General features: G+C 42.9%; 3 protein-coding genes, 1 long non-coding RNA gene and 1 other non-coding gene across 8 annotated transcripts; 4 read left to right on the forward strand and 1 right to left on the reverse strand.

Annotated features, from left to right (window-relative positions):
• Nucleotides 1-51,325: 51,325 nt before the first annotated feature.
• Nucleotides 51,326-51,429, forward strand: LOC132534134 (U6 spliceosomal RNA). The gene has a single exon (XR_009545810.1). It is a non-coding gene; the product is annotated as a U6 spliceosomal RNA (small nuclear RNA).
• A 6,118-nt stretch (nt 51,430-57,547) lies between these two features.
• LOC132534072 (uncharacterized) lies at nt 57,548-166,807 on the reverse strand. 3 transcript variants are annotated; one of them, XR_009545774.1, is made up of 5 exons: nt 166,686-166,807; nt 156,124-156,235; nt 151,849-151,908; nt 60,241-60,345; nt 57,548-57,980 (listed from the first exon to the last, which is right to left on the reverse strand). It is a non-coding gene; the product is annotated as an uncharacterized LOC132534072 (long non-coding RNA). The 3 variants fall into 3 exon arrangements; XR_009545775.1 differs by lacking the exon at nt 151,849-151,908 and having other exon boundaries at nt 57,550-57,980; XR_009545773.1 differs by lacking the exon at nt 156,124-156,235 and having other exon boundaries at nt 57,551-57,980; nt 166,686-166,791.
• Nucleotides 72,748-76,045, forward strand: LIPT2 (lipoyl(octanoyl) transferase 2). Its single transcript, XM_007520241.3, has 2 exons — nt 72,748-73,216; nt 75,387-76,045. The coding sequence occupies exons 1-2, from the start codon at nt 72,769-72,771 to the stop codon at nt 75,614-75,616; spliced, it is 678 nt and encodes a 225-aa protein (XP_007520303.1). The 5' UTR covers nt 72,748-72,768; the 3' UTR covers nt 75,617-76,045.
• KCNE3 (potassium voltage-gated channel subfamily E regulatory subunit 3) lies at nt 87,834-100,658 on the forward strand. Of its 2 annotated transcripts, none has more exons than XM_016186905.2 (2): nt 87,834-87,938; nt 97,741-100,658. In XM_016186905.2, the coding sequence occupies exon 2, from the start codon at nt 97,757-97,759 to the stop codon at nt 98,066-98,068; it is 312 nt and encodes a 103-aa protein (XP_016042391.2). In that variant the 5' UTR covers nt 87,834-87,938; nt 97,741-97,756; the 3' UTR covers nt 98,069-100,658. The 2 variants fall into 2 exon arrangements, with proteins under 2 accessions (XP_016042391.2, XP_016042392.2); XM_016186906.2 differs by lacking the exon at nt 87,834-87,938 and adding an exon at nt 89,596-89,677.
• A 14,675-nt stretch (nt 166,808-181,482) lies between the features above and the next one.
• PGM2L1 (phosphoglucomutase 2 like 1) lies at nt 181,483-237,131 on the forward strand. Its single transcript, XM_007520243.3, has 14 exons — nt 181,483-181,883; nt 207,298-207,465; nt 209,607-209,713; nt 211,063-211,147; nt 213,122-213,205; nt 215,289-215,482; nt 216,662-216,851; nt 218,840-218,937; nt 220,729-220,909; nt 223,539-223,632; nt 223,958-224,087; nt 224,281-224,470; nt 229,853-229,986; nt 231,940-237,131. Exons 1-14 carry the CDS (start codon nt 181,773-181,775, stop codon nt 232,040-232,042), a joined length of 1,869 nt encoding a protein of 622 aa, XP_007520305.1. The 5' UTR covers nt 181,483-181,772; the 3' UTR covers nt 232,043-237,131.
• The last annotated feature ends 14,397 nt before the right edge of the window (nt 237,132-251,528 follow it).

The following is a 251,528-nucleotide window of genomic DNA, read 5'->3' on the forward strand; positions in this document are numbered from 1 at the left end:
TGAGGTCTTAGGTTTGTTGTATGCTTTACATTGGATTCTAGTTCTCCCCCGCCAAGAGAATTAGATCAGTCCAGTTAATTTCGCGGCCCACTTGACCCCGCCCCGAAGGAACCCCGAGAGAGTTCCCGAGTTCGAGAGTGACAGAGTTCCAGAGTTGGAGGGTTCCTGAGTTCGAGAGTAAGAGAGAGTGCTTGCGCCGCCCCAAAGAGACAGCCGAGTTCTGTTTGGTGATTAGTTTGTCTTAGTTTATGAATCGTTGTTCCTGAATAAAGAAATACAGCTTCCCTGCCCAGCCATATGTCTCTGGTCGTCTCTGTTACCCGCCCGTGAAGCTAGCCCTGCTGGCAAGAGCCTTCCGAAATTTTAACAACAAGGTTTGATCCCCAGCATATGCCAGAGTGATGCTCTATTTCTCTCTCCTCTCTTATTAATAAGTAAATATCTGGGGCTGGGGGTGGCACACCTGGTTGAGCGCATGTACTACAATGCACGGGGAATGGGGGTTCGAGCCCCTGGTCGCCACCTGCAGGAGGAAAGCTTCATGAGTGGTGAAGCAGGGCTGCAGGTGTCTCTCTGTCTCTCTCCCTCTCTGTCACCCCCTTCCCTCTTGATTTCTGGCTGTGTCTATCCAATAAATAAAGATAATAAAAATTATTAACAATTAAAAATAGAACAAATAAAATATGTTAATAAGTAAATATCTTTAAATATTTAAAGAAAGATTTTGTTTAACCATCAAAGCAATCCTCAAGATGGATTATGTTTATCCATATTTTACAGGTGACAGTGCAAGGCCTCACTGTCTATCTCAAGTGAAATAAGATAAATCTTTTTTTTTTTCCTCCAGGGTTATTGCTGGGCTCGGTGCCTGCACCATGAATCCACCGCTCCTGGAGGCCATTTTTCCCCCCTTTTGTTGCCCTTGTTGTTGTAGCCTCGTTGTGGTTATTATTATTGCCATCGTTGATGTCGTCCATTGTTGGATAGGACAGAGAGAAATGGAGAGAGGAGGGGAAGACAGAGAGGGGGAAAGAAAGACACCTGTAGACCTGCTTCACCGCCTGTGAAGCGACTCTCCTGCAGGTGGGGAGACTGGGGCTCGAACCGGGATCCTTACACCGGTCCTTGTGCTTTGCGCCACATGCGCTCAACCCACTGCGCCACCGCCCACCCCCTAAATAAGATAAATCTTATAAAATAATTATTAAAAGTCTGTATTGGGTGGGGGCCAGGTAGTAGTGCAGCAGGTTAAATGCACAAGGTGCAGCACAAATAGCACAAAGCACAAGGACCAGCTCAAGCATCGGCGTAAGGATCCCAGTTGGAGCTCCCACTCCCCGTCTGCAGAGGGGTTGCTTCACGGGCGGTGAAGCAGGTCTGCAGGTGTCTATCTTTCTCTCCCGCTCTCTGTCTTCCCCTCCTCTCTCCATTCCTCTCTGTCCTTTCCGGCAACAATATTAACAACAACAAGGGCAACAAAAATGTGGAAAAGAGCCTCCAGGAGCAGTGGATTCGTAGTCTATGCACTGAGCCCCAGCAATAACCAGGGGGAAAAAAATCTGTCTTGGGAAAATGCCTTAAATAAAATTTAATACAAAACAGTATGATAAATATTATAAATTTGTGTTTTAAAACAGAAAAGCTAGTTCGTGTTTTTGCAGTGAGTTTGTTTTTAGCAGTATTTAAATTGACTACCACATACCCATTACTTCTTTAGGTAAAAATAGCTTTCAAAGAACAAGTACGGATGTGCTGCTGAGAATAAAAAATATATATTGTCGTGGGGGGTGCAGGGCTCTGTGTATGCAGTTTCAGCACTCTGACCGTTTTTCATTAGACAGAGACAGTGAGAATGAGAGGATGAAAGACACTATATAGCACTCCTTCCTGTGATGTTGGGGCTGGAACCTGGGTCATATACATGGCAAGACACTTGTCCTGCCCAGTGAGTAGTTTTCTGTGTATGTGTTTGCATGAATTAAAAGTTTAAGAAAAGTAACTATATGGGAGGATTTTTCTTTTAAAAAATATTAATTAATTAAATTAAATAAAATAATTAAATAAAATAATTTATTTATTCCCTTTAGTTGCCCTTGTTTTTTATTGTTGTGGTTATTATTGTTGTTGTTATTGATGTCGTCATTGTTGGATAGGACAGGGAGAAATGGAGAGAGGAGGGGAAGACAGAGGAGGGGAGAGAAAGATAGGCACCTGCAGACCTGCTTCACTGCCTGTGAAGGGACCCACTGTAGGTGGGGAGCCGCGGGCTCAAACCAGGAAGGAGGATTTTTTTTTCCTAGAACACTGCTTTGAACCTATGGTCTAGAGAGTCTTTTAGGCTATCTTCCCCACCCTATCAAAAGAATTTTTTAAATATTTATTTATTCCTTTTGTTGTCCTTATTGTTTTTATTGTTGTAGTTATTGTTGTTGTTGATGTCATTGTTGGATAGGGCAGAGAGAAATGAGAGGAAGGGAAGACAGAGAGAAGGAAAGACAGACACCTGCAGACCTGCTTCACCGCCTGTGAAGTGACTCCCCTGCAGCTTGGGGAGCCGGGGGCTGGAACCGGGATCCTTATGCTAGTCCTTGCGATTTGCGCCACCTGCGCTTAACTGGCTGCGCTACCGCCCGACTCCCAAAAGAATCTTTTTTTTTAAGTTATTATTTTTATTTATATATTGGATGGAGATAGCCAGAAATTGAGAGGAAGGGGGAGATAGGGAGAGAGACAAAGAGAAACCTGCAGCCCTGCCTCACCACTCACAAAGCTTTCTCACCATAAATCAGGGCTGAGCAGTGCTCTCATAGGAAAAAATAACGTCCACAGGCAAGATAGCTGTAGGATTATCCGCTGAAGATAAGTAATCTATTACATCTCCAGCGCTGGGACTAGAAAGGAAAGAAAGCCACTGGGCCCAGGAAACAGTGAGCCTGCAGCAGGGAGGAAGGGGTCTGGGTGTGAGGCCTATTCAACCAGCACATTCTGCCACAGGGGAAGCGGCTGAATGGACAGCATGTGGACTTGGGAAATATATTTCTCTTTGAAAAAGGAAGCGAATAAACACAAACCTCGGCTCAAGTCGCAGTTTTGCCACTTCCTTGATGATGGGTTTAGGCAAGTCATTTAACCTCTTTAGTCCTCAATTTCATCTTCCTTAAGGAAAGGACAGTGCTATACATGTTTAACAGCCAGTTTGCGCAATGTAAAAGACCTCTATTTGTGTTGTCTTCAACTTCTTGTGTTGTGACTGCTCCCACCACTGTAGACTTCAAGCTCTGGATGTTGATGTCACAGAATTATTTCTTTCTTTTTAAAAAATATTTATTTATTTATCCATTCCCTTTTATTGCCCTTGTTTTTTTATTGTTGCGGTTATTATTGTTTTTACTGGTGTCGTTGTTGAATAGGACAGAGAGAAACGGAGACAGGAGGTGAAGACAGAGAGGGGGAGAGAAAGATAGACACCTGCAGACCTGCTTCACCGCCTGTGAAGCGACTCCCCTGCAGGTGGGGAGCTGGGAGCTAGAACCAGGATCCTTACGCTGGTTCTTGCACTTTGCACTACCGCCCAACTCCCACGAAATTATTTCTTCCACACAGGTACAAAAGACAGATAACCTTTAAAGCATAAAGTTTTTTTTATTAGATAGTATTTTCTTTTTTAAAAAATATTTTATTTATTTATGAGAAAGATATGGGGAGAGAGAAAGAACCAGACATCACTCTGGCACATGTGCTGCTGGGGATCAAACTCGAGACCTCATGCTTGAGAGTCCGAAGCTTTACCACTGCACCACCTCCCGGACCACAAGCATAAAGTTTTAAATGTGTTATATTTGGGGAAAAATGGTTTTTAATTAAATATTTTAAAATGTAAATATATATACTTTTTTTTAAGTATTGGCTGTTTAATAACTTACTTTCAAACTTTCTGAGACTTTATCGTTCAGTTTTCATAAGCAAGTACAATTTACCTTACATGGTTGAGGGCACTGAAAGTGACATGTTTAGGATGGATTAAATGGCTCACCTGGACAGTGCATTACTTTGCCATGTGCACAACCAGGTTTGAGCCTGGCCCCACTGCACTGAAGGAAGCTTTGGTCTCTTTCACTACCTCTGCCTTTCTACTGCTTTGAATCAAAAAAAAAAAAAAAAAAAAAAGATGAAGGAAGGAGGAAAAGAAATATTAAAGCTTGTTCTCAGTCCAGGAAGTGGTGCTATAGATGAAGCGCTAGACTTCCATAGGTCCCTTCTGGTATTGCATGTGCCTGTTTCTCTCTCTCTCTCTCTCTCATTAATTAATTGATTAGTTAATTAATCTTTTTGAAGTGGCATGTTCTCTGCCTGGCAGATAACTACAATAATGTAACTGATCGCACACCACTAACAACATGCCAGACTCTATTCCAAGTATTTTACAAATATTAACCCACTGAATTTTCATAAGGACTCAGAAAGTAAGGAGTATTATTTCTCCCTTACTTTAGGGCAAAGCATTTTACAATATGGTCTATAATCCGTCCCTTTAAGACTTGCGAAGTAAACTGGTCAGTAAACACAGAGAAGTTGAATAACTCCCCCCAAGTCGAGAAAGTCTAACTAGTAGAGCTGGAATTGTAGCACAGCTTAAGCATTCGGTCTTGTTGCTTCATTATTAGTTTTACAACTGGATACAGGAAAAAGCAGTAAGTGCAGCAAACTCTAACACATGTTACTGTAGAGTTTGGGGATCCCTGTGCACATTAGTCAAGTCAGAACTGCTGTCAGTGGGAAGTAAGTAACAATCAGAGTCTGTGGGCCACTACTGGGGGAGGGTAAGAAAGAAGAGGGACTGGGTCTTGGATTTCCTTAGAGAGGGAGACACAGCCAGGCGGGCTGGTCAAGGAACATCGGACTGCATCTGACAGATTTGTGTACCTAGGATCGTGCCCAAGAGACTCGTGGACTTTTCCTAGCTAATGTCTGAAAGGTCTAAGGTCGAAAGTAATCCATCTGGGCCAGCTGGTGACATACTGAGTTGAGAACACGTACTCACAAAGACCTGGGTTCAAGCCCCTGCTCTCCACCTACAGGGAGCAAGCTTCACAAGTGGTAAAGCAGTGCTGCAGGTCTGTTACTCTCCCTCTCTTATTCCCCTCCCTCTCAATTCCCCTCTGCCCTATCAAACTGACCAAGTAAGTATTAAGGAAAAAAGTAATCCAAAGAGAGAGGGCCCGTGGGAGGAAAACTGGATTTGGGCATCCAGAACTAGAAGGTACATTATCACTCCTTCCTACTTTAGATAAAATATGTAAGAAAATCAGAATGTTGGGAGACGGAGGGGCAGTGAACCAAGCAAAGTGCACATAGTACTAAGCGACAATGACCTGCACAAGGACCCAGGTTCGAGCCCCTGCTCCCCACCTGCAGGGGGAAAGCTTCACAAGTGGTGAAGCAGTCTGCAGGTGTCTGTCCTTCTCTCTCCCTCTCTCCCTTACCCTTCTTTCTCTATTTCTCTTTCCTAGCCAATAAAATGGGGAAAAAAAGGGCCACCAGGAGCAGTGGATTTGTAGTGCTAGCACGGAGCCCCAGTGACAACCCTGGAGCCAAAAAAAAAAAAAAAAAAAAGTTATAATGTTGTAATTGCCAGAACTTTTCACAACAAGCTGTGTTTCCTCTTTTTAAAGTAAAAGGCTATTTCTACAAGAATAGTGGGAATTCACAAGCCAGAGTGAGAACTGAGCCCATTGGAGTGGACAGATGAACTAGGCACAGAGTTGAAGGCAGAGCCTCAGGGAACATCAACAATTAAGGGACATGCAAAGAAGGAATAGTCTACAAAGAGAACTGAAAGAGAGGAGGGTACAGTCTGGAACAAAGGAGAAGTGTGTCTGAAGGGGAATGTTTGTGAGCTGAGTGTCGGATGGTGTTGGCGTTCCTCCTGCCTTTCCTGTAAGACCAACACTCTTCACCCTGCCTCCCACCCCTGCTACCTGGTCAGACGTGAAGTCATGACCATGCTCTCCCCACCCACCTCCCACTCTCTAGAAGTGAAGTGACCAGAGTTCTCTTGAACTCCTCTGTGTTTAGGCCCTTTTCTCATTCTTCCTCACTCCTTAACTCACTGCAGCTTGGTCTTCGTGAATTCACTCCCCTCGTTTCCTAGTCGCCAAATCCAGGGAAAAGCCCAGAAAGTCTGAGGTGGGTGGGAAGAGCATAGTCATGATTTCAAGTCTAACCAGGCAGCAGGGATGGGAGGTGGGGGTGGGGGGTGTTGGTCTTACAGGAAAGGATGAGAGCCATTCTGGCTACAATGTCCTCTCAAGGATGCCTCAGTGCTGCAGGCAGAGTCTGCAGAAGGATAACAGTGGGAATTCAGTTCCCATCATGCAACAGGAATCCTTCAAAGGTCCCTTCCCCCAGCCTTCCCAGCATCCAGCATGCTCAGCTGCCGTGGGCTGGGCCCTTAGCAAATATTTGTTGGTTGATACTGAATGGTCAAATGAATAGATGGATAAATGAATGGATGATGAAGTTGAATGAAATACTGTTCTGTTCTATAATCCTTTCTGACAATCTACAGACTATTGTTTGTGGAAGGTGTTGTCTGCTGTTTCTTCTACCACTGATGTTGTTACATGGTCTGTTATCAGGCCAAGCACTGCCAGAAACCCGTTGGGGAAACCCAGCTTCCTACAATGGCCTGGTGACCAGAAATGGGGGTGAGGACATGATGTTAGGATTTTTTTTTAATCTTGCCACCAAGGTTATCACTGGACTTTCGTGCGTGCAGTATGAACCCACTACTCCTGATGGCCTATATTTATGTATTTATGCATTTTTGTATCTATATATTTTGATAGAGACAGAAACTGAGCAGGGAAGGGCAGATAGACAGATAGCACTGCTTCACCACTAATAAAGCTTCCCTTCCCCACCCCATCCCCAGCCCCCGCAGGTGGGGACCAGGGACTTGAACCTGGTTCTTTGTACATTGTAATGTGTGTGCTTTACTGGGGGTGACACTGTCCAGTCCCAAAGTTAGGACTTTTATGGACAAAAGCTAGGACCAAGCGCAGATCCTAAGCATGAAAGCCTTCTGCATAACCATTATGTTGTCTCCCCAGGCTGACTTCATAGCCTTTAAAGACATAGCGTTTTATCTAGTTAAGCATGCCATACATTTTGGGTTGGTTAGTTTTGACTAGCTTGCTTTTCAATATTTTTATCACTACTCTAGGGTTAGAGTCTGATGGTAAACGTTCCCCAAACTACCTCTCTTCATTTCCAACTTTGCCCCAGTGGTAGACGCCTCCAAGGTAACCTCTGAGCTCCGTCCTGTCCTGTTTCAGCTCTTCCTTATCACCAGTTGTTTTCTTCAGGGAAAGGCGGGACAGTGTTGTAGTTGTCTTTCCCTCTCTCTCTGTCTCCCCCTCCCCTGTCTCTTTCCAAAAAATAAATAAACAATATACTAAAAATAAAAGAAAATACAATCTAGAGAGGGAGAGACAGCATAACGGTTATGCAAAACAGACTTTAATGCTTGAGGCACAGAAGGTCCCAGATTCAATCCCCAGCACCACCACAAACCAGACGGGTCACCTCCTCTACCAAACTCACCAACCTCCCCCACCATGCCATGAGAGAAGACCTTCAAGCCGTGTCTTTCACCTTTGAACAAACAGTAGAAGACATTCAGCTTATCTGAGAGCAGGACCCCACCAATATCCGGGTGATAAGTGCAGGTTACAAGGGTGAGAAGCAGTTTCCTCACCTGGGTAAAACCAAGTTTCTTGTACTTGATCATGTCAACATGAGTGAAGGCATCAAGATGATTAGGGGCACTAACAGCTCAGTGTTGGAAAGTGGGTCCACTGTCTGGGAAGTTCAGGTTGTTTCCATGACATATGAGTGGGTAGACCCCAGGCTCTCCCCCCTCTGGGTCGAGAAAATGGCAGGTTCCCCCTGACCTCGTGAACTAATGACGGATGGCTTCTCCAGACAGGGGATACCTTTCTGCATATGTCCCTCCTCTCCCCTTAAAACAAAGGCCATGAATTACTGTATATTTTATGGCCAAACTTGAAAACCACTGCAGATGTCCTGTTACTCAACTGCCCCATCCTCTCCCTGCCCTGATGTGCCTGTAATTTACCCCTGGGGAAAATTGCATTGTGAGCTTGTGATCAAACCTTGTATGGTAACTTTTCACTTGTGATCAAATAGTTTGTAGGTCAAAATGTGACTATGCGTTATATTGCTCTGTGTTTGGGTTAATGATCACTTCGACCTTCTCCCTGAGCTATGGGTATATCTGCTTGCCTTTATCCCCCCAATAAACGAGATGACCCTCTGCGGCTCTCCCGGAGCTGGCCGCCTTGTCTCTCTACACACTTTGCCCTCGTCATGCAGAGCCACCCCAGGACTCCAAAGGGGCCGCTTTGACTTCTGTCACCCAATAACCAGGAAGGCGTTGGACCCAGAGTGAGAGCCCACAGCTCAAGACTAATGAAGCTGTCTTCTTGTTAGGCAGTGGACACATGATAGTGTGAGTCCACAACAATTTCTAAAGTGTGTGAAATGAGAAAGGTGAAGATGGATTCCTGTATATGGTACATGCCTGTCAAGAGACATATGGGAAGAAGCTGTTAGGTTAAGATTAGAAAAATATACGCTGGGCCTAATCCAGCTTTTTAGTCCTATTCTTAATCCTGACACCATCTTCCCAGACAATATTTTTAGTCTACCTGCATGCTGCCTATCAGACTTGGGCAAAAATTACTAATCATGGGCCACTTGGAACATACCTAAAATATACTCCCTAGCATCTTCCCACCCAAAGACCCTACTTTCATTTGCTCTATTCCTACTTTTGGGTTCCTGTTTATTAAAATTTGTTCTGCTTTACATCTTGCTGCCTTTCAGCCCCCAACTTGCAGACACTACTATGATTCCATCCTGACTTCCTGGGCAGATGACCTTGCCAATGTGTCCCGAAATCTCATATCTTCAGAGCTTTGCCCTAGTAGGGAAAGATAGAAACAGGCTGGGGGTATGGAACAACCTGCCAACATCCTGTCCAGCCGAGAAGCAATTACAAAGGCCAGACCTTCCACCTTATGCTCCCCATAAGGAATTTTGGTCCATATTCCCACAGGGATAAAGAATAAGGAAGCTTCTAATGGAAGGGCTGGGACATAGAACTCTGGCAGTGGGACCTGTATGAAATTATACCCTTGCTATCTTGTGGTCTTGTTAATCATTATTAAATCACTAATAAACATTTAAAAAGATTATACATATATATGGAAAACATAATGGGAAAGCAATATGACTGCATCTGGACCCTGAGTTCCCCAGTATTCCATCAACTACTTCTCTTGCTGCATCTATTACAGGGCTAACTTCTACTATGTATATTTTTATGTTATATATATTACTGATTAGTAAGTCTTGTTTAGATTGTGTAAGTTAGATATAACATCCTTAAATGCTTCCTTCTTCCAGAGTATCCTCTCCAGCAGCTTCTTTTAATTTTTAAGAAGGTTTTACTTATTTATTAATAAGAAAGATAGAAGAGAAAGGTCCAGACATCACTCCAGTACCTGTGATACCAGAGATCAAACTCGGGACCTCATGCTTGTAAGTCCAGTGTGCCACCTCCCGGACTACTTCTTTTGCCTTTAAGGAGGCAGATGCCTACTCTGACTCCCAGGATGGATCCTTGGGGGTACCTTCTCTTTGCTCTCATAACCCTTGCACTTCTAGCCAACTCAACTGCAGTGTCAGTTTAACGATTTGTTTTCGTGAGTAGTAAACTCTCTACGGAAAGGGATAGTTTGTCATTTGTTTATATATTTCCAGAATCCAAGGAAGGCCTGTGACATGACTGGTCCTGGACAAGTGTGCTTAGAGAGTGAGTAAGGTGATCCGGGAGGTGGCGCAGTGGGTAAAGCATTAGACTCTCAATCATGAGGTCCTGAGTTCAATCCCTGGCAGCACATGTGCCAGAGTGATGTCTGGTTCTCTCTCTCTCTCCTCCTACTCTCTAATTAATAAATAAATAAAATATATATAGAGAGAGAGCAAGTGGTTCTGTCATTTGATGAGTCTGTGCCAAGTGCCTATCCTGTGCCTAACGCATGTGTAGATATGTCTGGCCCGCAGATGATATATGGTCTATGAAAGCAAAATGACAAATGACAGATGAATGACTAAGAAAGTTGTAGTACAGGGCCCAGGTGATGGATGGCACACCTGATTGAGTGCACACATTGAGTGCACCATGCACAGGGACTTGGGTTTAAACAACCCCACCCATCCCCACCTGCAAGGGGGAAGATTCATTAGCAGTGAAGTAGTGTGCAGGTGTCCCTATCTATCTATCTATCTATCTATCTATCTCTCCCCCTCTCAATTTCTCTCTGTTGTAGCAAAGAAAAATTAATAAATATTAAAAATAAATTTAAAAATTAAAAAAGAAGGTTGTAGTGTATACATACACAATGGAATACTAATCAGCTGTTAAACATAATGAAGTCATCTCCTTTGCCTCATCTTGGATGGGACTGGAAGGCATCATGTTAAGTGAAATAAGCCTAAAAGAGTAGGGCAAATATTAGATGATCTCACAGCTTGAAACAAGGACAGACAAAGAAAACAGAAAATGAAGCTTGGGCTGGTGGGCTGTACAGCACCAAAGCCAAAGAGTGGGGAAGAAGGGATGGGGTGTGTGTGTGTGTGTGTGTGTGTGTGTGTGTGTGTGTGTGTGTGTGTGTGTGAAGCATCCTGAGGTCTTGATGTACCCGTGTGTCAACACCATGCTGTGAACCATTACTCCTTCAATGAAATGAAACAGAGAAAGATAATTTCAGTAAATTTATGAGCTTCTTATACAGCAACACTAAGCTCTAATTTCTAAATTGATATTTTATTTGTTATTTTATTAATTTTAATATTTTACATTTTATTTTATATTTTATTAATTATTTTATTTTATTTTATTTTATTTTACCAGAGCACTGTTCAGCTCTGGCTTATGGTGGTATGGAGGACTAAACCTGGGGCCTCAGAACCTCAGGCATGAGCCTGTTTGCATAACCATTATGCTATCTCCCCCCTCCTAGCTGATCATTTTGTATGGCCTGAGAATGACGTTATAAGTATCCAAATGGCCCTTGACAAAAAAAAAGGTTCCCCACCCTGGTCTAGCAAAATTGCAAACCACCTCAAAGGCCACAGAAAAGTAAAGGATATGGATGCAGTCATTATGGAATTTTCAATCTGTCAAAAACAGGACCATCTCAGGAAAATTGATTAGAGGACATAGTAATAAAGAAATAAATTGCTGGTGGGCCGGGAGGTGGTGCAGTAGATAAAGCACTGGACTCTCAAGTATGACGTCTTGAGTTCGATTCCCAGTAGCACATGTACCAGAGTGATGTCTGGTTCTTTCTCTCTCCCTGTATCTTTCTCATCAATCAATAAATAAAATTTTAAAAAGGAAAGAAGTTGCTTAAAAACACTGGGCTTCCAGTTTCCTTTGTGTCTCCCAACCTTTGTGCTCTCTACACATGCTCTGTGCCTGTACCTCCATGCAGCTCACCAGAGGGCAGATTTGCTTGTGGGCTTCACTCTGCAGCTGGCCAAATGCTCGATGGAGAGAGAGCCATATATGCAAGAGCCCTATAGGCTTCAGACACCCCTGGGTAAAAGGAGAGGCCCACGCCAAGGCCTTCCAAACCCAACCCTTTCTGAGAGTGGCTCCTTGATCTCATTATTTAGAGCTGGTGGGGCTAGTGAGTGTGGTATCAAAATTGACCAGCAGATGGCAGCGTCACCTTCCTTTTGTCATCTTCCATCAAAAGCTGCTGAGAAACAGAATAACTGCTATGCAAAAGACTTTCATGCCTGAGGTTCTAATCGCCCAGGTTCAGCACCAAGCACCACCACAAGCCAGATATGCACAGTGCTCTGGTGTTTCTGTGTCTTTCTCTGATAAATAAAAATAAAATAAAATGACACCCCAAGAGCAAATTTTCAATTAAATTATTTGCTGTATTTACAGGTCAGACGACTTCAAATTAAATAAGATTTCAGACTTAATTTATGAATCCCAATATCCTATGTTGGGATATCAAAAAAAAAAAAAAAAAAAGGACATATTATTTAAAATAGAGCCAGCAGAGGGAGCTCTCCACACGCCCTCTCAAAGTCCAGTAGACACCAACTGGGAGAATTGCAGACACTGACAGGAAGAGAAATTGCAGAACAGGAGCAAGAGATGTTTTGTCCCAGCAACTCAGCAAGTGAGAGACTGTCCCCACCCTTAGCTCTCTCTACTTATCAGTGGATTTTCGTTTCAAAACAGCCCCTCCCAACTTTCTCCTTTTTCTCTGTAAAGTAACATTTCTTTCTGCTGTTGAGTCCACCTATCTCTATTATTATTATTTTCCCCTTTTGTTGCCCTTGTTGTTATTGTTGGATAGGACAGAGAAAAATGGAGAGAGGAGGGGAAGACTGAGATGGGGAGAGAAGATAGACACCTGCAGACCTGCTTTACTGCCTGTGAAGCAACTCCCCTGCAGGTGGGGAACTGGGGGCTCAAACTGGGATCCTTACATAGGTCCTTGCGCTTTGCACCATGTGCTCTTAACCCGCTGTGCTATCGCCTGACCCCCTCTATTATTTGTTAACATGGGTTCCAAATTGTAATTCCTGTGTGATTTCTAAGCAAATCCATTTGGCTGGTGTGTTAACTGGCTGATTTTATTTTATTTTTTAAATCAATTCTGCCATCTTGTGCCCCTATCTGGGGCTCAAGTCCTTATCTCTCTCCCTATAGAAACTTAGGTCAGGTGTTTTTGACATTGGTCAAAATACTGATAAACTTGTTTTTCATAAACCTTTTTTCCTGTAAGTATAATATTTCTTGGCCATGTCTTTAAAGAAAATAAGCTATATTAAGAGGGTCATACACTGGAAAAAGAAGAGAGGAAAGAGGATGAGGGGGAAATGGTGAGGTAAAAAGGCAACAAAGTGGAAGGCAGAACTTAAATGTTTCTGCTGTCACTATAGTAAAGAGTGAGCTGGTCTGAGAATGTGGACTCTTATGAAACAGTTTAACTGTACAGTTAACAGCACAGTGGATAAGGCTTTGGACTTGCAACCAAGAAGTCCTGAGTTTGATCCCTGCCATCACAGGTACCACAGCGGTGCTCTGGCTCTCTCTCTCATAAATAAATATTTTTTAAGAACTGTAAGTGAATGAACTATAATTGACTAAATGAAATAGCAGCAGGCTCTGGGGGCTGTTGCAGGCATTTGAGACTGTTCCCTCTAATCCCACCTCCACCTTCAAGCCTCTGCTTTGATGGATGGAACAGGTGGGACACAGAGACACTAGCTCATTCAAGGTTATAAAGCCAGGAGATAGCAAAGCCAGGAATCCTTGGACTCCATATCCTCTATTTCTTCCATATATCCTTTAGCTGCAGGGCTTGACAACTACCTGCTGAGTTGACAAAGTGATTCTAGTATATAAGGAAGAAAACTAAGTTGGGATGGAAGTCCCATAGTGGAGTCACAACTGTATCACTGGTTAACGGTGTGTCTTGGGCGAGTCACTTTCCCTCACCGGACTTCATTATTTATATCAAACAGTGAAGAGAGCCAACCTCCAGACTTTGAAAGGTTATTTGGGAGGTGTATCCAGTTAGCCCATTACAGTTCTTTTTTTCCTGGAGCTCAGAACTTGGCCTCAAAATAAAGCAGTGGCGGCCTCATTGGTATAAAAAATAGATATGAACTCTGAATGATTGATATGAATAAGAAAGGTGTTAAGAGGGAGTCGGGCGGTAGCGCAGCGGGTTAAGTGCAGGTGGCGCCAAGCGCAAGGACCGGCATAAGGATCCCGGTTTGAGCCCCCGGCTCCCCACCTGGAGGGGAATCGCTGCACAGGCGGTTAAGCAGGTCTGCAGGTGTCTATCTTTCTCTCCCCCTCTCTGTCTTCCCCTCTTCTCTCCATTTCTCTCTGTCCTATCCAACAACAATGACATCGATAATAACTACAACAATAAAACAACAAGGGCAACAAAAGGGAATAAAAAAATAAATAAAAATAAAATAAAAATAAGAAAATTTAAAAAAAATGTTAAAAAAAAAAAAGAAAGGTGTTAAGAGAATTCTTTCTTGATTGCATGGAGTCACCAGGACTTGGACACTAAAAATGGGCATAAAATTAAGGCCTATATTCACACAGACACTTGTAAATGAATATTTATAGCAATACTGTCCACAGTCGTCAAAACATGGAAAAGGCTCACATGCTCATCAGCAGACAAATGGGTAAACAAAATCTGGTCTGTAAGGGAGTATTAGTCACAGAAGGAGCGAAGTGTTGACAATTGCTACAGCATAGATCAAACTTGAAGACATTATGCTAAATGAAACAAAACAGCCATCAATGATAACACACTGTGTGAACCCAGACGTGTGGAAGTCCACAATAAGGAAATCCAGAGTCAGAAAGTAGCTGAGTAATTGCTCAGGACTGAGAAGGAGCTGAGCGGCAGGACACAGGGAACTAGCCGTCCCTGGGCCTCCAGAGCTTTCGGAGGCGGCAAAAGTGTTCCAGCGCCAGCAAGATAGCTCACCTGGGGGAGTGCCTGCTTCATCATGTGCTCAGCCCAGATTTGAGGTTGGCTCCCACCACCTGGGGTATGCCTGGGTTCTATGCTCTCAATCTCAGTATCTCTCTCTCTCTCTCTCTCTCTCTCTCTCTCTCTCCCTTTCTGAAAAGGCCAGCTGAGGGTGGTGAAACCCAGGCAATGACAAACAAAAAGTTCCCCAGCTGCCTCTGGTGATGACTGCATATTTGTATGAACACACTAGTAGGTGAGACATCTGCTGTGAAGCAGATGGAGTGTACACTGTGTGAATCATATCTTAGTAAAGCTGACTTTTAAATCGGCCACTTGGTGAAAGCCGAAAGGCCAACACCTAGGGAACTTCATGGATGGTGGGGCAGTGCTGCGGTGTCTCTCCTTTCTGTCTCTTCATCTCTTCTCATTCAAGAAAATAAAGAATAAAAAGTTGGGATGGGCAGCTACTTAGCAGTATCACACACATATGAGGACCTGGATTCATTCCCTTGGCTTTTTTTTTTTAAAAAAATATTTATTTAGTTATTTTGGATAGAAACAGAGATTGAGAAAGGGGGTGATAAGAGGTGTGTGTGTGTATGTGTGTGTGTGTGTGTGTGTGTGTGTGTGTGTGTGTGTGTGTGTGTGTGTGTAGGGAAAGAGAGAGCACTGCTTCACTGCTTATCAAGACCCAGCCCTGTAGGTAGGGAACAGGGCCTTGAACTGGGTCCTTGTGCACTGTAATATGTACACTCAACCACCTGGCCCCTTGTTCCCTTGTGCTACATAAAAACATACTAAAATCTTCATTGTTGTGTGTATGTATAATTCCAGCTAACATGTCAGTATTTCAGATTAGGGGCTGGGCAGTGGCATACCCAGTTAAGCATATATATTACCAGGAGCAAGGACCCAGGTTCAAGCCCAAGTCTCCATTTGCAGGGGGCGGTGGGAAGTTTCACAAATGGTGAAGCAGTGTTGCAGATATCTCTCTGTCTCTCTCTCCCCCCCTGCTTAATTTCTGTTTCTATCAAATAAATAAAAGCATTTAAAATCCATTAAAATGCAAATATTTCAGACTAACCAGTCTTTTAAATTTTTTAAATTTATTTTCCCTTTTGTTGCCCTTGTTCTTTATTGTTGTTGTAGTTATTATTGTTGTGGTTATTGATGTCGTTATTGGATAGGAAAGAGAGAAATGGAGAGAGGATGGGAAGACAGAGATGGGGAGAGAAAGATAGACACCTGCAGACCTGCTTCACCACCTATGAAGTAACTACCCTGTAGGTGGGAAGCCAGGGGCTCGAATCGGGATCCTTAAGCCGGTCCTTGCACTTCGCGCCACGTGCCATGTGCACTTAACCCGCTGTGCTACCCTCAGACTAACCGTTCTTTAAACATTTATTCACGTATATCTGTACTCATCATGTTTACTAAATATCTAAAAAGTCTTTGCCTGCAGTACACGAAGCTCTACAGAATCAGAAGCAAATAACTGCCCGTCAGGTGCTCAAAGTGAAAAAGAGAAAAGAAAGGTGGGGTGTTCTGAACCCAACCCACAAATGAAAGGCGGTTGGTGAGACCACCACCCAGTAGTGTGCACAGCCACGCTCAAATACCTGGCACCACACGAGAGCACTGGGCACACAGCAATCAGAGAAGCTATGTGAATGTTAGAGTGATGGCTCTCCTTGTATTTCTGTCTCTCTCTGGCTGAAATTGAAAGGAAAAAAGAAAGGTGGTTTGAGAGGTGGCACAGTAGCCATCACTCTGGCACATGTGCTGCTGGGGATTGAACTCAGGACCTCATGCTTGAGGGTCCAGGGCCTTAGCCACTGCGCCACCTCCCAGACCACTAAGCTCTTAATCTTTACCACAGATCTACCATGAAGATTTTAGAGCTTAGACTTTAAGATCCATAGTTTAGACAAAGCCTTTCTTAGACTCTCAAGCATGAGGTCCTGAGTTCAATCCCCGGCAGCAGATATACCAGAATGATGTCTGGTTCTTTCTTTCTCTCCTCCTACCCCTCTCGTGTGTGTGTGTGTGTGTGTGTGTGTGTGTGTGTGTGTACATTTTTTTTAAGTCCACCAGAAGTTGTGGAATCATGCAGGCACAAAGCTCCAATGTGTGTGGGGATATATACACATTTAGTGAGTGGCTGGGATGGCTCAGCAGTAGAGTGAAGGACTTGTTTGAATGCTGTCCTGAGTTTGCTCCCCAGCACTTCACATGCTGGAGTGATGCTCTGGTTCTCTCTCAATAAATACTTGAGCTGTATCTTTTTTATTCAAGTTTTTTTTTCTTTCTGGGGCTTGGTGCCTGCACCATGAACCCACTGTTTCTGGAGGCTATTTTTTCCCTTTTGTTGCCCTTGTTGTTTATCATTGTTATTGTTGTTGTTATTATTATTGTTATTACTGTCATTGTTGCAGGATAGGACAGAGAGAAATCAAGAGAGGAGGGGAAGACAAGAGAGGGGGAGAAAAAGAAAGACACCTGCAGACCTGCTTCACTACCTGTGAAGAGACCCCCCCCTGCAGGTGGGGAGCCAGAGGCTTGAACTGGGATCCTTACGCTGGTACGTGTGTTTTGCAGCATGTGCGCTTAAACCGCTGCACTACTGCCCAGCCCCCGAGCTGTATCTTTTTAAGATAGCATAAGATGTAAGACAGGGCTATGAAGGAGGGGCTGATCAGTTACTGCTGTGCTCACTGGACCAGTTCTCTCTCTCTTTTCTTTAAATTATTTTTATTTATTGGATAGAGACAGCCAGAAATTGAGAAGGAAGGGGGAGACAGAAAGGGAGAGAGACAGAGAGATACCTGCAGCAATGCTTCACCACTTGTAAAGCTTCCTCCCTGCAGGTGGGGACTGAGGGCTCGAACCTGGGTCCTTGAGCACTGTAACATGTGTACTCAAACAGGTGCACCACCATCCTGGGCCAGTTCTATGTGGTAAATGTGAGAGTTGATCCTGGGGAAGGCTTGAGGCTGGTTCTCTGCTCCTCCAGGAGGTTCTGTGTGCATCTTTAAAAATATATATTTAGGGGGCTGGGCGGTAGCACAGAGGATTAAGTGCACATGGTGCAAAGCGCAAGGACCAGCGTAAGGATCCCAGTTAGAGCCCCCAGCTCCCCACCTGCAAGGGGGTTGTTTCACAAACGGTGAAGCAGGTCTGCAGGTATCTATCTTTCTCTCCCCCTCTCTGTCTTCCCCTCCTCTCTCCATTTCTCTCTGTCCTATCCACCAACAACGACAGCAATAACAACAACAACGATAAACAAGGGCAACAAAAGAGGAAAAATAGCCTCTAGGAGCAGTGGATTTGTAGTGCAGGTACTGAGCCCCAGCAATAACCCCGGAGGATATATAGATAAGTATGTATGTGTGTGTGTGTGTGTGTGTGTGTGTATTTATTTTTTTAATTGTAAAGGACAGAGAGAAATTAAGAGAAGGGAAGATGGGAAGGAAGAAAGCGACAAACCCGCAGCCCTATTCCTCTGCTCATGAAGCCTCCTCACCCCCCAACCTTATGTGGGGACCTAGGGCTTAAATTCCTTGTGCCTGGTAGTGTACACTTAGCCTTCTGTCAGCATATTAATACCCTTTCAGTAGTTCTTGGTCAGTCTCCCTAAGCCCTGACCTATGTCCTATGTTTGCAGTAAGAAGCACTGCTCCATGCAGGTAGGAAGGAGCTAGCAGCAGCTTGGAAGGAGACAAGCATAAGGGGGACAATGGGGAGCCCTACACTCTGGCTCCAGGGATACTTCTCTCCCAGCCTTTCACCTGGGTCTCCGTGCTGGCCACTGTTACACAACACTGCCAGACTGACTGACCTAAACAACAGGCACTCATTTTTAATATTGTGGAGCTGTGAGGGCAAGAGCAGAGACGCAGCGGGTCTGGTGTGGGAGGGGGTTCCTTCCTGGCTTGCAGGCCTTCACCTTCTTGCTGAGCTCTCACACAGGGCGTGGGGAGAGGGTCAGTTCTGGTCTCTTCTCTTAGAAGAGACCAGAATGGACTTCTCTTCGAAGAGACCAGAGCTGACAGGACCTCCACCCTAATAACCTCATCTAAACTGGAGTAGCTCCCAGATTCACCTCCAGATATCATCACAGTGGGCATCAGGACTGCAACATTGTAAGTTATGGGGTAGGGGGAGCACAAGAGTTTAATTCACAGAAGCCTGTTAGCCAAATAACCAGGAAAAGGTAATTTTTATAATGTGACCTCAAGGCTTCATACATGATCAATTCATAGATACCACATTCACCAGTCTTCCCTGAACCGATTCCCTTTCCTTTTCTCCCCCTCCTCTTCCTCCTTTTTAAAAATTTTTACCAGAGCACTGCTTATGGTTGTGTGGGATATTGAAACTTGAATTTTGGAGCCTCAGACATGAGAGTCTCTTTGCATAACTGTTATGCTATCTCCACCACTCATTTTTCTATTTGCGTCTCTTTTTTTCTCTCTGGTTAAAAAAAAAAAAAGAAATGTGATAATATATATAGAAATAAATGAGCTTTACCAATGTTTGCAATTGATCCTAGCCATACCTGACATCAGGTGTGGCAGACAGAGGTGCTCCTTACATGTCTGAAAAAGTATGGATGGGAGTCGGGTGGTGGCGCAGCAGGTTAAGCGCACGTGGCGCAAAGTGCAAGGACCGGCTTAAGGATTCCGGTTCGAGTCCCCGGCTCCCCACCTGCAGGGGAGTCGCTTCACAGGTGGTGAAGCAGATCTGCAGGTGTCTTTCTTTCTCTCCCCCTCTGTCTTTCCCTCCTCTCTCCATTTCTCTCTGTCCTATCCAACAACAACGACATCAATACTACAACGTTAAGTAACAAGGGCAACAAAAGGGAAAATTAAAAAAAAAAACAGAAAAGTATGGATGATAACAATCCTTTTAGTGCAATTACTATCAGCCATGAGAAGAATGCTTCACCCAGAATTTGACTGAGTTTGGAGTATTGCACCAAAGTAAATAACTGGGGGAGGGTAGATGTTCAGCTGCACTATAGGGGGTGGGGCTAGGGACACAGACCTTTGGTGGCAGGAATGGTGTTAATATACACTCCTGTTATAGTCTTATAAATCACTAATCAATATGAGAGGGGAAAATAGAAAATCTCAAACTTTTTGATGCATAGACCCCAGTTCTGAGTGTATGTTCCTTAAATCTAAGCACCAAAGGTTTCAAATTGGTGGCCTGATTGAATTTTAACAGTGGATTTAAATTGATATTACATTTCTAATAATGACCTTTTTTTTTGAAATATTAAATCACCTATAATCTTAGATGAGTGAGACCAGAAGCAACTGGTCTTGTCAGTATATAAGGTAGTTATCTGTAAATAGTATTAAATGACATAAATCATGGTAAGGACTTACATGGCAGAGTAAATCCTAACCATGGGATTTTCAAAGTAAACCAAATTTCCAAATAACTTGGTAATAACAATAATGATCTATTGCCTTCTTAAACTCTAAGACGGCAAGGAATCTTCCCCATTCTCTATAAAACCCATATTTCTCCCAGTCCTGGAACCTCTGGGGCTTGCATCTGCTGGCCTCAACCAGATCAATGCAACCAGTGCCACCTCAACATGTTTCAATTTGGACAGTGTCTCAGATATCAGCCCTTCAGTTCCATTACTCTGGTGAGTCCATTCCTAGCCCATAGGACTCCTTGATTCCATTTGGGTAACACACTTCCTAACAAAGCCACAGAACCTAGACTGGACCAGGGCCTGTGAAATAGAGCACGTGTGCACATGTATCCACGGGGGAAATACACGCCTTAATGTAAAAGTGCACAACAGTCTGCAGTGACTCAGTAAGAGCAGCAAGCAAGTAGACACCATAAAGACACCATAAGGTACTTAATCAAGTAGTTTCTACTTAGACCTAGATGCCCTCCTCACCTACTTCCTAATTCACTTCCCTCAATCACTACAAGGCTAACCTTGTCAGACAAAGTAAGGACTACAAAAGCTGAATACAGGCAAGAGACTGGCATACTTTTATGATGGCTCTTTTGGCCACTACCAGGCCACCCCATCACCTGGGGTCCTAGTCAAAGAAGCCTGGTAGACAACCTTCTTGATAGCCTGGGACCCTCTGGGTTTAGCACTGAAAGTTCCACATCTCAGAACATGCCAGCCTTGCAATGCCTGTTTCATAGAGGAAGACACTAAGAATTAGTGAGATTATGTAACCTGCTTAAAATCCCTCAGATACATCAAGGATACATGGTAAGAGAACAGTCTATAGGTTGCGTCATGGAAAGTATGATCACCCCACTTTTCTAGCCACCTGGCTCTAATTTGGTTTCGGGGAGCTGGTTTGGGAGATAGTCCAGCAAAAGCCAAAAGCTGGACCCAGCTCCAGACCACTTGCTCCTCTGGGCCAGTTCCTGGCAGATTCTGGTGCTCTGTTTTGTTTTCACTTCATAGAAACTCTCTTGTTCTACAGAGTAATTAAATCCTCATGCCTCACACTGTTTATATTTTGCCTTTGTGTTTTGCTTTAAGAATGAAAGGGTGACTCAGTCTTGCTGATTCAAACAACTGGACTCCATAAAGAAAGTGTTTTGGAGTCTTAAACAATAGTGTGACTATAAGAACTCAGATGACAGTGGTAGGATTTTGTGCCCAGTTTGGTGTCTCAGATGCTGGTGGTTCTGTTTGGCTTGGAGTGCAGAGGAAGGCTGGTCATGACACAAGGAATGTCTGCTTACCCTCAGGAGCAAGCTTCCTTTCTGCTCACATATGCCTGTGTTCATCCCATCTCACCTGTCAACTTCTCTTAGCACTTGACTATGGAACTGAGAGCCAGAGCTGGGGGTGAGGTGGGGGTGAGATGACAAATGGCCCCAGCTCTGCCGGTGGGTAGGTGTGTGGCCCAGGCAAGTCTCTTCCCTCTCCGAGACTTGTATTGCTCATTTGTCAGACAGAGGAGTCAGATGGCCAGGTCAGGAGCTTCCCTGGGTTCTCTGTATGTTGACACTAAAGGCACTGTGATGACACATAGAATGGGGCTGCTTCTTGGATGGGCTCTGTGTCAGATGGGTGTGTTCGTGTGTGTGCATGTGTGTGTGTTTGTGCGTGTGTGTGTGTGTGTGTGCATGTGTGTGTGTTTGTGCGTGTGTGTGTGTGTGTGTGTGTGTGCATGTGTGTGTCCATGGAGGTCACTCTTAGACCTCTTAGACCAGCTTGAAGCTGACGGCCTCTATCCATCCCCACTTGACTTTCCTGAATTACTTTCCAGACTCAGCTCCCCACAGAGCAGGAAGCCCTCACTTAAGGTCATCAATAGGTCCTTGGAAATAGCATTTTTAAGCAAAAAGACTATAATAAAATCAATTTTACCACAGGTTAACTGATAACAGGAAGTTATATTCCTGTGGCATATTCTGGGTCAATGAAACATCATTAAAATTCTAAATAAAGTCCTGAAACACAGGGGCCAGGTAGCAGCACACCCAGTTAAGCACACATATTATCATGCACAAGGACCCAGGTTCAAGCCCCAACTCCCCACCTGCAAGGGGTAGGCTTCACAAGCGGTGAAGCAAATATTGCAGGTGTCTATCTTTCTCTCTCCTTTCCCTTGTTTTCCCTCTCAACTTCTTTCTGTTCTATCACAAAAAAGAAAGAAAAGAAAAAGAACAAAAATGGCCACTGGGAGCACTGGATTCATAGTGGCAATAAAAATAAAATAAAATAAAGCTGGATAAGAGACTGGCTCACTTTAATGATGATCCTTTTAGTCAATACTAGGCCATCCCATCATCTATAGCTCTAATGAGGGAAGCTTGGATTCCTACATAGATATGATGGGCCTAGACTTCTAATAGATCCCTCTCTCCACCACTGCTGGTCACTTCCACCAGGAACATCCTCATAAACCCTCCTGTGGGCCTCTTCAGGACCTCGCCCTCACTATAGAGTAGCAATGGTAGAGACTGCCCCACTCTCCAAAGGGAGGCTGGGTCAGCCTACTCTACCATTCAAGGAAGACTAGTCATGAAATGAGTGCAGCCTAGAATGTTCCCAGCTATGATCACGGACAGTGAACACAGACTGACAGGGACTCAGAGGTTACACAGGCTCCTGTGCCAAATATGAATACATATGAGCTTTGGGTCAGATCAATAGGATAAACAGTAAATGGTATTTTTATATTTTCCTTATTTTGGGGAGCTACTCTCAGATCTAATCCAGCTTTCTAGTCCTAGTCTCAACTCTGACAACACCTTCCAGACAATATTTTTAGTCAACCTGCATGTTACTTATCAGACTCGGGCAAAAATTACTAGTCATAGGCCCCTTGGAACATACCTAAAATAAGCTCCCTAGCATCTTCCCATCCAAAGACCCCTACTTTCATTTGTTTTATTCCTACCTTTGGGTTCCTGCTTATTAAACAATTTGTTCTGTTTTATATCTTGCTGCCTTTCAGCCCCAAGACACTACTATGATTCCATCCTGACTTCCCTGGGCAGAAGACCTTGTCAACGTGTTCCCAAGTCTCACCTCTCCAGGGCCCTATCCCACTAGGGCAAGATAGAAACAGGCTAGAGGTATGGAACAGCCTGCCAACACCCATGTCCAGAGAAGAAACAATTACAGAAACAAGACCTTCCACCTTCTGCATCCTATAAAGAATTTTGGGGGAGCTGGTAATGCAGTGGGTTAAACACACATAGCTCAAAGTGCAAGGACCATTGTAAGGATCTCCCTTCAAGCCGCCAGCTCCCCACCTGCAGGGGAGTTGCTTCACAAGTGGTGAAGCAGGTCTGCAGGTGTCTATCTTTCTCTCCTCTTCTCTGTCTTCCCCTCCTCTCTCCACTTCTCTCTCCACTTCCAACAACAACAATTATGACAACAATAGCAATAACAACTACAACAAGCACAACAAGGGCAACAAAATGGGAAAAATGGCCTCCAGGAGCAATGGATTATCCAGCGATAACCCTGGAGACAAAAAAAGGGGGAGGGGAGTCGGGCGGTAGCGCAGCAGGTTAAGCGCAAGGATTCCAGTTAGAGCCCCCAGCTCCCCACCTGCAGGGGTGTCACTTCACAGGCGGTGAAGCAGGTCTGCAGGTGTCTGTCTTTCTCTCCACCTCTGTTTTCCCCTCCTCTCTCCATTTCTCTCTGTCCTATCTAAAAACGATGACATCAATAACAACAACAATATAAAACAACAAGGGCAACAAAAGGGAAAATAAATAAATATAAAAAAATTTTAAAAAGAATTTTGGTCCATACTTCCAGAGGGATATAGAATAGCAAAGTTTCCAATCGAAGAGCTGAGACATGTATATTCATGAGACATGGCATATTCATGAGGGGGGAAGCATGCTCGACAGAAGAATATACTATGAGCATGCAGTGCTGTGCAGTGCAGTGCTGTGCAGTGCAGTGCTGTGCTGTGCTGTGCTGTGCTGTGCTGTGCTGTGCTGTGCTGTGCTGTGTGGAACTGGCAGAGAAAGCCCACTGCGGCCTCTGCAGGAGCTCAGAGAAGCCTCCACCGACCAACTCTACATGACTGGGGTATCTGTGAACTTCACCAGCACTGCTTTTTCTTGGTTCGAAGTCACAAGAATCTAACACTATGCTGTTCTCATGGGCGGGGGCTGTCACACACACACCCCTGCAATGACCTCATTATACTGGCAATAAGGAGGGGTACAAAGTAGCAAAAGGTTTGGGTTCTGTGATTGTACTTCTAAGATCCTGGGGGAAATGATACTCAGGGAGGCGGCAGGGAGGGGCCAGGCCCTTTGTGATTTCCACTGGCTTTGCAGCCCATCCTTGTATTTATTTATTTGTTTGTTTGTTTGTTTGTTTATTTATATAAAAAGGAAACACTAGGGACTTGGGTGGTAGCAAGGCAGGTTAAGCGCAGGCGAAGCACAAGGACCGGCATAAGGATCCTGGTTCAAGCCTCCAGCTCCCCACCTGTGGGGGAGTTGCTTCACAGGTGATGAAGCAGGTCTGCAGGTGTCTACCTTTCTCTGTCCCTATCTTCCCCTTCTCTCTCCATTTCTCTCTGTCCTATCTAACAACGATGACATCAATAACAACAACAATAAAAAACAAGGGCAACAAAAGGGGGAAAATATATATATATATATATATGACACACTGAAAAAAAAACATAGATGGGAGGGGTACAACTCCACACAATTCCCACCACCAGAACTCCATAGCCCATCCCTTCCCCTGATAGTTTTCCTATTCTTTATCCCTCTGGGATTATGGACCCAGGGTCATTATGAGGTGCAGAAGGTGGAAAGGTCTGGTTTCTGTAATTGCTTCCCCACTGAACATGGGCATTGACAGATTGATCTATACTCCCAGCGTGTATCTCTCTTTCTCTAGTGAGGTGGGTCTCTGGGGAAGCGGGGCTCCTGGACACATTGGTGGGGTCATCTGCTAGAGTTGTCTGTTTGGCATCATGGTAGCATCTGGAACCTGGTGGCTGAAAAAGAGTCAACATATAAAACCAAACAAATTGTTGATTAATCATGAACCTAGAGGCTGGAATGGTTCAGATGATGAGTTGGGGGGGGGGAGGTTCTGTTTTGTAGGCAGTTAGTAGGCCTATTTAGTAGTTATATTCCAAAGGGCTCATGACTATACTAGTTTTTTTGTTTGTTTGTTTGTTTCTTTCTTTTTTGAGTCTGACATCTGATATGCAGGTGGATCCAAGTTATTGTCTGGGGAGATGATGCAAAAGTGCACAATAGTCTGTAGTGAATCAGCATATGCAGCAAGCAAGTAGAAAGACCTAAAGACACCATAAAGTTCCTAATGAAATAGTGTCTACTTAGACTTAGATACCCTCCTCACCTACTTCCTATTATACTTCCCTCATTCACTCCAAAGCTACCCTTATCGCACTAAGGACTGCAAAAGCTGGATAAGGGCAGGAGACTGGCAGACTTTAACAATCACTCTTTGGTCACTATCAGGCCACCCCATCAGCTGGGGCCCGAGTCGGGGAGTCCAGAGATTCCCAAACAGACATGATGGGCCTAGACCTCAAATAAATCCCTTTCTCCATTGTTACCAGTCATCTCTATCAGAAACAACACAATAGACCCCTTTGTGGGCTCCCATAGGAACTTGCCCTCAACTTGGATCAACAATGACAGAGAATGTTCCATCCTCTGAAGGGAAGCTGGACAATATACTCTATGCTACACCTGAGGAAGATGGGTTGATATTGGGGCAGCTTGGAACATTCCTACTCATGACCACAGAATGTGAGCTCAGATCCACAGGGATGCTGAGGTCACATAGGCTCCTAAGCTGAATATGGGCCCCAGATCACACCAAATCGATGGGGTTTACAAGTCAACAATATTTATACTCCTTTCCCATATCTGGGAGCTGTCCTTTTTCCAGCCATGACATTATCTCCCCAGACAATAACTTACAGCCCATCCTTTTAGATGGCAGTTGGGGAGCTGCACCGCTCAGTCGACAGATAGTCATGTCCGAGAGCTCTGTGCCAGGTCCCGCACTGGGCACCAACTTTCATTCTTTTCCATCTACTTGGGGTGGGGTGGGGAGTAGAACTTAGACTTCAGACTTGAGAAGGTCCAGGGCAGTATCCATGGGCCAGCTCCTCTTCACCACCATTTCTTTTCATTTTTCTTTCTTTTTTTTTTTTTTTTTGCCTCCAGAGTTACCACTGGTGCTTGGTTCCCACACTATGAGTCCACTGCTCCTGGAGGCAATTTTTTCCCATTTTGTTGCTCTTGTTGCTCTTGTTCTTGTTGCCATTGCTGCTGGACAGGACAGAGAGAAATTGAGAGAGGAGGGGAAGACAGAGAGCGGGAGAAAAAGACAGACACCTGAAGACCTGCTTCACCACTTAGTGCGCACACACACACACACACACACACACACACACACACACACACACACACACACCGTTGATAGGGAGCCCCGGGCTAAAACCAGGATCCTTTTCCGGTCCTTGCACTTCATGCCATGTGTGCTTCACCTACTGTGCTACTGCCCAGTCCCCGCACCACCGTGTCTTACAGGCAGCTTAGCTGAGGTGCGACAAGAAGAGCAGGGGGGGGCTCAGAAAATGATGCAGTGGCTACAGTGCTGGGCCTAGGAGCTGGAGGTCTTGAGTGATGCTCTGCTTCTCATTCTCATGCTCTCATTAATACATAAATAAATATTTTCTCTCTTTCTTCCTTCCTTTCTTTCTTTCTGAAAAGCAGTAGATGGAGGGAGAGGGTATAATAGAAAACGGTCCCCAATAGCTCAACAAGCTAAACTCACAGCTTGGCAGTCTCTCCCATGGACACTGGCTCCCTAAAGCCAGCCTGGCCATGGGGGACCCAGATGAAGGGCAGGACAGCTGAATCACAGGCTTCCTTAAGCACTGAGGATACTTGTCCACCCTCTGAATTCCACTCCCAGATGTGGAGAGTCAGATATCGTGCATCCTTTCCCAGAGAGTCAATCTGCATTTCTTCCACCTCTTTTGCGTCACCTAAGTCCTTCTGGATCCTCCGGAGAGGAACTAAGGGCCTGGGGCCCAAAGAACAAAAAGGGAGTTGGTGAGGGAGGTCACTGTCCTCTGAGCAGAAGGGACCAGGGTACTGCGGACTCCTCCTCGGGAGCTGGGAAGTCGGCCAGCGTTTCATCTTCTGTTTTTTCCTCCTGAGGCTTCCTGTCCCAGAAGTGGATGGAAACAGGTCATGGAGACTTCCTGACCTCTCCAAATAAACTTTTCCGTTGTCGTTAGCTGGATACTGCTTCCAAGACAGACAAACTAGTCTGGTGAGCAGCAGCAGAGTGATGCTGCCTGTAGCAGAAACCCAGTTCCCCTGAAGTGCCAATGTGGGAAGGCCATGCACTGCCCAGTGAGCGAGGCCAGGAACCAATCCTCCCTGTGGGGGTGGGGCAGGCCAAGTGAGAACTGACCGAGGGAGAAGCATCAGGCTGTGAGGGCTAGAAGGGACCCCACAGATCACCTCTTCAGTTGTTCATTGATTTCTCAGTGACCAGAAAAACTCTTGGCACATAATATTAGCTCAACAAACATGTACTGAATGAGTTAACTAGTCCACTAGTTCCACTTACTGAGCCAGGGATGCAAGGTCCAGAATGGAAAAGAAAGTTTCCCATGGCATCAAGGCCCAGGAAATAGCACAGCTTGGAGGGTACTGGTCTCAAATGCCTGACGCTCTTCATTCAATCCCTGGTGTCACATTTTGGTATTCTGGCTTCTCACACTCTTTTTTCCTCACTCTCTTATGTGAAACTCTCTCATATCTCATATGCAATAAGTCACTGGTCAGAGAGATATCTCACCTACTAGGGAAAGACAGAAACAGGCTGGAGGTATGGACTGACTTTCCAAAGCCCATGTCCAGTAGAGAAGCAATTACAGAAGCCAGACAGAACTCCCACCTTCTGCACTCCTTAAAGAATTTTGGTCCATACTCCCAGAGGTGGAGAAATGTTTGGGGAAGATGACTAGAGTGCTATGAATCCCAATGCCATCAGGACCCAGATAGAGGAGAGAGGGAAAAAAGAAAAGATATTTGGAAGTAATACTAGGTATAGGTGTGACTTAGAAATGAAGAGGGATGCATTGGATCGACCTTCTCGTGGTGCATCCCGTGAGTACCCATTCATTGGGGAAACTGACGATCCTTCCTAGCCGACTGAATCCACATGGATCCCAGTCACTTTCAAAGCCAGCAACAAGCAGCTCCTGACAGCTTTCAACCTGACGCTGTTGACTGGCTACGGAAGAAGGGCAAACGCTAGAAGAAGAAGAAGAAGAAATGAAGAGAAGGGGAGACAGGCGGTAGTGTAGCAGGTTAAGCACAGGTGGTGCAAAGCACAAGATCCAGCATAAGGATCCCGGTTCAAGCCCCCGGCTCCCCACCTGCAGGGGAGTCACTTCACAAGCGGTGAAGCAGGTCTGCAGGTGTCTATCTTTCTCTCCGCCTCTCTGTCTTCCCCATCTCTCTCCATTTCTCTCTGTCTCATCCAACAACGACATCAATAACAACAAGGGCAACAAAAGGGAATAAATAAATATTTTTTAAAAAGATTATATGGAAAACTGGGCATGTACAAACTATTGTATTTACTGTCAAATGTAAAACATTAATTCCCCAATAAAGAAATAAAAATTTTAAAAAAAGAAATGAAGAGAAGACATGATCATAGAAAAAAAATGGGCAAATAGATAGATAGATCAATAGATGTAGAAATAATAGTCAACCCATATCTGTGGCCTTGGGAGAACGACTGCAGTTTCTAATGGAAGGAATGAAGACACAGAACTTTGGTGGTAGGAACAGTGTGGAATTGTATCCCTGTCATTTTGTAATTTTGTAAATCACTAACTAAAAAATGAAAAAATACAAAAAAGGATCTCTCACTGGGTAGGATGCATGTGTGCAGCCCAGGCTTGAGTGGGAGGTGCCATGTCAATGGAGAGGGCTGAAACTGCACATGATTAAGATACACACACACACACACACACACACACACACACACACACACACACACACGGTTTCCCAAGGAAACACAACAACTAAGCATCAGAATCCAGACTAGAGCTCAGGCTTCCTGAATCTCGTGCCAATATTCTTTTTACTTTGGGTGACAATCAGTGCATAAGAGAGGGGGATGTGTGAGTCGGGCGGTAGCGCAGCAGGTTAAGCACAGGTGGCACAAAGTGCAAGAACTGGTGTTAGGATCCCAGTTTGAGTGCCCAGCTCCCCACCTGCAGGGGAATTGCTTCACAAGTGGTGAAGCAGGTCTGCAGGTGTCTATCTTTCTCTCCCCTTCTGTCTTCTCCTCCTCTCTCCATTTCCCTTTGTCCTATCCAACAACAATGACATCAATAACAATAATAACTACAACAATAAAACAAGGGCAACAAAAGGGAATAAATAAATATTTAAAGAGAGAGGGGGGTATGTACTCCTCCTTCCTTATTCCAAGAGAAGCAAGGGACTTTAGGAAACCATGAGGAGACAGAGGAGGAGTGCAGAGAGGAAGTGCGGAGGGTGAAGAGAGGGTGCAGAGATGAGGGGTGCAGAGGGATTTGTAGGGCAAGGAGAGCAGTAAATTGTGATGAAAGCGAACTACTCTCTTACTGGCCATGGGGTAAAATTAGGTGTCCTCCAAGGACTGATGTGGATCTACAAGGAGGAAATCAGCGGAGGTTTTAAAATCCATCTGTCCTCAAAAGAGTCCCATGGGTGGTATTGAGACTCCACAAAGAGAACAAACTACTAGAAATTCAGGAGCTAACCCAGAGAGGAAAGGTCCTACCTTGTCAAGGGAAGTGCAGGTGGAGGCTCCAAGACAGACTTTCTTTTTTTTTTTTTCCTCCTCCAGGGTCATTGCTGGGCTCGGTGCCTGCACCATGAATCCACCGCTCCTGGAGGCCATTTTTCCCCCCTTTTGTTGCCCTTGTTGTAGCTTCGTTGTGGTTATTATTATTGCCCTTGTTGACGCAATTCGTTGTTGGATAGGACAGAGAGAAATGGAGAGAGGAGGGGAAGACAGAGAAGGGGAGAGAAAGACAGACACCTGCAGACCTGCTTCACCGCCTGTGAAGCGACTCCCCTGCAGGTGGGGAGCCGGGGGCTCGAACCGGGATCCTTACGCCAGTTCCTGCGCTTTGCGCCACATGCGCTTAACCCACTGCGCCACCGCCCGACCCCCCAAGACAGACTTTCTGAAGGACCCACCAAAGCCTTCCGAAGGTAAACAACAAGCTGTGCTACCTGCCCCACCCCAGGCAGTAGGATCATTAAGCAATTGATGCCCTGGGTCCTTCCCACTCTCAGAGGCAGAGCTGCTGTCGTGGCTACAGCTCTAAGGTCTTGAGGTTGATCCCTGCACCAGATCACCAGATCACCAGATCACCTGAGGTGCCAGAGTAATGATCTGGATCTCTCTCTTATAATCAATGAATATTTTAAAAATAAAAAAACATCATAAAACTTACACTCTTAATCTCATCAAAGCAAGGACTGCAAAAGCTGAATAAGGGCAAGAGACTGGCAGACTTTAACAATCACTCTAGTCACTATCAGGCCACCCCATCACCTGGGGCCCTAGTCAGGGAGTCCTGAGATTCCCAAACAGACATGATGGGCCAAGACCTCAAATAAATCCCTCTCTCCATTGTTACTGGTCATTCCTATCAGGAACAAGACAATAGACCCCTTTGTGGGCCCCCATAGGAACTCGCCCTCAACTTGGATCAACAATGGTAGAGAATGTTCCATCCTCTGAAGGGCGGCTGGACAATATACTCTATGCTACACCTGAGGAAGATGGGTCCTGATATTGGGGCAGCTTGGAACATTCCTACTCATGACCACAGAATGTGAGCTCAGATCCACAGGGATGCAAAGCTCACATCTCCTAAGCTGAATAAGGACCCCAGATCATACCAAATTGATGGGGTTTACAAGTCAACAATATTTATTTCCCTTTCCCATATTAGGGAGCTACTCTATTCCCTGATCCAGCTTTCTGGTCCTTCTGCCAGCCATAACATCATCTCCTCAGACAATAATTAGGATCCACCTGCATATAAGATTTCAGGCCTAGGCAAAAACAAACAAACAAAACAAACAAACAAAAAAACAAAAAAAACTACTAGTATAGCCACAGGCCCGTTGGAATATAACTAAAATATGCCTACTAGCTATCTAAAAAATGGAGGGCCCCCAAATCTTCATCTGCACTATTCCAGCCTTTAAGTCCATGATTGGTCAGCAATTTGTTTGGCTTTGTATGTTAACTCTCTTTTCAACTTCCAGGTTCCAGATGCTAGCAGGATGCCGACCAGACTTCCCTGGACAGACAACCCCACCTATGTGTCCTGGAGTTCCACTTCCCCAGAGCCCTTCCCCACTAGGGAAAGAGAAAGACAGGCTGGGAGTATGGATCGACATACTCATGTTGATCATGTTCTGCAGGGAAGCAATTACAGAAGTCAGACCTTAAACCTTCTGCATCCCACAATGATCTTGGGTCCATACTCCTAGCGGGTTAAAGACTAGGAAAGCAAGGGAGTCGGGTAGTAGCGCAGTGGGTTTAGCGCATGTGGCGCAAAGTGCAAGGACCTGTGTAAGGATCCCGGTTCGAGCCCCCGGCTCCCCACCTGCAGGGGAGTCGCTTCACAGGCGGTGAAGCAGGTCTGCAGGTGTCTGTCGTTCTCTCCCCCTCTCTGTCTTCCCCTCCTCTCTCCATTTCTCTCTGTCCTAATAACAACGACATCAGTAACAACAATAATAACTACTACAACAAGGGCAACAAAAGGGAAAATAAATAAATAAAATTAAAAAAATTTAAAAACAACTAAAAAATAAATAAAGGATAGAAAAGCTATCAGGAGAGGGGATGGGATACAGAGTTCTGGTGGTGGGAATTGTGTGAAGTTGTACCCCTCTAATCCTATGGGTTAGTCAATGTTTCCTTTTTATAAATAAAAAGGAAAATTAAATTAAAAAAACAAAAACAAACAAAATATTAGAAAACTTACATTCAGGGATCCTTGCTTACATAGGCATATGCCCCTTTAGACCCATAAATTTCTCTCTCCTTCCTGTCATCCTTCCTCTTTCCTTTCTCCCCTTCCTTTCTTTTTCTTTATTGGGGAATTCGTGGTTTACAGTCAACAGTAAGATACAGCAGTTTGTACATGGGTAACATTTCTCAGTTTTCCACATGACAATTCAGCCACTCTAGGTCCTCCTCTGCCATCATGTTCCAGGACCTGAGCCCTCCCCTCACCCCAGAGTCTTTTACTTTGGTCCAATACACCAAACCCAGTCCAAGTTCTGCTTTTCATTTTCTTATTTTTCAACTTCTGTTATTATTATTATTATAATTATTATTATGACGATGATGATTGTTATTGGTGATTTAGTAATGATCAAAGAGATTGTGGGATAAGAGGGGTACAATTCATACACTTCCCACCACCATCCCCTCCACTGGAAACTTCCCTATTCTTTATCCCTCTGGGAGTATGGACCAAAGATCTCTATGGGGTACAGAAGGTCTGAGGTCTGGCTTCTGTAATTGCTTCTCTGCTGAACATGGGCATTGGCAGGTGGATCCACACCCCCAGCCTGTCTCTACCTTTACCTAGAGGAGTAGGGTTCTGGGGAGGCGGGGTTCCAGGACACAGGTTGATGTCACGGTAGTATTTTTCAACTTCTGTCTATGAGTGAGATCATCCCATGTCCATCCTTCTCTTTCTGACTTAACTCACTTAACGTGATTCTTTCAAGCTCCATCCAAGATGAGGTGAAGAAAGTGAAATCACCTTCTTAATAGCTGAGTATATAACTTACATTCAAGGATCCTTGCTTACACTGGCATATGCCCCTGTAGGCCCATAAATTTCTCTCTCCTTCCTGTCATCCTTCTTTCCTTGCTTTTTTTTTTTTTTGTTTGTTTGTTTTTTGTTTTGGGGTTTTTTTTTGTTGTTGTTTTACCAGAGAACTGCTCAGTTCTGGCTTATGGTGGTACAGGAGATTGAACCTGGGACTTCAGGGCCTCAGGTATGAGAGTCTGTTTGTGTAACCAATATGCTATCTCCCTCATCCTAAATTTTATATTTATAATGTATATTTATTTTTAAAGTTTTTTGTTTTCTACTGATGTATAACAAATCATCACAAATTTAGCAACTGAAGCTAACACAAAGTTGTTATCTCAGTTTTTGAATTCTGAAGTCTAGGTGTATTGTGATCTGCTTTGAGGTCTTACCTAGATGAATTCAAGGCATTGGTCAAGCCTGGGACTCAGGGCCCTTTCTTAATCCTGCTGATTATGCCAGTTGACTAAATGTACAGATACAGACCCTGCCAATATGGATGGATAATGAACCATAAGTTATATCTGGATTTTCAACTGCTCAGTGTCAGTGTTTCTGGTCCCAGTTTGTCCAGTGACCAGCTGTAGATTCCCAAACACCATAAGGAACATAAATATTATAAAACAAACACACAGCAGGTCAGCAAGAGAGCTCAGCTGAGAGGGTGTCTGCATTACCATGTGGGTGATCCTGTTTTAAGCCCCTGGTGGCCCTTGGGGGCAAGACAACACTGGGAGAAGTTTTAATGCTATGGTGTCTCACCCTCTGTCATTATATCCATGATTTTTTAAATTTATTTTTATTAGTCACTTAATAATATCTTATAAGATCATAAGATTACAGTCAAACAGTTCCACCCACCACTGTACCCACCACCATAGTTCTATTCCCTTCCCATCTCCCTCACTACCTCCCCCAAACCAAGGATAACCACCATAGCTTTCAGAAAATCTTAATGATTGTTTGACTACTTTTTTTTTCTTTTTAACAATTTCATGTGTTTCAACCCTCTTTTTTAAATTTGGACATAGAAAAATTGAGAGAGAAAGAGGATATAGAAAGGGAGAAAGACATCTACAGAGCTGATTCACCATTCATGAAGCTTCCCCACTGCAGGTAAGGACTGGGGGCTTGAACATGGGCCACTGCACCTAGTAATGTATGTGCTTAATTGGGTACACCACCACCCAGCCCCTGTTTCAGTTCTTTGTATAATACATATGAATGAAACCATCTGGTAGTTGTCCTTCAGAAAAATGCAGGTTTTGTAGTAACAGATATCAGCTATACCAACAATAATCCTTGAACACAAACACCAAGTTAAAGAACTTCAAGGTGGGGACTGGGCGGTAGAGTACCAGGTTAAGTGCACATGGTGCAGGCGCTAGCATAAGGATCCCAGTTGGAGCCCCCAGCTCCCCACTTGCAGGGGTGGGAGGTCGCTTCACAAGCAGTGAAGCAGGTCTTCAGGCGTCTATCTTTCTCTCCCCCGTCTTTCCCTCCTCTCTCAATTTCTCTCTGTCAACCAACAACAACAGTAACAATAACAGCAATAACAACAAAATGGAAAAAATGGCCTCCAGGAGCAGTGGATTTGTAGTGCAGGCACTATGCCCCATTGATAACCCTGGAGGCAAAAAAAAAGGTTCAAGGTATTATATAAGATAAGAAGGACGAGAAAAAAAAAATGGGGGGAGGGCGGAGCCAAGATGGCAATTTGGAGACAGCTGCTGGCATGAGCTCTGACAACAACTGCTGGAAAGGGTAGGATACCTGGCTGTCAGCAGGACGGTGAATAAAAGGTCCTAAGTGTGACACCAAGGAGGTGACTATAGCTCAGTTTGGGTTAGAAAACAGAGAAAAAAGAAAGGAAAATTTTTTATTATTTCTGAAGCACATCCTTTTCCCCCACCCTATAACCAGACCCCTGGGGCTGGAGAGCTGCTACTAGCAGGGTCCCCGCTGAGCTTTTTTCTTTACCAAAATTCCTGGCTCACCAGGGATGTGATTCCAATCCTTTTCCTTTCTGATTCCCTTTGCTCTCTTTTTTTCTTTTAAGTGGCTCAAGCTCAGTTGGAGTGACAATATATCTGACCAATCAGAGCCTCATCCTGACTGGGCAAGACTACCGGGAGGGTTTTTTTTTTTTATTTTTAATAATTGGCTGCCTTTGGTCAGGCTGCCTGAGCCAATCGGGAGCCATAAAAGCTTCAGACTGACTGTTAGGATTTTTTACTCTGTTCTATTTTATTATTATTATTATATATACGTGTGTCCCTTCCCCCAGCTTCAGGTTGATCAAAATTAAGTTTTAGTGTAGGTGACTGGGAGTCCTATCCATTGTGAGAGGAACTTGTTTCACCCTACCTACCTCCTCTATCCACTCTCCCCCTTCTCCCTCCTCCTAGCTAATTAAATTAAAAAGAAAAAACTCTTTCCTTTCACTGATCTTTTTTTTTCATTTTTTATATTTATTTATTCCTTTTGTTGTCCTTGTTGTTTTATTGTTGTAGTTACTATTGATGTTGTTGTTGGCTAGGACAGAGAGAAATGAAGAGAGGAGGAGAAGACAGAGAGGGGGAGAGAAAGATAGACACCTGCAGACCTGCTTCACCGCCTGTGAAGCGACTCCCCTGCAGGTGGGGAGCAGGGGCTTGAACCGGGATCCTTACGCAGGTCCTTGCACTTTGTGCCATATGCGCTTAACCCGCTGCACTACTGCCCGACTCCCTCACTGCTCTTTTTCTTCTCTTTTTTTCTGTTTTTTTTTTCTTGTCTTCCTTTCTTCCTTTCTCCTTCTGCTTTCTGAATTCACTGATACTTGTTTGTGAATTATTTTAGGGAAGAAATCTGACTCAGAGTGGACTCTTTTTGTGTGTGCCTCTTCTCTACTTCTCTTTCTCCTCTTGCTACCCCTAGAATTTACAGTGGACAGTAGATTTGCATAATTATATATTATTGATATCCCTTTTTTCCTTTCTCTTTTACATTTGGATTTGATGGCTACTTTTTCTTGGACTGGAGGCATTGTTCGGCTAACTGGTATTGGTTAATCTGCTTCAATACTTGCTTCAGTTACTATTGTAATTTCCAAGGTTGGTGATTGCATTTGTCATAAAGGTATTTAGTATAGCGTGGCTTGTACTCAAAACACAACAACTGAGGAACAACAGAACATAAAAATAAAAAACACATCAATTTAAAAAAATGGTTAAACCAAGAGCAAATAAAACTGCTACTACAATGAATGAAAACAAGAACCCAGAAGAAACTACAAATCAGTCAAAAGTAACCATAGATAAGAAAACTATGCAAGCAGTAGTAAACTTAATAATCACAGAAATGAAGACAACTATGGAGGAAAGGTATAGCAGAATTAGGGAAACAACAGATGAGACCCTCGAGGAAAATACTAGCTACCTCTAAGTAATTAGAGAACTGAAAGCTGAAATAGCTGAACTGAAGAAAGAAGCTGAGGGAAGGGAAAGCAGACTAACAGAAGCAGAAAACAGAATTAGCCAGACAGAGGATGAGCTAGAGAAAACTAAGAAAGAGGTAAAGAAGCTCAAAAAGAGATAGAAAACAACAACAGAGACATATGGGATGATCTCAAAAGAAGTAACATTCGTATAATTGGCCTGCCAGAGGAAGAAAGAGAGGAAGGGGAAGTAAGCATTCTAGAGGAAATTATAAAAGAAAACTTCCCAGACCTGAACAACATAAATGACATTAAGATTCAAGAGGCCCAGAGATTCCCAAACAGAATCAATCCAGACCTGAAGACACCAAGACACATCATAGTTACAATGAAAAGAAGTAAGGATAAAAAAAGGATCCTAAAGACTGCAAGAGAAAAACAAAAAGTCACATACAGAGGAAAACCCATAAGACTATCAGCAGACTTCCCCACTCAAACTCTAAAGCCAGAAGAGAATGGCAAGATATCTATCGAACCCTGAATGAAAAAGGGTTTCAACCAAGGATAATATATCCTGCTAGACTTTCATTCAAACTAGATGGAGAGATCAAAACCTTCTCAGACAGAAAACAGTTAAAGGAGGCAACCATCACCAAGCCTGCCCTAAAAGAGGTTCTAAAAGACCTTTTATAGGGAGTCGGGCTGTAGCGCAGCGGGTTAAGTGCAGGTGGCGCAAAGCACAAGGACCGGCATAAGGATCCCGGTTCGAACCCCAGCTCCCCACCTGCAGGGGAGTCTCTTCACAGGCGGTGAAGCAGGTCTGCAGGTGTCTATCTTTCTCTCCTCCTCTCTGTCTTCCCCTCCTCTCTCCATTTCTCTCTGTCCTATCCAACAACGACAACAACAATAATAACTACAACAATAAAACATCAAGGGCAACAAAAGGGAATAAATAAAATAAATATTTTTTTAAAAAAAGACCTTTTATAAACAAAACATCACTATAATACTTGAAATATATCAGAGCAAATAAAAAATTGTTGAATAATGGCACTACAATACATTAAATCCATAATATTAATAAATGTCAATGGCTTAAACTCACCCATCAAAAGGCACAGAGTGGGAGGATGGATCAGAAAACATAACCCAACCATATGCTGCTTGCAAGAATCTCATCTGACCCAACAAGATAAACACAGACTTAAAGTGAAAGAATGGAAAACTATCATACAGACTAATGGACCACAAAACAAAACAAAAAAAAGGCAGGAACAGCCATTTTCATATCTGACACAATAGATTTTAAATTAAATAAAGTAATAAAAGATAAGCAAGGCCATTACATAATGATTAGAGGATCAATCAGCCAAGAAGACTTAACAATTATTAACATCTATGCACCCAATGAGGGACAATCTAAATACATCAAACACCTACTGAAAGAACTACAAAAATACATTAATAGTAATACAATAATAGTGGGAGACTTTAACACCCCACTCTTACACTTACACAGATCAACAAAGCAGAGAATCAACAAAGAAACAAGAGAATTAAATGAAGAGATGGACAGACTAGACCTCCTGGACATTTTCAGAGTTCTTCACCCCAAAAAATTCAAATACACATTCTTTTCAAATCCACACAACACATACTCAAGGATAGACCACATGTTAGGCCACAAAGACAGCATTAATACATTCAAGAGCATTGAAATCATCCCAAATATCTTCTCAGACCACAGTGGAGTAAAGCTAACATTTAACAACAAACAGAAAATTACTAAAAGACACAGAATTTGGAAACTAAACAACATACTGCTTAAGAACCACTGGGTCAGAGAGACAGTCAAGCAAGAAATTCAAATGTTCCTAGAAACAAATGAGAGGGAAAAATTGATTGTATGTCTCAAACTTTTTAAATCACAGACTGAGTCTTTTTAATATATAGGCTGAGTCTTTGATATGTTGACTCTCTCAAAAGCCTAGACCAGGGAGAACAGAAGTGACACAGCTATATACAAGATGTTGGGTACTATACAGCAAATCCTAATAAAGGGACTTTTCAAAGTTAACCCAATTACCAAATAATGTGATGATAACAATAACTATCCATTGTCTTCTTGAACCCTAAGACAGCAGGAACCCCACATTTCCACTACAGAGCCTATATTTCCCCCAGTCCTGGAACCTTAGGGTGGGTACATTTTCCTGCATATTTCTCTCAATTCATATCAAATAATATTGAATCCACCGATCATAACCTAATTAATGCAACGCGTGCCACCTCAGCATGCTTCACTTCAGACTGTGTCCAGAGACTTCAGGTGTGGAATGTCAACCCTTCAGCTTCATTACTCGGGTGAGACCTTTCCTTTCATAGTATTCTCTAATTCCATTCCAGGTGGTTCACTTCCTAACAAAGTCCCAAAATCTAGATATAGATCAGGTCTTCTGAGTTAGAGCATATGTTCACACGTATCCATAAACTAGGGCAAAATATATACCTGAAAGCAAAAGTACACAACAGTCTGAAATGAGTACCCCCCCCCCCAACACTTCATCTGCACTATTCCAACCTTTAGGTCCATAATTGTTCAACAATTTGTTTGGCTTTGTATGTTAACTCTCTTTTCAGCCACCAGGTTCCAGATGTCAACATGATGCTGACCAGACTTCCTTGGACAGATGACCCCACCAATGTGTCCTGGAGCTCTGCTTCCCCAGAGACTCACCCTACTAGGGAAAGAGAGAGGCAGACTGGGAGTATGGACTGACCACTCAATGCCCATGTTCATCGGGGAAGCAATTACAGAAGCCAGACCTTCCACCTTCTGCATCCCACAATGACCTTGGGTCCATACTCCCAGAGGGATAAAGAATGGGAAAGCTATCAGGGGAGAGGATGGGATATAGAGATCTGGTGGTCGGAATTGTGTGGAGTTGTACCCCTCCTATCCTACGGTTTTATTAATGTCTCCTTTTTTAAATAAATAAATAAACAAACAAATTTAAAAAAATTATGTAGGGAAGGTTAAAAACTACTAGAGGAATGACATTTAAAGTCACAGATGACAATATGCACTTAAACGTTATACATAAAAGTATATAGACAATTTATATATAAATATTTTACAATGATATATCTGTAAAAAAAAAAAAAAGGTGTGTTTTACTAGATAGGTTCAATCCCCCGGTCCCCACCTGCAGGAGGAAAGCTTTGCCTGTGGTGAAACAGTGCTGCAGGTGTCTCTCTGTCTCTCTATCCCCAGCTCCCCACCTGCAGGGAAGTCACTTCACAAGTGGTAAAGCAGGTCTGCAGGTGTCTGTCTTTCTCTCTCCCTATCTTCCCCTCCCCTTTCAATTTCTCTCTCTCTATCCAATAATAAATAAATAAATAAATAAATAAATAAAATTTTAAAAAGACATTGCTTCTTAAAACCCTGTGGTGAAGGGGAGGATGGCCATTGGGCTTCCTGGCACGGTGGGGGGTGGGAGGGCCGGGGTGGGTGGTGGGGATGGGACACAGTCTTTTGGTAGTGGGAGTGGTGTTTATGTACAATCCTATTAAAGTGTAAACATATAAACCACTATTTAATTAATATGAGAGGCAAAAAACTGATGATATGTCTAGAACTTCTTAAAACACAGACTGAGTCTTTTTAATACATAGGCTGTCTTTGATATGTTGTCTCTCCCAAAAGCCTAGACCAGGGAGAACAGAAGCAACCAGTAGCACAGCTATATACAAGATGCTGGGTACTATACCCCAAACCCTATCAAAGGGACTTTCCAAAGTTAACCCTATCACCAAATAATGTGATGATAGCAATAACTATCCATTGTCTTCTTGAACCCTAAGACAGCAGGAACCCCACATTTCCACTATAGAGCCTATATTTCCCCCAGTCCTGGAACCTTAGGGTGGGGCCCACTTTTCTGCATGCTGCTCTCAATTCAAATCAAATAATATTGCATCCGCGGATCGCAACCTAATCAACGCAACGAGTGCCACCCCAGCATGCCTCACTTCAGACTGTGACCAGAGACTTCAGGTGTGGAATGACAACCCTTCAGCTTCATCACTCGGGTGAGACCTTTCCTTTCATAGTATTCTCTAATTCCATTCCAGGTGTTCCACTCCCCAATAAAGTCCCCAAACCTAGGTATAGTCCAGGTCCCTTGAGATAGAGCATAGGTTCACCCGTGCCCATAAACTAGGAGAAAAAATATATATATGAAAGCAGAAGTACACAAGAGCATGCAGGGAGTACCCCCAACACTTCCTCTGCACTATTCCAGTCTTTAGACCCATGATTGTTCAACAATTTGTTTGGCTTTGTATATTAACTCTCTTTTCAGTCACCAGGTTCCGGATGCCAGCAAGATGCTGACCAGACTTCCCTGGACAGACGACCCCATCAATGTGTCCTGGAGCTCCACTTCCTCAAAGCCCCACCCTACTAGGGAAAGAGAGAGGCAGACTGGGAGTATGGATCGACCAGTCAATGCCCATGTTCAGCGGTGAAGCAATTACAAAAGCCAGATCTTCTACCCTCTGCAACCCACAACGACTCTGGATCCATACTCCCAGAGAGACAGAGAATGGGAAGGCTATCAGGGGAGGGGATGGGATATGGAGATCGGGTTATGGGAATTGTACCCCTCTCATTCTATGGTTTTGTTAATGTCTCCTTTCTTAAATAAAAATTAAAAAAAAAGTTTTGGGTAGCTGCTTAGCTGGCCCACCTCTTATTATGGTCCAGTCCCCTGCAGGTCACTTTACATTTTTGGTCTCTGTTTTCCTCTCATATAAAATAAGAGTATTATAGACTAAGAGATAGTTCAATCTGTAGAGTGCAGGCCTTCCCTGTATGAGGCCATGGGTTTGAGCCCTGGTACCACATGTGGGCACCATGGATGGTACAGTAGACACTCCATCGACAGTGGAGAGTTGTTATAATGTCTCTCCTTTCTCTTTGTCTTTCTCTTCCCCCCCCCCTCCTCCTTTCTAAAGAAAGAATGAAAAAGTGAGGCAGGATGGCCACTTAGCTAAAGTCTGGTCACAGGTAAGATTCTGAGTTCATTCCTCAGTGCCACAAAGGAATGAGGGAGGGAGGAAGGAATGGAAAGAGAGAATTTTAAGCTACAGTATCCCTAAAATGACTCACAACTGCAGTGTTCTGTTAAAACATCTGTAAACAGTTCAAGAAACTAGTCTGAAACCACCCTCCTCCTTGGACAAGTCCATGAGTCAGGATGCCGCCGGTCTGTCCTGTGAAGAAGCCATACCCGAACATGTCACACTCTCTGCTAGGAGACCAGGGAGGAAAGCATAAACAACCTAAGGTCCTGTTCAAGATCAACCGTCAAGGATACACAAAAAGCCCAGAAGAATGGGTCAGCAGGGTAGATTAAAAAAAAAAAAAAGACCTCACTTGGTTGACTCAACATATAAATAACAAGAGGCGGGGAGGCAGAGCTACAAGCAGCAGATCACTTTCTCTCCTCTCCTCTCCTCTCCTCTCCTCTCCTGGATCAACTAGGAATACCAAAGGAGACCACCCGGACCTAAACAAGACAGGACTAGAATGACCACAGGAAGCCAGTAAATCACCCGTGAGTACAAACACGCGTGGCTGGTGACAGAGAGGAGAGGGGCCTAAGGAGAGATTAAGTGGCTGCTAACAGTTCAACAGTTTATCAGTGGAGACACCACCTCCAGTCTGCTCCACAACAAGGGGACAGCTGAAGGGAGGAAAGGACTCCCCAGAGACTCACTAAGTGCAACTCTGAGTCTCCATTGCTACTACCCTCAGAATCTGGAGCAGCAACAGGGAGGGACACCAGGGGACAGAGAGCTAACCGGGAAACTCAGGAGAAGACCTATACCTCGGTGGCATAGCTGTGGGGCTGTGAAAGTCTCTTTGCATAACCACTAGATTATCTCTGCCACACCCTGCTTTATCTCTAGGTCAGGAGTCAGTGATTAAACAAAGAAGCCTATTGATAGTTTAAAAAACCCTCAGGCTCCCATAGCCTACAGGGAAGAAAAAAAAAAGGGGCTTTTACACCACTGAGCTCCAACTCAGGAATTAAAAAAACTGTTAACATATATAAAATGGTTAAAACAACAAGAAAAAATATTGGAGACTCGAACCAGGACAAGAGTCCAGCTAAAAGTCCTCCAGAGGGTGAAACACAAAACAACGAGTTCAACATCCAAACATTAGCTAAGGAAATAATAACAGGAGTGAGTAAAGAATTTGAAAAAATTGTAATCAGAACTGCAGGAACAACAAATGAGAATATGGAAGAAAATTCTAATAATCTCATGGTTATTAGAGAGCTGAAAGCTGAAATTGCTGAGCTAAGAAGGCAACTAGCTGAACAAGCTAAAACAGTATCAGAGCAGGGCAACAAAATAGATGAACTCCAGAAAGCAGTAGAGGGCAGAGAGAATAGAATCTATGAGGCTGAAAACAGAATTAGCAAGATTGAGGATGAATTAGAGACAACTAAAAAAGAAGTAAGAGATCTCAAAAAAGATTAAGAGATGCTGAAAACAACAGAGTCCTATGGGATGACTTCAAAAGAAACAATATACGCATTATTGGCTTACCAGAGGAAGAAAGAGAAGGAGAGGAAGAAAGCATTCTCCAGGCCATAATAGCTGAAAATTTCTCTAGTCTAGACAACACCAAAGACATAAAGATTCAAGAAGCCCAGAGGGTCCCAAACAGAATTAACCCAGACCTAAAGACACCAAGACATGTCATACTTAGAATGGAAAGGAATAAGGATAAAGAAAGTATCCTCAAGGCTGCAAGAGAAAAACAAAGAGTCACCTACAAAGGAAAACCCATAAGATTAGCAGCAGACTTCTCCATACAAACACTACAGGCCAGAAGAGAATGGCAAGATATCTATCAAGTGCTCAATGAGAAAGGCTTTCAGCCAAGAATACTATATCCTGCTAGACTGTCATTCAGACTAGATGGAAGCATCAAAACCTTCTCAGACAAGCAACAGTTGAAGGAAGCAACCATCACCAAGCCTGCCCTGAAAGAAGTTCTGAAAGGTCTCCTATAAACAACCAGACCACCACAAATAGGACATATATCAAAACACTCTAAAACTCTACAAGAATGGCATTAAAATATCTTCAATCTTTGATATCAATAAATGTCAATGGCCTGAATTCACCTATTAAAAGACACAGAGTAGGAAGATGGATCAGAAAACACAACCCAACAATATGTTGTCTACAGGAAACTCACCTAACTCAACAAGACAAACACAGACTTAAAGTGAAAGGATGGAAAGCTATCATACAAGCCAATGGCCCACAAAAAAGGGCAGGAACAGCTATTCTCATATCTGACATGATAGACTTTAAAATAGATAAGATTAAAAAAGATAGGAATGGACACTACTTAATGCTCAGAGGATCAGTCAATCAAGAGGACTTAACTATTATTAACATCTATGCACCCAATGAGAAGCCATCTAAATACATCAAACTTCTACTGAAAGAGCTACAGCAATATATGAACAGTAACACAATCATAGTAGGGGACTTCAACACCCCACTCTCTCAACTTGACAGATCATCCAGGAAGAAAATCAGTAAAGACATAAGGGAGCTAAATGAAGAGATAGATAAACTAGAACTATTGGACATTTTCGGAGTCATTCATCCCAAGAAACTGGAATACACATTTTACTCAAATCCACATGGATCATTCTCAAGGATAGACCATATGTTAGGCCACAAAGACAGCATCAGCCTATTCAAGAGCACTGAAATCATCCCAAGCATCTTCTCAGACCACAGTGGAATTAAACTAACACTTAACAATCAACAAAAGATTAGTAACAGTCCCAAAATGTGGAAGCTCAACAGTACACTTCTTAACAACTTCTGGGTCAAAGAGGAAATCAAGGAAGAAATCAAAATGTTTCGAGAGTTCAATGAAAATGAAGACACAAGCTATCAAAATATTTGGGAAACAGCTAAAGCAGTCCTAAGAGGGAAGTTCATAGCTATACAAGCACACATTAGGAAACAAGAAAAGGCACAAATAAACAGCCTGATTGCACATCTTAAAGACCTAGAAGAAGAACAACAAAGGAATCCTAAAGCAACCAGAAGGACAGAAATCACTAAAGTTAGGGCAGAAATAAATAACATTGAGAATAGGAAAACCATACAAAAGATCAATGAAAGTAAATGTTGGTTCTTCGAAAGAGTAAACAAAATCAACAAACCTTTAGCCAGACTCACAAAACAAAAAAGGGAGAGGACCCAAATAAATTGGATAGTAAATGAAAGAGGAGATATCACAACAGACACTGCAGAAATTCAACATATCATGCGAGGCTTCTATGAACAACTATATGCCACCAAGCTAGAGAACCTGGAAGAAATGAATGATTTCCTAGATACCTACCAACTTCCAAAACTAAGTAAAGAGGAAGTGGATAACATGAACAGGCCCATCACAGCTAATGAAATTGAAACAGTTATCAAAAATCTTCCCAAAAATAAAAGTCCTGGACCAGATGGTTTTACAAATGAATTCTACAAAACCTTCAAAGAAGAACTAATACCTCTACTTTTCAAAGTCTTCCAGAAGATTGAAGACACTGGAATACTCCCTACCAGCTTCTATGAAGCCAACATCACCCTGATACCAAAAGCAGACAGGGACACAACCAAAAAAGAAAACTACAGACCAATATCTCTGATGAACATAGATGCAAAAATATTGAACAAAATTCTAGCCAACCGGATACAGCAGTATATCAAAAATATTGTTCATCATGACCAAGTGGGGTTTATCCCAGGCATGCAAGGTTGGTTTAATATACGTAAATCAATCAATGTGATCCACCACATCAACAAAAGCAAGACCAAAAATCACATGATCATATCAATAGATGCAGAGAAAGCCTTTGACAAAATACAACATCCCTTTATGATCAAAACAATACAAAAAATGGGAATAGATGGAAAATTCCTCAAGATAGTGGAGTCTATATATAGCAAACCTACAGCCAACATCATACTCAATGGTGAAAAACTGGAAGCATTTCCCCTCAGATCAGGTACTAGACAGGGCTGCCCACTATCACCATTACTATTCAACATAGTGTTGGAAGTTCTTGCCATAGCAATCAGGCAGGAGCAAGGAATTAAAGGCATACAGATTGGAAGAGAAGAAGTCAAACTCTCCTTATTTGCAGATGACATGATAGTATACATGGAAAAACCTAAGGAATCCAGCAAGAAGCTTTTGGAAATCATCAGGCAATACAGTAATGTGTCAGGCTATAAAATTAACATTCAAAAGTCAGTGGCATTCCTCTATGCAAACACTAAACTAGAAAAAATTGAAATCCAGAAATCAGTTCCTTATTCTATAGCAACAAAAACAATAAAATATCTAGGAGTAAACCTAACCAAAGAAGTGAAAGACTTGTATACTGAAAATTATGAGTTACTACTCAAAGAAATTGAAAAAGACACAAAGAAGTGGAAAGATATTCCATGTTCATGGGTTGGAAGAATTAACATCATCAAAATGAATATATTACCCAGAGCCATCTACAAATTTAATGCCATCCCCATCAAGATCCCAAGCACATTTTTTAGGAGAATAGAAAAAATGCTACAAATGTTTATCTGGAACCAGAAAAGACCTAGAATTGCCAAAACAATCTTGAGGAAAAAGAACAGAACCGGAGGCATCACACTGCCAGATCTCAAACTGTATTATAGGGCCATTGTCATCAAAACTGCTTGGTACTGGAACGTGAACAGACACACTGACCAGTGGAATAGAATTGAGAGCCCAGAAATGAGGCCCCACACGTATGGACATCTAATCTTTGACAAAGGGGCCCAGACTATTACATGGGGAAAGCAGAGTCTCTTCAACAAATGGTGTTGGAAACAATGGGTTGAAACATGCAGAAGAATGAAACTGAATCACTGTATTTCACCAAATACAAAAGTAAATTCCAAGTGGATCAAGGACTTGGATGTTAGACCACAAACTATCAGATACTTAGAGGAAAATATTGGCAGAACTTTTTTCCGCATAAATTTTAAAAACATTTTCAATGAAACGAGTCCAATTACAAGGAAGACTAAGACAAGTATAAACCTATGGTACTACATCAAATTAAAAAGCTTCTTCACAGCAAAAGAAACCACTACCCAAACCAAGAGACCACTCACAGAATGGGAGAAGATCTTTACATGCCATACATCAGATAAGAGTTTAATAACCAATATATATAAAGAGCTTGCCAGACTCAACAACAAGACAACAAATAACCCCATCCAAAAATGGGGGGAGGACATGGACAGAATATTCACCACAGAAGAGATCCAAAAGGCCTAGAAACACATGAAAAAATGCTCCAAGTCTCTGATTGTCAGAGAAATGCAAATCAAGACAACAATGAGATATCACTTCACTCCTGTGAGAATGTCATACATCAGAAAAGGTAACAGCAGCAAATGCTGGAGAGGGTGTGGGGTCAAAGGAACCCTCCTGCACTGCTGGTGGGAATGTCAATTGGTCCAACTTCTGTGGAGAACAGTCTGGAGAACTCTCAGAAGGCTAGAAATGGACCTACCCTATGACCCTGCAATTCCCCTCCTGGGGATATATCCTAAGGAACCCAACACACCCATCCAAAAAGATCTGCGTACACATATGTTCTTGGCAGCACAATTTGTAATAGCCAAAACCTGGAAGCAACCCAGGTGTCCAACAACAGATGAGTGGCTGAGCAAGTTGTGGTATATATACACAATGGAATACTACTCAGCTGTAAAAAAATGGTGACTTCACCGTTTTCAGCCCATCTTGGATGGACCTTGAAAAAATCATGTTGAGTGAAATAAGTCAGAAACAGAAGGATGAATATGAGATGATCTCACTCTCAGGCCGTAGTTGAAAAACAAGATTAGAAAAGAAAACACAAGTCGAACCTGAAATGGAATTGGAGTATTACACCAAAGTAAAAGACTCTGGGGTGGGTGGGTGGGTGGGGAGAATACAGGTCCATGAAAAATGATGAATAAAATAGTGGGGGTTGTATTGTTAAATGGGAATCTGGGGAATGTTATGCATGTACAAACTATTGTATTTACTGTTGAATGTAAAACATTAATTCCCCAATAAAGAAATAAATTATTAAAAAATAATAATAATAAATAAATAAAATAACAAGAGTCTGGCACGGAGGTTGCCTACTGTGTCTGCTTTGTAGAATTCCTAAAAATATCTGTTATAACCTCCCTCTTGTGGACGAAAAATATACACAGTCTCTACAGAAGGACCCAGACCTTGAACCAGTTTATTCAGAGAAATCGAAGGACTGTTTCCAGGTTCAAGTCCTTCTTGGGCTCAAGTCCTCCCTTTGACTCATTAATAAATTCACATAAAAGTCTAATTTTGTTTTCAGTGATCAGTTTTACAATTTTGTCTGTAGTGTTTTAAATACCCAAAAACCAGTCACATTAATTCTAAAGCATGAATTGTCTTTATTAAACAACGTGAATTGAATAGCACCTATCTGTTGAGTAGAAAAGTGCTGTAGGGGGCCAGGCAGAGATGCACCCGGTTAACATAGTACTAAGTGCAAGGACCTGCGCAAGGATCTGGGTTCAAGTCCTTGCTTCCCACCTGCATGGGGGATACTTCACAAGCGGTGAAGCAGGTCTGCAGGTCTCTCTCTGTCTCTCTCTCTTTATTAGCAATTTAATAATTGATTTACAAAATTATAAGATAACGGGTACAACTCTGCACCATTCCTACCACCAGAATTCTGGATCCCCAGTCCCTCCATTGTAAGTTACAGCAAAGTCACAGATTGGGTCAACTATTATTTATGTAACCATTTGTCTACATTTGTATATATTCGGCCTCTTTTCCGGTGGGATGGGGTGTTCCATCTTCTCTTTCTTTCCAAGTCACACATACACCTACTATTACTTCCAAATGTCCCTCCCTTTTCCCTTCTCTCTCTCCGGTTCCTGATGAAGTTGGAGTTCAGAGCCCTCTGGTCATCTTCCCCCTATAGTTTCTCCTCCATTGGGAGTATGGATCAAAATGGTTTTTTGGGTGCATAAGGTGGGAATTCTGACTTCAGTTAAGTGTTTCTCTGCTGGACATGGGTGTTGGCAGGTCAATCTATCTGTACTCCCTGGTTTCTATCTTTCCCTAGTGGGGCAGGGCTCTGAAACAGTCTCTCCCTCCCTCTCTACCTTCCTCTCCTCTCTCAATTTCTCTCTGTTCGATCTAATAAAATGGAAAAAGTGGCCTCAAGGAGCAGTGGATTTGTAGTACCAGCAATAACCCTGGTGGAGGGGGAGAAAAAAAAACTGCTGCAAAATGTTATACAAAATGGAGGGGGTTTTTGCATCTGGGAAAAGTGCTCAGTGGGTAGAGTGCAGGACTTGCATGCCTGAGGATCTCAGCTCCATTCCCCATCCCTTGTGCCACATGTACCAGAGTGATGCTTTCCTTCTCTTTATTTCTCTTTTCTGTGAAACTCTATACATATTTCATATGGAGTAAATAAAATACATATTTTTTCAAATGGAGGTTCTAATCCCTGGCACTACCACATGTCAGAGCTAAGTACTGCTCTGGTCTATACATCCCTGTCTCCCACATGAAAATGAATTTAAAAAATTTTAAGGATTTAAAAATCAAGAAAAGTTAAGTGAAGGGCTTCTTTATAGACAAAGAGAGGAAAGGGTAATGTATTTAGCAAAACAGAATAATTACATTCATGAAAGACATTCATGCCTGAGGCCCCAAGCTCCCAGGTTCAGTCCCCAGTACCACCTTAAGCTAGAACTGAGCAGTGAGTGCTCTGGATAAAAGAAACAGAAAAAGAATTCCTTAAGCAATGACCTTTCTTTAGGGGAAGACTAGAGAGGTTTGCTATCTGAGTTGCAGCCTTTACCAGAAGTGGAACTTTAGACTCACCTACTAGAGAAGTTCCACTTCTGGTAAAGGCTGCAACTCAGATAGCAAATGTCAGCTTACATTAACTAAAGATCCTTTCCCTGATTCTGCCTGCAGAATTGTGGTTGATTGAATAAATGCTATTTTAAGGCATCAAGTTTGGTAATTTGTTACAGGAGTAATAGGAAACTAATATGACCCCATTGAGACTTAACCACAGCAACTATTAGTACTAGAGTACTCAAACCTCATGACAGAGGAGTTGGCACTGTTTACCTGGGAGAAATCACTATCAGCAGTGAGACAAGAACCAATATTTCTACTACCTTGTTACATATTTCTTTCTGCTCTGTTTGCCACCAGAGTGAGGTCCCAGTACCTGCCTGCCCTCCTTTATTCCTTTTTCTTCTCTTTCTCCTTCTCCTCCTCTTCCTTCACCTCCTCCTTTGCTTTTTTTTTTTTTTTTTGCCACTAGGCTTATTGCTGGGGCTCAGTTCCTAAACAATTAATTCATTGCTCCCAGTAGCCATTTTTTTCTTTTCTTTTCTTTTTTTAAATTTCTTTATTGGGGAATTAATGTTTTACATTTGACAGTAAACACAATAGTTTGTACATGCATAAAATTTCTCAGTTTTCCATATAACAACACAACCCCCACTAGGTCCTCTGTCATTCTTCTTGGACCTGTACTCCCTCCCACCCCCACTCCAGAGTCTTTTACTTTGGTGCAATATGCCAATTCCAGTGCAGATTCTACTTGTGTTTTCTTTTCTGATCTTGTTTTTCAACTTCTGCCTGAGAGTGAGATCATCCCATATTCATCCTTCTCTTCCTGACTTACTTCACTTAACATGAATTTTTCAAGGCCTATCCAAGATTGGCTGAAAACAGTGAAGTCATCATTTTTTATAGCTGAGTAATATATATATATATATATATATATATCACAAGTTGTTCAGCCACTCATCTGTTGTTGGACACCTGGGTTGCTTCCAGGTTTTGGCTATTACAAATTGTGCTGCTAAGAACATATGTGTACACAGATCTTTTTGGATGGGTGTGTTGGGTTCCTTAGGATATATTCCCAGGAGAGGAATTGCAGGGTCATAGGGTAGGTCCATTTCTAGCCTTCTGAGAGTTCTCCAGACTGCTCTCCACAGAGGTTGGACCAATTGACATTCCCACCAGCAGTGCAGGAGGGTTCCTTTGATCCCACACCCTCTCCAGCATTTGCTGCTGTTACCTTTTCTGATGTATGACATTCTCACAGGAGTGAAGTGGTATCTCTTTGTTATCTTTATTTGCATTTCTCTGACAATCAGAGACTTGGAGCATTTTTTCATGTGTTTCTCGGCCTTTTGGATCTCTTCTGTGGTGAATATTCTGTCCATGTCCTCCCCCCACTTTTGGATGGGGTTATTTGTTGTCTTGTTGTTGAGTTTGACAAGCTCTTTATATATTCTGGTTATTAGCCTCTTGTCTGATGTACGGCATGTAAAGATCTTCTCCCATTCTGTGAGTGGTCTCTTGGTTTGGGTAGTGGTTTCTTTTGCTGTGCAGAAGCTTTTTAATTTGATGAAGTCCCATAGGTTTATGCTTTCCTCAGTCTTCTTTGTAATGGGATTCATTTCATTTGTTTCATTTTTCTTTAAAAATTATTTATTTATTGGATGGAGACAGAAACCGAAATGAGGAGATAAGGGAATGAGAGAAAAGGGCACCTGCAGCACTGCTGCACTGCTTGTGAAGCTTCTCCCACACCCCCTGGGGACAGGGACTTGAACCCAGGTCCTTATACTTGGTAACATGAATGTTCCGCCAGGTGTGCCATGAACCAGCCCCAAGAAATCTAGCTTTAAAATCCCATCTTGCTGTTCTCACTTCGGTAGCCCATATATTAAAATTGGAACTATACAGAGATTAGCATGACCCCTGTGCAAAGATGACATGAAAATTCATAAAGCGTTCCATATATTTTTTTTTTTAAAAAATCCTATATTGCCAGTTTGTTTTTATTCACTCCTAATACCAATTTCCACAGAATAAGGTCTCCAGATGCAGGTACTGATATCTGCAGGAGTATGGGCTACAGAATTTTTATCAATGATTTGCATCTGTGGAAGAGAGGGGAGGTGAGAGAGAGAGAGACAGAGAGAGAGAGGAATTCCAAACGCAGGTATGATAAGGCATCAGCCCACCAATGGAGACCTCTAGAACAGGTATAACCTATTCGAGTTTTCCATAGTGGGCTAAAATGGTTCAGAATGGTTTTGGGGGTTTTAGTTCGTTGCTATTCGTTGTTATTGGGACTTTACCACTCCAGGCTGCCTTTTTCAGATAGGAAAAGACAGACAGGGGGAGAGAGGAAAAGATATCACAGCACTGAAGTTTCCTCCAGTGTTGTGTGGGCTGGAGATCATGTGCACGGCCAAGCAGGTGCATTACCTGTGAAGCCACCTTGCAGACCCAAGCAGCCCAAGCCTCTACCTGCCTGCCTCACTCAGTCAGGTTACCCAGAAAGTGCAAGGCCTTGAATGATTTAGCTCTTTATAACTGAGATAAATCCTGAAGGAGCTGATAGGAAGTGTCTACTGACAGTTCTTCTAACAGTGGCAACAAGTTCTCCTTGAAGTGAGTAATGTTAAATTAGACTGTGGAGCAATTTCTGTCCCCCTAATCATTGAAAACAAGAGTAAAGGCAGGACTTGAAGACATAACACACAGGACTTTCATATAAGATCTTTGGTTTGATTCCTGGCCCTTCCAACAGCCAGAACTGAGCAGTACACTTGAAAAAAAAGAAGATGAGGAAGACAGAGGAGGCGAGGGAAAAGAATAGTATAATCAGGCAGTTATAAATGGGGCCTACCATCTTGGTGTGATACTACATGAGGCAGACCACTAAACAGAAAGCTCAAGAAGACAGCCCTGTTGAGATCTCTGTCATCCTAAGATAACTGTGTCCCCTAAGGAATGGCATTGCACTGTGGGGGACATAGATTCAACACAATAGTCCACATAAGCCAATAAACAAATGACAAAAATTCATCTCAGAGGAAAGAAAAAAAAATCTGTATCTAGGGGGCCGGGCCGTAGCACAGCGATTAAGCGCACGTAGTGCAAAGTGGAAGAGCCGGTGTAAGGAACCCAGTTCGAGCCCCCGGCTCTCCACCTTCAAGGGAGTCACTTCACAAGCTGTGAAGCAGGTCTGCAGGTATCTATCTTTCTCTCCCCCTCTCTGTCTTCCCCTCCTCTCTCCATTTCTCTCTGTCCTATCCAACAACAATGACAGCAATAGTAACAACAACAATGATAAACAACAAGGGCAACAAAATGGGAAAAATGGCCTCCAGAAGCAGGCACCAACCCCCAGAGATAACCCTGGAGGCAAAAAAAGAGAAAGAAAGAAAAAAAAACAAAGAAAAAAAAATAAAATCTGTATCCAAAGCAATTACAAATATGTTACCCAAAGTGTCTGGTTTTCATTAAAAAAAAAAAAAAAAAAAGAGGAGGAAGGACTGGGTGGTGGCTTAACTGGTAAGCACAGGCTACCACGCTCAAGGACCTGGGTTCAAGCCTGTCTCTTTCCCTCTCTATCTCTCCCTCGCCTCTCAATTTCTCTCTCTCCCATTAAATAAGAGAAAAAGAAAAAGGAAATGAAATATACAAAGAAAGAGGAAAGTGTGACCCACACTGGCAAAAACAAACAAGAACTACACAGGCAATAGATTGCCTATGAAGAAGCTTAGATATTAAAATGTTAACAGAATCTTCAAGGCAATTATTATCTTCATGTAGTCAATATTCAAAGGACTTTAAAGGAGTGAAGGAAAATATGACAATGTCTAATGAAATTGAGAATGTTGGCAAATAAAAGAAAAATTAAGGGGATCTAGTGGGATTGTACTGCTATATGGAAAACTGAAAAATGTTAGGCATTTACAAACTATTGTATTTACTGTCGAATGTAAAACACTAATTCCCCAATAAAGAAATTTTAAAAAGAGAGAGAAATTAAAGTAATAATAATAACAACAACTAGGCCTGGGGAAATAGCATAATGGTTATGCAAAAAGGTCCCCAGCACCACCATAAGCCAGAGCTGAGCAGTGCTCTGAAAAAAAAATCCTAAAATTTAAAAGTATAGTAGCTGAAATGAAAAATTCACTAGTTTCTTAATAAGTAATTTTAACCAGCAGAAAAGTCACTAAATATAATGATAGATAACAAGAGATTATGCAATTTGAAGGCCATAGTCAAAGAATAAGGAAACAGTGAACAGGACTTCAGAGAAATACGCCAACATGCATGTAATGGGAATACAAGAAGGTGAGGGGAAAGGGAAAAACAGCAGATTTTAATTTCTTTAGTGGCTGGAACATGGCAAATTTGATGAAAAACACTGATCTACACATCTGAACAGCTGAATAAACTTCTAGTAGGATAAATACAAAAAGATCCTCACCAAGACATACAGAAAAGTGCTAAAAAGCAAAAACAGAGAAAGGAAACTTAAAATATTAAGAACAAACAGCTTGTCATATAAAGATCACTCTACTAATAGTTGACTCCTTATAGGAAATAATGGAAATCAGAAGACAGTGATCACATATCCAAAGTGCAGAGAATAAAAAATGTAAAAAGTTAACCTAGGAGCTTGTATCTAGCCCAAATAGCTTTTAAAAAATATTTATTTATTTATTTCCTTTTGTTGCCCTTGTTTTATTGTTATAATTATTGTTGTTGTTGTTATTGATGTTGTCATTGTTGGATAGGACAGAGAGAAATGGGGAGAGAAAGATAGACACCTGCAGACCTGCTTCACCGCTTGTGAAGTGACTCTCCTGCAGGTGGGGAGCCGGGGGTTCAAACCGAGATCCTTACGTTGGTCCTTGCGCTTTGCACCACCTGTGCTTAACCCATGGCGTTTAACCTGCTGCACTACCGCCTGACTTCCACCAAAGAATCTTTTAAAAATGAAGAAGATGAAGTAAAGGTATTCCTAAATAAACAAAAACTGAGAACTTTCCACTAGCCTACTTGTCTTAGTAGAAATACTAATATATATTTTAAAAAGCTCTTCAGCATGAAAGAAACTCATTGCAGGGTCAGCAAGGTAGCTCCCCTGGACAGTGCACCTGTTCTAGCACATGCATGACCACTGCATTGGAGGAAAGATAGCACCACTGCGGTGCTATCTTTCCCTCTCTCCCTCTGTCTCTATCTATCTGAAAAACTCAGAATGGTGAAAAGGTGACCAAAAATGGGGGGCGGGGGACCAACCTATTCCAGAACACTGGTAAAGGTGATCACATCAATTAGAAAGGACAATATAAATGCATATTTCTTCTCCTTTATTTTGTCAACTGATTTTAAAAATAGTTTTTTGCGGGAGCTGGGCAGTAGCGCAGTGGGTTGAGTGCATATGGCCCAAAGTGCAAGGACAGGGTAAGGATCCTGGTTCAAGTGCCCAGCTTCCCACCTGCAGGGGGTGGATTCGCAAGTGGTGAAGCAGGTCTGCAGGTGTCTATCTTTCTCTCCTCCTCTCTGTCTTCCCCTCCTCTGTCGATTTCTCTCTGTCCTATCCAACAACAATGACAACAGCTATGACAATAATATCTACAACAAGAGCAACAACAAGGGCAAGAAAATGGGAAAAAAAAGGTTTCCAGGAGCAGTGGATTCATAGTGCAGGACACCGAGCCCCAGTAATAACCCTGGAGGCAAAAAAATATATGTATTTTTTTTTTTTTACCAGAGCACTGCTCAGCTCTGGCTTTATGGTGCTGTGGGGGATTGAACCCGGAACTTAAGATGCTCAGGCATGGAAATCTTTCACATAACTGTTATGCCGTCTTCCCTTCTCTCTCGATTTATTAATGTGTGAGAGAAGCAGCATGTGGCACTAGGGACTGAGCTCAGGACCTCACACTTTTAAGTCCTGTACTCTACACCATTGCTTGGGCTGCAATATTTCTTAGATGTGACATAAAAAGCTAATGCAATGAAAGGTAAAGTAGATGGCCCAGACATCATCACAATTTAAAACAATTGTGTTTCAAAAGACACCAGCAGGAAGTTAACACAGCTCACAAGAACTGAGGCATTAAATAATTCTTTCCACTCTTAAAATTTGTAGTTTTTTTTTTCAGATGTACTTATGAATGAGTCTTGACTCCTCCCTTCAAGGGCAGGAAGTTCTTTTATTATAACTCAGTGGTTATATTGATAAATTACTTGTCAGTGATGATGATCTGAACACACCACCACAGGAAAATGGAGGGGAGTGGTTAAAAATGAGCTTGGTGGAATACATCTGGGCATTTGCCAACCCCATTGTAACCTCCTGTGGGATCCAGACGGGAGGTGCCCTACAGCCAGCTATGATTCCATCAGTGTTAATGGGTTATTTAAAAAGAAAACAATCTCATAGGCTAAGGAAGCTTTCTTTCCCGATAGCAATCTGTCTACTTTCCTTCCTGATAAAATGCTCTGCAAAGCTCAGATAGAAACGAGGGCACTCGCATTAGGTTCCAAGAGTATCTGACAAACTCTACCAACGCCTAGCCCAAACACAGCACACAAAAGAATGACAATGCAAGGGGAGATCATTCAAAACCAGGAGCTGCAACAGAATTTTATATTAGAAATTCAGCCCATAGGAGAGACTGTCAGGAGACACAGTCGTCATCTTCAAATCTTTACGACCTGTGTTGGAGGTGACGATACATGTTTAACCAATCTCTAAGGAACAAAAGGAGAAAGAAGAGAAATAAACAAAAACCTAAATTTTGTTTGTGGGTTGTCTCATTTCCATGGTGCAAATAGTCCTGCAATAACCATTTCAAACTTAAAATGTGCACAGTTCTGACAACCAGTTCGCTATTGTCTAGAGCATAAAGCATGTCAACAAGAACACGTGTATAGTTACATGTCTTTAGATTTATCTACTTATTTTTTAAAATTCTTTGTTGGGGAATTAATAGTTTACAATTAACAGTAAAATAAAATATAATAGTTTGTACATGTGTAACATTTCTCAGTTTTCCACGTAACAATTCAACCCCCACTAGGTCCTTCTCCTGCCTTCCAGGACCTGAAACCCCTCCCCTGTTCTTTTACTTTGGTGCAATACACCAACTCCAACCAAAGTTCTGCTTTGTGTTTTCCCTTCTGTTCTTATTTTTTTAAATGTTTATTTGTTTATTCTTTTTTGTTGCCCTTATTGCTTTACTGTTGTAATTATTATTGTTGTTGTTATTGATGTTGTTAGATAGGACAGAGAGAAATGGAGAGAGGAGGGGAAGACAGAGAGAGGCAGAGAAAGATAGACACCGGCAGACCTGCTTCACCTCCTTGTGAAGTGACTCCCCTGCAGGTGGGGAACCGGGGGCACGAACAGGGATCCTTATAACGGTCCTTGCGCTTTGCACCAAGTGCGCTAACCCTAGCCCTCTGTTCTTCTTAATTTGTAAAAAGATTTTATTTATTTATTAATGAGAAAGATAGGAGAGAGAGAAAGAACCAGACATCACACTGGTACATGTGCTGCCAGGGATTGAACTCAGGACCTCATGCTTGAGAGTCCAGTGCCTTAGCCACTGTGTCACCTCCCTGACCACTCTTATTTTTCAACTTCTGTCTATGAGTGAGATCATCCCATAGTCTTCCTTCTCTTTCTGGTTGATCTCACTTAATATGATTCATGCAAGCTTCATTCAAGATGAGGTGAAGAAGGTGAATTCACCAATTTTAATAGCTAAGTGTTATTCCATTGTGTATATAGACCACAACTTACTCAGCCACTCATCTGTTGTTGGACACCTAGGCTGCTTCCAGGTTTTGGCTATTACAAATTGTGCTGCTATGAACATAGGCATACACAAATGTTTTTGGATGGATGTGTTGGGTTCTTTAGGATATATCCCCAGGAGAGGAATTACAAGGTCATAGGGTAGGTCCATTACTAGCCTTCTGAGAGTTCTCCAGACTGTTCTCCACAGGGATTGGACTAATTTACATTCCCACCAGCAGTGCAGGAGGGTTCCTTTGACCCCACACCCTCTCCAGCATTTGCTGCTGTTACCCTTTCTGATGCATGACATTCTCACAGGAGTGAAGTGGTATCTCACTGTTGTCTGTATTTGCATTTCTCTGACAATCAACGAGTTAGAGCATTTTTCATGTTTGTTGGCCTTTTTATCTCTTCTTCAATTTTTAAGGAACAATGAAAACCTTTATTACATGAACCAAGAGAAGACAGTTTCTTTGCCTTTATGAGTCTTGATTTTCCTCAGGTAAAACTCTAGCTCCTTGTTCTCTAGCACAGAACCATCTGCTCGGCCACACTAGCCTGGTCTTGAAGCGATGCAAGCAAGAAGCTTGCTCTGCTGGACCTGCTCTTCAAGAAGACTGCTGATTTTGGCATTCATTTTTCCTTTCATCACATTTCTTCTCAATTTTCTTTGACTGCTTTTTGTTTAGGATCTCTTCCTCCTCAGGAGTCAGTTTGGAGTGCTTCTTTCGACCTAGGAGCAGGGCATAGTGGGACCCATACCACAGCCCGTACGGTCTGCTGTCAACAAGCACAACGCGGGTCTTCACCAGGGTCTCGGTTCAGACCTGCTCATTGTTGGGTGCACTGTAGACAACACCAGTGATCCTTGTTTTTGTGTCTTGAGTCCAATTTTTATCCACTGTGCCACCTCCCAGGCCACAATCACATATTGCCAGAGCACTGCTCAGCTCTGGCTTATGTTGGTGCTGGGAACTGAACCTGGGACTTCAGAGCTTCAGGTGTGAAAGTGTTTTCCATAATGATTATGCTACCTCCCATGCCCTCCACGTTTCCTAGACATATTTCCACATACCCTAGACTTTCTCACTAACTGTACTTTAAACTTTATGATCCCTTTAGACTCAGTCCCTTCACCCCAGCACTTAACTTGCCATGTTTTTAAAGACTCAATTCAGGGATCACCCTTTATAAGAAGTTATGGCCTAAGTACTCCAACTAGACTAGCCTTTGCATTCTCACAATTTCTTGCTGTTCCCTTTGTTCCAACACTCATCACACACCTAATACCTTTGCTTGTCTCCCTCTCTTGTCTGTCTCCATGTAGTCATAGTGGGAGACCAGAATATATAAAGAATTCTCAAATTCAATAAGAAAACAAAAAACGAACTCACTTTAAAAAAAAAAAAAAAAAAAAGGCAAAAATCCCCAGCATTGTTTCTGCCAGAGTGATAGATACCCTGGTTATCTCTCCTCCTCACTAATAATAATTAAAAATTTTAATCATTTTTGTCATGTCATATACAAGGGAAATTCTGAGCACTCCCCAAAATCTCCAAGGTTCGGAGGTGGAGTTTTATCTTCTTTCTAATCAGGCTGCAGTGAGCTGTTACAACAATTCTGCTGTGTCCTGCTTCTGGTCATCACTCTTGACCCTTGTTGCACTCTGACACCCCCCCACCTCCTTGTCCCACACTGGGTACCAGACCCCTTCCCATGCCCTGGAATGACATCAATACACGACAACTCACTGAAAAGTTACATGTAATGGAGAGTAATGACATCACAGAGAAGAGAAATGTCAAATGTTACTTCCTTGAAGACTTAGTAGCCATCCCCAACCACATGGATTTTCCCACTGATTTTCCCTTTTTTTTTTTTCTAGTCCCTTTTCCCTCTTAAAGCTCACATATTTTTTCCCTGACTGTGTGTTTGTTTTTGTTTTTACCAATGTACTTCTTATCTCTGGTTTATGGAGATACTGGGGATTGAACCTGTGACCTTGGAACTTCAGGCATGAAAGGGATTTGTTCTCTCTCTCTCTTTCTCTCTCTGTCTTTTGCATAATCACTATGCTATCTCCCTAGCCCACCTTTCTGTGTTCTTAAGCTTACTTTCTAGTCTCTCGACTTGCCTATAACAACAGCTACAACTCTCTTTTATTTTTATTTATATATTTATTTTTGCCACCAGGGTTATTGCTAGGGCTCAGTGCCAGCACTATGAATCCTCTGCTCCTGCAATCATTTTTTTTTAACTAGACAGGACAGAGAGAAATTGAGCGAGGACAGAAAGATACAGAAGGAGAGAAAGACACCTGCAGACCTGCTTCATCGTTGGAGAAGCAGACCCCTCTGCAGGTGGGGAGCAGGGGCTCAAACCCAGGTCCTTGTTCTTGGTAATATGTGCCCTTAACTGGGTGCACTACTGCCAGGCCCCCCCTCATTGTTTTCTTAGGGAGTATAATCTGTCCCTTTCTTGGCTTTGCCCTCCTCCTTCCACATCACACCCTACTCAAGGAGCAAGGATGAAAATCTCACAATTCCGTTTGAAAAAGGCTGGTCAAGGAGCCAGGCAATGGTGTACCTGGTTAAATGCTCACATTGCAGTGTGCAAGGACCCAGGTTCACGAGTAGTGAAGCAGGTCCGCAGGTGTCTATCTCTATCCCTCTCTACCTCCCCCTCTCCTCTCAACTTTTCTCTGTTTCTATCCAATAATTAATAAATAAAAAATAAAAAATTAATTTAAGAAAAGGCTGGTCATGAGCATAGCATTCCATGGAAAGCAAATATGACTGTGGTAATTTTTATTTTCCATACCAATACTCCCTTTCTTGCTATTGCTACAATTAGTGAGAACATACTACAATAGATATAGTCTCCTCCAAGAAGTTTAACATGGCCACAGACCTCATGTCAACACTCTGGATAGGATTTGAGAAGCATAGGATGTTAAAGACAGGTGAAAGGTACTCAAGCCTCCTTCTGCTTACACACGGTCATGGTCTATTGCAGGTGAGAGTCAGAGAGTTCAGAAGATTTGCAGACACTGCAGGCCAGGGCAGGGGTGGAGCCCATATCTCCTGGCTCGTTCAAATCTATTCAATAAAACAAACACTTCAGTGAGTCCCTGGGACTAAGCCAAGGGGAAAAAAAAAAAAAGCTGTAGGGGTTTTCTGGGAAGGGACTCTGGATGTAGGTGACTTCACTGGGTGGGAACTCACAGACAGAGAACATTTGATTGATTGTCCCTGGACCCCAGATAACACCCTGCAACCCCCATCTCCCTGAATGTGAACTGGGTAAAAAGACCTGTATGGTACAGAACTAGACTGAACTCCTATTACCTGAGGGCAGAGTTAGAGGCATGCAAGGCATTCACACACAGGAGGAAAGCTCACTTCTGCTGAGGATTTTTCCCAAAGGGGTCAGGGTTTCAACAGGCAGAGTGGGCAGGGTGTGAGTATTTTAGGTAATGATCACCAACAAACTTCGTTTTCATGTTTGACAGTTGAGACCAGCCATCTGAACAAATTCCCTCTGAAGCTCTGAACTTGTTTCTTGAGCTCTAAAAGTGAGACAAATGATTTCTTCTTCTTTTTTAAAAAATTATCTTTATTTATTAATTGGATAGAGACAGCCAGAAATTAGAGGGGAGGAGAAGAGAGAGAGAGAAACAGATACCTACAGCACTGCTTCACCACTTGCAGAACTTTCCCCTTACAGGTGGGGACCAGGGGCTCGAAGCCGGGACATAGCACATTGTAACATGTGCTCAGCCAAGTGCACCACCACCCAGCCCCACAGATGATATCTACGTAGAGCTGTTGGGAAGATTAGATGAGCCAGGGTAGGAAATGTGTGCGGCATTAGCGGTGGCTATTAAAGTTATTACTGTTTTATCTAGGCACTCACCCAATTAATCCTCATAACATTTCTGAGATGAAAGGTTTTATTAACGAGACTGTTTTACTGATTAGGGAACTGAAACTTGGGGACTTGATCCAAGCTGCTCACTTGATTCTTGAGGTATCAGTCTCAGTTGCATGGCTGCAAAGGAGGTATATATCAGGGGGTAGTGAACAAACCATAAAGAATATATAGGATATCATACAGGAGACAGCAAAATGGTCATGCAAAAGACTTTCCTGCCTAAGGCTCAATCTCCAGAGCTGAGCAGTGCTATAGTCATTATCATCATCATCATCACAGTGCTATAGCCATCATCATCGTCGTCATCACAGTGCTATAGTCGTCATCATCATCATCATCATCACAGTGCTATAGTCATCATCATCATCGTCATCACAGTGCTAGTCATCATCATCATCATCATCGTCATCACAGTGCTATAGTCATCATCATCGTCGTCATCACAGTGCTATAGTCATCATCATCGTCGTCATCACAGTGCTATAGTCGTCATCATCATCGTCGTCATCACAGTGCTAGTCATCATCATCATCATCGTCATCACAGTGCTATAGTCGTCATCATCATCATCGTCATCACAGTGCTATAGTCATCATCATCATCGTCATCACAGTGCTATAGTCATCATCATCATCGTCATCACAGTGCTATAGTTATCATCATCATCACAGATATATTTCTATTTACTAAATCTTTTATCCCTCACAAGTCTTCAGACTGGGATTTCTAACTCTGGGGTATTTTAAACTTTATTTACTTATGGTATCTATTAATATATATGAGGAGAAAGAACCATAGCATTATCCTGGCTCATGTGATGCCGGGGACCAATCTCAGGGCCTCAAGCTTGAGAGTCCAGTGCTCTACTCACTAGGTGACACCTCCTGGGTCACCTCTGGGATTTTTTTTCTTAAATATTTATTTATTCATGAAGATAAAAGGAGAGAGAGAAAAAAAACCAGACATCACTCTGGCACATGTGCTGCTGGGGACTGAACTCAGAACCTCATGCTTGAGAATCCAACGCTTTATCCACTGCACCACTTCCTGGACCACTCTCTAGGATTTTTTTTTTTTTTACCTGAAAACTATAAGGTGGAAACAACAGTAGTACTGGGTGGGGGGGGGTGGTTGATAGCATGATGGTTATGCAAAGAGACTCTCATGCCTGAGGCTTCAAAGTCCCAAGTCCAACCCACCATAAACCAGAACTGAGCAGTGCTCTGGTAAAAAAAAAAAAAAAAATACATTAGTCCCCTAGGATTAGAAAGACTGAAATTGGGGGACAGATGGTGGCACAGTGGGTTAAGCACACATGGCATGAAGTGCAAGACTGGCTCAAGGATCCCAGTTCGAGCCCTTGGCTCCCTACCTATGGGGGGCGGGGTCTATCTTTCTCTTCCCCTCTCTGTCTTCCCGTCCTCTCTCCATTTCTCTCTGTCCTGTCTTCTTCTAGCATTTGCCCTTCTTCCGTAGCCAGTCAACAGCGTCAGGTTGAGCCTGATGTAAAGTTTCGAGACCTCCTTTGAATCTGGAGAGGTGGCAGTCGTTGACTATGTGGGTCATAGTCTGTCTGTAGCCGCAGGGGCAGTTCGGGTCGTCTCTGTCCTGTCCAACAACAACAACAACAACAACAAGGACAACAAATATGGGGAAAATATAGCCTCCAGGAGTGTCCATGTCCTCATCCCATCTCCTAATGGGGTTGTCTGGTTTTCTGGGGTGCTAAATTTATGGATTGGAAGGACTGAACCCCATACTTGTGCATACACTGCTCTGCTGCTTTCTCCCTCCTTTGCTGGGCATCCTCTGAGTAGATTCTTCCCTTGGATGCCTCTTCTGAGCTCTGCAAGCTGAGCAAGTCTCAGCCCTCTGCACTTGCTTCAGGCCTGAGACACTCAGTCCCTAGCCCATGGACAACTATACAATCACCTATTTGTCCTCTTGCATCACCCACAGATTCTCCTTTTCATCCCCTAGGCTGCAAACTCTGTGGAGGCAGAAGAAGAGCCCTCCCTGCTGCACGGGGCCAGTTCAGGACACTTGCTGAGAGAACAGTAGATGGTGGATGGATGAGTGCGTGAGCTACCTGACGGGTCTCCCAGCACTGGGATATTCAGTTCTGCATCTGACCTGAGCATTTTCTTTCCTCTCTCCAACTCTCCTTATTGTTTCCTCTCTCTCTCTCCCTCTCTCTCTCTCTCTTTTTAAACATTTCCCCTATTTATTTGATAGGGCAGAAAGAAATTGAGAGGGAAAGATGGAGAGAGAGACACCTGAGTACTTGCCTTGCTGCTCATGAAGCTTTCCCCCACAGATGCAGAGTGGGGACATGAACCCAGGTCCTTGCACATGGTAATATGTGAGCAATGAACCAGGTTTACCATCACCAAGCCCCCTCTCCTTATTGTTCTCTTCCAATTTATATCCTAGACTCAGAGTCTTTGAGATGTGGACTGGGGAAGTAGCATAAAGGTTATGCAAAACTCTTTTATGCCTGAGGCTCGGAGGTTCCAGGTTCAATCCTGAGCATCACCATAAACCAGAGAAGAAAGAAAAAGTTCAAGATGGAGACACCACAACCCACAACCCACATGCTGAAGAGTAAAGCCTTGCTGTGGCGGAGTGCCCAGTCGGACTGCAAAAGCTCTGGCTTCCATTCTAGTGTTTTTCCCAGGGCATGATCTATTTAGCATTTATTCATTTGTTTGTTTTTAAAACTATTTTAATGAAAGAGAGAGAGAGAGAGAGAGAGAAAGAGCCAGCCATAGAGAGCTAGAGAGACCAGAGCTCTAATTAGCTCTGGCTGATTGAGGATTGACCCCGGAACCTCGGAGCCTCAGGCATGAAAGCCTCTTACAGAACCATCATGCTTTCTACCCAACCCACTGCTTGTTTTTGATTAGGGTTTTCTTGGAGGGAAACAGCATTTGCTTATGACCTCACCTCCCCATGGCAGTGTTTTGGGTTTGGGGAACTAATTGGAGTCTCACAGTTCTCCCAATGGTGGCTGGGTGCCCAAATCAGGAAAGGTATTTTTTATGATGAAAAAAAAAAACAAAGAGAATAGCATCAGCCCTCATTTGTAACTTCCTGATAACAGCCACAATCCAAAATTTCTTTTATTTCCCTTCTAGTTTATTATGCTGCCCTTGTCCTTGGTAAAATGGAGCAGGCATGTGAATTGAAAAAAAGAAAAAAATCTGCACTTATTTACCACATCTATATTTACTTCCAGAAGCATTTGGTTTTGCATCACAGGCCACTATCAGCATCCTGCAACTGCCACTCACTTTTCCTCCTTAATTTAAACAGCTCACTCCTCCCTCTTGGCCAGCAAGCACTAGTGTCATCTTTGACCCTGAACATCCTTCTTCCTCCCAGTAGGGAGGCAGTCCGCCTCCTCAGGCCTGGCCTTCCCCACTGGTCATCCATCCTGATTCAACCTCAAAGCCACCAGCTCCTTGTTCAACAACTAATCACTTCCGTTCCCAACACCCATCCTGCGCTCTCATCCTGTCTCTTGTCTATGGCCCTGGAATCCAGATGAAGAGAAACCTCGAAGGAAGGAAGAGGAAAACAGCTCTTTGGGTTAGCCCAGATCACACCTGGGACTTTGCATTTTTGTGTGCGGGGGGGAAGGGCGGGGGCTATTTATTTCATTCTAATTATTATTTTAATTTATATTATTATTATTTTTTTTTTACCAGAGCAAAATTCGTCTCTGGCTTATTGTCAGAACCTGGGGGGGGGGGGATCAGACCCTAAGACACAAAAGACTTTTACATAACCATTATCCTATGTCCTCAGCCCACACAGATATTTATTTTTATTGTGATAAAATATACCATCACACAATTTGCCATGAAAGCCATCTTAAGTGTATATAATTCAATGCCACACATCTTAAGTGTATATAATTTAATGCCACTACACATCTGCACTGGTGCAAAACCATCACCACTGTCCATCTCCAGAGCTCTCTCATCATCCCAAACTGAAGCCCTGTGAAGACGGTAAAGAATATATCAGATGTCATGGAAGAGACAGCAAAATGGTTATGCTAAAGACTTTCCTGCCTGAGGCTCTAAAGTCCCAGGTTTAACCCCCAGAGTTGAGCAGTGCTATAGTCATCATCATCACATACTTCTATTTACTAAATCTTTTTTTTTAAAAAAAGATTTTATTTATTTATTCATGAAGACAGGTGGAGAGAAAGAAAGAACCAGACATCACTCTGGTACATGTGCTGCCAGGGATTGAACTCTGGACCTCATGCTTGAGAATCCAATACTTTATCCACTGAGCCACCTCCCAGACCACTGACTAAATCTTTTATCTGTACTCAGGAATAATATTTCCAATTGCCCAGGAAGTGGTGCAGTAGTAGCTAGAGCACTAGACTTAGAAGCATGAAGTCCAGAGTTCTGTGGCCAACACTGCACATATCAAAGTGATGCTCTGGTTCTCTTTCTTCTTTATTAGAGAAGAAAGAAGAAGGGAGAGAAGAAGGAAAAAAGGAGAAAGTTTTTTTTTTTTTAATGGGGTTGGGCACTGGCAAACCCAGTAGAGATCATTACCATGTTCAAGGACTCGGGTTCAAACCTAGGCCCCAACTGCAGGGGGAAGCTTTACAAGCAGAAAAGCAAGAACGCAGGGGTTTCCATTTTGCTTCTTCTCTTCTCTTCTCTTCTCTTCTCTTCTCTTCTCTTCTCTTCTCTTCTCTTCTCAGTTTCTAATTCTATCAAAAAAATTTTAGCAAATACATTTCTTCTTTTTAATTTTTTATTCTTTATTTATTTACTGAATAGAGACAGCCAGAACTTAAGGAAGGGGGAGATGGAGAGAGACACCTGCAGCCCTGCTTCACCACTCACGAAGCTTGCAACCTGCAGGGGCTTGAACAACAACACAATTTTTTTAATTCCCCTTCCTACCAGGCCTTGGAAGCCACAAAACATTGGTATATCCTTCCTTCCTTCCTTTCCTCCTTCCTTCCTTCCCTCCTTTCTTCTTTTCTTTCTTCTTCTTCTTCTCCTTCTCCTTCTCCTTCTCCTTCTCCTTCTCCTTCTCCTTCTCCTTCTCCTTCTCCTTCTTCTACTTCTTCTTCTTCTCCTTCTCCTTCTCCTTCTCCTTCTCCTTCTCCTTCTCCTTCTCCTTCTCCTTCTCCTTCTCCTTCTCCTTCTCCTTCTCCTTCTCCTTCTTCTTCTTCTTCTTCTTCTTTTTGCCTCCAGGGTTATCGCTGGGGCTCGGTGCCTGTACTACAACCCACAGCTCCTGGATGCCATTTTTCCCACTTTGTTGCCCTCGTTGTTGTTGTTATTATTATTGTCATTATTGTTGTTGGATAGGACAGAGAGAAATCAAGAGAGGAGGGGAGAGTTGGTCCAGAAGGTGGCACAGCTGAGAGGAGAAAAAGACTGACACCTGCAGACCTGGGGGTGGGGGAAGGCAGGAAATGGCAGGAGGTAACATGAATTTTGCTCTGGTAAAATATATATATATAATAATAATAATATAAATTAAAATAATAATTAGAATGAAATAAATTACCCCCTCCCTTCCCCCACACACATAAATGCAAAGTCCCAGGTGTGATCTGGGATAACCCAAAGAGCTGTTTTCCTCTTCCTTCCTTCAAGATTTCTCTTCACCTGGGTTCCAGGTGATAAAGACCAGCCCTGCCACACCTAAGGGAGCAGCTACAGAAGGTATGCAATCTTCCTCTCCAGCATAGACTTCTTCTCTCAATACATGTCCACCCATCCACCCATCCATCTACCCACCTATTCATCTACATAGTCTTGTTGACATTGCCACTTGAATTCATTATAATCATGTACAGCTTTCTTTTTTTAAAAAAAGTATTTATTTATTTATGTATTCCCTTTTGTTGCCCTTGTTATTTCATTGTTGTAGCTATTATTGTTGTCGTCATTGTTGGGTAGGACAGAGAGAAATGGAGAAGGGGAGACAGAGAGGGGGAGAGAAAGATAGACACCTGCAGACCTGCTTCACTGCTTGTGAAGCGACTCCCCTGCAAGTGGGGAGCCGGGGGGCTCGAACCGGGATCCTTATGCTGGTCCTTGAGCTTTGTGCCACGTGTGCTTAACCGGCTGCGCTATCGCCCGATTCCCATGTACAGCTTTCTAATACGTCAAATGAACCTGGGTGTATATGTGCTTCCTTGCACAATGTCCTTAAAAGTATCTTAGGGTGAGGGAGCTAGCACACCAGTTATGCAAACAGATTCTCAGGCTTGAGGCTCCAAGGTCCCAGGCTCAATCCCCTATATACCACCATAAACCAGAACTGAGCAGTGCTCTGGTAATAAAAATAAATAAATAAATAAATGATTCAGTCCAGGTCCCCCCAGGGTTTGGACAAGATGCTAAAGACCCAAGCCTCAGTATTAAGCCCTCCGTGGGTGGAGACTGGGCAGATATGGGGGTGGTAGAGCCGCAGCACAGGGGAGTTCAGACAATGGGAGTAGTAGGGGGGCCGGGGGACTCAGCAGCAGTAGTTTCCCCAATTGGCACAGCTGGTACTGCACTCCCAAAATGCACCAGCCACACATCAGTCCTGCCTCAACCATCCCAACCCTCCTGCACTTTCCCAACCTGGGGTTAGCACCACCCTGCTGAAAACTGAAGCTTTAAACTTGGAGTCCAGAGCAAAACATGCAAAGGACAGGCTCACACTCCATAAAAATACATATTTTAAAGTTCTATGTCAAAAAAAAAAAAAACAATCTCTAATGAATAGAGCAGCCTGGAAGGTGGCACAGTGGTAGAGTGTAGGACTTGCAGGTGTGAGGTCCTGACAGGTCCCTGGCACTGAATGCGTGAGAGTGATGCTCTAGTTCTCTCTTGTTCATAAATTACTACATCTATGAAAATGAGAGGGAGAAACGTCTTAATTTTAGGGAACTACAGTCTGCATACAGTGAAATATACACATTTTAAGGGCATGATCCAAGGAACTTTGACAAAGGTATACTATCATGGACTCCTTAATAACGGGATCACTCTGAGGATGCACAGGGTGGTTTTATTATTGGGCCACTGCCCTAACCCTAACCCTAACACCCCCTCCTCCTGCTTTTCTCCCTATCCTCTCTCCCCCTGTCCAGACCCTGTTCCCCCTTCCCCTTCTCCTCTTCTCCCCTCCTACCCTCTCCTCCTTCTCTTCTCTGTCTCTCTCACCCCCTTTTCTAGCCCAGACTTCTATCATTTGGTCTATAATGATCTTTTTTTGACTGGTCTCTTTATGTCCACTCCTGTCTTTTCCTAGCTTCCTATCTGCTCTCCATGTAACAACTAGTATGACCTAATACACCAATGCCACCTTGCCTAAAATCATTCTTTTGCATTCCTTTGCCCTCAAGATAAAATCTAATAATACTAGTGACATTCAAGGCCCTCTAAGGAGTGGCCCCTCTAACTCTCTGGCCGCAGGCCATCCTTCCATTTTATTCTCCAGCAGTACAATCTGTCCGGTGATTTGTATGCTTGCCCATTGGTTTAGAGTCTCCCCGTTCACCTGACGCAGACAGGAACACTCTGTCTTTATTCACTGGACTACTACAGTGAATACATCTGGGATATTTTTAAACTGGAGGGTGGCACAGACAAGTGTGGGTTCTGGAAAGTCTCTGGCTACAGTATGGCAGATATGGTCCATGGAAACAGGGTGGGGAGAGGTGGGTATACAGACTTAAGATCTCACTTCACCTGCTTACACTGTTGAGAAAAAATCATAACGATGTAAAACAGATTTAATGTAGGTGAGGTAAAGGCTGGTCAGGGAGAGAGAGGTAAAGAAGCAAAGACTTTCTGCTTTCTATAAACAGGGATCACCTTGCTTTGCCTCCTTTGAGTCTAGGAGATCGATGATATTAAAGATCAGGGGACTGATGGGTCACTAGCTACTGCTGATGAGAAAATGGAGAGACCTTATGGGATCTGGCAATAAATAAATAAATAAATCTTAAATAAATAGCTCTTAAAATTTTTTATTACATTTATTTATGTATCAGTTAGAGATAGCCAGAAATTGAGAGGGAAGGGAGAGATAGAGAGGGAGAGAGACAGAGAGACACCTGCAGCCCTGCTTCACCACTCATGAAGCTTTCCCCCTGCAGGTGGGGACCAGGGGCTCGAACCTCGGTCCTTGCACACTGTAACATTTGCGCTCAACCAGGTGCGCCATCACCTGACCCCTAAATAACTAGATCTTAAAAATAAATAAATAGACTTTAAAAATAAATAAATAGATCTTTAAAAAAATCAATAGTTCATTCAAATTGCAAATTTCTACTGAGGACTTAGGATGGATGTGCCAAGTTTTAAGTTGGGTGGGAATCTGAGGAGCACACAATGTACTACCTAGCCCACAGCAGCTCATATTCTCAATAAACCCAGGAGCCCAGAGTCCCAGCCCGGGGCTCCTTCCAGTTCACACCAGGACCTTTCTCAGGCTACAGCAGTGAACTCATTCTACAGGAGCCAAGTCGGGGGACTTCCTCTCCCAGCTCATAAACTGTAGGTGACCACAGCAGGGCTTATGAAACCCAACCTGTTTTTTCCTCAGAGCCTGGAGCTATCTAAATGCTATGTTTATTTTTAAACAACAGCACTGCCATTGACATTTGTAACTTGTTCTGAAATCTACCATTGTAATTGTCCGAGTTATTTTGTCTCATTTCCCAATTTCTTGGCCCCAAGCCTCATTCTGGTTGTCATTCCCTGTCCACCTCTTCTCACTTCCTGCTCCCCTCCACCCCACAGACTACACCCCTACTACATGAAGGAAGGTTAGCTGTTATTCATGTTTGAGTGTCTACACTCCCTTAGCCCCAGAAATTGTATATGGAATCTAGCTGGGTGTGAGGGCGAACTGGCTGCGACATCTGTCACCCCACTGATCACCAGGGTTGATTCGGCTGATCTGGCTGGCTAGGCTGGCTAGGCGGGTGTCCCCTTCCTCCCTCACCGCTCCATGTGCATCCCTCCTAAAGCTGCGAGTTCGGTCGAAGAGGACGGCCTTCCCCGAATAGAGACAGACCGGTCTTAGGTCGAGGGTATACAAGTAGCTGAGCACCCCTGCTAGAACCTCCAAACAAGCTCTCAAGGAATCTAGCCTTTGAGGAGCTGCCTTCCTGTTTAGGAGGAGGGCTGGGCCACACCCACTCTCAGTGCCCTCAGTATCCTCAGAGATATGGTATCCCATTAGTTACCACAGGTCCAGCATGTGGATCAGACAAGCTTCTTTTTTTCCTTCCTTCCTTTCTTTTTAGTTTTCTTTATCTTTATTTATTTATTGGATAGAGACTGTCAGAAATTGAGTGAAGGGGGAGATAGAGGAGGAGAGAGACAGAGAGACACCTGCAGCCCTGCAAAGTTTTCCCCCTGCAGGTGGGACCGGGGATTCAAACCTGGGTCCTTGAGCATTGTAACATGTGCATTCAAGTACCACCACCCTGGCCCCAGACAAGCTTTCTTTTATCTTTTCTTTACTTTTTCTTTTTTTTTTTTTGCCTCCAGGGTTATCGCTGGGGTTCAGTGCCTGCACTAGGAATCCACTGCTCCTGGAGGCTATTTTTTCCCTTTTGTTGCCCTTGTTGTTTATCATTGTCATTGTTACTACTGTCATTATTGTTGGTTAGGACAGAGAGAAATGGAGAGAGGAAGGGAAGACTGAAGGGGAAAGAAAGATACCTGCAGGCCTGCTTCACCACTAGTGAAGTGACTCCACTACAGGTGGGGAGTCGAGGGCTATAACCAGGATCCTTATGTTGGTCAGTGCGCTTCGCGCCACGTGAGCTTAACCCACTGCACTATGGCCCGGCCCCCTCAAACAAGCTTTCTAAGAGCCTAGGACAATGTTTCTATTTTCTTAAACAGGGGCTGAGAGATAGCTCACCTAGTGGAGTGCAAGCCCTATTATGGGTGAGCTCCTGGGTTTGAAGCACCAGAGATAATGGAGCAATGCTGTGGTGTCTCTCTTTTCCTCTCTGTCTCGCACAAAAATAAAGAAAAGAAAGTTGGGTCAGGAAGGCTGCTCAGTAGTAGTACACATGTCTGAGGTCCTGAGTTCACTCCCCAGAAGCACAGAGGAAAAACAAAAAATAAGAGAAGAAAAATTTTTAGAGAATCTTCTCTTTTTTTTTTTTTATTTAGATAGAAAGAGAGAGAGAGAGAGAGAGAAGCAGGAACGAGAACCAGAGCATCACTTTGGCGCATGTGATGCTGGGGATTAAACTCAGGACCTCATGCTTGAGGGTCCAATACTCTATCCACTGAGCCACCTTCTGGGCCACCTTTTAGTTGTTGTTGTTGTTGAGCCCAAAATACAGAAAACTCTAAAGTCTAAATCAATAATAAATAAATAAATGCCTGTCATTATAAATTCATATCGACCTCACTAGCTGGCCATTTTTTTTTTCCATTTTATTGGATAGGACAGAGAGAAACTGAGAGGGGAAAGGAGATAGGGAGACAGACAGACACCTGCAGACCTGCTTCACCACCATAAGCCAGAGCTGAGTAGGGCTCTGGTAAAAAAAAAAAAAAAAAAAAAAAAAACTTTGGTCCATACTCCCAGAGGGAGAAAGAATAGGGAAGTTTCTAATGGAGGGGATGGGATGCAAAACTCTGGTGGTGAGAAGTGTGTGGAATTATACCCCTCTTATCCTACAGTCTTGTCAATCATTATTAAATCAATAAAAAAAATAGAACTTGCAGATTTCATTTCCCTCACCACCATGAGCCAGAGCTGATACTTTGCACACCCAGTGTACCATTCTTCTTTTCTTCTGTTTTACTTCAGCTTATTTATTGTACTAACTAGGATTGATAGTATTTCCCCACCTAGTTTTTCCTTCTTTTTTTAGAAGATCAGTACTATTATTTTTAATTATCTTTATTTATTTCTTGGATAGAGACAGCTAGAAATCGAGAGGGAAGGGAGGGATAGAGAGGGAGAGAGACAGAGAGACACATGTAGCACTGCTTCACCACTTGTGAAGCTTTCCCCCTGCAGGTGGGGACCGGGGGCTCAAACCTAGGTCTTTGCACATTGTAACATGTGCGCTCAACCAGGTGCGCCACCACCCGGTCCTTTTCCCGATCTATTTTATAGTTGTTCAAGTCTTAAAAATGCAGAGTAAAATTGAAAATGTCTTTGTACTGTATGGAGAATCCTTAAATAAAAATGGAATTACTTTATGATCCACTCTTAGGCATTTGGTCAAAGGACATGTTCACCCCTATGTTCACAGCTGCATTCTTCACAATAACTAGAGTGGAAGCAGCCTAAATGTCCATCAACAGATGACTGGCTAAAGAAGTTGTGGGATATATATTCCATGGAATACTACTAGGGATATATATCAAAACAAAGACAACATTCTGTCCAGTGTACCATTCTAGCAGGCGCCAGAGCAGGGCCTGCAAACATCCGCAGGCATGCAGTGTAACATGCAGTGTAACAGCTGAGAGGGATGGGAGGCAGGGACAATGAGGACAGCCCCGAGGCCCCGCCCCCAAGCCCGGCGGAGGGCGGGGCCCGCAGACCCCGAGCGCGCGATGCGGAGGCCGGCGGTGCGGCTGGTGCTGCTGGGCCGCGTGCCCTACGCCCGGTTGTTGGCGGGGCAGGAGCGCTGGCTGCGGCGGCTGCAGACCGAGCCGGGCACGGAGGCGGGGGCGCTGCTGGTCTGTGAGCCCGCGGAGCCCGTGTACACCGCTGGGCTGCGTGGCGGCCTGACGCCCGAGGAGGTGACACGGCTGCGGGCCTTGGGCGCTGAGGTGCGCACTACTGGCCGCGGCGGCCTAGCCACCTTCCACGGCCCCGGCCAGCTGCTCTGCCACCCGGTGCTCGACCTGCGGCTCCTCGGCTTGCGCCTGCGCACCCACGTGGCGGCGCTGGAGGCGTGCGCCGTGCGCCTCTGCGAGCTCCAGGGCCTGCCTGGCGCGCGCGCGCGGCCCCCGCCCCACACCGGCGTCTGGCTGGGCGAGCGCAAGATCTGCGCGATCGGTGAGCGCCGGGCGGGGCCAGCGCCGGGCGGGCCTGCGGCGGGGCGGGGCCAGGAGGCCTCTGGCGCGAGCTGCGAATGCCAGCTCCCGCCACGTTTGTGGTTAAACCCCATTAAAATAAAGCATTTTAACATATTTAACTGAATAGGACAGAGAGAAGTTGGAAGAGGAAAGAGAGCGAGGAAGAGGAGAAGGGGCCGGCAGGGGTGCACCTGGCTAATTACACACATTACAGTGCGCAAAGACCTGGCTTTAAACCCCCATCTGCAGGGGGAGCGATGGAGCAGTGCTGCAGGTGTCTCTCTGTCCAATCAAATAAAGTTAAAAAAAAAATAGGGGACGGGTGGTAGCGCTGCGGGTTAAGCGCACATGGCACAGAGCCCAAGTTCCGACGTAAGGATCCCGGTTCCCCACCTGCAGGGGGGACGCTTCACAAGCGGTGAAGCAGGTCTGCAGGTATCTATCTTTCTCCCTCTCTGTCTTCCCCTTCTCACTCCATTTCTGTCCTATTCCAACAACAACAATAGTGATAACAATAACAAGAGCAACAAAAATGGGAAAAATGGCCACCAGGAGCAGTGGATTTGTGGGCACCAAGTCCCAGTCATACCCTGGAGGCAAACATGAATCAATAAAATAATTAAAAAATAACTTTTAAAAAAAAATTTTTTTAGTATTTATTTTATTTATTTATTCCCTTTTGTTGCCCTTGTTGTTTTATTGTTGTAGTTATTATTGTTGTTGTCTTTGTTGGATAGGACAGAGAGAAATGGAGAGAGGAGGGGAAGACAGAGGGGGGGGAGAGAAAGACAGACACCTGCAGACCTGCTTCACCGCCTGTGAAGCGACTCCCCTGCAGGTGGGGAGCCGGGGTTCGAACCGGGATCCTTATGCCAGTCCTTGTGTTTGGCGCCACCTGCGCTTAGCCCGCTGCACTACAGCCCGACTCCCCCCCAAAATAACTTTTTTTAAAAGTGAGAGAAGAGAAAGATACCAGTAGGTAGGAACTTGAACCCGGGTCTTCCGTATGGTAGAGTGTGCGCCTGGCCCCTTTAAACTTTTTCTTGCCTGAAGTCTTCTGCTATGACATATTTTAGGGAATAAGAAGACAAGAATGAATTGCCACATTACCTCCCTTGAATCATAGTGGGAGTGGTGGGGCATTAAGAGCATTTCCTAGTTTGCAAATTTCATTTAGTTTATTTTTAAATATTTTATTTATTTATTTTTTTGACAAGAGAGATGTATCAATATAGAGAAAGATATATGGAGAGACCAGAGCACTGTTCAGCTCTGGCTTATGATGGTGCTGGATATTGAATCTGGGACCTCAGAGCCTCAGGTATGGAAGCCTTTAGCATAGTTATTATGCTGTCTCCCTAGTCATCCATCCATCCTTCCTTCCTTCCTTCCTTCCTTCCTTCTTTCTCTCTTTCTTTCTCTCTTTCTCTCTTTCTTTCTTTCTTTCTTTCTTTCTTACTTTTTTTTCTTTCTTTGCCTCCAGGGTTATTGCTGGGGCTCAGTGCCTGCACTACGAATCCACTGCTCCTGGAGGCCATTTTTTCCCATTTTGTTGCCCTTGTTGTCATTATTGATGTTGTTGTAGGATAGGACAGAGAAATCAAGAAAGGAAGGGAGACAGAGAGGAAGATGCAGACCTGCTTCTCCGCCCATGAAGCGACACCCCCTGCTGGTGGGGAGCCCGGGGCTGGAACTGGGATCCTTATGCCAGTTCTTGTGCTTCGTGCCATGTGCGCTTAACCTGCTGTGCTACCGCCCGACTGCCGTACTTTAGTTTTTAAAGGGTATTCTTTTTTTTTCTTTCTACTTATTCATTAATGGGGTTGGGTTGGAGTGGAGAACCAGAACACTACTCAGGCACATGTGATGCCAGAGTTGAAATCTAGACCTCATGCCTTTAGGCCCAATGCTCTAGCTACTGCCCCACCTCCCTGGCTGATCAAACTTCACAAACAACAATGAAATCACTGTGCAGCTCCTGCAGAGCCACACACTCCTCCACCCAATTCTCTTCCCTTGACCTGTACACAACCCCAGGGTGCTTCTGAAATAAAACTGGAACTAGTCCCCTTCCTTCTGCACACTGAGTAGGGTCATGAAGCCTAGGGAGGGAACATGTCTATTCTAAGATCCTCTGGTTTACCTTACAGGTGTCCGCTGTGGAAGGCACATTACATCCCATGGCCTGGCTCTGAACTGCTCCACGGACCTCACATGGTTTGAGCACATTGTACCCTGCGGGCTGGTTGGGACTGGTGTCACGTCTCTGAGTGAGGAGCTCCAGAGGCATGTTACTGTGCATGAAGTAATGCCTCCTTTCCTTGAGGCCTTTCAAGAGACCTACAAGTGCCTGCTGATCTCAGAGGACAGTCCCCACTGAAGGACATTAATGGCATCACTGCTGGGAGGTCCTGCCTTGAAATGCCTCAAACTGATTTGATGTCACTGAAACCCACATTCCAGGCCTGACCCTGTCATTCACTAACTCAAGGGACTGTGGATACCTCATGAATTCTGAGCCATTGTCTCCACATCTATCCAGATTTGCTTATATTTTTTCCACTTATTCATAGATCTGGAACAAAAGCAAAATATGCTATGCAAACAAACACTACTGCTTTTGACACCATTATCTCTGTTTTTAAAAGCTCAGATGTCAGGAGTCGGGTGGTAGCACAGTGGGTTAAGTGCAGGTGGCACTAAGCGCAAGGACCAGTGTAAGGATTCCAGTTTGAGCCCCCGGCTCCCCACCTGCAGGGGAGTCACTTCACAGGCGGTGAAGCAGGTCTGCAGATGTCTATCTTTCTCTCCCCCTCTGTCTTCCCTCCTCTCTCCATTTCTCTCTGTCCTATCCAACAATGATGACAACAATAATAACTACAACAACAAGGGCAACAAAAGGGAATGAATAAATAAAAATTTTTTAAAACTCAGATGTCATTTCTCAATTATCTATTACTTTCCAAATACTATGTTTACCTGGGCAATTCTGGGCTCTAGTTCCTTTGGTTTTTGTAGGAGTATGGCAGCCTAGTTGAAGGTGATGTAATACAGTATCTATTTATTTATTTATTTTTCATTCTTAAGAGGCCTGAATGCTTTCTGACCTCCATAAATAAAGTGGGATCATGTCTTTTATCTGGGTTGAATTCCCCAAGCCTTTTAAATAGTATTTAATTCTTCTTCTTCTTCTTCTTTTTTTTTTTACTAGAGCACTGCACAGCTCTGGCTTATGGTGGTATAGGGGATTGAACCTGGGATTTTGGAGTCTCAGGCATGATAGTCTCTTTGTATAATTACTGTGCTATCTACCCCCACCCTTAAATTGCTCTTTTTAGTGAGGAAACCTCAACTAGGGCAAAGGTTGAAGAAAATAAAAGAAAATTTCCTCAAATTGTATACATGCCAAAGGTTAAAGTTTTCTTACATGTCATCTTTAGGTTAGTAAAACTTACTGAGGCTCCTACTCAGTGAGCCATCCTCAGTGTGGAAGGGACAACATAAAGCTGGTGCAGGTGAGGATTATGAGGAGGCATCTGGAAGACTGGCGAGCAGGGAAAATAATTAGTCGGGAAAAGTGGGGTGGGGGTAGATAGTAGAATAGGTAATTCAAAGAGACTTAGGCCTGAGGCTCCCAAGTCCCATGTTCAGTCCCCCACACCACCATTAACCAGAGCTGAGCAATGCTCTGGTTAAAAAAAAAAAAAAAAAAAGGAGTTAAGAGTTTGTGGGTGGAGGGCCACACCTGACGTCGCTACCCACTGGTACTCAGTTCTCCTTTCTAGCCACTCTGCCCATAGAGCCTGTGCTGAAATGCCCCCAGAGACTGGTCAAGAAGCACATTTATCCAATACCTATTTCTAGTACGAGGTACATATCCTTTTATATACATTTTCTCAGTGGCCAGCCCCAGACTTCTGACCACTGAGAATGACTCAGCATAGCACAGTAACCGAGTTACCTGCCCTTCCTGAGACTTAGCCTCATTAGGGCTCAGGACTTGGCACTGAACAGAAAGCAGGAAATTGATGGTAATTATTAACAATCACCAAATATTTCTGACTCTCCCCCTTATGAGCACATGGCAGGATCATACTTTGCGACCCCCTTGTGGCTGGGTGAGGCCAGGGAATCTGTTCTGGTGAATGAGTTATGGACAGGGGTGACATGTCACTTCTGAGTGTGACACTTCTGCAGGATCTGATTTAGTTGCTGACGTCAGATCATCAGGTTTCTCTCTGCCTCTGTAACAGTGACCAGCAATACTGCAGAGAGAGGCTGCTTCCTGAGTGCAGCTCTGCAGATTGAGCAGAATTCTCTGCTGCTAGTGAATATATAGTGGAAGAAAGTCACCAAGTATGTGGTGATTCTTCCTTTCTGCCTCCAGAATACATGCCCATCCCACTGGCTTTTCCAAGGCAGCTCTGAAAGTGTCAAAAGAACCCAAACTGGGAACCAGGGACTGACTGCCCCTTAATAACCATCTGATTTCATACAAGTCAGTCAGCCTTCTGCAGCCTGTTCCCCCCCCTCCCCCCCCTCATAACATGGCCACACCTCTGGCTGCAAAGCCAGAGATTGTGGATGAGACTGCTGTTTTCATTTTGGGCCCTAAACCACTTCTCTGCCAGCTACATTTCAGTCTTTCTGGGCTCCCTCTCCTAGTCCCATGGCTCACACTGATGGATCCTCTACCCTCCTCTTCTCTCTCCTTGGGCTCCTGGATCTACATCCTCTCCCCTCACACCCAGGCTCCAGATCTACAAACTCATCTGCCCAGCCCACCCTCCACCCCCTCATCTGCATGTCCCACAGATGTTCCAAATTTGATTGATCTCAAATAGCACTTCTTCCTCTCCAAACTTGCTCCTCACCCACACTTCTCCATACTAGCAATGCCCCTAACACCCACTCAGTTGCTCCAGCCAAAATCCTGGGGTTCCCCTAGTCTTCCCACCAGCACTGATGGGTAACAGCAGTAGCAGCCATCTTTTGCCATGTGGTCTGGACAAAAACATGAGAGTGAATGGCAGATGACTGAACAAAGAATCTATGGGATATATAGTAAACAGGATACTCTAGGGGCAGAAAGCCCCCAGGAACAGTTGGGCTGTGTGGGGGCAGAGCTGAGGGCCAGAGTTCAGCCTATAGAATTGGTCAGGCCACTGCTGCTGGGCCCCCAATCTCCTCCTGCCTGGTAGAGCTCATCTCCGGTTTCCCAGTGGGGCTCTTTGTCCAGGAAGGAGACCAAGCTTATAAAGAAGGGTATTTGATACCCTGGCTTTCCCAATTCCAGAAAGCCTTGTGTTGTTTGTGAAGTCTCTTTCCTGGAAATAAACAGACTGTATAGTGAGTGAGTGCTGAGTGGGAGGGTGCCCATGTTTCTCTGTGACACTTAGTGACAGCATTCTGCAGCCTCCACATGGCTCCTTTTGTTGACAGTGACAGTCTGTGGTGTGGTCAGCCTTACTCACTGGCCTCCAGATATGGAAGGCTTACTGCTTCCTGAGGCAGCCCTTTATTCCTGCATGGTTCTGGTACTTAGAAAGGTATATATATTAAATGGAAATAAGCCATCAACTTTGTCATCATCTGCTCTTTTGCAAGGCCTCCTCTGAATGGGCTTCCCCGGCTGGGCTTAGTTCAGGGCCTTGCCTGAGCAGGTGCCCCGCAAAGGTGCCCGGAAATGGTCTGTGGCATCAGCAGCTGAATTCTGTCTCAGAAGTCTCTTTTCTTTTCTTTTCTTTTTTCTTTTTCTTTTTTTTTTTTGATAGGACAGAGAGAAATGGAGAGAGGAGGGGATAGCCACCGGCAGACCTGCTTCACCGCTTGTGAAACGACCCCCTGCACCCCCCCCCCACAGGTGGGGAGCTGGGGGCTCGAACCGGGATCCTTACGCTGGTCCTTGTGCTTCGTTCCATGTGTGCTTAACCCACTGCACTATCGCCCAGCTCCACTAGAAGTCTCTTTTCAAGTGAAGTTTCCTGAGCTTTCTACTCATTGTTACAAGATAAACATCTTGGGGGCCAGGCAGTAGCACAGTGGCACACAGGGCAAAAAGCGCAAGGACGGATGTAGGCATCCTGGTTCAAGCCCCCGGCTACTCCCTGCAGAGGGGTCATTTTGCAAGTGGTGAAGCAGGTCTGCAGGTGTCTTATCTTTCTCTCCCTCTCTTGTCTTCCCCTCCTCTCCATTTCTCTCTGTCCTATCCAACAACAATGACAGCATAATAATAACAATGATAAACAACACAAAGGCAACAAAGGAGAAAATATGGCCTCCAGGAGCAGTGGATTCATAGTGCAGGCACCAAGCCCCAGCAATAACCCCGGAGGCACAATAAAATAAAATAAAATAAAATAAAATTTTAAGAAAGAGAACATATGCTGTACCCACTGGCTAGTATACCCCTAGCTTGTGTTTCTCAGAATCAGAGATAATAATGCTGGATTGCTGCTCCCACTAGGACACCCTAACTTGGTTGCTGTCTCTACCAAAGTCCCAGCTCCAGCCCAGCTGCCCTCTTTGGTTCTAGAAGCTCTTGTCCCTTTGCCCTTTCTGCCTCACAGTGGCTTCCCTCCCCACCACTGCTAGCGGGGTACACTGCACCATTCCTCCTCGGTTTCCTAAACCCTCCTTCACACTCTGCAAATTACCCGGTTTCAAGGTGCCATCTATTTCCATGCAGGATCCTGACCAATGGCAGCGCCAATCTTGGCTGCCCGAGGTGCTGAGCGCCTATGAGGTTCATGGTTATTAGCTCCACTCCTCTCTGTCCCAACCCATGAGGGCCCAGTGCCATTCTAAGGCCTTACTCACATTAATCTTAGCACTAAGCAGCAAACCCACAGGCTGAATCACTGACACCATTTTCAGGAGAGGAAAATGGCTCAGATGAAGATATGCCCCCAGTAGACAGTGAGTGGGAGACAAGTCTGAGGCTTAAACTCAGGTCTGGATTCCCAAGGCCTGTAGATGAGACAACCCCCACCCTCACTCCAAAGACAGCTCTGCCTTTTTCAGAGGTCAAAAAAAAGGACCAAAGGAGACAGTGGGTGTGGCAGTGCTTTGGAAACCTGACTGTGTGTGCGATTCCTCTCCAGAAGGCCAGGGCTGAGTCTACTGGGTGAAACCAGAGATAGCAGAGTTCCAGAGACCAGAGAGCCTCAGCCCTCCTGTATGAGGGGAAACAGCCCTAGAAAGAACAAGTGTTCCCACTAGATCAATCCCACATTTGCTGCAGGAACAAGATTCTGCATTCAAATGTCTCCAGACATCCTGTAAGCAGGTCAGAGAGGAGGATGTAGGGGGCCAGGTGGGGGCATAGCTGATTGAGTGCACATGTGACAATGCACAAAAACCCAGGTTTTAGCCCCTGGTCCCCGCCTGCAGGGGGAAAGCTTCACAAGTGGTGCAGTGGTGCTGCAGGTGTCTCTGTCTCTCTCTCACTCCCTACTTCCCACTTCTTCTCAATTTCTAGCTACCTTTATCCAATAAATAAAGATAATAAAAAAATTAAAGAGAGAGAGAGAAGGATGTAGCATTCCCCTTAGAGAACAGGTAAAGAAGAGACGTAGGTTGAGGAGGGGAGGGCAGAGATGATTTCCGGGCTACTGAGTGCCTTTTTTTTTTCATTGAATTTATGTTTATTTACTTACTTTAATGAGAGACAGTGAGAACTGAGATCACCACTCAGCTCTGGCTTATGGTGGTCCCAGGGATTCAACCTGATGAGGAAGCTCTGTCCTCACACCTCCAGGAATGAGTGGCCCATTCCCACCAGCAGCAGCCTGGTTCACATTTCCAGTGAGCAGAGAGTTAAGTCCTGTGACTCTCGATGGCCTCAAGCCCACTGCCGTCCAGGACCCATTAACACACCTCCTCTCTCTACTCCAGAGCTGTAAGTGCAGACTCACTCCCCTTTCTCAGTGCTGCCCAGTTTAGTCTATGGGGTGACTTTCTTTTTCCTTTCTACCCAAAATTTAAAAAAAAAAAATTATTTATTCCCTTTTGTTGCCCTTGTTGGTTTATTTTTTATTTTTTATATTTATTTTCCTTTTTGTTGCCCTTGTTTTTATTGTTGTTGTAGTTATAATTGTTGTTATTGATGTCGTTGTTGTTAGATAGGACAGAGAGAAATGGAGAGAAGAGGGGAAGACAGAGAGTGGGAGAGAAAGATAGACCTACAGACCTGCTTCACCACCTGTGAAGCCACTTCCCTGCAGGTGGGAAGCTGGTGGTTTGAACCGGGATCCTTCCGCAGGTCCTTGCACTTTGCGCCACGTACACTTAACCCACTGGTCTACCTCCCGACTCGCAATGTTGGTTTATTGTTGTGGCTATTATTGATATCATTGTTGTTGGATAGGACAGAGAGAAATGGAGAAAAATGGGAAAGACCGAGAGGGGGACAGAAAAATAGACACCTGCAGACCTGCTTGACCGCCTGTGAATCAATTCCCCTGAAGGTGGGGAGCCGGGAGCTTGACCTGGGGTTCTTATGCCTGTCTTAGCGCTTAGCGCCACCCGCACTTAACCCGCTGCTACACCCGACTTCCTCTACCCAAATCTTATCTGTTTTCCAAGTCCTACTGTAGGGAGAGGACACTGTTTTCAGTCTGTCCAACCAATCATACAGCTTCTCATAATGACATCTAAACTTTTTTTTTTTTTTTTTTTTTTTTTAACCAGAGCACTGCTCAGCTCTGGTTTACGGTGGTACAGGGGATTGAACCTGGGACTTAGGAGCCTCAGGCATGAGAGTCGCTTTGCGTAACCATTATGCTATCTACCCCTGTCCTCATCCAAATTTCCTAAGGACATTATCTGGGCTAATAAATCCCCTTTCTATTTACATCAGTTTGAGCTGCAGTTTCTGTTGTCCACAAGATTTCTGAAACAGCCACCTCCTTTGCAAACCCTAGTTCTCATAAACCCCACTTTCCCCTTATTATTTATTTATTTAACCAGAGCACTGCTCAGCTCAGGTTTATCCTGGATCAGGGGATTGGGCCTAAGCCTTTGGAACCTCAGGCATAAGAGTTCCTTATTGTTTAAACCAAGAGCTTCAACAGTGAATGTGCATTCTCTCATTCATAGTCAGTCTTGGGGGTGGGGTTGGAGGGGGGAAGGAGTTAGCATAATGGTTATGTAAAAAGACTTTCATGCCTAAGACTCCAAAGTCCCAGGTTCAATTCTTAGTATCACTGTAAGCCAGAGCTGAACAGTACTCCAGTAACAATAATGATGATGATGATAAAATAAAGTAAAATAACTTTAAATGTTTTTAAAAAGTCTTTATGGGGCACTCATTATGTTGAGGGAGAAGTTATCACCCAGAAATAGGAGTGGTTACAGGTGTAGGTGGGGCTTTTTGGCTTTATAACCTTACCCCATCAGCTGGGGCCCTATTCGGGGAGTCCTGAGATTCCCAAACAGACATAATGGGCATAGACCTCGAATAAATCCCTCTCTCCATTGTTACTGGTCATCTCTATCAGGAACAACAAAATAGACCCCTTTGTGGGCCCCCGTAGAACCTTGCCCTCAACTTGGATCAACAACGGTAAAGAACATTCCATCCTCTGAAGGGAGGCTGGACAACATACTCTATGCTACACCTGAGAAAGATGGGTCCCGAAATTGGGGTAGCTTGGAACGTTCCTACTCATGACCACAGAATGTGAGCTCAGATCTACAGGGATGCAGAGGTCACATAGGCTCCTAAGCTGAATATGGGCCCCAGATCACATCAAATTGATGGGGGCTACAGTCAACAATATTTATACACCTTTCCCATATTTGGGAGCTACTCTCCAGCTTTCTGGTCCTTTTTCAATGACATCATGATCCAGCTTTCTGGTCCTTTTTCAATGACATCATCTCCTCAGACAATAACTTGGATCCAGCTACATATCAGATTTCAGGCTCCGGGAAAACAAACAACAAAAAAAAACTAGTATAGCCACAGGCTCTTTGGAATATAACTAAAATATGCCTACTAGCTATCTACAAAATGGAGACCCCCCCACCCCCAACTCTTCATCCGCACTATTCCAGCCTTTAGATTCATGATTAGTCAACAATTTGTTTGGCTTTATATGTTAACTCTTTTTTCAACCACCAGGTTCTAGATGCTAGCATGATGCCAACTAGACTTCCCTGGACAGACAACCCCACCAATGTGTCCTGGAGGTCCGATTCCCCAGAGCCCTGCCCCACTAGGGAAAGAGAGAGACAGGTTGGGAGTATGGATCGATCTGTCAACTCCCATGTTCATCGGGGAAGCAATTACAGAGGCCAGACCTTCCACCTTCTGCATCCCACAATGTCCTTGGGTCCATACTCCCAGAGGGTTAGAGAATAGGAAAGCTATCAGGAGAGGGGATGGGATACAAAGTTCTGGTGGTGGGAACTGTGTGGAGTTGTACCCCTCCTAATCTATGGTTTTTGTCAGTGTTTCCTTTTTATAAATAAAATAATAAATACATTAAAAATCTACATTGTTAAATTTTTTTTTAAAAAAGCCTAACTTTGGGGGGCTTGCTCTTTTTCTGCTTTTTCCATGTGACCATCATAATGTAAGTTAGTCTTTTTCTCTCATTTTTCTTTCTTTCTCTCTCTCATGCTATAACATGCATTTTCCCCCCATAATAATAGGGGACCTTCCCACAGTCACTCTGCAACTGGACACAGGTGCTTTCAAAATCAGAGATCGTAAGGGCAACGTCTTTCTCTCCCCCACCCCCTCTCTCCTTGAGAGGGGCTCCCACCATGTCTACTCTCAACAGAGGTCAAAGGCACAGCCACTTACCTCAATGAGATCAGTATGGTCACTTTCTCCCTCCTCCCTTCTGTCTTTCCTTTCTCTCTCTCTCTCTCTCTCCCTTCCTTCCTTCCTTCCTTCTTTTCCTTCCTTTCTTCCTTCCTTCCTTTCTCTGTTTCTTAATTTCTTCCTTCCTTTCTTAATTCCTTCCTTCTTTTTAAATTTTTATTTATTTATTTTATTGGGGGATCAGTGTTTACACTTGACAGTAAATACAACAGTTTGTACATGCATAACAGTTGTACATGCCACAACATGTTTTATTTTCAATAAGTTTAACCTACTGGGATAATCATGCTTTTCTCTTCAATTCTTTGCTGAGAAAAATGCATGATGGACCCTTAGGATGGGGGACAGATCTCTCCTTCCCTATAACAACTATGTTCCAGTACCAGGAAAAGTACTTGGTATACAACTATAACAGGCAATTTTTTAAAATATATTTTTCTTTTTTAAAAAAATTATTTATTTATTTATGAGAAAGCTAGGAGGAGAGAAAGAACCAGACGTCACTCTGGTACATGTGCTGCCAGAGATTGAACTCAGGACCTCATGTTTGAGAATCCAATGCTTTTATCCACTGCACCACCTCCCAGACCATGAAATATCTTTTTTTTTTTTTTTTTTTTTTTTTTGGTCTCCAGGATTATTGCTGGGGCTTGGTGCCTGTACCACGAATCCACTACTCCTGGAGGCTATTTTCCCCCTTTTGTTGCCTTTGTTCTTTATAGCAGCTCCTGACAGCTTTCAACCTGACGCCGCTGACTGGCTATGGAAGAAGGGCAAACGCTAGAAGAAGAAGAATTGCTGTTGTTGTTGCTGGATAGGACAGAGAGAAATGGAGAGAGGAAGGGAAGACAGAGAGAGAGAGAAAGATAGACACTTGCAGACCTGCTTCATTGACTGTGAAGCGACCCCCCCCCCAGTAGGTGGGGGCTCCAGGGGCTCGAACCAGGCTCCTTACACCGGTCATTGCATTTTGTGCCACCTGCGCTTAACCCACTGTTCCACTGCCTGCCCCCCAGCAGGCAATTTTTATCCCCCATCCCAAAGACAATACAACTGAGACTCAGGGAGGTGAAGTTCTCATAGCCTGTAACTGGTAGGTACAAGGTCAATCCCAAATCTGTTGAGCTCCCGAAGCTGTGTTCTGGAATATTGTGCACCCTGCTTCCTGGGACACAGCATATGTGAAGCTGGGCTGGGAAAAGAGGCCCCTGAGATATTTAGTCTCAGCCACCACACTGGCCCCACCCTTGCTCCACCTCTCCCAGGCCTCCATCTGCTGCTCTGTGCTGCCTGTGGGGCAGAAGGGGGAAGCCCAAGGGGAGAAGACAAAGTGTTCTGAGGGCCAAATGGACAGACCACGAAGATAAAAGATCACGGAAGCACAGCCCAGGTTCCTAACGTATAATGGAACAAAATCATTCTATGTGATAACTAAACTTCCTCTCTGATTCACACTGCATTTCTCCATGACCAGGCTGCCATGACCAGGCTGCCAAGAGTGTTAACTGTGACTCTACCTGCAGCCCTTCTTCCCCACGCATGGGGCAGACATGGCGCTATCACCTGGCCATTCTGTGCTCATACAGCTTTTACAGTCAAGGGAAGGGCAGACCTCAGCCAGTACACAGGTAAATGGAAGACTGGTTTGAGTTCTGGGAATAAATTAATATGGAATTCGATGGTTGATGGCTCTATTTACCAAGAGATAATTGACTTTGGTCACCTGAGCTGGAAGCCAAGAGCTCCATCCCCAACCCATTATCTATACAGAAGTAAGATGCAGAGGTCTGGGGCCCAGTACTGCTTCACTGCTTGTGAAGCTTCTCCCTTGCAAGTGGGGGTTTGGGGTCTTGAACTGGGGTCCTTGCATATGGTAACGTGTGCTCTATAGGGGTAAGTTGCCGCCCAGCCCCAAAAAGTACATTTTATTTATTTAATAGGATATAGAGAAAAAGAGAAGGGAAGCCTTCCCTTTGCAGGTAGGGACCAGGGGCTTGAACCCAAGTCCTTGCACATGGTAACATGTAGGCTCAACTGGGTATGCCACCAGCTGGCCCTGAAAGTACATTTGTTTTCCTCTACTCCCTGTCTCCTAAATCAGAGCCTCTGGAATACAACCCAAAAGTCTGCTTGACTAAAGCCAGCTCCTGGGTAACTGCTGGGAGACTGAAACTTGAGACTGCACACACAGAGTCAAGGTAACTCCCCACAGACAGGTGAGCTGAGAAAAAGAGAAGCAGGGTCAAAACATGGAACCACAGAAACAACAAGGAAATGACATGTTTTGATGAGGATTAGCAGTAGTTCTATGCAACATTCCTTTGGTGGGCCAGGGTTTTTATCTTTAAAAAAAAAAAAAAAACAACAACTGGGGCCAAGAGATAGCTCACCAAGTGAAGTGACCTGGGTTCAAGACTTCACCCATGGGAGTGCCATGCAAAAGGCACTACGCAAGCAATGGAGCAGTGATGTGGTGTCTCTTCTTCTCTCTCCCTATCTTAAGAAAGAAAGAAAGTCCAGCAGGAGCGGTGGAATCATGCACAAAGCCCTAGTGAAAACTCTGATGGAAAAAGAGAGAAAAAAAGAGAGGACGAAAGAAAGAGACAGACAGAACTTCTTAGATACAATCTAGGCATCTGTGATCATAGGAATGTGCCTCAGATGTTCTGAAACAGTTGGCAAGGGAGCAAAAGCTAGCCTTGGTTTATTATTAATTATTGCAAGGCCATCGTTTTTCAAAAAGGGCTTTGATCAGGACTCATTCCACACCCACTCCACAGTCCCTGAGAGGCTGTTCCTGCCCATTGCCTACCCACAGCTGCCTGGCCCTCATGCCCAGGCTGTCCGGCTGCTTCTCCACCCCCCACCCCACCAGCCTGCAGGGCCAACAAGGAAGCAACAATTCGAGTGGAGGCTGGGCAGGGAGGTCAGTGTGAGATGTGGCACATCTCAGACTCTGCTGAATTTGTACTGAGGAAATGAGGATTAGGGTTTCCAAGACAGTGGATTCCTGGGTTCTGAGTCTCAACTCTGCAAGTGGATCCCGTGGTGAAGTGGGCAAGTCGCTTTTCTAAACTTGACCTCCACATCCTGTCTGGAAAACAGGGTTTGTGTAGAATCCGACATTTCTCATGTGACCATCTGGTTATTGTTATTTTAAGACTTTTAAATTTTCTTACATTGATTTCATGAGATAGAGAGAAGTCAAGAGTATCACCGTGACAAGTGGTGTCCAGGATCCAATTGAGGACTTCATGTTTGTGAGAGAGACAGAGACAGAAAGAGAAAGACATGAGAACCAGAGCACAACTCTGGTACATACGGTGTCTGGGATGAAGCCCGGGTCCTCAAACATGCAAATTCTGAGCTACAGTTAATGAGAATCTCGCAGGCTTTGACACCCTCCCCCATTTTAATCCTGCATATTCTCCGATCTCGTCAGCCCCTAAACATCACCCTGTGAGGGATGCCTGCAGATACCGTGTCCCCTTCAGAGCGCAGAGGCCGAAGCCCCCAAGAAGCGGGGACTCGCACAGCACCCTCCACGCTCTGCGGGCACCCAGCGCGCAGCCTGCGGTGGAGACGGCCGGGCAGGACAGGCTGCAGCTGGGAGAGGCGACCCGTCTGGGCTCCAGGAAGCAGGCGCTGCAGGGGACGGAAGGGTCGGAGCCCACAGCGGGAGCGGCTGGGCGGAGGCGCCCGGAGTGGCCAGCGAAAAGTGGGTGTTCTGGGGGCCGGGCGGGGCCGGGGGCCGGGCGGACGCCCCGGGGAGGGAAGCTTTGCGGAGCGCTGGTGCGAGCGCAGAGCTGAGGGCGCGCGGGCCGCGCGGGGGCGCAGTGCGGGGGCGCCGAGCCGAGCGCACAGGCAGGTAAGGCGCGTCTAAGCCGCTGGGACTGGGCGGCCGCGCTCTGGTCCCAGCGAGCGATCTTCCCGCCTTTCTGGAGACCGCGGGTTAGACTGGGGGGCGCCTGGGACACTTAGCCGCAGGGGTGTCGCACGTGGAGAGCGCGGAGCAAGACTGGGGACCCGCCCCACCACGAGATCGTGGGGGCTTTGATGGCGCTGGCCACCCCCAGAGGGCTGCACGGAAACGCTTTCCTCGCCCTCCGTTGTCTCCGGGAACACCTGCGGGAAATGGCACTCTGGCCTGGCGCGCAATTCTCCTGCCGGGTCGGAACCCCTTGTCCTTCCTGTCCCATTCCCGGGAAAGTCTAAGGGGGCACCCCAAAGGCATCCACAACTAGTCACACGGGGCTGTACAGGTGGGCTGAGGGTCAGGAGGTTTGAGTTCTCCTTTGCAGGCTGTGTAAATCGGTGCCTGCCCGTCTCATGCTTTCTCCCCTGGGTCAGTACCTGCACAGTGGGCACCCCCTGAAGGGGACAGGCGACCTCCTCCTCATGTGAGGGGTGTGAAAAGGAGCCTAGACCTGGGAGGGTTCCGTCTAGAAAGCAGTTGAGCTCAGATCCATACATGAGGGCCCAGGGAGAGTATACCAACCAGCTCCCCTCCCTACCCTTCGCCACTGGTATGTGGGGAAACAGGCCCAGCCAGAGGTGCTTTGTCTGGGTCACACCAGAGACCAGAGAGAGGCAGAACCCAGCTCGCACTCGCACACACAACACACACACCTGACCCCACCGCACCTACAAAGGTGCATTGTAAACCTGTAATCTCTTCATTATCTGCTGGCTTCTAGCCATTCCAGAGGCTCCAAGTGGAAGCGACCCAGGCTGGAGATGTGGGAATGGCCATCAGATTTTCTTGACTCTCTGAGATAATAGCCATCAATTTTTTTTAGCCACCAATTTGTTAAAATAAATACTTTTTACTTATTACTTTTTTATTTAGTTAATTTTATTTTGATAGGACAGAGAAAAATTGAGAGGGGGAGATAGAAGAGAGAGAAAGAGAAAGATACCTGCAGCCCTACTTCACCATCAGTGAAGCTTCTCCCTTGAGGTGGGGAACAGAGGTTTGGACTTCAGTCACTGAGCATGAAAATATGTGTGTTCAACTGGGAGCATCGCTGCCCAGCTCCTGATAACCATCAATGTTTATCACCCCTCACTCACTCCGTATTTCTCAAAACAGATGTCTAGCCACCAACTGGATGTGTGAATACTCAAAGTACCTGCTTAGAGAGAGGCAAACAAGAAACATCCTCTTATTGCCTTATTGATGGGGGGGGGGGAGAAGCCTTTAGTGAAGTGACTTAAGATACATGGTGGGAATCAGGCAGTAGTGCAGGTGGTACAAAGCACAAGGAACTGCAGAAGGATCCCGGTTCGAGCCCCCACCTCCTCACCTGCAGGGGAGTCACTTCACAGGCAGTGAAGCAGGTCTGCCGGTGTCTATATTCCCCTCTCTGTCTTCCCCTCCTCTCTCCATTTCTCTCTGTCCTATCCAACAACGATGACAACAATAAAACGACAAGAGCAACACAAGGGAATAAATAAATAATAAATATTTTGTAAATACATGGTTAGAGAGCCAGGTCTTTGGATTTCAGTTTTGGTGTGTTCTTCAACTACAGGACTGAGAATGGCACCTCTAAATGGAGAGAGACTGTGATCAGAGAGCATGGAAAACAAAGGTTTCTAGAGGAGGTAAATGCTTCTGAGAGCCACGAATAATATAGCTGCCTGGCTTTTTCTAAAGGCAAGGAGCACCAACTTGTATCAGGGAAGGGAGGTCTTGGTAGTCCTGGGCATATGGATAGATGGAGACAGAAGCAGCAGCAGAAACAGTGCAACCTGCTAACAGTTATCTCACGTCTATATAGCACTCTGAATGTTCTTTCTTTCTATTCCTATTTCTGTTTCTTATTTGATAAGATAGAAATTAAGAGGGGGAAGGAGAATATAAAGGGAGAGAGACACCTGTAGACCTGCAGGTGAGGATGGTAGTGTGTGTGCTCTGTGTATGCTCAACTGGGTACTCCGACGCCTGGCCTCAGTACTTGGCATCTTCTAAAACATCTCTGATTCCCATGTCTCCCTCCGTTCTTGTGGGAGGTAAGCAGGTAGGGCTGGGCAACTATGGTCACCTCATAGATGAGTTCAGAGGAAATGAACGCAGTGCTCAAGGTCACAGAACCAAGTTACAGTCAAGGTTGGCAGCATGAAAGGCAAGGTCACAAGCCGAGTGACTGAAAGTCAGGCCGCACCCTGAGTAGGTACACAGGGAAGGGATGAGGGCTGCAAAGCCACTGCTGGCGCTTGGGGGCCAACAGTGTTTGCCCTTTGGATTGAATAGAGTTCAGGTACAGGGAACATTGAGGCCTCCAGAGAAAGCTTAAAATTCCTCCTCCCCAGCCCCCTTCACCTCCATCAGCCTCACCTGATGGAGGTGGCCTCTTTCTTTCCAGCCACCCCTTCCTTGGCCCAGAGCAATGTTTTGGCTTGCCCTTGAGGCTGCTTTAAAACAAACAAACAAACAAACTTTATTCATTATTTATTTAATGAGGGGGGGAAAAATGGACCAGAACACCATTCTACTCCAGTATATGCAGCTTCTGGAATCAAACACACAACTTCAGCACTTTATCTCCGGAGCCACCTCCCTAGCCATGGGGTTGATCTTTAAGTACTCTTCATAAGGTTTTTGGGAGTGTGTATGTGTGAGTTGTAAGGATAGGCTCAGAAGAAGAGACAAAGATTTGTGTATTTGTGAGTCTGTGCTTGGGGCCTGGGAAGTAAAGGAAGACATGAGCTGCGGTGTCTATCCTCACACCTGAGCACTCGTCTACCTGATCCCTCTGCAGCTGCAGCGATAGGTACGTCACATGTGGGCAGCTTCACACATCTGCATTATTTCAGTACAGCATAGGCCTCCAGTAGGGTTTTATGCGAAGTGCTTTGAGTACAGACAAAAGAAAAAGACTAACAGGTAGGGAGTGGCAGAGTCTCAGGAGAGGGTCCACAGAGGTGACATAGGTGCTGGGTCTTCAAGAACAAACAGGAATTCAAAAGGCTGGTACAACGAGGCATGGCATTCCCGCCTAAGAAGACAGAGTGAACAAAGGCAAGAGGTGCAAATGGGAGGAGTGCTGAGAAATGGCCTAGAGCTGAGTGTACAACTGTAGACCACTTCACTGCTTGCAAAGCTTCCCCTGCAGGTGGGGAGCAAGGACTTGAACCCTGGTCTGTATGCACAGTAACACGTGTACTTAACCCAGCCCCCTGTCTGCAACCTTGTCTATCTTGTTTGAGGGCATCTAAAAGTCTGGCAAATTCCTCGCTCACCAGTCTATTCAGTCACTCACCCTAGCTCCTCCTGGCAGGTTAGAGCTGGCCGGAACCTCACAGGATCACATAGCAAAATCCCTCCACTCTGTAGCTGCCAACAAACGCTGGGGCCCAGAAAAGGGAAGTCCTGTGCCCATAGTCACACTAGGAGCAGCAACACCCAGATGGCTCCTCAGTTTCCATTTCCTTCACTGTGAATGAAGGAAGGAGGTTAGAGCGCCTCAGAAGCCCCTGACGGCCCTGACACTACCACAAGAATAGCCCCACTGAGTCTGTGGATGTCTAGTGCCAAGTGTAGCACAGTTTTCTCCGTTTGTTTCTCAACAAAGCCATGCTACACGTTGTGAGGATGCTGTGACTATGTCTCTATCCACCGTGTTTAGATGAAGTTATGTTGCTGTGTAAATACTGGCCCAGCTGTGTTGTCATGCCATCACTCATATCACTCTCTTGAGTCTCAGACCCTTGCAGCCTTCTAGAAGCTCCTGCTGAGACACCAGTACCCTGGAAGAGAGGATGTTTAAGTACAAATGTCTGGCCCCTGAGCAGCCATCTGTACAGCACAGGGAGCATTCTCATGCAGTCACCAGAGTGAGGCACTGTGGGCCTGGAGTTGGGTCATATATCCTTTGGCAGCTTCACAGTTTCTGACCTGACCCAGCTGCTACGAGATGGAGAAGGAAGCAGGGTGGGAGGGAGTCTGAATCCACAGCAAGGCACAACCCATGAGGGTGCCCTTGGGCCATCACCCTGCTTCTGGAGGGTTTTTTAAAAAAAATATTTTATTTATTTATTTATTCCCTTTGTTACCCTTGTTGTTTTATTGTTGTAGTTATTATTGTTGTTGTTATTGATGTTGTTGTTGGATAGGACAGAGAGAAATGGGAGAGAGGAGGGGAAGACATAGAGGGAGAGAGAAAGACAGACATCTACAGACCTGCTTCACCGCCTGTGAAGTGACTCCCCTGCAGGTGGGGAGCCGGGGACTCGAATTGAGATCCTTATCCGGTCCTTGCGCCTTGCACCACCTACACTTAACCCGCTGTACTACCACCCAACTCCCTGGAGGTTTTTTTAAAATTATTATTATTATTCTGTGTGTTTATTGTTATTGCTTCCTTTTCTGCCACCTTCCCTGCTATCCATCTCTGGGCTTTTCCGCTTCCCCACATCAATATTCAGACCTTGGATGTCCCCAGAGACATCTTGAAGTGACTGAGGGGTTGAGAAACCTTCTTGTGCAGAGAGACAGACTGGGCTAAAGCCTGAAGCCAACTCAGAATCAAGAGATTTGCCTGGTATTTGGTGAACTTTCCAGACTCAGGTTGCTTTCCCTCTGGCCTGCGTGTGAACCCCCCACCCCTATGTAAGAATATATAAGAAAAATGAGGGGAGTCGATGGGTTAAGCGCATGTGGCACAAGGCATAAGGACTGGCATAAGGATCCCGGTTTGAGCACCTGGCTACCCACCTGCAGGGGTGTCGCTTCACAGGCAGTGAAGCAGGTCTGCAGGTGTCTGTCTTTCTCTCTCCCTCTCTGTCTTACCTTCCTCTGTCCATTTCTCTCTGTCCTATCTAAAAAAAGAAAAATGAAACTAGTAACAGTGATTGCTCAGGGAAACAGTCCTGGCCACTAGAATAGGGTAGTTCATCTTCCTTGAGTATATATACTCACACGTGCCTGTCAGAAGATAGGCTAAGCAGATAATGATAATAATACTGATGACAAAAGACATCAGAATTTGCCATCTGTGTGTGTGCGTGTGCGTGTGCGTGTGCGTGTGTGTGTGTGTTGCGGAGGCCTAATGCATGCTTCACTGTCCCAGGTAAGCTTGTTTATTGAGATAGAGACAAACACAAAGAGGAGAGGCATCATAGTACCAGAACTTCCACGAGTGCTACCATGGCATCCCGCAAGGTGGTGCTAGGGCGTGCTTCCCAGTGAGCTATTTCTTTGGCCCTTAACCATTTTTGTTTTGTTTTTTAAAGATTGAGAAAGACGAAGGAATAGAGAGAGAATGAGAGAGAGTGAAAGAGATCACAGCACTAACGCTTCCTTCAGAGTGGTAGAGACCAGGCTTGAACCCAGGCCATGCCCATGCAGCCCACTATCCAAGTAAACTATTTCACTGGCTCTCAACTATTTTTCAAAAAGATTTATTTGCTAATAACACATACAAACACACACACACACACACACACACACACAGAGAGAGAGAGAGAGAGAATAAGAATAAAGTATCACTTTATGCTAGGGATTGAATTTGAGACCTCATGCTCTTAAAATTAATGTTCTTGGAGTCCAGGCAGTAGTGTACCTAGTTAAGGACACATAGTGCAAAACGCAAAGACCAGTGCAAGCGTCCTGGTTCAAGCCCCCAGCTCCCCACCTGCAGGGGGTTCGCTTCACAATCGGTGAAGCAGGTCTGCAAGTTATCTATATTTCTCTCCCCTCTCTGTCTTCCCCTCCTCTCTTGATTTCTCTCTATCCTATCCAACAACAACAGCAATAACAGCAATAACAGCAACAACAACAAAAAAGGCCACCAGGAGCAGTAGATTCATAGTGCGGGCACCGAGCCCCAGTGATAACCCTGGAGGCAAAAATTAATTAATTAATTAAAATATAAAAATATAAAAATTAATGCTTTCATCATACCACTTCCAAGGTCACCCCTACACCATTTTTGTAACATTTGCACTCAGCCAGGTGTGCCACTACCTGGTCGGTCCCTTCACCATTTTAAGTACACACTTTCTTAGTGTTAGCTGTATGCACATTGCCATGACTCAGAGCTCTAGAACATTCTCATAGTCCAAAACAGAAACTATGCTATGCATTGAACATCTCCTGGCCCTCGCCTTCTTAGATTGGTGTGGAAAATGCAGCTCACTCAGGACATGGAGCTGAATTCCCTGCAAATGTCCTCCTCCAGACACTTACACCATCCTGTAAAACCACCCAAGGCCGCTTTCACCACCAACACACTCACATTAGCCATTTCCTCCTTCAGATGCTTCTCACATCTTTTCCCTTCTACAGTTTGTCATCCCTATAACTCAGCTTGGGTCTCAGTCTCTGGTGCCTAAACTATTTGAAGGCCCTACCACTGGGCTCACTGCCTCAATTCCTCCCCGCTCTGGTCCATGTACCAGCCAGCATGCCCTTAGCAAGCAGAGTTTTGATCAGTGTGTTCCCTCTGTGAACACCACTCATGGCTCTTTTCCACCTGCAGGGTGAAATGCCAGCTCCACAGCTTGGTGTTCAAGGCCTCCTGTGGCCTGGCTCTGTGACCTGGCTCCTTCCTGCTGGTCTCTCCTCTCTCTCTCTTTCTCTCTCTCTTTCTCTCTGTCTGTCTCCAGGGTTATCACTGGGGCTTGGTGCCTGCATTACAAAGCCACTGCTCCTGTAGCTATTTTTTTTCTTCAATTTTTTGGATAGGACATAGAGAAATTGAGAGGGGAGGGGAAGAAAGAAACGGAGAAAGAAAAATAGACACCTGCAGACCTGCTTCACTACTTGTGAAGCGACCCCCCCTGCAGGTGGGGAGCCAGGGGCTTGAACTGAGATCCTTGTACGGATCCTTGCACTTCACCTGGTGTGCTCTGGTCTGGCCTTCCTGCTACCTGCTGCCCCCACTCCTGCTGGTCTCTTCATCCCACATCCTGTCTCACCCTTCCAAGCATCTTACACACCAACCTCTTTATGCTGCTGTCCATCTTTAAACATTTCAAACACTTTCTTTTATTTGATAGGACAGAGGAAAACTGAGATAGGAGAGGTAAATAGGAGAAGAGAGAGAGAGAGAGAGAGAGAGAGAGAGAGATCTGCAGCACTGCTTCATCACTTATGAAACTTCGCCCCCGTAGGTAAGGACGTAGGGTTTGAACCTGGATCCTTGCATATGGTACCAGGTGTACTGCTGCTTGGCCCCATTTTGTACACTTTTCTGTTTTGCTTTTGTTTATTTGTTTCCTTCCTTTGCCTCCTCTACTTCCTAAAAGCCTGTGCCACCATAAGCCAGAGATGTGCAGTGCTCTGGTGGGGAAAAAAAGATTAAAAATTAATAAATAAAAGCCCATCCAGATTCGATGCAAATGCGGCCCTTCCTGTAAATACTCTGCTCTGAGGGTCAGAACTCCTCCCATCTTCCTGTAGGTTCTAGTACCGCCAACTTGTCTCCTAAATTACAGAGAGCTAAATTACGTGCCCCTGAGAGCAGAAACTTAGTCTGGGCTTCCCTGAGCTCATAGCACAGTGCCTGGGTGGCAGCCCCTGCCCCAGTTATAGCTGGCTGCACGAGTAATTACACCTCCATTTCCATAGCTCAGGAGTCTAATTGCACCTGCTGTATGTTGGCTCACACAAGGGAAGAAGGAGTAAACTGGGGTAGCAGGTGAGAACACTTCCTGGTTGTTTTTTTTTAAGATTTTATTTATTTCATATGAGATAGAATTAGAGACCTTTATTTCATAAGAAAAAGGAAAGAGAGCGAGAAGTCAGAGCCTCACTCTGGTACATGTGACACTGAAGGTCAAACTGGGAGCTTCAGAGAAGTCCTGCACTCTACCATTTGTATGATTTCTCCAGCCACTCTCCTGCCTCTTAGCTCAGTGAGCGCTTTTCTCTTTATCTCCATCCACACACTGGATGGCAGGGGGCCCTGGAAGGCCTCAAGTGAACTGTGGAGCAGTCCCGGATGGCTGTTGTATCTTTCCCCAGTTCTGCATTCGGAATGTTGTCCATAAAGAGTGCTGCTGCTCATCTCCAGTGTCACCCTTCCAAGGGAGAGACCTCACGGCTAAGAGTCGTGCTGGCTAGCTTTGGTTGGTTAAATGGCCTGCACAGCAAGAAAGGGAAAACACAGGGTGAAACTTGGACTAGGTGTGGCCTGTTGCAGCAAAGCCAAAGATGGGTGTGTGTGGTGGTGGGGGGGGGGTTAAGAGAGAATTGGGGATGTGGTCACAATGGTAGAGGAGATCTTAAGTTATGGGAGTGGTGTGCAAATAGAGATAAGACACTATCCTTGTGACAGCTGTCCTATAAATCATAATGCAATGATTAAAAAAAAATCTACCTAGGTAAAGGAACACTTTGTAACTAGTCAATACACTCATTGTCTGGCCTCTGGAGAAGTGAGTGAAGTGGCCACTTATTAGAGAACCTCTAGGGAAGAAGAATACTCAGCCTGTCCCGGGGTGAACCCCTTGACTTTGGGGGGAGACAGCCATTCTAACCAGGAACACGTGGTCTGATTATATCCTTATTAACAGCAAGAAGAGAGCCGCAGGTTGCCTTCTGTATAAGTGCTGTGGGGGAGTCTGTGGTGATAAAGCTCAACCAGGTCAGGGGTGTCAGGGGTAAAGGGCACCTGAGGAAAACTTCCTGAAGAAGTGAGTGTGCTTACAGGCCCCAGGTTCAATCCCTGGCATCACCATACACCAGAACTAAGCAGTTTTCTGGTCTCAGTCTCTCTCTCTCTCTCTCAAAATGAATATATTTTTAAATGTAGTAAGAATGGAGCCTTGTTTAAAGGGCACAATATATTTTTTTAAGAGACTAAGATGCAGGGTTGTCTTCAGATTTTTTTTTTCCACAATGTAGTCTAAAGTCCAAGAAGGAGAAGAAGGAAAAGAGACATATATCATCACCTACTATGTGCCAGGTACACAACCAAGTCGTATTGCAGGTGGGATGCCTGAGGTCTGTGTCTTTTCCCTCTGGAGCAGGAAGACCCTCCATCAGACTGAGTGTCCCTTTCACTGTACACCCTCAGGCCCAGCCCGGAGCTCTTCTGCAGTATCAGCTGTGGTTCTCAGCTTCCCCCAGCTCCTCCGGCCACCTCCTTCCCCATAGAGTGCTCCCAAAAAGCTAGAGAACCTAGAGCACTTGAGACATAGGATGGTGGAGAGGTAAAATAATTCAAGTAGGATGGACTCTTAATTATGCCCAAGATGGTCTAACTAGTGTTTGTGGAAGGGAAAGAAAGAACTGTGCTGAAGGGAAATTCTGAGGCTTCCCTCCGGTCCTTGGCTTTCCTGTGTGACAAACAGAAGGTGCTGGGTTAAAGAATCTCTAAGGTTCTTCTAGTCTTAGGCTCAGGGCTATCCAGAATCCAGAGAAAGGACAGAGGGTGATGATAGTTAAGGAAGGCAGGTTTGTTCTACCAGTATCTCTGCAGCACCTGCTGGGAACCACCATCAATGCTCTGTGCAGCAGAGAGAGTACTGTGGAGCAGACCTAGCCTTCACTGACTTTGCAGTCCAGTGGAAAGGACGGGCAGGTGGACACATACTTAAAGTAAATGAACCTTGGTGCTGGGATATTAGCTGGGGTCTGAATTAGTGGGGAAGCTGCAAGTAACAGAAGCCTTTCCCCTCTTTCCTCTCACCCTCAGTACCCGTCTCCCTTTCTCCCTCAGCGCAGTCTCTGTCGCCATGGAGACCACCAATGGGACTGTGACCTGGTATGAGAGTCTGCAGGCAGTGCTGAAGGCCCTCAATGTCACTCTGCACAGCAACTTGCTCTGTCGGCCAGGGGTGGGGCCAGAGTCAGACGAGCTGAGCAAGAAGCTACAGGCCAGCCAACTCGGCCGCGATGACAACTCCTACATGTACATTCTTTTTGTCATGTTCCTCTTCGCTGTCACTGTGGGCAGCCTCATCCTAGGGTACACCCGCTCCCGTAAGGTGGATAAGCGCAGCGACCCCTATCACGTGTACATCAAGAACCGAGTGTCTATGATCTGAGTGTTGTGCTATGGGGCCTCTGGGATTCAGCAAGGAGCCACACGGAGCCACAGTGTCCCTCTCTGTGACCTCGGCCAGAAACAGTGCTAAGGAAGGTCATGGCAGGAGGAAAGGGACCTTGTGGATAAGAACTCTCTTTCCAGACAACATAATTGTTAGACATTAATTTTCCAACCAAAAGAGATGTTATTAGTGAAGGCCTCATGAACAAATCCACAGAAGCAGCAAAATATCACGACCAAAGACTGATCCAGGGCCTGTAGTATTGGGTTTGGGGGTGGTGGGAGGGAGAATAGGAAGTAGTAGCAGAGGGAAATGGAACGGGGACATTTCACATTTGTTTGATTTGTTGTCTTTAGTGACTATGAGAGGCAGTGATGACTATTCCATATGAAAGAGGAATCTGACGAATGCTACTTACTTATATTTACTCGCTTTATATCATTTAACTCATTCAGTATTTTTGATTTTATCCCCCTGCAAGGGGAGTTAGACTAGTACCATTCTGCCCACACAGATCACGGCTGGAACCCAGAAACTCTGGTTTCCCTGCCTGGTGCCTTTTGAAGCTTTGTGTCTCATGAGAATGGATCCAAGCCTAGCAAACACTTAAGACACTGTGTGTGTGTTGGGGAAGGGGGAGGGGCTTCCTAAGAAGATTAATATAGGCCTGGTAAACTAGCTCACTGGGATAATGGTCTGCTTTATCATGCTCGAGCTTGGCCCCCAGCACACTAAAGAAAGCTTTGGAACTGTGATCTCTTTTTGCACTCTCTGCCTTGATGTCTCTATCTTTAAAAAAAATTAATTAAAAATATCTGACTTTGGTAAATATCACGAGAACATGTGACCAGGTCAATACATCGTCCAGGCCCCTCTTGAGACGTGAAGAAGGAGCCAGGCAAGTGCGGGACGTTGGGTGTTGCGTCTCTTGAGCCCCATGGCTGTTGGCCCCTTCAGCCGTGTCACAGCCCTTCCCAGCCACATCTCCCTGTGGAGGGTTGGCCTGTGAGAAATTGATACCAAGCGGAACTCTGCTTGAGGATTACTATGACACACACCTAGAGGGTGATCGGGAAGCAGAGTGCAAATGAGGTCCTTGGTTCTGTGGAAAGGGAACCAGCCCTGATTCTATCACTCATGTGGCGCAAGACACTGCTGACTCTGCTCTGATACTTTTCCCTCTTCAGCTTAACAAAGAAGTCGACCATGATCACCTCTAAGGGCTCGATGACCAGTTCTGACCATCAAGTGCGACATTAGATTGAACCGTATAAAATTGCTGTGTCCTGTAGGGCGAAATATCAATAACTGAAGATCAGTAGTTCCATATGGTTCTATCTAACACATGTAAGGCGGACGGAGGGTGGATCCGTTACAAGCTGCAAATCCCACTCTTCTGTTTGATTTCTACTTTATGCCCCCTGCCCACTCCCCACTCTCTGGGCCACAAGACCCCATAGAAATATATTTGTGAGGAAGCATAACTGGAAGAATATTTTGATAGAAGTTATGTCTGAGGGAGTCGGGCTGTAGCGCAGCGGGTTAAGTGCAGGTGGCGCAAAGCACAAGGACCGGCATAAGGATCCCGGTTCGAGCCCCGGCTCCCCACCTGCAGTGGAGTCGCTTCACAGGCAGTGAAGCAGGTCTGCAGATGTCTATCTTTCTCTCCCCCTCTCTATCTTCCCCTCCTCTCTCCATTTCTCTCTGTCCTATCCAACAACGACAACAACAATAATAACCACAACAATAAAACAACAAGGGCAACAAAAGGGAATAAATAAATAAAATAAATATTTAAAAAAAAAGAAGTTATGTCTGAGTAGGACTATGGGTGATGTTCCCTTCCTACTTAAAAAAAAATGTATATGATGCCGACCAGACTTCCCTGGACAGACACCCCACCAATATGTCCTGCAGCTCCGCTTCCCCAGAGCCCCACCCTACTAGGGAAAGAGAGAGGCAGACTGGGAGTATGGATCGACCTGTCAACGCCCATGTTCAGCAGGGAATCAATTACAGAGGCCAGACCTTCAACCTTCTGCAACCCACAATGACCTTGGGTCCATACTCCCAGAGGGTCAAAGAATAGGAAAGCTATGAGGGGAGGGGATGGGATATGGAGATCTGGTGGTGGGAATTGTGTGGAGTTGTACCCCTCCTATCCTACAGTTTCGTTAATGTCTCCCTTTTAAAATAAATAAATAAATGCTGGGCAGTAGTGAAGCAGGTTAAGCGCATGTGGCACAAAGTGCAAGGAACTGTGGTGTAAGGATCCCGGATCAAGCCCCTGGCTCCCCACCTGCAGGGGAGTCGCTTCACAGGTGAGGCAGATCTGCAGGTGTCTATCTTTCTCTCCCCCCCTCTGTCCTCCACTCCTCTCTCCAATTCTCTCTGTCCTATCTAACAACAACAACATCAATAATAACAACTACTACTACAACATTAAACAACAAGAGCAACAAAAGAGAAAATAAATTTTAAAAAATGTATGTACAAATAAATCATGTAATGTTTGATTTGGGTGTTCACGAGTACATTACTTGTACAATAAACATTTGGAGAACCCACTTAACCTTTGAAAACTAAACATGTACATGTTTCTGGAATGAAAAGAGGGTCACAGAATTCATTTCATCACATGAACAGTTATTTTAACTTCCTGCAAATCTGTATCAAGTCCCATGGATGCTCTAGTCTTTCTTCCTCTCTACAGGGAGAAAGAGAAGAACCTTCTTTAAAAGGTGTGATATATGGAAAGACAACAGACTTAAATTTCCACAGCCAGATGTGGGGCCCTTGCTCTACCCGGGGGCCTTGCTCTCATGGGGGGGCTTGCTTTCCCCAGGGGCCCCTTGTGGTCCCAGGGGCTGCTGCCTTTACTACCCTCTATTGGAATTAGCAGGAAAACCTGAGGCCAGAAGCCAACTAGATTAGGGACTGGGCCTACGACACCCTTCAGTGGGATTTGAAGGAAAGAAAAACCTGTGGCCAAATGCCAAAATGGTGATCCCCTAAGTGGTAGAGAGTTGGCCTAGCAAGCTCAAGCTCCACAAGTCCAAAAACCTTGCAGGTCAAGGAGTAAAGACTGAAGGATGCCTGCATCCACCTAAGAGCCCCCAGACTTCCAGGCTGTCTAGGCTGACTTCCCCACTCGAGAGGGTCTTCTGAGGAGGCAGCTGCTTCTGATGGAGAGGTCACCTGGGAGGGTCCCAGGGGCAGGCTGCTGCTGGTCCACAGTGAGCCACAGTGAGCCACAGGAGGCAGGTGCAACAACTGTACTTATGCTCCCATGTCTTGCTAATCTCTAACTCAAAGTTTGGATCCTCAGATGCATTCACATCTTGACAGTACCTCCACTGCAGGAAGCCAGCAACCCATCTAGATGACAGAATCCCTGGGACTCATTGGCTCAAGGAAGTGCCACCCACCACCACCATACCAAGCACATGGCTCTAAGCTGGATCAGCTCCGCAGTTCTACTCTTACCCCTCATGCTGCCAGCTTCCACCTTTGCTCCCCTCTCCCTGTGAGCAACTGGGGAGCCTCTGTGTCTTCACTCTCTGGTGGAGGCGAAGTCAAGTCTGACAAAGTCCGGGCAGGCTGGGACTGCCTGCAAAGCAGGAAGTCCTGGACCAAACTGAAGCTATTCATCTTCTTTGTTTTCAATTACATTGGTAGTTTGCGGAGTTATTGGCTATATTGGAAGTACACAAGTATTACCTGGCAACAATAAAAAGACATCCCCAGGGGAAGTACATAGTGACAACAATTATGGCAGTGAGTGTAACAAGACTCAAAATGGCCTAGGAGCAGAAGCAGCTGCACTCATTAAAAGGCTTTCAGAAAAAGAGCTATTTGTCACCACTACAGCTCCTCAATTAGTTGGACTCAGACCTAACACCAGAACTCTGGGTGGCTTATCGAATGAGTGGCAGACTGTGGTTTACACCAAAATATAAAAGGCCCTATAGCTTACCCCCACTCACAGACCCCCTGCTTCCACTTACAGGTATCTATGATAAATATAGAGGTTGTGTAGTTAAGTAGTTAATGTTAATGTTAAATGAGTACAAGTTAGTAAACTTTGATTTGGATAAAAGTTAGTAAACCCTCATAGATGCAAAGATTAGCCAGAAGAGAGCCTCCATGGTGTGTGCTTACTTTACAATAGAAGATTTCTTTAGGTAGACAGTTTACTAGATATTACAAAAGACTTGATTGAATGATCTAGTTAGACCCATCCAAGAATGGGTTAAGAAGAAAGACTTTTAGGGACCCGGGCAGTAGCGCAGCAGGTTAAGCACATGTGGCGCAAAGTGAAAGGACTGGCATAATGTAAGGATCCCGGTTCAAGCCCCCGGTTCCCCACCTGTAGGGTAGTCGCTTCACAGATGATGAAGCAGGTCTGCAGGTGTCTATCTTTCTCTCCCCCTCTGTCTTCCCCTCTTCTCTACATTTCTCTCTGGCCTATCCAACAACGACGACATCAATAACAACAACAATAATAACTACAACAACAATGAAAAACAACAAGGGCAACAAAAGGGAAAATAAATAAATATTTAGGGGGTTGGGCAGTGGCGCAGTGGGTTAAGCGCATGTGGTGCAAAGCGCAAGGACCGGCATAAGAATCCCGGTTCGAGCCCCCGGTTCCCCACCTGCAGGGAAGTCGCTTCACAGGCGGTGAAGCAGGTCTGCAGGTGTCTATCTTTCTTTCCCCCTCTCTGTCTTCCCCTCCTCGCTCCATTTCTCTCTGTCCTATCCAACAACGAACAACATCAACAATGGCAATAATAATGCCCACAACGAGGCTACAACAACAAGGGCAACAAAAGGGGGAAAAATGGCCTCCAGGAGCGGTGGATTCATGGTGCAGGCACCGAGCCCAGCAATAACCCTGGAGGAAAATAAATAAATAAATATTTTTTAAAAATTAAAAAAAGAAGAAAGACTAGTAGATTGAGTTCCAGAAAAGATGTGCTAAGCCAACACGGACGGCCGAAACAAAAGGAGTGATGTTTGAAGTCATTTTGGCCACACCAAGGCCACACAGATGGTCAAAACGTAGGGAGGCGGGGGCAGGCTGTCTCAGACCAAGGGAACTTTCAAGGAGAACACGCCTAAAATGATAATAATGTCTGGAGTTATTTTCGATGTTAATAAAAAAATAATCTTGCATGATGTCAACTGTATCTAGGTGAAAAGTGTGTAAGAATAAAGCCCTGCAGAGAGAAAGCAGAGGTGCCTCTCTCCTGCATTTGAAGCAGCTGACGTGTCTCTCACTTCATACTCGCTGACTCCCCTTTTCTTTCAGGTTACCCTAATTACCTGCTGAGGTTGGTCCTCGGCAACTCTCTCTGGTAAGTTGGATAATACAAACCTCCTAAATTCTGCTCAACACCACTGACGGCGGCGGGGTGGGGTGGGGGTGGGGGTGAGGGGTGGATTTTAAAAAGTTCACTGTTAGTGGGAAAATAGTGCAGGCACAGAGTCCCAGAAAAGTGGTCTGGTCTCCAAAGTCAGAAAAGTAAAAGGACTTTTTTTTTTTTTCTTGCCTCCAGGGTCATTGCTGGGGCTCAGTGTCTGCACTACAAATCCACTGCTCCTGGAGGATATTTTTTCCACTTCGTTGCCCTTGTTGTTACTACTGTTGTTATTATTACTGTTGTTGTTGTTGTTAGGACAGAGAGAAATTGAGAGAGGAGGAGAAGACGGGGAGAGTAGACATCTGCAGACCTGCTTCACCACCTGTGAAGCGACTCCCCTGCAGGTGGGGAGCTGGGGGCTCGAACCGGGATCCTTAAGCAAGTCCTTGCGCTTTGCACCATGTGCGCTTAAACCACTGCACTACCGCCCCGCCCCCATAAAAAGAATGTTATGCCTGAGGCTCCAAAGTGCAATGTTCAATCCTCCACACTACCAAAAGCCAGCTGGCTTATCAGTTCTCTGGTTAATAAAAGCAGAGAGAGAAAAGTCTTTCTTAGAATGAGGTGCTCTCCACCTCTCTGAGTTAAAGTATGTTCATTGTGGAAATTAAAGAATAGTGTATATGCAGTTACTTTTTAGACTTATTAAAGGCACCTTCCATTATAAGAGCAGATGATCTTGGTCTATGAGAGGAAAAAGGAGTTATCAGCCAAAGCAAGGCCTCAGAACAGCTCCCCCCAGGGTAGAGAGCATAGTGGTTATGCAAAATGTTTATATGCCTCAGGCTCTGAAGTCCCAGATCCAATCCCTCCATACCACCACAAGTCAGAACAGAACAGTGTCCTAGTAGGGAAAAAATAATAATAAAGAACAGCACCCCATGCCTCTCGGACCCAGGGACTCACTCTCTCTCTGTCTCTCTCCCTCTCCTTTTCAACTTCCCTCTGCTCTATCAATAAAATAAATAACATTTTTTAAAGTATCCACTTAACTCTAAGATATTTTGATGATTATGATGGTTATCATAGATGGAGGGGTGGTTGGTGCAGGCTACAATAACTGTAAGCTATTATTAATTTACTAGTAAAATTTAAAAACCACAAATTATCAAAGGGTACAGGTAGCAAAATGCATGTGACTACAAGGTATACATAGCCATGAATACAAATGTAAGTATACAAAATACCAACAGAAAAGGTGCTTTCCCAGTGCCAGCTCTGGTGCTCTGTGCTCTGGCATGACACAAAACATGCCACAGAGGAAGTATTTGTCATGAGCCTCTACAGACGAGGAAGGGGGGGGGGAGGGCAGGACAGAGGACTTTACTGTGGTAACCTGTTTATAAGCATGTGAGCCAGGATTTGAACTTGGACACCTACAGTCTTCACCACTGTGTCCTCTCTCGTTTGCTACACACTGAAGACTTTGCCCCCAGCAGCCACTGCATCATCTCTTGCCCACTGTCTGTGAGTGGAAGGGACTCAGAGCCCAGCCCTCTAAGTAACCTGGATCAGCCCTGTTGTCTCCTTGCCAGGCACCCACCTGCTTCTACACCTGCAAGGACACAGCCCTGAATATCAGAGAAGATAACCTCTTCACCAGCAAAACCACTTGCTACAGGAAACCCCACTCACAGAGTCTGCCTGCACTGCATGTCAGCACATGGGACTAACTAACCTCTGCCCTTTGTGAGACACAGAAAAATGAAACCCACTTCCCCCAACAGTCCTCCACGCATTCTGGAAATAACTGTGCTGTCTTCAGATATGCCATCCCTCCTCCCCTAGCCCTCACACAAACGCAAACCAAGAGACTCATTTTCCTGTTCAGACCCTCAGTCAGACTCAACTGGAATCCAGACCACAGAGCAAACGCTCTGCTGTCTACGCACTCAGGGGAACAAGGAGCTGGGACTCCAAGAGAGACACTGACACACACACACACACACACACACACACACACACACACACACACAACCTATTACAAGGTGGGGATTACAGACTCTGTGAGAATACCTGGAGGGTGTGTTCAGACTCGGAGGAGAGCTCTTCCAGCTGGTCTAGAAATGAGGGTGTCCTTTGCTCTGCTCTTGAAGAAGGGTCTTGACCGTTTTCTGTTGCAAAGAGCCAGGGTCTGGAGGCCCTGGGTGAGTAATGGTGAGTTTGTGGGCTGCACTAAGTCTGCGACGATAGTTCTCTCTCTCTCTCTCTCTCTCTCCCCCAGTCTATGAAGTAGAATGAACCACACCTGCCTAGACTCTGCCTGGGGGAGGGGTCCATGAGATCAGGTGCAAAGGTTTTCATATAAGAATATGAAGAGGTGAAGAAAACATTCCCAGCAGATTGAGCAATTCGTCAGCCATATTTTCCGTTTTGGAGATGACTCTGGCATGTCCCAGTTTGGAGAGAGCTGGGGGAGGGATTAGAAGACGTGTGTTTGGGGTACAGTCCCACGGAGGGGCCTCCTGAGAGGACAAGACACTTAGGACAAGTCAGAGAGTTTTGCCTGCAGCTGGGGGCTGGTGAACTGATTGTCCAACAGGCAGCCCCTCCGATTGCTCATTATTCCCATCACCTGTGGAAGCAGAGCTGCCCCGTGCAGGCTTAAGGACGTGAGGGGTGCAAGGTGGGCAGGGCCATGCAGACACCCTCTGCCAGGAGTCCTGCTGCACAGTGCACGGCACCTGCCCCCACATGGGGCACTAACAGGGCTCCCTCTGAGTCAGGGCTCTCAGTCAGGTAAGAGAACAAGACAAAGCCAATTCAGTTTGAGCGGACACTCCATCAGTCTCCTTCCCTACAATCTCTGAAGCCCCTGAAGCTCCTACAATGCTATAAGCCTTCACCTCATCACAGAAATTTATATATATATATATATATATGAATAAAATATATATATATGAATAAAATATATATATATGAATAAAATGAAATCCAGAGCCTAAAGGCAATGAGGTGTGATGAGACTGGGCCAGAGTTGAAGGGCCAGGCAAGTGAAACACATTCTCACAACCAGGCTGTGGGATGATTCAGACTGTGATCAGAAATCAGGATCAGATTATAAGCAGTCACCCTGGCAGGAAAATAAGTTATAGGCAGCAAATCCTGCCCTAAAGCCCCTCACCCAAATGATGCCAGTTTAGTCACTTTCACCATTTAAAAAACATGACACATTGAAGCCAAGCAGTGGCAGACCTGGCTGAGAACACACGTTACTGTGCACGAGGACCCAGGCTCAAGCCCCAGTCCCCACCTGCAGGGGGAAAGCTTTGTGAGTGGTGAAGCAGGGCTGCAGGTGTCTGTCTCTCTCCCTCTCTGTCTCCTCCTGCCCTCTCAATTTCTCTTTTTGTCTATCCAATAATAAATAAAGATTAAAAAAATGAAGGGTTCCTTTGTCCCCACAACCTCTCCAGCATTTGTTGTTGCTGTCATTTGTGATGTATGCCATTCTCACAGGGGTGAGGTGGTATCTCAATGTTGTCTTTAAAAAAAAAAAAAAAGAAAGATTTTATTTATTGATTCATGAGAAATGATAGGAGAGAAAGATAAATAACCAGACATCACTCTGGTACGAGTGCTGCTGGGGATTGAACTCAGTACCTCATACTTGAGAGTCTAATGCCTTATTCACTGTGCCACCTCCTGGACCATTCAATGTTGTTTTTATTTGCATTTCTCTGACAATCAGTGACCTGGAGCAATTTTTCATGTGTTTGTTAGCCTTTTGGATCTCTTCTGTAGTGAATATTCTGTTCATATCCTCTGTCCATTTTTGGATGGGGTCATTTTTTTTTCTAAGTTGCTAAGTGTGGTGAGCTCTTTATACATTTTGGTCATTAGTTTCTTGTCTGATGTGTGGCATGTGAAGATCCCCCATTCTGTGAGGGATCTCTTTGTGTGATGGTTTCTTTGGTTGTACAGAAGCTTTTCAATTTGATGTAGCACTGCTGGTGGGAATGTAAACTGGTCCAGCCTCTGTGGAGAACAGTGTGGAGGACCCTCACAAGGCTAGACATGGACCTTCCATATGACCAAGTAATTCCTCTCCTAGGGACAGACCTCAAGGACACCATAACACCCAACCAAAAAGATATATGTATACCTATGTTCATAGCAGCACAATTCATAATAGCTAAAATCTGAAAGCAAACCAGGTGCCCAACAACAGATGAATGGCTGAGAAAGCTGTGGTATATTTACACAATGGAATACTACACAACTATTAAGAACAATGAATCCACCTTCTCTGACCCATCTTGGATGGAGCTAGAAGGAATTATGTTAAGTGAACTAAGTCAGAAAGACAAAGATGAGTATGGGATGATCCCACTCATAAACAGAAGTTGAGAAAGAAGAACAGAAAGGGAAACTCAAAGCAGGATTTGACTGAGTTTGGAGTAGGGCACCAAAGTAAAAATCTCTGGGTGGAGGGTGAGAGTAGAAGTTCAGCTTCACGGGGTGGGGGGGAATTGGACACAGTCCTTTGGTGGTGGGTAGGGTATTGATGTACACCCCTATTAACTTATAGTCTCATAAATCACTATTTAATTAATATGAGAGGGAGAAAACTGACTGAATGTCTCAAACTTTTTAATGCACAGACCATAGGCTGAGTATATGTTCCTTCAATCTAAGCACTTAAAACTTCAAACATGTAACCAGACTGAATTTTAACAGTGGTCTCCAATTGTTAATACATTTCTAAGAATGACTTGTTCTTTGAAATGTTGACTTTTCTAAAAGCTTAGACCAAGGAGAAAAGAAGAAATTGGAGGTGTTACTTTGTAAGACACGGCTATATATAAATAATGTCAAAGGACATAAATTATGGTAATGTCGTGTATGATACAGCAAATCTTAACAATGAGATCTTCAAAGTTAACCCAATTGCCACATAATTTGATTATAGCAGTAACTATCTATTGCCTTCTTAAACCCTAAAACAGCCAGAACCTCCTGCTTCCTCTATAAGGCCCTTATTTCCCCCAGTCCTGGAACCTCTAGGGTGGAGCTCACTTTCCTGCAGGCTTCTCTCAATTCATACCAAATGATAGTGCATCTGCTGATCCCAATACAACACGTATCACCTCGGCATGCTTCACTTCGGACTGTGTCCAAAGACATCAGACGTGGAATGTCAACTCTTCAGTCTCATTACTCAGGTGAGAGCTTTCCTTTCTCAAAGGACTCTCTAATTCCACTCCAGGTGGTTCACTTCCTGACAAAGCCCCAAAAACCTCGATATAGACCAGGTCCCATGAGGTAGGGCAGATGTACAAATGTATCCATAAATTAGGGGAAAATATATACCTGAAAGCAAAAGTGCACAATAGTCTGCAGTGAGTCAATAAATGAAGCAAGCAAGTAGAAAAGACCTAAAAAGACACCATGAAGTCCCTCATGAAATAGTTTCTACTTAGACCTAGAGACTCTCCTCACCTACTTCCTATTATCCTTTCCTCAGTCATTCCAAAGCTAACTTTATCAGAGTAAGGACTACAAAAGCTGAATAAAGGCAAGAGACTGACATACTTTAATGATGACTCTTTAGTCACTATCAGGCCACCCCATCATCTGAGTCCCTAGTCAGGGAATCCTGAGATTCCCACACAGATATAATGGGCCTAAACCTGGAATAGATCCCTCTCTCCATTGTCAGTGGTCATCTCCATCAGGAACAACACAATAGACCCCTCTGTGGGCCCCCATAGGACCTTGCCCTCAATGTGGATCAACAACGGAAGGAAATGTTCCATCCTACGAAGGGAGGCTTGATAACATACTCTATCTACTACCTGAGGAAGATGGGTCCCGAAATTGGGGCAGCTTGGAACGTTTCTACTCATGACCACAGAATATGAGCTCAGATCTACAGGGATGCAGAGTTTACACAGGCTCCTAAACTAAATATGGGCCCCAGACCAAATCGATGGGGTCTACAGTCAACAATATGTATATGCCTTTCCCATATTTGGGAGCTATCTCTTCCCTGATCCAGATTTCTAGCCCTTTTCCCAACCATGACATCATCTCCCCAGACAATCACTTGAGTCCACCTGCATATCAGAGGTCAGGCTCAGGAAAAAACTAATATAGTCATGGGCCCTTTGGAATATGACTAAAATAGGCCTACTAGCTATCTTCAAAATGGAGACCCCAAATATTCATCTGCAATATTCCAGCCTTTAGGTTCATAATTAATCAACAACTTGTTTGGCTTTATATGTTAACTCTTTTTTCAGCCACCAGGTTCCAGATGCTACCATGATGCCAACTGGAGTTCCCTGGGTAGAAGACCCCATCCATATGTCCTGGAACTCTACATCCCTAGGGACCCACCCTAGTAGGAAAAGAGAGAGACAGCCTGGGAGTATGGATCGACCTGTCAATACCCATGTTCAGCGGGGAAGCAATTACAGAAGCCAGACCTTCCACCTTCTGCACTCCATAATGATTCTGGGTCCATACTCCCAGAGGGATAAAGAATACAGAAGCTGTCAGGGAGGGGATGGGATATGGAGTTCTGATGGTGGGAACTGTGTGGAGTTGTACCCCTCTTACCCTATGGTTTTGTCAGTGTTTCCTTTTTATAAATAAAAAAATTTAAAAGATAAAAAATGAATGAAATAGACAGGACATACAGATCTGAACTGAAACAATCATGCGAACACCCGGCTAAGTGTGTCGTAGCTCTAGCTAAGAAACTGCAGGGAGCCTGGACAAAGATTAGTCTGTGTTCTCTAGAGGGGAATCTGGAAGGTGTTGGGCTTTCCATGCTTAACCGCTCAATCAACTCCAAAGGGCCTGTACATCCTCCGCTCACAGGAAGTGAAATCTGGGCTCCTCTTCTAGGGCTGTCTTACTACACCACTTATCCTCAAAGATGGGCATGCCTGCCCCATCAAGTTGAGTTGGCGGGCACAGTATTTGGATGGGTGTTGCTAGCACCAAGTGGGCAAAGGCCAGAGGTGCTGCTTAGCCTGCTGCAGTGAACAGGGCAGCCCCCACTACCCTAGTCAGGGAGTCCTGAGATTCCCAAACAGACATGATGGGTGTAGACCTCAAATAAATCCCTCTTTCTATTGTTGCTGGTCATCTCTATCAGGAACAACAAAACAGACCCCTTTGTGGGCCCCCCATAGGACCTTTCCCATAATTTGGATCAACAACGGTAGAGAATGTTCCATCCTCTGAAGGGAGGCTGGACAACATACTCTATGCTATACCATACCATAGAGTATGGACAACATACTCTATGCTACTGATTAGTCAACAATAGAAAGAGGGATTTATTCGAGGTCTACACCCATCATGTCTGTTTGGGAATCTCAGGACTCCCCGACTAGGGTCTCAGCTGATGGGGTGGCCTGATATTGATTAAAGAGTCATCATTAAAGTATCCCAGTATGGTTCCATAGCCCCCATGTCCACTTGGTCGATTCCAAATTATATTCCTCCATGAGGATAATTTCTGGAACCATCCGTTCCACCCCGGTTCCATGGCTGCCAGTTCTTAGCAACATTGCCCCGCCAGATATTCATCAGGATGCGGCATCATCTAAGTTCATTTCCCACATCTACGCTCAACCGGACCTGCCAATATACGCGGATATCTTCGCCCACCCTGTCCAACGCTTGACATCTCGTCACCCAATCTGGTCTCCTATGCCTACACTGAACTTCTCTGTTCCAGACGCTTGGAAACAGAGTTGGCAGTCAGCTGAGGTAAAGAACAAACACCTCATCACAGACCCCTGCAAGCGTCAACCCGGCTTTGACCTAGCACATTATGATTGGGCCCTCCTCAATCGCTATCGAACAGGCCATGGCCGGTGCGCCGATATGTTCCATCGCTGGGGAGCCAGAGATGACCCGAACTGCCCCTGCGGCTACAGACAGACTATGACCCACATAGTCAACAACTGCCACCTCTCCAGATTCAAAGGAGGTCTTGAAACTTTACATCAGGCTCAACCTGACGCTGTTGACTGGCTACGGAAGAAGGGCAAACGCTAGAAGAAGCTCCCGGGTGATTTGGTATTACACTGTTCTGAGAGACAAGAATCCACTGGAGCAGTGGATCGACTACTTCCCCCAACTCGTCAAAAGTATGTGGCACCATTTCCTTCTGCTAGAAATTCTGACTTCTGGGAGTCGGGCGGTGGCACAGTGGGTGAAGCGCACGTGGCGCAAAGCGCAGGGACCGGCGTAAGGATCCCGGTTCGAGCCCCCGGCTCCCCACCTGCAGGGGAGTCGCTTCACGGGCGGTGAAGCAGGTCTGCAGGTGTCTATCTTTCTCTCCCCTCTCTCTCTGTCTTCCCCTCCTCTCTCCATTTCTCTCTGTCCTATCCAACAACAAAGCAACGTCAACAATGGCAATAATAACCGCAACGAGGCTGCAACAACTAGGGCAACAAAAAGGAGAAAAAATGGCCTCCAGGAGCGGTGGATTCATGGTGCAGGCACCGAGCCCAGCAATAACCCTGGAGGAAAAAATAAAATAAAATAAAAAAAGAAATTCTGACTTCTAACAAGGACTTCTTACTCACTTACTGTAATGTGACAGACAAACACAGAAAGAAGCACAGACTCGCCAGACCTCTGCTCTCTGGCTTACGATGATGCTCAGGATTAGATTTTTTTTTTCTTTTGCAGAACCATCATGATGTCTTCCAGGCCTCCTTCATATAGATTTTAAAGAGGTTTCTTTTCTCATGTGTTATTTTTTCCCCATATCTAAGTATTCAGTGAGCCTTTGTCATTTACAGTATAATTTATTCCCTTTTTTACATAAGATCTACCGTTCTCTGTTGATTCCAGTGAAAACTTTACTTTTTGATAAATATAAGAACAGGCCCTTCTACACCAACGGATAGGAATACGCCACTCAGACAGAAGGTAGCAAGTGTATGGTTACAATAAAATACTGTATTCTTTTTGGTGGCATTAACCATAACCTTACAATTAACAGAACTTTTTCTCTTTTATCAGCACTGAAACTGTTGGGCTTTCATAGAAACGGAATCTTTAAGCATCATCTGTTCTGGATGCAGAAAACGACATTCACAGACACTGGAAAAGACACACTTATACCTTCGTCACTGGCCAGCTCTACTCTATGATAGATGTGGCTTAAATCCCTCGGGAGGTTGACCGGATACTGGGTGACAAGGACACAGAGGTTGCCATCATGCTGGGCCAAAGTGAGCAGAGTGAAGGGAGCAAGACCAGGGCAGCATGAATAGAAATTCCTGGAGACCACCCTCCTGAAGAGAGGGGCTGTGCTGGGGGCATGGAGCATGAAACAGGCCCCAGGTGGCTGCCCTGGGACTTCAGTGTCGCTATCAGTGGAGGAGCGTCCCCTCCACACAGGTCTTATACCCATAGGGCTTACCAACAAAATAATACACAACAATATACATACAATGTATTACTTGAAAATTATATGCTAATGTATGCCATAGCATAAGCTCAAAATAAAATGTATTTATTTACATATTGTCATCACCAAGACTTCACCACTTCAAGATGATTTTAGTTTTTTTTTTTTTTTTTAGATATAGACAGCAGGAGAGGGAAAAACAAGAAAGCTCCCCCCAGTGCAATGGAACCTGGTTGCATGCATGCCAGAGCAGGCTATGCGGGTGAGCTAGAAAGTGGGGTTTACTGAGAGGCGTATGGAGTAGTCACAAGTTTAAAAAGAACCACAGAGAGCACAGCACTACAGGGATCTCAGCAGGTGGAACTGTTTATTCCTCGGAATTCACAAAGCAGGGGTTCAGTGTACCTCACTGCATATACCCATGACTGGAGATAATAAAACTCCAAGATCTTTTTTTTTTTTTAGATGGACAGAGAGAAATGGAGAAAGGAAGGGAAAACAGAGAGGGGGAGAGAAAGATAGACACCGGCAGACCTGCTTCACCGCCTGTGAAGCGACTCCTTTGCAGGTGTAGAGCCGGGGTTCGAACCAGGATCCTTAAGCTGGTTCTTGCACTTTGCGCCACGTGTGCTTAACCCGACTCCCAAAACTCCAAGATTTTAAGGTAGCATAATTTAAACAAACCTGGGACCACAAACCTCCGGCAACAAAGTCTTTTGTATAATCACTATGCTATGTCCCCCACCCTAAATAGCTAATTTCTTGTGATGTAGTTGGTATCTTCTTGGTCCTCCCACTAGCTCTCCCCCATTGTTAACTATCCAAGTAGTTGTAGCCCACTTCCTCCCTCAGCTCTGGCTCACTCCTCCCTCTGCCCATGGAGACTATTTCCTATACTACTCTGCCCTCTGCTGGTCAGATCCTGCATATATCCTAAGTCAAAGCAAAAAGTGGTTCAATTATCACTCTTGCACCAGATACTTACTGGGTGTCTACTATGTGCTAAGCACTCGTCTAGCCATATATGGAGTGCAGAAGCAACCAGAAGATCAGAGAAATCCCTGAGTACTACTCAAGAGCATTTACCACATGTCAGACGGGATCTAAGCATTTTACACACCTCAACTCAGTGTTTTGTTTGTTTGTTTGTTTTTGTTTTAATTGCCACTACTGCTAACTCTGGGGGTCAGTGCCTACATGATGAATCCACTGCTCCCAGTGGCCCTGTTTTTTTCTTTTTCTCTTTTATTTCATAGGACAGAGAGAAATTGAAAGAGATGATAGATAGATGATAGACAAATTGCAACACTCATGAAGCGTCCCCTCCGCAGGTGGGAACCCAGGTTCAAGCACCTGGTAATGTGCACTCAACTCGGTGCGCCACATCCTGGCCCCTAAATCAGCTTTTAAAACCTTCCAGGTAAGGGCCGATTTAGTGGGTGTTCCTTCAACAGAGTCCCTGTCCTAGCTCTAGCAGCCTTAATCTAGTTCTGGCATCACAACACTCTGCTCTGAGTGTGGCTATGGGCACAATGGAAAAATGATTTAGGAAAATGAAGCTAGAGTACAGATACCAACAGACTAAAGTTGAGTTCCTTAGAAGCAGAACATGATATGGGCATTTATTAAACTGATTTGTTTATTCTTATCATGAGGGCTTTCCTGGTGCCTCTACTGCTCCCATCAAACTTTTTTTTTATCAGACTCTTTTTCTTTCTCCTCCAGATACAGAGTGAGAGACAGAGAGAAAAGGAGACACCACAACATTGATGCAACACTGTGAAGCTTTCTCTATGTATGCATGGCTCTCTAGGTGGTGGCCAGAGACTTTGAACCAGGTTCTCTTGCATTATAAAGTGTGCATTCTACTTGGTGAGTTATCTCCTGGACATTAAGTATTTATGTTATGTTATATTATATACTTATTTATTTACTTATGAGATAAAAAAGAACTAGAATATCATTCTGGGGGACTAGAAAGTGGCACATTGGGTTAAGCACACATAGTAAGAAGCTCAAGGATCCTGGTTCGAGCCCCCGGCTCCCCACTTGCGGGAGGGTCACTTCACAAGCAGTGAAGCAGGTCTGCAGGTATCTATCTTTCTCTCCCCTTCTTTATCTTCCTCTCCCCTTTCAATTCCTCTGTCCTATCCAATGGGGGGGAAAATGGCTGCCAGAAGCAGTGCATTTAGTGCAGGCACCAAGCCCCAGTGAGGGAAAAAAAATATATATATATAATTTTGGTGTATGTAATGTCAGAGATCAAAGTCAGAAACTCATGCTTGCAAGTTCAGTGTTTTACCTACTATACCACCTCCTGCATTGCTTGAGCATTTTTAAAGATTGATTTATTTATTTCCTAATGAGAGAAAGAGAGAGAGAAACCAACCAAAGCATCACTCCAGTACATGTACTGGGATTGGATCTAGGGTCTTACACATGCAAGTCTTATGGTCTAACCTTGTGTCACCTCCCTGTCACTAAAGTGGACATTTATTAAAGAAGTTCTTTCTAAGGCAAACCTTTGGGGGAAAGAATGAAGGAGAGCGGCAAGGGAGAGAACCAGACCAGCTGAGTCTCAGGTATCTCCAGCCCTGGTCTGGCCTCAGGGAATTGTTACACCCGGGACACAAGCCACAGGCAGAATTCATTCCCTTTGGCAAGAAGCTTGGTGTAGCAGGGCCCTATATCAGACATCTGGTTGTGGACCACCCTCTGGGGGGTTCTGGGGAGAATGGGTAGAGGAGAGAAGAGGAGGCTTGTGAGGAGTCTGTCATCTGCTGGGCACAATTTTCTGAAGCAGGGTGGCCCCAGTGAGCCACTGCAGGACAGAGTAGCAGAAGGAAGCCAAGAAAGAAGTGTTGGTTGGAGGTTAGCAAAGCCTGCTTGCTCAGAATGGTTTCGGAGCTCAATTTTCTTTCTTCTTTTTTTTAAAAATATTTATTTATTTATTCCTTTTTGTTGTTTTATTGTTGTAACTATTATTGATGTTGTCATTGTTGGATAGGACAGAGAGAAATGGAGAGAGGAGGGGAAGACAGAGGGGGGAGAGAAAGACAGACACCTGCAGACCTGCTTCACCGCTTGTGAAGGGACTCCCCTGCAGGTAGGGAGCCGGGGGCTCAAACCGCCTGACTCCTGGAGCTCAATTTTCATCACAGAGTCAGCCTCACTTTTTGTAGCTATTTTTATTGTTGTTGTTTTTATTTGTTTGTTAGTTTTAATTGCCACCAAGGTTATTGCTGGGGCTTCGTGCCTGCACAATGAATCCACTGCTCCTAGTGGCCAATTTTTCCTTTTTGTTTCCTTTCTTTTTATTTGATAGACCGGGGAGAAGTTGAGAGGGGAGGAGGAGATAGAGATGAAGAGAAAGAGAGACACCTGCAGTACTGTGTCACCTCTCGTGAAGCTTCCTGCCTGGGGACCGGGGACTTGAACCAGGGTTGCTGTGCTTGGTAGTGTGTGTACTCAACTGGGTGAGCCACCATCCGGCCCATCGCTGTCCTTTTCTGCCCTGTCACTCACCACTGGTTGCTGGCTGCCAAGGGAGCAAGTAACCTCCTATGGTCTGAAGCCAAATGCCTGGGGGTAGCTCTGAAATGACGGCAGCCAACACTCTTAGAGCTGGGGGTGGGGGTCAGTGTAGGACTAAGGCGGCAGCTGTTTGGGAGACTGAAGCACAAGCAAAGTCTCACATCTTAAGGGGGTGCTGACTAGCTGAAGAGACCAGCAGCACACACTAAATCAAGGGCAACACAAAATGCCACCAAATAGTCAGGCAGGAGACAAAACAGTTATGTAACAGCAAGTCAGGGGAAGACATAATGAAGACCATGATGTGGTCAGAGATGCTTGCTGGAGATCTGAGAACTGGCAGGCTATGACTAGGTGGCCCAATGAAGTGTTCCCAGTGGGAGCATGGGTCTGTTCAGCTAAGCCAGTCAGAGGTCTAGGGTAGTCCCTGGCTCCCTCAATATGCAGCTTCAAGTTCATGCTGACTGAAGGATGTCTGGTTAGTGAGAACAAAAGTCTGGGACCAGAGATATACTCTCACTGCAAGGCACATACTGCAAATACATCTTTAAAAAAGATTTTTTTAAACTTCCACCTCTTTTTTATTTTTTAATAAACCTCATATATATATATATATATATATATATATATATTTCTTTATTTACTGGATAATGACAGCCAGAAATCAAGAGGGAGATAGAGAGGGAGAGAGACAGAGAGAGACACCTGCAGCCCTGCTTCACCACTCGTGAAGCTTTTCCCCTGCAGGTGAGGACTGGGGCTCTGTGGTGTTCAACCAGGTGTACTACCACCTGGCCCCAAAAAGATTTCTTTCTTTATGAGCTAGCTAGCTCCATAGATAGAACTAAAGCATCACTCTGGCACATGCTGAACCAGTGCTTGTGCTTGCAAGTCCAATGCTCTACCCACTGTGCCACCTCTCAGGCTGCTAGAAAGCTATGTTTTTGATTTGTTTGTTTGACTTATGGTGATGCTGGGAATCAAAATTGGGAGCTCAGAGACTCAGGCATGAAAGTCTTCTGCATAACCACTATGTTAACGCCATCTTCCCAGCCTCGAGTACCTGTTCTGTTCACGTCCACTGATTAGGACCAACTGACCACAATATGGATGCTGTCTAGGCAGTCCTGTCCCAGCCAGACCTCTCTGACTATGGCAAGAGGATGCACTTTGGTAGACAGCCAATGGTTATCCCACCCTCCTCACGCTCCCCCCAGAATTGATCGTGATCAAACTATGTCCAGTCCTATCAAGAGGGAAGAAGTGCTGCTACTCTGATTAGATTATGTGTCTGGGGGTGGGGTGGAAAGAAACCTGTGGGTATAGCTCTGCCTGCCCAGAGGGCGTGACTGTTGCTCTTTTTAATTTTTACTATTGGCACTGGTAAGTCTGGTCTCTCCTTTTATTGGAATGGTAATATCCACAATAATGGTTTTGGCACAAAGGAAATAGACAAAGCAAGGCTTGCTGTCAACCTTGTATAGGAAAAAGAATCCTCTTTCAGGTGCCACTAAGACACCAAGAACATGATCCACCTGGATGAAATCGGAGAAACCCACCTGGAGCCATGGTTCAGCTGTTGCAGAGACAGGGAGCAGGTGAAGCAGAAACTAGTAAGCAGGAAAAAGAAAGGGAAGAAAAGCAAAGGTCTGATCAACAGCCAATGTCTGCCAGGCACTGTGCCACAGAATCTGCATGTTACCTTAGTTCACCCTTTCTTCCTTTTTTTTTTTTTTTCCCATTCTGTTATCAAGGTTTCATTAATCTGGACTGACTTTTTTGATAAACAGAAAGAGGACCCCCAAAAACAATTCTGATCCATACTTCTAGTGGGGGAGAAGTGATAAGAGGAAGAGGGTAAGAGGGCTCTGAACTCCAGCTCCATCACGTCCCACAGAGAGAGGATGAAAAAGGGTTGGAGGGAGAGACATCTGGATGTAGTAACAGGCTTATGAGTGGCTTGGAGAAGAAGAGAGGACTGCACCTGGAAGAAAAAGGGGGCAATTATGTACAGGTGTAGACAGACAGTTGCAGCGATGATAGTTAACCCATGTCTGCAACCTTAGGAGAACCGCAGTGGACTGCAATGGAGGGGTCGGGGACTCAGAACTCTGGTGGTGGGAACGGTGTGGAATTGTATCCCTATTGACATGTAATTTTGTAAATCAATATCGAACCACTAACAAAAAAAGGAAAACAAACAACAACAACAAAAAAAGACAGAAAGAGGAGAGGGGAGAGAGAGATAGAAACAGAGACACCACAGTACTGATGCTTCTCCCAATGCTGTGGGATTGGGGGACTTGAAGCCAGTTACACACATGGCAGAGCAGACACCTTCCAGGTGAGCTGTCTTGGGGGCCCTATTTCAACTTTCAAAGCTCTTGAGCAAACAAGACAGGCACAGTTCCTTCCAGTTTTCAAAGTGCAAGGATTAGCCAGCTCACTTCAGTTTTCCTTTTATTTTTTAAAGATCATTATTATTATTTATTTTGGGAAAAAGAACAGAGAGAGGAAAGAGAAACTGGAGCACTGCTCAGCTCTGGTAGAAGGTTCTAAGAAATAAATACTTGGCCTCTGGGGCCTCAACTCTTAATTTCAGTTTTCCTAATTGTGAATGTTTTCGATTTTTCTGAAGTTTTAATTAAATCACCTCTCAGTCTCTTCTGTAGACTGAGGCTGCTTTCATTCACCTCACTGACCTGTTTGTAATCCTATATGTTTTTTTTTTCTGCCTCCAGGGTTATTGCTGGGGATTGGTATGAATCCACTGCTCCTGGAGGCCATTTTCCCCCCTTGTTGTTGTTATTATTATTGTTGTTGTTGCTATTGCCGTCATTGTTGTTAGGACAGAGAGAAATGGAGAGAGGAGGGGAAGACAGAGAAAAGGAGAGAAAGATAGACATCTGCAGACCTGCTTCACCGCTTGTGAAGTGACTCCACTGCAGGTGGGGAGCCGGGGGCTCGAACCAGGATCCTTACGCCGGTTGTTGCACTTTGTGCCATGTGTGCTTAACCCACTCCACTACTGCCAGACCCCCAATTCTATGATTAAAAGAAATCACAATGCACTCTCTTCGCTTACCATTTTCCGTTTCTAGAAGCAATGACAGCGGTGCATGTGTGGGTCCATTAATTACATCTCCGTGTTCCTATCAGCTAGGATAAAGCTGGATACAAGGTAGAAGCTCAGTAAGAACGGATGGAAACAACATGTCAGGGCTGGGTGGTGGCCCCCCCAGCAGAGGGCACAAATTATCACAGAAGCCAGTTCAAGCCTCAGGGCTCGAGCCTGCAGAGGGGAAGCTTCACAAGCGGCGTAGTGCTTCCTCTTCCTCTTTCTCTCTTAATTTCTGTCTCTACTGAAAAAAGAAAGAAAGAAAAGGAATACAAGGGGGAAATGGCCACCAGGAGCCACAGATTCATCATGCAGGCACTGGGGGCAAAATAAATAAATAAATAACAAAAAAGAAATTTTAAAGAATTTAGAAAAAAAATTTTTTAAATAATTTATTTCTTTATTGGGGAATTAATGTTTTACATTCAACAGTAAATACAATAGTTTGTACATGCATAACATTCCCCAGATTCCCATTTAGCAATACAACCCCCACTATTTTATTCATCATTTTTCATGGACCTGTATTCTCCCCACCCACCCACCCACCCCAGAGTCTTTTACTTTGGTGTAATACTCCAATTCCATTTCAGGTTCGACTTGTGTTTTCTTTTCTAATCTTGTTTTTCAACTTCAGCCTGAGAGTGAGATCATCCCACATTCATCCTTCAGTTTCTGACTTATTTCACTCAACATGATTTTTTCAGGGTCCATCCAAGATCGGCTGAAAACGGTGAAGTCACCATTTTTTACAGCTGAGTAGTATTCCATTGTGTATATATACCACAACTTGCTCAGCCACTCATCTGTTGTTGGACACCTGGGTTGCTTCCAGGTTTTGGCTATTACAAATTGTGCTGCCAAGAACATATGTGTACACAGATCTTTTTGGATGGGTGTGTTGGGTTCCTTAGGATATATCCCCAGGAGGGGAATTGCAGGGTCATAGGGTAGGTCCATTTCTAGCCTTCTGAGAGTTCTCCAGACTGTTCTCCACAGAGGCTGGACCAATTGACATTCCCACCAGCAGTGTAGGAGGGTTCCTTTGACCCCACACCCTCTCCAGCATTTGCTGCTGTTACCTTTTCTGATGTATGACATTCTCACAGGAGTGAAGTGATATCTCATTGTTGTCTTGATTTGCATTTCTCTGACAATCAGAGACTTGGAGCATTTTTTCATGTGTTTCTCGGCCTTTTGGATCTCTTCTGTGATGAATATTCTGTCCAAGTCCTCCCCCCATTTTCGGATGGGGTTATTTGTTGTCTTGTTGTTGAGTCTGGCAAGTTCTTTATATATTCTGGTTATTAGCCTCTTGTCTGATGTATGGCATGTAAAGATCTTCTCCCATTCTGTGAGGGGTCTCTTGGTTTGGGTAGTGATTTCTTTTGCTGTGAAGAAGCTTTTTAATTTGATGTAGTCCCATAGGTTTATACTTGCCTTAGTCTTCCTTGTAATTGGATTCGTTTCATTGAAAATGTCTTTAAAATTTATGCGGAAAAAAGTTCTGCCAATATTTTCCTCTAAGTATCTGATAGTTTCTGGTCTAACATCCAAGTCCTTGATCCACTTGGAATTTACTTTTGTATTTGGTGAAATACAGTGATTCAGTTTCATTCTTCTGCATGTTTCAACCCATTGTTTCCAACACCATTTGTTGAAGAGACTCTGCTTTCCCCATGTAATAGTCTGGGCCCCTTTGTCAAAGATTAGATGTCCATACGTGTGGGGCCTCATTTCTGGGCTCTCAATTCTATTCCACTGGTCAGTGTGTCTGTTCATGTTCCAGTACCAAGCAGTTTTGATGACAATGGCCCTATAATACAGTTTGAGATCTGGGAGTGTGATGCCTCCGGTTCTGTTCTTTTTTCTCAAGATTGTTTTGACAATTCTAGGTCTTTTCTGGTTCCAGATAAACATTTGTAGCATTTTTTCTATTCTCCTAAAAAATGTGCTTGGGATCTTGATGGGGATAGCATTAAATTTGTAGATGGCTCTGGATAATATATTCATTTTGATGATGTTAATTCTTCCAACCCATGAACATGGAATATCTTTCCACTTCTTTGTGTCTTTTTCAATTTCTTTGAGTAGTGACTCATAATTTTCAGTATACAAGTCTTTCACTTCTTTGGTTAGGTTTACTCCTAGATATTTTATAGTTTTTGTTGCTATAGAAAAAGGAACTGATTTCTGGATTTCAATTTCTTCTAGCTTAGTGTTTGCATAGAGGAATGCCACTGACTTTTGAATGTTAATTTTATAGCCTGACACATTACTGTATTGCCTGATGATTTCCAAAAGCTTCTTGCTAGATTCCTTAGGTTTTTCCATGTATACTATCATGTCATCTGCAAATAAGGAGAGTTTGACTTCTTCTCTTCCAATCTGTATGCCTTTAATTCCTTGCTCCTGCCTGATTGCTATGGCAAGAACTTCCAACACTGTGTTGAATAGTAATGGTGATAGTGAGAAGCCCTGTCTAGTACCTGATCTGAGTGTAAATGCTTCCAGTTTTTCACCATTGAGTATGATGTTGGCTGTAGGTTTGCTATATATAGACTCCACTATCTTCAGGAATTTTCCATCTATTCCCATTTTTTGTAGTGTTTTGATCATAAAGGGATGTTGTATTTTGTCAAAGGCTTTCTCTGCATCTATTGATATGACCATGTGGTTTTTGGTCTTGCTTTTGTTGATGTGGTGGATCACATTGATTGATTTACGTATATTAAACCAACCTTGCATGCCTGGGATAAACCCCACTTGGTCATGATGAACAATCTTTTTGATATACTGCTGTATCCGGTTGGTTAGAATTTTGTTCAATATTTTCGCATCTATGTTCATCAGAGATATTGGTCTGTAGTTTTCTTTTTTGGTTGTGTTCCTGTCTGCTTTTGGTATCAGGGTGATGTTGGCTTCATAGAAGCTGGCAGGGAGTATTCCAGTGTCTTCAATCTTCTGGAAGACTTTTAAAAGTAGAGGTATTAGTTCTTCTTTGAAAGTTTTGTAGAATTCATTTGTAAAACCATCTGGTCCAGGACTTTTATTTTTGGGGAGATTTTTGATAACTGTTTCAATTTCATTAGCTGTGATGGGCCTGTTCATGTTATCCACTTCCTCTTTACTTAGTTTTGGAAGCTGGTAGGTATCTAGGAAATCATTCATTTCTTCCAGGTTCTCTAGCTTGGTGGCATATAGTTGTTCATAGAAGCCTCGCATGATATGTTGAATTTCTGCAGTGTCTGTTGTGATATCTCCTCTTTCATTTACTATCCGATTTATATGGGTCTTCTCCCTTTTTTGTTTTGTGAGTCTGGCTAAAGGCTTGTCGATTTTGTTTACTCTTTCGAAGAACCAACATTTACTTTCATTGATCTTTTGTATGGTTTTCCTATTCTCAATGTTATTTATTTCTGCCCTAACTTTAGTGATTTCTGTCCTTCTGGTTGCTTTAGGATTCCTTTGTTGTTCTTCTAGGTCTTTAAGATGTGCAATCAGGCTGTTTATTTGTGCCTTTTCTTGTTTCCTAATGTGTGCTTGTATAGCTATGAACTTCCCTCTTAGGACTGCTTTAGCTGTGTCCCAAATATTTTGATAGCTTGTGTCTTCATTTTCATTGAACTCTCGAAACATTTTGATTTCTTCCTTGATTTCCTCTTTGACCCAGAAGTTGTTAAGAAGTGTACTGTTGAGCTTCCACATTTTGGGACTGTTACTAATCTTTTGTTGATTGTTAAGTGTTAGTTTAATTCCACTGTGGTCTGAGAAGATGCTTGGGATGATTTCAGTGCTCTTGAATTGGCTGATGCTGTCTTTGTGGCCTAACATATGGTCTATCCTTGAGAATGATCCATGTGGATTTGAGTAAAATGTGTATTCCAGTTTCTTGGGATGAATGACTCTGAAAATGTCCAATAGTTCTAGTTTATCTATCTCTTCATTTAGCTCCCTTATGTCTTTACTGATTTTCTTCCTGGATGATCTGTCAAGTTGAGAGAGTGGGGTGTTGAAGTCCCCTACTATGATTGTGTTACTGTTAATATATTGCTGTAGCTCTTTCAGTAGAAGTTTGATGTATTTAGATGGCTTCTCATTGCGTGCATAGATATTAATAATTGTTAAGTCCTCTTGATTGACTGATCCTCTGAGCATTAAGTAGTGTCCATTCCTATCTTTTTAAATCTTATCTATTTTGAAGTCTATCATGTCAGATATGAGAATAGCTGTTCCTGCCCTTTTTTGTTGGCCATTGGCTTGTATGATAGCTTTCCATCCTTTCACTTTAAGTCTGTGTTTGTCTTGTTGAGTTAGGTGAGTTTCCTGTAGACAACATATTGTTGGGTTGTGCTTTCTGATCCATCTTCCTACTCTGTGTCTTTTAATAGGTGAATTCAGGCCATTGACATTTATTGATATCAAAGATTGAAGATATTTTAATGCCATTCTTGTAGAGTTTTAGAGTGTTTTGATATATGTCCTATTTGTGGTGGTCTGGTTGTTTATAGGAGACCTTTCAGAACTTCTTTCAGGGCAGGCTTGGTGATGGTTGCTTCCTTCAACTGTTGCTTGTCTGAGAAGGTTTTGATGCCTCCATGTAGTCTGAATGACAGTCTAGCAGTATATAGTATTCTTGGCTGAAAGCCTTTCTCATTGAGCACTCGATAGATATCTTGCCATTCTCTTCTGGCCTGTAGTGTTTGTATGGAGAAGTCTGCTGCTAATCTTATGGGTTTTCCTTTGTAGGTGACTCTTTGTTTTTCTCTTGCAGCCTTGAGGATCCTTTCTTTATCCTTATTCCTTTCCAATCTAAGTATGACATGTCTTGGTGTCTTTAGGTCTGGGTTAATTCTGTTTGGGACCCTCTGGGCTTCTTGAATCTTTATGTCTTTGGTGTTGTCTAGACTAGAGAAATTTTCAGCTATTATGGCCTGGAGAATGCTTTCTTCCTTTCCTTCTCTTTCTTCCTCTGGTAAGCCAATAATGCGTATATTGTTTCTTTTGAAGTCATCCCATAGGACTCTTGTTGTTTTCAGCATCTCTTAATCTCTTTTTGAGATCTCTTACTTCTTTTTTAGTTGTCTCTAATTCATCCTCAATCTTGCTAATTCTGTCTTCAGCCTCATAGATTCTATTCTCTCTGCCCTCTACTGCTTTCTGGAGTTCATCTATTTTGTTGCCCTGCTCTGATACTGTTTTAGCTTGTTCAGCTAGTTGCCTTCTTAACTCAGCGATTTTAGCTTTCAGCTCTCTAATAACCATGAGATTATTAGAATTTTCTTCCATATTCTCATTTGTTGTTCCTGCATTTCTGATTACAATTTTTTCAAATTCTTTAGTCACTCCTGTTATTATTTCCTTAGCTAATGTTTGGATGTTGAACTCGTTGTTTTGTGCTTCACCCTCTGGAGGACTTTTAGCTGGACTCTTGTCCTGGTTCGAGTCTCCAATATTTTTTCTTGTTGTTTTAACCATTTTATATATTATGTTATGAGTTTCCTTTATCAGTACTTTTCAAATTATTGATCACTATTGCCTGAATTGACTTGTGTCTAAGTAATTTAATTAAAGGGTTTACCGTGGTGGAAGTTAACATTTTTTTCAATCCCTGAGTTGGAGCTCAGTGTTGTAAAAGCCTCTTTGTTTTTCTTCCCTGTAGGCTAAGGGAGCCTGAGGGCTTTTAAACTATCAATAGGCTTCTTAGCTTAATCACTGACTCCTGACCAAGAGATAAAGCAGGGTGTGGCAGAGATAATCCAGTGGTTATGCAAAGAGACTTTCACAGCCCCTCAGTTATGCCACCAAGGTATAGGTCTTCTCCTGAGTTTCCCGGTTAGATCTCTGTCCCCTGGTGTCCCTCCCTGTTGCTGCTCCAGATTCTGAGGGTAGTAGCAATGGAGACTCAGAGTTGCACTTGGTGAGTCTCTGGGGAGTCCTTTCCTCCCATCAGCTGTCCCCTTGTTGGTGGAGCAGACTGGAGGTGGTGTGTCCACTGATAAACTGTTGAACTGTTAGCAGCCACTTAATCTCTCCTTAGGCCCCTCTCTCCTCTCTGTCACCAGCCACGCGTATTTGTACTCACGGGTGATTTACTGGGTTCCTGTGGTCATTCTAGTCCTGTCTTGTTTCGGTCCAGGTGGTCTCCTTTGGTATTCCTAGTTGATCCGGGAGAGGAGAGGAGAGGAGAGGAGAGAAAGCGATCTGCTGCTCGTAGCTCCGCCTCCGGAAGTCGAATCTAGAAAATATTTTTAAAGAATTAACGGAGGGGGGTTGCTGGGCAGTGGTGCACCTGGTTAAGTGCACACAGTATGATGCACAAGGACTTGAGTTTGAGCCCTGCAGGGCCGCTTCACAAGTGTTGAATCAGGTCTGTAGGTGTCTGTCTTCCCTCTCCTCCTCTCTACCTTCCCCTCCCCTCTCAATTTCTCTTTGACCTACTGAAGAAAATGGATGGGGGAGAGGATAAAGTGGCTGCCAGGAGTGGTGAATTTGTAGTGCCAGCACCCAGTCCTACTGATAACCCTGGGGGTATTAAAAAAAAAAGAAAGAAAAAAGAACAAAAGAAAGAAATTAACATTGGGCTGGGGAAATAGCACTATGATTATACAAGTGACTTTCATGCCTGAGGCTCTGAGGTTCAATCCCAGCACCACTGTGAACCAGTGCTAAGCAGTTCTTCTTCTTCTTCTAGCGTTTGCCCTTCTTCCATAGCCAGTCAACAGCGTCAGGTTGAGCCTGATGTAAAGTTTCGAGACCTCCTTTGAATCTGGAGAGGTGGCAGTCGTTGACTATGTGGGTCATAGTCTGTCTGTAGCCGCAGGGACAATTTGGGTCGTCTCTGGCTCCCCAGCGATGGAACATAGTGGCGCACAAGCCATGGCCTGTTCGATAGCGATTGAGGAGGGCCCAATCATAATGTGCTAGGTCAAAGCCGGGTTGACGCTTGCAGGGGTCTGTGATGAGGTGTTTGTTCTTTACCTCAGCTGACTGCCAACTCTGTTTCCAAGAGTCTGGAACAGAGAAGTTCAGTGTAGGCGTAGGGGACCAGATTGGGTGACGAGACGTCAAGCGTTGGACAGGGTGGGCGAAGATATCCGCATATATTGGCAGGTCCGGTCGAGCGTAGACATGGGAAATGAACTTAGATGATGCCGCATCCCGACGAATATCTGGCGGGGCGATGTTGCTAAGAACTGGCAGCCATGGAACCGGGGTGGAACGGATGGTTCCAGAAATTATCCTCATGGAGGAATATAATTTGGAATCGACCAAGTGGACATGGGGGCTACGGAACCATACTGGGGCACAATTTTCTGTAATGGAATAGCATAATGCCAGAGATGACGATCGTAGTGTGGAAGCGCTCGCACCCCATGAGGAGCTGGCCAGTCTTGCAATGATGTTATTCCTCGCGCCCACCTTTGCTGCAGTTTTTATGAGATGTTAGTGAAATGACAGAGTGCGATTGAGAGTAACGCCAAGATAGACTGGCTGGGCTTCATGCCAGATTCTCGTATCGCCAAGCTGCACATTAAGCTCACTCGAGGCCGAGGCATGGTGTAGATGGAAAACAGATGATACCGTTTTTGCAGTGCTAGGGATTAGTCGCCATTTTTTACAGTAATCAGATATCAGAGACATGTCTTTTGTGAGTGTTTCCTTGAGGATGTCAAACTTGGATGCCTGAGTTGCACAACAGATGTCATCGGCGTAGATGAACTTCCTTGAAGAAGTTTCTGGGAGGTCATTGATGTAAATATTAAATAGCGTAGGAGCCAGAACAGAGCCCTGGGGGAGGCCACTTGAGAGAAGTCTCCATCTGCTAGACTTGTCACCCAGATGCACCCGGAATCTTCTGTTTTGGAGAAGAAACGATATAGTGTTGGCCACCCATGGAGGCAGGCATCTTGAGATCTTGACTAGGAGACCGCGGTGCCAGACCGTGTCATAGGCTGCTGTGAGATCAACAAAGACAGCACTACTTTAGTGTCTCTCTCTGTCTCTTCCTCTCTGTATCTGTCTCATTGAACAAAAGAAAAAATATTTTTAAAATCAGTTATTTTTTCCTTTTTGTTGCCCTTGTTGTTCTTTTATTGTTGTAGTAGTTATTGTTGTTGTTGTTATATAGAACAGAGAGAAATGGAGAGAGGAGGGGAAGACAGAGAGGAGGAGAGAGAGCTAGACACCTGCAGACCTGCTTCACTGCCTGTGAAGCGACTCCCCTGCAGGTGGGGAGCCGGGGGCTCGAACCGGGATCCTTATGCAGGTCCTTGTGTTTGGTGCCATGTGCGCTTAACCCACTGCACTACCACCCGGATCCCACAAAAGAAAATAGTTTTTGAAAAAGAATTAAGGACAACAAAAAGGAGAATAAATAAATATTTTTAAAAAAGAGAATTAATTGCATCATGAGTGATGTGTGTGGTACTTCAAAGCTTTGAAACTATTCCCATCTCCATTGTCTCATTTGACTTATTTTTATTTTGGTTTTTAAAATATTTTATTTATTTTTTTAAATTTCTTTATTGGGGGAGTAATGGTTTTCAGTCAACAGCAAAATAAAATGCAATAGTTTATAAATGTGTAACTTTTCTAGTTTTCCACATAACAATTCAAAACCCACTAGGTCCTTCTCTGTCTTCCAGGAACTGAACCTTCCCCACACACACATCCCAGAGCAAAGATTTTATTTATTCATGAAGAAGATAGGAAAGAAAGAACCAGACATCACTCTGGTACATGTGCTGCAGGGGATTGAACTCAGGACCTCATGCTTGAGAGTCCAATGCTTTATCTACTGTACCACCTCCCAGACCACTGTCTCTTTGATTTAAAGAGTTTGTTCCTATGAGTTCAGTGAAAGCTGGATGTGAGTGGGGCCAGGGTGAGGTGAGTCAGCAGGCAGAGCTCATGCCTTGTATGCATGAGGCCCTGTGTTTGATCTCCAGCACCACATAAAAGAAAGAGAAAAACAAATGGAGTGTTGAAAATGGCAGGTTGTGTCCTGGTGTACATGTCTCTCACACATAGTAGGAAAAAAAAAAAGGATGTAAAAGGGCTATAAAAAAGGATGGTGAAAGATTATTGTTGAGCTCTCTTGCTAGACTTGAGACCAGAATAATTTAGGTGCCATATTCAAAGCCATGCAGCAGGGGTCTGCTAGAATCTATGTCCCCTGACTTCCATTTCTCAGATTTTCCTCCCTGCAAGTGACAAAAGAGATACAGAAAAGTGTTCTTGAGCTGGTGAATGTGATTTCAAACTCCTAGGAGTGGAGATGGTGGTGCTCTGCCCAGGTCTTTGGAACAAATGCACCTGTCACCTGATCCCTGGCAGTGCTGGCTGCTCACAGCTCATAGCTCTGTCCCTCAGTGCAAGCTGCCCTGGGCAGCAGGGCACAATCTCACCTGGGGTCACGCCCCCTCCTTAGGGACAGTCACAATCAATGTGGACTGACGATTCAGTGATTCAAAGGTCTGGTTCCACTGTACCAACTCTGAGGGGCCATCCCAACCCCAGAAGTCTTTACTTGTCTGCACTAGGGGCAGATTTCACAGGTAAGTGTCCTCCCAACTCACTCCTGCTTCCTGCCTTCCTTCTCTCAGTATAGCTGACAAGAGCACTCCCAGCCCAAGATCTGCATGTAACTTCATCTCTATATTTCCAAGGGAGTCGCTCTGCTCAAGAAGTGTGCTCTATCCCCAAGCCTGATGCAAAGTAAGCATCAGCGACAGCAGGGGAAGGGGAGAACAGAAGATAAATGGAGGCAACTGGTGATTCCATCTGAACCAAAAAGAAGACAAGGCACTGCCAGAGACTGGCTGTATAGAAAACAACCAATCAAGGAACTGGGGAGGTGACACAGCACCCTGAGCACCAGATTTACAAACAAGGTCCCAAGATCAGTGCATGGCATTGCCAGCGCCAGAGGGATGCTCTGGTACCCTTTCTTTCTCCCTCCTATTATCTCTCATAAATGCGTGAATACTTTTCTTTCTTTCTTTCTTTTTTTTTTTTTTTTTTTGCCTTCAGGGTTATCGGTACCTGCTCTACAAACTGCTCCTGGAGGCTATTTTTTCTCCTTTTGTTGCCCTTGTTGTTTATCATTGTTGATACTATTGTTGTTATTGCTGTCATTGTTGTTAGATAGGACAAAGAGAAATCGAGAGAGGAGGGGAAGACAGAGAGAAGCAATCCCCCTGCAGGTGGAGAGCTGGGGGTGGGGCTTGAACCAGGATCCTTATGCTGGTCACTGCACTTTGCACCATGTGCACTTAACCAGCTGTGTTACCACCCAGCCCCCCGTATAGTTTTTAATGAACGCTTATTTATTTATAGGGGGGGAAAGAGTCAGTCATGTTTATTGAATAGGAAGTATCCACTCAAGGGTCCAGCACCCTAAGGCCACAAGCACTCTGTCTGTGTTAGAGCCCAGCACTCTTCCCTGGGCCTGGCTGACACCCAGCATCATTGACAGCATTAGGGGCCAAAACTGCTGACCTTTCTCTCACCCAGTCCATGCACATCAGTATCCCAGTCCGTTCCAACGCTCTGTTGCCAAATCCTCAATGACATTGTAGATGCAAGAATTCCCACAGTCAAGGCTTCTAGGCCTGTGTTTCTTCTACTCACTGCTCTTGCTATCCTAAGGGATTCTGGAGACTAAGTGGGAAATTCCAGTCACTTGTGGCAAGTCTCACCTGGAGAGAATCTGCAATATAACCCATTCAATATTACTTGTCATTTCCCAGGTCCTTCCTGTAGTTTATAGCAAAAACAGAACACCCAGTTCAGTGGTGGAATAGGGTGGTCAAAGCAGAAAGCAGTCATGGGAGAACAGCTGAGTACATGGTGTAGGTGAGTCAACTAAATGACTTTTTCCCTCTAGACTTAAACTTAAAGAGAAATGTCCTCTGTATTCCATGTGAAAGAACCATTAGCTCTTTGGAGGTTGGGACGTTTTCTTCACCTCAGGGGGAAGGAATTGAGATGTCACTGTCTCCAACACACACATAATTTTTGGCCTGTGCTTGACACCTGCATAGTTCCACTGCCCCTTTATTTCTTTTAATTTCAGATAAAAACAGAAAAGGAGGGAGCTGGAGTGGGGGAATGAGGCAGAGAAACAGCACAACACTACTCCACTGCTCATGAAGCTTCCCCTGGAGCAGGTGCTCTCATGTCATGCTAGGAGTAAAGTATGAACTCTACTGGGTGAGCTATCACCCAGCCCCACTGTGTTGTGTTTTTAGAGATTAAATGAGAGAGAGAGAGAGAGGGAGAGGGAGAGAGAGAGAGAGAGAGATGGAGACTACTACTCTGGCATGAGTATTGAGGTGTGGGGCTCAGGCATGCCAAGTCCTGAGCTCCACCCACTAAGCCAACACATATGTTCCTGAAGGGACAAAGTTAGGGTGTTTGAAGGGGAAGTTCTTTTTTTAAAAATTTTATTTATGTTTCCTTTTGTTGCCCTTGTTGTAGTTATTATTGTTGTTATTGATGTTGCCGTTGTTAGATAGGACAGAGAGAAATGGAGAGAGGAAGGGAGACAGAGAGGGGGAGAGATAGACACCTGCAGACCTGCTTCACGGCTTGTGAAGTGACTCTCCTGCAGGTGGGGAGCTGGGGGCTCGAACTGGGATCCTTGAGTCAGTCCTTGCACTTCACATGACATGCACTTAACCTGCTGCACTACCTAAACTAACCCCAAGGGAAGGTTCTTTAGGTTAAACAGGAGTCAGGGCCAGGCAAAGGTACACCTGGTTGAGTGCACATGTTATCAAGTGTAAAGACACTGGCTCAAGCCCCTGGTCCCCAGGGGAGAGGGAAGTTTCATGAGTGGTGAAACTGAGCTTCAGGTCTCGGTCTCTCTCTCTCTCTCTCCTCTTTCTCTCTCTCCTCTTTCTCTCTCTCTCTCTCTCTCTCTCTCTCTCAATCTCTCTCTTCTCTCTCTCTCCTCTCTCTCTTTCTCTCTCTCCCTCCTCCCCCTCTCAATTTTCCTGTATTCTATAAAATAAAAGCTTAAAAGGGAGTTGGGCAGTAGCACAGCGGGTTAAGCGCATGTGGCACAAAGTGCAAGGACCGGAGGAAGGATCCCGGTTTGAGCCCCTGACTCCCCACCTGCAGGGGAGTCGCTTCACAGGCGGTGAAGCAGGTCTGCAGGTGTCTGTCCTTCTCTCCCCCTCTCTGTCTTCCCCTCCTCTGTCCATTTCTCTGTGTCCTAACTAACAATGACGACACCAACAACAATAAAAGAGCAAGGGCAACAAAAAGGGAAAAATAAATATAAAAAATAAAAACTTAAAAAAGGAGTCTACTCTGAAAAGGTCACCCTAAAGCAATGATGACCAAATAAAATAGATTAAACAGAAGTTGAGTTGGATTCTACAAAGCCAGAGAGATGACAGACAATGGGGACTTGTACTTGGGTCCCTCAAGTGCCATCCAAGTACCTCCAGTATGATGACACAAGAAGCCCTGGAATAGAAACACTAGGTCATGACTTGGGGAGCCTTATAGTTTTTGGTGACCACATTTGGAAGGGAAGGAGTTGAAGCCTTAATCAACTGAGACAGATACATCTACTGGATCACACCTGCTTAGACAACGAGTCAGAATACAATGGACTGAAGATGGTTCCCCAGGAAGTCTAGATTAGGTAAACCCATTGCCCCCTATGGCCACAATCAAATCAAAACAAACAAACAAAACTCTGAAACTGGAACTTCCACCCACCTGGAAAATGGGATGAAGATACATTTAATCTGATTTTAATTCAAAAAAGACAGATAGAGAAGTAAGGAAGAGAAAGGAGAGGGAATTAAAAAAAAAAAAAAAGGAAGGAAGGAAGGAATAAAGAAAGAAAAGAGAAAAAGAAAGAGCAAGTTATTGTACTTCTTATGGAACAAATCAAATGGATTCCAATACTTGAAGCTCTGCTTTCACAATAGCCAATCTACTGTGGCCTGACTTCTGACTGTGAGCCTGAGGATACAGACATAATAAAAGCCAGACTCCAGGAAAAGCCTATTTGTTTAGAATCATCCCATTACCCTCATAAGGCAGACAGAATCTGCCCCTTCTCCCAAGAATAGGAATACAAAGACAAAGCATACAATAAAACAACATCAATAGATCTTTTTAAAAGGAATTACCATTGGTTAGACAACACAGTATTTCATTTACTCTTCATAGCAAACCAATGAGCTCTACTCAGACTGAGAGCCATAGAGCAAGCAACCTCAGATCACGTAGTTAACAAATGGCAGAACTAGACACCCAGGAGTCCAGGAATATCTTCTACAGCCATTCAGTGCCGGACAGCCAGCTCAGCACTCACTAACTCAGCCAGATATTCACCCAGACTATGAGGGGGAGCACTAGTTATTCTGTTGTTTGAACAGTGCAATAAACCAAGCAGTAGCCTGCAGAGCTGAAAGTCTGTACAGGCAATGGGTCAGTGAGAAAGAGCAAAGCTTCAGAGTCAATGGGCTAGACTAGAAACCTGGTTCTGCTGTTTGTTCCCTCGGCCACTGATCAATTTGCTTGTTTGTTTGTTTATTTTTGCCAACAAGGTTATTTCTGGGCCTCAGTGCCTACAGGAATCCACTACTCCTGAAGGCAGTTTATCTACTTATTTTTCTTTCTTCTGTTTTGATAGAAGAGACACAGAAAGAAGGAGAGAAACGCAAAGCACTGCTGCTCTGCTTGTGAAGCTTCCTCCCTGTAGGTGGGGACTGGGGCACTGAACCTAGTTCAGTGCCATGGAAATGTGTGCACTCCACTAGGCTAGGCTCCACATGACCCCTGAGCAAGTTATTAAACCTTATGATTCTCTGTTTCCATCTATGTATGTCAAAAACTGTAATGTGTGTACATTCTCAAAAGACTGACATGAAGATTAGAAATTATATTTATGTACCTATCTTGGTCTGCAGCTCTATCTATCTATCATCTACACAGGAGAAGCTATATAATCTGTGGGGTTTAGTAAAAGATAAAAATTTGAGGCTCTTTATTTTTAAAAGTATTAATAATTTCAACACAGATACAGCAGACGATTAAACTAACCACAGAGCCTTTTCAAATGTCCGTGATGACACCTCAGTGCTCAGCATAGTATGAGTGTGTACTATAAGGTAGTCCTTTTCCTCTCTTGATCACTGATTCTAATTCTCTCCTTTTGCAGATGAGGAAACTAAAGCCCCCAAATGCGGGGGGGGGGGTGGCTGGGTAGTGGCACACCTGGTTAAGTGCACATATTATCATGCACAAGGACCTGGGGAGAGGAAAATATCACAGCACCAAAGGACCACCCCACCTGTAGTAGAGGACACTTCATGAGCGGTGAAGCAGATGTCTATCTTCTCTAGCCCTACCTTCCCCATCCTTTAAAAAAAATTATTAGTGATTTAATATTGGCTTACAAAATTGTGAGATAATAAATATATAATTCCAAATGGCTTCCACCATCAGAGTTCTGTACCCCTGTTCCCTCCACTGGAAACTGCAATCTCCCAATGTCACCAATATGGGCTGATTCTATGTCTATTTATATCTATGTGAGTATATAGACACGTACATATATTTTTCCCATTTATAGTTTTTCAATGGTTCCACCGTCACTTCCCTTCTGAGTCACCCCTACACCTATTACTACTTCTGAGTGTCTTTCTTTTATTCCTCTTCTTTCTCCGATATGAGAAATAGTGCCTGGCTTCCTCTGGTGTTTTCCAGATTCATTTTCTTTTCATTGATGGTATAAAAACAAGATTTCTGGTGACAAACACCTCAGGTCCTGGGGAAATAGGGGTACAGAGCCCTCTGGTTTACTTCCCTTATCATTTACCCCTCGGGGAGTATGGACCCCCCAATTTTTTTCATTATTATTATTAATGACAAAGATAGGAAGACAGAGAGAAAGAACCAGTCATCACTCTGGTACATGTGCTGCCGGGGATCGAACTCAGAACCAAATGCTTGAGAGTTCAGTATTTTATCCACTGGGCCACCTCCTGGACCACAACAAAAAGTTTTTGAGAGTGTAGAAAGTGGGAGTTCTGGCTTCTATAATTGTTTCTCCACTAGACATGGACATGGATGACGGCAGGTCGATCCATACCCCCAGCCTGTTTCTATCTTTCCCTCTTCCTCCCCCAAGCTTTCTCAATTTCTCTGTCCCATCCAGTTTAAAAAAAAAAATAGGGAAGAAAGGAAAAGACAAGAGGCAGGCGAATGGCCTCTGGGGCAGTGGACTCGTAGTGTTGGCAATAAGCCCCAGCGATAACCCCTGAGGCAATAAGTAAACAAATAAAATTAAGTAGAAGAAAGGGCTGGCAAAATAACTCACTTGGGTACTGTACATGCTTTGCTATGCACATGACCCAATTTCAAGCTCACTTCTACTGCAGCAGAGGAAGTTTTGGTGTTCTGATAGCTTCCCCCTCTCTTTCTGTCTCTCGGTCTCTCTATCTGAAAAAGTCAGCCCAGAGCCATGAAACCCTAGTGATGATATTTTTAAAAAGAGAGAAAATACAAATTAGTGGCAGATCCAGGACCACGACCCAGACATTCTTTGTTCTCTGTCAGTAGTCTTTTTTACTGGATAGGACAGAAAGATGTTGAGAGGAGAGGGGGAGAGAAAGACAGATACCTGCAGACCTATTCACCACTTATGAATCGACCCCACCACCACCACAGGTGGGGTGCTGGGGGTTCAAACCGCGATCTGTGTGTGGCTTCTTACTATGTGAAGTTAACCCAGTGCTAAATTAGTTAACCTGGAGCTAAATCCTAAATTAGAAGTGTTGGAGGGTGCTGGCGGGGGCGGGGGGTAGCGGGAAGCAGAGAAATAGCTCACTGGGTGGGGTGCCATATCTGGTCCTGCAACGGCATGGGTTGGAGCCAGGGCACTGTATGGAGCTCCACAACACTAGTGTCTCTGTCTCTCTGTCTCTCTTGTAAAAAGGCAGCCCCGGGGAGGTCAGGCGGTAGCACAGCGGGTTAAGCGCACATGGTGCAAAGCACAGGGACCGACTTAAGGATCCCGGTTCAAGCCCCTGGCTCCACACCTGCAGGGGAGTTGCTTCACAGGCTGTGAAGCAGGTCTGCAGGTGTCTATCTTTCTCTCCCTCTCTCTCTCTTCCCCATCTCTCTCCATTTCTCTCCGTCCTATCAAACAACAACATCAATGGCAATGATAATAATAACCACAACAATGATAAAAAAAAAAAACCAGGGTAACAAAGGGGAGGAGATAGCCTCCAGGAGCAGTGGATTCGTGGTGCAGGCACTGAGCCCCAGAAATAACCCTGGAGGCAAAAAAAAAAAAGGCAGCCCCAGAGCAGTGAGATCATGCCTGCATAAGGCTTCAACTCTGCCAACAATAAATAAGTAAATTAGAAGCAAATATATTCTTTCCATAAGAAAGAATATGCTTCTACTGGCATCATAGCCCCATCTGACTTGTGAGCCTGGGGAAGTAAGGATAATGGAAAGCAGATGCTAGGAAAAGGGAAAAGTATACTTGCTTAGTTGAACCTACAAGGCAGATATAATCTGCTCCTCTTCCAGGAATAGGATCAGAGAGACAAAACATACACCAAAATTCTTTCCATTCTCAGTAATTTGCTTCCAGCCACTACATTGCATAAGAAACAGCTAACAGATCATATGACAGCAAGCAAGAAACTAGGAAATCATGATTTGATCATTCTTCTGCTTATTGGATATTTGACTTTGACTGATTAGTTCATCTGCTCATTGCCTTACTTCTGTGATTCTTAAAGAATTTATTTAGCGGGGCTGGGGAGTCGTGCACACATTACCATGTACAAAGACCCAGGTGTAAACCGCTGTTTTCCACCTGTAGGAGGGAGGCTACAGAGGTGGTGAGGCAGGGTTGCAGCAGTCTTTCATTCTCTCTCCCTTTCCCTTCTCAATTTCTTTTTTATTTATTTATTTATTTTCCCTTTTGTTGCCCTTGTTGTTTATTGTCGTTGTTGTAGTAGTTATTATTGTTGGTGGTGTTGTCATTGTTGGGTAGGACAGAGAGAAATCAAGAGAGGAGGGGAAGACAGAGAGGGGGAGAGAAAGACAGACACCTGCAGACCTGCTCCACTGCCTGTGAAGCGACCCTCCTGCAGGTGGGGAGCCGGGGCTCGAACCAGGATCCTTACCCCGGTCCTTGCACTTCACGCCATGTGTGCTTAACCTGTTGTGCCACCACCCAGCTCTCTCCCTTCTCAATTTCTTTCTATCCTATCAAATAAAACAAAGAAAATACAAAAGAAGAAGACCAAAAAAAAAAAAGGAAAGAATGGTCTCTGGGAGAGGTAGATTCATAGGATAGGCACCGAGTCCCAGAGATAAAACCCTGGTGGTACCCATCACCTGGGACCCTAGTCGGGGAGCCCTGGGATTCCCACACAGACATGACGAGCCTAGACCTCTAACAGATCCCTCTCGCCACTGTCACTAGGCAACTCCATCAGGAACAACATAATGGACCCCTTTGTGGGCCCCTATAGGACCTTGCCCTCAAGGTGGATCAACAATGGTAGAGAATGTTCCATTCTGCAAAGGGAGGCTGGATAACATACTTTACCTACCACCGGAGGAAGATGGGTCCTGAAATTGGTGCAACCTGGAACGTTCCTACTCGTGACCACAGAATGCGAGTTCAGACCTACAGGGATGCAGAGGTTACATAGGCTTCTGTGCTGAATATGGGTCCCAGATCAAATTGATGGGGTTTACAGTTAACAATCTTTACATTCTTTTCCCATATTTGGGAGCTTACTCTTTTTCCTAATCCAGCTTTCTAGTTCTTTTTCCAACTATGACACAATCTTCCCAGACAATAGCCTGGGTCCACCTGTATATTAGATGTCAGGCTCAGGCAAACACCAGTAAAGTCATGGACCGCTTGGAATGTACCTAAAATAGACCTATTAGCTTTTTCCAAAATGGAGACCCCAAATCTTCATCTGCAATATTCTTGCCTTTAGGCTCATGATTAGTCAACAATTTTTTCTTCTTTATATCTTAACTCTTTTTCAGCCACCAGGTTCCAGATGCTAACATGATGCCAACCTGACTTCCCTGGGCAGACAACCCCACTAAAGTATCCTGAATCCCCACCCAACTAGGGAAAGTGAGAAGCAGGCTAGGAGTATGGATTGACCTGCAACGTCCATCTTCAGCGAAGAAGCAATTACAGAAGCCAGACCTTCCACCTTCTGCAACCCATAATGATTCTGGGTCCATACTCCCAGATGGATAAAGAATAGGAAGCCTATCAGGGGAGGGGATGGGATGTGGAATTCTGCTGGTGGGAACTGTGTGGAATTGTACCCCTCTTATCCTATGCACGGTCTTGTCAATATTTCCATTTTGTAAATAAAATTATATAAATTTTAAAAAGTAAAGCATACAAATAAAAAAAAAACCTGGTGACAATTAAAAAAAATTTTTTTTCTTAAGGATTCCAGTTCGAGCCCCCGGCTCCCCACCTGCAGGGGTGTCGTTTCACAAGCGGTGAAGCAGGTCTACAGATGTCTGTCTTTCTCTCCCCTTCTCTGTCTTCTCCTCTCTCCATTTCTCTCTGTCCTATTCAACAACATCAATAACAATGATAATAACCATAACAATGATAAAACAACAAGAGCAACAAAAGGAGGAAAAATAGCCTCCAGGAGGAGTGGATTCATGGTGCAGGCACTGAGCCCCAGCAATAACCCTAGAGGAAAAAAAAGAGTTATTAATTAAAGAGAGAGATAACCAGAGCATCCTCTGGCATACTGAGATCAAACTCAAGCCCCAATGACTGAGTCCTGCACTCTACTACCGAACCACCTCCTGGAACACTCCTTGCCTTACTTCCCCCCCCACCCCCTTTCCTCTTTCCTCTGCAAAAAGAGTGAGATACAGAGAAGGGGTGAGAGAGAGAGAGAGAGAGAGAGAGACGGAGAAAGAAGGAGAGGCAGTACTCATGAAACTTCCCCCTCTTAGGCACTCCCTAAGGGGTGGCCTGGCACTTGAATCCAGATCCTTGAGCATGGTAACGTGTGCACTCTGCTGGGTGAGCCACGTCCTGGCCCCATTGATTTACTCTCATTGAAAACTTTGCATTTCACTAATCTCTCCTTTCTTTCAACTACCAAGTACTCACATTTCATCTGGAGTACTCCTCACCCTACCCCAGGCCCTGGAGAATCATATGGAACACAATCTAAGGATTAGCAGACTAGCTGATTCTGCTGTGTTTGGCTCTGAATGTCTGTGATTCCTATCTGTGTAGGTTTGCAAGTTTTTGCCTCCACCTGGAAGATTCAGACAGTGATTCTCATTTTGTGTCTCAGAGGCACCATGGTGACACCGACCTAATGGAGCTCGCAGTACACAGAATCTACTACATGGAAAGTGCAGAGGAGAAGAGAGCTTTTCCTCACACTGCCTTACTGTAGTCAGTCACAAGGGCTACCAAAAGATATCGTTTATGTCTTTTAGATAAACAAAGCTTTTTAGTACAACTTTTTTTTTTTAACCAGAGCACTGTTCAGCTCTGGCTTATGGTGGTGCTAAGGCACCCAGACATGAGCATATGCTGTGTAAACTGCTGTGTTATTTCCCCAGCCCCCTGTAAAGCAGTGGAGATATATTTGTCACCAGGGTTATCACTGGGGATCCGTGCCTGCATGACTCCACTGTTCCTAGCGGACATTTTGTTTTGATGGAGGGTGAAGGACAGAAAGAGAGAAAAAGAGATAAAGAAAAAAAGAGACACCTGCAGCATTGTTCCACTGCTTGTGAAGCTTCCTCCTAAAAGTGGGGAGTATAGGCTTGAACCTAGGTCTTTAAGCATGGTAACATGTGTACTCTGTCCATGTGCCACCACCTGGCGCTTGTTTTTTTTTTTAAAGATAATTATTTATTTATTTATTTTAATGTTTGTTTATTTATTTATTTTCCTTTTTGTTACCCTTGTTGTTTTTCATTGTTGTTGTAGTTATTGTTGTCATCATTGTTAGATAGGACAGAGAGAAACAGAGAAGGGGAAGACAGAGAGGGGGAGAGAAAGACAGTCACCTGCAGACCTGCTTAACCGCCTGTGAAGTGACTCCCCTGCAGGTGGGAAGCCGGGGGCTCGAACCGGGATCCTCACTCTGATCCTTGCGCTTTGTGCCACAAGCGCTTAACCCGCTGTGCTACTGCCTGACTGCCTATTTATTTATTTATTAATAAGTGAGGGAATCAGAACATCACTCTGGCACGTGATGCCAGGGATTAAATTGGGAACCTCATACCTGAGAATCAAATGCTTTATTCACTGTACCACCTCCATAGTCTAGTTATTTTTTAAAATATTTCTAAAGTTGAGATTACTTTTAATTTTATTTATTTATTTATTGGATAGGAACAGAGAGAAGTTGAGAGGGAAGAGGGCTAGAGAGGGAGAGAGACAGAGAGACACCTGTAGCCCTGCTTCAACAGTTGTTAAGCTTCCCCCCTGCAGGTGGGGACCAAGGGTTTGAACCTGTGTCCTTGTGCACTGGAACATGTGTGCTCAACTGACTGCACCACTGCCTGGTCCCTACAGCTCTTATACATCTTGCTGACCCTCATCCTTATTCTCCTTCACTAGTCACTAAGCTTGATGAATTCAGGAGGGGCTAGGAGTGAGCTGCAGAAAGACTACAGCTTCTCTAAGTCTGAAGATTCTGTTGTTGAGTTCACACTGCCTGTCTTCTCACTTCACTCAGGATAAGCCACCCCCAGAACAGACCTAAAGCCTCTGTGAAAAATAGTGTGAGCTGACCCTATACAGCTCATCTGGGTCCTTCAGAAGCAGATGCCAAGACAGACAAAGAATGCAGATGTTCAGTGGGGGACACCTGTGAGGGTGACAGGAAGAGGAGGCCTGAGGAAGAGGGAGAGCTTCAGCCCACAGTGCAGTTCTGAGAGACTTTCAGGGGGCTGATGGGGCGTCACAGAGCCAGGAAGGCAGGGGTGGCCTGATTCTTGAAGGTCTGCAGTGCTTAGTGACTGCTAGGGAGAAGGACAGGAAGAGCATGGTATAGACACTGCAGCAGACTCTACAGGGGCTGCAGCAAGAGGCTGTCAGCTACTCTACTCTTCCCTGCAGGCTCCTGGGGCACAGACCTGAGCCATGTGCTCCTCTGCCTGCCGCTCAAACATACCCGCACCAGTGAAAATTCTCAAAAAGGAGACATGCTTTCAACTGAAACTGTGCATTACACATATTCACTGTAGTACTGCACTCAGCACTATGGCAACACCCACCCATCTCTTCTCCAGTGGGTCGAGCAAGGTGTCTGGTAGTCCAGTAACTTTTATTCCCATTGCTGTCAACAACAGGAATGGTGTCATAGCCTCCAATGGGTACTAAGCCTGTATCAAGCTTCAAACAAAAAAAAATAATAGGGAGTCGGGCTGTAGCGCAGCGGGTTAAACGCAGGTGGCGCAAAGCACAAGGACCGGCATAAGGATCCCGGTTCGAGCCCCCGGCTCCCCACCTGCAGGGGAGTCGCTTCACAGGTGGTGAAGCAGGTCTGCAGGTGTCTATCTTTCTCTCCTCCTCTCTGTCTTCCCCTCCTTTCTCCATTTCTCTCTGTCCTATCCAACAACGACAACAACAATAATAACTACAACAATAAAACAACAAGGGCAACAAAAGAGAATAAATAAAAAATAAATATTTAAAAAAATAATAATAATAATAAAGCTTAGGGAGGTCAAAGAACAGACTTTACTAATGCCAACCAGTATATGCACCAATGAAAGTGGAGGGTGGTGGTCGGACAGTAGTGCAGCAGGTTAAGCACACATGGTGCAAAGTGCAAGGACCGAGGTAAGGATCCCGGTTCGAGCCCCAGGTTCCCCACCTGCAGGGGCGTCGCTTCACAGGCGGTGAAGCAGGTCTGCAGGTGTCTGTCTTTCTCTCCCCCTCTGTCTTTCCCTCCTCTCTCCATTTCTCTCTCTCCTATCCAACAATGAACAGCATTAATAACAACGACAATAACCACAATAAGGCTACAAGGGCAAAAAGGGGGGGGGGGAGAAAGTGGAGGGGTTTTGTTTGTTTGTCTGTCATTTCCTCCTTTTTTAGTAGAATTGGCCTTGGAGGTTACCAGAGAGACCTTGAAACTGATCTGGCAGTCAACTGGTGACACAGGGCTCACTCCATCCCCAGCAGCTGGCAGCCAAGATTCAGGATTTGCTGAGAGGCAGGCCTAACACCTGTTGTGGTTCCTGGATAAGTGTCAAATTTTGCCAGGGAGGAATAGGAAAAGAGGGGTTTGTAGCTACAAGAGATAAAACAACAGATTTTTCAAAACCATACCCAAATTCATCCCAATGAATCACTTGGCAGAAGAGATCATACATGCTCTGAGATGAACACTGGCAGGAACAGCTCCACTCTGCCTCTAACTCAGGCTGACTGACATCTGTCACTCAATGCCCCCAGGCCCGAGCTCCTTGACTAAAACTGCATGGCTGGGCCAGACACCCAAAAGCTCTTCCCTCTGAATAAGCTAGGATTCGAACAGCTTCTCTAAACTAATCTTGGAAGAGCCTGCAGAGAGGCTTGAAAGAGAGTGGGTATAGGAAGAAAAGAATTTCTAGTAAGCCCAGGAAGATTAGAATCAATGCAATATATAACATACATGGTATTAACACTATAACATACCACAGTTAGCATGATGATCGCAGCAGAGCACAGCAACAGGGGCCAGTAATATTCTGAAAGTGGAACTCATTTCATAGCCAAGACATACAGAACATCAAAACATGGCTCTGTTCTATCTTTATGTAGAGGGGCAGATGATTGCGGGGCGGCGGTGAAGAAAATAGTCCCATCTGTCAGCTGATTCTAAACAACCTGAGATACATATACAGCACATCCACACACAAAACTCCCATGTTACCAAAGCACAGCCTCTCCTTTACAGAAAATTTCAGTTTCACTTATTACAAAAAATAAAAATTACATGTGGGAGTGGGAGTGAGAGAGGAGTGTACCCAATGACAGAGGACATGCCTTGCATCTCTGTCCTTGGCACTGCACACACACACACACACAAAAAAAGGCAAAATCAACTAGAACATTGTACATGAGAAAGCAGTGTTCTAGATGTCTGTCTCTCACATACAATAATTTTTTAAATGTTAATTAAAAAAACACATCCCCCCCCCAGTTTGCTGACAGGGTTATTGCTGGGCTCAGTGCATAGACAATTGTACTTCTCCTGGCTGCCATTCCCCCTGCCTTTTTTTTCTTTTTTTCTTTTTGTTTGTTTTTTAAATATTTATTAATTTATTTATTTCCTTTTGTTGCCCTTGTTGTTATTGATGTCGTCGTTGTTGGCTAGGACAGAGAGAAATAGAGAGAGGAGGGGAAGACAGGGAGGGGGAGAGAAAGACAGACACCTGTAGACCTGCTTCACTGCTTGTGAAGCGACTCCCCTGCAGGTGGGGAGCTGGGGGCTCGAACCGGGATTCATACAACAGTCCTTGGGCTTTGTGCCATGTGTGCTTAACCTGCAGCGCTACCACCCGACTCCCTCTTTTTTTTCTTGCTTTTTTGCCTCCAGGGTTATTGCTGGGGTTCAGTGCCTGCACTACAAATCCACTGCTCCTGAAGGCTATTTTTCAATTTTGTAGCCCTTGTTGTTGTTATTGTTGTTATTGCTGTTGGATAGGATAGAGAGAAATTGAGAGAAGAGGGGAAGACAGAGGGGGGGAGAGAAAGAGAGACACCTGCAGATCTGCTTCACTGTTTATGAAGCGACTCCTCTGCAGGTGGGGAGCCGGGGGGCTTGATCCTTCTGCTGGTCCTTGTGCTTCACGCCACATGCCCTTAACCTGCTGCACTACTATCCGACTCCCCCTCCCCCATCTAATATTTTAAGATTCTAAGTACAACAGGATTCTAAGTTCCCTTCTAATTTATTTCTATATTAAGAAAATATATTGATAGGGACCCTGGTGGTTACTCTGTGGATAAAGTGCATGTTTTCTGACATAAAGTACATGTGTGAGATCACATGGACCACCAAAAAGACTCCACAGATAGTGGGGAGCTGCTTTGGCATCTGTCCCTCCCCCGTTTTTTTAACTCCCTCCCTAAAATATATATAATAAAATATATAATATAATACACATACAGAGAGAACAAAAAGTTGGCTGAGGAGGCAACTCAGTTGTATTGCATGTATGTAACGCCCTGGGTTTATTTCCATAACTACATTTTTAAAAAATCGTAGTTGGGATGCCATCTTAAGAACAGAAACTGAAAAATAAGTGAAAGACATAATTATCAGCCCATGAGAAGAGGCTCTACAATCCGCAGGCTTTCAAGACACTTCCGGGTTAGCCCCCACTAGGTAGCACTCACTGGATTTTCTCTAGGAAACTCTTAGCCTGATCTCAGGCAGGCAAACAGGCCTTGGGAGATTGAATGGCCTGCCGGGAGAGAAAGCTGCAGCTCCCTTAGAAACCAGACTGAAGGGAAAGAAGAAGGGTGTGGACCAGAGAGGACAAAAGAGCAGCCCCAGGAGGGTTGTGCTGCTTAAATAAATAACTGATGATTGACAGCAGACCCATTCTCAGAACTGCCTGGAGCCTACAGGTAGGAAGTGAACTAACCTACTTTCCCCCTTGAGCTCTCATCAGCTTAAATGTTATTTCTCTGAGGAAGCAAGGTGCCATACACAGTTGTGCAGAATGCACACTGCGCACGTCATTAATTGCAACGAAGACACCACAGATTCGTAGACTAGTTTGTTCGTTTTGCAACCCAGATAATCGCTGGAGGTCAATGCCTGCTTGAATCCACTGTTCCCCGTGGCTTTTTATTTTCAGTACTGGGTGAGAAACAGAGATGTAGAAAGGGAAAGAGAGACAGACAGGAGAGACACCTGCAGCTCTGTCACTTCCCCCCTACACATGGGACCCGGGGGTTTAAACATAGGTCCTCACACACGGCAACGTGCACTTTACCAGGTGAACCACCATCCAGCCCCAGGTGTGTGTGTATGATATATACATATATGTATGCTTATATTATATATACATAAAACACAGATTCCATACACACACGTTATTGCATTGTTCAGCTCTGGCTTATGGCAGTGGTACTTCAGGCATAAAAGTCTTTTTGCATTGCTATTATGCTATCTCCCTGAGCCCCAGGTTTTTTGTTGTTTTTTTTTTAATATTTATTTTTTACTTATTTATTCCCTTTTGTTGCCCTTGTTGTTTTTTATTGTTGTAGTTATTATTGTTGTTGTTGTTGTTGGATAGGACAGAGAGAAATGGAGAGAGGGGAAGACAGAGAGGAAAGATAGACACCTGCAGACCTGCTTCACCGCCTGTGAAGCGACTCCCCTGCAGGTGGGGAGCCGGGGTTCGAACCGGGATCCTTATGACGGTCCTTGTGCTTTGCGCCACCTGCGCTTAACCCGCTGCGCTACAGCCCAACTCCTGAGCCCCAGGTTTTATTTGTTTGTTTGTCTGTTTGTTTTTACCACAGCACTGCTCAGCTTTGGCTTATAGTAGTTTGAGAATTGAAGCTGGGACTCTGGAACCTCAGGCATGAGAGTCTGTTTGTATAACCATTACGCTATCTCATCCAAGCCCAGATTTTAATTTTTTTTTTAATTATTTAGCAGTTGGCAGTCAAGGATATTTGAGGATATCTCCCCCCCACACACACACACACCAGATCTACAGGAAAGTGCCATGCAGGCTGGCAATGATATTCACATCAAAGTATCAGCTTTGTGAGGCGAGAGGTGGCATCTTATCCTATACTAACACTTATCCTATACTAACAGAAAGGAAAACTGAAAGCAGGATTTGAATAAATTTGGAGTAGGGCACCAAAGTAAAAACCCTGGATTAAGGGTGAGGGTGGATGTTCAGCTTCACGGGGCAGGGGGCGAGGGATGGGATGGGAAACAGTCTTTTGGTGGTGGGAATGTCTCAAACTAATTGGTCAACAATTTGTTTGGCTTTGTATGTTAACTCTCTTTTCAACCACCAGGTTCCAGATGCTAGCATGATGTTGACCAGACTTCCCTGGACAGACAACCCCACCAATATGTCCTGGAGCTCCGCTTCCCCTGAAAGCTCCGCTTTCCTGGAGCCCTGCCCCACTAGGGAAAGAGAGAGAGAGGCTGGGAATATGGATTGACCTGTCAACGCCCATGTTCAGCAGGGAAGCAATTACAGAAGCCAGACCTTCCACCTTCTGCATCCCACAATGACCTTGGGTCCATACTCCCAGAGGGTTAAAGAATAGGAAAGGTATCAGGGATCAGGCGGTAGCCCAGCAGGTTAAGCGCATCTGGCACAAAGTGAAAGGGCTAGCTTAAGGATCCCAGTTCAAGCCCCTGGCTCCCCACCTGCAGGGGAGTCACTTCACAGGTGGTGAAGCAGGTCTGCAGGTGTCTGTGTTTCTCTCCCACTCTGTCTTCCCCTCCTCTCTCCATTTCTCTCTGTCCTATCCAACAACGAACAACATCAACAACAACAATAATAATCACAAGGCTACAACAACAAGGGCAACAAAAGGGGAGGCAATGGCCTCCAGGACCAGTGGATTCATGGTGCAGGCACTGAGCCCCAGCAATAACCCTGGAGGCAAAAAAAAAAAAAAAAAAAGAATAGGAAAGCTATCAGGGGAGGGGATGGGATACAGAGTTCTGGTGGTGGGAATTGTGTGGAGTTATACCCCTCTTATCCTATGGTTTAGTCAATGTTTCCTTTTTATAAATAAAAAGTTTTTAATAAAAAGAGAAAGAAATGCATATATGAAATAAATGAAACACACTGGAAAAAAAAAAAAAACTCTCTCACTAACACTCCCTCACCACCACCCAAGAATGGTCCCTTGGTCCCAGGATAGGCTCAGAGGCATTTGTTGAACAAATAAGCAACACATTCCAAGTCCAATACTCTTGTCCAAGCCGACAGAGAGACTGGCAGAGCAGAAAGAGTACTAGCCGCATTCAGGGTTCAAGACCATGCTCAGTCTCATACATGCAATGGGAGAATCACTTCACCTTCATACCCCAAGAGGGATATGACAGGACACTGACTACCTCAAAGGATCTTTGTGAAAAGCAGTTAAAGTCACCACTTGGTAAATTGTAAAAGCACTTATACACAAGGCTGGGTAGTGGCTCAGCAGGTAAATGCACAAATTACAATTCTCAAGAACCTAGGTTCAAGTCCCTGGGCCCCACCTATAGGGGGGAAGTTTCACAAGTGGTGGAGTAGTATTGCAGATATCTCTCTCTTTCTCTCTCCCTATATATCTCCTCTTTCTCAATTTCTCTCTGTCCTATAAAATAAAATTAAAATAAATAAATAGAAAAAGAGAAAAAAATTAATGGCCATAAATAGTCATGCAGGGGGAGTCGGGCTGTAGCGCAGCGGGTTAAGCGCAGGTGGTGCAAAGCACAAGGACCGGCATAAGGATCCCGGTTCGAACCCCGGCTCTCCACCTGCAGGGGAGTCGCTTCACAGGCGGTGAAGCAGATCTGCAGGTGTCTATCTTTCTCTCCTCCTCTCTGTCTTCCCCTCCTCTCTCCATTTCTCTCTGTCCTGTCCAACAACGACAACAACAATAATAACTACAACAATAAAAAACAACAAGGGCAACAAAAGGGAATAAATAAATAAAATAAAAATTAAAAAAATAAATAAATAATAATAAATAAATAAATAAATAGTCATGCAGGCAATATGCCCCAGCAATGAAACTGATGGGGGAAAAAAAGAGACACCACTTATACATGTGAGAAGTACAGGACTGTTCCAGGGAGCTGGCACTATGATGGGCCCAAGCCCAGGACTAGTCTTATAACTGAACATACTATGTTGTTTCTTCCAGCAGAAAACTAAGGACTGGAATCAGGGAGCTAGCACAGTGGTTATGCAACAGAGGTCCAAGTTTAATCCCAGGCAATACTGTTGTTGTTGTTGCCAGGAACATAAATCCCAAATTGTCAAAAGGCAAATGTACTATTTCACATGACAAGGAGAGTTGCAGTAGCCGGGCCTCCAGAGCAACTGGGAATCGGCACAATAACACCATAAGCGGACTGACTGCACTCATGTTCTCCCCCACCACCCCGCCCACTCCTCCTTCTTCCCTTTGTCAGTCTAGAAATTACAGGCTAGCTTCCTTCACTTAGCCAGGGACACAGCTGCCCTCAGCTGCTGGCTGGCTCCACCTCAGACTTGCCAGCTGAGAGGGACTGAGCCCCTCTCTTAACTGCAATGTGCAAAATCTCCTTTTGGTCTGGCTTGAGTGGCAATACCTCCGTGCATGTGCCAAGGGTGGGGACGACATGGTATCTAGCCTCTACTGGAACCAGATGACTAGACCACGGGAGTCCGTGTGCAAACAGAAGGGCGATTACTGGTCTAAGAGGAAAGGCTGGCCGGCAGGCAGATGCAACAACGGATGCGCTTCACCATTTTCTAAACATCACCCCTGCGCTCAGACCTGGAACACCGCCATTTGCAACTACGTAGCTCTGGTTTGTGCCCTGCTCCTCTAGACTGGTGTTTTCATTCATCTCTGCATTTCCTTTAACAAGGAGGAGAGCACAGGGCACCGTGAGCAGGTAGAGGGACAGCTAACAATGAAAACTACAGTCCACCTTCCTCTACAAACCTTCAATAAAGGATCAGAGAACTGAGCCTCACACTCAGCAAAGTTCATTCTTTCTGGAACTGGTAGGCAGTAATTTCACCTCGTTAAAAAAATCCTAATATCCTCCTGACTCTGGTGAGGATCTGTTTCAGGTACCAATATCCGAAATGGAATACAATTCTGCAATTCAGAGCACCTGGCCACTTTCACTTTCTCTTCTGTGGTGTCTCCTTTCAAATGCTCTAACACTCACAGCTCACAGATGGGGAATCTGGTCCCAGGAAGAGAATATATCTTCTTCAGCTTTACATATTAACAGGGAGCTAATGGGCCAGCCACGGTTAGGCTCTATGTCACCTGACACCTATTGTTTCCATCTCTCTGCCCTTTGTTTTTCTGCATATTTATGACCTGAAAGATGAGCTAACCCTCAGCCTCACCTTCTTCCTGTACTCCTTGGGTCACCTATTGCAGTCTTCTCTAGGCCAGTTTTCTTATGTTACTGTTTAGTTACCCGTGGATCCAATATGGTCCTTAAATTCAATTCTGATACCAGAGATCCCCTCAATATATTAGTCTCTGCACTACCCAATATGAACCTGCCCATCCCAGCAAGCTAGTTTTGACTTGTGACAAAATTTTCAGGCATTATACTGCCTAACTCATACTTAACCTCTCATATGCCCACTTAGAACACTTAATATCATAAAGGGAAATAGATTTTATTTGGCCTGAATCCTCTATCTCAGTCAGGGACACCTCTGGTAAGCACCTCCCCATACTTCACCCAATCAAAAATGTTTATCAGGGAGTTGGGGCGGTAGCGCAGTGGGTTAAGTGCACATGGCGCAAAGCGCAAGGATCGGCGTGAGGATCCTGGTTCGAGCCCCTGGCTCCCCACCTGCAGGGGAGTCGCTTCACAAGTGGTGAAGCAGGTCTGCAGGTGTCTATCTTTCTCTCCCCCTCTCTGTCTTCCCCATCTCTCTCCCCTTCTCTCTGTCCTATCCAACAACAACGACATCAATAACAACAATAACTACAACAATAAAACAACAAGGGCAACAAAAGGGAATAAATAAATAAATATTTTAAAGATAAAAAAAAAAACGTTTATCACCCCGAACAGTAGCTGCCTTCTTACTTTGTCTTTATTCCCCATTCCACTCTATTTTATTTATTTGCTGTTTTTCCAGCACTTCTTAGCTTTGACTTATGTCAGTGCTGGTTTGTTTATTTTTATTATTTATTTTGGATAGAGACCAAGAGAAACTGAAAGAGAAAAGGAGATACCTACAGCACTTCTTCACCATTTATGAAGCTTATCCCCTGCAGGTGGGGACCAGAGGCTTGAATCTAGGTCCCTAGGCACTGTAACATGTGTGCTCAACCAGGTGTACCACCACCTGGTCACCCTCACTCTGATTTCTGTGAGAACAAAGTACATTCATATTTCAGTGCACCATAATTTCTTCCAGGGCCCAGTAAAGAACCTAGCCTATACCCCAGCTCCCACCTGCAAGGGGAAAGTTTCACGAGTTGGTGAAGCAATTCTACAGTTGTCTCTCTGTTTCTCTTCCTATCTCCCCCTTTCCTCTTGATATCTGGCTGTCTCTATCAAATAAATAAAAAAGTTAATAATTTTTAAAATCCTAGCATATAACAAATATTTATTGAATGACTAATTAGAATGCTAACTCTGTTTCCTAATTATTTGTACAGTAGTGATCAAAGGGAAAAAAGATGTGAATACTATGAAGCTGATAAAGGGTTAGTGTTATGAGTTATCACCATCATTTTTAAAGAATACCTTCTGATATGGAAGTACAAAAAAAAAAGTCTGCAATCCACTCACAAATGTTTCTAAAACTTAAATTTTAGAAAGTCCCTGCTATTGTCACAGAAAAGCATCATCACCACAATCAAACACTGCCTTTGTGACCTGTAGGACCCCTGCCTCAAAAGCAGACTGGACTTCTTTCTGCTTTCCATGTCTTTCAGTCCATGTATCCAAACTCACTGTGTCAGTTCCTGTTATAAGTTTTTACAAACACTATCTCATCTCTTACAATAACCCCAGGATAAAAGTTCTATTTCTGTTACTTTGTAACCAAGGAAATACCAAGACACAGAGAAACTATTTGACTTACTCTGAGTTCCAAAGCTATTAAAGAAAACTATTAAACAGCTGAGTTAGGATTCAAATTCAGCTCCTGCTCCTAATAATTAAGCTTTAAGATTTTTTAACAAGAATTACTTTTTAAAATATTTTATTTATTTACTATTGGATAGATACAGAGAGAATTTAAGAGGGGGGAGAGAAGATTGAGGAGAGAGCCAGAGACACTTGCAGCCCTGCTTCACCACTTGCAGGTGGGGACCAGGAGCTTGAACCCAGGTTCTTGAGCACTACAATGTGTGTGCTTAACCAAGTGTGCCACGCCTGACCCAAATTTTTTTTTTCCTTTCTACTGTTTGTTCCAGACTAGCCTTCTTTAGACTGGCCTCCTGTTTTCCAAACATACCTTGGACTTTTCCAATTCTGTGTACCTAGAATATACTGGGTTGTTAGAAAAAAATATTTTTCTATGCAAAAATATGTCATGTCATGACTTTTCTTTTCTCTTTTTATTATTATTTATTTTCCCTTTTGTTGCCCTTGTTTTGTTGTTGTAGTAGTTATTATTGTTGGTGGTATTGTCGTTTTGGGATAAGACAGAGAGAAATGGAGAGAGGAGGGGAAGACAAAGATGGGGAGAGAAAGATAAACACCTACAGACCTGCTTCACCGCCTGTGAAGCGACTCCCCTGCAGGTGGGAAGCCAGGGGCTCGAACTGGGATCCTTAAGCCAGCCCTTGCACTTTGTGCCACATGCGCTTAACCCGCTGTGCTACCACTGGATTCCCCCATGTCAAGACTTTTCTTCCTTCCTTCGTTTTTTTTTTTTTTTTTTTTTTTTTTTTGCCACCAGTGTTGTTATCATTGGAGCTCAGTGCATGCACCACCATGGGTCCAACGCTCCCAGTGGTCATTTTTTCCTTTTTTTTTTTTTATTTGACAGAACAGAGAGAAACTGCAAGGGGGGAGGGGGAAGATAGAGAGGGAGAGAGAAAGACAGACACCTGCAGACCTGCTTCACACTTATGAGGCGGACCCCCTGCAAGTGGGGAGTGGGGGCTCGAACCTGGGTCCTTCCGCATGGTGATATGTGTGCTTAACCAGGTGTGCTACCACCTGGCCCCCAGCCCCCATCATTACTTTTCCAACAACCCAACAGTATGTTACAGAAAGATATCATCTTTGGAATTGGCAAGATTTAATGTCAAAACCTATCTGCATCAGTTACCTCTGTGACCATCCCATAACTGAGCAATTTAGAACAATAACAATTTATGATTTCTCATAACCATGTAAACTGGTTCTGCATCTCCTCTGCTGACTTCTCTTGAGCTCACTCATGCCTCTACTCTGCTGACATCTTTGCGAGGCTGGACATTTTTCCAGAGGCATCATGTTCATGCCTGGCTTGGCTGAGGCCCCTTCCACTCACTCTCTCACACCGCTCAGATGGCTAGAGCAGCTTGGTCAGAAGGGCTAGAAAGAATATGTGGCCACATTTGACATACCTGATCTTTGCAGCTGGTTGTCCTTGGGAAATGTCCCTTTGCTGTGATCAGCTTCTTTATCTGGAAAATTATAAAAGCAATCTCAACTGTCTCCAGTTTTTGTCAGTATTAAATGAGATAATAGGTATCTAGACCTATCAAATCCCCTGACATATAACAACTTTTTCTCCCCATACCAGTTTCTCTGATTCTAAGTCAATTAGTAACTTGACATTTTAGGCCCTTCAATGAATTGTCCAGCTTTCCATAATCTCTCTACAGTCTGCCTGAATCCTATACTTCAAAGTGCAGCTATACTATCATCTTGTTTACATAAACTTCCAGAATCATGAGCTGTGAATTATTGCCTACACTAGGAATGCCAAAGATCTGTCTTATCCTTTTTCTTATCCCACAGAGAAATGGAATAGATTGTTACATGCAGAGTAATTTCTTTTTATATACATTTTTATGCCCACACTGTAATTTCTGACAAGTTGAATATAATTCTACCTGCTCTCCTCAACTAAGAAAGCATATGGAAATAAAGAATGTCTTTATTATCCTTGTGATCGTCTCTAATTTATTATAAAGAGGTAATCCATGTGCAAAAGTTGTTTCGTTGTTAACAATACTTACTTAGGTGTTCTTTGGCACTAAGCATGCTCTTCTTTTATATCTTCTTAGGACGTAGCTTCCTTCTTTTTCAATGAATGTTTTTGACAGTATTCATTATTATTATTATTATTATGTATAGACAGAAATCTAGAGGGAAGGGAAGATAGAGAGGAAGGAAGAGAAAGAAAGACACCTGTAGATCTGTTTCACTGCTCATGAAGCGTCCTACTTGAAGGTGGAGACGGGGCTTGAACCAGGATCCTTATGCATTATAATATGTGCACTCAACCAGGTGTGCTACCACCCAGCCCCTTTTAATGAATTTTTTGAAATATTTTAGTTATTGATTTATTGGATAGAGACATAAATTGAGAGGAAAGGGGGAGACAGAGAGGGAGAAAAAGAGACCCCTGCAGCACTGCTTCACTACTTTTAAAGCTTTCCCCCTGAAGGTGAGGACTGAGGGCCAGAACCTGGGTCCTTGAGCATTGTAATACATATGTTCTACTGGGTGCAGCACTACCTAGTCCTTCCTTTATATGACTTTTAACTAACTTAAAAACACTATTGGGCAGGGGTAGACAGCATAATGGCTATGCAAAGAGACTCTCATGCCTGAGGCTCCAAAGTCCCAGGTTCAATCTCCTCCACCACCAAAAACCAGAGCTGAGTAGTGTTCTGGTTAAAAAAAAAAAACTATTAAAATAAAGGATATAGACACACTATATATACACATACTATGTATAGGTATACATACTGCATATATATATATATATATATATATATATATATATATATGAATACACACACACACAACATTCTTGTAGCTTTAGCATACTCCAAGAACATAGTAAAAGGCTACCTATTTCTGAAACCTTCCCAGTTGAAGTTTATCTGTAATGCAAAGACACCAGATTTAGAGTAGGGAAATATAAAGCAGGTGTGGAGAAGTGGGAAAGAAAACTAGATTGAAAATACAAGTTTCAAGCTTATGTTCTGGCTCTTGGGTGGACCAAAACGTTACTTATAGTGAAGACAGGGTCAATATGGCCAACTAGCAGGGTCTGTTTTCCTTTACCTCTACAACAGCTAAACCGCAGTGTGCATGGGAGAGCCCACATAGGAATGGACTTGGACAAACCTTCACAGAAAGTGACGAAAATACCCGTATGGCAAGGACACACAGAGACGAACTCATTAAACGAGGAAAACCACTCCATCGGACACTAAGTCACAACTGGAAAGAGACTTTTAGGAGACAGTTTTGTTTTGTTTTTATCAGAGCACTGTTCAGCTCTGGTTTATGGAGGTACCAGGGATTGAACCTGGAACCTCAAACATTCAGGTGTGAAAGTCTTTTTGAAGAACCATTATGCTAACTGCCTGGCACACAGCACAGAACTTTAATCAGATGACAGGTATGTAGGCTGGACTGAAATTCTGGCACTTCGATTCTGTTATAATTTTGCACCTACAACTTTACTAAGGGAAACATGAGCAATGGAGCAGTGCTGCAGGTGTCTTTTCTTCCCTCTGTCTCTCACTTTTTATAAAAAGGGGTGGGGAAGAGAAGAGGAAAAGGAAAAAGTAATGGCTCCCAGTAATGTTAGAACCATGCAGGCACTGAACTTCAGAGATAACCCTGGTGACAAAAAGAAAGAATTTATTTAACCCTGGAAATTCTCTGGCAATATGGCAGAAAATACTGAAGAGAATAGGAGTCCTTGCGTACTCGAAATTCACTGTTTTAGGCCAGTGGGTTTCAAAAATATAGGAAGGCTGCTTTTCATCCAAATCTACATGCCTTCCCTACTCTAATTCACTGATGCATACTAGAATAGGACCAGCAAGAGAGAAAGAGACATACTTGGGGAATAGTTCCCTGGTGAGGAACAGAATCAGATTCTGAAACATCCAGTGTAGTCAACCCTAACAACTTGTGCAGTTGAAGTGAGAAAAAAAATTCTGTTTTGGGGGGAGCCGAGCAGTTACATACTGGGTTAAATGCACATAGTACAAATTGAAGGACTCTCACAAGGATCCCAGTTTGACACCCAGCTCCCCACTTGCAGGGGGGTTGTTTCACAAGCAATAAAGCAGGTCTGCAAGTGTCTTTCTCTCCTCAAGTCCACCTTTTCCTCCCCTTTCAACTTCTCTCTCTGTCCTATCCAGTGGGGGGGGGGGGGATGGCCACCAGAAGCACCAGGAGCAGTGGATTTGTAGTGCAGGCACCAAGCCCTAGGGGAAAAAAAAAAACAAAAATCCTCTGTCTTTATTATTAGTCTAAGTACTGCAAGCAAGCTATATTTATTACATTGAACTGGCCACCGTTTTTTTTTTTAAATAATACTTTATTTTTATGAGAGAGATACAGGGAGAGATTCACAGATAGAGACACCAGAGCTCTGTAGCTCTGGCTTATGGTGGTGCTGGGGATTGAATTTGGGACTTCAGAGCCTCAGGCATGGAAGTCTTTTTGCATAACCATTGGGCTATCTCCCCAGCCCAGGCCACTGTTTTTGCAAAGTAGTTTTCATTTTCAGGGAGAGAGAAACAGAGGCTCATAGGTGTTTCAGGTTTTCTTCTGACACATCCAAATGGACAAAATTCCTAACCATATAGTCACCTCCTTCAGCATTCTCTTTTCCATCACAGTCAACTCACAGAGGTTCTTCCACTGACAGAGCTTGAACACTATCTAGAAGATAACATGACAAGTGTTTGCTGTGTTGCTGATCTCCAGCTGCATCAAGGGTGACTCCCACTGCCATAATTCAAACTAAGAGTTTGTTGTGAGTATATTTATAGCCAGCACAGTAGAAGACATCAGAAAGTACTTAATAAGTCGTTTGGGAGTGACCAGAATGACCGGTATACACTTTGGTTCTTTTCTAGGACAGTGGGGAAAAGCCCTCTAATTTAATCCAAATTGCACTCTCAGTTATTAAGAGAGGTCTCTTGTGAAAAGAGATGATAAAACCTTAGGGAGGTTGTTAGGAACTTGGCATTTCTGAGTCAGGTGGGAGGTTTAATTGCTCACCAAAGAGAGCAACATGATCTCCAGGGCACAGCAAGAACAAACCACTGCCAACAGGAAGCTCTCGAATTTGGTTAGCCCTGTGTAGGTTACAAAGTTCTCTCATAGCTCTCATCTCACCTGGGCTCCCAGCATCCCCATCTGGCAGATGTTATTAGTCTTAATTTTACAGAAGCATAAGTTAAGGTTTAGACAGTTTGTGTGACATGCCAGGTCACACAGATAGGAAATGAACTAATGAAAAGATACTTCTAGTTGGATTAATCAGGACTTTTTCAAGAGCAGAAAGAAACTAAACACACAATAGTTTAACAGGAAATAAACTTTTAACTGAGAAATAGAAAAGATATTCTGGCACATGGTGCAAAGCGCAAGGACCGATGTAAGGATCCCAGTTCGAGCCCCCGGCTTCCCACTTGCAGGGGAGTCGCTTCACAGGTGGTGAAGCAGGTCTGCAGGTGTCTATCTTTCTCTTCCCCTCTCTGTCTTCCCCTTCTCTCTCCATTTCTCTCTGTCCTATCTAACAATGACGACATCAACAACAACAATAATAACTACAACAAAATTTTTTTTAAAAAAGGGCAACAAATAAAAAAATAAGAAGAAAAGATATTCTGGCTATCTTCCCAATATCTACTTACTTTTCTCTTAGTATCTCCAGTTGTTGTTCATTATCTTTTTTTTTTTTTTATTGCCATCAGGGTTATCCCTGGGGCTCGGCGCTGGCACTGAGAATCCAGTGCTCCAGAGAAACTGTGAGGGGAAGGGAGATAGAGAGAAAGAAAGATAAGACAGACACCTGCAGACCTGCTTCATGGCTTGTGAAATGGACCCCACCTCCCGCAGTTGGGGAGTGGGGGCCTCAAACCCAGGTCCTTGCACTTGGTAATGTGTCCACCGCCTGCCGCTCGGTTGTTCATTATCCCTCTCAGTCCCTATTGTGGAGTCCATGTGCTTTTGGGGAAATGGACCCAGCCCTGACTTAAGGGGAAGGGCTTAAGGCTCTGGCTTATACTAATCAGTACAATCCTACCTGCTGGCCACAGTTATGGATTCAAGAATGGGCATACACATTATTTGAACCAATGAGAAGCAAGAAGTTTGCTAAGAATGGCAGATCTAGAGGAGGACCTAGTGGGGGTTGAAGAAACAGCGTGGTAGGGTGGTGTTATACCTCTGAAGCCTGAATGGATGAGGGGAGGTAGCAGTTACTGAAACCAGAAATCAAATTAAGAAGAGCTGTGTGAGAAGGTCACTTGTTATGAGTTGTGTCAAGAGACAGAACGGGGTCAGGCTCACCTGGTGGAGCACTCACTTTGCCAGCTTCTAGTTCTGGCATAACATGTGAGCAGCACGGATGACATTGCAAGAGCTTCATGGATAGTGGAGCAGTGCTGTGGTGTCTTTCCCCTTTCTGCCTCCTTTTCTTTCTCTCTCAAAAAATAAAGAGGGAGTTGGGCGGTAGCACAATGGGTTAAGTGCACATGGCACAAAGCACAAGGACTGTTGTAGGGATCCCAGTTCGAGCCCCTGGCTCCCCACCTGCAGGGGAGTCACTTCACAGGCAGTGAAGCAGGTCTGCAGGTCTCTATCTTTCTCTCCCCCTCTCTGTCTTCCCCTCCTCTCTCCATTTCTCTCTGTCCTATCCAACAATGACAACATCAATAATAACTACCACAACAAGAACAACAAAAGGGAGGAAAAAGCAAAAAAAGAAAGAAAGAAAGAAAGAAAGAAAGAAAGAAAGAAAGAAAGAAAGAAAGAAAGAAAGAAAAGGAAAATGGAGTATAGAGGCTGCTCAGCATTCTTGCACAAGGTTCTGGGTTCACTCCCCAGGGGCTGCATAAAGGTGGGGCGGTCATCAGGCTGCATTTTATTCTCAGTCCTCCCTCCCTCCCCTCTGCCAGCTACCTGCTGAGGTAGAGCAGGCAGTATAAGAGCACAGGCAGTTTCTGAGGGGCATGTGGAAGACTTCCAGGGCACTAAGGTTTGCAAGCTCTACAGAATGAGAGCATTTCTTCCTCACAACATTTGAAGGCCAACATTAGTAAAAGGAACCTTTCCTTGACTGTGGCATCAACTCACCTCTCTGACTGACTGTATAAATAAAAATTAAGGGGGCCGGGCTGTAGCGCAGCGAGTTAAGCGCATGTGGCCCAAAGCGCAAGGACCGGCATAAGGATCCTGGTTCGAGCCCCTGGCTCCCCACTTGCAGGGGAGTCGCTTCACAAGCAGTGAAGCAGGTCTGCAGGTGTCTGTCTTTCTCTTCCCCCTCTGTCTTCCTCTCCTCTCTCCATTTCTCTCTGTCCTAACCAACAACAATAGCAATAATAACAACAACAATAAACAACAAGGGCAACAACAACAAAAAAGGCCTTCAGGAGCAGTGAATTTGTAGTGCAGGCACCGAGCCCCAGCAATAACCCTGGAGATAAAAAATGAAAAAAAAAATTAAAAAGGAAAAACTTTTTAAAAAATCAGTACTAAATTTTATTAGACAAGAGCTAAGGGGAGGGAGGACAAACTCATTGACATGTGAGAAGACCAGAGACAATAAACCTGACAAGCAATTATCATTTCATTCAAATGTTTATTCATTCAGCAACTCACAACAGTGGGCATCTTTATGTGCCAGGCATTACTGGTGTTGAATATCTAGTAGTAGACCAAATGAGCAAAGTGCTTACTATGAGAGAAAGTTGTGGACAAACAGGGGACTAAGGCAGGAGAGAAAGTGTGCCCTATTTACTAGCTCCCCATACAAATCCCTCCCCTTTTCAATTTTCTAGCAATATCCTACCAATATCTACATCAGGGTTCATTTAAAGTAAATTATGCCTTCTTCATAACTACTTCCCATCCACCTCACAAGGTAAAAAAGCATATTTATTTATTTTTATGAGAGAGAGAGAGACAGACAAGAACACACACACACACAGAGAGAGACCAGTGCACTGCTCAACTCTAGCACATAGTGGTGCCAGGGATTGAACCTGAGACCTTGAGGACTCAGGCATGAGAGTCTGGTACACTACCATTGCTTTATCTCCCTGGCCTGTAAAAACAAAAAGAAAAAGGAAAAAAAAAAAAACACTTTAAAGTGTGGTACTATTTCCTATATTTCCTGCAATGTGTACAATTGTGTCTTAGGTATAAATATTCAATAAATTCAAAAACTTCTTTCTCTCTAAAACCAGCCTGCAGAGCATATAATAGCAGGCACACAGGGGTAGACAGCATAATGGTTATGCAAAGAGACTCTCATGGGGGCTGGGTGGTGGCGCCCCAGTTTAAGCACACCTAGTAGAAACTATAAGGACCTATGTAAGGATCCAGGTTCAAGTCCCTGGCTCCCCACCTACAGGGGGGTCACTTCACAAGTGGTGAAGCAGGTCTGCAGGTGTCTATTTCTTTCTCTCTCCTTCTTTGTCTTCCCCCCACCCTTCTCAATCTCTTTCTATTATCCAAAAAATATTTTTAAAAAAAAATGGCCACAGGAGCAGTGGATTTATAGTGCAGGCATATAACCCTGGAGGCAAAAAAAAAAAAAAAAAAAACCAGAAACTCTCATGCCTGAGGCTCCAAGGACCCAGATTCAAGACACCTCCCACCCCCTCATCACCCCCCCATTCCTGCACCATAAACCAGAGTTGAACTGGTTTAAAAAAAAAAAAGGAGGGGGATTAGAAAAGAAATCTGATGGTTTAAAGGGAGGGGTCAATAGAAAAGATGACTATACTGCTGCTTCAAGGTACAGAAATGTCTCCTACTAACTATGCAATGAATGTGAATCAATACTCTCTCAGCAAACATGAAATCATTTTCATAGGACAAAGTGTAGCTAAAAGAAATAATAAAATAGGTCAGGGATAGTTATTAAAGAAACTCTCATGCCTGATTCTCTGAAGTCCTAGGTTCAGTCCCCTACATAACTATAAGCCAGAGCAGAACAGTGCTCTGGTAAAAAATAATAATAAAAAAATAAAATAAGATCGCTTTCTCTCCTCTCCTCTCCTCTCCCGGATCAACTAGGAATACCAAAGGAGACCACCCGGACCGAAACAAGACAGGACTAGAATGACCACAGAAACCCAGTAAATCACCTGTGAGTACAAACACGCGTGGCTGGTGACAGAGAGGAGAGAGGGGCCTAAGGAGAGATTAAGTGACTGCTAACAGTTCGACAGTTTGTCAGTGGAGACACCACCTCCAGTCTGCTCCACCAACAAGGGGACAGCTGAAGGGAGGAAAAGGACTCCCCAGAGACTCACCAAGTACAACTCTGAGTCTCCATTGCTACTACCCTCAGAATCTGGAGCAGCAACAGGGAGGGACACCAGGGCACAGAGATCTAACCGGGAAACTCAGGAGAAGACCTATACCTCGGTGGCATAGCTGAAGGGCTGTGAAAGTCTCTTTGCATAACCACTGGATTATCTCTGCCACACCCTGCTTTATCTCTTGGTCAGGAGTCATTGATTAAGCCAAGAAGCCTATTGATAGTTTAAAAGCCCTCAGGCTACCATAGCCTACAGGGGGAAAAAAAAAGGCTTTTACACCACTGAACTCCAACTCAGGGATTGAAAAAACTGTTAACTTATATAAAATGGTTAAAACAACAAGAAAAAATAATGGAGACTCGAACCAGGACAAGAGTCCAGCTAAAAGTCCTCCAGAGGGCGAAGCACAAAACAATGAGTTCAACATCCAAACATTAGCTAAGGAAATAATAACAGGAGTGAGTAAAGAATTTGAAAAAAATGGAATCAGAAATGCAGGAACAACAAATGAGAATATGGAAGAAAATTCTAATAATCTCATGGTTATTAGAGAGCTGAAAGCTGAAATTGCTGAGCTAAGAAGGCAACTAGCTGAACAAGCTAAAACAGTATCAGAGCAGGGCAACAAAATAGATGAACTCCAGAAAGCAGTAGAGGGCAGAGAGAATAGAATCAATGAGGCTGAAGACAGAATTAGCAAGATTGAGGATGAATTAGAGACAACTAAAGAAGAAGTAAGAGATCTCAAAAAGAGATTAAGAGATGCTGAAAACAACAACAGAGTCCTATGGGATGACTTCAAAAGAAACAATATACGCATTATTGGCTTACCAGAGGAAGAAAGAGAAGGGGAGGAAGAAAGCGTTCTCCAGGCCATAATAGCTGAAAATTTCTCTAGTCTAGACAACACCAAAGACATAAAGATTCAAGAAGCCCAGAGGGTCCCAAACAGAATTAACCCAGACCTAAAGACACCAAGACATGTCATACTTAGATTGGAAAGGAATAAGGATAAAGAAAGGATCCTCAAGGCTGCAAGAGAAAAACAAAGAGTCACCTACAAAGGAAAACCCATAAGATTAGCAGCAGACTTCTCCATACAAACACTACAGGCCAGAAGAGAATGGCAAGATATCTATCGAGTGCTCAATGAGAAAGGCTTTCAACCAAGAATACTATATCCTGCTAGATTGTCATTCAGACTAGATGGAAGCATCAAAACCTTCTCAGACAAGCAACAGTTGAAGGAAGCAACCATCACCAAGCCTGCCTTGAAAGAAGTTCTGAAAGGTTTCCTATAAACAACCAGACCACCACAAATAGAACATATATCAAAACACTCTAAAACTCTACAAGAATGGCGTTCAAATATCTTCAATTTTTGATATCAATAAATGTGAATGGCCTGAATTCACCTATTAAAGACACAGAGTAGGAAGATGGATCAGAAAACACAACCCAACAATATGTTGTCTACAGGAAACTCACCTAACGCAACAAGACAAACACAGACTTAAAGTGAAAGGATGGAAAACTATCATTCAAGCCAATGGCCCACAAAAAAGGGCTGGAACAGCTATTCTCATATCTGACATGATAGACTTTAAAATACATAAGATTAAAAGAGATAGGAATGGACACTACTTAATGCTCAGAGGATCAGTCAATCAAGAGGACTTAACAATTATTAATATCTATGCACCCAATGAGAAGCCATCTAAATACATCAAACTTCTACTGAAAGAGCTACAGCAATATATTAACAGTAACACAATCATAGTAGGGGACTTCAACACCCCACTCTCTCAACTTGACAGATCATCCAGGAAGAAAATCAGTAAAGACATAAGGGAGCTAAATGAAGAGATAGATAAACTAGAACTATTGGACATTTTCAGAGTCATTCATCCCAAGAAACTGGAATACACATTTTACTCAAATCCACATGGATCATTCTCAAGGATAGACCATATGTTAGGCCACAAAGACAGCATCAGCCTATTCAAGAGCACTGAAATCATCCCAAGCATCTTCTCACACCACAGTGGAATTAAACTAACACTTAACAATCAACAAAAGATTAGTAACAGTGCCAAAATGTGGAAGCTCAACAGTACACTTCTTAACAACTTCTGGGTCAAAGAGGAAATCAAGGAAGAAATCAAAATGTTTCGAGAGTTCAATGAAAATGATGACACAAGCTATCAAAATATTTGGGACACAGCTAAAGCAGTCCTAAGAGGGAAGTTCATAGCTATACAAGCACACATTAGGAAACAAGAAAAGGCACAAATAAACAGCCTGATTGCACATCTTAAAGACCTAGAAGAAGAACAACAAAGGAACCCTAAAGCAACCAGAAGGACAGAAATTACTAAAGTTAGGGCAGAAATAAATAACATTGAGAATAGGAAAACCATACAAAAGATCAATGAAAGTAAATGTTGGTTCTTCGAAAGAGTAAACAAAATTGACAAACCTTTAGCCAGACTCACAAAACAAAAAAGGGAGAAGACCCAAATAAATCGGATAGTAAATGAAAGAGGAGAAATCACAACAGACACTGCAGAAATTCAACATATCATGCGAGGCTTCTATGAACAACTATATGCCACCAAGTTAGAGAACCTGGAAGAAATGAATGATTTCCTAGATACCTACCAACTTCCAAAACTAAGTAAAGAGGAAGTGGATAACATGAACAGGCCCATCACAGCTAATGAAATTGAAACAGTTATCAAAAATCTTCCCAAAAATAAAAGTCCTGGACCAGATGGTTTTACAAATGAATTCTACAAAACTTTCAAAGAAGAACTAATACCTCTACTTTTAAAAGTCTTCCAGAAGATTGAAGACACTGGAATACTCCCTGCCAGCTTCTATGAAGCCAACATCACCCTGATACCAAAAGCAGACAGGGACACAACCAAAAAAGAAAACTACAGACCAATTATCTCTGATGAACATAGATGCGAAAATATTGAACAAAATTCTAGCCAACCGGATACAGCAGTATATCAAAAAGATTGTTCATCATGACCAAGTGGGGTTTATCCCAGGCATGCAAGGTTGGTTTAATATACGTAAATCAGTCAATGTGATCCACCACATCAACAAAAGCAAGACCAAAAACCACATGGTCATATCAATAGATGCAGAGAAAGCCTTTGACAAAATACAACATCCCTTTATGATCAAAACACTACAAAAAATAGGAATAGATGGAAAATTCCTGAAGATAGTGGAGTCTATATATAGCAAACCTACAGCCAACATCATACTCAATGGTGAAAAACTGGAAGCATTTCCCCTCAGATCAGGTACTAGACAGGGCTGCCCACTATCACCATTACTATTCAACATAGTGTTGGAAGTTCTTGCCATAGCAATCAGGCAGGAGCAAGGAATTAAAGGCATACAGATTGGAAGAGAAGAAGTCAAACTCTCCTTATTTGCAGATGACATGATAGTATACATGGAAAAACCTAAGGAATCTAGCAAGAAGCTTTTGGAAATCATCAGGCAATACAGTAATGTGTCAGGCTATAAAATTAACATTCAAAAGTCAGTGGCATTCCTCTATGCAAACACTAAGTTAGAAGAAATTGAAATCCAGAAATCAGTTCCTTTTTCTATAGCAACAAAAACAATAAAATATCTAGGAATAAACCTAACCAAAGAAGTGAAAGACTTGTATACTGAAAATTATGAGTCACTACTCAAAGAAATTGAAAAAGACACAAAGAAGTGGAAAGATATTCCATGCTCATGGGTTGGAAGAATTAACATCATCAAAATGAATATATTACCCAGAGCCATCTACAAATTTAATGCTATCCCCATCAAGATCCCAAGCACATTTTTTAGGAGAATAGAAAAAATGCTACAAATGTTTATCTGGAACCCGAAAAGACCTAGAATTGCCAAAACAATCTTGAGAAAAAAGAACAGAACCGGAGGCATCACACTGCCAGATCTCAAACTGTATTATAGGGCCATTGTCATCAAAACTGCTTGGTACTGGAACATGAACAGACACACTGACCAGTGGAATAGAATTGAGAGCCCAGAAATGAGGCCCCACACCTATGGACATCTAATCTTTGACAAAGGGGCCCAGACTATTACATGGGGAAAGCAGAGTCTCTTCAACAAATGGTGTTGGAAACAATGGGTTGAAACATGCAGAAGAATGAAACTGAATCACTGTATTTCACCAAATACAAAAGTAAATTCCAAGTGGATCAAGGACTTGGATGTTAGACCAGAAACTATCAGATACTTAGAGGAAAATATTGGCAGAACTTTTTTCCGCATAAATTTTAAAGACATTTTCAATGAAACGAATCCAATTACAAGGAAGACTAAGGCAAGTATAAACCTATGGGACTACATCAAATTAAAAAGCTTCTTCACAGCAAAAGAAACCACTACCCAAATCAAGAGACCCCTCACAGAATGGGAGAAGATCTTTACATGCCATACATCAGATAAGAGTTTAATAACCAACATATATAAAGAGCTTACCAGACTCAACAACAAGACAACAAATAACCCCATCCAAAAATGGGGGGAGGAATTGGACAGAATATTCACCACAGAAGAGATCCAAAAGGCCGAGAAACACATGAACAAATGCTCCAAGTCTCTGATTGTCAGAGAAATGCAAATCAAGACAACAATGAGATATCACTTCACTCCTGTGAGAATGTCATACATCAGAAAAGGTAACAGCAGCAAATGCTGGAGAGGGTGTGGGGTCAAAGGAACCCTCCTACACTGCTGGTGGGAATGTCAATTGGTCCAACCTCTGTGGAGAACAGTCTGGAGAACTCTCAGAAGGCTAGAAATGGACCTACCCTATGACCCTGCAATTCCCCTCCTGGGGATATATCCTAAGGAACCCAACACATCCATCCAAAAAGATCTGTGTACACATATGTTCTTGGCAGCACAATTTGTAATAGCCAAAACCTGGAAGCAACCCAGGTGTCCAACAACAGATGAGTGGCTGAGCAAGTTGTGGTATATATACACAATGGAATACTACTCAGCTGTAAAAAATGGTGACTTCACCGTTTTCAGCCGATCTTGGATGGACCTTGAAAAAATCATGTTGAGTGAAATAAGTCAGAAACAGAAGGATGAATACGGGATGATCTCACTCTCAGGCCGAAGTTGAAAAACAAGATTAGAAAAGAAAACACAAGTCGAACCTGAAATGGAATTGGAGTATTACACCAAAGTAAAAGACTCTGGGGTGGGTGGGTGGGGAGAATACAGGTCCATGAAAAATGATGAATTAAATAGTGGGGGTTGTATTGCTAAATGGGAATCTGGGGAATGATATGCATGTAAAAAAAAAAGAAGAAGAAGTAGAAACGCAAAGCAGAAATTGACTGAGTTTGGAGTATGGCACCAAAGTAAGAAAGCACAAGTATACTAGAGTTTGCAGTGAGTACCTCCCTAATACTTCCTCTCCACTTTTCCAAGCTTTGGGTCCATGATTGCTCAACAATTTGTTTGGCTTTGTATGTTAACTCTCTTTTCAGTCACCAGGTTCCAGGTGTCATCAGGATGCCGGCCAGACTTCCCTGGATTGAAGACACCACCAATGTGTCCTGGAGCTCAGCTTCCCCAGAGACCCATCCTACTAGGGAAAGAGAGAGGCAGACTGGGAGTATGGACCGACCAGTCAACGCCCATGTTCAGCGAGGAAGCAATTACAGAAGTCAGACCTTCTACCTTCTGCAACCCTCAATGACCCTGGGTCCATGCTCCCAGAAGGATAGAGAATGGGAAAGCTATCGGGGGAGGGGGTGGGATATGGAGATTGGGCGGTGGGAATTGTGTGGAGTTGTACCCCTCCTACCCTATGGTTTTGTTAATTAATCCTTTCTTAAATTAAAAAAAAAAAGACATAATAAAAGTAATAATAATAATAATAATACTAAAGTATAGCAAAGGCAACTCAACATGAACATTCATTTTTCTTTGACCATTTGAAAACAAAATATTAATAAAGTCATAAATATAATAAAATATATCTAATTAATAACTAAATGCACACAATACTTTTTAAACAACTATTGTTCAGGTTTTTCAGTGCCTTAAATTTAATTACCTAAAGCTCTTTGAAGTAGAACCTATTCAGTCTCTTTGAAATAAACTGCTTTTTCAATCTTATTATTACAAAGCCTAAACACAATATTTTTGCCTTAGCCTGTCATAAAAGTCACTTCTTTTGTGTGTGTTTATAATTCAAGCACGCATTAAAGAGAGATCACAGAACATTCAAAAATAAAAAACTGAGAACAAATGGAACAGAAACATAAAAAGCCAGTATTAAATTGCTCAAATGACATGGTGTGAAGGGCCTTAATGCATGCACTTTCCAAAGTTACACATCACAACCTCCTTTTCACCAATAGGGGGTCAGGAAAGTAGAGAAAAACAACATAAAAGGACAGATTTTGAATAAATGTCTGACATAATTGAAGTCAGTGATTCATTAGGGAATAGTGCCTCAGGGTCAAATGACTCAGCATCAATTCTAAGCAGCAAAATTTTCCAATTCTTATTTTGGGAGACAGCTCCATTGCTTGGAATGTGTTTTTCAACACTGAAGAAATAAAAATATAAAAAATACTTCCATATAAATTTTCATATAAAATGAAGTAGTGGCTGTCTATCTGTGATGGGTAGAAATCAGAATTAATTCTCTCTTTTTTTCTATTGATTTACTGATTTTTTTTTTAACACAATCCCAGAGATAAAACACAGCTTCTCATAACAAGCCATTCATTCAATCAACCACTAAACCAAGTCCCAGCCCTAAAATCAATTTTGAAACTGTCCTCTGGACAGCCAGAGCCCAAGAAGAACTGGATAGAAGGGCATCCTGTATGAGGACTGATCTTTACCAGTGTGTTCCAAGCTGTGTCAGTTGAAACTTGGGAACAGCAGCCTTCCTGTAGTCTCTCTCTTGCCAGTCCCCATTCCAGGACTGCTGCAGGAGGCAAAGTTCCCCCCAATGCTCCCACTGGCTGCTCTAATAACTGGGGATTTGATAGCTTCTATACTTTGGAGAGCACCTGCCAAGTGCAGCTGCTACTCCCCCATCACATCCCCTCCCCTGAGACCACTTCAGCCAGATACAATCTATCACTCAGCAGGCCTGTCCTCCTAGCAAAGTATCAGAAATGCTCCTGGGAGACCCACACACAGAACCACCTGACTTTCACTGTTCCAAGGTCTGAATCCATGTTGCTACATCTGTCCCAGCTCTTCCACTCTCATCCCAGAGTCACAACAATGTCTCTCCCTTCCCTTGGAGCTTTCTAGTCACCATGGTAACCAAGAGACAGGTGCATAGAGAGAATACAAAGCAAGGCCAAGTATAAACTGTGAGCTATCCCCAGCAACTTGCAGGAACCACTTTTTTTTTTACATGGTGAATACCTGCAATAAATAAATTATAATCTTGGTGGACAGTTTTAATGGTTTCACTTGATCAGTTAAAGAAGGGAGTGGGAACATGCTCAACCTGTTTTTAAAAAGCTTGTTGCCAACCAGTAAGGCTATTGTTTTTAATTGCCTTGGATTTTTAAAGACCTCAAGAAAAATAAACTTTTAAAGTGGCTCACAAAGGGATTGAATTAAACTCTACTAACTCCAGACAAATCATATTCTATTCCTGACACTTAAAAAAATCTGACATAGTCCAAATGTTTGTTTCTTCTCCGTGCTGCGGGGGGGGGGGGGGGATGCAAGTCAGCCTTGCAGATTTTTCCAACTCACTCAACTTTTATTCTGCATAGAAGCAGTTTCTCTCTTGTTAACCCTTAATATAGGTTAGCCCTTCATAAGGGAACAACAATGCTAGCAGGAAGTCAGAGTGCATTGATTTGGGATTAGCAGAGAACTGCAAATCAGGAAGCACAGGTTCAAGTTAGAAATTCAAAATGAGGGAGTCGGGCTATAGCACAGCGGGTTAAGCGCAGGTGGCGCTAAGCACAAGGACCTGCATAAGGATCCTGGTTCAAGCCCTGGCTCCCCACCTGCAGGGGTGTCTCTTCACAAGCGGTGAAACAGGTCTTCAGGTGTCTATCTTTCTCTCCCTCTCTCTGTCTTCCCCCTCCCCTCTCCATTTCTCTCTGTCCTATCCAACAAGAATGACAACAATAATAACTACAACAATAAAACAACAAGGGCAACAAAAGGGAATAAATAAATAAATAAATATAAAAAATATTTAAAAAAAAAAGAAATTCAAAATGAAATGAGGGATGCTCAGTTTGGGGGGGTTCTTATAGAAGGAAAAGGGTGAGATAGTGGATAAGGTGATGAACTAAATTAAACTCTACACATGAGTTGCAAGGTAAAAATGGTCATATAGAAAACTCAATAAGTAAAAATAACACCGTGAAACATGGACTGGGGGAAAGGAAGTAGGGAGGGCATTGGGGGCACAAGCATAATGGTGGAGAAGGACTTAAGTTGGTGGTGAGAGTGATATGTAGACAGCTATCATGGGGGGATAAGAAACGGTGCCCATGTTCACTTCCATCAGGAACATCATCATAAGCCCTCTTGTGTGCCTCTCCAGGACCTTGACCTCACTATAAAGTAGCAACTGTAGGAATTGCCCCACTCACTCTCTGAAAGGAGGCTGGGTCAGCCTACTCTCCACTTGAGGAAGACTGGTCCTAAGTGAGTAGAACCTAGAATGTTTCCAACTGTAACCATGGACTGTGAGCTCAGACTGACAGGGACTCAGAGGCTTCACAGGCTTCTGAGCTAAACATGAATATATATATGAGTTCTGAGTCAGATTGATGGGTTAAACAGTTAATTGTATTTATATATTTTCCTCAAATCTGGGAGCTGCTCTCTGCCCTAATCCAGCTTTCCAGTCCTATTCTCAACTCTGACACCATCTTCCCACACAATATTTTTAGTCCACCTGCATATTACCTGTCAAGTGCAAGCAAAAATTATTAGCCACAGGTCCCTAAAATAGACTTCCTAGATGCTTTTCACCCTAAGATCCCTAGTTTCATCTGTTCTATTCCTTCTTTTGGTTTCTGTTTATTAAATATCTTGTCCTGCTACATATCTTAAGTACCTTTCAGCCATCAAGTTGCAAATAAAGATAATAAAACATATAAATAAATAGTTACATTAAAAATATGACCATGTGTCAACAATTATCCTGTAAACCATTATTCCTCCCACAATAAAAATAATTTGAAAAAATAAGTGGGGGCAGGCAGTGGTGCACTTGACTGAGCACACATGTTATAATTTGCAAGGACCCTGGTTCCCACCTACAGAGGGAGAGCTTCCCTAGAGGTAAACCAGTGGTGCAGATCTCTCTTCCTCCCTCCATCTATTGATCTGTCTGTTTATCTCTATATTTAATTTAATTTAATTTTATTTTTATTTTGTTTCCAGGGTTATTGCTGGGGTTCGGTGCCTACACAATGAATCCACTGCTCCTGGAGGCCATTTTTCTCATTTTGTTGCCCTTGTTGTTATCATTATTATTTTTGTCATTGCTGTTGTTGTTGTTGTTGGATAGTACAGAGAGAAACTGAGAGAGGAGGGGAGACAGAAAGGAGAAGAGAAAGACAGACACCTGCAGACCTGCTTCAAGGCTTGTGAAGCGACCCCCCTGCAGGTGAGGAGCCAGGGGCTCGAACTAGGATACTTATGTGGGTCCTTGCACTTCACAACATGTGCACTTAACCCGATGTGCTACCGCCTGACTCCCTTATCTCTCTATCTTAATCTTCCCCTTCCCTTTCAATTTCTAACTCTATTCAATAAATAAATAAAACTCTTAAAAAGTTGTTTAAAAAATTAGTAGGTAAAAATTATCTTAGGGCCAAATTATCTGTGATGATGCACCTGGTTAAGCACTCACATTACAGTGTGCAAGGACCCAGGTTCAAGCCCCTGGTCCCCACCTGCAGAGGGAAAGCTTCACAAATGGTGAAGCAGGGCTGCAGTTGTCTCTTGCTCTCCCTCTCTATCTTCTCCTCCCCTATCAATTTCTCTTTGTCTCTATCCAATAATACATAAATAGAAATATTTTTAAAATAAATAAAAATTATCTTATTAACTCTTACAAAGAAGATATTTTCATTCTTGCTGTCTTCTTGAAATGCTGCTGGGTTAGCCCAAACCAGTAGACTAGATTAAAAAGAACAATCATGCTCAGCAGGGAAGCAATTACAGAAGCCAGACCTTCCACCTTCTACATCCCACAATGACCCTGGGTCCATACTCCCAGAGGGATAGGATACAGAGTTCTGGTGGTAGAAATTGTGTGGAGTTGTACCCCTCTTATCCTATGGTTTTTGTCAGTGTTTCCTTTTTATAAATAAAAATTATATATATATATATATATATACTGACCTTTTATGCTGCAGTTTCAATGGTCTTGCTTTACTTACTTACTTATTTATCTATATTTAGCTGAGCCAGGGTCTTGTTCATCATGATTCCACTGCTCCTGAGCCTACTTTTTCATTCAGGTAAAGAGACAGAGAGACACCATAGCAAAGGAGCTTTCCCAATGCCCTGGCTCTCCCATGGCAAGGCAGGCACCCTGCCTGGTGAGCTCTCCTACCTCTGGGCTTTATTATATTCCATTAATATCACCTTTGACAGACTTTCTACCAAATATTTGAAAACCAGCGTCATGGGGTCAAATTAATATTTCTTCTAATGCAGCACTTCAAAACAATCACTTGAGCGTCACCTAATCTCTACATTAAACCATCTCTCTCTTTCTCTGAAGCCCCTGCTTTGTGGACCTGCCCAGAAAAATATGATGCCATATGCACTTAAGAGCTTCTGCTAGTTTGGTCTCTGCATATTTTAGCTGTGTCATTCTTCTCTCACACAATTCCGTCACTAACAGCTGTTATTAGACTTTCTCCATATGCCACCTCTTCCTTTCTCCATGTTGTCAGAGCCCTCCTCCTCCTCACCCCCCTCTTCCTTCTGAGAGAGAGAGAGAGAGAGATTGAGAGAGAGGGAGAGGGAGAGGGAGAGGGAGAGGGAGAGGGAGAGGGAGAGGGAGAGGGAGAGGGAAAGGTTTCATAGCACTGGAACTTCTTTCACTATGATGGAGGCTTGGCTTGAACCTGGGTTGCACGCATGACAAAGCAGGGTGCTATGCAAGTGAGCTCCACCTCTGAGGAGATTCCTAAGCTCCAACTTACTCCATGGGGGAACAGCTGGCTAGAGTGTGTTTGTTGGGGGGGGGGTTATTCAGGTGGTCTCTTTACCACGAATTGATTAGACATACACCTGGTTTGAACAATTAGATGTGAAAAGGAAGCTTGCCAGAGATCTCTGGAAAAAGTTTCTCAGACTTGTAGCACACTGGGTTAAGTGCACATAGTGCTAAGCACAGGGACCTATACAAGGTTACCGGTTTGACACCCCGGCCCCCCACCTACAGGGGGGTCACTTCACAAGCGGTGAAGTAGGTCTGCAGGTGTCTGTTTTTCTCTCCCCCCTCTGTCTTCCTCCCTCTCTCAACTTCTCCTTGTCATATTCAGCAACAATAACAGCAGCAACAACCACAGTGAAAAAATAAAAGGCCGCCCAGAGCAGCAGGTTCATAGTGCAGACACCGAACCCAAGTGATGACTCTGAAGGCCAAAAAAAAAAAAAAAAAAAAAAGTCTCTCAGACTAATAAACATAGAAACACAGTCATTTTGTGCCCTTAGACATAACTGGGCCCAGATGTGATAACTGGAAATGAAACAGTCTTTTAAAACTAGGAGACCAGTGGTGACACATCAAGGATGGCTAAGTTCTGTGACACCGAATGGAATCATCTCCCTATGGCTGTAACCAACTGAGTAAAGGTTTTTTGTTTTGTTTTGTTTTTATGCCTCCAGGATTATCACTGGGGCTCCGTACCTGTGAATCCGCTGCTCCTGGTGGCTTGTTTTTTCCATTGTTGTTGCTGTTATTGTTGTTGCTACTGTTGTTGTTGGATAGGACAGAGAGAAATGGAAAGAGGAGGGGAAGACAGAGAGGGGGAAAGAAAGATAGACACCTGCAGACCTGCTTCACCACTTGCAAAGCCACCCCCCTGCAGGCAGGGAGTGGGGGGAGGGGGTTCAAACTGAGATCCTTATACCCGTTCATGCACTTCGCACTATGTGTGCTTAACCCGCTATGCTACTGCCTGGCCCCCTGAGTAAAGTTTTATTGCTATGACCAGCGGAAGCAGCCTAAAAACACTTGTCACAGTTTTCTCATGAACAGTAAAAAATGAAACCAAACTAACAATTTGTGTCCAATTTAAAATAAGCATTACTGAGAGAAATGATCTTATAGGATAAAACTGACAGTAGCTAAAAGTAAACGTGATAAAATGTGCTGTTTTTAGAGAATCAACTCATTTTTGAAGGATTTATCTATATCCCTTTTTTATTTTTTCTCTAAGTTTTTAATATACATATATTAGATTTGTTTATTGGTGATATAGATGGAGGGGGGCGAAGAGAATCGGAGCATCACTTTGGCACATACAATACCAGGGACCTCATGTTTGTAAGTCTAGAGCTCTAGGCAATAGCTACATCGACTCCTGGGATGCCTCTTTTTTTTCATATATATATATTTTTTTTAATTTTAATTTTTGCCTCCAGGGTTATTGCTGGGGCTCAGTGCCTGCACTATGAATCCACTGCTCCTGGAGGCCATTTTTCCCATTTTGTTGCCCTTGTTGTTGTCATTATTATAGCTGTTGTTGTTGCTGGACAGAGAGAAATAGAGAGAGGAGGGGAGACAGAAAGGGGGAGAGAAAGACAGACACCTGCAGATCTGCTTCACCACCTGTGAAGGGACCCCTCCCCCCGCCCCCGCAGGTGGGGAACCAGGGGCTCAAACCAGGATCCTTATGCCGGTCCTTATGCTTTATGCCATGTGCATTTAACCCACTGCGCTACTGCCTGACCCCCTTTTTCCATTGTGAAGAAAATCCGAGATATTCAAAAATAGAAACTAGTATAATGAAGTTTCATATACCTAACACTTAGATTTAACACTTATTCAATTTAAGTTCAATTTTGTTTCATCTATACTATTTTGCCTACCTCTAGGATATTTTTTAAAGCAATATCATGTATTATTATCATTATATTATTATTATTTCATTGGTAAATTTTTCATTAAATTCCCAAAGGGTGGGAATCTTTAAAATATAAAATTACTGGGAGTCGGGTGGTAGCACAGCAGGTTAAGCGCACGTGGCACAAAGCGCAAGGACGGACCTAAGGAACCCAGTCGGAGCCACACCTGTAGGGGAGTCGCTTCACAAGTGGTGAAGCAGGTCTGCAGGTGTCTATCTTTCTTTCCCCCTTCTGTCTTCCCTCCTCTCTCGATTTTTCTCTGTCCTATCCAATGACAGCAACAACGACAACAATAATAATTACAGCAATGATAAAACAACAAGGGCAACAAAAGGAAAAAAAAAATGGTCTTCAGGAGCAGTGGATTTGTGGTGCAGGCATAGAGCCCCGGCAATAACCCTGGAGGCAAAAATAAATAAATAAATAAATAAAATATAAAATTACTGCCATACCTAAAATTTAATTCATTATCATTAAATATCCTGTCAAAGTCCAAACTTCCAAAGTTGTCTAATTATCTTTATTTCTTGGACAGAGACAGCCAGAAATTGAGAGGTAGTGGGAGAGCGAGAGGGAGAGAGATAGAGATACTTTAATGAAAATTTTCCCAATGAAATAATAATAATACATGATCTTGCTTAAAAATATCCCAGTGACTTAATATTGATTTATAAAATTCCTGGGAGTCGGGCGGTAGCACAGCAGGTTAAGTGCAGGTGGCTCAAAGTACAAGGACCGGCCTAAGGATCCTGGTCAAGAAAGACAATGCAAAACTCAGGGTCTAAAAAAAGGGTAGAAATTAATTAGGAGAAACTTTTCACAATTTATTGTGACACCAAAATATGTGTCCTCCCACTCAAAGTGAGGATAAACTAGCAAAGAAATACCTTACAGGTAGTTATTTTACTTAGTGTTAATTAATTATGTTTTACCAGAGGACTGCTCAGCTCTGGTTTATGATGGGGCTGGGGACTGAACTTGGAATTTCAGAGCTTCAAGCATGAGAATCTTTTTGAATGAGTATGATGCTATTACTCCTGCCCCAAAGACACATTTTAAACAGTATTATAAGAACACCAGGTAATTTTAAGCCTCAAAGTAGCTGAATTCCCAGACACTTGGCAGGAGCCAATGCAAATTCTCCATTAAAAAAAAAAAAAAGGTGGAGGTAGGTAGTGTAATGGTTATGTAAAGAGACTCTCGTTACTGAGGCTCCAAAGTCCCAGGTTCAGTCCCCCATGCCACCATAAGCCAGAGCTGAGCAGTGCTCTGGTTAAAAATAAAATAAAATAAAATACAATTTTCATTGCAAACCTAAATCTAGTCTTACAAATAATTTGTCAGATATGCCTATCATGCACACAAACACAGGTTTCACCAAGAAATTAGATACCCTGGGAGTTGGGCGATAGCACAGCCGGTTAAGCACAGGTGGTGCAAAGCGCAAGGACCAGTGTAAGGGTCCCGGTTCGAGCCCCTGGCTCCCCACCTGCAGGGGAGTCACTTCACAGGCGGTGAAGCAAGTCTGCAGGTGTCTGTCTTTCTCTGCTCTCTGTCTTCCTCTCCTCTCTCCATTTCTCTCTGTCCTATCCAACAATGATGACATCAATAATAACTACAACAATAAAAGAACAAGGGCAACAAAAGGAAATGAATAAATATTTTTTAAAAAGAAATTAGATACTCTAAGCAAGAACTAGCAAACAATAACAGACAAAAGAATCAGAACCACAAAGACTTCAGATATCGAGCAGTTATGCTGATCATAAAGTAAAAAGTAAGCCTGATGGTCTGCAGTGAATAGAAAACCATAAAAAGAACTACAGAAGTACAATCATGGGAATTAAAAGCCAAAGGTAGAACTTCTAGGCTGAGGCTCACTTCCATATACCGGAGGCGACACGCCCGGAGATGGCATGGAAGCTCGTTGTCACCCCACTCGTTCCAGTGTTCCTTTTTACGTCCTCTTTTTGGCTGTTCTGAGCTGAAGACAAGCACGTGGAAACAACCGTCAGGATTAGCCTGCGCAGCCATAAACTAAGGAACACTTGGAGCCGTCAGAAGCTGAGAGTGGCAAGGAAGGATTCTCCCCTAGAGCCTTGAGAGAGACCATGACATTTCATCATGAACTCCACATTCTAAGATAAGTTTCTGTCTTTTAAACAGAAACAACAAAAAACTGAGCGCAAACAAAAAAAATACTCGCAAGTTAGATTCCCCACTCTCAGCCTTAAAGGCAAAATTGCAAACACCTGGGAGAAGTTAGAAAAAATTCAGAACAAACCAGACAGCACTGTTTCTATCATGGGATCTCAGGAGGTGAAAAGTTTTGGCAAAATCCCACAGGTTTTACTGATAAATGTAGCAATCTGGAAACAGAAAGGGACTTCATTAATATGATAGAGAGCATCTATAACATGCACAGTGATCTTTATGTTTAATGGTGAAGTGGATGAAAAACTTACACATAATATAAAACTCCAACAACAGCACATTAATAATTTGTTCCTTGACAGTGACTTTAACAATGGTTTTTTTTTAATTGTTGTTGTAGTTATTATTATTGTTGTTGATGTCGTCGTTGTTGGATAGGACAGATAGAAACGGAGAGAGGAGGGGAAGACAGAGACGGGGAGAGAAAGATAGACACCTGCAGACCTGCTTCACCGCCTGTGAAGCGACTCCCCTGCAGGTGGGGAGCTGGGGGCTCGAACCCGGATCCTTGCTCCAGTCCTTGCGGTACGGTACGTGTGCTTAACACGCTGCGCTACCGCCGGACTCCCCTTGTTTGTTGTTTTGTTTTAAAGCCAGAGTGATGCTCAGCTCTATCTTAAGGTGATGACAGGAATTGACTGGGACCTTTGATGACACAGGCATGAAAGTCTTTGTGCATAAGTCTCCCTAACCCAACAATGTTGTACTTGATCTGACTCAAAAAACAAAGAAACAGAAGCAAAAATAAACAAATGAGGCTACATCAAACTAAAAATGTCTGGACAGTGAAGGAAGCCATAAATTAAGCAAAACAACAACCTACTATGGGACAGGGGCCACAGAAAGGAAGGTGCAGTAACAGGGATCCAGGGAGGAGGGGACAGAGCCCGGGAGCACTCACCGTCCACAGGACCCGGTGGAGGTGCCCAGGCCTAGGAGGCAGGTGGCTGCAGCAACTCCAGACCCTCCACCAGGAAGGGGAGGCAGAGCCGCATGCAGGTCTGGCCCCCTTTCCACCTGGTCCGGCAGGTCAGGGCAGGTCTGGACAGGCAGGTCAGCACAAGTGTAGAGAGGCTCCTCAGCCCACCTGAGCCAGCCAGGGGAGAAGGGCAGAGGTGGCTGCAGCTCCTCGATTCCAGTGTCCTCCAAATTCTCATGGCTACCGGCCTGGATACTTACAAAAATGGTGGGTGGGAACACCTCTACAGAGCCAGTGGTTGTAGCTTCTCAGCAGGAGCGTCAGGTGAACAGCTCCGCCCTGTCCAATGAGGTCCAGGATGAAAGACCCCGGGCCACCACGGGCGAGTCACACATGCGCCAGGCCCCTTCAAGGCTGCGGTGGATAGACTCCCCCCTTGAGCGCCAAGGTTTCAGTGTGTGCTTGTGGTTTGGGAACCGTGGATGGAAAGGAGACCCTTGCACAGAGCTGGGGTGGGGATAAGGGACTGACCTCTCACCCTTTGTGCCCCGGAAGTCCAAAGAAGACCCTGAGACTCCATCCTTGAAATGTGGCCTTTCCTTTCTGCTGTGGCATCCCCATGGCTCATATTTCGATTTCAAAAAGATACATGAATATGTTTGTGTCCATATATGTATGCATGTATGTGTCCATAAATACATGTATTCGTGCATATCATCAGCCAAGCTATAAGTTCAAACTTTTTCACTTGAACTATATATGCAGTAGTTCTTTCATAACTATCATTAGATTTTCCGAGTTTAGCAAATAGCAGTACAGGATACCATGGGCAAATTGCCTTAGAAAGTAAAGCTCTCAACCTTTCCTACACAAGAAAACTACTGCACTCCTTCTTCTGGATATGCATAGACACATGGGTTCAATGACTTCTGGGTCTCTCCAGTTACTCTTCTCTTCCTAAACAATAATCCGAAGACCCTGGGCAAGGTGTCTGATATGTTAGTCATGATTTTCCTGATAAAGAGGGTTGGTTGGCTCTGGTATTGAATTAAAAGCTGTATTTCTTGTTTTATACTTGTCCTATATAATCCCATCTCTTGAAATTTCTGTTAACATAGCAGTGCTTTCCAGAGTTGAATTAAACTGAGTAAGGATTCTTAAATAAAAGATATTTTATCAAATTCCATATGCATATAAATCATCATAGAGTATTTTTCAAGATTTGTTTATTAGAGAGATGCTCTTCTGGCATAAGGTAGTACCAGTGGCCGAGACTGTAGCCTCTGAAACTACAGATATGCAAGTTGGTGCTCTATATGGCTGAGCCATCCCCCCACCCTGGACATTTCAAAAATGTAGATTCTGATTCAACAGAAGTGGAGTGAGGTCTGACTTTATGTATTTATTCATTTATTATTATTATTATTATTATTAGCCTCCAGGGTTATCACTGGAGCTCAGTGCCAGCAGTGGGAATCCACTGCTCCTGGAGGCTATTTTTCCCGTTTTGTTGCCCTTGTTGTAGCTATTGTTATTGTTGTTATAGCCATTGTTGCTGTTGGATAGGACAGAGAGAAATTGAGAGAGGAGGGGAAGACAGAGAGGAGGAGAGAAAGACACCTGCAGACCTGCTTCACCACTTGCGAAGCGATAACCCCCTGTAGGTGGGGAGCTGGGGGATCGAACCCAGATCCTTAGGCTGGTCCTTGCACTTTGCGCCAAGTGTGCTTAACTCACTGCGCTACCGCCCAGCCCCCCCCCATTCATTAATTATTGCCACCAGGGTTATCACTGGGGCTTTGCAAAACAAATCCACCACTCCTGGAAGCCATTTTTTCCTTTAATTTTTTGATAGGACAGAGAGAAGATTGAAGAGAAGGGAGCAATATACACACACAGAGAAAGACACCTGCAGCACTGCTTCACCACTTGTTAAGTAGCCCCCTGCATGTGGGGAGCAGGGGGGTTGAACCTTTTCGCATGGTACTATGCACTCAACCAGGTGCACCACTGCCTGCCCCCAACATCATGTAATTCTTAATAAGTTCCCAGAGGATAACAGTTAACTGGTTCTCATCTCAAACTTTATTTATTATATTTATTTATTTATTTTATTTTGTATCTTTGGGGGATACATATATGAACAAATCACCATACCCAAGATGACTTTTTTGTTTTTAATTTCACAGAATTTTTTGTTTTTAATTTCACAGAAGAAGAGAGCAAGAGCAAGGAAGAGAGAAAGAATATTACCAGAAACAAGGGGTTGCTGTGTTCCCATGTGATGCCAAGGCTCAGATCCAGTCCTGTGCATGGCATGAATCTGACCCAGTGAACTATCTCACAACCACAACTCTATCACACTTTAAAATAGCAAGATTCTAGTCAAGTATGCACCAAGTGAGAAAGTTTGTTAAATACACAGGTGCCTCAGTTCTGCTGTTATGTACTGAGTCAGAATTTGTGATCGTTGTACAGAAAAATAATGGTTTTAAAGAGTTATTTTTTTAATTTTTTTATCTTTATTTGTTTATTGGATAGAGACAGCCAGAAACTGAGAGGCGAGAGGGAGATAGAGAGGGAGAGAGACAGAGAGACACCTGCATCCCTGCTTCACCAGTTGTGAAGCTTTAAAATTTTATTCTATTTTATTTTTTGCCTCCAGGGTTATTGCTTGGTGCCTGCACTATGAATCCACTGCTTCTGGAGGGCATTTTTTTTCCCATTTTGTTGTCTTTGTTGTTATTGCCATCATTATTGTTGGATAGGACAGAGAGAAATCGAGAGATGAGGGAAAGACAGTGAGGGGGAGAGAAAGATAGACACTTGCAGACCTGTTTCACCGTTTGAGAAGTGACCCCCTGCAGGTAGGATGGCGGGGCTCAAACTGGGATCCTTATTCTGGTCTTTTCACCTCGTGCCATGAGCGCTTAACCTGCTGTGCTGACCTCCCAGAAACTTCTTCAAGGAAGTTCATCTACGCCGATGACATCTGCTGTGCAACTCAGGCATCAAAGTTCGACATCCTTGAGGAAACACTCATGAAAGACATGTCTCTGATATCTGATTACTGTAAAAAATGGCGACTAATCCCTAGCACTGCAAAAACGGTATCATCTGTTTTCCATCTACACCATGCCTCGGCCTCGCGTTAGCTTAATGTGCAGCTTGGCGATACGAGAATCCGGCATGAAGCCCAGCCAGTCTATCTTGGCGTTACTCTCGATCGCACTCTGTCATTTCACGAACATCTCATAAAAACTGCAGCAAAGGTGGGCGCAAGGAATAACATCATTGCAAGACTGGCCAGCTCGTCATGGGGCACGAGCGCTTCCACACTACGATCATCATCTCTGGCATTATGCTATTCCACTGCAGAATACTGTGCCCCAGTATGGTTCCGTAGCCCCCATGTCCACTTGGTTGATTCACAGACCCCTGTAAGCGTCAACCCGGCTTTGACCTAGCACGTTATGATTGGGCCATCCTCAATCGATATGGAACAGGCCATGGCCGGTGTGCCGCTATGTTCCATCGCTGGGGAGCCAGAGACGACCCGAACTGCCCCTGCGGCTCCAGACAGACTATGACCCACATAGTCAACGACTGCCACCTCTCCAGATTCAAAGGAGGTCTCGAAACTTTACATCAGGCTCAACCTGACGCTGTTGACTGGCTACGGAAGAAGGGCAAACGCTAGAAGAAGAAGAACTGCCCAGCCCTCAAAGATTTATTATTTTTATGAGAGAGAAGGGGAGAAAAGGAGAAGAGGAGGAAGAGAGAGAACCAGAGAACCACTCTGGCATATTCAATGCTAAGGATTAAACTTGGAAACTTGGAACCTCATGCTAGGGTCTAACACTTAATCCACTATTCCACCTCCTGGGCCATGTGGCCCCCCAAAATATTTTTTTAAATTACCCATCTTACAAAAGAAGCTGGCTAAAAAAGAGTTGTAAAATAACTTGGTCAAAATAATAGCACCATTTTCAGGAGGACAAACCAAGAAACTCAGGAATAGTTAGTTGAATATGTGACAAATACTTCTCCCAGATCTCAAATTGTGCGACTTAAAAATTAGAACTCTAGCTGGGTCCCTGAATCTTAAGCATTAGGCCTTTATTGGGTAATTGCTCACACTAGTGGTAGCTGCAGCTGATGTCATGAAGTCTGACTCTGTAAGATGATGCAGATTCCTCTTTCTCCTGAAGTTTCTCTTCCTCATTTTCTGACCCTCGTCACTGTTTCCCCAGAAGAAAAACTGTTTTTGTTTGTTGCTTGTTTTTTTGTTTTGTTTTTTTAAACCAATACATCTGTTCTGTTCCTTTCTCAAGGACCTGTATTTGATTTCAACTGCAGGTGGTGTGCCTGAACCTAACTGGGTCCACTGCTAACAAAAGGAAAACAGAATAAGGTATTTAATATTTCTATTGGCTTTCTCTGCATTTCTATTGCCACTGCTCCTTAAAAAAAAAAAAAAAAACAACCACTTATTGCTTATAAGTGACATAGCTCACATGAGACATAAAAACAAACCAGATTACCATGCAAGCCAGAGGTCAAAACGGGGAAACTCAGCAATGCAAACATGATACTCCACTAGTTGAGTTATTTCCTTGGACACTGCCATTGCTCTTTGTATTTCTTGTGGATAATTATAGATTCTTATATCTATTAAGGTCTCCCTACCTTCTAGTATACTGTAGCAACAGAAAAAAAAAAAGTTGTCAGATGAGGGATTTGAAAGGCGGTTAGAAGTCTGGTTCCATCACTTACAAATTCTACCTCTTTGGAAAAATAGAAATTTCGTGCCTGGTGTCCTAGGGAACTGAATCACGCCCACCTACTTCACAGGATGTGAAGGAGACGTCGCGCATTGAAAATTGTAAAGAGCTACATCAACCCCAGTTCAATATTTCTTGTTTAACTAAATTCTGTGGCCACACACCGCAGCACAAACACGGATAGGGTGTGTCCGTAGGCAACTGCCTGCAGGTAGATGTTCCCCTCGGACGAAAGGGTGGGCTCGGGAGCTGTTGGGAATCGTAGTCTTTGCCGCAGACTCAGCGGACCTACAAGAAACGAAAGAACTACAACTCCCGCGAGGCCGTGCAGGGACAGCCCGCCAGGCGCGCGCCCCAAACCCCAAACCTCGGGAAAGGGTGGCCCGCAGAAGGAAGGTCCGCTGAGTGGGGTTGTCTTGACTATCGACCAAGAAAAGGAGACTACCAGTGTCACAAAGATAAGATGTGGTGCAAAAGGCAAATTAAAAACAGAAGGCAGGGCATCACTTTCTTATCACCCTGCCTGAGGCTAACGCCACAGCAGAGACGGAAAAACCACACGCCTCCCGGCTTGGGCCGCGGGGCTTAAATAGGCCGGGAGGGAGGGGCGTGGCCACGGTGCCGGGGCGGGGCCCGGGGCAGCAAATACGGCGGCGGAGGCGCCGCCAAGACACAGACATCTGGGACTGTTGTTGTTCTCCACCCGGGACCGCCACAAGCCCTGCGCCCAGAGACCCGGCGTGGGTCTGGCGGGGACGGCCGTGTCTCCACCTTCCCCCGCGTGGCTCGAGCTGCGGCGCGAGTGGCGCCAACACCCTGCGGTTGGTCTCGGGTGCCCTGCAGTGAGGAGGGGGCGTCGGGAGCGTGGTGAGCGTACTTAGGGCCCCCACCGACCCCGAACTCGACGGCTTCACCCTAATCTGTCTGCCATGGCCGGAAGCGCAGAAGGGGACCTGAACTCCAACCTGCTCCATACCCCCTACCGTACCGGGGACCCGCAGCTGGACACGGCCATCGGGCAGTGGCTCCGCTGGGATCAGGTGCGTAGGGGGTGAGCCCCGCATCTCACTCAGTCCGCCCTCTCTCTGGTCCCCATCGGTGCGCTGCAGAGGCGGCGGCTCAGGCCACCCTGCCAGGGTGCCCCCCACCCCTGCCTGGGCTGCCTCCCCGAGACCGGCAGAGCCGGGCAGGGACGTCTGCAGTCGCTTCCTTTTGCAGTGCGCTTAGCTGCAGCCTCGTTTCCTCTCCCCACCCCACCCATCAAGAGCATGTTATGCCTCTTTCTGAAAGAGAAATAATCACCATTACCATCCTGCATTACCCCCTTCTTAGAGTTATTTCCTCTCCTCTGCCTTTTTTGACTTCCTGATCTGCAAACCTGAAAGTGGTTGTGGGCACCTTGGATGTTTCTAACCGCTATCCTCTTTAGCTCTGGTCTGGTGTGTTTCCAACCTTTCGTCGCTAGGTCGTCAGTCGCTGCCCTTTTACCACTATGATATTCTCTAGTGTTACCTTTTGCTCTTGAGAAAGGCAAGGGTTCTCTTGCCTCTTCCTCTCCTTTACTAGGAGTCATTTTCTGGGAGTATCCTGTTCAGAGAATCATGTTTTCCAGATGCCATGCAATGTTCCTGATATGTAATTACCCATCCTTTCTCGGTTCCCCCCACCCACTACATGTTCTTGCTGATTTCATCTTCTGCAACATATGGACCTATGAGAGGCAGAATTAGCATGCAGCTAATCTTATTTATAAAAGAGACTCCACCAGAGAAAGATGAAGCAAGCTTTTGCTTTGTCAAATGTGTTTGTTGAAGAAGACATCTTTTAGTGGAATAATACTGAATTAAGTTTTAAGTATGGTAGGTAGTATGTGAAATCATGTATGAAAGAATTTCCTAAAGGATTAGCTTTCTGATAACATCTTATTTTTAGTTTGTTTAGTCACTCATGCATTCAGCAACATTTTATTGGGTAATATCCTGGGCTCTGTTATGCCCAGAGAATGTTAGCCTTGAAGGAGATGGGCAGGCTCTTTGCCCTCTGCAGACCTTCACTTGTAATTTCTGATGATTTGTGTGATAGTAATGATTGGTTTTAGGTATTTACAACCTTTCTTTAGACTATAAGCCAGTGCCTCTCAAACCTTAAAAGTACTTACAGATGACCCAGGGATCTTAGCATGCAGATTCTGATTTAAGAGACCTGGGGTGGGGCTTGAAATCCCTGCTCAGAAATGAGCTTCCATGTGATACCAAGGCTGCAAACCTATGGCTCACATATTGAGTAGCAAGACCAGTGTATTCAAATTGAGATACAAAAGAAAGCACTAACTCCCTTCTTGAATTTGACTTCATAATTTGTGTCATGTTTGAAACTGATTTGAATAATTTAAATATTTAATTAAGTACAAAATCTATACTGTATATGCTTAAAGATGCTTAACATGTAAACAACTCTAAAATCATGCTGCTAATATTTTTTAATGCCTGCATGAATATAGATCCTAGTTGTGGAAGGATACAAAAGAAGTGAAAATTCAAAGACTCCCTCTTCCTTGAGGGAGGTGAAAACCTAGTAGAAATAAAGGAGCTAAGGCTTAGCCTACAGTAAAATGACATGTACTACAAATCAACTGGAGAAATGTCTTCAGCAGGAAGAAAACTAGCTAAAATACAAATGAATGTTACCCTTGTATATATAATGTCGTTCATTGTTTCTGTTTAAAGCCATCTGCTTTCATTGATGTTGTCAGTAAATTAATGTGGTTGCATTTATGTCTCCATAAAGTAAAAGGAAGACCAGAGATTCAGACACTTGTAGAATTCCAGCACAACCTAATTTACTAGTAACAATTGGTATTATGGATGAAAGAGTCATTGGACCTTCAACAGTGGGAGTTTGTTTTCCATTGTCATGGATAACATTTTGTTCTCTTTAGGTGTCAGATTTTTTTACTGTACTTTTCCTAATGGTTCTCTTGATTAAATTTTTAAAAAATTGAATGGCTTAATATTTGTTAATTGTCTAAATTTGTTCAGAGATATTATTGAGATACACCAAATGTCAGAAAACTATAAAATTCATGTGCACATAAAAAGATAACACTAGTGGCAATTAGGTGGTTTATAGGCAATCAGTTTTTACTGGAGTTCGAAAGAGTGACCTGTGGACTGGGATGGTCAATGAAAATTTTCTAAAGAAGATGGGGTACATATAGAAATGAGGAGAGCTGTCATTGAAAGTGAAAGAGAAATTCTAAATTTAGATTTAAAGCACCCTTACAGCAAGGCATCAGCTGAAAACCTGTGGGAGATACAAAGATGAAATAGATAGGGGTCATTATCTTTATATAACATTGGAGGGAAGGGGCCAGCAAGTGGCACATCTGGTAAAGTGCACATATTAAGCACATTTTACCATGTGTGATGATCCGGGTTCAAGCCCCTGATACCCACCTGCAGGGGGGAAGCTTCACAAGTGGTGAAGCAGCTGCAGATGTGTCTGTCTCTTTCTCTACCTGTCTCTGCTTCTCTATCAAAAAGAAAAAAAGAAGGAAGAAACGGGCTCTCATGAAATGGTGACAGTCATTAGGCACCACGCCCTATTGATAATCCTGGTGGCAGAAAGAAAGAAAGAAAGAAAGAGCATTAAAGGAGAGATAAAGCAGAAACTACAAATACAATAGAGGGGACAAATAACAAGTGTCCTTAACAGTGTAATCAATTTAATAAAAATAAAATAATTACTTAAGTTGACCCCTCTTGTAGAAGAGAATGCTTTTTATTGGCAAACAGATAGATCTACTATAGACTGATAGTGCTGATAAACTAGACAATGTCCTTGGACAGGAATTTAGAGGACAGAAATGTAAAACAGACCCTACACTGTTTATTACACTATAGTTGATAGCATATATAGTATTTGAGCATCAAGAAACTGAGTTTAACACTTGATTAGTACCTGTTCAGTGAAAAAAAAACAAACTTAGCATGTGCTGCTGATTTTAACTTTGATGAAATTAATAAAAAATTTTTCTAAGTGTTTTGTTTTCAGGACTCATTTAATCCAATGTCCATACAATATTGAATATTGGCATCATCATACCATAGCTGAGGGTACTTGCCTAATGCACTACAGCTTTTTTTTTTTTTTTTAAGGAAGTTAATGCTTTACAGAGCAGTCTTTGACTTTTTTTTTTCTTCCTTTCCCCAAAGCACTGCTGAGCTCTGGCTTGTGGTGGTAGGGATCAGTGCCTCAGTCATCAAAACCTTTTTGTCTAAGTACTGTGCTATCTCTCCAGACCGTGGATTTCTAACAGTTCTTGTAAGGTACATGATAAGTTACAAATTCATCTGAGGACAATTTGACTACAAATATTGCTAGTTTTAACTGTGGCAGGATGATGTACTTTGAAAAACCTACATGGAAAAAAGTGTTATTTGCCCTGTTTCTATCTGTTAAGCAGAGATAGAACCTTTAATATGTGTTCTTGAAACATTTGCGCTACTTCTTAGGATACTGGAAATTATTGGACAGGCATGTAGAAGCCAGGTCATAAAAGGACTTTTGTATGTCTTTAATGCCTTTGACTAAAACTGTGTTAGATGTTTTTTAAAAATTGTGTGACAGACAGGGTACTTATTGGGACCACCTGGAATACTTGGGGCATAGTTTCTATGCCGTATCATTCTACAGTTTATAGAAAAATATAATTCTATAATTCCAGCATAGTCCGGTGCCTGACTTTGGTTCCTATGCCTTCAGACCAATTACTTACTCTGTTTCATCTCAGGATGAAATCACCCTACTCAGAGTCACAGAGACTGATGTCTGAATTCATAGTACAGATAGAACTGAATTATGGCACATAGTGAATTCTGGCACAGCTAGAATAGCTAAGTGGGTTTGTTTCCAGCCAGGGCATTTTCTAGATGGAACATACAGGAAGTCAGAGAACCGGAAACACTTTAATGATCATAGAATTAAATGTCATAGAATCAAATATATTGGATAAATGTTTAACAGCATCAGCCTGTAATAAGGAAATGCAACTATCTTCAGATGGGAATATCCTCCAGATAAAGCTTTAGTCCAAGTTGTTCCTCCTTCACTCAGTGCACAGATGACTCTTCTGCATCTTTCTCTCTCTCTCTCTCTCTATTCTCCTGTGCTCTAAAACTTACTAGAACTTCCATTTCCTACCGAGTTCTGTCTTACCATGCTCTCACACATATCAAACTACAGGTAAGCCGTGATGACCTAGATGCTAGGTTCTCTTTAGCATGACAACTATCTCCTGTTTCTGATCCACTACATGCTAGTTTTTTATTTATTTATTCCCTTTTGTTGCCCTTGTTGTTTTATTGTTGTAGTTATTATTGTCGTCGTCGTTGTTGGATAGGACAGAGAGAAATGGAGAGAGGAGGGGAAGACAGGGCAAGAGAAAGATAAGACACCTGCAGACCTGCTTCACCACTTGTGAAGGGGCTCTCCTGCAGGTGGGGAGCCTGGGGCTCGAACGGGGATCCTTAAGCTGGTCCTTGCACTTCGCACCATGTGCGCTTAACTCGCTGCGCTACCGCCCGACTCCGTTTTTTGTTTTTTTTTTTAAACAGTCCTGTCTCCATGATATTAAGCATTGGCCATGTTTGGGTGTATGAGTGTTAAGGACATAGGGCAGAGCTGCTCAGTGAGCTGTAGCACTGATAAATCTATACTGACAGCAGTGGAAGGCAGGAATTGGCCGTGGCACCTTGAGAAATAGTGAGTAGAGCTCTCTGGTCTCTGAATATAGGTCTTTGTTGAGACAGAGTAAAATGTAAAGTTAAAGACAGTATGTAGGTTCTTAAAAGAACAAGAAATTTTTCCTTAAAGTTTCAGTCTAAGCCAGTGATTTTAAGATATCCAGTAGTGAATTTTTTTTCAAGAAAAATAAAGTGCAGCTTGAAAAAGAAAAGTGAACAAATTTCCCTTTAAATCACCTTTTGATGGCGAAAAGTACAGCCTTGAATACCTCTACATAGTTGGTCTATTTCAAGTTCATTGTCTTGAAATCCAAAGAAGGTGTGGGAATTATACAGGTGTGGGAGAGCCTGAGTCAGAGCTTAAATCTGCCACCTAGTTCAAGTCAGTTTTAATAACAATAGTTTACAGCACTTTTTGTTAACATTTTAGTAATATTTTACTTAGGCACTTAATCAGTGAAGAGAAAATACACATGGCTCTTTTTTTTTAACTGTTTTGAAAAAATATATTGGGTTGTTGGAAAATTCATGTATTTGTTTCTAGTTGTTTTTTTTTTTCTGTGCAGAGAGAAAGAGGGGAGAGAGACAGCAATAGATAGAGAACACACAAACCAGAGCATCATTCTGACACATGCTGCACCAAGGATCTAACTCCGAATCTCAAATTTCTGAGGCTTTTTTAATTTTTAACTTTGAGAAATATTAGCATTCTTTGAACTCATTTATGTAGTGTTTCATTTTGTAAAATTAAAATCATCTAGGTCTCATTTGCTGTTCACAGCAACCCTATGTAGTAAGCAGGCTAGGTAATAGTTGCAAGAAGGGCCAAGAAGTAGCTTTGCTAGTAGAACATGCACCGTGCTGTGCGTGAGGCCTTGGCTTTGAGCCCTAGGACTGCATGGGAGCACCAGGAGCAAGTGCTACAGTGTCTGCCCTCGCTCTCTCAAAACAAATAAATAAGTAGAAACAACTTAGGATCAAGAAAGGAAAATAATTTGCTTGAGGACATAAAACTTTAAAAGTGGCAATGTTGGGACCAGAACTTAGGTTGTCTGACCTTTACTGTAATTTCTTCTTACCATACTAGACTGTGCTCCAAATGCTTAGCAAATGTTAGTGACATCATAAGCAAGTTTCAAGGATGTCATTAAAGTCATTTAATTGGTTTGTATACAAGCCAGAGTAGAATGTTTTTGTGTTGTTCTGCAGAATAAATTGTCATATGGATTTTTTTTTTTAAAAGAAATTGCTTTGGTCTCCTTGACAGTTTGTTTAAGAAGTTTAGTACATGTCAATCAGGGTTGGTCATTTTTTCAGAAACAAAATGCGCCTTTTCAGAATGCTGGTATTTCCTTTTCATTTTCATTCTATTTATTTCAAACAAAAGGAATTACAATTAAAAGCAAAAAAAAAAAATTTTTTTTTTTGCCTCTATGGTTATCACTGGGGCTCAGTGAACCATAAATCCACTGCTCTTGGCAGCCATTTTTTTTCCCATTTTTGTTGTTTTTGGATAGGACAGAGAGAGGAGTGGAAGACCGAGAGGGGAGAGAAAGACACCTGCAGGCCTGCTTCACTGCTTGTAAAGTGACCCCCTGCAGGTGGGAAGCCCAGGGCTCAAACCCAGATCCTTGCGCTGGTCCTTGCTGAATTTCGTACTATGTGCACTTAACCCAACTGCCTGGTCTCCAAAAGCACTGTTGCTAATTCTTTTATCTCAGTATGCTCCTAAGGTACCATTTTAATTGGTTGTCTTTAGTTATATACATGGTTACTATCAAAATTCTATAGTGTGGGGGTAGATAGCATAATGGTTATGCAAAGAGACTCTCATGCCTGAGGTTCCAAAATCCCAGGTTCAGTTCCCTGCACCACCATAAAGCAGACCTGAGCACTGCTCTGATTTAAATTTTTTTTTAAAAAAGTTCCAAAAGTCTAAATAATATGCTAGTACCACTATGACTTGATGTATTTTAAATCTTTAAATGTTTTCTGTCAAGTACATGCTATGAGAAATGAGAATTTCCTTACTCTATTCTCTACTCTCCCTAAATTTCAATCAACTATTTGTTTTAGTTATCCTTTTGAAGGTTTCAACAATTGTAATTACTACTAACAAAGTCGGTAGGAAAATAAGTCCACATCACAAGCACAGAGCTTCCTGTTGGCCATTCTGTTTAATAAGAGATAGCCGTAAAACATACCTTCATCATATGGGATGATCTCACTCTCAGGCAGAAGTTGAAAAACAAGATCAAAAGAGAAAACACAAGTAGAACCTGAACTGCAGTTGGTGTATTGCACCAAAGTAAAAGACTCTGGGGTCGGTGGGGGGGAGAGTACAGGTCCAAAAAGGGTAACAGAGGACTTAGTGGGGGTTGTATTGTTATGTGGAGAACTGAGAAATGTTATGCATGTACAAACTATTGTATTCACTGTCGAATGTAAAACATTAATCCCCCAATAAAGAAATTTAAAAAAAAAACCTTAATGTCCCAAAGCAGAGAAAGTCCATGCCAACTTCAAAGAAAAATCTAGAAGTTTCAGTGACTAGCAAGGATCAAGTTACATAAGAGAGACAGACAATATGAAAAATAAGGAAAAGAAAGCAACAGACCCTGGAAAATCAAACTGAGGTGTCAGGGAACATAAGAGGTTTTTTTTTTTTTAACTTAATTAAATTGAGAAAGATAAAAGCCAAGGATGAGGAAACCTGGAACAAAAATTTGAACTATGAGGAAAGCTGCTATAAAGAAACTACCTGGGAGTCAGGGCAGTAGTGCAGTGGATTAAGCCCAGTTGACACAAAGCTCAAGGACTGGTATAAGGATCCTTGTTCGAGCCCCTGGATCCCCACCTGCAGGGGAGTCGCTTCACAAGCGGTGAAACAGGTCTGCAGGTGTCTTTCTCTCCCCCTCTCTGCCTTCCCCTCCTCTCTCCATTTCTCTCTGTCTTATCCAACAATGACGACAATAGTAGCTACAACAATAAAACAACAAGGGCAACAAAAGGGATTCCCTTTTGTTGCCCTTGTTGTTTTATTGTTGTAGCTATTATTGTTGTTGGATAGGACAGAGAGAAATGGAGAGAGATGGGGAAGACAGAGAGAGAGGGGAGAGAAAGATAGACACCTGCAGACCTGCTTCACCGCTTGTGAAGTGACTCCCTTGCAGGTGGGGAGCCAGGGCTTGAACCGTGATCCTTATGCCGGTCCTTGTGCTTTGCGCCACCTGCGCTTAACCCGCTGCGCTACCGCCCGACTCCCATAAATAAATATTTTTAGAAAAGAAACTACCTCAGGCAGAAATTTCGTATGTAAAGAAATGTAATTTCTAAATTTCATTGTATAAGAAATTCAAAACACCAGTGCACTGCATACATATTGTGCTTCAAGAAATGTGTTGTGAAAAAGATTACAGCATCTGTGTTAGAAGTAATGCAAAGTTGGAGAGTCTGGAAAATAACAACACCCAGTAGAATGGGTAGCTTACCATATGCAAGGCCCTAGGTTTGAATCCCAGCAGAGAGCAACATGGTACCAGGGAAGTTCATGTATGGTGGAGTGGTGCTTTGATAGTTCTCTTTCTTTGTCTTCCTCTAAGTAAAAAATCAGCCTGGGGAGTAATAGAATCATGAATACTTAAGGCCCTGTCACCATCAAAAAAAAAAAAAAAGCAAGAAATTCAAAAATTGATAGTTCATCAGACGATTTTAATGATGTGATGAGGCTGGCATATTATTTCTGGCAACAGCATAAAAACAAGAAAAACATTTGGATATATGGAAGGGAGGAAAGGAAGAAAGGAAGGAGAGGAGAACTGAATAAATAACACCTCACAAATGAAGTAAACTAAACTACAGCATGAGTTTGAATAGTTAATCGACAGAGCTGAAAAGGAAATGCCATCTGCCCACTACTGGCCTACTGAGGTCCACAGTGAACACATTTTCAGTGGCCTTTTGTTTTATTATTTGTAATGGTATAGGTACTTATATTATTTTCACTCTTGAGGAGCAATGTGAAAATGAAAGAGAAGCTTTAATTTTTTGTTTTGGTACAAAGCACATAGATTTATCATCCTGGGAGTCAGGCGGTAGCGCAGTGGGTTAAGCGCAGGTGGCGCAAAGCACAAGGACCTGCGAAAGGATCCCGGTTCCAGTCCCCGGCTCCCCACCTGCAGGGGAGTCGCTTCACAAGCGGTGAAACAGGTTTGCAGGTGTCTATCTTTGTCTCCTCCTCTCTGTCTTCCCCTCCTCTCTCCATTTCTCTCTGTCCTATCCAACAATGACGACAACAATAATAATTACAACAATGAAACAACAAAGGCAACAAAAGGGAATACATAAATTAATTAATTTAAAAAAAGAATTTATCATCCTGACATTTTGAAGTAGATAGTTCAGTAGTGTTATATAACATATTCACATTACTGTGGAAAGAGTCTATAGGACTTTTATCTTTTAGTCTGAAACTCTGTACCTGTGAATAAAATACATGCCCCCTTCACTTATTTCTTAGAATGTCCATTCTACTTCTATCCCTGTGAATCTATGTGTTTTAGGGGCCTCATCTCAGAGGCATCAGCATATTTGTCATTCTGTGACTTCAGTGTCCTCAGCGTTCATCGTGATGTACCATAACGGGTTCTGTTTCTGCTGTTGTGTGCTTATTTTCGCCAGAGAACCGCTCAGCTCTGGATGTTGATGTATCAGGGACCGGACCTGGAACCTCTCGTGAGCAAGTCCAGTGCACTATCTTCACTACTTCCTCAGCAGGATTTCTGTTTTTAAAGCTGAGCGATGTATACATGTCTGGGCCCATTTTGTTTATCCATTTATTCACCAGTGGACATGTGGGTTATACCATAATACTGCTGTGAATATGGGTGTGCAAATGTCTCTTCTATACTGCTTTCACTTCTGTAAGCTGTATACCCAGAAGTAGGATTGTAGGAACAAAATGTAGATGTATCTGAAAGTAAGTGGCAAGAAATAAAGCATAATTTGGAGTTTGAGGTTTATACTTTGTTTCATGCTACTCTCTACCCTTCAGAAATTTGTTGAAATCTCATGCACTTCTTAATACCCACTGACCCCTTTTCCCTGTTCATTTTCCATTTCTTTATTCCTTTATTGTCATTTTAATTAGCTCCTGGGAAGAAGAGGAATCACCAGGGTCTTTCATCTTCAATTAAAGCTTTCTATTATTTTATCTGTTCAAATCAAAATTTTAATTAAAGCTAGAAGCAACCAAAATGTCCTTCAGTGGATGAGTAGATAAACAAACTGGTATACCTATACAATGGTATATTTTTCAGTGATTATTACTATTTTTAAATGTTTTTTATAATTTTTTTATATTTATTTATTTGTCCTTTTGTTGCCCTTGTTTTTTATTGTTGTAGTTATTATTGTTGTTGTTATTGATGTTGTCATTGTTGGATAGGACAGAGAGAAATGGACAGAGGAGGGGAAGACAGAGAGGGGGAGAGAAAGACAGACACCTGCAGACCTGCTTCACTGCTTGTGAAGTGACTCCCTTGCAGGTGGGGAGCCAGGGCTCGAACCGGGATCCTTGAGCTAGTCCTTGAACTTTGCATCATGTGCACTTAACCTTCTGCGCTACCGCCGACTCCCTATATATATTTTTAATGAGCTCTCAGCCTACAAAAGGATCATAAGAGCACATGAAGGAAGGAGATAGCATAATGGTTATGGATTTTTAAAAATATAAACCAAGAATAATTAAATGGTCAACAGCCTGACACTGGTTGTTGAGAGTAAAGGAAGTTCAAAGTCAGGAAGACTATACAAGAAGTATAATTTGAGCTGGTCCTTAAAGGATGAGTAGGATTGGAATTGATACTAAGTATGAGGCCCTTCTTAAATTGTACGGTAATAAAAGGGAAACTGAAACTGATCAGGGAAATGAAATCGAACTGGGAGAATGCAAATACAATGGAGTTTTTGTTTGTTTTAACTCAAGTGTAGTTTGTGTTGGACTGCTATGGCAGTGAAGAATAAGTATGGGGATGCAAGTATTTATTAAGATCATGTGCCAGATATTGTACTAGGTGCTTTCATGCAAGTCTTTCATAATTCTTCAAAGAATTGTTCAAGGAAGTTATTCCCATTTTTAATCTCTATACAAACTCAAGCTCAGACAAATAGAGTATTTGAATATGAAAATGTTTTAAAGCCCTCAACCCTTTAGACTATGATCCCACCCCTTCATAGTCTTTGCATTTGACATAATCAGGATTGAACTGCTGGTGGGTCTCAACAGATCAGTCTCCCTAGAGCCTGCCTCCATGGGTGGCCAACACTATATCGTTTCTTCTCCAAAACAGAAGATTCCGGGTGCATCTGGGTGACAAGTCTAGCAGATGGAGACTTGTCTCAAGCGGCCTCCCCCAGGGCTCTGTTCTGGCTCCTACGCTATTTAATATTTACATCAATGACCTCCCAGAAACTTCTTCAAGGAAGTTCATCTATGCCGATGACATCTGCTGTGCAACTCAGGCATCCAAGTTCGACATCCTCGAGGAAACACTCACGAAAGACATGTCTCTGATTACTGTAAAAAATGGCGACTAATCCCTAGCACTGCAAAAATGGTATCATCTGTTTTCCATCTACACCATGCCTCGGCCTCGAGTGAGCTTAATGTGCAGCTTGGCGATACGAGAATCCGGCATGAAGCCCAGCCAGTCTATCTTGGCGTTACTCTCGATCGCACTCTGTCATTTCACGAACATCTCATAAAAACTGCAGCAAAGGTGGGCGCGAGGAATAACATCATTGCAAGACTGGCCAGCTAGCTCCTCATGGGGCGCGAGCGCTTCCACACTATGATCATCATCTCTGGCATTATGCTATTCCACTACAGAATACTGTGCCCCAGTATGGTTCCGTAGCCCCCATGTCCACTTGGTCGATTCCAAATTATATTCCTCCATGAGGATAATTTCTGGAACCATCCATTCCACCCCGGTTCCATGGCTGCCAGTTCTTAGCAACATCGCCCTGCCAGATATTCGTCGGGATGCGGCATCATCTAAGTTCATTTCCCACGTCTTCGCTCAACCGCACCTGCCAATATACGCGGATATCTTCGCCCACCCTGTTCAACGCTTGACATCTTGTCATCCAATCTGGTCTCCTATACCTACACTGAACTTCTCTGTTCCAGACTCTTGGAAACAGAGTTGGCAGTCAGCTGAGATAAAGAACAAACACCTCATCACAGACCCCTGCAAGCGTCAACCCGGCTTTGACCTAGCACGTTATGATTGGGCCCTCCTCAATCGCTATCGAACAGGCCATGGCCGGTGCGCCGCTATGTTCCATCGCTGGGGAGCCAGAGACGACCCGAACTGCCCCTGCGGCTCCAGACAGACTATGACCCACATAGTCAACGACTGCCACCTCTCCAGATTCAAAGGAGGTCTCGAAACTTTACATCAGGCTCAACCTGACGCTGTTAACTGGCTACAGAAGAATGGCAAACGCTAGAAGAAGAAGAGCCTGTAGTTAGCATGAAATGACTTGGAGTTGTGAAAGGCAGCGTGGGGATTCTCTTCTTGAAATACTAAGATCAACAGTTTACATTGGGATGCTTATAGAGCCCTCTGTGAAAATTAGACAAGTGGGGGCCAGGCTGTAGCACAGCGGGTTAAGCACACATGACGCAAAGTGCAAGGACCAAGCACAGGGATCCATCCCTGTTCAAGCCCCCAGCTCCCCACCTGCAGAAGGGTCGCCTCACAAGCGGTGAAGCAGGTCTGCAGGTCTTTCTCCCTCTCTTGGTCTTCCTCTCCTCTTTCGATTTCTCTCTGTCCTATACAACAATGACAGCAGTAACAACAACAATAATAACATCAATAAACAAGGGCAACAAAAAGGAAAAGGTGGCCTCCAGAAGCAGTGGATTCACAGTGTAGGCACCAAGCCCCAGCAATAACCCTGCAGGCAAAATAAATAAATAAATAAATAAAATTTAAAAAGAAAATTAGACAAGTAATCAGCCTTTTTTTTTTTTTTTGCCTCCAGGGTTAACACTGGGGCTTGCTGCAAGCACTACAATCCACTGCTCCTGGAAGCCATTTTTTCCCCATTTTTGTTGCCCTTATTGTTATTGTTGTTGTTGGTTAGGGCAGAGAGAAATTGAGATAGGAGGGAAGACAGGAAGAGAAAGATAGACACCTTCATGCCATCTGCACCTAACTCGCTGTGCTACTACCACCTGGCCCCTGTAATCAGACTTTTGAGCCAGATTTTCTCTTTTTTTTTTTAATAACAGAGAGAGCAGAGCACTGTTGCATTATATGTGATACTGGGGGCCAATCTCAGGGCCTTGTGTACAAAGCATATGCTTTGCCACTGAGCGACCTCCGTGGTTCCTACATGACCTATTATAAAGAAATAACCAAATTATAAATTCAGTTTAAATTTCCACATCCATTCTCCAAAGTCACCCAGGCATACCTGGGAGTATCAGAGTTTGGTCTAAATTTACTTTTTAGTTAAGAAACGGTTTTGTTTTACACTTAATAAAATAGATGATAACCCTGAAGGACTGGCAAAATTGTTCACCTGGATAGTGAGCTGATTCATCATGTGCCATGACCCGGGTTTGAGCCAGGCCCACAGTGCACTGAAGGAAGCTTTGATGCTGTGATCTCTCCCTCTCCGCCCTCCCCCCCCCCCCTTTGTCTTCTCTGTCTTTCTCTTAAAAACAAAAACAAGGGAGTAGCACAGCGGGTTAAGCTCATGTGGCGCAAAGCGAAAGGACTAGAGTAAGGATCCCGGTTAGAGCCCCCGGCTCCCCACCTACAGGGGACTCACTTCACAGACGGTGAAGCAGGTCTGCAGGCGTCTGTCTTTCTCTTCCCCTCTCTGTCTTCCCCTCCTCTCTCCATTTCTCTCTGTCCTATCCAACAGTGACGACATCAGTAACAACAACAATAATAACTACAACAACAATGAAAAACAACAAGGTCAACAAAAGGGAAAATAAATAAAATAAAATTTAAAAACAAAAAACAGTTATATAGCTTTTTAAAAAACAATCTTAGTGAAAACTATTTGAATTCCTAAAAACACTCAAATCTTAATTGAAGTATTGCTTATATAACCTTTGAAAATGTGGATGCTATTAACTTACTGTTTTAACTGACATATACTGCAATTCATATAACACAAAATTAATATAATTCACCATTTCAAAGTGCTTGGTGCAGTGGGTATATTCAAAGTGTGTGATTATCACCACTATCTAATTCCACAATATTTAATCACCCTCAAATGAAACCCCATACTCATTATTAGTTACCTCCTATCCTTCCCTAGCTCTGACAACCACTAATCTGCCTTCTGGCTTTATGGATTTGTCTATTGTAGACCTTTGATATAAATAGTACTGTACAATACGTAGTCTTTTCTCTGTCTCTCTCTCTCTTTAATTTATTTATAAAAAGGAAACATTGACAAAACCATAGGATAAAAGGGGTACAACTCCACACAATTCCCACCATCAGAGCTCCATATCCCATCCCCTCCCCTGATAGCTTTCCTATTCTTTAACCCTCTGTGAGTATGGACCCAAGGTCATTGTGGGATGCAGAAGGTGGCAGGTCTGGCTTCTGTAATTGCTTCCCCACTGAACATGGGTGTTGACAGGTCGATCCATACTCCCAGCCTCCTCTCTCTTTCCCTAGTAGGGTGGGGCTCTGGGGAATCGGAGCTCCAGGACACATTAGTGGGGTTGTCTGTCTAGGGAAGTCTGGTCAGCATCCTGCTAGCATCTGGAACCTGGTGGCTGAAAAGAGAGTTAACATACAAGGCCAAACAAATTGCTGATGAATCATGAACTTAAAGGCTGGAATAGTGCAGATGAAGAGTTGGGGGGGGTCCTCCATTTTATAGATAGCTAGTAGGCATATTTTAGTTATATTCCAAAGGGTCCGTGGCTACACTAGTTGTTGTTTGTTGTTGTTTTTTCCCTGAGCCTGAAATCTGATATGCAGGTGGATCCAAGTTATTGTCTGGGGAGATGATGTCATGGCTGGAAAAGGAGCATTAAGCTCTCTCTTCTTTTGCTTACTATACTTTCAGCTCATCCACCTTGTAACATGAACCAGTACTTACAGATTATTGCTATTTGCAATTTTAATTAAAAGTTGCCCATTTTAATTAGATTATTTGGGCTATATTTCTGTCTTTTTTATCTTTGAGTCATAATAGTTCTTTATTATTATAGTTTGCATTTATAAAAATCATACTTTTTCATACTTTTTTATACAGGTTAGACCTTAACTGTATTCTGAACAGTAACACTTTTATTTCCTCTCCCACTTGAGCCTTGGCACCGTCATTCCACCTTTTGTTTTTATGAGCTTGACGAGTTTAGATACTTCAGGTAAGTGAAATTATACAGGATATATGTTTGGTGATTGAGTTATTTCATTTAGATTAATTGTATTGTCTTCTAGGTTTATTTTATTCTTAAAAATGCACATTTATGGGAGTCGGGCGGTAGTGCAGTGGGTTAAACGCACATGGCACAAAGCGCAAGGACCGGCCGAAGGATCCCGGTTCAAGCCCCCGGCTCTCCATCTGCAGGGCAGTCACTTCACAGACGGTGAAGCAGGTCTGTAGGTGTCTCTCTTTCTCTCCCTGTCTGTCTTCCCCTCCTCTCTCCATTTCTCTCTGTCCTATCCAACAACGAAGACATCAATAACAACAATAATAACCACAACAATAAAACAACAAGGGCAACAAAAAGGGAAAATGAATAAATAAGTATTAAAAAAAATTTTAATGCACATTTATGTCATTAATGCCTTTCCTAATATGTGCACTTTTCTCCTTTTAAATACTGCTTTAACTGTACCCAAAGTCTTCATCTTAAATATTTTTGTTATCGTTACATTCAAAATATTTTCTTTATTTTATTTTATTATTATTTTTTTTTTTACACAAACACAAGTGCATATACATATATGTACATAGATACAGATATGGAGTATTTTTTTAATTTTTAAATTATTTTATTTATTTATTGGATAGAGACTGCCAGAAATCAAGGGAGATGGGGATGAGAGAAAGAGAGAGAGGCAGAGAGACACCTGCAGCCCTGCTTCACCACTTACAAAGCTTTCCCCCTGCAGGTGGGAACTGGGGACTTGAACCTGGGTCCTTGAACATTGTAATGTGTGCTCAACCAGGTGCACCACCACCTGGCCCCTAATCTTTTTCTTTTTAAATTTATTTTTATGAATTTATTACTGGATAGAGACATAGAAATGGAGAGAGATGGGGAAGATAGAGAGAGACGGAGAGACTCCTGCAGCCCTGCTTCACCACTCGTGAAGCTTCCTCCTGCAGGTGGGAACATGGATCCTTGCGCACTGTAATGTGAGCACTTAACCAGGTGCGGCACCATCTGGCCTCAGTTTTTTTCTTTCTTTTTTTTTTTTTTTACTTATTTTTTTCTTTTTTTATTTAAGAAAGGATTAATTAACAAAACCATAGGGTAGGAGGGGTACAACTCCGCACAATTCCCACCGCCCAATCTCCATATCCCACCCCCTCCCCTGATAGCTTTCCCATTCTCTATCCCTCTGGGAGCATGGACCCAGGGTCATTGAGGGTTGCAGAAGGTAGAAGGTCTGGCTTCTGTAATTGCTTCCTCGCTGAACATGGGCGTTGACTGGTCGGTCCATACTCCCAGTCTGCCTCTCTCTTTCCCTAGTAGGGTGGGGCTCTGGGGAAGCAGAGCTCCAGGGCACATTGGTAGGTCCAGGGAAGCCTGGCCGGCATCCTGATGGCATCTGGAACCTGGTGACTGAAAAGAGAGTTAACATACAAAGCCAAACAAATTGTTGAGCAATCCTGGACCCAAAGCTTGGAAAAGTGGAGAGGAAGTATTAGGGAGGTACTCACTGCAAACTCTAGTGTACTTCTGCTTTCTTACTTTGGTGCCATACTCCAAACTCAGTCAATTTCTGCTTTGCGTTTCTACTTCTTTTTTTTTTTTTTTACATGCATAACATTCCCCAGATTCCCATTTAACAATACAACCCCCACTATGTCATTCATCATTTTTCATGGACCTGTATTCTCCCCACCCACCCACCCACCCACCCCAGAGTCTTTTACTTGGGTGTAATACTCCAATTCCATTTCAGGTTCGACTTGTGTTTTCTTTTCTAATCTTGTTTTTCAACTTCGGCCTGAGAGTGAGATCATCCCGTATTCATCCTTCTGTTTCTGACTTATTTCACTCAACATGATTTTTTCAAGGTCCATCCAAGATCGGCTGAAAACGGTGAAGTCACCATTTTTTACAGCTGAGTAGTATTCCATTGTGTATATATACCACAACTTGCTCAGCCACTCATCTGTTGTTGGACACCTGGGTTGCTTCCAGGTTTTGGCTATTACAAATTGTGCTGCCAAGAACATATGTGTACACAGATCTTTTTGGATGGATGTGTTGGGTTCCTTAGGATATATCCCCAGGAGGGGAATTGCAGGGTCATAGGGTAGGTCCATTTCTAGCCTTCCGAGAGTTCTCCAGACTGTTCTCCACAGAGGTTGGACCAATTGACATTCCCACCAGCAGTGTAGGAGGGTTCCTTTGACCCCACACCCTCTCCAGCATTTGCTGCTGTTACCTTTTCTGATGTATGACATTCTCACAGGAGTGAAGTGATATCTCATTGTTGTCTTGATTTGCATTTCTCTGACAATCAGAGACTTGGAGCATTTTTTCATGTGTTTCTCGGCCTTTTGGATCTCTTCTGTGGTGAATATTCTGTCCAAGTCCTTCCCCCATTTTTGGATGGGGTTATTTGTTGTCTTGTTGTTGAGTCTGGCAAGCTCTTTATATATTCTGGTTATTAGCCTCTTGTCTGATGTATGGCATGTAAAGATCTTCTCCCATTCTGTGAGGGGTCTCTTGATTTGGGTAGTGGTTTCTTTTGCTGTGAAGAAGCTTTTTAATTTGATGTAGTCCCATAGGTTTATACTTGCCTTAGTCTTCCTTGTAATTGGATTCGTTTCATTGAAAATGTCTTTAAAATTTATGCGGAAAAAAGTTCTGCCAATATTTTCCTCTAAGTATCTGATAGTTTCTGGTCTAACATCCAAGTCCTTGATCCACTTGGAATTTACTTTTGTATTTGGTGAAATACAGTGATTCAGTTTCATTCTTCTGCATGTTTCAACCCATTGTTTCCAACACCATTTGTTGAAGAGACTCTGCTTTCCCCATGTAATAGTCTGAGCCCCTTTGTCAAAGATTAGATGTCCATACGTGTGGGGCCTCATTTCTGGGCTCTCAATTCTATTCCACTGGTCAGTGTGTCTGTTCATGTTCCAGTACCAAGCAGTTTTGATGACAATGGCCCTATAATACAGTTTGAGATCTGGCAGTGTGATGCCTCCGGTTCTGTTCTTTTTTCTCAAGATTGTTTTGGCAATTCTAGGTCTTTTCTGGTTCCAGATAAACATTTGTAGCATTTTTTCTATTCTCCTAAAAAATGTGCTTGGGATCTTGATGGGGATAGCATTAAATTTGTAGATGGCTCTGGGTAATATATTCATTTTGATGATGTTAATTCTTCCAACCCATGAACATGGAATATCTTTCCACTTCTTTGTGTCTTTTTCAATTTCTTTGAGTAGTGACTCATAATTTTCAGTATACAAGTCTTTCACTTCTTTGGTTAGGTTTACTCCTAGATATTTTATAGTTTTTGTTGCTATAGAAAAAGGAACTGATTTCTGGATTTCAATTTCTTCTAGCTTAGTGTTTGCATAGAGGAATGCCACTGACTTTTGAATGTTAATTTTATAGCCTGACACATTACTGTATTGCCTGATGATTTCCAAAAGCTTCTTGCTAGATTCCTTAGGTTTTTCCATGTATACTATCATGTCATCTGCAAATAAGGAGAGTTTGACTTCTTCTCTTCCAATCTGTATGCCTTTAATTCCTTGCTCCTGCCTGATTGCTATGGCAAGAACTTCCAACACTATGTTGAATAGTAATGGTGATAGTGGGCAGCCCTGTCTAGTACCTGATCTGAGGGGAAATGCTTCCAGTTTTTCACCATTGAGTATGATGTTGGCTGTAGGTTTGCTATATATAGACTCCACTATCTTCAGGAATTTTCCATCTATTCCTATTTTTTGTAGTGTTTTGATCATAAAGGGATGTTGTATTTTGTCAAAGGCTTTCTCTGCATCTATTGATATGACCATGTGGTTTTTGGTCTTGCTTTTGTTGATGTGGTGGATCACATTGACTGATTTACGTATATTAAACCAACCTTGCATGCCTGGGATAAACCCCACTTGGTCATGATGAACAATCTTTTTGATATACTGCTGTATCCGGTTGGCTAGAATTTTGTTCAATATTTTCGCATCTATGTTCATCAGAGATATTGGTCTGTAGTTTTCTTTTTTGGTTGTGTCCCTGTCTGCTTTTGGTATCAGGGTGATGTTGGCTTCATAGAAGCTGGCAGGGAGTATTCCAGTGTCTTCAATCTTCTGGAAGACTTTTAAAAGTAGAGGTATTAGTTCTTCTTTGAAAGTTTTGTAGAATTCATTTGTAAAACCATCTGGTCCAGGACTTTTATTTTTGGGAAGATTTTTGATAACTGTTTCAATTTCATTAGCTGTGATGGGCCTGTTCATGTTATCCACTTCCTCTTTAATTAGTTTTGGAAGTTGGTAGGTATCTAGGAAATCATTCATTTCTTCCAGGTTCTCTAGCTTGGTGGCATATAGTTGTGGCTTTCATAGAAGCCTCGCATGATACGTTGAATTTCTGCAGTGTCTGTTGTGATTTCTCCTCTTTCATTTACTATCCGATTTATTTGGGTCTTCTCCCTTTTTTGTTTTGTGAGTCTGGCTAAAGGTTTGTCGATTTTATTTACTCTTTCGAAGAACCAACATTTACTTTCATTGATCTTTTGTATGGTTTTCCTATTCTCAATGTTATTTATTTCTGCCCTAACTTTAGTAATTTCTGTCCTTCTGGTTGCTTTAGGATTCCTTTGTTGTTCTTCTTCTAGGTCTTTAAGATGTGCAATCAGGCTGTTTATTTGTGCCTTTTCTTGTTTCCTAATGTGTGCTTGTATAGCTATGAACTTCCCTCTTAGGACTGCTTTAGCTGTGTCCCAAATATTTTGATAGTTTGTGTCTTCATTTTCATTGAACTCTCGAAACATTTTGATTTCTTCCTTGATTTCCTCTTTGACCCAGAAGTTGTTAAGAAGTGTACTGTTGAGCTTCCACATTTTGGCACTGTTACTAATCTTTTGTTGATTGATAAGTGTTAGTTTAATTCCACTGTGGTGTGAGAAGATGCTTGGGATGATTTCAGTGCTCTTGAATAGGCTGATGCTGTCTTTGTGGCCTAACATATGGTCTATCCTTGAGAATGATCCATGTGGATTTGAGTAAAATGTGTATTCCAGTTTTTTGGGATGAATGACTCTGAAAATGTCCAATAGTTCTAGTTTATCTATCTCTTCATTTAGCTCCCTTATGTCTTTACTGATTTTCTTCCTGGATGATCTGTCAAGTTGAGAGAGTGGGGTGTTGAAGTCCCCTACTATGATTGTGTTACTGTTAATATATTGCTGTAGCTCTTTCAGTAGAAGTTTGATGTATTTAGATGGCTTCTCATTGGGTGCATAGATATTAATAATTGTTAAGTCCTCTTGATTGACTGATCCTCTGAGCATTAAGTAGTGTCCATTCCTATCTTTTTTAATCTTATCTATTTTGAAGTCTATATGTCAGATATGAGAATAGCTGTTCCTGCCCTTTTTTGTGGGCCATTCGACTTCCGGAGGCGGAGCTACGAGCAGCAGATCGCTTTCTCTCCTCTCCTCTCCTCTCCTCTCCCGGATCAACTAGGAATACCAAAGGAGACCACCCGGACCTAAACAAGACAGGACTAGAATGACCACAGAAACCCAGTAAATCACCCGTGAGTACAAACACGTGTGGCTGGTGACAGAGAGGAGAGAGGGGCCTAAGGAGAGATTAAGTGACTGCTAACAGTTCAACAGTTTGTCAGTGGAGACACCACCTCCAGTCTGCTCCACCAACAAGGGGACAGCTGAAGGGAGGAAAGGACTCCCCAGAGACTCACCAAGTGCTACTCTGAGTCTCCATTGCTACTACCCTCAGAATCTGGAGCAGCAACAGGGAGGGACACCAGGGTACAGAGATCTAACCAGGAAACTCAGGAGAAGACCTATACCTCGGTGGCATAGCTGAGGGGCTGTGAAAGTCTCTTTGCATAACCACTGGATTATCTCTGCCACACCCTGCTTTATCTCTTGGTCAGGAGTCAGTGATTAAGCTAAGAAGCCTATTGATAGTTTAAAAGCCCTCAGGCTCCCATAGCCTACAGGGGAAAAAAAAAAAAAAGGCTTTTACACCACTGAACTCCAACTCAGGGATTGAAAAAACTGTTAACTTATATAAAATGGTTAAAACAACAAGAAAAAATATTGGAGACTCGAACCAGGACAAGAGTCCAACTAAAAGTCCTCCAGAGGGTGAAGCACAAAACAACGAGTTCGACATCCAAACATTAGCCAAGGAAATAATAACAGGAGTGAGTAAAGAATTTGAAAAAAATTGTAATCAGAAATGCAGGAACAACAAATGAGAATATGGAAGAAAAATTCTAATAATCTCATGGTTATTAGAGAGCTGAAAGCTGAAATTGCTGAGCTAAGAAGGCAACTAGCTGAACAAGCTAAAACAGTATCAGAGCAGGGCAACAAAATAGATGAACTCCAGAAAGCAGTAGAGGGCAGAGAGAATAGAATCAATGAGGCTGAAGACAGAATTAGCAAGATTGAGGATGAATTAGAGACAACTAAAAAAGAAGTAAGAGATCTCAAAAAGAGATTAAGAGATGCTGAAAACAACAACAGAGTCCTATGGGATGACTTCAAAAGAAACAATATACGCATTATTGGCTTACCAGAGGAAGAAAGAGAAGGGGAGGAAGAAAGCGTTCTCCAGGCCATAATAGCTGAAAATTTCTCTAGTCTAGACAACACCAAAGACATAAAGATTCAAGAAGCCCAGAGGGTCCCAAACAGAATTAACCCAGACCTAAAGACACCAAGACATGTCATACTTAGATTGGAAAGGAATAAGGATAAAGAAAGGATCCTCAAGGCTGCAAGAGAAAAACAAAGAGTCACCTACAAAGGAAAACCCATAAGATTAGCAGCAGACTTCTCCATACAAACACTACAGGCCAGAAGAGAATGGCAAGATATCTATCGAGTGCTCAATGAGAAAGAATGTCAGCCAAGAATACTATATCCTGCTAGATTGTCATTCAGACTAGATGGAAGCCAAAACCTTCTCAGACAAGCAACAGTTGAAGGAAGCAACCATCACCAAGCCTGCCCTGAAAGAAGTTCTGAAAGGTCTCCTATAAACAACCAGACCACCACAAATAGGACATATATCAAAACACTCAAACTCCACAAGAATGGCGTTAAAATATCTTCAATCTTTGATATCAATAAATGTCAATGGCCTGAATTCACCTATTAAAAGACACAGAGTAGGAAGATGGATCAGAAAACACAACCCAACAATATGTTGTCTACAGGAAACTCACCTAACGCAACAAGACAAACACAGACTTAAAGTGAAAGGATGGAAAACTATCATTCAAGCCAAAATATTTTCTAATATTTATTTTTCACCTTCATATTATTAAGATATTAAAATTTTTACCTAGTGCTCAAATCTAAGGATTTGGAACCTGGGCCCTCAGGCATACAAACTCGATGTTCTAATGCTGAGCTATCTCCCCACCCCCATATGCCTCTTTTTAAATATTAACCCTCTCTAAATCTTTGAGTTCTGTATCAAAGTTGATAGTGTCTTAGACATTAATGTAGTATGATAGTAGCCCAAATAATTTTACTCTTTATACTTTGTCTCTTCATAGCTATTTATATTATGTTGTAGGCTATGCCTCCCTTGGCTATATTTTATATTAGTAACTTAATACTAATCTACACAATTATAAGATAATGGGTATAATTCCACACCTTTCCCACCACCAAAGTTGTGTCCCCACACCCCCATTGGAAACTGCATTAGTTCTCCCAAGATCACAAATATGCGTTGAGTATTATTTTTATAATTACCTGTGTTTACATATATTTGTCCATTTTCCCTATGGCCCTGCCTTCTCTTCCTTTCTAAGTCACTTGCTACTTCTGGATGTCTTTCCTTTTTTTTTTTTTTTCTTTTTCTTTTCTCTCTTTGGGTCCTGATGGAATTGGAGTTCAGAGCCCTAACATTTATTCCCCCTGGGAGTATGGACCAAAATTCTTTATGGGGTACAAAAGGTGGAAGGTCTGACTTCTATAATTGCTTCTCTGCTGGATGTGGGTGTTTGCAGGTCAATTCATACCCCCCCCCCCCACAGAATATGTTTTTATTAGTAGGTGTCACTTATTTAGTGAGCACTTCTTAAGGTGTGTGTGTGGTGTAAACCATTAATCTATTTTAAGCAGATAACAATCAAAATTTCCATGGCTTCTCAGTTAGTGACATGCACTATAGTGACTTTAATTTCCATTATAACCAGACATCTTTTGTGTAAATTACATACTATGTAACTCACACAAGGGTTAGGGGTACATTGCATGAGTGTGTGTGTACACTTACACTGTTTATACTCTGGGTGGGATATGAACCTCACAATCACTGGTCTAGAATGCCAGTGCCTCACCCAATAGACCGCTAGAACCAATATATATTTTCTATTACCTCATGACATGTTTTTGCCTCAGAAGCCATTGAGGAGATATTGGTTTACATGACTTTTGTCATGGGTACGGTTCTACATCTCCCCAAGATAGGTGTCACCACACCTCATCTCCCACCCAACCGTCCTCCTCCTCCACCACAGGGCATGGGTCCTGAGTGCCCAGATTTGCTCCTAAAGATCACATGTACTAAACTGTCATTCTTATGTAGCACCTAAGGCCTTTTGTGGTCAGCTTTCACTATAGGCTTATTTGATCATTTCAAATATAGACGTTTAGGATATGAGGGCAATCTGGCTGTGACATCTGTCACCCCATTGATTCGGCTGATCTGGCTGACTAGGTTGGTGTCCCCTTCCTCCCTCACTGCTCCATGTACGTCCCTCCTGAAGCTGCACGCTTGATTGAAGAGGACGGCCTTCCCCAAACAGAGATGGACCCAGTCTTCAGTGGAGGGTATATGAGAAGTTGCAATCCTCTGCTAGAACCTCCAAACAAGCTCTTAAATATAAAAGAGGCTTAGTTAGGTAGTTGGTGGGCATGTTTTGATGGCATATACTAAGTTACTTTTCTATATCTCTCCAGAGCCCTGCCCCACTAGGGAAAGATAGAAACAGGCTGGGAATATGGATCAACCTGCCAACGCCCATGTTCAGCAGAGAAGCAATTACAGAAGCCAGACTTTCTACCTTCTGCACCCCATAATAATACTGGGTTCATGCTCCCAGAGAGATAAAGAATAAGAAAGCTTTCAAGGGAGGGGATGAAATACGGAACTCTGGTGTTGGAAATTTTGTGGAACTGTACCCCTCTTACCTTATGGTCTTGTCGTTATTTATTTTATAAATAATTCTTTTAAAAACCCTAATATAGACTTTAATCAATGTCATTTTTAGCAACTGTTTCCACAGCTCTGGAGTATTATCCGTTTATTTTGTAATTCTTGAATATATTATAAAAATATATGAGAAGCCAGAACTCCCACCTTGTGCACCCCAAAAAAGAATGTGGGCCTATACTCCCAGAGGGGGAGAAATGTTAGGGGAAGGTGACCAGAGGGCTCTGAACTCCAATTCCATCAGGACCCAGAGAGAGAAGAGGAAAAAAGGAAGGCCACTCAAAAGTACTAATAGGTGTAGGTGTGACTTAAAAAGGAAGAGAGGGGGAGTCGGGCGGTAGCACAGCGGGTTAAGTGCAGGTGGCGCCAAGCGCAAGGACTGGCTTAAGGATCCCGGTTCGAGTCCCCGGCTCCCCACCTGCAGGGTAGTCGCTTCACAGGCGGTGAAGCAGGTCTGCAGATGTCTGTCTTTCTCTCCCCCTATTCTCACCTCCTCTCTCCATTTCTCTCTGTCTTATCCAAAAACAATGACATCAATAACTATAACAATAAAACAACAAAGACAACAAAAGGGAATAAATACATAAATAAAAATAAAAAGATTTAAAAAAAAGGAAAGAAAGGAAGAGAGGGAAGGACCATAAAAAAGGGCAAATAGATACAGTTTTAGAAATAATCGTCAACCAATACCTATAACCTTGGGAGAACTACTGAAGTTTCCAATGGAAGGATTGGGGACACAGAACTCTGATCGTGGAAATGGTGTGGAATTATACTCTTGTCATCTCAAAGCTTTGTAAATTAACATTAAAGCACGAATAAAATTACATATATGTATATGACAGAGATTTAAACTATTCTCAGTATACTGATGTATTGCACAAACTAACACTCGTAACTAGTTCTGTGGGATCTATAGTGAATGTGGAATCTAATGGCATACACATGTTACCTATTGACTCCATAAAAGGGCTTCATATGTGGATTCTGCTTGTGATCCTTAGTAAGCCTTAGTAATTCCTTTTTATAGAATCCCAAAACAAAAGAGCAAATTGAAAATCTACTACGAAATGGGATGAACAAGGAGCTACGTGATCGCCTTTGCTGTCGAATGACTTTTGGGACTGCAGGACTGCGTTCTGCTATGGGAGCAGGATTTTGCTATATTAATGACCTGACAGTAATACAATCGACACAAGTGAGTATTTCTTTTCAGGATTATTGTAGAGAGTAAATATGGGTGGGGGTGGGGTGGTGCACCTGGTTAAGCACACATATCACCATGCACAAGGACCAGGGTTTAAACCCCTGCTCCCCACCTGCAGGGAAAATGCTTCATGAGCGGTGAAGCAGATCTGCAGGTATCTTATCTTCCTCTTTCACTCTCTATCTCACTCTCCCCTCTCAATTTCTCTGTCCTTACAAATAAAAATAGAAAGAATATATATATATATTTAACATAGGAACCTGTATAACCTCAGAGTCCCTGTCAGTCTGAGCTCGCAGCCCATGGTCACATCTGGGAACATTCTAGGTTGCACACATTTTAGGACCAGTCTTCCTCAAGTGCCAAAATAGTTGACCCAGCCTCCCTTTGGAAAGTGGGCAGTCCCTACCATTGCTACTTTATAGTGAAGACAAGGTCCTCGAGAGCACCTTGAAAGGGCTTATGATGACATTCCTGATAGAGGTGGCCAGTGATGGTGGAGAGAGGAGTCTATGAAAGGTATAGGCCCATTGTATCTGTGGTGAATCCTAGGATTCCCTGACTTGGGCCAGGTGATGGGGTGGCCTGATAGAGACCAAAGAAGCCATCATTAAATGAGCTTGTTTCTTGTCCTTTTCCAGCACAGAAATACATCTATGACTGAGGCTTTGAAGCCCCATTTTCAATCCTTGGCACCACCCTAAGCCAGAATCAAGCAATGCTTTTGGTTTAAAACAAAATTTGTGGGCCAGGTGGTGGTATACCCGGGTAAGCAAACATTGCCATGCACAGGACCTGGGTTTGAGCCCCTGCTCCCCACCTGAAGGGAGGACACTTCACAAGAGGTAAAGCAGGTCTGCAGGTTCTATCTTTCTCTTTCCTTTTCTAGATCCCAACCCTTTCAACTTCTCTCAGTCCTAATAAAAAAACCTTTCAACTTCTCTCAGTCCAAATAAAAAATTAGAAAGGAAAAAGCAAGGGGGGGTGGGGATATGGCTGCTGGGAGCAGTGGATTTGTTTGCGAGCACTGAATCCCAGTGATAATCCTGATGGCAAAAAAAACCCACACACAAAACTATATATATATATATATATATATATATATATATATATATATATGTAAAGATATATAACCTTACTAATGTATCCTGTAAACTCACCTCTCCAGAACCCTACCCCACTAGGGAATGACAGAAACAGGGTAGGGATTGCCAAAGCCCATGTCCAGCAGAGAAGCTATTACAGAAGCCAGAGCTCCCATCTTTTGCACCTCCAAAAGAATTTTAGTCCATACTCCCAGAGGGGGAGAAATGACAGGGGGAAGATGACCAGAGGGCTCTGAACGCCAACTCCATCAGAACCCAGAGAGAGAAGAAGAAGAAAGGAAAGACATTTGGAATAATGTATTAACTGTAGGTGTGACTTGGAAAGGAAGAGAAAATGGGATCATGGGGGAAAAATGGGAAAATATATACAAATAAGACAGGTACTTATAGAAATAATAGCTAACCCATATCTGCAACCTTGGGAGAACTGCTGTAGCTTCCAGTGGAGGGAGTGGGGGTACAGAACTCTTAGTGGTGGGAATACTATGGAATCAGACCCCTGTTATCTTATAAATTTGTATAACATTATTAAATCACTAAAAAAATTAAAATATATATAAATTAAAATAAAGAAGAAAAAGAATAATATTGTTTATATCTCTGATTTTAAATGTTTGTAACATAAGTAGGTCAAATTTTTTGGTTAGCTCTTTAGCTTTATGATTTAGCAAGAAACTAAAATGGTCAAAGTTCTGTAGGCCCTGCAGGCAAGAAACAGCTTCATCTTGGTTGTTCTGACAGTATTTTTAATATACTCTTATGTCCCATCTTTTCCCCATAATGTTTTATGTATTGTATTTAATGGCTACTAAATTGATGTTTCTGTGGTATTGTGTCTGAATCTTCAGGAAATAAATATTTGCCATCTCACATTACAGTGACTTGAACACTGTTGTTCCCATATTAGTAAACATGGGCTTAAATGCTATTTCCCAAGGAGCCAATAAGTTATACAAAAAAGATAAATAAATGATTTTTTTTTAAATGCTGGCATTATTCAGGAACTCTTACGTTTATCTCCTTCAGGGAATGTACAAATACCTTGAGAGGTGTTTCTCAGACTTCAAGCAAAGAGGCTTTGTTGTTGGATATGACACCCGGGGTCAAATAACTAGCAGCTGCAGCAGCCAGAGGTACGCTGTGAATTGTTGTAGAGATTAAGATGGATTCAAATAGAGCCTGGGTTTTTGTTTGTTTGTTTGTTTGTTTGTTTTGGGGGTTGTTTGTTTTGTTTTGTTTTGCTCCTCATACCCAGAAGGATTTCTGAAACAGGAAGATATCAAATAGAAATATTATCACATGCCAGTGTTTACTGTAGAGCTAAAATAGAAGCATTTCAGAGGTAAGCTTTAACTTTTACAGAAAGGAGTCAAAAATAGTATTTAAAATGATCTAACTCATGATACCATTTTATTACTAAGCAAAGATACAGGGTAAGAGTAATTAGAGCTATTTGATTAGTATTAGGGTATTTACACATAACATATTAATAATTGGGTGATTTTTTGGAGTAACTATACATTTTGTGTATATCAGAGCCTCTTATTTCATCTCCATTGTATTTGCCTTTTGCAGATTTTATTTCTTAGTAAAAGAACTATCAAAAGATGAATGAAGAATCAGAGACCTTGGGTGATGAGTGCAGTGTGGAACTGTGCCCTGTAATCTCATGATCTTCTAAACCATTTTTAATCACAAATAAAAAAAAAAAAACAGCTTATAAACAAATACAACTCGTCTCAGTGATAACCCTGGGATAAAGTTCTTACCATTTTCTTGTCCATATAATAAAAAAAAAAAAAAAAATGAGGGAGGGGCTGGGTGGCGGCACACCCAGAAGAGTGTACATGTATCCATGCACTGGGTTCTACCCCCTGGGATATCCTGGTGCACACACCGAGCTCCAGTGGGAACCCTAGTGGATAAAAAAAAGGGGGGCTGGTCGGTGGTGCAGTGGGTTAAGCACACATGGTGCGAAGCACAAGGACCAGTGTAAGGATTCCAGTTTAAGACCCCAACTCCCCACCTACAGGGGAGTCGCTTCACAGGTGGTGAAGCAGGTCTGCAGTATCTATCTTTCTCTCCCCCTCTCTGTCTTCCCCTCCTCTCTCCATTTATCTCTGTCCTGTCCAACAACAACAACAACAGTAATAACAACAATGATAAACAAGGGCAATAAAAGGAAAAAAAATAGCGTTCAGGAGCAGTGGATTCATAGTGCAGGCACCGAATCCCAGCGATAATTCTGGAGGCAAAAAAAAAAAAAGGAAAATGAAGGAATTAGAATACCAATTCTGTGTATTACTAGATTGCTCCCTAAAAATATTATATATATGTGTGTGTGTATATATATATATATATATATCTTATTTAGCTCTTTAAAATTGGAGTATGAAGCCACCAATTATGTCAGTTCAAAGTATAGTAAGCTAAGGAAAACTAAGTAAAACTTGTTTTTTTATTTATTATTTATTTATTGTAGGCTTGCTAAACTCACTGCTGCCGTCTTACTGGCCAAAGATGTTCCTGTGTACCTTTTTTCAAGATACGTTCCTACACCTTTTGTAGTAAGTGTGTTGTATTATTGATCATACAGTTGCTGTTATTGGAAAGAAGTTTTTAAGTCCACCAGGAGTCTGTTGCCCAAAAGATCACAGGGACCCCTGGCTAGAAAAGAAGAACTTAACTGGCTAGAACACAACTTCTAAGTTGAGAGGCTTGTCTGGGCTACCTGCACAGGCTGCACAACGAGCATCAGAAAGAAGAGGATAGGAGGTCCACTATTACACCAAGTAGAATTAGGATGATTGAATGATTTTCACATATTTGGAAGTCTTCTTAGAGATCATGCATATTTATGGGGAGTGGAGGTCATGTAGAGTTGAGAGACATCAAATGAACATGCATAATCATACATCCCATGTACAGAAAATGGCAGAGAAACCCTATCAGAGACTGGTTTTGAGTATGGGGGTGAGTAAGCAGGTGTCTCCTTGTCAAATAGAGCTCCACTGCCCAGTGTGCACTGACCAGTTCTGTCCAGATAACAGTCTGGGGAATCTTATCAGCACAAAAGTTCATCATGGTCCAACCTAAGTCAAAAAAAAATCTCCCAAAGAGACACTCCCAGAAAGGGATTGTCACATAATTCAAACCGCAAGCATTGGGCCAATGTGCTTTTTACTTCCTTAAACAAAGAGAGTCCATCCAATTGGATTATGAGGGGAAGGGGGTATAAAGCCTTGATTATTTAATTACAGTTCAAATCTTTGTCATGCATAGCTTTATACCAAGTGATATGAAGAGCCAAATATTAAACCATCTAAGATTTTATCTTTGAAAGTTAACAAGTCCCCATTAATATTTTGACACTTTTTTGTAGAAACTGATTTGTTAGACACATAAACAAAATTAACAAGAGTATTTTTAAAGTCAGTATTATTATCCTTGATCTAGTGTGTGTGTGTGTGTGTGTGTGTGTGTCTAAAAACTGTCTGCAACAATAGTTATTCATTCCTGTCAAATGGGACGCTCAGCAAATACAAGATGACTGCTTTTCAAGCCATAGTCTCAAGCCCCACCCAGTACAATCAGATTTGAAAATCCCATATGCTTGAACTGTAAATACACATTTATAAATAATTCATAAATTAAAGAAGTTACCCTAGTGAGCTATGATATTACAACAGTCCTTGCTTTGCATGCTAATGCAAGATTACAAGGGTAATTGAGTATAAAATGATACAAAATAGTCTTAATAAGTCAATGAGAAAAATTAAGTTTGTCTGAGACCTTTAAAATTTTCTGTCAAGGGGGCCAGGTGGTAGTGCAGCGGGTTAAGTGCACATGGCACAAAGTATAGGGACCAGCGTAAGGATCCCAGTTTGAACCCCCAGCTCCCCACCTGCAGGGGGATCGTTTCACCAGCAGTGAAGCAGGTCTTCAGGTATCTATCTTTCTCTTCTCCTCTCTGTCTCCACCACCCCACCCCATCCTGCCTCTATTTCTTTCTGTCCTATCCAACAACAAGGGCAACAAAATGGGGAAAACGACCTTCAAGAACAGTGGATTTGTAGTGTAGGCACTGAGCCCCAGTGATAACCTTGGAGGCGAAAATTTTAAAAAGTTTCTGTCAAGACATTAAACATACCTTAATTCTTAGTTTAAAATGTTAAAGAACAGAAAAAAAGTAATAAAACTAATGTTTAGTACAGATGCAATTTGAAGCTAAGGCAGTAAAGCAAATGTCACAATAAGGTGAGTTGTATGAGTCTTCACTTTCCAGTGCATATATAAATTATATTTGAACTATATTCTTTTAAGTATACAATAGCATTATGTCTAAAAATTCTGCATACTTTAATTTAAAATTACTTTATTGCTAAAAAATGCTAGCTGTCACGTGAGTCTTCAAATATTCATCACCTTAGCTTTGTTTTTGTTTTTGTGGAGCTGGGTCCTTGTTTACTTCATTGTGTTCATTGCCAAATGTATGAGTAGCTAAGAAGCACAAGGGAATTACAGTGTTACTATTTTTTCAGCCATATGCAGTCCAGGAGCTTAAAGCAGTTGCAGGTGTAATGATTACTGCGTCTCATAATCGCAAAGAAGACAATGGATACAAGGTAAATCTTGGGTTTCTGATCTTTGCTTATTTCACAGTTCTTATTTTATTTAAATGACGTGTGAGAACTTTGGTGGTGGGTGCAGTGTAGAATTATACCCTGTACTCATACAATCTTGTAACCTACTATTAATCACAAAAATAAAAAAAGACTAGAAGTAAATTTAAAAAGAAACTTAACACTAAAAAATTATAATAATAGTAGTATGTTTTAGACCTATTCCACACTAGGGAGCAGAGTTAGGTACTGAAGACAGAAGGTCTGTGTATACCTATGTTGATAAAGCAACCCAGGTGTCAACAACAATCCAGGAAGCAACCCAGGTGTCCAACAACAGATGATTGGCTGAGTAAGTTGTGGTATATATACCCAATGAAAAGCTACTCAGCTATTTAAAATGGTGAATTCACCTTCTTCACCTCATCTTGGATGGAGTTTGAAGGAATCATTTTAAATGAGATAAGCTAGAAAGAGAAGGATAAATGTAGGATGATCTTACTCATAGAAGTTGAGAAATGGGAGCCGGGTGGTGTGGCACAGTGGGTTAAGCACACGTGGTTCAGAGCGCAAGGGCCAGTGTAAAGATCCCGGTTCAAGCTCCTAGCTCCCCACCTGCAGGGGAGTTGATTCACAGGCAATGAAGCAGGTCTGTAGGTATCTGTCTTTCTCTCCCCCTCTCTGTCTTCCCTTCCTCTCTCCATTTCTCTCTGTCCTATTCAGCAATGACGACAGCAATAACAACTACAACAGCAACAATAAACAAGGGCAAAAAAAAAAGTTCAGAAATAAGAGCAGAAAGGAAAAATACAAAGTAGAACTTGGGCTGTGTTTGGTGTATTGCACTAAAGTAAAGGGCTGGGGTGAGGGTGAAGTTCAGCTCCTGTGGATGTATGTATCATATTTACTGTAAAGCATTCATCCCCCCCCCCAAAAAAAGAAAAAGGAATAGTAAGGGAAAACATAAGGGTGTCGTATATTGCATCAAAGCAAAGGACTCTGGGGAAGGAGGGAGAGAGACAAGATGAAGGAACATTGGGGTCCTGGGGTGTCTCCTAGATACCAATCAAGGGGAGATGAGAGGTTGTGCCTATGTGTTAAAAGACTAGACTAAAAAGTAGTTGTATTTGGTAATGTTTCTACATGTATTGCTTCAATTCAGAGATTTATATACAATAAAACAAAATTAATTAATATACTAAAATAAATTTCAAAAACATTGAGGGGGGCTCACCTTAAAAAATTGTGTCTATTTCCCTAACTACTTCTCAACATGGACTATAACAAGAGCTTTTTCATTCACCTTTTTATTTCTCATGCCTTATTGTCCTTGATTTCCCCAGCCTATCCCAAATTCTCTTCCCTACCAGTTCAGAGATAGTCATATTATACAAAGCACTTAAAGAAGGAATGGAAGCTTGGAGAGAGTCAGAGGGATAGCACTTTGTCCTCATGCTCCTCTTAAGACCCCCGCCAAGACTCCGCATTGGCTATAGGACCCATTTTCAACGTCATGGCAGAAACAGGATAGAACATGGTAATGAAGGCTCTAGAAGGCCAAACAAGACAGAGTACGGTACTCTGCTTGGGGGCTACTGAGTGATGAGTCCATGATCTTATACTGTTGCCATAATGCATAATGATGTTCTGATTGTATCTTTCTTGTGTTCGTGCTATTTATTTATTTATTTATTTTGGTCAACTGGGACTTTGTGCCTGCTTGATTCTTCTGCTCTGAGTGAACTCTTTATTGGGGGTGAAACACCAGGGCACTTCATGTACATGCATATGTGGTGCCAGGGACTTGAAACTGGGTCCTTTTGCATAGTAAAGTGTACTCTACTGGATGAGCTATCACCGAGTCCCTACTTGTATAAAAAGAAAGTAATACCTGACCATTGTATCCAAGTGGCCCCGTGACATCACTGCCATCAACAACATCCTCTGGTATTCACTAAGTTAGTCCCATGTCAACATTTTGATGACTTTGGTGTGCTTCTTTATAAAGTCTAGTATTTCTACTGTAGCTAAGAAAATGCCTAGCTAACATTTCAATTAATGATAGCTGTATTTATCTATCTTCTAGGTTTATTGGGAAACTGGTGCCCAGATTACATCTCCTCATGACAAGGAAATTCTGAAATGTATAGAGGAATGTGTGGAACCCTGGAATGGTTCCTGGAATGATAACTTAGTGGATACCAGTCCACTGAAGAAAGATCCTTTGCAAGACATCTGTAGGAAATACATGGAAGATCTGAAAAAGATCTGTTTTCACAGGTATCCAAGAGGGAATAAGTGACAGAAAATAACTTAAAAGGAAAAAAAACAACACCTAACAAATAAGGGGTATAAGTGGGGAGAAAATGTGTTGTGTTAAAGTTATAGCTAAAAATTTAAAAATATATAGATGAAAAAAGAAAGTATATAGCTAAATGGTTCTATTCAAATATAGTAAAAAATATTAATCAGTTGATGAATGAGTTAAATAGTGGCACATTTGTACAATGAACTATTATTCAAAACAAAGTACCAATGCATAGGACAACTTGAAAATACATCTCTAAGTGAAGGAAAGCAGTGAAAAGTGAAAGCAGAGTCACAGAGGACCACATATCGTATGATCTCATTTAAATGAAATGTCCAGAGTAGCAAACCTATAGAAATAGAAACAAATGATTCATACTGGTTGCCTGTGACTGGGAGAACTGAGGCTTGGAGGTAATGACTATGGGATACAGAATTTCTTTTGGGGATAATGCAAATGTTCAAAAATCAGTTATGAGAACAGTTTAACAACTCAATGAATTGAGTAAAAGCCAATTGAATATATATTTATATGAGAGAAAACCTGTCTTTTAAAAGAAAAAATTCAAGAGAAGCCAAAAAGAGGATGAATACCGGATGATTTCTCTCATAGGTGGAGCTTAAGATACAAAGACAGAAAAGGAAAACACAAAGTGAAACGTGACTTGGTGTGAGGGGTTACACCAAAGCAAAGGACTCTGGGAAAGGTGGGCAAGAGAGGGAAGGGCTAGAGAGGGCATTGGGTTTCTGGTGCATGATGATGGAAAAAGACCAAGGTTGGGGGTGAAAGTGTTCTGCAAACATTTGTCACAGGGAGAGTGTTCCCATACGTCAACAACTGTACTGTAATCCATTAACACACACACCCCAATATAGTAAAAAAAATTAAGTAAAAGATGGAATTTAACTAGTAAGTGCAGAAGGAACAACAGAATTAGAAAATCACTACTTTGTGACCTCCTGTGAGTCTGAGCTCATCAAAGGCTGCGAAGACCACTGGGGACAGGTTGATGGAGATGTTTATTATAATTGGGTCAACCAGACTTAAAACACTGAGACTCCTTCTCAGCAAACGCTAGAAGAAGAAGGTGACTGCTTTTAGTTAAGTCAAAAGTGATGATTTTTATATTGAATGATGGTTGTCTTTTGCAGGGAGTTAAATTCAAAGACTACTTTAAAATTTGTCCACACATCCTTTCACGGAGTAGGACATGACTACGTGCAGTTGGCCTTTCAAGTGTTTGGTTTTAAACCTCCAATTCCAGTACCAGAACAGAAAGATCCTGACCCAGACTTTTCTACAGTGAAATGCCCAAATCCTGAAGAAGGAGAATCTGTGCTGGTATTTTTTTTCTATATTTAAGTAGAAGTATATTAAATGTCATAGAATAGGTAGAGTTCAGTGAAAATTCAAATATTACTTACAGAAGCAGAAGTCAGGGACCAGGTAATGGTTCTCTGGTAGAGCACACGGTACCATGCACAAGGACCCGCCTTCAAGCCTTTGGTCCCCACCTATGGGGAAAAGCTTCATGAATGGTGAAGCAGTGATGTAAGGCATCTCTCTCTTTCCAACTGCAACTTCCCCTTCTCTCTCAATTTCTCTCTGTCTCTGTCAAAGGGAAGCAAGGGGAGGTGGGGAATGACCATTGGGAGCAGTGGATTTGTAATGCAAGCACTAGGCTGCATTGATAGCCCTGGTAACATAAAATTGTTTTTTAAACTTATGTTTATATATTTTGGATTATACTGCAGTCACATGTACTGTTTTGTTTAAAATCTCTAGGGTATAAGGCTAGGAATGGGGAAGCATGGTAGGAGCACATGGGACTAGCATACCAGAGACCCTATTTCTGACCCCTAGCACCACTAATACCTGAGCTGAGCTATGCTCGTCACAGTAAGATGTCTCTCATTCTCTCCCCTCCCTTGTATTCTTTAGTTCAAAGAAGAGATCAGAAGTGAAGATATAAATGTAGATGTAAGAAAGTCCTTGGTTCGGGAGTCGGGCTGTAGCGCAGCGGGTTAAGCGCAGGTGGCGCTAAGCACAAGGACCCGCATAAGGATCCTGGTTCAAGCCCTGGCTCCCCACCAGCAGGGGTGTCGCTTCACAAGCGGTGAAACAGGTCTGCAGGTGTCTATCTTTCTCTCCCTCTCTCTGTTTTCCCCCTCCCCTCTCCATTTCTCTCTGTCCTATCCAACAATAATGACAACAATAATAACTACAACAATAAAACAACAAGGGCAACAAAAGGGAATAAAAAAATTATTTAAAAAAAAAGTCCTTGGTTCTCTTAAGAAATTAATTTCAGAGATAAACTGGGTTAATTACGAATAACTATCCCTTTGTTAAAGAATTGGAGAGTATAAAAAAGTTAAGTTTGTCTCTCTTTTTTCAAAACATTTATTTATTTATTATTGGATAGAGACAGAAACTGAGAGCGGAGGGGAGATAAAGAGGTTAAGACACAGAGAGACAGACACCTGCAGCCCTGCTTCACTACTTGTGAAGCCCCAGGAAAATCCTGCCCCACCCCCACAAAAAAAAAGTTCATTTTTACTCCTGTTGCTTTTGGTATTAGCTCCAAAATATCATTACTGGATCCAAGATCAGGAGTTCCATGCTTATTTTTTACTTCTAGGAATTTAAGGGTCTCAAGGGTTATGCTGAAATATTTTATTTGTTTTGAATTAATTTTTGTGTATGCATCTGCAGGGGGGTTGCTTCACGGGCAGTGAAGCAGGTCTGGTCTGCAGGTGTCTGTCTTTCTCTCTCCCTCTCTGTCTTCCCTCCTCTCTCGATTTCTCTCTGTCCTAGTCAGCAATAACAGCAATAACAACAATAATAATAACAGCAACAATAAACAACAAGGGCAACAAAAGGGAAAAGAATTTACGTATGGTATAAAGAGTGGTCCAGTTTCATCATTTAGTGTATAACTGTCCAGTTTTTCTAGTACCATTTATTGAACAGCCCCTCTCCCATATATTCAGAGTTGCTTTGTTATAAAGTAATTTACTGTATACTCATGGGTTTATTTCTGGGATTTCTATTCTGTTCCACTGATCTAGTTAGGAGGATGTAGGATAATGGTGATCTATATATTCAATATATGTTGATATGCTAATATCATGCTGTTTTGATTATTATAACTTTATAATATTGTTTTTTATACCTTCAGCTTTGTTCTTCTTTCTCAAAATTACATTGGCTATTAAACTATAGTCTTTCTAAAATTCATATCACATTAATGGATACATATTGAACATTAACACTGAATTTAATGTCTTGAATGCCATCCAGCTGTTTTCTTTGGGCTACTCTTTCAGGAGCTTTCTCTAAGACTGGCAGAGAAAGAAAATGCTCGGATAGTGCTCGCCACAGATCCTGATGCAGACCGACTGGCAGTGGCAGAACTTCAGGAGAAGTAAGTAGAAACTACTGTTGGGTTAAAACTGTAAACTTTAGGGGGGGGAAAACCACTTTGGGAAATAATTTATAAAAATAAACAAATCTATAAGCACATTACCCATGACAATATTTTGATCTCTTCTTCCTGCCTCTTTTACTCAAGTATTTATATAAATTTAAGTAATGATACTATATACATTTTTATATCTTGACTAGTTTACACTTAAGTATGAGCAGGTCTGAGAGAGAGACTTTGCCATGAATGTGGCCCAGGTTTGAACCCTGTACCCTATGGGAAGTATCATAGTACTGAAGGAAGTTCTGGTTTTGTGGTGTCTCTCCTTTTTGTTTCTCCATCTAAATGAAAAAATGGCTCAGAATGGTGAAATCACATATGTGTTAGGCCTGAGTTCTGAGGAGAGGAGAGGAGAGGAGAGGAGAGGAGAGGAGAGGAGAGGAGAGGAGAGGAGAGGAGAGGAGAGGAGAGGAGAGGAAAAAGTATTTTCCTCTGTCCTTAAATATTCTTGGGAAATACTGATCTTTTAAAATGGCAAATATCCTTTTTTAAATTTTTATTTATTTATTTATATTAGATAGAGACAGAGAGAAATTGAGAAGGGAGGAGGCAATAGTGAGGGAAAGAGACAGAGAGACACCTGCAGCCCTACTTCACCACTTGTGAAGCTTTCCCCTTGCAGGTGGAGACCAGGGGCTTGAACCCAGGACCTTGCGCACTGTAATGTGTGCACTTAGCTAGGTGTGCCACCACCTGGCCCCAAAATGGCAAATATCCTTATCAGTGTATTATTGATTTCCTAACCTTGGTCCTTTCTGTTGCTGTGTATTTTTTGTCATTTAAATATTGTGATAATTGTTGTTATATACATGTTATAATTTTCCTTTTATTTTTATTGGAATATATTTGATATAGGGCCATATAGATAGTGACAGGGCATGTGCCTTGCCACAAGCACAATCCAGGTTCAAACTACAGCACCACATCAAAGTGCTACAGACTATCACTGAGGTGTCTCTCTCTCTTTCTCTCTCTCTCTCCCCCCCTCTCCATATCTCTCTCTATACCTCTGTATATTCATCCAGTACATACACTTATGAAACATGGACAAGATATTCTTTAAAATTTCCATAAATGCTTATTAGGCCACAGAATAAAATTTTCATTCAGGGAAAGGCTCCTAGTGACCTCATCAGTAATATAAACAACATATATATATATATATATATATATGTTAAAATCAGCAATACATTAATACACGTTAATATATTGTAATGTGTTTGCCATTGTAGCAATAATGAACATCTATATCACATCATATTATTATCAGTTTTTATTAGTAATTGTAGTCATCACTAATTTTTCTTATTACGCAGAAGAATGAAAATAAAATCCAATATTTTAAAAAATATATTTACTATCTAGAGACAGAGAGAAATTGAGAGGAGCAGGGAGATAGAGAGGGAGAGAAACAGAAACCTGCAACCCTGCTTCACACCACTAGTAAAGCTTTCTCCCTGCAGGTGGGCACCAGGGGCTTGAACCTGGGTCCTCGCACACTGTAATGTGAGCACTTAACCAATTGCACCACCACCACCTGGCACATATATATATATATATTCATTCCTATCCTAAGCTCACTTGGTCAGTAAGAAAAGTAGTAGTAAATGTTTTCTGAAAAATCATATATAATACTTTTTTAAATTTTCCTGTCCAAAAAGTTGTTTGTAGCTCTCTGAATAATAATGAAAATGTATAAAGCTTTTATTTCAATTTTCATTCTCTCTACAGTGGTCATTGGAAAGTGTTCACAGGGAATGAATTGGCAGCTTTGTTTGGGTGGTGGATGTTTGATTGCTGGAAAAAAAATAAATCAACAAATGCTGATGTGAAGAATGTTTATATGTTAGCCACAACAGTCTCTTCCAAAATTTTGAAGGCAGTTGCACTTAAAGAAGGATTTCATTTTGAAGTAAGAATAGATCTTATCTATGTATCTAAACTCATTCCTTTAAAGCCATCTTCCCCAAAATGAACTTTATTGAGTCCATGTATAATTTCTTTCTAATTTTGTTCACACGACCATTTTTTCTAATTCTGTTAACATTTTCTTTTCCTATCTTTCTCTTTCATCCCTTCCTTCCTTCCTGTCTTTCCAGAGCAATTTCTCTAGCTTATGGTGGTATGGGGGATTGAATCTGAGACCTTGGAGCCTCAAACATTAGAGTCTGTTTGCATAACCATTACGCTTAATTCTGTTAACATTTTCTTAATCTTCTTGATAGTTTAAACAAAATGAACCAAATTTATCCTGTACATACACTTATGAAACATAGGCTATTCTTTAAAATGCTTATTAGCTCACAAAACAATATTTTCATTCTTGACCTAATCAGTAATATAAACAACACTACAAAAAGTATAAATGTCACTCGTCGCTTGCTTGGGCTCTTTAAATTCTGTCTTAAGAAGCTCTGCGAATGGGCATTGCCAAGTGCTGGCCTGGCTGCAGCCAAAGGTTTCAGGCTGGAGCCTTCACCCCACATTGGAGTTGAGGCACTGGGGTAAGCTCTGGTGCAGTAGTAGCTCTCCTCTCTATCTGTCACTCTGTCTGAAATAAAAAAGAGTGAAGAAGTTGGCACAGGAGCAGTACCACATAAATAAAAAAAATTAAGTAGTCATCTAAATTGCAAACGAAGACCCAAAGATTCAGCATTTAAAAACAAGTAGTGACTTTTTTTCAGCACAAGTCTTTAATCTTTGTCTTAGGCAGCAAAACTGACCATTTTTGCATCCACTGGAATGAATGCCAATTAAGTTGCTTTTACTCTATGATTTGTCCCAAGTGTCAGTGAAAAATGTCACCTTTGGACTTTTTCTTTTCTTTTGAGTCCCAATCAACCTATGGATCTTAACACTAATTGGCTGTTTGTAAAAGAAAATTGAATTTATCTAATGAAATAGTACTATTAACCTTGGGCTTCTAAAACACAAATAGAAAATAGAAGAAGTTGAAAAACTATACCTAAAAAAATTATAGAATTGGGAGTTGGGCGGTAGCACAGCAGGTTAAGCGCAGGTGGCGCCAAGCGCAAGGACCTGAGTAAGAATCCCGGTGTGAGCCCCCAGCTCCCCACCTGCAGGGGCGTCGCTTCACAGGCGGTGAAGCAGGTCTGCAGGTGTCTATCTTTCTCTCCCCCTCTCTGACTTCCCCTCCTCTCTCCATTTCTCCAACAACGACATCAATAACAACAACAGTAATAACAACAATAAAACAAGGGCAACAAAAGGAAATAAATATCTTTTTAAAACTATAACAAAGAATTATAGAATTAACATTCTGAAATATTATATTTTCCTTATATGCATGAAAAGAAAAATGTACAGTGAACACAAGATAGGGACAAAGAAAAACATGATTCTAGAGACCAATACTATAAATGTGCTTTCTTGTTTTTTGTTAGGAAAGGGAAAGCCCCATAAGATCTAGCTTTTTTGCCACTAATTTCCTTTTTTGTTTTCTGCTCTTTTAAAACTTATATTTTATCACTTTATTGGGGGAATACTAGTTTACAAGAAAGCTGTTGTCATGTGGATTTTTTTCCCCTCTAGTAAGGAGGTAGAGAGGTGTAGTGGTGAATATTAAGTGCACATTTTGCTGTCTTTAAGATGAACAGTAGCTCATCAGATGAAAAGTCTTCCAGTTATTAAGGACTCAGTAACTTTCATGCCAGGATTATTTAGGCCACTGTTTCAGCATAAGGCACACTTGGCTCAGGCATGTCGTGATAGAGATGAAAAGTGCATAATTTAACCGCTGTCTTCTGGTACTTGCTTACTCAGCAGCACTGTATCACCACCTTCAGAGGTACTTGTATATTACTGCCTGTTAGTAAGCTTACCAGACAGTGTCTGAAAAGTAATGCAACTTAATGCCATGCTCATGTCTTACATGCCATGTAATCTGGGGCAAATTTACTGAGCCTGTATCAGCATTAAATGTTTTTTTGTGTGTGTGAGCATTAAAAAATATACTGGGGGACTGGGTGGTGGTGCACCTGGTTGAGCGCACATGTTACAGTGCACAAGGACCCGGGTTCAAGCCCCCAGTCTCCATCTGCAGAGGGGAAGCTTCACAAGTGGTAAAGCAGGGCTGCATGTGTCTCTCTGTCTCTCTCCCTCTCTATCTCCCTATTCCCTCTCGATTTCTGGCTGTCTCTATCCAATAAATAAATAAAGATGATAATAATAAAAAATTTTTAAAAGTCAAAAATACATTTAAAAAAAAAGATACTGGTATAAAGTATCAGTCACAGTGCTTGAGAAATAGCAGCTAATTAAAATTTGTATGTGTTTGTTTCTCTATGACTCTACACATCACCACTTATAAATATTGGATTATAAATGTTGTAAATTAACTGTTACTGGGCTTGATAAACATTCAGTCATCGGTCATGGCAGTGTGTATCCATGAACCTTTGTAAGCATGTTTTCAACCAAAGACCATCATGAAGATTATATATGCATTTAGCAACAGGGTTTTCTCTAATATGTATTGATGAGAGAGTCACTTAACTAGAGTGGCCTCCTCTGCGTTTCAGGAAACATTACCAGGTTTTAAATGGATTGGAAGTAGGATAAAAGACCTCCTCGAAAATGGGAAAGAAGTCCTTTTTGCATTTGAAGAGTCTATTGGTATGTAGTTAATATTAAAATCTTTACAATTTGAGAAGTTCTTTTCATGTAGCAATTCTATAGAGAGGAATTTTTGTCTAAGTTCTGCATTTTGAGTTGTAAAAAAAACAGAGAGAACTCAGGAATGTATAGATGCATTTCTCATCAGAAAAAATAAAAATAAGAATAAATGCCCCTACAGGTTCCCAAAATGCCTTGGGTCTTAGTGGGCTTCATTTATTCCTAGGCTTCTAAGTTGACTGGTTCTTCAGGAAAAGTATAAATTTATTGAAATTACTATAGGTTTAAGTTTTCCTCTTTCTTCAAGATGCTGTTTGATCCTTAGGTTTTCTGTGTGGAACTTCAGTTTTGGACAAAGATGGAGTGAGTGCAGCTGTTGTTGTTGCTGAAATGGCATCTTACCTGGAGACCATGGGTATAACATTGAAACAGCAGCTCATCAAGGTTTATGAAAAGTACGTTCTACTGTCCTAAGCTTCACTGCGAGATTCTGCACTGCTTCTAGCCTGCTAAACTTGTTCTTAAGAACTAATCTTTAAAAAGCCATACCGAAATGTCTGAATTAATGATGGTTACTTTCTACAAAATGCTAGTAGGCTTTAGCTTTTTCCTGAAATCTGATTTTAACACTTTTAACTCTTTATTCAGATATGGCCATCATATTTCAAAAACTTCATATTTCTTGTGCTATGATCCAAGTACCATCAAAAGTATATTTGAAAAGCTTCGCAATTTTGATTCTCCAAAAGAATATCCAAAATTTTGTGGGACATTTGCTATACTGCACGTACGGGACGTTACTACTGGATATGACAGTAGCCAGCCTAATAAGAAATCAGTAAGTGGTTATTTCCTTTTAAAAAGTTTTGAGCAATTTGTAGTGATTCATACTTTAGTAAATTAACATCATATCTCTCCAAAGCAATGGCAAATTCAACTAATTGGCTTTCGAACTCAGATGTTACCTTTATCACTGACCAAGCATGTTACTTTCTAGGGGTGAGACAGAGACAGAGACAGAGACACAGACAGAAGGAAGGGTCTGAATATTCGGTTACATTGAAAATAAAGTCTAAAAACCTCTCATTTCAAAGCTATGTGTCTTTCTAGCTTTATCTTCACTTTCCAACCTTCTTGTCCTCTATACACCAGCCAAATAAAATAATGTATAACTTTTACTTACTTATTTATTTATTCCCTTTTGTTGCCCTTGTTTTTTATTGTTGTAGTTACTATTATTGTTGTCATCATTGTTGGATAGGACAGAGAGAAATGGAGAAAGGAGGGGAAGACGGGGGGGGGGGGGGAGAGAGAAAGATAGACACCTGCAGACCTGCATCACCGCCTGTGAAGCGACCCCCTGCAGGTGGGGAGCCGGGGCTCAAACCGGGATCCTTACGCTGATCCTTACACTTTGCGCTACCTATGCTTAACCTGCTGCACTACAGCCTGACTCCCCAATGTATAACTTCTTACATGCATACATTTCTTAACATTTCCCCTTTTGTGGAAGAGGAGAAACGGTAATTGAGTTTTGTTTTCACACCTGTGAGGCATGTGCTCTACCACTGGTCTGTATCCCCAGCCCACAGATTTCTCTATATTTCCTAAAGCTTTTTCTGCAGTCTCCCTTTTCTGTAGGTTCACACCTTAGCCATTATCTAAGACTGAAATGCCATGTCCTCTGTGTAACCTCCAAGTTCCATAACCGGTGATCTTTCTCCTGAGGTTTCACCACCTGCGCTGCCTTCCCTTGTGCCATTTCTCACTTTCTCCTGTGAGTTATTACTGTGCTATATAAATCCGCTCCATTTCTGGCATACCTTTATATATTTTCATTCATGAAATTGCCATACTGTCTCAAGATTCTATTTTGGAAAATTGCTTTTAAAGATTTGTTTTGTTTCTTATATATGAGAGAGACTCACATGACACACACAAACATTTAGCAGTGGCACACCTGGTTGAACGCACATGTTACCATCCACAAGGACCCAGGTGCAAGCTCCTGGTCCCCACTAGCAAGGGAGAAGCTTTACAAGTGGTAAAGCAGTGCTGCAAGTGTCTCTCTTTCTGTCTTCCTCTCTATTTTTCCCTTCCCTCTCAGTTTTCTTTGTCCTGTCAAAAGTAACAAACAATAAATACCATTTTTCAAAAAAGCACCAAGAGAAAGAGAAGTCAGAGCATAACTCTGGTATATGCAGTGCCAAGGATCAATCAGGAACCTCAGACATGCAAGTCTTAGCTGTGTCCCCAGCTGCTGTTTTGGGGAAATCTTTAACCTCTTGTGTTAAGGTACTAAGCATACTGTGTTTGTATCTATTCATCTAGTCAACAAAATGCTGGTTCAGTGTTAGAACTCTGTGCATATGCATATATGTGTGTCTAGTTTTCTGTGTTTATAAACTATGTCAAGACAAGAACAGGGCAAGGCAACATAATGATGGCACACAGGACTTGCATACAACAGGTTCCAAAATCAATCCCTAGCAGCACCTATAGCCAGAGCCGAGTGGTATACTGATCAACAATGACAAAAAAATAGCAAGTAGCTAAGGGAATAGTTCAATGCATAGAACATTGGACTTCTATTCCTGAGGTTCCTGGGACAGTCCCCAGCACTACAAATACCAAGTGATGCTCTGACATGTCTCTTTCTCTTCCTTTGTGTCTCATATAGAACTCTTCCATGTGTAATAAAATAAATTTTGTTTTAAAAGTGAAGAGCCAGATCCTTTGCTTCTTTTATTTCTCTGACATTGCTGCACTTAGACTAGTTCTTGCATAATGCTTTCCCCTCTTAACTTCTTTTTAAAAATATCTTATGTATTTATTTTTAATGAGAAGGATATGGAAAGAGACTGAGACACCAGAACACTGCTCAGCTCTGACTTATGGTGGTGCTGGCTATGGAATCTGGGACTTCAGAGTCTCAGGCATTTAAAAAAATTAGCATTTACTTATGGGGGGGTCACAGAGAATCCCTCTGAGACATGCAATTCCAGGGATCAAAATCGGGGCTTATGTTTCTAAATTAAAAGTTCTAGCCTCTGCACCACCACTCAGTCTGCTGGGATTTCTCTATATGGGAACAAACCCTAAAATGAAACTGAAATTACAAAAAAAAATTGACAATTTAGGCCAAAATTTATTCTAATCTTGTTTTCAAAAGTGAGTTTGGTGTGGAATCCTATCTTTTAGGTCTTCTTTAAGCCTTACTGTCAATCTACTTTCTTCAGGGAACTATTTCTTGTTTCTCTGACAAACCTGACTCTCAATCTCATAAAACCTTGGATTTGTCTTTTCTACAATCCATCAAAGTTGAGATTGTTTGTTCAGTGCTTCTGTCTCCCTGGAAAACTGTAAACTCACTGCATGCAGATGCCAGGTCTTTTTATTTTCAATTACTTGATAGAGAGTTAGAGACAGAGGTAGAGGTTGAGAGACAGAAAGAGATAGAGTGAGACAGAAAGGAAAGGAAAAGAGAGGAGAGAAGAGAGGAGAGGAGAGGAGAGGAGAGGAGAGGAGAGGAGAGGAGAGGAGAGGAGAGGAGAGGAGAGGAGAGGAGAGGAGAGGAGAGGAGAAACACCTGTAAACTGTCCTACTGTGTGAATCATGACCCCTGCAGGTGTGGGGCAGGGACTTGAACTCCGTTCCTTGTACATGGTAATATGCATGGTCTACTGGGTGACCCCCCCACCTGCTACTGCCAGAACCTAGTGTAGTACCTGCCCCCACTGTAGGTGTTCCAGGCTTCTTGTTACTACTGCATATAACTAAGTGAACATTAAAACTAATCATGCCAGGAGTCGGGTGGTAGCACAGCAGGTTAAGTGCAGGTGGCACAAAGCACAAGGACCAGCATAAGGATCCTGGTTCAAGTCCCTGGCTCCCCACCTGCAGGGTGTTTGTCTTTTTCTCCTCCTCTCTGTCTTCCCTTCCTCTCTCCATTTCTCTCTGTCCTATCGAACAACAACAGCATCAATAACTACAACAATAAAACAAGGGCAACAAAAGGGAATAAATAAATACTAAAAAAAAAAAAATAGTCGTGCCACACATCACACTGTGAGCATGAAAAGCCGTTGTGCTATCTTCTGAGTCCCTTAACATCTTTTAAAGTGTAAGATAGCTGGTATTCAGAGTGCTTTTCTGTTCTTTACTGATGCTTACAATAATTTTTAAGGCATATGATATGTTCCTTTCATATCCAGGTAGCTAATATATTGTTATTCCTTCAAGTCACTTAGGGTCAAAGACTGCCCGAGTTCTTTCTCCTCATATTGACATTTACCTGTGTGTTCAACAGACATTTTTCAAAGTCCTCCTTTGCTGCAGGAATGGGCATGCTGAGGCCACAGCAAGATAAAGCCCCTGTTTCTGCAATCAAGAGTCTAATGAGAAAAAATAAAAAATAAATAAAAAAAAAAGAGTCTAATGAGGAAATGGACAAGTATTAGTGGTTATTTTACAAAGGTCAATATAGCAACAGCAGTGATAGGATTGGACAAAGTTGAGTTAAATAAAGGATAGGATAGGGGGAGTCGGGCTATAGCGCAGCGGGTTAAGCGCAGGTGGCGCAAAGCCCAAGGACCGGCATAAGGATCCCGGTTCGAACCCCGGCTCCCCACCTGCAGGGGAGTCGCTTCACAGGCGGTGAAGCAGGTCTGCAGGTGTCTATCTTTCTCTCCTCCTCTCTGTCTTCCCCTCCTCTCTCTATTTCTCTCTGTCCTATCCAACAACGACAACAACAATAATAACTACAATAATAAAACAACAAGGGCAACAAAAGGGAATAAATAAATAAAATAAATATTTAATAAAAAATTTTTAAAAAGTAAAAAAAGGATAGGATAGGATAGCTAGTTGATTATCTGTGAGTGAAAGAGGAAAGGAGAGATTTGTCTCAGACAACTAATATGAGGTGGTACCACTGACAGGGAGATGTGTTCCAAGAGAACCAGTCAGGGAAAATATCACTATCAGTCCATCTGTCATAGCATTCCTTCCCCCTCCCCCCACAATGCACATGAGTTGCCCTCACAGACCGAGCAGTGTGTTATTCCATATATTCAGTGTCAGTAAACCTTAGTTTCTTTTTTCAGTTTCAGGTAAAGGATAAAAAAGAATTGTGCCCTGTAGGTGGTTTTGTCTATCTTTTACGCTATGTTTACTCTGCTTAGGAGACCATTACCAAGCTGTTTGTGAAAATGCTTTGTAACTAGAAAGCACTTTGCAAATGTAGGAGTGGTTTGCACTTTGGAGCAAACACATTTAGCTTTCACTTCTTGCTCTTCCATTTAGCTGATTATCCTTCTTGGCCTCCATCTATAAATTGGCAGCAACATTTACTTTACAGGGATATTGCCAACACTCATATATCTGGTGTGTAAGGTATAAAGCCAGTGACTCTACTATTATAATGGATTTTTTTTGGTTGGTTGGTTGGTTGGTTGGTTGTTTTTTTGCCTCCAGTGTTATTGCTGGGGCACAGTGCCTGCACCATGAGTCCACTGCTCCTGAAAGTTTTTCCCCCCTTTAGTTGCCCTCATTTTCTTTTAATCATTGTTGTGGTTATTATCATTGTTATTGATGTCGTTGTTGGATAGGACAGAGAGAAATGGAGAGAGGAAGGGAAGACAGAGAGAGGGAGAGAAAGATAGACACCTGAAGACCTGCTTCACCACTTGTGAAGCAACTCCCCTGCAGCTGGGGAGCTGGGGGCTTGAACCGGGATTCTTGTGCCCGTCTTTGAGCTTTGCCCCATGTGTGCTTAACCCTCTGTGCTACCACCCAACCCCCTATTATAATCACTTAATATATCTTAAGTACGTAGAATGTTTATGTGTCATGTAAATAATCTTTTGTATTTTGTAATACTTTAAAAAAATATTTTGTACTTGTGATTGACAAAAAACATAGACTATTTACTCTCCTGGCTATTTTGAAGCATACACTTTGGTGATGTTAACTGTATGCACACTTTCATGCAGCAAAGCTTCCAAACTTTTTCGTCTTGCAAAACTGAAACTCTAGATGCAAAACCCAATACGGAAAAGCTTCCATTTTCCCTTTGCCCAGCCCTTAGCCATCACTATTCTTTCTGTTACTATGAATGTGTCTACTTTAGATAACTCCTGTTAAGTGCTACACATTTTATAACTCTCAAAGATGAAAGAGATAGAAAGTATAATTAAGCTGTTGTTACTATTGTGCATAGGTGCTGCCTGTGAGTAAAAACAGTCAAATGATTACCTTTACTTTTCAAAATGGCTGTGTGGCAACTCTCCGGACCAGTGGGACAGAACCAAAGATTAAGTATTATGCTGAGATGTGTGCATCACCTGACCAGAGGTGAGTATCTGCTTAAAAACAGCATATATATATATATATATATATATATATATATAATTTTGTATACAAGTCAGTTTGCCCACTTAAACACACAATTCAGTGGTTTTCAGTATAGTCGTAGGAAGCCACTGCAGTGGCCAATTTCAAGAGAATTTTTTGTAATTGCCGTCAGTGACCATTATTTTATATTTCCCCAAATCTTTGCATTTAAGAATATATTTTATTTCCTTAGGGGGAAAGAGACTTCCTGAAATCAATGAAAGCAGAATTTTTAAAAAAATATTTATTCCCTTTTGTTGCCCTTGTTTTATTATTGTAGTTATTGTTGCTGTTGTTATTGATGTCGTTGTTCTTGGATAGGACAAAGAGAAAATGGAAAGAGGAGGGGAAGACAGAGAGGAGGAGAGAAAGATAGACACCTACAGACTTGCTTGAACTACTTGTGAAGCGACTTCCCTGCAGGTGGGGAGCTGGGGGCTCAAACCGGGTTCCTTACCAGTCCTTGCGCTTTGCGCCATGTGCACTTAGCCCGCTGTGCTACTGCCCAACTCCCGAGAGCAGAATTTTAAGGAAACTAAATTAAAGGGGCCAGGCAGTGGTGCACCTGGTTAAGCACTTAGATTACAGTGTGCAAGGATCCGGGTTCAAACCCCTTGTCCCCACCTACAGGGAGACAGCTTCACAAGTCGTGAAGCAGGATTGTGGGCATCTCTCTGTCTCTCTCCCTCTCTATCTTCCCTTCCCCTCTCAATTTCTGTCTCTATCAAATAATAAATACATAATATTAAAAAAAAGAAATAGGGAGTCGGGCTGTAGCGCAGCGGGTTAAGTGCAGGTGGCGCAAAGTACAAGGACCGGCATAAGGATCCCGGTTCTAACCCCGGCTCCCCACCTGCAGGGGAGTCACTTCACAGGCGGTGAAGCAGGTCTGCAGGTGTCTATCTTTCTCTCCCCCTCTCTGTCTTCCCCTCCTCTCTCCATTTCTCTCTGTCCTATCCAACAACAACAACAATAATAACTACAACAATAAAATAGCAAGGGCAACAAAAGGGAATAAATAAATAAAATAAATATAAATAAATAAATAAACTAAATTGGGTGATGCTATCTTTGGTTTAAAATGAAGAATTATTGTTAAAACACTAAAAACTGGGGTCTAGATGGTGGCGCACCTGGTTAAGTACACACATTACAGTGCACAAAAACCCAGGTTCAAGCCCCTGGTCCCCATCTGTAGGGAGAAAGCTTCACAAGTGGTGAAGCAGGATTGTAGGCATATCTCTGTCTCTCTCCCTCTCTGTATCCTCTTCCCTCTCAATTTATCTCTGTCTCTATTCAGTAATAAATATATTACAATTTTTTAAATATATAATTTGCAAATAATAAAAGTATAAAAACCTGTTGATTGGCTTACAAAATCAATGTGAAGGCAATTTTTTTAAAAAGCTTTTCTACAAATATTTTTTGACAAACATAACTTTTTTTGATGATTTTGAACGGCACAATTATAAGTGTGTGTCATATTTGAAAATATTCTTTCAGACATAACTCCCTCTGCTACTTGAAAATTGAAAGCTGTGCCTTCTCATCCTGTGATACCTCTGTTGAGTACTCAAAACATTTCAGGAAGCTTTTGTATCTTAATACCTGGGACCAAAGTCCCAAGCCATTAAGTTGCCTGACCCAGGGCCTAAGATATATGGCTATAACTTACTCATTTGTCATATACAGATCTCCTTAGAATGCAGTGCAACATCAGTTTATGAGAGTGGGTCTTCTTGTGTGTGGTTTTCCCTTTTGGCTTTGTTTTATTTTAACTGAATGAACTTCAGTTTTGTTTACCAACTATTAATGGTGCCATGAGGTTTATGATCTCTTTAAAAACTAAGTAATTTAACAAACTGTAAAGCTATGAAAATAGAGAATTTCAAAACTCTTGATCTTTTCCCTCAGTGACACTGCCTTCCTAGAAGAGGAACTGAAGAAACTCATTGATGCTTTGATTGAGAATTTCCTTGAGCCCAGTAAAAATGGACTGGTCTGGCGCTCTGTTTAGTGTTCCCCTGCCCACCTTTACTTTGTACTAGACATGGAGCTCCATGAATATGAACATGGAGCTTAACAACCAAGAACTCTGTGTATTGAACGTGTGTTAGTCTTCTCAATCTTATCTGGCCAAATATCTTTTTTCCTTTCTTTCTTTTTGGTTGGCTGACTAAACAAACTATATACACTTGAGATGGTGTGGTCTGGGGTGAAATTGTTCTTATTTTTTTCATAGTACTGAATACAAGTTATTAAGCTAAAGGCATTACAGTAAAGTACCGTTTTTCCTCTAACAGAAACAAAACATTATCCAATATGTACTCCCATATTAGATATTAAATTTACTTCCATTTTCTTGTAATTGCGTGTAGCACAATTTAAAAAGTCAGATAACTGTTAGATAATGGTATAGTTAAAGAAATTAATCTATACAATTGGCAAGTAAGTGACCTTGTTCCCAGATCACTGTGAAAAGTGTTATTGTTACATCACAAGTATTATCTTACAAATTAGAGTATTAGAAATAGTGTATTTAGCACTTCTCACTTAGATCAGATGTTACAGTGTGTGGTTTCTGCGCCTGTCTTTTAGGTGTTGGTACAGTGTAAATGTATGTATTTCAAATCCAAATATATCCTATGTATTTAAAATCTAGTGTTTACTAAAGGTAAAACAATAGTGGCAACACTCCTAGTGGTTTGTTCCTGTAAAAAGTCTCAGTGCCTTTTCCAGGGTCTGTTATGAAGTGAAACTGTTTGTGCATTGAGTATAATTTAATCAGTTAACTTAAAATTAAGGAAAACCTTTCAAACCATATAGGTGCTTCCCTTCTATAGCAAATGGGTTTGCAGATTTTAAGATCTTATGAATGTAAATTAAAAGCTTAATAAAAGCAGAGCCAGTGTAACTATAATTAAGGATATTCATGTTAGAATTAAGCATCACTCACCACAGTCTTTAAAATCTTAAACAAAAAAAAAAACTGACAGAGAAACAAACTCAGAATTTATTTAAAAGTCTAACTATTAAACTACGTGGTCAAATTCTTTCCTTTGTCAGATGAAGTAATGCTAATAAAATCAAATGAAGTAATGAAATAAAACATTCAGGTTTGAAGTGTTATGACACAATAAACTATAGGTTTATATTAAAGTCATTTATTCTGGCATCTTGTGGGCTTGTGGAGAGTTTCTAATCTCAAGAGTACTATCTTTTTTAATGTGGAAAAATTTAGAAAGGCATTTTTAGTTTATTCTGTAGACTTCTAAATGAAAACTTGAATGGACAGTGTTGTTTAAACTTCTTGGAATATATCCTCTCCTATATAACTCAGAGAATACTTCAACATGTGGTATGGTGTAGTGAAGATGTAATAATAACAAGACCTTACATTTAATCATACTTAAACCACTTGCCTATGAGAGGTAACTGTTATTAGAGATTTTATTTCCTAAAGAAACACAGTAATACAGAATTTGAGCTACTTAGGTTATTAAATCATAGTTTGGTTTTTTGAAGCTGTCAGCTAATATGTAGTTAAACCCATATGCTGGAAATTTATTTTTCAAATTATTGTATTGCCACTATTGTTGATGTGTTCCTGTCTTCCTTCCTTATAGCTGGATAGATTGTAAATAGGTAGCTAAATGTAGAACACCATATTTCTGAATGAGTTTGTTTTCAAAGACTTTGCACTGAAGAAATGTGTAGAATGATTTGTTTTAATTTGCTTTTAGGAATATAGGTTGTAATCTAGGAAATTATATTCTATAGAGTGGTATAAGCAATGTTATATAAATGCATTAAAATATGTATATTTGGCTTTAATATTTGTATTACAATGACTGAAGAGTAAAATGTAGCTGAGAGCCCATGGATTATTCCAAAAGCCATGTCATGATTGTCACTCTATGTTAAAGAGAACAACTATACTCAAGTGCTTTAGTGTAATGACAAATATAAGTAATCTTAGCATGAGAAAAAGTGTGGATTTTTATTTGAAAAATTCAGAAGTCCAACATTAAAATTAGTAAGATTTAAAGATGTTCATTAGTGTAAAACTGAAGGAGATTATTTGGTTTTAGCTCTCCAGTCTCTCTGTGCATAATACTTAACATGAACTTGGCAGAATAGGTATACAGCACCTAAATGGATAAATTTCGTGGTAGACCAAACCAACCAGGAAAGACAGAATTTCTCCCCAGGAGGTCTCAGCCTCGGGCTTTACATTATTTATCTTTTTCCTTATGAACAATTGCATGGAATCAAAACTGAATTACTCAGTTCAGAAGAAAGAAAGAATTTGTGGGGCAACATCATCCCAAAGCTAAAAAAAAAAGTCCCAAGTTTTAGAAGGTAGAGCAAGTATACCCCTCTTAGTTCAACTTAACTTCCTGGTAAGATGTTGTCTCTTAAGGTCAAAAGGAGAAGTGTGAAGGGATATTGCCAAAATTTAAAAAATAAAATATAGAGCAGAAAATAAGCCCTAAATGAAAAATTCATAGTTAAGGTAATATAAATCTAGATAGGAGAAAGCTATTGAGATAGTTTAGTGAGGTCTAAGTCACTGAGTTTTTTGTTAGAAGACTCAAAGTAAAAATATGACAAACTGTTACTTAACTCTAATAAGGATAGAATAAGAGGGAATAAGGATCTTTCTGTTTTAAGATTCCTTGCTTTTTAACTCAAAGTGGAACAAAGATGATGTCATAAAGAGCACTTCACGGTAACACTTCACTCCATATTAGGAATAAAGTTCAAAAGATAGTTTCTGTACATGTTGAGTGGTAGATGCATGAGTATAATTAATAAAAACTTGCTTGTGTATTATTTGTAATTTAACTTGATAAATTAAGTGGGACTTGAACACATTCTTGTTCATGTTGAAGCATGTATAGCACTGTGATTTTTGAGGTGTTTGTTTTAAATATATTGTTATTTGGATGTAGTAACTTTACCAGAGATTCTGAGATATTGGATACCTTAGAATATATAAGTAAGTTTCCTGTTTCTAAAGCAAGTTGCAACAGAAACATTAGCTGGAGCTTAATGGAGAAATTGTTCTATGAACTGCTAATGTTGGTATTGTTTTCCATTTGTTTATGATGCTTGAAAAATCCAAATTCCACTTGGATAAATTTCACCCTCTGCCCCTTTCTCACTACCTCCCCCTCTTCCCCAAGGCTCCTCCCACATTTTGTTACTGTGAAAATTTGGTCCTATTACCTCACTGATAAATTTTAACTGGATTCATTCAGAATACTCTAAATTATGTTGGTTTATGGACTGTTGTTTTATTGTGAGACTATTTAAGATAATGTAGGAAGTAACTTTAAATCTTCAAAACCTAGTTTGGTCTGTCTGGTATTATTATGTGCTAATATTATTGTGATGGCCTTTCACAATTCACTTGTTTTCTGAGATTGTTTTAGAAGCTTATAAGAAAAGAGTCATACTAACCAAAAGGAATGGTCAATAGAGCAAGCATTTTATTTCAGGTTTCCTTGTACTTTGGGCATTCAGAGTTAAGATCTAAGAAAATCACTTATATTTGTCCCTCAAAGCATCTAGCAAGTCATAAGAAGTCTAAGTAGAAAAAGGAGAATGTATCATTGTCTCCTTCTACATAGCATGATTTTCAATCTGGTAGAAACAAGGCTAGTGTTTACTTGGTTACTTTAAAATATATGCCATCCTGCCTCATTCACTATGCCATCCTTTCTCTTTGTTAGTTCAAGACTGTACCTAAACAAGAGAACATACAAGAAAGTGTACAGTGACCTAAATGAGGATAACGTGACATATACAGAGTGTGCTTCTTCAATTTTCCCACCAGTTTCCCTGGGACCTAAAGCAGAAAAGCGGGAATGGGGGTAGGGAGTGCAGGGCAAGGAACCTAAGAGCAAAATCCAAAGGCTCACTATTATCATGACTGCTTAATATAAAACTTACTACATCAGTATTCAGAAACAGGTACTATCAGAAAGGAGCACAGTGTTTATCACAGAGCCTCTCAGTTGTCTTCTCACCCCTCCAGTTGCTCCATATCCCTAGGGGGACACAGCTTGCCTCTAGTATGAGAAATTTCAATAAAGAACATATCGATTGAGTTGTTGGAAAGGTCATGTTGCATTTTTGCATAGAAAAACAAGTCATGGCTTCAACCCAACTCCCTGCCCTTTAGAAGCTGACTTTTGAAAGTATTAATGTCAAATTAAATACACATATTACAGCTGAACCTTACAATGTATTGTCGAGGTGTTAATTGGCCATTTCTCTTGAACTTGTAGGCATTTCTTGGCTAAGAAGGACATCCAACTATATAAGCTCCCTTCAAGCAGGGATCATGGCTTCCAGTTTTCCAGATCCATGCATGCCACCTTATACAGTGACTGTAGGAGGGTCCTTAATTGGTACCAACAGGAATTAAGGGATTTACTTTAAAGAAGCAAATAGTTGAGACAACCAAAAGCATTTTTCTAATTCAGCTTTAAAATTCTCATTTCTGAAATTTGTAATAAGTAATGTGTATTAAACATGCTCAACCTTAAATACTCAATTTTTTTAAAGAGCAGAACATATTTCTAGTTGAAAATTGTATTTAATGCCTAGCATTGTATACTCAAAGCAAGGTGTTGCCCAAGAAGGCTAAGAAAATATCTGTGTAGACTGAATATCACTAGTATAAGTGCCATTTGAGGCTACTAATATTACCTTTCTAGGGAGTCACAACTAATTTGATACTATTTGTTTTTGCTCAATGTTATAACTCATATCTTACAAGAGTCACTCAGGCAAGTGTCTACATCTATATACAGTGAGGCCTCCTTGCTATAGGCTAAAAGAAACTTAGTACACATCATTAAATATGCCAGGATGAAGTGTATGCAATTAAGGATGAATTATTTTTCTGTGTATTAGTAGTTCAAAATTGTACTTCGGTTTCTGTCAACATCTTCTCATTTTTCCCTCTGAAAAAAAGTACCAGAGTGTATCATTCATACTGCCTATGAGAATTTGCACTTTTACGTATTTATGTGTGGATTTCTTGTGGTTTTAGCCAAAGGAAGTGTTATCAGTAATAAACAGGTCTTCACACATGTGAATGTCTGCATAATTTTTTATTATCTTAGATACTGCATAGCTCATAAAGTTTGATCTATCCAAATTGAACATGCTTTTAAAACTATATGTTTAAGGATTCTACTTTGAGCTAAAGTGACTATTCTAACTCAGTAAATATTTCTTATTTAACCTATCAGAAATCCCAGTGGAAAAAAATGGAAAAAAGTTCTTTCCATTTCATTTTTCATACTCTTTCAGTTGATCTAAACTGCCTGCCTGCCCATGTTAACATTAGCACATGGGCCAACTTTTTTTTCTCTTCAGACAAAAGAGAAATACGGAGAGAAATAACCTCCAAAGCATCCTCCGATGCTGTGGAGGCTGGGCTCAAACCTGGGTGGCTCGTGGCAAAGCAGGTGCACGACCCAAGTGCACTATTTTGCTGGCCCTACAAATAGCATTTCAATCACCAGGTGAGAATCACAGGTTAAACAGAGGGTCTCTAAGAGATGAAGTGGGGGAGAGAATGCACAACTAAATGGAATTCAATTATCAGTTGGAATATGTACTTAAGGCTCTCCAGTGGCATCTTGCCAAAACATTTTTTAATTATTTTTAATTCTTTTTATTTGACATGCTAGAACTTAGTGTATGCATAATTCCAGCACTCCTGGAAGACTCCTCCTTCCCCACTTTAATTTGAGATGGGGGGCTGGCAAAAACAGCTCCTTTGGATATAGTGTGTTGCTTTACCGTGTGCATGACCCAAGTTGGAGCCCAGCCCCCACCATGTTGAAGGAAACTTCAGTGCTGTGGTATCTGTCGCTCTTCCCTCCCTTTTTCTCTCTCTGCCTCTGTCTCTAAAATGAAAAATTAAAAAAAAAAAAAAACAGGGAGAGGAAGTGAGGGAGAGAGACAGAAGGAAAGACGCCAGAGCACCTGCTGTGCGTGATCCTCCCATGTGGTGCAGGGGGTTGAACCTTGGTCTCTCCTCAAGGTAAAGGGTGCACTCTACTGAGTGAGCTGTCTTCAGGGCTTCAGACAAGTTTTGTTTTAAAAAGGTCAGCAGAGAGTTTTATCTTGTGTTCAACTGAAGTCTACCCCCTGCAGCTTCTACCCTTTGCTTGTACTTGGAAACTCAGTCTTAGACAAAAGCTCATTTCCTTTTCATGCAAAAATCTTTTCCTCTCAGACTAAACAAGTTGGATTCTGTTCCTGTTCCTTGTATGACAGATAGGCTTTAGAGTCCCTTCATCTTCCTTATGACAATGTGGGTGCTTCTTAAAAGTTGGGTCTATGCCACCGAGTTGCAGATGCTGCCATCATGCCAACCTGACTTCCCTGAACAGATGACTTCACCAATGTGCCCAGGAACCCCACTTCCCCAGACCCCTACCCCACTAGGGAAAGATAGAAACAGTCTGGGAGTATGGATCCATCTGCCAACACCTATGTACAGCAGAGAAGCAATTACAGAAGCCAAACCTTTCACCTTCTGCCCCTCATAAAGATCTTTGGTCCATACTCCCAGAAGGATAAAGAATAGGAAAGCTTCCAGTGGAGGGGATGGGATACGGAACTCTCGTGGTGGGAATTGTGTGGAATTGTTCCCCTCTTATCCTACAGTCTCGTCGATCATTATATCAATAAAAAAAAAAAAAGCTGGGTCTAAAAATACACTACTCAAGAAATGATCACACCAGCCCTGAGTGGAGAAAGGATTTTAAGGAGGCTGAGTGGTGGCGTACCTGGTTAAACGTGCATATTACCAAGCACAAGGGCCTGGGTTAAAGCCCTCACTCTCCACCTGCAAGGGGTCCGCTTCACAAGCAGTGAAGCAGGAGTGCAGGTGTCTCTCTCTTTCCCTCTCTATCTCCCCCTCCTTTCTCAATTTCTCTCTATCCTAGCTAATAAAAATTAGAAAGAAAAAGGTGGCCACCTGAAGTGGTGAATTCGTAGTGCGGGCACCGAGCCCCAGGAATAACCCTGGTGACAAAAATAAGGGACTGGGCGGTAGCCCGGTGGCTTAATCGCACATGGCTCAAAGTGCAAGGACTGGCATAAGGATCCCTATTCGAGCCCCTGGCTCCCCACCTGCTGGGGGGGGGGGTCCCTTCATAAGTGGTGAAGCAGGTCTGCAGGTGTCTGTCTTTCTCTCCCCCTCTGTCTTCTCCTCCTCTCTCCATTTCTCTCTGTCCTATCCCAACAATGACAGCGATAACAACAACAAAGGGAACAAGGGCAACAAAAATAGGGAAGAATGGCCTCCAGGAGCAGTAGATTCGTAGAGCAGGACCGAGCCCCAGTGATAACCTTGGAGGCAAAATAATTAATTTAATTAAGAGTTTTAACTTGACAGGGAGCATTGCCTACAGGTGGCTCCTGGACACCTCTCCACTTTGCAAACCCTCAATCCAAGAATCACCCCTTTCCCAAAAAGGCTTACCTACCAGTCCTCTCACCCCCATTTCACCAAACAGAGTGGGCAGAAAGTTAAGAGTATAAAAACATTAAACTGGATCAGAGTTGTTTCTAGTGGTTCACCATTCCCATATGGGCACACCGCCCCCTGGTGGACAGGGATGAACCGAGTCCCAGGGGACAAACTCAACTGCTCTGGAAGGAACCCCAACTCAAAGCAAGCATCCCCACCCACTCCACACTTACAAATGAGGAAAACTATGTTTTCTGTAAAAATCCTTTGGTGGGGATTGAGTGGTGGTGCACCTGGTGCACCCCATGTGAACTTGGGTTCAAGTCCCCCAGTCCCACAAGCAGTGAAGCTGGGCTGCAGGTGTGTCTCCCCCTTACCCTCTCTATTTCCCCTCCTCTCCCAATTTCAACCCTATCAAAATAAAAAAAATTAAATTAATTTTAAAAAAAAAGAAAAGAAAAAGGGGAGCAATCACCACCAGAGCAGTGGGTCTGTTGTGCTGGCACTGAGCCCCAGTGATATCTATGGTGACAATAACAATGACAACAACAATAATAATACCCTTTGCTGGCCAGAAAGCCTGAAGATGAACAAAGATATATTTTTGAAAATAAAATCCTGTCACTCTACAAATTATTTTTGAAAGCTGTCCGATTATTTCTTTAGTTTTCACTTGCTTCTTGTTATGATGTTATCACACAACTAGGAGCTGTGAAGCTGACATCTTCAATATTCTGCCAAGATATTTCCTCAGCTGAAGCAAAGCTTCAAAGTATTATCCCTCACCTTCCAAGTTGCCACAGACAATGGTTTTGCCACTATAAAACACAGATTCTCATTTTTCCAACATCCAATAGCAAATTCCTCACCAGTTACCCAGACTTCACTGTTTGCTAGTCATTTTTTTTCCAAACTCTGCCTATCCCTAAACCCAAAGCCAACATCATGAATTCTAGCATATTGTCAAAGGTAGCAGTTCACTTTGGATACCAGTTTCTTTTTCCCCAGAAGTTAGTAACTTAAGACAACTAATATATTGCACAGCCCAGTGGTTAGGTGATCTGAACTGAGGTTAACTGGCTTTATCTGGGTTCACTGATCAGAGGGTGGTGAGCTGCCAGGTTGAGGGTGGCCTGAGCTGGACTGCTGCAGCTCTGCCTCAGGTAATTTCAGACTTGAGCAGGCCAGCCCCGACTTGCTCACAAAGACACGTTGGCAGGTTTCCAAAAGAGCCCCAAACCTGCAAGGCCTCTTGAGAGTTAGGCTCAGAATAGGAACTTTGTCCTGTTGGTTACATTTTATTAGCCAAAGAAAGTAATAGCACTTTCAAGATTCAGGAAGGGTTGGGAAATCGATCCCACTCCTTACTGGGGGAGATGCAAAGCCACATAGCAATGGGAAGAAAGGACATGGTGGGGGGGGGGGTAGATGGCATAATGGTTATGCAAAGAGACTCAGGCCTGAGGCTCCAAAGTCTCAGGTTCAATTGACCATATTTCTTCAAAGGCCAGCCTCATAATGAAATCTAGTGTGCATCCTTTCCTGCATGTTTACAATTATAATGTGTATATAAAGTGTATAGTATTTAAAATATTTTGTTTTAAGTTATTCTCTATATTAAAATGTGTGTAATGCAAATATAAGACAACAAATAAAATGTACTGTTCTTTCCTTTTTGTGTGTGTGTGTTGTTTTCCATCACTGGAGCTTTAAGAAAAAAAGAAAGACACAGGAGTTGGGTGGTAGCACAGCAGGTTAAGCGCACGTGGCGCGAAGCGCAAGGACTGGCGTAAGAATCCAAGTTTGAGCCCCAGGCACCCCACCTGCAGGGGAGTTGTTTCACAGGCGGTGAAGCATGTCTGCAGGTGTCTGTCCTTCTCTCCCCTTCTCTGTCTTCCCCTCCTCTCTCCATTTCTCTCTGTCCTATCCAACAACGGCTACATCAACAAAAACAATAATAATAACTACAACAACCATTAAAAAAACACCAAGGTCAACAAAAGGGAAAATACATCATAAAAAAAAGAGAGACATACAGAGAGGTAAAAAACAGCATAGTCCTCTAATCTGAGTCAGGCCCAAAGCAAAGCGAACACACTATCCAGGTGAGCTGTCTTATTAGCCCTAAAATCACCTTTGTACCTACTCCCCAGGGGAAACACTTCCCCAATACATTTTAAGCTCTCTGTGCACTTCTCCTGACCAAACATTCTTCTTTCACCGAGGCTATAAAACAGCTTCCCAGCTGGCTTTTCTATCTCTGGATTTGCTTCCTCTCATAAGTGTTACCCACTGTAATAATGATGATATTTTTAAAAGCAAAAGTCTAATCACATCTTTATTTTGTTCTGTTGCTTCCCACTTACCTTAGAATAAATCTAAATTCCACCTGAGTCATGTTTACACTCCCCCACTCACTGTGCCATGCTTTTTTTTTTTTCTAAACTCATCATTGGTCATTAGTTTTAGCTCTAAGAAAGAGATGTCCATAGCACTTTCTCCTACATGTATAGATCAGTGTTACTCCTGACTGTTTACTTGTTAACCCTACTTGACAACAAGGGCTCTGGCAGAAGGGAATCCATCTGGCTCTTCTGATGTGTCACTCGATGTCAAGCACAGTGCCCAACATCACAGATGGTGTGTGTGTGTGTGTGTGTGTGTGTGTGTGTGTGTGTGTGTGTGTGTGTGTGTGTGTGTGATGGGTGTGTGTGTGTATAATTTGAGCTGGTTTCTGAGTTCCACCAGAGGGCACTATGGGAATGCCTCAGATCTCTCCTTTAAAAAATCAGTAACTAGGAAAGATTCTAAGGATTTGAATGAGGTTGTGATTTTCAAAGGTGGTGGTTGTTTTATTTTGTGTTAAGTGGACTCATTCAGTCCACTAGCAAGATGTATATTTGAGTCATCTGTGAGTTTATAAAGGACTGAAGTAACCTCTGTTAGTGTTACCTTTATGCTTGTAGTGGTTCTTCAACGTGGAATCTTTGTTTCTCTTTTTATCACTTTTTACTAGCGACTTAATACTGATTTGTAAAACTGTAAGATAATAGATGTATAATTCCATATAGGTCCCACCACCAGAGTTCTGTGTCCCCCTCCCCCTCCACTGGAAAATGTATTAGTTCTCCCAAGGTCACCAATATGGGCTGAGTCTATAACTATCTATATCTATATATATTTCCCTTTTTTTAAACAGCCCTACCTTCACTTCCTTTCTAAGTCAGCCCTACACTTATTACTACTTCCAGTTATCTTTCCTTTTTTCCTCCTCTTCTCTCTCAAATAAGAGAAGCAGTGTCTGGCTTCATCTGGTTTCCAGATTCACTTCCCTTTCATTGATGGTATAAAAACAAGATTCCTGGTGACAAATGCTTCAGGTCCTGGTGGAATGGGGGTACAGAGCCCTCTGGCTTACTTCTCTTATCATTTACTTCTCTGGGAGTATAGGCCAAAATTCTTTTGGGGGTTCAGAAGGTGGTAGTTCTAGCTTCTGAAATTGCTTCTCAACTGGACATAGGCGTTAGCGGGTTGATACATAACCCTGGCCTTCAGCTTGGAATTTTACAAAAGCTTTCAAAAATATGATTTAACTTATTTTCCACATGAGCTGCTAGGAACCAGAATAATGATTATTATGATGTCTCCATATTAAAGACAAAAACTTTGGAAGTCACCTAATGATGTGTTCTCAGTACAGACATGCCTAAGAATCTCCACTCAGTGCTGAAAGTTGTGCCCATGTGCCAACAACTGTCCTGTAAACCATTATCCTCCCAATAAAAATTTAAGAAAAGAAAAAATGTAAACTCCAGGGGCTGGGCACTGACACACACACATTACTACACACAAGGATACCAGTTCAAGCCCCCATCCCCACACGCAGGGGAGAAGCTTCATGAGAGATGAGGCAGTGCTCCAGCTGTCTCTCTTTCTCTATCACTCTTCATCTCCACACTCCTCTCACAATTTCTCTCTGTTCTACCAAATAAAAGCAAATTAGTAAATGAAAGACAATAACGGCTACTGGGAGCAGTAAATTAGTCCTAAAGGCATCCAGCTCCAGCAACAGCCCTGGTGACAAAAGGGTGGGGGGGAGCTCGAGAGAGGAAAAGAAAAGAGAGAAAAAGGAAAAGAAAGCAAAAGCAAAATGCTAGGCATTGTCTCCCCTTCCCCTAGGTTCTGTTTCAATGAGCCTATGTGGGGCTTTGGAATCTAATTTTTTCGTTTTCTTTTTTTAAATGTGGCACCAGGGGATGAGCCCAATGTCTCATGCCTTTGCCTTACTGTTGAGCTAGCCCACCTCAAGTTTTCTTTGAAAAATTCCCATGTTCAGCGGGGAAGCAATTACAGAAGCCAGATCTTCCACCCTCTGCAACCCACAACGACCCTGGGTCCATACTCCCAGAGAGATAGAGAGTGGGAAGGCTATCAGGGGAGGGGGTGGGATGTGGAGATCAGGTTGTGGGAATTGTGCGGAACTGTACCCCTCTTATTCTATGGTTTTGTTAATGTCTCCTTTCTTAAATAAAAATAAATAAATAATTATATATATACGTACATATTTGCATAACCAACATGCTTGCTCCCCTGACCCTACTGTATATTTTTAATGTACTTATTTTTATCCATTGTGCCACCTCAAGGACCACAAAATATATTTATTTTTCTAAATATTTATTTATTCCCTTTTGTTGCCCTTGTTGTTTTTTATTGTTGTTGTAGTTATTATGGTTGTTGTTACTGATGTCGTCATTGTTGGATAGGACAGAGAGAAATGGAGAGAGGAGGGGAAGACAGAGAGAGGGAGAGAAAGATAGACACCTGCAGACCTGCTTCACTGCTTGTGAAGCGACCCCACTGCAGGTAGGGAGCCGGGGGCTCGAACCGGGATCCTTCAGCCAGTTCTTACACTTTGTGCCACCTGCGCTTAACTCGCTGCACTTCTGCCCAACTCCCAAAATGCATTTACTTTTACCACTAGAGAGAGAGAACCAAAGCATCATTCTGGCACACATAATGCCAGTCATCAAACTCATGAACTCATGCTGGAGAATCTAAAGCTTTATCAATTGTGCCATTTCCTGGGCCATGCTCCCTTGTACATATATATAGCCTCCAGGGTTATCGCTGGGGCTCGGTGCCTGCACTATGAATCCACTGCTCCTAGAGGCCATTTTTTTCCATTTTGTTGCTGTTGTTGTTGTTGTTATTGCTGTTGTTGTTGTTGGATAGGACAGAGAGAAACCAAGAGAGGAGGGGAAGACAGAGGGGGAGAGAAAGACACTGTAGACCTGCTTCACCGCTTATGAGGCGACCCCCCTGCAGGTGTGGAGCCTGGATGCTTGAACAGAGATCCTAACTCAGGTTCTTGCACTTTGCACTATGTGTGCCTTCCCCCCCACACACACACTCTATTGGTGAGCTGTTTATCTCTCTGACACCATGGAATCTGGTTTTCCTAAGAGTCATCAACCCTCCTTCCCATCCACCAAGATTCTGATGCATATGGACTGTGGACCGTACTTATTAGAGACATACAGTGTTTTAATCCTTTCATAATACAGAGTGGAGAGCAGAACAGGGAGCAGAAATGTGTCTCCAGTAACTCTCATTGGCTGTTGTAGAGGAAACTCCCGGTACTGATCATGGTCAACCTGAAGCATGTTGCAACAGAAAGAGCTCTCAGCTGAGAAGTGGAGAGTCTGACCTCACTTTCAGGTTGTATTGCCTTGTTACTAAATCACTTGACCGCAGCGAACTATGTATGTCTCAACTGTAAAGTACAGAACAATACAGGCCTCATACGCCCACTGCGAGGAAAGAAGGAAATGATTACCTTAAAAGATAAGGCAGAGCCATAAAGGACCGTGATAAACATGTTAACTGAAGGATTGTTCGGTATGTTTTCTACTCCATCTATTATACTGTAAAAAAAAAAAAAGAAAAAAGAAAGAAAAAGAAAAAAAAGTAAGAAAGAAAGGAAAAGAACCTAGTATATACTCATCAGTTTTGTCTACATGAAATTTAGGATTGAGCAGAACAGATGCCCACTGATTATACATGTGAGAAATTATTCGGGGTGGGTGTCAGGCAGTAGCGCAGCGGGTTAAGCGCACATGGAGCAAAGCGCAAGGGCCGGCATAAGGATCCCGAGTCCCCCGGCTCCCCGCCTGCAGGAGGTCGCTTCCCAGGTGGTGAAGCAGGTCTGCAGGTGTCTATCTTTCCTCCTCTCTGTCTTCCCCTCCTCTCTCCATTTCTCTCTGTCCTATCCAACAACAACAGCTATGACAACAATAACAACTACAACAAGCACAACAACAAGGGCAACAAAAAATGGGGACAATAGCCTCCAGGAGCAGTGGATTCGTAGTGCGGGCACCGAGCCCCAGCAATAACCCTGGAGGGAGGGAGAGAGAGAGAGAGAGAGAGAGGGAGGGAGGAAAGAAAGAAAGAAAGAAAGAAAGAAAGAAAGAAAGAAAGAAAGAAAGAAAGAGAAAGAGAGAGATTATTTGGGGTTAGGCAGTAGCGCAGTGGGTTAAGAGCACATGGCTCGAAGTGCAAGGACCACTGGAGGATGCTGGTTCCAGCCCCCGGCTCCCCACCTACAGGGGGATCCTTTAACAAGCAGTGAAACAAGTCTGCAAGTGTCTATCTTTCGCTCCCCCTCTCTGTCTTCCCCTCTTCTCTATGTCTTATCCAATGACAACAACAGCAGTAACAATAATAACAGCAAGAAGGGCAACAAAAATCGGAAAAAAAAAAATGGCCTCCAGGAGCAGTGGATTTGTAGTGCAGGCACCAAGCCCCAGTGATAACCCAAGAGGCAAAAAAAAAAATATATATATATATATATATATTTATATATAATTTTGATACATGATATAATTGGGGAGGCATAGAGGTTTTTTGAATTATATAAGCACTTGAATCTGGTTTACAGACAAATAAAATGTCCATGAAGAAATGAGTCAAAAACTGAGTAGTAGTTAGTCAGAAAATATGCATAAATGAAGAAAGAGCCTGGCAGGAGAAGGAAACCAAAAGGTCAAAGGTCAGTGTGACTGGTGTGGAGTGATCAGAGGACAATGACATGGCATGAAGCTCAGGATGATCATTATTTCTGGAAAAACTTTCTCTCTTCCTTTCTTGATAGTTATTTGGAAATCTTCTTTTCCTGAACCTTTTTACTTCTACTCAACATTTTCTCTCTATTTTGTGACAAAAAAAAAATATGACTATAATAGTTACATTACCTCAATGCCAATATACATGGTTTTATTTTTGGCACTCATATATAGGGATTTTCTAATATGTAGGTAAAAAAAAAAAAAAAAAAATTTGTCAAATGCCAAACAAGAGCATACAGTGAGTACTCACAAATTTAATCATGCTTGAAAAATACCTATTCCTGTTGACTGCAAAACATTAATCCCCCAATAAAGAAATTAAAAATATTTTAAATAAAAAAAGAAAGGAAGATATCTATTCCAGAAGCAGAGCAGTGCTTCACCTGGTTGAGCACAAACATCGTACACAGGAACACAGGCTCAAACCCCTGGGCTCCACCTGCAGGAGTGAAGCTTCATGAGTGGTGAAACAGTACTGCAGGAATTTCTCTCTCTCTCTCTCTCACACACACACACACACACATTCTGCTCCTCTCTCTCTCTCTCTCATTCTGCTTCTACCCCTTCCTCCTCAATTTCTGTCTCTATCCAAAATAAATAACTTTAGGGCCCAGGTGGTGGCACACCTAGTTGAGTGCACATGTTACAGAGCACAAGGACCCAGGTTCGAGCTCCCGGTCCCCACCTGCAGGGGGAAAGCTTTGCAAGTGGTGAAGCAGGGCTGCAGGTGTTTCTCTGTCTCTCTCCCTCTCTGTCTCTCCCTTCCTCTAGACTTCTGGCTGTCTCTATCCAATAAATAAATTAAAATAATTTTAAAAATTTATTAAAAAAATAAATAACTTTAAAAAACTTATCTATAGGCAGGGGTAGATAGCATAGTGGTTATGTAAACAGACTCTCATGCCTGAGGCTCCAAAGTCCCAGGTTCAATCCCCTGCACCACTGTTAGCCAACAACCCTGCACCACTGTTAGCCAAAGCTGAGCAGTGCTCTAGTATTAAAAAAAAAAAAAAAATACAGCAAATCTTAACAAAGGGATATTTCAAAGTTAACCCAATTGCCAAATAATGTGATTATAGCAATAATTATCTATTGTCTTTTTTTTTTTTTGCCTCCAGGGTTATTGCTGGGGCTCTGTGCCTGCACCATGAATCCACTGCTCCTGGAGGCCATTTTTTCCCCTTTTGTTGTAGCCTTGTTGTGGTTATTATTGTTGTTGTTGATATTGTTCCTTGTTGGATAGGACTGAGAGAAATGGAGAGAGGAGGGGAAGACAGAGGGGGAGAGAAAGATAGACATCTGCAGACCTGCCTCACCACCTATGAAGCAACTCCCCCTGCAGGTGGGGAGCCTAGGGCTTGAATCCGGATGCTTAGGCCAGTCCTTGCACTTGTCAGTCATGTGCGCTTAAGCCACCGGACCCCCTATTGTCTTCTTAAACCCTAAGACAGCAGGAACCTCCCGCTTCCTCTATAGACCCTATATTTCCTCCAATCCTGGAACCTCTGGGGTGGGGTTCACTTTCCTGCATGCTCCCCTCAATTCATACCAAATGATATTGCATCCGCTGATCCCAACCTAATCAATGCAACGAGCACCACCTCAGCATGCTTCACTTCAGACTGTGCCCAGAGATGTCAGGCATGGAATGTCAACCCTTCACCCTCATCACTCGAGTGAGACCTTTCCTTTCATAGTATTCTCTAATTCCATTCCAGGAGATTCACTTCCTAACAAAGTCCCAAAACCTAGATGTAGTCCAGGTCCCATAAGATAGAGCATATATTCACATGTATCCATAAAATTAGGGCAAAATATATACCTGAAAGCAAAAATACACAATAGTCTGTAGTGAGTCAGTATCAAGTTCATAATGAAATAGAGTCTACTCAGACTTAGATACCCTTCTCACCTACTTCCTATTATAGTTCTCTCACTCCAAAGCTAACCTCATCAAAGCAAGGATTGCAAAAGCTGAATAAGGGCAAGAGACTGGCATACTTTAACTATGACTCTTTAGTCACTATCAGGCCACCCCATCAGCTGGGGCCCTATTCATGGAGTCCTGAGATTCCCAAACAGACATGATGGGCCTAGAACTCGAATAAATCCTTCTCTCCATTGTTACCAGTCATCTCTATCAGGAACAACAAAATAGACCCCTTTGTGGGCCCCCATACCCATAGGACCTTGCCCTCAACTTGGATCAACAATGGTAGAGAATGTTCTATCCTCTGAAGGGAGGCTGGACAATATAGTCTATGCTACTACACCTGAGGAAGATGAGTCCTGATATTGGGGCAGCTTGGAATGTTCCTACTTATGATCACAGAATGTGAGCTCAGATCTACAGGGATGCAGAGGTCACATAGGCTCCTAAGCTGAATATGGGCCCCAGATCACATCAAATCGATGGGGTTTACAGTCAACAATATTTATTCCCATATTTGAGAGCTACTCTCTTCCCTGATCCAGCTTTCTGGTCCTTCTGCCAGCCATGACATCATCTCCCCAGACAATAATTAGGATCCACCTACATATCAGATTTCAGGCTCAGGCGAAAAAAAAAAAAAAAAAACACTAGTATAGCAACAGGCCCTTTGGAATATAACTAAAACATGCCTACTAGCTATCTACAAAACGGAGACACCCTCCACCCCCAACTCTTCATCTGCACTATTCCAGCCTTTAGGTTCATGATTGGTCAACAATTTGCTTGGCTTTGTATGTTAACTCTCTTTTCAACCTTTAGGTTCCAGATGCTAGCATGATGCCAGCCAGACTTCCCTGGACAGACAACCCCATCAATGTGTTCTGGAGCTTCGATTCCCCGGAGCCCCACCCTACTAGGGAGAGGCAGGCTGGGAGTATGGATAGACCAGTCAATGCCTATGTTCAGCAAGAAAACATTTACAGAAGCCAGACCTTCCACCTTCTGCATTCCACAATGACCTTGGGTCCATACTCCCAGAGGGATAAATTGTAGGAAAGCTATCAGGGGAAGGGATGTGATATGGAGATGTGGTGGTGGGAATTGTGTGGAGTTGTACCCCTCTTATCCTATGGTTTTGTCAATGTTTCCTTTTTATAAATAAAAAATTTTAAAAAAATAATAAAGAACTTAAAAAAGGAAAAAAAAACCATATCTATTCTATTTTCATATAATTGTTTATATTTGCAGCACAATTTATTTAAATTTAAGTTCAGTTTAATTATTGATACTTGAAATGATTTCCAAAATCCCTTTCTGATGCAGAATCAAAACAAAATATTATAGTATAAAAGTTCTGGTTTGGGGGAGATGTCTTACCCACTGAATGCAGCTATAAACCTGGAGAGAATGTGTGGAGCAGGTGTTTGAGAATCCTGCAAAGTCAATGAAAGCAGGTAGATTGGCTGAGGTGACCAAGGAAAGTCAAGGTGTTAACAGCACTGTTTCTCCTGGAGGCTTATGGGAAGAATCTGTTTCACTCTCCCTTGCCAGCTTTTCCTCTGTCTTTAAAGTCAGCAACGTAGGTTTTGTTGGTGGTGTTGTTGTATCACCTTCACCACTCTGTGATGACTTTTTCAGATAGATATAGTGAGACAGAGACAAGATACCACTGCATGGAATCTACCTCTAGTGCGCTCGGGGCGTGGCTGAGCTTGTGACAAAGGAGGCGCACTATCCAGGTGAGCTATCTTGCCAGTCCAGCAATCTAGCATCTTTAAAACCCCGACTTTGCTTCTATTGTCATATCTCATTCGAATTCTTTAAAAAGTTACTTATTTTCGTGGTCCGGGAGGTGGCACAGTGGCTCAGGCACTGGACTCTCAAGCATGAGGTCCTGAGTTCGATCCCCAGCAGCACATGTACCAGAGCGATATCTGGCTCTTTCTCTCCTATGTTTTTCATCAATAAATAAAATCTTTTTTTTAAAAAAAAAAAAAGAGAGCTAGAAAGATCAGAGCACTGCTCAGCTGCGGGATATTACGGTGTCAGGGATTGAACCTAAGACTGCCATGACCTCAGGCATGCAAGTCTGGTGCACTGCTACTGGTAGTATCTGACTCTACTAAGGACTCTTTTTTTTTTTTTTAACCAGAGCACTGCTCAGCTCTGGCTTATGGTGGTGTGGAGGGATTGAACCTGGGACTTCAGAGCCTCAGGAATGAGAGGAGAGTCTTTGCATAACCGTTATGATATCTACCCGCCCCACTAAGGACTCTTATGATTACATCAAGGCCACAAAGATACTCTCCTCATATCAAAAATCCTTACTGTAATTGCCTGCAAAGTCCTTTTTGCCCTGTAAGGCAAAATAGTGACAGGTTGTGGGAATTAGGACATTTGGGAGGGATTATTCTATCATAATCCCAAAATTCTATGGAAAGCAGAGCAAGATGACTACTCCAGTACAAATTCACACCCATGACCACCCTAACATTTCCATTATAAGGAGTGTGTAATGAGGAAAAGTATGGTGGAGAAGTCAGGAGAAATACTTTATTTAACCATTTGTGCTTAGCATAGCGTTGGTGGTATAGTGGTGAGTATGGCTGCCTTCCTTTTTTGCTTAAAGCAGTTTTCTTTAGAAAATTTTACGAATGCATGAATATATATATATATATTTTACCTCCAGGGTTACTGCTGGGGCTCGGTGCCAGCACTATGAATCCACTGCTCCTGGAGGCCATTCCCCCCCCCACTTTTTTTATTGTTGTTGTAGTTATTATTCTTGTTGTTATTGCTGTCATTGTTGTTGGATAGAAAAGAGAGAAATGGAGAGAGGAGAGGAAGACAGAGAGGAGAAGAGAAAGATAGACACCTGCAGACCTGCTTCACTGCTTGTGAAGCGACCCCACTGCAGGTGGGGTGCTGGGGGCTT

Source organism: Erinaceus europaeus, chromosome 17 (genome assembly GCF_950295315.1).
Source record: "Erinaceus europaeus chromosome 17, mEriEur2.1, whole genome shotgun sequence".
Classification (NCBI taxonomy): domain Eukaryota; kingdom Metazoa; phylum Chordata; class Mammalia; order Eulipotyphla; family Erinaceidae; genus Erinaceus; species Erinaceus europaeus.

Coding starts and splice junctions, on each gene's coding strand:
- LIPT2 (XM_007520241.3), top strand. CDS start 72,769: ATGCGGAGGCCGGCGGTGCGGCTGGTGCTGCTGGGCCGCGTGCCCTAC. Junction 73,217..75,386: donor GCGCAAGATCTGCGCGATCG/GTGAGCGCCGGG, acceptor TTTACCTTACAG/GTGTCCGCTGTGGAAGGCAC.
- KCNE3 (XM_016186905.2), top strand. CDS start 97,757: ATGGAGACCACCAATGGGACTGTGACCTGGTATGAGAGTCTGCAGGCA.
- PGM2L1 (XM_007520243.3), top strand. CDS start 181,773: ATGGCCGGAAGCGCAGAAGGGGACCTGAACTCCAACCTGCTCCATACC. Junction 218,938..220,728: donor GTGGCAGAACTTCAGGAGAA/GTAAGTAGAAAC, acceptor TTCTCTCTACAG/TGGTCATTGGAAAGTGTTCA. Junction 223,633..223,957: donor TGCATTTGAAGAGTCTATTG/GTATGTAGTTAA, acceptor TTTGATCCTTAG/GTTTTCTGTGTGGAACTTCA.